The sequence below is a fragment of the Megalobrama amblycephala genome, linkage group LG23 (genome assembly GCF_018812025.1).
Source record: "Megalobrama amblycephala isolate DHTTF-2021 linkage group LG23, ASM1881202v1, whole genome shotgun sequence".
NCBI lineage: Eukaryota > Metazoa > Chordata > Actinopteri > Cypriniformes > Xenocyprididae > Megalobrama > Megalobrama amblycephala.
This window is the reverse complement of record NC_063066.1, coordinates 24,034,743-24,302,546: the sequence shown is the minus strand read 5'-3', so window position 1 is coordinate 24,302,546 and position 267,804 is coordinate 24,034,743. Positions and strand designations below refer to the sequence as shown.

Sequence of the window (267,804 nt, the reverse complement as noted above, 5' to 3'; positions counted from 1 at the left end):
TTCAACTAATGGACATATTTCTGGCAAATAACAAGTCCTCAATCATAAACTTTCTGTACATACTCATTGACTCCATCTGATGATACATCAGCCATAGAATACTGCAAATTTGACCTAAAGGTCATATTGCTGGCCAAAGAGTTCTCAAACTTGAACTTTCATACATGACTATTGACTCCTTCTGATGTTACCTCACCCATGAAGAAGTCCATATTAGACATACTGAACAAATTTCTTTCAAATTAGTCCTCGATGATGAACTTTTTATATAAAGTCATTGACTCTTTCTGATGATACATCAGAGACTGAGAATTGCATATTTGACTTAATTCACACATTTCTGTCAAATTGGTACTCAATCTTGAACTTTCAAATATATACTCATTGACTCAGTCTGAGTTTACTTCAGCCAAGTATTAACCTACTTTTGACCTACTGAACAAATTTCTGGCAAATTAGTCCTTGATGTTGAAAATTCTTACATATTTCTGGCCGAAAAGTACTCGATCTTGAACTTTTAAAACTTTGAAAAATGTAAAAGTAACATCAGGAGTAATGTATAGAAACTTTGAAATCAAATACTCTTTCACTAGATATATTTCCATTTTGTCAAATATTCACTTATGTAAAATTATGCACTGTTTCCTTGCACTGAATACAAAAACTAACGGTAACACTTGACAATAAGGTTCATTATTTAACATTAGTTAACTACATTAGTTAACATGTACTACTTATGAACTGCACTTATACAGCATTTATTAATCTTTGTTAATGTTAACTTCAACATTTACTAATACATTATTAAAATCTTGTTAACATTAGTTAATGCACTGTGAACTAACATGAACAAACAATGAACAACTGTATTTTCATTAACTAATGCTAAAGAAGATTAGTAAATACAGTAACAAATGTATTGCTCATGGTTAGTTCATGTTAGTTAATACATGAACTAATGTTTAACTAATGAAGCATTGTAAAGTGTTTCCAAACTAACTTGTGCATTGAAGAGGTAACAAATAACATATGATGTGTTGCGATAAATGAACTAACTCATCCGTTTTAGCATTGAGATATAACACATAACATGTGCATTGCATTTCAGTAAGTTATTCCGTTTTGCAGTGAAGAGATAACTCTTTACTCTGTTCATTAAAGAGTAAATATTTTGCAATAATTAACTTATGTTGTGCAAAGTTACACAAAAGCTAACTTATGAGTGAAAGGGATAACACATAAATGAACTAAGATCCGTTATGTATGTATGAGATATAACACATAACATGTGGGTTGCCAGTTCTCACGTTTTGCAGTGAAGAAATGAGACGACAGGTGCTTGTTGCAATGCGTTGCATACAGAAACTAACTCTTTCCTTTTCGCATTGTAGAAAAAACAAAAAACAAATAACATATATTGTTGTTTTGCAATGCATCAAGAACTGTTTAATTGCATTTCTTACAATAGTTAACTTATTAATCAAGAACTTATAAGTTTGCTTGCATTCCATACAAGGAATAGCGTATTCCTCAGGTATTGAAGAGAAAACATGTGCATTGCATTGCAGAAGCTGGGACAGGTGCTTGTTGCGCTGCATTAGCATTCAAGAACAAACTCTTTCCTTCGTTCATTGAACAGAAAACAAAACAAAACACATATGCTGTTGCACTGCAATAAATATAAGAACAAACTGTTTCATTGCATTGCATACAATAATTAACTTATTTTTTTGTTGTGCACAGAAGAAAATCATAGAACATGCTGTTTACATTGCAAGAGCTAACAAAGCTAATAAAGTTAACTTATTATGCTGTGCATAGAAGAAATTATCATAGCATATGATAATTATCATAGCATATTGCAACATATACACTGTTTCCTTGTATCCTATACAAAAACTGTAGTGCTCATGCATTGAAGAGATACATAACTCGTTGTTTTGCCATAAATGAGCTAACTCAGCTGTTATGCATTGAGATATAACACATTACATGTGCATGGCATTTCAGTAAGTTATTCAATTTCGTCACCGTGTTGCATACAAGAACTAACTTTGTGCATTAAAACTGTTTGCAATACAATACAATACATACAATAGTTAACTTATTAGTTGTGCATAGAAGAAATTAATATTACTTATGTGCTGTTGCATTACACACATAACGTGCATTGCATTTCGGTAAGTTATTCCATTTTCCATTGCAATAGTTAGCTTATTACTCTTTTGCATTGCAACACTGTTAACACTGTTAACACATAACGTGCATTGCATTTCGGTAAGTTATTCCATTTTCCATTGCAATAGTTAGCTTATTACTCTTTTGCATTGCAACATGTAAGATATGCACTGTTTCCTTGCATCCTATACAAGAACTAACGTATTCCTCATGCACTGAAGATGCATTACATTGCAGTAAGTTATTCCATGTGCATGGCATTGCAGTAAGTTATTCCATTTTTTGTATTGCAATAGTTAACTCAACAAATAAGTTTATGCGCTGTTTCCTTGCATCTTTATTCAAGAATTAACGTATTGCTCATGCATTGGAGAGATACATAACTCGTTGTTTTGCGATGAATGAGCTAACTTATGTGCTGTTGTATTACAACATGCAAGATATGCACTGTTTCCTTACATCGTATACGAGAGCTAACGTATTCTTAATGCATTCAAGATATAACACGTAACTCGTTGTGTTGCGATGAATTAACTAACTCATCCGTTATGCACTGAAGAGATAATATGTGCATTGCATTTCAGTAAGTTATTCCGTTTCGCTGCGAAGAGAGAACATTTGCAGGTGCCTGTGCAATGCGTTGCAACAAGAACTAACTCTTTCCTTTGTGTATTGAAGAGAACGAAGAGAAAACAAATCACACATGCCGGTGCATTCTAATTTACACAAACTAACTTATTCCTTATGCATTGAAGATATAACGCATGAATGAATGATTACGCATTGCAAGTTATCCCGTTTTGCAGTGAAGAGATAAAACGACAGGTGATTGTTGCAATGCGTTGCATACAGGAACTAACTCTTTCCTTTTTGCATTGAAAAGAAAACAAATAACTTATGTTGTTGTTTTGCAATATAAGCAACATCAAGAACTGTTTAATTGTACTGCTTAGAGAACAACAGAAAACAAAACACGCATGCTGTTGCACTGCAATAAATATAATAACTAACTCTTTCAATTGCATTGCATACAATAATTAACTTATTTTTTGTTGTGCACAGAAGAAATTTATAGAACATGCTGTTTGCATTGCAAAGGGCTAACACTGCTTCATGCACTGAAGTTAACTTATTACGCTGTGCATAGAAGAAATTAATATAACTTATGTGCTGTTGCATTACATGTAAGATATTCTTAATGCATTCAAGATATAACACATAACGGGTTGTGTTGCTATGATTTAAATAACTCACTGCATTGCATTTCAGTAAGTTATTCCGTTTCGCTGCGAAGAGAGAACACTGCAGGTGCTTGTTGCAATGCGTTGCAACAAGAACTAACTCTTTCCTTTGTGCATTGAAGAGAAAACAAATCAGATATGCTGGTGCATTCCAACGCACCCAGAACTGCTCCCTGTGCATTGCATTACGCTGTGCATAGAATAAAAAAAGAAACGTATGTACTGTTGCATTGCAACATGTAAGATATGCACTGTTTTCTTGCATCCTATACAAAAACTAACGTATTACTCGTGCATCGAAGAGATACATAACTCGTTGTTTTGCGATAAATGAGCTAACGCAGCTGTTATGCATTGAGATATAACACATTACAAGTGCATGGCATTTCAGTAAGTTATTCCATTTCGCTGTGAAGAGATAACTCGACAGGTGCTTGTTGCACCGCCTTGTATACAAGAACTAACTTTGTGCATTAAAACTGTTCACAATGCAATATATACAATAGTTAACTTCTTACTCTGTGCATAGAATAAATTAATATAACTTATGTGCTGTTGCATTACAACATGTAAGATATGCACTGTTTCCTTACATCGTATACGAGAGCTAACGTATTCTTAATGCATTCAAGATATAACACACAACTCGTTGTGTTGCGATGAATTAACTAACTCGTCCGTTATGCACTAAAGAGATAACATGTGCATTGCATTTCAGTAAGTTATTCCGTTTCGCTGCGAAGAGAGAACATTTGCATGTGCTTGTGCAATGCGTTGCAACAAGAACTAACTCTTTCCTTTGTGCATTGAAGAGAAAACAAATCAGATATGCTGGTGCATTCCAATGCATCCAGAACTGTTTCAGTGCATTGCATTACCCTGTCCATTGCACTACGCTGTGCATAGAATAATAATAAAAAAACATATGTACTGTTGCATTGCAACATGTAAGATATGCACTGTTTCCTTGCATCCTATACGAGAGCTAACGTATTCTTAATGCATTCAAGATATAACACATAACTCGTTGTGTTGCGGTGAATGAGTTAACTCAGTCGTTGTGCACTGATATAACACATAACGTGCATTGCATTTCAGTAAGTTATTCCATTTTCCATTGCAATAGTTAACTTATTACTCTTTTGCATTGCAACATGTAAGATATGCACTGTTTCCTTGCATCCTATACAAGAACTAACGTATTCCTCATGCACTGAAGATGCATTGCATTGCAGTAAGTTATTCCATGTGCATGGCATTGCAGTAAGTTATTCAATTTTTTGTATTGCAATAGTTTACTCAACAAATAAGTTTATGCGCTGTTTCCTTGCATCTTTATTCAAGAATTAACGTATTGCTCATGCATTGGAGAGATACATAACTCGTTGTTTTGCGATGAATGAGCTAACTTATGTGCTGTTGTATTACAACATGCAAGATATGCACTGTTTCCTTACATCGTATACGAGAGCTAACGTATTCTTAATGCATTCAAGATATAAGCACGTAACTCGTTGTGTTGCGATGAATTAACTAACTCATCCGTTATGCACTGAAGAGATAATATGTGCATTGCATTTCAGTAAGTTATTCCGTTTCGCTGCGAAGAGAGAACATTTGCAGGTGCCTGTGCAATGCGTTGCAACAAGAACTAACTCTTTCCTTTGTGTATTGAAGAGAACGAAGAGAAAACAAATCACACATGCCGGTGCATTCCAATTTACACAAACTAACTTATTCCTTATGCATTGAAGATATAACGCATGAATGAATGATTACGCATTGCAAGTTATCCCGTTTTGCAGTGAAGAGATAAAACGACAGGTGATTGTTGCAATGCGTTGCATACAGGAACTAACTCTTTCCTTTTTGCATTGAAAAGAAAACAAATAACTTATGTTGTTGTTTTGCAATATAAGCAACATCAAGAACTGTTTAATTGTACTGCTTAGAGAACAACAGAAAACAAAACACGCATGCTGTTGCACTGCAATAAATATAATAACTAACTCTTTCAATTGCATTGCATACAATAATTAACTTATTTTTTGTTGTGCACAGAAGAAATTTATAGAACATGCTGTTTGCATTGCAAAGGGCTAACACTGCTTCATGCACTGAAGTTAACTTATTACGCTGTGCATAGAAGAAATTAATATAACTTATGTGCTGTTGCATTACATGTAAGATATTCTTAATGCATTCAAGATATAACACATAACGGGTTGTGTTGCTATGATTTAAATAACTCACTGCATTGCATTTCAGTAAGTTATTCCGTTTCGCTGCGAAGAGAGAACACTGCAGGTGCTTGTTGCAATGCGTTGCAACAAGAACTAACTCTTTCCTTTGTGCATTGAAGAGAAAACAAATCAGATATGCTGGTGCATTCCAACGCACCCAGAACTGCTCCCTGTGCATTGCATTACGCTGTGCATAGAATAAAAAAAGAAACGTATGTACTGTTGCATTGCAACATGTAAGATATGCACTGTTTTCTTGCATCCTATACAAAAACTAACGTATTACTCGTGCATCGAAGAGATCCATAACTCGTTGTTTTGCGATAAATGAGCTAACGCAGCTGTTATGCATTGAGATATAACACATTACATGTGCATGGCATTTCAGTAAGTTATTCCATTTCGCTGTGAAGAGATAACTCGACAGGTGCTTGTTGCACCGCCTTGTATACAAGAACTAACTTTGTGCATTAAAACTGTTCACAATGCAATATATACAATAGTTAACTTCTTACTCTGTGCATAGAATAAATTAATATAACTTATGTGCTGTTGCATTACAACATGTAAGATATGCACTGTTTCCTTACATCGTATACGAGAGCTAAAGTATTCTTAATGCATTCAAGATATAACACATAACTCGTTGTGTTGCGATGAATTAACTAACTCGTTCGTTATGCACTAAAGAGATAACATGTGCATTGCATTTCAGTAAGTTATTCCGTTTCGCCGCGAAGAGAGAACATTTGCAGGTGCTTGTGCAATGCGTTGCAACAAGAACTAACTCTTTCCTTTGTGCATTGAAGAGAAAACAAATCAGATATGCTGGTGCATTCCAATGCATCCAGAACTGTTTCAGTGCATTGCATTACCCTGTCCATTGCATTACGCTGTGCATAGAATAATAATAAAAAAAACATATGTACTGTTTCCTTGCATCATATATAAGAACTAACGTATTGCTCATGCATTGAAGAGATACATAACTAGTTGTTTTGCGATGAATGAGTTAACTCAGTCGTTACGCACTGATATAACACATAACGTGCATTGCGTTTCAGTAAGTTATTCCATTTTCCATTGCAATAGTTAACTTATTACTCTTTTGCATTGCAACATGTAAGATATGCACTGTTTCCTTGCATCCTATACAAGAACTAACGTATTCCTCATGCATTGAAGAGATAACATGATCGTGTATGAAATGCAATGCATTTCATACACGATCTAACCTTAATCCCGTTATGCGGTGAAGCGATAACACATAACATAAATTATGTATTGCGTTTCATTCAAAATCCTAACTAATTTATAACTAACTTATTTCGTTATGCTTTACAGAGGTAACACATATGTGCTGTTACATTGCAATGCATAAAAGAATACATATAAGGTATAACTCTACAGACTCATTGACTCCTTTTGATGTTACATTAGCCAGACAGTACTCCACAAATACTGAACATATTTCTGACCAAAGAGTATTCGATATTAAACTTATTCATATACTCGATGAAGCCTTCTTATCAGCCAAACAGTAGTCCATATCAGACCTACTTAAACTTTTTTTGTTTTTTGTTTTGTTCGGAAAGTCCTTGATCACCGATTTTGCATACATATTCTTTGCTTCGCTCTGATGTTATTACAGCCATACATGGGCCCATGTTGGACCTACAGAAAAACTGACCTTTGTGTCAGTGCTTTGCATACAATAGTTAACTTATTACGCTGTTGCATTGCATACCTTGCATTGTATACGAGAACTAACGCAGAGAAAACACATAGTGCGTTGTGTTGCGATGTATGAACTAACTTATCCGTTAGCAGTTGAAGAGATAACACATACCTAGCTGTTTTGCGATGAATGAACTAACTTATCCATTATGCATTGAAGAGATAACAAATAACGTGTATTGCATTGTGTTGCGATGAATGAACTAACTTATCCATTATGCATTGAAGAGATAACACATAACGTGTATTGCATTGCAGTAACAATAACTAACGTTTTGCGATGAATGAGCTAACTCATCCTTGATGTATTCCATTGCAATAGTTAACTTATTACGCTGTGAATAGAAAAATTAATTTAAAAAAATCATATGTACTGTTGCATTGCAACATGTAAGATACGCACTGTTTCACTGCATCTTATACAAGAACTAACGTATTGCACTAACATTGCATTGAAGAGATACATAACTAGTTGTTTTGCGATGAATGAGCTAACTCAGCCGTTTATGCATTGAGATATAACACAACATGTGGCATGGCATTTCAGTAAATTATTCCATATTCCATTGCAATACCTAACTCAATACGCTGTTGAATCCTATGTTCATATACCTGTTACTGTCCTTGCATCCTATACAAGAAATTAAAGTATTGCTCATGCATTGGAGATACATAACTTGTTTTGAGATGAATGAGCTATAACACATCCTTTATGCATTGAAGAGATAACACATAAAATGCGCATTGCATTTCAGTAAGTTATTCCGTTTCGTTGCGAAGAGAGAACACTACAGGTGTTTGTTTGCACTGCGTTGCATACATGAACTAACTCTTTCCTTTTGCATTGAAGAGAAAGCAAATCACATATGCTGTTGAACTGCAATGCATCAAGACTTGTGTCAGTGCTTTGCATGCAATAATTAACTTATTACGCTGTTGCATTGCACCATGTAAGTTATGCGCTGTTACCTTGCATTGTATACGAGAACTAACGCAGAGATAACACATAGTGCATTGTGTTGCGATGTATGAACTAACTTATCCGTTAGCAGTTGAAGAGATAACAAATGACGTGTATTGTATTGCATTGCAGTAACTTGATTGGTTGTGCAGTGAAGTTATAACACATGAAAGATGCTTGTTGCACTGCGTTGCATACATGAACTAACTCTTTCCGTTTGCGCTGAACAGAAAATAAACAACATATGCTTTTGTATTGCAATGAATCAAGAACAGTTTCAGTGCATTGCTTACAATAAGTTAACTTATTACGCTGTGCATAAAAGAAACACATATGTGCTGTACATTGCAATGCATAACAGGAATACATATTAAGTATGCCCTTTTAATGTTAACTAACTTGTACCGTTATAATGATCTAACTTAATGCGTTGTGCAGTGAAGAATAACATATAAGCTATGCACTGTTTCATTGGATTGCATACAAAAACTAACTAAAAAAACATATGTACTGTTGCATTGCAACATGTAAGATATGACACATGTAAGACACATAACGTGTATTGGCATTGCAGTAACTTGATTGGTTGTGCAGTGAAGTTATATACCGTTATAATGATCTAACCTAATGCGTTGTGCAGTGAAGAATAACATATGAACTGTGCACTGTTTCATTGCATTGCCTACAAAAACTAACTAAAAAATCATATGTACTGTTGCATTGCAACATGTAAGATATGCACTGTTTCATTGCGTCTTATACAAGAACTAACGTATTGCACTAACATTGCATTGAAGAGATACATAACTAGTTGTTTTGCGATGAATGAGCTAACTCAGCCGTTATGCATTGAGATATAACACAACATGTGGCATGGCATTTCAGTAAATTATTCCATTTTCCATTTGCAATAGCTAACTCATTACGCTGTTGCATTGCAACATGTAAGATATGCACTGTCCTTGTATCCTATACAAGAAATTAAAGTATTGCTCATGCATTGGAGATACATAAACTAGTTGTTTTGAGATGAATGAGCTGACACATCCTTTATGCATTGAAGAGATAACACATCAAATGCGCATTGCATTCAGTAAGTTATTCCGTTTCGTTGCGAAGAGAGAACACTACAGGTGTTTGTTGCACTGCGTTGCATACAAGAACTAACTTTTTCCTTTGTGCACTGAAGAGAAAACAAATCACATAAGCTAGTGCGTTCCAATGCATCAAGAACTGTTTCAGTGCATAGCATACAATAGTTAACTTATTACGCCGTGCATAGAAGAAATAATAATAATAATTAAAAAAAAAACATGTACTGTAGCATTGCAACATCTAAGACATGCACTGTTTCCTTGCATCCTATACAAGAATTAACGTATTCCTCATGCATTGGAGAGATAACACATAACTCGTTGTGTTGCGATGAATGAACTAACTCATCCGTTATGCAATGAAGAGATAACACATAACATGTGCATTGCATTGCAGAAACTTGATCGTTGTTCAGTGAACATAACACATGAAAGGTGCTTTTTGCACTGCGTTGCATACATGAACTAACTCTTTCCTTTTGCAATGAAGAGAAAGTAAATCACATATGCTGTTGAATTGCAATGCATCAAGACTTGTGTCAGTGCTTTGCATGCAATAGTTAACTTATTACGCTGTTGCATTGCACCATGTAATTTATGCGCTGTTACCTTGCATTGTATACGAGAACTAACGCAGAGATAACACATAGTGCATTGTGTTGCGATGAATGAACTAACTTATCCATTATGCATTGAAGAGATAACAAATAACGTGTATTGCATTGTGTTGCGATGAATGTAAATAACTTATCCATTATGCATTGAAGAGATAACACATAACGTGTATTGCATTGCAGTAACTTGATTGGTTGTGCAGTGAAGTTATATATCGTTATAATGATCTAACCTAATGCGTTGTGCAGTGAAGAATAACATATGAGCTGTGCACTGTTTCATTGCATTGCCTACAAAAACTAACTAAAAAATCATATGTACTGTTGCATTGCAACATGTAAGATATGCACTGTTTCATTGCGTCTTATACAAGAACTAACGTATTGCACTAACATTGCATTGAAGAGATACATAACTAGTTGTTTTGCGATGAATGAGCTAACTCAGCCGTTATGCATTGAGATATAACACAACATGTGGCATGGCATTTCAGTAAATTATTCCATTTTCCATTTGCAATAGCTAACTCATTACGCTGTTGCATTGCAACATGTAAGATATGCACTGTCCTTGTATCCTATACAAGAAATTAAAGTATTGCTCATGCATTGGAGATACATAAACTAGTTGTTTTGAGATGAATGAGCTGACACATCCTTTATGCATTGAAGAGATAACACATCAAATGCGCATTGCATTCAGTAAGTTATTCCGTTTCGTTGCGAAGAGAGAACACTACAGGTGTTTGTTGCACTGCGTTGCATACAAGAACTAACTTTTTCCTTTGTGCACTGAAGAGAAAACAAATCACATAAGCTAGTGCGTTCCAATGCATCAAGAACTGTTTCAGTGCATAGCATACAATAGTTAACTTATTACGCCGTGCATAGAAGAAATAATAATAATAATTAAAAAAAAAACATGTACTGTAGCATTGCAACATCTAAGACATGCACTGTTTCCTTGCATCCTATACAAGAATTAACGTATTCCTCATGCATTGGAGAGATAACACATAACTCGTTGTGTTGCGATGAATGAACTAACTCATCCGTTATGCAATGAAGAGATAACACATAACATGTGCATTGCATTGCAGAAACTTGATCGTTGTTCAGTGAACATAACACATGAAAGGTGCTTTTTGCACTGCGTTGCATACATGAACTAACTCTTTCCTTTTGCAATGAAGAGAAAGTAAATCACATATGCTGTTGAATTGCAATGCATCAAGACTTGTGTCAGTGCTTTGCATGCAATAGTTAACTTATTACGCTGTTGCATTGCACCATGTAATTTATGCGCTGTTACCTTGCATTGTATACGAGAACTAACGCAGAGATAACACATAGTGCATTGTGTTGCGATGAATGAACTAACTTATCCATTATGCATTGAAGAGATAACAAATAACGTGTATTGCATTGTGTTGCGATGAATGTAATAACTTATCCATTATGCATTGAAGAGATAACACATAACGTGTATTGCATTGCAGTAACTTGATTGGTTGTGCAGTGAAGTTATATATCGTTATAATGATCTAACCTAATGCGTTGTGCAGTGAAGAATAACATATGAGCTGTGCACTGTTTCATTGCATTGCCTACAAAAACTAACTAAAAAAATCATATGCACTGTTTCATTGCGTCTTATACAAGAACTAACGTATTGCACTAACATTGCATTGAAGAGATACATAACTAGTTGTTTTACGATGAATGAGCAAACTCAGCCTTTATGCATTGAGATATAACACAACATGTGGCATGGCATTTCAGTAAATTATTCCATTTTCCATTGCAATAGCTAACTCATTACGCTGTTGCATTGCAACATGTAAGATATGCACCTTGTATCCTGTACAAGAACTAACGTTATTGCTCATGCACTGAAGAGATACATAATTCGTTTTGCGATGAATGAGCTAACTCATCCTTGATGTATTCCATTGCAATAGTTAACTTATTACGCTGTGAACAGAAACATTTATTTTAAAAAATCATATGTACTTTTGCATTGCATAAGCATAAGCTTTTGTATTGCAATGAATCAAGAACAGTTTCAGTGCATTGCTTACAATAGTTAACTTATTACGCTGTGCATAAAAGAAACACATATGTGCTGTACATTGCAATGCATAACAGAATACATATTAAGTATGCCCTTTTAAGGTTAACTAACTTGTACCGTTATTATGATCTAACTTAATGCGTTGTGCAGTGAAGAATAACATATAAGCTATGCACTGTTTCATTGCATTGCATACAAAAACTAACTGGACCCACTTTATATTAAGTGGCCTTAACTACTATGTACTTACATGTAAATTAATCATTTGATACAATGCACTTATTGTGTACATACATGTTTTTACATTGTACTTATATTTTAAAAACACCTGCATGTAATTACATCTGTAATTAATTTCTGTAATTACATTTATAATTTCACTGTTGACCCATCCCTTAACCCTTACACCTACCCTTAAACCTACCCATACCACCAAACCTGTCCCTAACCTTACCCTTATCCCACCTCAATAGCTGAAAATGTGTTTTGCAATTCAATATGAACCCAATAAGTACATTGTACTTATTTTTTGATGTAAGTACATAGTAGTTAAGGCCACTTAATATAAAGTGGGACCAACTAAAAAAACATATGTACTGTTGCATTGCAACATGTAAGATATGCACTATTTCATTGTATCTTATACAAGAACTAACGTATTGCACTAACATTGCATTGAAGAGATACATAACTAGTTGTTTTGCGATGAATGAGCTAACTCAGCCGTTATGCATTGAGATATAACACAACATGTGGCATGGCATTTCAGTGAATTATTCCATTTTCCATTTGCAATAGCTAACTCATTACGCTGTTGCATTGCAAGAATAACATATAGGCTATGCACTATTTCATTGCATTGCTTACAAAAACTCACTAATTTGTTGTGTATTGTTCAGTGAACACAAAACGCAGGTGCTGTTGAACTGCATTGCACTAAAACAAATTCCTTTGTGATTCCATATTCCATAATCCATATTAGACCTACTTAAACATTTTTTGTTTTGTTTTGTCCAAAAGTCCACGATCAAGTCCTCTTTGCTTCACTTTGATGTTACTACAAGCCATATATGAGCCCAAGTTGGACCTACTGATCATATCTCTGGCAAATTAGTCCTCGCTTGTAAATTTTTTTATCGATGCTCATTGACACCTTCTGATGATATGTCAGCCACACAGTATTGCATATTTGACCTACTGAACAAATTTCTGGCAGATTAGTCCTTGATGATGAAATTTCCATACAGACTCATTGACTCTGCGTAGACAGACAGTAGGCCATATTTGACCAAAGGAAAATATTTCTAGCCTAAGTGCGCTTGACCTTGAACTTTCTATATATACTTTTTGACTCCTTCTGATTTCACTTCACCCATAGAGAAGTCCATATAAATCCAACTGAACAGATTTCTGACAAAATAGTCATCGATTAAGAACTTTCTTTACCTAATCATTGACTCCATCTAATGAAATGTCAGGTATATAGTATTGCATATTTGACCCAGTGGACATATTTCTGGCCAAAGAGTAATCGATCTTGAACTTTTTATATATACATACTGACGCCTTTCTGATGTCACATCAGCCATACTGTAGTCCATTGATTCACTCTGATCTTGCTTTAGTCATATATGAACACATATTGTCCTACTGAACAAATTACTGGCAATTTAGTCATCCATGATGAACGTTTTACATAAAGTCATTGACTCCTTCTGATGATAAGTCAGCCACAGAGAGTTGCATATCTAACCTAATGGACATATTTCTGTCAAATTGGTACTCAATCTTCAACTTTCAATACATACTCATTGACTCATTCTGAAGCTACTTCAGTCACGAATGAACCCATTTATTATATTGAACAAATTTCTGGCAATTTCAGTCTTTGATGAAGAAATATCTATACAGACTTCTTGACTTTTTCTGGTGTTACATCAGAAAGACGGTAGCCGATATTTGACCTTAGAAACATATTTCTGGCCAAAGAGTACTCGATCTTGAACTTTTGATTTTTTGGCCTAAGAGTGCTTGATCTTGAAATTTCTATAGATACTCATTGACTCCTTCTGATTTTATTTCAGCAGTACAGAAGTCCCTTTTAGACCTACTTAAACATTTTTATGTCGTCGATCATGAATTTTGTATACATAATTATTGACTTCATCTGATGTTAGATAAGCCAGACAGTAGTCCATATTTGACTGACGGAACATACTTCTTGCCAAAAAAGTATTCGACATTGACGTTTTTATATACACTCACTGACGCCTTCTGATTTCACATCAGCCATACAGAAGTCTATATTTGACCTACTGAACATATTTTCGGCCCAATCTTGAACTTTCTATACATAGTCATTGACTCAACTTCTGAGATTTTTCAGCCATGCAGGAGTACATTTTAGACGATTAAACGTTTTCGTTCCCAAGAGTCGTCGATCAGGAAATTTACATACGTGCCTCATTTTTGATGTTACTTCAGTCATAGAGTATTGCATATTTGACATTATGGACATATATCTGGCAAATAAGGCCTCGATCATGAACTTTCTATACATTCTCATTGACTCCATCTGATGATATGTCAGCCATGGAATACTGCAAATTTGGTCATACTCCAAAAAAAGGTCATATTGCTGGCATAAGAGTTCTCAAACTTGAACGTTTCACACGTTACTTTTGACTCCTTCTGATGTTACTTTACCCATAAAGAAGTCCATATTAGGCATACTGAACATATTTCTGGCCAAAGAATACTCGATCTTGAACTTTTTACATATACTTACTGACACCTTCTGATGTCACATCAGCTTTACTGGAGTCCATATTTGACCTAATGAACATATTTCTGGCCGAAAAGTATTCGATTCTGAACTTTCAATACACACTCATTGATTCTCTCTGATATTATTTGAGCCATGTATGAAACCATTTTGACCTACTGAAAAATATTTCTGGCAAATTACTCCCTGATGATGAAATTTCTATACAGACTCATGGGTGCTACATCAAACAGTAGGCCATATTTGAACTAAGGAACATATTTCTAGCCTAAGTGCGCTTGATCTTGAATATTTTATATATACGCTTTGACTCCTTCTGATTTGACTTCACCCATACAGAAGTCCATATAAGACCTACTGAACATATTTCTGGCAAATTAGTCCTCGATCAAGAACTTTCTTTACCTAATCATTGACTCCATCTAATGAAATGTCAGGTATATAGTATTGCATATTTGACCCAGTGGACATATTTCTGGCCAAAGAGTAATCGATCTTGAACTTTTTATATATACATACTGACGCCTTTCTGATGTCACATCAGCCATACTGTAGTCCACTGATTCACTCTGATCTTGCTTTAGTCATATATGAACACATATTGACCTACTGAACAAATTACTGGTAATTTAGTCCTCCATGATGAACTTTTTACATAAAGTCATTGACACCATCTGATGATACGTCAGCCAACTGAAATTTCTATACAGACTTATTGACTTTTTTTGGTGTTACATCAGACAGATAGTAGCCCATATTTGACCTTAGAAACATATTTCTGGCCAAAGAGTACTCGATCTTGAACTTTTTATTTTTTTGGCCTAAGAGCGCTTGATCTTGAAATTTTTGTAGATACTCATTGACTCCTCATTTTATTTCAGCAGTACAGAAGTCCATTTTAGACCTACTTAAACATTTTTTTTGTCATCGATCATGAATTTTGTATACATAATTATTGACTTCATCTGATGTTAGATAAGCCAGACAGTAGTCCATATTTGACTGACGGAACATATTTCTTGCCAAAAGGTATTCGACATTGAAGATTTTATATACTCTCACTTGACGCCTTCTAATTTCACATCAGCCATATAGAAGTTTATATTTGACCTACTGGACATATTTCTGGCCCAGTCTTGAACTTTCTGTACATAGTCATTGACTCCACTTCTGAGTTTTTTCAGCCATACAGGAGTACATTTTAGACTTGATTAAACGTTTTCGTTCCCAAGAGTCCTCGATCAGGAAATGCATCATTTTGATGTTACTTCAGTCATAGAGTATTGCACATTTGACATTATGGACATATTTCTGGCACATAAGTCCTCATGAGATCATGAACTTTCTATACATACTCATTGACTCCATCTGATGATACGTCAGAATAATGCAAATTTGATCTAAAGGTCATATTGCTGTCCAAAGAGTTCTCAAACTTCTAATGTTACTTCACCCATTCAGAAGTCCATATTAGGCATACTGAACATATTTCTGGCAATTTAGTCCTTGATCAAGAACATTCTATACCTACTCATTGACTCCATCTACTGAAACGTCAGGTATAATGTATTGCATATTAGACCCATTACACATATTTTTTGGCCAAAGAGTACTCGATCTTGAACTTTTGATTTTTTGGCCTAAGAGTGCTTGATCTTGAAATTTCTATAGATACTCATTGACTCCTTCTGATTTTATTTCAGCAGTACAGAAGTCCCTTTTAGACCTACTTAAACATTTTTATGTCGTCGATCATGAATTTTGTATACATAATTATTGACTTCATCTGATGTTAGATAAGCCAGACAGTAGTCCATATTTGACTGACGGAACATACTTCTTGCCAAAAAAGTATTCGACATTGACGTTTTTATATACACTCACTGACGCCTTCTGATTTCACATCAGCCATACAGAAGTCTATATTTGACCTACTGAACATATTTTCGGCCCAATCTTGAACTTTCTATACATAGTCATTGACTCAACTTCTGAGATTTTTCAGCCATACAGGAGTACATTTTAGACGATTAAACGTTTTCGTTCCCAAGAGTCGTCGATCAGGAAATTTACATACATGCCTCATTTTTGATGTTACTTCAGTCATAGAGTATTGCATATTTGACATTATGGACATATATCTGGCAAATAAGGCCTCGATCATGAACTTTCTATACATTCTCATTGACTCCATCTGATGATATGTCAGCCATGGAATACTGCAAATTTGGTCATACTCCAAAAAAAGGTCATATTGCTGGCATAAGAGTTCTCAAACTTGAACGTTTCACACGTTACTTTTGACTCCTTCTGATGTTACTTTACCCATAAAGAAGTCCATATTAGGCATACTGAACATATTTCTGGCCAAAGAATACTCGATCTTGAACTTTTTACATATACTTACTGACACCTTCTGATGTCACATCAGCTTTACTGGAGTCCATATTTGACCTAATGAACATATTTCTGGCCGAAAAGTATTCGATTCTGAACTTTCAATACACACTCATTGATTCTCTCTGATATTATTTGAGCCATGTATGAAACCATTTTGACCTACTGAAAAATATTTCTGGCAAATTACTCCCTGATGATGAAATTTCTATACAGACTCATGGGTGCTACATCAAACAGTAGGCCATATTTGAACTAAGGAACATATTTCTGGCCTAAGTGCGCTTGATCTTGAACTTTCTATATATACTCTTTGACTCCTTCTGATTTGACTTCACCCATACAGAAGTCCATATAAGACCTACTGAATGTATTTCTGGCAAATTAGTCCTCGATCAAGAACTTTCTTTACCTAATCATTGACTCCATCTGATGAAACGTCAGGTATATAGTATTGCATATTTGACCCAATGGACATATTTCTGGCCAAAGAGTAATCGAGCTTGAACTTTTTATATATACATACTGACTCCTTTCTGATGTCACATCAGCCATACTGTAGTCCATTGATTCACTCTGATCTTGCTTTAGTCATATATGAACACATATTGACCTACTGAACAAATTACTGGCAATTTAGTCCTCCATGATGAACGTTTTACATAAAGTCATTGACACCTTCTGATGATAAGTCAGCCACAGAGAGTTGCATATCTGACGTAATGGACATATTTCTGTCAAACTGGTATTCAATCTTCAACTTTCAATACATACTCATTGACTCAATCCGAAGCTACTTCTGTCACAAATGAACCCATTTTTTTAACCTACTGAACAAATTTCTGGCAATTTCAGTCTTTGACGAAGAAATATATAGACAGACTTATTGACTTTTTCTGGTGTTACATCAGACAGACAGTAGCCCATATTTGACCTTAGAAACATATTTCTGGCCAAAGAGTACTGGATCTTGAACGTTTTATTTTTTGGCCTAAGAGCGCTTGATCTTGAAATTTCTATAGATACTCATTGACTCCTTCTGATTTTATTTCAGCAGTACAGAAGTCCGTTTTAGACCTACTTAAACATTTTTATGTCGTCGATCATGAATTTTGTATACATAATTTTTGACTTCATCTGATGTTAGATAAGCCAGACAGTAGTCCATATTTGACTGACGGAACATATTTCTTGCCAAAAAGTATTCGACATTGAAGATTTTATATACGCTCACTGACGCCTTCTGACTTCACATCAGCCATACAGAAGTCTATAGTTGACCTACTGAACATATTTCCGGCCCAATCTTGAACTTTCTATACATAGTCATTGACTCAACTTCGGAGATTTTTCAGCCATGCAGGAGTACATTTTAGACGATGAAACTTTTTCGTTCCCAAGAGTCCTCGATCAGGAAATTTATGTACATGCCTCATTTTGATGTTACTTCAGTCACAGAGTATTGCATATTTGACATTATGGACATATATCTGGCAAATAAGGCCTCGATCATGAACTTTCTATACATTCTCATTGACTCCATCTGATGATATGTCAGCCATGGAATACTGCAAATTTGGTCAGACTCCAAAAAAGGGTCATAATTGCTGGCATAAGAGTTCTCAAACTTGAACTTTTCACTCATTACTTTTGACTCCTTCTGATGTTACTTTACCCATAAAGAAGTCCATATTAGGCATACTGAACATATTTCTGGCCAAAGAATACTCGATCTTGAACTTTTTACATATACTTACTGACACCTTCTGATGTCACATCAGCTTTACTGGAGTCCTTATTTGACCTAATGAACATATTTCTGGCCGAAAAGTACTCGATTCTAAACTTTCAATGCACACTCATTGATTCGCTCTGATATTATGTGCGCCATATATGAAACCATTTTGACCTACTGAAAAATATTTGTGGCAAATTAGTCCTTGATGATGAAATTTCTATACAAAGGCATTGACTCTGGGTGCTACATCAAACAGACAGTAGGCCATATTAGACCTAAGGAACATATTTCTGGCCTAAGTGCGCTTGATCTTGAACTTTCTATATATACTCTTTGACTCCTTCTGATTTGACTTCACCCATACAGAAGTCCATATGAGACCTACTGAATGTATTTCTGGCAAATTAGTCCTCGATCAAGAACTTTCTTTACCTAATCATTGACTCCATCTGATGAAACGTCAGGTATATAGTATTGCATATTTGACCCAATGGACATATTTCTGGCCAAAGAGTAATCGAGCTTGAACTTTTTATATATACATACTGACTCCTTTCTGATGTCACATCAGCCATACTGTAGTCCATTGATTCACTCTGATCTTGCTTTAGTCATATATGAACACATATTGACCTACTGAACAAATTACTGGCAATTTAGTCCTCCATGATGAACGTTTTACATAAAGTCATTGACACCTTCTGATGATAAGTCAGCCACAGAGAGTTGCATATCTGACGTAATGGACATATTTCTGTCAAACTGGTATTCAATCTTCAACTTTCAATACATACTCATTGACTCATTCCGAAGCTACTTCTGTCACAAATGAACCCATTTTTTAACCTACTGAACAAATTTCTGGCAATTTCAGTCTTTGACGAAGAAATATATAGACAGACTTATTGACTTTTTCTGGTGTTACATCAGACAGACAGTAGCCCATATTTGACCTTCGAAACATATTTCTGGCCAAAGAGTACTCGATCTTGAAAGTTTTATTTTTTGGCCTAAGAGCGCTTGATCTTGAAATTTCTATAGATACTCATTGACTCCTTCTGATTTTATTTCAGCAGTACAGAAGTCCGTTTTAGACCTACTTAAACATTTTTATGTCGTCGATCATGAATTTTGTATACATAATTTTTGACTTCATCTGATGTTAGATAAGCCAGACAGTAGTCCATATTTGACTGACGGAACATATTTCTTGCCAAAAAAGTATTCGACATTGACGTTTTTATATACGCTCACTGACGCCTTCTGACTTCACATCAGCCATACAGAAGTCTATAGTTGACCTACTGAACATATTTCCGGCCCAATCTTGAACTTTCTATACATAGTCATTGACTCAACTTCGGAGATTTTTCAGCCATGCAGGAGTACATTTTAGACGATGAAACTTTTTCGTTCCCAAGAGTCCTCGATCAGGAAATTTATGTACATGCCTCATTTTTGATGTTACTTCAGTCACAGAGTATTGCATATTTGACATTATGGACATATATCTGGCAAATAAGGCCTCGATCATGAACTTTCTATACATTCTCATTGACTCCATCTGATGATATGTCAGCCATGGAATACTGCAAATTTGGTCAGACTCCAAAAAAGGGTCATAATTGCTGGCATAAGAGTTCTCAAACTTGAACTTTTCACTCATTACTTTTGACTCCTTCTGATGTTACTTTACCCATAAAGAAGTCCATATTAGGCATACTGAACATATTTCTGGCCAAAGAATACTCGATCTTGAACTTTTTACATATACTTACTGACACCTTCTGATGTCACATCAGCTTTACTGGAGTCCTTATTTGACCTAATGAACATATTTCTGGCCGAAAAGTACTCGATTCTAAACTTTCAATGCACACTCATTGATTCGCTCTGATATTATGTGCGCCATATATGAAACCATTTTGACCTACTGAAAAATATTTGTGGCAAATTAGTCCTTGATGATGAAATTTCTATACAAAGGCATTGACTCTGGGTGCTACATCAAACAGACAGTAGGCCATATTAGACCTAAGGAACATATTTCTGGCCTAAGTGCGCTTGATCTTGAACTTTCTATATATACTCTTTGACTCCTTCTGATTTGACTTCACCCATACAGAAGTCCATATAAGACCTACTGAATGTATTTCTGGCAAATTAGTCCTCGATCAAGAACTTTCTTTACCTAATCATTGACTCCATCTGATGAAACGTCAGGTATATAGTATTGCATATTTGACCCAATGGACATATTTCTGGCCAAAGAGTAATCGAGCTTGAACTTTTTATATATACATACTGACTCCTTTCTGATGTCACATCAGCCATACTGTAGTCCATTGATTCACTCTGATCTTGCTTTAGTCATATATGAACACATATTGACCTACTGAACAAATTACTGGCAATTTAGTCCTCCATGATGAACGTTTTACATAAAGTCATTGACACCTTCTGATGATAAGTCAGCCACAGAGAGTTGCATATCTGACGTAATGGACATATTTCTGTCAAACTGGTATTCAATCTTCAACTTTCAATACATACTCATTGACTCAATCCGAAGCTACTTCTGTCACAAATGAACCCATTTTTTAACCTACTGAACAAATTTCTGGCAATTTCAGTCTTTGATGAAGAAATATATAGACAGACTTATTGACTTTTTCTGGTGTTACATCAGACAGACAGTAGCCCATATTTGACCTTAGAAACATATTTCTGGCCAAAGAGTACTCGATCTTGAAAGTTTTATTTTTTGGCCTAAGAGCGCTTGATCTTGAAATTTCTATAGATACTCATTGACTCCTTCTGATTTTATTTCAGCAGTACAGAAGTCCATTTTAGACCTACTTAAACATTTTTATGTCGTCGATCATGAATTTTGTATACATAATTTTTGACTTCATCTGATGTTAGATAAGCCAGACAGTAGTCCATATTTGACTGACGGAACATATTTCTTGCCAAAAAAGTATTCGACATTGACGTTTTTATATACGCTCACTGACGCCTTCTGACTTCACATCAGCCATACAGAAGTCTATAGTTGACCTACTGAACATATTTCCGGCCCAATCTTGAACTTTCTATACATAGTCATTGACTCAACTTCGGAGATTTTTCAGCCATGCAGGAGTACATTTTAGACGATGAAACTTTTTCGTTCCCAAGAGTCCTCGATCAGGAAATTTATGTACATGCCTCATTTTTGATGTTACTTCAGTCACAGAGTATTGCATATTTGACATTATGGACATATATCTGGCAAATAAGGCCTCGATCATGAACTTTCTATACATTCTCATTGACTCCATCTGATGATATGTCAGCCATGGAATACTGCAAATTTGGTCAGACTCCAAAAAAGGGTCATAATTGCTGGCATAAGAGTTCTCAAACTTGAACTTTTCACTCATTACTTTTGACTCCTTCTGATGTTACTTTACCCATAAAGAAGTCCATATTAGGCATACTGAACATATTTCTGGCCCAATCTTGAACTTTCTATACATAGTCATTGACTCCACTTCTGAGTTTTTTCAGCCATACAGGAGTACATTTTAGACTTGATTAAACTTTTTCGTTCCCAAGAGTCCTCGATCAGGAAATTTATATACATGCCTCATTTTGATGTTACTTCAGTCATAGAGTATTTGCATATTTGACATTATGGACATATTTCTGGCAAATACGTCCTCAATCATGAACTTTCTATACACACTCATTGACTACATCTGATGATACAGTACGTCAGCCATAGAATACTCCAAATTTGACCTAAAGGTCATATTGCTGGCCAAAGAGTTCTCAAACTTAAACTTTTCATACATGACTATTGACTCCTTCTGATGTTACTTCACCCATAAAGAAGTCCATATTAGGCATACAGAACATATTTCTGGCTAATTAGTCCTCGATCTTAAACTTTCCATTTATAGTCATTGACTCCTTTCTGTTTTATTTCCTTCAGCTTTAGACTTGATTAAAGTTTTACAGTCCCAAGAGTCCTCAATAATGAACTTTATATGCATGCCTCACTCTGATGTTACTTGAGCCATAGTGTATTGCATATTTGACATAATGGACATATTTCGGCGAAAGAATACTCGATCTTGAACATTTTACATATACTTACTGACACTTTCTGATGTCACATCAGCCTTACTGGAGTCCATATTTGACCTAATGAACATATTTCTGTCTGAAAAGTGCTCGATTTTGAACTTTCATTACACACTCTTTGATTCACTCTGATGTTACCTGAGCCATATATGAAGACATTTTGACCTAGTGAAAAAAAAATTCTGGCAAATTAGCAGAAGGAGTCGATGATTGTTTATAGTAAGTTAATTTTCAGAGTCTCTTTGGCCAGAAAGGTATTCTGTTGGTCGAATATGGCTGATTTGATATCAAAAGGAGTCAATGAGCCTGTATAGAAAGTTCATGAACGATGACTCTTGGGTCAGAAATATGTTCACTAATGGACTTCTCGATGGCTTATGTGACATCAGATGGCTTCAATAAGTATATGTAAAAATGTTCAATATCAAATACTGTTTGCTAAAAATGGACTACTGTGTGTATCAGATGGAGTCAATGTGTCTAATTTGCCAGACCTATGTCCGTTATGTCAATAAGCTATGGCTGACATATCATCAAAAGGAGTCAGTTATGTATAAAACGTTTTGCCATAAATATATTCAATAGGTCTAATATGGACTTCTGTATGGTTGAAGTAACATCAGAAGCAATGAATAAAATGTATTAAAAGTTCAGATTCAAATAATCTTAGGCCTGAAATATATCAATTGGGTCAAAATATGCAATACTCTATGGCTAACGTATCATCAGAAGGAGTCAATAGTAATGTATAAAAAGTTCAAGCTCAATTACTCTTTGGCCAGTCTACTAGGTCTAATATTCAGTAGTCTGAATGATCTAACATGAGATGGAGTCAATAAGTATATTTAGAAAGTTGAGGACTAATTTGCCGGATATATGTCCATTAGGTCAAATATGCAATAGACTATGGCTGATGTATCATCAGAACAATTAAATGTGTAGGTATAAAAAAGTTCATGATTGAGAGCTAATTTTCCAGAAATATATTCAGAAGGTCAAACGTATTTATGGCTGAAGTATCATCATATTGAGGCAATGAATATGTATAGAAAGTTGATCAAGATCATGATCAAGTTCTCTTGGGACAGAAAAAAATTACGTAGGTCTTATATTGACTACTGTTGTAATATGAGGAGTAAATAAATATATATGGAAAGTTCAAAATTGAGTATTCTTGGGCCAGAAATATGTTCATTATGTCAAATTTGCACTACCGTCTGTCTGATGTGACATTAGCAGGCTTCAATAAGTATATGTAAAAAGTTCAATATCAAATACTGTTTGCTAAGAAATATGTCAAATATGCAGTATTCTATGGTTGACATCATCAAAAGGATATTTATGTATAAATATCAATATTTATATATAAAAAGTTCAAGATCGAGTACTCTTTGGCCAGAAATATTCCCATTATGTCAAGTAAGCAATACTCTATGGCTAAAAAGTCATCAGTCAATTTGTATGTATAAAAAGTTCATGATCAAGGACTAATTTTCCAGAAATATATTCAGGAGTTCAAACATAATCGAGGACAGGAAAAAAAAAAAAAGTTTATTATGATATAAATATGTTCATGTCAAATTTGTACTAGCAGTGTGATTTGACATCAGAAGGCTTCAATGAGTATATGCAAAGTATACGATGTGCGTAAATAAATGTGCTGTTGCATTACAACATGTAAGTTATGCACTGTTTCCTTGCATTGCATATAAGAAATAACGTATTCCTCATGCATCAAATCACATATCTCATATAACAAATCACAAAATCTGTGCATTGCAATGCATTAAAAACTTTTACAATAATTAACATGTGGAAAGAAGAAATTAATATACACAGTGCTGTTGCATTGCAGTGCATACACGAACTAACCTATAAGTTATGCACTGTTTCCTTGCTTTGTGCACACAAACTAACTTATTCCTTATGCACTGAAGAGCTAACACGTAATGTTATGCATTGAGATTTAACACATTACTTATACATGTGCTGTTGCTTTGCAATGCATAAAAAACTAACATGTAACTTGTGCGCTGTTTCCTTGCATTGTGTACAAAAACTAAGTTATTCCGTATGCATTGAAGAGCTAACACATAAGTGAAATAACTCATCCGTTATGTATTTAGATATAACACATAACGTGCATTGCTAGTTATCCCGTTTTGCAGTGAAGAGATAAGACGACAGGACAGATGCTTGTTGCAGAGCGTTGCATACAGAAACTAACGCTTTCCTTTTTTTATTGTAGAAAAACAAATAACATATGTTGTTGTTTTGCAATGAAGAAAAGAAAAAGAAAAGAACTGTTTAAAATTGCATTGCTTACAATAGTTAACTTATTACATTGTGCATAGAGGAAATTAATATAACATATGTGCTCTTGCATTGCAACATGCAATCTTCCTTGCATCCTATACAAGAACTAACGTATTGCTCATGCATTGAAGATATAACATATAACTCGTTGTGTTGCGATGAATTAAGTAACTCGTCCGTCATGCACTGAGATTTGACACATTTCATGTGCATTGCATTTCAGTAATTTATTCCGTTTCGCTGCGAAGAGAGAAAAGTACAGGTGCTAGTTGCATTCCAATGCATCAAGAACTGTTTCCGTGCATTGCATACAATTGTTAACTTATTACGCTTGTGCATAGAAGAAATAAATTAACAAAACATATGTACTGTTGCATTGCATCATGTAAGATATGCACTGTTTCCTTACATCTTACAAAAGAACTAACGTATTGCTCATGCATTGAAGACATACATAACTCGTTTTGCGATGAATGAGCTAGCTCAGCCGTTATGCATTGAGATATAACACGTAACATGTGCATTGCATTTCAGTAAGTTATTCCATTTTCCATTGCAATAGTTAACTTATTACGCTTTTGCATTGTAACATGTAATATATGCACTGTTTCCTTGCATTCTATACAAGAAACTAACGTATAACTTATGCATTGAAGAGATAACACATAACAAATCACATTGCATTGCATACAATAGTTAACATTACGCTGTGCATAGAAAATATTTTAAAAAAACATATGTACTGTAGCATTGCAACATGGCACTGTATCCTTTCATTCTATATAAGAACTAACGTATTGCTCAAGCACTGAAGAGATACATAACTCTATTTCAGTAAGTTATTCCATTTCGCTGTGAAGAGATAACGACAGATTGTTGCACAGCGTTGCATACATGAACGGACTCTTTGTGCATTGAAGAGAAAACTGTTTCAGTGCATTGAATACAATAGTTAACTTATTACGCTGTGCATAGAAGAAATTAATATAACTTCTAATGTAAGATATGCACTCCCAGCAAGCAATTTTATGTCTATTAGACGTCTAATAGCCGTCAAAACATAGCCCGGCCGTCTAGGCTAAAACAAGGCAAAATTTGGGCTGTCAGTGAAAATCTAATAGACGTCTAACCATAACCCAAAAACAGACTAGTCATCAATTAGACGATTATTAGACGACTACATATATATGTCTAATAGACGGTGAATATGGGTCTAGGCTAAAATAAGGCTGAATTTGGGCTGTCAGTGAAAATCTAATAGACGTCTAACCATAACCCAAGAGTAGACTAGTCATCAATTAGACGATTATTAGACAACTACATATTTATGTCTAATAGACGGTTAATACGGGTCTAGGCTAAAATAAGGCTGAATTTGGGCTGTCAGTGAAAATCTAATAGACGTCTAACCATAACCCAAAAAATAGACTAGTCATCAATTACACTACTAATGAATGATTACATCTATACATGCAATAGACAACAAAATAATGGCTAAAGGATTCTTTTCACTTAAATATAACAGGTTCTCATAAATGACAATCCGTCCAAACAAATTAAATATAAAAGGTTTTATTTAGAAAAAGAACTCAAGATAATGCACAATGATAAAAAAAATAATAAATTAAATTTTACAAATACAATACAAATAAACATTACAAGAAAATTACAAAGTGTAACATAATAAAAATATAAAACATTGACAAAAAAAAAAAAGTTAAATAAAAAATGTTAACAATATTTTTTGGTTTATAAAACAACCTGATTAATTTTTAGTTCCATAAATTCCATGTTTTATGTAAAGCACTTTGAATTACCTTGAACACTGTTGTTGAAATGTGCTATACAAAATAAACTTGCCTTGCCAAATCAAAAACTCATATTTTTATGCCATAATGATCAAAAGATTAAAAGATATACAAGGCTTCCATAACAAATAATAGTAGGGTGCACAGGTTTCATGTTTACCCCTTGTATTTAGATAATTACAGAGTTTTAGGGCACAAGGAAACACTACAGTACATGTGCATGTATGTTAATCTAACCACGTTTTACTGTCTGCACTGTTACCCGCTAAAATGTCACGGTTCCTACACATAATGTACATAAATAATAAACACATGTCAAAATGAAAAACACAGATACTTACATGACCAAAAGCAGTAAAGAATTTGCTTTAACATTTGCTGTTGCTTGCTCTCCGTCTCCAACGGTTGTAAAATGCGGAAATGTTTATCGCGAGATCTGGCAACAGTGATCGAGAGCTAACGTTCAAGTCTCGCGTTGCCAGTGGTCATGTCTCAGTAGAGCCACAGTTGCCATCTAGCGGTTGAGAATTGTAAATGTTTAATTAACTTAAAATTAAATACAGTCATATATGTGTGTGGTATATAATTATAATTAAATTATGGTTTGGCTATAGCCTACCCTGATATATATATATATATATATATGATATCGTAGAATGTAGGATTGTGTGACAGCAAAAATATGCTGTTTCAAATATATACTTGCATATAAATGTATATTATACGTGCATATTTATGTATAAATGCAAGCATATCAAGAATCCCACAAGCTTTGTGGTCGAAAATAAACACTATTTTGGTTACACTCATTGGTCTGAATCAGGGCTATAGCCAAGCCGTAAAAACTAGACTATAAATTGCCTCGATTTCGCCGGGTGGACTAAAAGCAGACTACACATAGCCTATCCAATTCAGAGCTAAATCGTGACTACATATAGACCATGTCATGAAATGCCACTTAAATCTTGTAGAAATCATTGACATTGCGAACATGATGAGATATCAACCATCTCAAGCACTTCCTGTCCAAAAACTACAATAAATCAGGATTGACTATAGGTGGGCTACAAATAGCCGGTCTGACTATGAGCTAAATCGTGGCTACGCACAGCCTACACAATATAACATGTCATAGATGTGAAACCAAACACCTTGTAATCACTGTTGACTTCACTTACATGATGCAATAACATACAACTCGCAAGTTATTTTGGCAAAAACGACATGTAACCAAATGAAAGATTGTTTTGGCTAAAAGTGGGTTACACATAGCCGGACTATCTCTATAGTTAACCGAGACGGTGAAATGACGGCTATTGCTTGCTGGGCTGTTTCCTTGCATCCTATACAAGAACTAGTTGTTTTGCGATGAATGAGCTAACTCAGCCGTTATGCATTGAGATATTAAAATACAACATGTGACATGGCATTTCAGTAAGTTATTCCATTTTCCATTGCAATAGTTAACTTATTACGCTTTTGAATTGTAACATGTAAGATATGCATATATGTTTCCTTGCATCCTATACAAGAAACTAACGCATTACTTATGCATTGAAGAGATAATAAATAACGTGTATTCCATAGCAGTAACTTGATCCGTTGTGCAGTGTTAAATAAATCCGTTCATAACACATGAAAGGTGCTTGTTGCACTGCATTGCATACACATAACATGTGCATTGCATTGCAACATGTAAGTTTATGCGCTTGTTTCCTTGCATCCTTATACAAGAACTAACGTATTGCTCATACATTGAAGAGATACAAAACTCGTTGTTTTGTGACGAATTAACTAACTCATGTATTGCATTGCAGTAACTTGATTGGTTGTGCAGTGAAGTTATATACCGTTATAATGATCTAACCTAATGCGTTGTGCAGTGAAGAATAACATATAAGCTATGCACTGTTTCATTGCATTGCATACAAAAACTAACTAAAAAAAACATATGTACTGTTGCATTGCAACATGTAAGATATGCACTGTTTCATTGCATCTTATACAAGAACTAACGTATTGCACTAACATTGCATTGAAGAGATACATAACTAGTTGTTTTGCGATGAATGAGCGGTCTCAGACCGCTGTTATGCATTGAGATATAACACCCCAGCAAGCAATTTTATGTCTATTAGACGTCTAATAGCCGTCAAAACATAGCCCGGCCGTCTAGGCTAAAACCAGGCAAAATTTGGGCTGTCAGTGAAAATCTAATAGACGTCTAACCATAACCCAAAAATAGACTAGTCATCAATTAGACGACTATTAGACGACTACATATATATGTCTAATAGACGGTGAATATGGATCTAGGCTAAAATAAGGCTGAATTTGGGCTGTCAGTGAAAATCTAATAGACGTCTAACCATAACCCAAAAATACACTAGTCATCAATTAGACGACTATTAGACGACTACATAATATGTCTAATAGACGGTGAATATGGATCTAGGCTAAAATAAGGCTGAATTTGGGCTGTCAGTGAAAATCTAATAGACGTCTAACCATAACCCAAGAGTAGACTAGTCATCAATTAGACGACTATTAGACAACTACATATTTATGTTTAAAAGACGGTTAATACGGGTCTAGGTTAAAATAAGGCAAAATTGGGGCTGTCAGTGAAAATCTAATAGACGTCTATCTATAACCTAAAAATAGACTAGTCATCAATTACACTACTAATGAATGATTACATCTATACATGCAATAGACAACTAAATAATGGCTAAAGGATTCTTTTCACTTAAATATAACAGGTTCTCATAAATGACAATCCGTCCAAACAAATTAAATATAAAAGGTTTTATTTAGAAAAAGAACTCAAGATAATGCACAATGATAAAAAAAATTAAATTTTACAAATACAATACAAATAAACATTAAAAGAAAATTACAACGTGTAACAATAAAAATATATTGACAAAAAAAAAATAACATTGACAAAAAAAAAAGTTAAAAAAAAATTTTAACAATATTTTTTTGGTTTATAAAACAACCTGATTAATTTTCAGTTCCATAAATTCCATGTTTTATGAAAAGCACTCTGAATTACCTTGAACATTGTTGTTGAAATGTGCTATACAAAATAAACTTGCCTTGCCAAATCAAAAACTCATATTTTTATTTCATAATGATCAAAAGATTAAAAGATATACAAGGCTTCCATAACAAATAATAGTAGGGCGCACAGGTTTCATGTTTACCCCCTTGTATTTAGATAATTACAGAGTTTTAGGGCACAAGGAAACACTACAGTACATGTGCATGTATGTTAATCTAACCACGTTTTACTCTGAGTCTGCACTGTTACCCGCTAAAATGTCACGGTTCCTACACATAATGTACATAAATAATAAACACATGTCAAAATGAAAAACACAGATACTTACAAGACCAAATGCAGGAAAGAATTTGCTTTAACATTTGCTGTTGCTTGCTCTCCGTCTCCAACAGCGGAAATGTTTATCGCGAGATCTGGCAACAGTGATCGAGAGTCAACGTTCAAGTCTCGCGTTGCCAGTGGTCATGTCTCAGTAGAGCCACAGTTGCCATCTAGCGGTTGAGAATTGTAAATTTTTATTTAACTTAAAATTAAATACAGTCATATATGTGTGTGGTATATAATTATAATTAATATATGGCTTGGCTATACCCTGATATATATATATATATATATATATATATATATATATATATATATATATATATATATATATATATGATATCGTAGAATGTAGGATTGTGTGACAGCAAAAATATGCTGTTTCAAATATATACTTGCATATAAATGTATATTATACTTGCATATAAATGTATAAATGCAAGTATATCAAGAATCCCACAAGCTTTGTGGTCGAAAATGACTTAACACTATTTTGGTTACACTCATTGCTGGTCTGAATCAGGGCTATAGCCAAGCCGTAAAAACTAGACTATAAATTGCCTCGATTTCGCTGGGTTGACTAAAAGCAGACTACACATAGCCTATCCAATTCAGAGCTAAATCGTGACTACATATAGACCATGTCATGAAATGCCACTTAAATCTTGTAGAAATCATTGACATTGCGAACATGATGAGATATCAACCATCTCAAGCACTTCCTGTCCAAAAACTACAATAAATCAGGATTGACTATAGGTGGGCTACAAATAGCCGGTCTGACTATGAGCTAAATCGTGGCTACGCACAGCCTACACAATATAACATGTCATAGATGTGAAACCAAACACCTTGTAATCACTGTTGACTTCACTTACATGATGCAATAACATACAACTCGCAAGTTATTTTGGCAAAAACGACATGTAACCAAATGAAAGATTGTTTTGGCTAAAAGTGGGTTACACATAGCCGGACTATCTCGGGTCTATAGTTAACCGAGACGGTGAAATGACGGCTATTGCTTGCTGGGACATTACATGTGCATGACATTTCAGTAAGTTATTCCATTTCGCTGTGAAGAGATAACGACAGATGCTTGTTGCACAGCGTTGCATACATGAACTGACTCTTTGTGCATTGAAGAGAAAACTGTTTCAGTGCATTGAATACAATAGTTAACTTATTACGCTGTGAATAGAAAATTAATCAAAAATATATATGTACTGTTGCATTGCAACATGTACGATAGGCACTGTATCCTTGCATCCTATACAAGAACTAAGGTATTGCACTAACATTGCAATATAACACATCCTTTATGCATTGAAGAGATAACACATAAAATGCGCATTGCATTTCAGTAAGTTATTACGTTTCGTTGCGAAGAGAGAACACTACAGGTGTTTGTTACACTGCGTTGCATACATGAACTAACTCTTTCCTTTTGCATTGAAGAGAAAGCAGATCACATATGCTGTTGAATTGCAATGCATCAAGACTTGTGTCAGTACTTTGCATGCAATAGTTAACTTATTACGCTGTTGCATTGCACCATGTAATGTATGCGCTGTTACCTTGCATTGTATACGAGAACTAACAACCCTATCTCACGGCGAATTCGTACTAATTTGTACGAATTAACCAAGTGGCTAAATCGTACGAAATCGTACGAGCTGGGTCGTACGAATTCGTACGATTTGTTCATTGCATTTAAAACAACCTCGTCAAGGCGAATTCGTACTAATTCGCACGATTTAATTACGTGGTTAAATCGTACTGTATAGTACGATTTCTTGTTCGCGTTGAATAACTCTCGATTGGAAAGCATCGCGATATTAAACAGCAGTTACACGTGCCACATCTCGGTAAGTAGTCTGTCATATGCTGTCCTAATGTCCTTTTATAATGTTCCATATAAGTCCATTATATGTTATTTATTAATCAGATCGGCTCCATAATGCTCGCTGGATTTTATCTGCCATCTCTTACCATGTTTTGTTCCAAAAAGTTGAACATATATCGTTAGCTAGGGTGATTGATTAACCGCGTTAGCGTTAGCTAGCTTCGATCAGTTTATGTTCATATATTGGTGGAATATTAGAAGTAGTGGCCACTACTGTACTTCTATTACTATTTTGTAGTTTTAGCTCAATAATGGCAATGCTTACTATGCTTTTACCATAGTTACTGTTATTCTACTGTGCTAATTTGTAACTAAAGCACAAGCATTTATTTATGTTTAGTCCTTGTTATTTATGCTGTTAATTCATTTTATTTAATATGCAAAAATTCTAATTCAGCATTTCTTTTTCTATCTTGCAGTTACTTCAGATCCCACACTACTCCTTCATATAACATTAGATTTCTACCACACATCAACCCAACGGCTCTTTTAAGAGCCATCTCTTGGATACGCTCTCTCTCTCTCTGACACTCACTCACTCACTCACTCACTCTCTCTCTCACACTCACTCACTCACTCACTCACTCTCAATTCAATTCAATTCAATTCAATTCAATTGGGCTTTATTGGCATGACTGTGTTATGATACAATGTTGCCAAAGCAATAAACATGTAATAGGTTATACAGGTATAGACTGATAATTAAATAAAATTAAAGGATGAAGAGAAAAAAAGAAATATATATACATGCATGGCTATATTGTATATGTTATCATATAATTTAACAAGTGGTTAAAAAAAACAAAAAACAAAAAAAAAAAACATGGTAAATAAATACAGAGAGCAGTAATGAGATTGAAAAGAAAAAGAAAGAAAAAAAATGAAAGGAGAGGGTTTATTCTTTGTCCCTCATAATATGACAGGAGGACACATACTCTGCTGCCAGGTGGACACACTTCTCTTTCTCTCCTAAAATATAACAAAGTTTCTCAATGTGGCTTGCTTGTTGGAATTCAGGTAGAATTTGACCAATTTGGGTGAAATATGTTTCTCTAATATTATTATATTTGCTGCACTGTGTAAGGAAATGTAGTTCATCTTCCACGACTCCATCGGAGCAGTTTGAACAGAGTCTGAGTTCTCTGGCTCTCCAGCTCTGTTTGTGTCGGCCCGTCTCTATGTACAGGCTGTGGTCGCTCAGACGATACTTCGCCAGGAGCTTTCTCTGACGATATTCTTTAATTTTTATTAAGTAAGGTGCCAATTGATACTCTGTCTTTATTTTGTGAAAGTATTTTAATTTGTTTATTTGTGCTGCTTTGGTCTGCCAATCATGGGTGTATTTTTCCTGGGTTCTTTGACCTATTTCTTTAATTTTTGAGAGTTTGAATTGAATTTTTGAATTTAGTTGGTGTGTTTCTACTAAATAGTGCAAGGGGTCATTCTCTGGGTGTCCTGCCCTGTATGAAAGAGCACAGTGATGGTAGGCATCTGCCTGTGAGTCTGACAGATGAAACCAGAACTTCGCTGCTCTCTTCTGGATTTCAGATAAGAGAGGGAATCTGCCCAGTTCTGCCCTGCAACCCAGACTAGGGGCATTTCTGTGGAGACCCAGGATATTTTTGCAGAATTCGAGGTGGAAAATTTCAATAGGATTTTTGTCCCACGATTCATAGTTTAATTTAAATTTGGGGCCCCAGATTTCACAGCCGTACAAAAGAATGGGCTTGATGATGGCATCAAAAATTTTCATCCACAGTTTTATGGGTGGGTTGAATTTGAACAATGATTTTCTTATATTGTAATAAGCCCTGCGTGCCTTATCGGTCAGATCTTTCATTGCCATTTCAAATTGTCCAGAAGCTGAGATTGTGAGACCCAAATAATTATAATATGTGACATGATTGAGAAGTGTTCCCCCGATTGTAAAATTATATTTTTTGTCAGTAAGGCGAGGTTTTTTTTGGAAGATCATGATTTTGGATTTGTCCATGTTAATTGGTAAGGCCCAGTCGCTACTGTACTGCTCTAGAATTGAGAGGCTTTCATGCAGTCCTTCTTCATGAGGTGACAGCAGCAGAAGGTCGTCGGCGTACAGGAGGCATTTGATTTCTCTGCCCTCGAGGGTCAGACCAGGACAGGAGGACTTCTCAAGTGCTGATGCCAACTCATTGATATATATATTAAAGAGAGTCGGGCTGAGGCTGCAGCCTTGACGGACCCCTTTATTTTGACTGAAATAATCAGTTCGTTTGTCATTGATCTTGACACAGCATTTGTTCCCGTTGTAAATGTCCTTTATGATATCATATGTCCTTCCTCCTATTCCACTTTGGATAAGTTTTAGAAAAAGCCCATCATGCCATACAGAATCAAAGGCTTTTTTAAAATCAATGAAGCAGCCGAATATTTTTCCTTGTTTTTTTTGATGAACATATTTTTGAATTAGTGTGTGAAGTGTGTAAATGTGATTTGATGTTCTCTGATTGGGCATAAATCCAATTTGACAATTCTTTAAAATTTTGTGTTCTTGAATGAACTGAACTAATCTGTCATTAATAATGGAACAGAATAGTTTTCCGAGGTTACTGCTCACTGTGATGCCTCTGTAATTATTTGGGTCGTACTTCTCACCTTGTTTAAAAATTGGAGTTATCAAATTTTCCTGATTTTAATAACAGGTTGAACAATTTTAGAATGGCATCTTTCAGTTTGAGGCTGCTGTGTTTCAGCATCTCATTAGATATTCCATCCACGCCACAGGATTTTTTGTTTTTTAGGGATTTCATCTTGTCTGTCAGTTCATTTAATGCTATGGGCTGGTCTAAATTATTTAGCTGGTCTTTTATAGTGCGTTCCAGGTTATGTAGTTGGGAGGTCAGATGTTTTTGGCTAAGGGTTGGTTGGTTTGGTGAATAAAGATTTCCAAAATGTTCGGTCCAGATTTTAGGGTCATAGATGGGAAGGTGTTTGGCTTTTTTGGATTTGTCTAAATTGTTCCATAATTCCCAAAAACAATTTTGATCTACTGCCTCCTCAATCTTGTTTAGTTTTATTTTCGTGTGATCAGCTTTTTTCTGTATTAATAATGACTTGTACATTTTAAGGGTTTCTTGATATGTGGCTCGTATTTGTTGGTTTGCTGGGTCTCTGTGTTTTTTGTTTGATAATGAACGTAATTCTTTTCTTACTTTTTGGCATTCTTTATCAAACCAACCAGCATTAGCCATTTCTTTTTTGCTTCTATAATTCTTTCTTTTTCTCAGGGCTTTTTTGGCCACTGTAGAGAAGATTTTTGTTAACTGTTCAGTTGCTAAATTGGTTGTCGTCTTCTCTTCACTAAAAGAAGTCAATAGAAATGAGTCTATCATGTTCTGAACATTAGTGCTTTGGAGCGCAGCTTCATACTGGACAGGACTGTCTTTACTCCATATAAATTTGGGGGGGAGTGGATACAGTTTAACCTTCTGATCTGAAGATGGCAGAAGATTCACTGACCTGTTCAGACTGAGGACCGTGTGACTGTGGTCTGATAACGGTAGCTGTGGCATCACTGTGAAATAATTGATTTTATTTTGGTCTATATCTGTGATGGCGTAATCTACCGTGCTGCTGCCTAAATGTGAGCAGTAGGTAAATCGACCCAGAGAATCACCCTTTGTTCTGCCGTTAACTATATAAAGACCCAGGCTTTTGCAGAGTTGCAGGACTTGTTTTCCATGTCTGTTTATTGTGTTGTCATAATTCTGACGTGTTTTAGTATATCGTTTTTGTTGATGATTAAGTGGACCGTTTATATATTTGTCTCCATCAGAGCTGATGTAGTCCACTTCCTTCCCCGTTCTAGCATTCAGATCCCCCATTAACAGGACTGATCCTAGAGACTGAAAGTAAATGATCTCTGACTGTAGGGTTGAGAAGATGTCATCATTATAATAAGGTGACTCATATGGGGGGATATATGTGGCACACAGGTACAGGTCCTCGTCTAAACACAAAAGCTCTTTTTTAAGTTTTATCCAAATATGTGTTTTCCCTTTTTTCACAGGTTGAATATAAGGCCACAGATGGTCTTTGAACCAAACTATGATTCCTCCTGAATCTCTTCCATTTTTAACATTAGGCTTTTTGATTGAGGGTATTCGTAGCTCTCTGTAGTTTAAAGGAGCGCGGGTTTTGGAGTCTAAACGACTCCATGTTTCAAGTAAAATAATTATATCTGAACTATATACAGTATTGACAAAATCAGGGTTAGTCATTTTCTCTCCAAAAGCTGAAGAGAACATCCCTTGAATATTATAACATGTTATTTTAAACGATGACATTGAAAAATATTGTATTTACCGGAACAATGTATGAATTTATGACCAAATCATGTTTTAAAATATAGATTAATCAATTAAAAAAGTAATATAAAAGGTATATAGAAATATAGTGAGTGAATTAATTTTACAAATGTTACATTTAAAAATAAACTAATAAAAAGAAATAATGAAATCATTAAGAAATAATGATCATACTTGACTACAGACATACTGTGATTCCTTAAGCTAACAGGTTGTCACATATCATTTTTAGCATGTGTTTTATCTGGACCAGGTCACTGGTGTCTGTTCTACCTCGTCCGGCCACTACAGCGGCGTAGCTGTCTGTCTGACTGACCCTCTCTTCGCGGTCAGGATGTGTTTTCTGGGGGCTTTTCAGGGCTGACTCCTTGATGGTTTTTGCAAACAGTCTCATGCCCTCTTGATGGATGTGGATGTGGTCGTACAGATGCTTGTGGGTGATGCGCTGATGGTCGGCTATGTGGACATTCGGCATTGGAGCGCAGACTCTAGCTATCTCCGCATTGATTGTGCTGATGATCCTGTGTGGCACGTCTCTGCGAGGTAGAAGGGTTAAGATGATGACCTTGGCTCTGGGGTAGATCCTGCTGGCTGTTTTCACCACGTTGGACAGGGCTTTAGTGACGTCCACCCTTCTAGCACTGAGGTCGTTTGTTCCGGTGTGAAGAATGATGTGTGACGGTACACCCAGAACACCCTCTTGCAGCAGTCTCAGAGCAGAGTGTGAGGTGGGACACAAGAACTTTTTCACAGATCTCCCCGGAAACAGTCGTCTGGGGTCAAGATGGTGGCCGTTGGAGTCACAGAGGATGACGATGTTGTCTTTACTCTTCTGTTCTCTGCTGGTGCTCATGGGTGATGTTGTTGTTGTTGTTCGTGGTGGGTGACTCTGTGTGGTGTTGCTGTTCTCTTTCCTCTTGAGGCTCTGAGGGGCTTGAGGAGACTGACGAGTTGCAGGAGTGAAGGAGCTCTGAGGTTGTGTGCTGACTCTCTTCTGATGTTGAGTTGAGTTTGGGACTCTTTCAGGAGAGGAGGTGCTGTGTGTTTGTGTGCTGACACACTGCTGATGTTGTTTTGTGTGTAGCTGGTTCCTGGTCTCCTCCAGCAGTCTCTCCAGAGTGTGGCTGTGTTGTTCTCTTATAACCAGTTCCTCTCTCACCCTCCTCAGCTCCTGGCGCAGCTCTTGATTGTCCTCCTCCAGTTGTCTGACAGCGGAGCAGAGCTGTTGAAGTTGTTGAATGCTGTGGTGGCTGTTCAGGTTCAGGAGCTGGTGGAGGTTGTTAGTAGTTTCCTCTTTAAACAGGAAGAAGTCCTGCTCCAGCTCAGCGATGTTGTCTTTCAAGGCCTTTATCTTGGGAGATGCAGGAGTGCTGATGTGTCTGTCTGTTATAGGAGTTCTTGAACTGGGGTTTATGTTGGTACCTATTGTGTTGCAGAGTCCATCCTCTGTGTTTCTCTTTACTTCAGGATCTTTCTTAATCTTCTGAACTTCCAGTTTAAGGTTTTTAAAGTTCCTCTGGAATTCATTAAGGCTGGTTTCTGGTCCCTGGGCCATGACTGTACCATTATGATAAAGGTTCACAGTCAGCTTTGTGTCATTTTCTCCTTCTAGAGTGAGTTGTCTGCCTTTGCTGATGCCTCCTTTTCTTCTGCATGTCATGGCAGAGCAGAGGATGGTGTGCCAGACTGATGGGTGTTCAGTGAAGAAGAGCAGGTTACACCGGACTCTGTTGTCTTCTGGTCCAGTGTAGTCAGACAGCAGTATCTCTGGGTTCTCTCTCAGGATAATTTCTTTCATCTTTTTCTTATCTTTGGCAGATTTAACTTCTGTTGGATATATTACCTCCAACTCCTCTTCATTTTTGAAAAATGCCTCTGCTTTAGGTAGGCCCATGTTGTTCTCAACTGAATTAACTGCCACGGAATGTTAGCTTGGCTAGCAGTTAGCTTGATATGTTGAGTTTATATCCAGTTTTAGGTGATGACAGAAAAATAAATCTTTTTAGAGGTCTTACCTTTAAAATCTTCTGCCTCTATTGTTCACAATTAAGTATCCAATTAATTAATTACAGTTTGAGTCATAAAAATCATACATTCTCTGGCAAAATTATGCTGATATCAGGAGCTGATATTTTTGCTGCCAACTGCCATCGTAACCACGGTAATCTCTCACTGGTAAACTAAACTCTCTCTCTCACACTCACTCACTCACTCTCTCTCTCACACTCACTCACTCACTCACTCACTCACTCACTCACTCTCTCACTCACTCACTCACTCACTCACTCACTCACTCTCTCTCTCAATCACAAACACACACGCACACACACACTCTCACACACACACATACACCGCGACTCTTTCCCCCTCCATCCCTCTTCTCTTCCTCCCTCCATCCTTCTTCTCTTCCTCCCTCCCTCCATCCATCACTCTTCTCTTCCTTCGTCTCTCTGCCTTTAGACTTTTCTTTGATTATTTCTCTTTCTTTCTCTTCTTCAATATGGCATCTTGTCAAAACTCAGGTTTTGACCAATTATGTCAGGAAGCTGCAATTATTACAAGGGAACTTGAACTCAAAGCTGCCAGTGCTGCACTTGAAGCAGCTACCAAGGAGGCTGAAGAAATTCTACAAACCTTCAACCCTCCACCAGTAATGATGAATACATTTCATTTAAATTTTTTGTTTTGTTTTCATTTAATTACTTATTAATTCAAATTAATTTGCTGTATTTTTATCTGTTAATACATTTAAAAGACCTAGCTTACGATCATTCATGTTGAAGCATTTTGTTTCAACATGAATTTACAAAAGAAAAAATAAGTCCTTTTTTTATACAAGGACAAATGTTTACAAATTTTTACAAATTTTCCTTTTTTATACAAGTTCTCTAGATGTTTTTCAAACATACATCAATGCCCACATGAGAAATATATAGCATACATGACATTGCATAAATTACAGGTGATGATACTTTTTATGAATACATTTATTTTTGCCTGTTCTAGGGGTGAAAAATATTTCAGCATCCCAGTGTATAGACATTGGGTACCATGTCCAGACTTTCAGTAATGGTCTGTACTTAATGACTGTCCAGACTTGGTGACATGGACATCCAAAATATCTAAAGGTGATTGTGAGAAGGTGTAAAGCATTGTGTGATATAGTTCTTGACAATGGCTAAAATGTTACTAAATTTAAACTTTTTTTCTCTTCTAGGGCAAGTGTTGCAACTTTTCTTCAATTGACATTATTTTGACACTCATCTACAGCTGATAATAGTCCTTCCTAACTATAATATAATAATAATAATAATTTTAGAGTAAGTTATGATTTATATATATTGATGAATACTAATGAAACACTAACAGTAGTTATGCCACTACATGCACTCTAAAAAAACATATATTTAGTGTGACATCATAACAATCTTTTGGAGACAAGAGTAAATGAGTAGGTATTACAATGAGAAGTTTTTCAAATTGTGAATGCAAATGTACAAATAAATACCTCTTGTAACAGCCTCATAAAGCCTCTGCATAACTGGAACTGAGGGATGGCTCTGAATGTATGAGCTTTTAACTAAGACTTTTGTAGAGCGGTGCTGGCCTTTCTGTGTTGTAATGAAAAGCATTGGTGAGACACCTAGTAATTCCAACTTATGGAGCTGAGAAGAGAGAACAAAATGTTTTAAACAAGAGTATACATCAAAGTTAAGAAACTTACTTTAGTGCTAATAGGCTTTTTGTGTCATTTTTTTTTATATATAATTTCATATATTAAAAAAAACTTACAATCAAGTCAACAGAATTCATGATTTTGCAAATATTTCCATCTTTTTTTAATTTGGCTGCCCACTGGTGATCAAATTTAAGTTTTTGGTGTTCCAGACTTTTCTTTTGTTTAACTGTTATTCCAGTGTTTACATGATTTGGAGGCACTTCCGATCTGTTTATAGCAAACAGTACACTGCTGTGATGTGGCTCCAGGTGCCATGTTTTTGTGTGTGAGAAAATTATGTAACGTCCCTAAAATGTCCCTAAAAATCTATAATTAATGTAGGCCTAAGTAAAAAGCGTGCATGGGGTGGGAATAAAAGGTGACAGCATTAATGTGTGTGTGTGTGTGTGTGTGTGTGTGTGCAAGTGTGAGTTTGAGTGAGTGAAAGAGTGTGAGTGTGTGTGTGAGAGAGAAAGTGAGTGAGTGTGTGTGTGTGTGTGTGTGTGTGTGTGTGTGTGTGTGTGTGTGTGAGAGAGAGAGAGAGAAATGAGTGAGAGAGTAAGAGTAAGTGAGTGAGAGAGTGTGAGTGTGTGTGTGAGAGAGAAAGTGAGTGAGTCAGAGAGAGAGAGAGAGAAAGTGAGTGAGTCAGAGAGAGAGAGTGTCAAAGAGAGAGAGAGAGAGAGAGAGAGTGAGTGAGTCAGAGAGAGAGAGAGAGAGCTTTTGAAAGAGATGGCTCTTAAAAGAGCCGTTGGGTTGATATGTCGAAGGAAGTCTATATGAAGGAGTATTGTAGGATCTGAAGTAACTGCAAGGTAGAAAAAGAAATGCTGAATTACAATTTTTGCATAGTAAATAAAAGGAATTAACAGCATAAATAACAAGGACTATATATAAATAAATGCTTGTGCTTTAGCTACAGATTAACACAGTAGAATAACAGTAACTATAGTAAAAGCATAGTAATCATTGCCGTATTGAGCTATAATTCCACCAATATGAACATAATAAACTGATCGAAGCTAGCTAACGCTAACGAGTTTAATCACCCTAGCTAGCCATATATGTTCAACTTTTTGGAACAAAACATGGTAAGAGATGGCAGATTAAATCCAGCGAGCATTATGGAGCCGATTTGATTCATAAATAACATATAATGGACTTATATAGAACATTATAAAAGGACATTAGGACAGCATATGACAGACTACTTACCGAGATGTGGCACGTGTAACTGCTGTTTAATATCGCGATGCTTTCCAATCGAGAGTTATTCAACGCGAACAAGAAATCGTACTATACAGTACGATTTAACCACGTAATTAAATCGTGCGAATTAGTACGAATTCGCCTTGACGAGGTTGTTTTAAATGCAAGGAACAAATCGTACGAATTCGTACGACCCAGCTCGTACGAATTCGTACGATTTAGCCACTTGGTTAATTCGTACGAATTAGTACGAATTCGCCGTGAAACACATAGTGCATTGTGTTGCGATGTATGACCTAACTTATCCATTATGCATTGAAGAGATAACAAATAACGTGTATTGCATTGTGTTGCGATGAATGAACTAACTTATCCATTATGAATTGAAGAGATAACACATACCTAGCTGTTTTGCGATGAATGAACTAACTTATCCATTATGCATTGAAGAGATAACAAATAATGTGTATTGCATTGTGTTGCGATGAATGAACTAACATATCCATTATGCATTGAAGAGATAACACATAACGTGTATTGCATTGCAGTAACTTGATTGGTTGTGCAGTGAAGTTATATACCGTTATAATGATCTAACCTAATGCGTTGAGCAGTGAAGAATAACATATGAGCTGTGCACTGTTTCATTGCATTGCATACAAAAACTAACTAAAAAAAACATATGTACTGTTTCCTTGCATCTTATACAAGAACTAACGTATTGCACTAACATTGCATTGAAGAGATACATAACTAGTTGTTTTGCGATGAATGAGCTAACTCAGCCGTTTATGCATTGAGATATAACACAAGATGTGGCATGGCATTTCAGTAAATTATTCCATTTTCCATTTGCAATAGCTAACTCATTACGCTGTTGCATTGCAACATGTAAGATATGCACTGTCCTTGTATCCTATACAAGAAATTAAAGTATTGCTCATGCATTGGAGATACATAAACTAGTTGTCTTGAGATGAATGAGCTAACACATCCTTTATGCATTGAAGAGATAACACATCAAATGCGCATTGCATTTCAGTAAGTTATTCCGTTTCGTTGCGAAGAGAGAACACTACAGGTGTTTGTTGCACTGCGTTGCATACAAGAACTAACTTTTTCCTTTGTGCACTGAAGAGAAAACAAATCACATAAGCTAGTGCATTCCAATGCATCAAGAACTGTTTCAGTGCATAGCATACAATAGTTAACTTATTACGCCGTGCATAGAAGAAATAATAAAAAAAAACATGTACTGTAGCATTGCAACATCTAAGATATGCACTGTTTCCTTGCATCCTATACAAGAATTAACGTATTCCTCATGCATTGGAGAGATAACACATAACTCGTTGTGTTGCGATGAATGAACTAACTCATCCGTTATGCATTGAAGAGATAACACATAACATGTGCATTGCATTGCAGTAATTTGATCGGTTGTTCAGTGAACTTGTAACACATGAAAGGTGCTTTTTGCACTGCGTTGCATACATGAACTAACTCTTTCCTTTTGCATTGAAGAGAAAGCAAATCACATATGCTGTTGAATTGCAATGCATCAAGACTTGTGTCAGTGCTTTGCATGCAACAGTTAACTTATTACGCTGTTGCATTGCACCATGTAATTTATGCGCTGTTACCTTGCATTGTATACGAGAACTAACGCAGAGATAACACATAGTGCATTGTGTTGCGATGTATGAACTAACTTATCCGTTAGCACTTGAAGAGATAACAAATGACGTGTATTGTACTTGCATTGCAGTAACTTGATCGGTTGTGCAGTGAAGTTATAACACATGAAAGATGGTTGTTGCACTGCGTTGCATACATGAACTAACTCTTTCCGTTTGCGCTGAACAGAAAAGAAACATATGTGCTGTACATTGCAATGCATAACAGAATACATATTAAGTATGCCCTTAAGGTTAACTAACTTATATAGATTAACTTAATGCATTATGCAGTGAAGAATAACATATAGGCTATGCACTGTTTCATTGCATTGCTTACAAAAACTCACTAATTTGTTGTGTATTGTTCAGTGAACACAAAACGCAGGTGCTGTTGAACTGCATTGCACTAAAACAAATTCCTTTGTGATTTGAAGAGAAAACATAACATTACATTGCAATAAAACAATTTCAAACTTTAATTTGGTTTCTGCATTAAATAGGTAATACAGAAGTTCTGTTGCATACAATAAGTAACATATAATCCTTGCAGTGTATATAAAATTAACTTATTCCGTTATGCATGGAAGAGATAACATGCATGCTGATGCACGACAATTAACACATTAACATATTAGGCACGCGCTGCTTCATCGCAATATACACAACAACTAACTTATTATGTGACGCAATAAAGCCATACAATAGCCCATATATTAACTGAACATATTTCTGTCCAAAAGTTTCTTGAACTTGAACTTACTTTACAGACTCATTGACTCCTTTTGATGTTGATGAACTTTATATACATGCCTCACTCTGATGTTGCATATTTGACATAATGGACATATTTCTGGCCAAAGAATACTCGATCTTGAACTTTTTACATATACTTACTGACACCTTCTGATGTCACATCAGCTTTACTGGAGTCCATATTTGACCTAATGAACATATTTCTGGCCGAAAAGTATTCGATTCTGAACTTTCAATACACACTCATTGATTCTCTCTGATATTATTTGAGCCATGTATGAAACCATTTTGACCTACTGAAAAATATTTCTGGCAAATTACTCCCTGATGATGAAATTTCTATACAGACTCATTGAATCTGGGTGCTACATCAAACAGTAGGCCATATTTGAACTAAGGAACATATTTCTAGCCTAAGTGCGCTTGATCTTGAATATTTTTTGATTTTGAATATTTTATATATACGCTTTGACTCCTTCTGATTTGACTTCACCCATACAGAAGTCCATATAAGACCTACTGAACATATTTCTGGCAAATTAGTCCTCGATCAAGAACTTTCTTTACCTAATCATTGACTCCATCTAATGAAATGTCAGGTATATAGTATTGCATATTTGACCCAGTGGACATATTTCTGGCCAAAGAGTAATCGATCTTGAACTTTTTATAAATAGATACTGACAGCTTCTGATGTCACACCAGCCATACTGCAGTACATATTTGACCTATTGAACATATTTTTGGCCCAAAACTACTCGACCTTGAACTTTCAATACATACTCGTTGATTCACTCTGATCTTCCTTCAAGCCATATATGAACCCATTTTGACCTACTGAACAAATTTCTGGCTAATCTGTCCTCAGACATGAACTTTTTATAGAAGCTCATTGACTCCTTCTGATGACACGTCAGCCATACAGTATTGCATATTTGACATAAAGGACATATTTCTGGTCAAAGAGTACTCGATTTTGAACTTTTCAAACATTACTATTGACTCCTTCTGATGTTACTTCTGCCTGAGTAACCATGTTACCTGAGCCCATGTTTGACCTACTGAATATATTTCTGGCAAATTTTTCCTCAAAAAATGAACTTATTATAGAAGCTCATTGACTCCTTCTGATGTTACTTCAACCATTCATGAGCACATATTAGACTGAGGAAACATATTTCTGGCAAATTAGTCCATGATCATTAACTTTACATGCATACTTATTGACTCCTGATGATTTTATTTCCACCATAAAATGTCCATATTAGACCTTTTAAACATTTTTTTGTCCCCAGAGTCCTCGATCATGAATATTCTATACATACTCTTTGCTTCACTCTGATGTTACTTCAGCCATACATGAGCCCATGTTTGACCTACAGAACATATTTCTGGCAAATTAGTCCTCGACCTTCGGATGAAAAGTCAACTATAGAGTATTGAATATTTGACATAATGGACATGTTTCCAGCCTAAAAGTACTCAATCTTGAAGTTTTTATAAATAGATACTGACAGCTTCTGATGTCATACCAGCCATACTGTAGTACATATTTGACCTATTGAACATATTTTTGGCCCAAAACTACTCGACCTTGAACTTTCAATACATACTCGTTGATTCACTCTGATCTTCCTTCAAGCCATATATGAACCCATTTTGACCTACGGAACAAATTTCTGGCAAATTTGTCCTCAGGCATGAACTTTTAATATAAGCTCATAGAATCCTTCTGATGACACGTCAGCCATACAATATTGCATTTTTGACCTACAGGACATATTTTTGGCTAAAGAGTACTCATTCTTGAACTTTTTATATAAACTCATTAAAGCCTTCTCATCAGCTGTAGAGAAGTTCATATTAGACCTACTGAACATATTTCTGGCAGATTAGTTCTCGATCATGAATTTTCTCTACTGACTCATTGAATCCTTCTGATGTTAATTTAGACAGACAGTAGTCCATTTTGAACCAAAGAATATATTTTTGGTCCAAGAGTACTTGATCATGAACTTTCTATACATACTCATTGATTTTATCTGATGTTACGTCTGCCAGGCAGTGGTCAGACAGAACATATTTCTGGCAAATTAGTTCTCGATCAAGAACCTTCTGTACTGACTCATTGACACCTTCTGATGAAATGTCAACTATAGATTATTGAATATTTGACCAAATGGACATATTTCTGGTCCAAGGGAAATCGATCTTGAACTTTTAACACATACTCATTGATTCACTCTGATCTTACTTCAGGCATATATGAAACAATTTTTACCTACTGAACAAATTTCTGGCTAATCTGTCCTCAAGCATGAACTTTTTATAGAAGCTCATTGACTCCTTCTAATGACTTGTCAGCCATACAGTATTGCATATTTCACCTAAAGGACATATTTCTGGTCAAAGAGTACTCGATTTTGAACTTTTCAAACATTACTATTGACTCCTTCTGATGTTACTTCAGCCTGAGTAACCATGTTACGTGAGCCCATGTTTGACCTACTGAACATGTTTCTATCAAATTAGTCCTCGATCAAGAACCTTCTATATTGACTTACTGACACCTTCTGATGAAAAAACGTCAACTATAGAGTATTGAATATTTGACAAAATGGACATGATTCTGGCCTAAAAGTACTCGATCTTGAAGTTTTTATAAATACATACTGACACCTTCTGATGTCACATCAGCCATGCTGTAGTACATATTTGACCTACTGAACATATTTCTGTCCCAAAACTACTCGATCTTGAACTTTCAATACATACTCTTTGATTCACTCTGATCTTCCTTCAAGTCATTTTGACCTACTGAACAAATTTCTGGCAAATTTGTCCTCAGGCATGAACTTTTTATAGAAGCTCATTGACTCCTGATGAAACGTCAGCCATACAGTATTGCATATTTGACGTAAAGGACATATTTCTGGCCAAAGAGTACTCGATCTTGAACTTTTTATATATACTCATTAAAGCCTTCTCATCAGCTGTACAGAAGTTCATATTAGACCTACTGAACATATTTATGGCAAAGCAGACCTCAATCGTGAACTTTTTATACAAACTCAGTGACTCCTTCTGATGAAATGTCAGCAATAGAGTATTGCTTATTTGACCTATGTACATATTTCTGGCCCAAAAGTACTCGATCTTGAACTTTTCATACATTCCTATTGACTCCTTCTGTTGTTACTTTAGCAATTCATGAGCCCATATTTGACATACTGAACATATTTCTGGCAAATTAGTCCTCGATCAAGAATCTTCTATACTGACTCATTGACACCTTAAGATGAAATGTCAACTACAGATTATTGAATATTTGACCTAATGGACATATTTCTGGTCCAAGGGTACTCGATCTTGAACTTTTAACACTTACTCTTTGATTGAGGCATGTATGAACCCATTTTGACCTAGTGAACAAATTTCTGGCAAGTTTGTCCTCAGGCATGAACTTTTAATATAAGCTCACTGACTCCTTCTGATGACATGTCAGCCTTACAGTATTGCATATTTGACCTAAAGGACATATTTCTGGTCAAAGAGTACTCGATCTTGAACTTTTCATATATTACTATTGACTCCTTCTGATGTCACTTCAACCATACAGAAGTCTGTATTAGACCCACTGAACATATTTCTGGCAAATTAGTCCTCCATCAAGAATTATCTCTACTGACTAATTGATGCCTTCTGATGTTATTTCAGACAGACAATGGTCCATATTTAACCTACAGAATTATTTATGGCCAAAGAGTACTCGATATTGAACTTTTTATATATATACTCATTAAAGTCTTCTCATCAGCTGAACTGAAGTTCATATTAGAACTTTTTATATTATTAACTTTTTTATATAAACTCCTTGACTTCTTCTGATGATACATCAGCCACACAGTATCGCATACTTGACCTAAAGGACATATTTCTGGCCCAAAACTACTCGATCTTGAAGTTTTTATAAATAGATACTGACAGCTTCTGATGTCACACCAGCCATACTGTAGTACATATTTGACCTATTGAACATATTTTTGGCACAAAACTACTCGACCTTGAACTTTCAATACATACTTGTTGATTCACTCTGATCTTCCTTCAAGCCATATATGAACCCATTTTGACCTACTGAACAAATTTCTGGCAAATTTGTCCTCAGGCATGAACTTTTAATATAAGCTCATAGAATCCTTCTGATGACACGTCAGCCATACAGTATTGCATATTTGACATAAAGTACATATTTCTGGCCAAAGAGTTCTCGATCTTGAACTTTTCATAAAATACTATTGACTCCTTCTGATGTTACTTCAGCCATACCTAAACCCATGTTTGACCTACTGAATATATTTCTGGCAAATTTTTCCTCAGGAATGAACTTATTATAGAAGCTCATTGACTCCTTCTGATGTTACTTCAGCCATTCATGAGCACATATTAGACTGAGGAAACATATTTCTGGCAAATTAGTCCATGATCATTAACTTTACATGCATACTTATTGACTCCTGATGATTTTATTTCAGCCATAAAATGTCCATATTAGACCTTTTAAACATTTTTTTGTCCCAAGAGTACTTGATCATGAACTTTCTATACATACTCATTGATTTTATCTGATGTTACGTCTGCCAGGCAGTGGTCAGACAGAACATATTTCTGGCAAATTAGTTCTCGATCAAGAACCTTCTATACTGACTCATTGACACCTTCTGATGAAATGTCAACTATAGATTATTGAATATTTGACCGAATGGACATATTTCTGGTCCAAGGGAAATCGATCTTGAACTTTTAACACATACTCATCGATTCACTCTGATCTTACTTCAGGCATATATGAAACAATTTTTACCTACTGAACAAATTTCTGGCTAATCTGTCCTCAGGCATGAACTTTTTATAGAAGCTCACTGACTCCTTCTAATGACATGTCAGCCATACAGTATTGCATATTTGACCTAAAGGACATATTTCTGGTCAAAGAGTACTCGATCTTGAACTTTTCATATATTACTATTGACTCCTTCTGATGTTACTTCAGCCTGAGTAACCATGTTACCTGAGCCCATGTTTGACCTACTGAACATGTTTCTAGCAAATTAGTCCTCGATCAAGAACCTTCTATACTGACTTACTGACTCCTTCTGATGACATGTCAGCCTTACAGTATTGCATATTTGACCTAAAGGACATATTTCTGGTCAAAGAGTACTCGAGCTTGAACTTTTTATATATTACTATTGACTCCTTCTGATGTCACTTCAACCATACAGAAGTCCGTATTAGACCCACTGAACATATTTCTGGCAAATTAGTCCTCCATCAAGAATTATCTCTACTGACTAATTGATGCCTTCTGATGTTATTTCAGACAGACAATGGTCCATATTTAACCTACAGAATTATTTATGGCCAAAGAGTACTCGATATTGAACTTTTTATATATATACTCATTAAAGTCTTCTCATCAGCTGAACTGAAGTTCATATTAGAACTTTTCATATTATTAACTTTTTTATATAAACTCCTTGACTTCTTCTGATGATACATCAGCCACACAGTATTGCATATTTCACCTAAAGGACATATTTCTGGCCCAAAACTACTCGATCTTGAAGTTTTTATAAATAGATACTGACAGCTTCTGATGTCACACCAGCCATACTGTAGTACATATTTGACCTATTGAACATATTTTTGGCCCAAAACTACTCGACCTTGAACTTTCAATACATACTCGTTGATTCAGTGGTCAGACAGAACATATTTCTGGCAAATTAGTTCTCGATCAAGAACCTTCTGTACTGACTCATTGACACCTTCTGATGAAATGTCAACTATAGATTATTGAATATTTGACCAAATGGACATATTTCTGGTCCAAGGGAAATCGATCTTGAACTTTTAATGTCCAGCGACACGGCCGTAACGCCTTGCTTTCAGTGAGAATTGAGAAATATTTCATGTCAAACCTCCAATGAGGCAAAGGGCATGGGAATTTTGTCTTCATGAAAATCACATATTGGGGTATAATTTTGTCATCATGTTGGTATATTTTCAATTTTAACGGCATAAAGTGACTTCTGATTCCAAACAATTTCTCAATATAAAACAATATAAAACACCTAACAGAGCCAGACGAAAAAGTCAGTAATTTTAGATGTCGTTTTGGCCTTTATTCACATAAAAAAAAATAGCAAAATGACGGGATTGAGACCACTAGCGGGAACTCGATCATGTTAGAGCGCTAAACAAGAGGCTATAAGGTTTAGAAATGTAATGTTTAGGTTAAAATATAAATGTACAAATAATAATAATTTAATGAATGAAAATTAATCAATGTCATTTAGGCTGGCTCTTGAAGCGAGTCTATTGACGCCAGAGAAAAAGCCACTAGAGGGCGCTTTAGCGTCTGTGTGTATGACGAGAAACACTGGAAATTAAATGTAGCATTTTTACATATTAAATAACAATTTGAATATCATTTATGTTATTTTTTATAAAATATTAATCTTGTATAAAGAAAATTGGCTTGTATCTGCTAATTCTATTCATCAATGTTAAATTAAAAAACAAAGAAACCGCATTTTCCATATTTCATTTCTGGTTTAAAAAAGGAAAAACGAATGGACGCAAAAGTACACGGACCAATATTTGACATAATGGACATATTTCTGGCCACAGAGTACTCAATCTTGAACTTTTTATACATACAAATTGACTGCTTCTGATTACAGTTTTTTTTAATTGCTTTGGTGCAATTTTCAAAAGTAACTGGTAAATTTTCAAAACTCTTAGTACTAATATCACAGCAAATCATCAAAAGTGCACTTTTTTCAAACATTTCAGCATATTTTCAATTGTGTTAGTACAATACACAAAATCACAAAGAATCCTTTTCACAACACAAAATAAGTGTTTCATCTATATAAATGTTTCATTCACAGTAACTGCCTTTCATAATGCTATTACTATCAAACTTTTGATTTGCATCTCTTTTCGTTCAGTTTAATACATTTGTCTATTATTAAATACAACTGAACTTAATGGTTAATCAATGAATCATTTGGTACACCTATAGATTTCTATAGATATTGATTTTATAGGCATAGTTTTATAGAACATATTTGCAATTTACGTTATGGATAACCAAATGTAACAAATTCTTTTTACATTATAAGCAATGTATCTCAAATTTACCTAGATGATAACCACAATTTTCAAAGTGTGTGTGTGTGTGTGTGTGTGTGTGTGTGTGTGTGTATGCGTGTGCGTCTGTGGTCCTGGTAAACACTGCGCTGTGAACCAAATGTCTCCATGAGGAAAACAGCTTATAAATCTTATGAAATAAAATTTTTATAAAATGTAAAAATGCAGAAAGTTTTCTGTGATAGGTTTATGGGTAGGGGATAGAATATAGCATTTATAAGTAAAAATCATTATGTCTATGGAAAGTCCCCATAAAACATGGCAAACCAACATCATTTTACATTATAGAATGCCATGTGATGCTGTAAGAAGAGGCATTACCATGGCAGAGACTGACACATTTCTGTAACTCACCCTTCATCAGTAAAGATCAACTACAGTATAGATTCATGTGGTACAGTAGGAACATTTGCTGTATTGCCAGCACACTCTGTTCTATACAAAACATCATGACTGTGTCATACTTTATCAAACCTTTTGATAGCATACTGAATAGATATTATTACAAACATTATGGATTTTATGTCAATTATGTAATTTAGGTAATGTAAGTGTTTTTTTCTAATGTGGCATCTGTAGCCTGTGATAACTATGATAATGATAATTATTTCAGCATAAAGGGTGATTTGAAACATGTATCTTGCATTGTTTGCTGTTGGATGAACTGATTGTTAAAAGTACTAAACTGAAAGAAGATCATACTGTTGTGTTTTGGTGATTAAACCAAATGTTCTCATTACATATTACAATGATCTTGTGTTTGAAACAGTGATTATGTAAAATGAAACTTGTACAGCTAGAATGAAAGCATTCCATCAGGTTTTGAAAGAATGACTAGCTGCGTTACAAGTGTGATCAGTTTGGATTTTTGTACTAAGAGTTTTGAAAATGTACACCTTAGATGTGAAAATAGTACCAAAGCGAATAAAAAAAACTGTACCATCCTTTGGTTGGACATTTGGTTCACAACGCAGGGTTTACCATGACTTTGTTTTGTTTTTTTGGTCCCCATGAGGAAAACGGCTTTTAAATCATACAAAATTGTATTTTTATAAAATGTAAAAATGCAGAATGTTTTCTGTGATGGTAGGTTTAGAGTTAGGGGATATAATATATAGGATGAACTGATTGTTTAAAGTACTAAACTGAAAGAAAATCATACTGTTGTGTTTCGGTGATTAAACCAAATGTTCTCATTACATATTACAATAATCTTGTGTTTGAAACAATGATTATGTGGACTAAAAACATGTGCAACTGACTGAAAGCATTCCATTAGGTTTTGAAAGAATGACTAGCTGTGTTACAAGCAGGGCTTGACATTAACTTTTTTGCTCACCAGCCAATGTGGCTAGAGGTTTTCCAAAGTTACTAGCCACTCAGCATTTTCACTGGCCACAATTTTGCTGTTGGGAAATTACATTTTATATGATTACAGTTGACTTTGGCATGCTTAAATTACTTGATTTTGAGTCATTTTACTTGATTTACAAGATTTAAAACCCTTTCAAACTTACAAATGCAGACTGACCACCCAAATCAATACTATACATTGTATATATCAGGTATGTACAGTTATTTTTGTTAGGCTATATAAAAAGAACAAAGAAGCAAATTACAAATAGTAATTTAAAATATATATATATATTTTTAGATATATGTTTATTTAGCATACATGTATACATTTATTTAACATTTGTTGATGTTTGATTAACATTAATGACAGACAGGTATTTATTTGGAGGCTGCTGAATGCATGGACGTCATATACTGACACATATCCAGTTTTTACCCACCTCTTTACGTCCACTTAGCCGTAAGCCATAGCCGACTGTATTCACGCGAGATACACACGATGCATTTTGACATCTGTGTGTGCGTGTATTCAGACGCAAGGAGAACTGATCGCGCACGCGAGCGCTTCTGTTGTGTCATTCAGCGCGATTCCGCCTATCCCGCCTTCACTAACCGCAAGTTAATCGATAAAGAATTGTGACTGAAATGTAATTTTGTGATACGACGAGCTTGGCTACTTTTCGTTTGGCTGAAGGCTGAAATTATATTCAACCCGCCAAAGTGGCTAGTGGGAGTGGCTGTCTTACCCGCCACAGCTGAAATCTACCCGCATTTGGCGGGTTGGCGGGTGTTAATGTCAAGCCCTGGTTACAAGTGTGATCAGTTTGGATTTTTGTACTAAGAGTTTTGAAAATGTACACCTTACTTGTGAAAATAGTACCAAAGCGAATAAAAAAAAACTGTATGAGGTTGTGTGAGAAAAGTGTTGAAAAAAGTCCACTGTATATACAGTCTACCCTATAGACCTTGTCGGTACACGATCCGTTCCACCTGCACGATCCGTTTCACGCATGCGCGTAATTACGTAGTAGAAAACGTCACGTTTTCCTACACTATCGGTACCTGATCGGTACCTACTAATGAAACACTTGACGGCAAGGCGGCATAACTGTGTAACGTTAGTTGTATTGTGTTTAACATTTAACAGCGGGTCTATTTTGATGCTTTTAAATGTAGCTTAGGCTATGCATTAGGATGTGTTTACTTGGTTGCCAATCCAAAATAATAAAGGAGTTGTGAGTCGTTACATGAACATACATGATCAGTTTCCTCTATACTCTCCTTTGCGATTCATTGCTGGTATAAGGCTTAACTTCCTTAACTTGCCGTGTTTTGGTCTGAGGTCAGTAGTAGTCAAAGACGGTTTGTGACGTTTTTTTTATTAAAAGCTGCTAATAGTTAACTTTTAAGTTAAGTAATTTTGTATTAGTATGGGTCTATATAGGCTAATATATATCTGTATAATCTAAATGAGGAAAATAACCCCTTCAGTGTTGTTTACAGAAGACACTAAGGAATATAATATGCATTTCTGCCAAGACTGCACTTACATAAAGAAAGAACTACAAACAAGTGTGGGGAAACGTTATAGAGTATTTCAAACTGACAATGGAAATGACTTGAAAGAAGCATGTGTGCACACAGGAGTTTTATTTAAGAGTAAAAATTCTCTCTCTCTCTCTCTCTCTCTCTCTCTCTCTCTCTCTCCCTCTCCCTCACACACACACACTCTCTCCCTCACACGCACTCTCTCCCTCACACTCACACACACACACACATAACGGATCGTGCAGGTCGTCGCAAAACAGAATTATCATTTGCGCATGTGCGTTTTCTAAAGAGTCTACTACGCATGCGTAGAACGGATCGTGCAGGTGGAACGGATCGTGTACCGACACTTAGAGCAGACGTCACAATTACGTCACTTGCAGCTGCGCGCGCATAGTGGTTGCAGAAAAATAGCGGTAGCAATTGGAGGAAAATGTGCAAGATCCACAGAATAAGAGAAAAACGTTTTGTTGTGCCTCTGGATGTTGGAATCGGAATGCAAAAAAATATAGTCTTCATTTTTAAAGAAAACCATCGTTGAAAACGTCCTTTGAAGCTAAACGGAGACGTTTCACAGACTGCACTGATGACACCTGCAAGGATTAGTCTACTATTAAAGCAGGAATTTGATGTAAACAGTAAGTCTACATATTATTACAATATTCACATATGCAGTTCAGAGGACATACATACATAGCAGTTACAGCATGAAATAATATTTAAACCTATAACATTTTACATAGATAACTTTTAAACATAGTCTATAAAATTTTTATTTCACAATTCTGACTTTTTTTCTTGCATTTGCGTGTTTATGACTCCCAGTTCGGCCATTATAACTCGCAATTGTGAGTTTATTTCACAATTCTGAGGGGAAAAAAGTCAGAATTGCGGGATGAATTGCAATTCAGAAAACGAGTATAACGAGTTACAGGATAACGAGCATATCTCACAATTCTGTTTTTCTTTGTAACAAATGTGAGATATAAACTCAGGTTTGCGAGAAATAAAAGTCAGAATTGTGAGATATAAACTCGAAATTAACTTTTTTTTATTCTTTTATTTCGTGGCTTCCATAGACTGCTACTGCTCAACTGTCATTTTCTGCAACCAGGTAGGCTCCGCCCATAAAAAACGTCATCGCTGTTTGCAAACACCAAATTGGTCTGTAGATCAGTGATTCCCAACCATGAGTATGTGGAAAGATTTTGATGTTGCTTTGTGACTTTAATGTTACATAATATCCAGTATAATATGAGAATAATAAGTATGGTGTTGATAAGGGGTACTTGAGCTTAGTGATGGACCTGTGGAGGTTGGGAAACACTGCTGGCTATCTACAAAATGAGCAAGAAATTAAGGATGACAGATTAATCACACCAGGGTATCTTACAGTACATGCATTTTATTAGGTGGATACATCTGTGGAGGTTTATTTCAGTCATTGATTTGGCACAAACTATTCAAACAAATTTTTGAAGACTCACAAGTTTTAAAAAAGGCAAAGACACATCAAAGAGTCAAATTAAAATGCATTAGACTAGACTAGCCCCTTAGGTTATTCGCTCATATTTCGCTCACAAAATTACTTTATTCACTCTTGCGCCACCCAGTGAAAACAAATATCTCAGGAACCGAATATATTGTAACACCAGGTCACAGGCTGGAGGACAGAGGAGTGAGGAAACGAGTATCCATTTAAGTATGGCAAGCCGTTTTAGCATTAAATACTCCTTCCCATACTAGTCATAAATCAGTTTTGACTAGTCATAATTCCAGTTCCAGATATCTCTTCTGCAATTTTGACTCGTCGTAATTGCAATTAAGATATCTACAATGTGATTGTGACTAGTCATAATATGCATTGAAGATATCTACAATGTTAATTTGACTAGTCGTAATATACATTACAGATATCTACAATGCTTTTATGACTAGTCATATTCTTCCATTGACTTCAATTGGAAAATATTTTCAGATATCTACAAATGAGTTTTGACTAGTAGAAATTGTAATTAAAGATATCTCCAATTTGATTATGACTAGACAAAACCCAGTTAGAGATATCTCAAATTATAATTTGCACTAGTGGTGATTTAAATTAGAGATATCTCTAAATTAGAGATATCTCCAACCATGTCATCAGATCAAGAGATGCCGCTAGCGACCTTTGACAGAATTTTAACAGCATCTTAAGAGCCAGACAACAGCTCTCAGTTAACACTAATAACAACCTCCTTACTTCAACTAGACGCCTTTTCCGGCATCAGGTCCAACAACTTCACAGTAAGTCGGGCTGTGCTATGTAACCATTTCCATAATAAACAGTAATTTACCAATGTTTAAGATATTATTTAACTGTGTATTTTTTGTGTATGCCAGGACCACCGGGAAGGCAAGAAAATTCTGTCTGGCAAACACACCTTTTCCTCCTCTCTGGCCCAGATATTGAGATTTTACCATCTACAACAGAGCTTGAGCGGTTTGCGAACATGGGATTGGGTAAATATATACTTGATAAGGATTTCAGATGTAACACAGTGTTATTTGAATTGTAATTCCAAAATAAATTTCAAAACCATTTTGTAACGGAGGTTGCTCAAAACATTAGCTTATCCTGTTTATTCATAAAAAGAAATTACTTTCAGGATAGATCATAAAAACAAGTATTTAGAAATATTTTATTTTATTTAGCTATTTTATTTTTTTCTATAATTTAACTTTTACACTCTAAGACTTAATGCACAGATCATTTGACACACAGTATCAGATTGTTTTGTTTCACCAATTGCTATGGTTATCATAATCACTTGGATTCAGCTGCACATTTAAATGAGTTTATTAAAGCAAAAACTTTTTATTTTGTAGTTAGTAGCAGGAAAAACCTTAATACAGCCTTAAAAAAGTGAGCAAAGATTGCTGGCATTATAATCACTGAAGCTGTTTATTACTTTAGGTCAATCTGAGGTATGCAAAGTAGTACACTTTCAAAAACTCATAATCAATGGAGCTGTCTACACTGCAATGATTTTCTTATCATACTTTCTGATTATATTTTCTTGGTGGGCATAAACGTATTTTAAATACAGGAAAAAAATCCTTTTAAAAACAGGAAATGTTACTCATTGTTAACCAAACTTGGTAGTGATCTGTATATTAAACCTGATCTATTACATACAGTATATGATTAGCTGATGAGCTGTATTTTATGTTGCTTATGTGTACTTTCAATTTTGTAGGTAGACCAGTGCATGAAACAACAGGGAGAGGAATCCAGCGATCAAAAATTCAATTAAATTGGACTCTGTCTGAATTGGACAATTTTGTCTGCCAGTGCTACCCAACTACCCAACCCAATTTAAACTTAATAGGTTTTCATTTGGCAAGAGCAGGAAAAGGACGGAAGATAGAAAAAGTGCATGCAAATAGTGTGAAAGACCTAAAAAAAGCAATTGGAAAGGGCAGGCTCTATATAGTCCCAAGAGCTGAGGTTTCACAGGTATGACTTCACTACATGTTAAACAAAGTCCAAGGGCCAGATTTACTGACAGATTTACAATGTACTAGTATTTCTCAGAACTTTACACTTCCATCAGTGCATTGTGTTCTCATACTAATTTGTCCTGTTTAGTAAATCTGGCCCTAAATGTTCAAATGAATGAGCCATTTCTTTAAGACATGTTCAGTTGAATTGGCCTTTAATTTAACTTTGATAAATTATATGTTTCTGTTTCACAGACAGGGCTTAGCTTAAGCCAGTACTAGGCCTTAGATAAGATGATGTGCAAGAAAATGTTACATGTGTGCATATTGTGACAGAACAATGGAGCTGACATATTTTTACATCTGTCAGAGCAAGATATTTTCAGTTGAGACAGTTCAAACATGCATTTTAGTCTAGGACTAGCCTTAAGCCTTGTCTGTGAAACTGGGTGTTAATGTTAGGTGACAGTTCAAGTAACATCTTTACTGGGCAGTGACTCTAACAAATTCTTTGTCATTGTTTTTTTTTTTTTTTTTGTCTTCTCTTAGGTAATGACACCATCCGCAGCCATTCCCCAGAACTCACAACATCCATCCAACACTACAGCACTTGATGAAACATCCTTCAATGCTGAGACTACAGAATCTGTTAATCTGTGTGTGAGTGAAGTTATTTAATGCAATTTTATGTAAATCACCCACAGAACTTTATAATCCATCAGTGCATTTATGGGATTGTGTTTTTATGCTAATTTGTCCTGTTTAGTAAATCTGGCCTTAGATGTACAAATGAACGAGCCATTTCTTTTAGACATGTTCAGTTAAATTGGCCTTACATTTAACCTTAATATAAATGATATGTTTGTGCACAGCAAGTAACTTCTTTACTGTGCAGTGACTCTAACAAATTCTTTGTCATTGTTTTTTTGTCTTCACTTAGGTAATGAAACCATCCGCAGGCATTCCCCAGAACTCACAACAACCATCCAACACTACAGCACTTGATGAAACCTTCTTCAATGCTGAGACCCCAGAATCCATAAATCTGCGTGTGAGTGAAGTTATTTTTGATGTTGTCAATGGTTGTAAATATGACTGATTTGTGACTCATAGTTATACTTTATTTCCTTCAGGAGTGGCAAGCTATACGTTCCCAGCAAGATGAAGAATATAATGCTTTGTTGGCAGATATACAAAAGGTAATTTTTGACTATTTGCAGTTTGCTTGCCAAGGTTCAATTTTGTTTAAAACAAAAATGTGTAATACATATATGGTATTGCAGGACAGAAGGAGGCACTGCTATGAGGTTCTGGAAGAAAAGCGCAAAAAGGTTAGTAAATATTTTATTGTTTAATTTTCTTTTTTTTAATATATATATATATATATATATATATATATATATATATATATATATATATATTAGTAAATATTAGTTAGTAAATATTTTATTGTTTCATTTTCTTTTTTTTAATGTATATATATATATATATATATATATATATATATATATATATATATATATATATATATATATATATTATTTATTTGTTTTTTTAGGCCATTGAGGAAAGACGCCAGCGAATGGCAGCCCGTGTTGAACCTCTAGATGGGGAATATCTGAAAGCTAAATATCCAAATGGAGATGTGAATAAGAGGAAGTTCATCATGTCTGATCCAATTCAAGTAAGAAGTTCATTGTGAAGAAGGATTAAGGTTTCTCTATTTCATAGATGTTTTATTTAGTTCTTTTTCCTCATTTCTGGAATTCTGTATTTTATTAACATTTGCCATCATGGGCTCTTTGTTTTTAGGACTTGTTTGATTTTATTGGACAAGATGAAATGGCCAGTGAGGTGTTCAGAATCCAGGAAGCTACTTCTTCAGATGCTATCGAGAGCACTTCTACTGGGTCAATTTCAGATACATGACAGATTATAACTCATCATGCCCAAATGTATAGAGTCAGTAAAAGTTACAGTCTACATTAATGTCTGTGTGTAAGTGTTTGGAATCTTTTCCAGTGTAAGTAAATAGTTTTCAAATGTGTTGAGTTCCTCCTTAGAATGAAAAAAGTGTCATAAAAAAGTGTCATAAAGTGTGCTTCAAGCTTAACTCAGAATAGAGCATACTCAGCATAGAGTAAGAGGTTGATTCTTGGGATTTAAGAATCAGATTGTCTAAATGAGAATTGATTCAATTTGAGAAATCAACAATTTTAACTCAACATTATAGTTCTTTGTTCTTTTAATTTCAGGAAAAACACTGTGACCCTGTAAATGTTGCCCAGCCTCCAGTGGATTCACCCTTTGTTCAGCCTTCAGTGGCTCTATCCCCAGTGCAGTCTCCAGTCGCTCTGACCTCTGCCCAGTCTCCAGTTGCTCTGACCTCTGCCCAGTCTCCAGTTGCTCTGACCTCTGCCCAGTCTCCAGACGCTCTGACCTCTGCCCAGTCTCCAGTCGCTCTGACCTCTGCCCAGTCTCCAGACGCTCTGACCTCTGCCCAGTCTCCAGTCGCTCTGACCTCTGCCCAGTCTCCAGTTGCTCTGCCCTCTATACAGCCTTCTGTGGCTTTGTTCACAGCCCAGACTCCATTCGTTAATTTTAATTTTGAAGACCAACCTACAGAGCCAATTGTCATTGATATTGATGAAGAGACACCACTTAGTTCTCCATCTCCCCAGCCATCAGACATTGTAAATCTATTCCTAATAGATCAAGGGAGGTCCGTGGCCCTAGATGAGTATGTTCCTATATATGCTTATTTACTAACAGTTAAAATATTTTTTTATGCATTCGCAAATTAACATTACACACACACAAAGCCAACAACTCTTCATTTAAAAATAATGGGATGAGGTTGCTTTGTGACTGGAAGTCCCTGTATGTGTGAGCGGGGCTTTATGCAACTAGCAATAATCTAAAATATACCATAATGTTCAGCATTTGACTAAAAACAATTCAATCTTTGTCTCTTGCAGGGTTGACCTACAGACCATTCTAAAAAAACTGCAAAGCAAAATTGATGGAAACATCTGCCCAACAGCAAACTAAATAAATGTGTTCAGAGAAAACGTACTACAGTGCAGCCTGCAAGCTGTCAAGCGGCAACGATTCAACCCACAAGCAAAATTAGATGTAGTGTTTGTTGATGCTAAGGAAAATGGGGAAAGGGCAATAGATGAAGGCGGCCCTACTAGAGAATACTTGCGGTTGCTGATGCGGGCCATCCATCAATCAAATGTCTTTCAGGGCCATGAGAAAGACCGGAGTTTGGCTCTAGACACACAAGGTTAGTACTCCTGTTAAAACAGAAAGCTTTTGTGTCAGGTTATGTTGTAATGCTATTCAGTTATTTGGTATCCATGAAAAAAATTGTAAAAATGTAAAATGTCCATTATAATGACACTGTATATATATATATAATGCGACACTGTATTATATGTCTCATGCTGTTTACACCTTGTTTGCACTGTAAGTTATGATAAAAGGATTTTGTGAGAACGCAGAAATCATGTTGCAGTGATGAGATCACTGCATTCACTTGATCAATGCTCAGTGCTCTTTCCTGCAACCTTTCAGGTGATGAGGGTAGATCTAAATATAATCCTATAATCAACACCTCACACTTTGTTAATCTATACAGCTTTTATAATAAAAATTTGTAAACTTGTTCAACAGTTGCACGTGTGTATATATAACTGTTTCATATGCAAAGATGTTTGTGTGGAAGCTGCCACAAAATAAAAAAAGGTAACTGTGACTTTTTATCTAACAATTTTGACTTTTTCTCACAATTGTGTGATTTTTTTTTTTTCTCTCAGAATTATGGGATATAAACTTGCAATTGTGATTTTAAAGCTTATAGAGTTGACTTATAAAGTTTATATCTCACAGTCATGACTTTATAGTACACAATTTTGATTATATAACTTGCAGTTGTTAGTTCATATTATGCAATTCTAAGAAAAAAGAATTTGGACAAATATGAGACCTACAAAGAGTCAAAAAGATGAATCTGTTTAAAAAAATTGTCTGTTTTCCTGTTACATTAGAAATGCAAGACTGTAGAATGTAAGGATGACAGTCCTGTTTTCATTTAAAATTGTCCAATTATGATCAGATCTCCTGAATTCTAAAAACAAAAATTAAGCCAGGGGTGACTAAGGGGTAAAATATTAACTTTTAAAAGTATTCATAATGGTTCTGTAGGAATTTCTGACATCAATATTTCTTCTGTTTTACTTTAGCTTTGGAGAATAGGTTGTATGCATCAGTGGGGAAGATGATTGCTGTGTGTGTCGTCCATGGAGGAGTTGGCCCACATTTCTTCTCCGAAAGGCTTTTTCAGCAGATCTGTGGTATGCCAACATCCTCTGCCTCAGTGGATGAGGTTGGAGATCATACATTGAGGGAGCAACTAATCAAGGTATGGAGATGTTTGAGAATTTAAATAATTGTTTAAAACATTATTTTTCATATGCAGTGCATTATTGTAGCTCCTCTATGCCCAGCCTCTCTCAAATGTGGCATTTTCTACAAAGCCCCTCCTTCCATCTGCTCTGATTGGTCAGCTGACCCAGTGCATTGTGATTGACCAAACACCACAAGTGTGTGTCAGAAATTTAATGCCCCTTACCATAATTATGAGCTACAGCTTTCAAAGTACATATAAAAACAGTTAATGAGTACATATTGCTCAGCTCTGCTTGAGCAGGCATCAGTGTCAAACAGAACACAGGGCATCTAGTGCTGCTTTTCCACCATCAGGCCAAACGATTCTCTTTGCTTTAACAGTTTTATTCTGTGCCGATAGAGATGGTTTTTCCTCACAATTGTAAAATTGCTTTTTTCGCATCTGTTTTAGATACAGGAAGCAACAACTGTTCAGGAGGCAAATTGTGCCATTACAGAAGCAGCAGACAGCTTAAATATCATTGGTGCCTTGAAATATATATCACACCTGACAGAAAGGAACTCTCTTGTCCAGTCAGCGGCAGAGTTCTTTGTAAATGGAAGACTGAGAGCTGCCTTGGACCAGTAAGTGATTTAAAGGGTTAGTCTGCCCAAATATTAAAATTCTGTTGTTAATTATTCACCCTCATGGGTTTCCACATCCCAGGACTTTAGTTAACTTCCAGAACACAAATAAAGATACTACCATGCTAACATCTCCTGAGAGTTGTCATGATAGAACACCTTTTGTGTTGCAAACATACAGTATATGAAGGTCTTACGGGTTGACCTGGGCATTTAATGACAGAATTAAAAAAATTTTGGGTGAAGTACCTTTCCTTTCTGACAACATAACTATAATCAGCTTGAAACTTCCATTGACTGCTATGTTTGTTATGCAGGTTTTCAGAAGGGTTGCTGGAAGAGATGAAAAAATATCCTGCACTTTTTTATGACATGTTCATCAAGCAAAGGACCTCTGCAGTCTTTTTCATGTGAAATTTTCCCCACAAGGCAGCAACAGGAGGGCAAAGGAAAACCAGACCATATGCTACTGGACTGACTGGTTGATCTACGTTGAAGGTATGAAATGTTTTTATGTAATTTTTTTTTTTCAAAATGTTAAAAATTTCTACAGTATAATGAGTGAATACTTAAATCCATTTTCCAAATTGTGTTTGTGCCTTGTCCTGAATCACTACAATTACAGTAAATATTTATATTCAGACTGTTTCATTATGAGCAGGACACATGCAGTTAAATTAATAGCTAGAATGCCAACGCTACTTTATGTAGCTTTTAATTCTCTTGTAATGTGTCATTTGTATTTGTTTTATGCTATTGGTCCTCTATAAACAAAGAGTGATTAATAAAAACAGTGACTTAGATTTGAAGAAAACAAGTGTTTGAAATGAAAAATTGTTATCTTATTTGTGGTGAATCTAACCATTATGCAGAACAAATACTTAGGATTGTATTTTTTTGTAATCAGACAAAATATAGAAACCATGCAGCTAGATGTAGTCATAATTAGACAGGCTGGCTAACTCTATTTAGATCAAAATATCGCTGTCAAAGAACTGCACGTACCACACATTTTATAATAGGTTAGAGTATTTTGAGGTTTGTGATTTTCTGTACATATATTTTGCAGAGGGAGAGACTGATGGATTCACCCTTGAGATGATAATGGAGTTTGCCACTGGAGCCTCCACAGTGCCACCTCTGGGTTTCCCCCACCACCCAGAAATAGAGTTCCTCCATCAAGACGGGAAAATCTTTCCAGAGGCCAATACTTGCCTCATTATACTACGACTGCCGATACACACAGACTATGAAATGTTCAAGACCTACATGACAGAGGGAATCATGCAGAGCCCATATTTTGGTGTTGCCTGAACTGGATAAATCTAGAACTACACTGTACATCCATAATGGATGGGGTTTTGTTGCATTGTGGTGAGTTTGTATCTTGTTGTCACTGTTGTTAAAAGGAGAGTTAGCCCAAATATGAAAATTGTCACTGTTCACTCACCCTCAGATAGTACCAATGTATTAGTTTTTTGTTTTTGGAATGAAACAAAACAATGTTAATTTTTCCTCTTTTAAAAAAGGAATAGTTCAGCAAAGAAAATTAATTGTTGTCAATGATTTATGACTTACAGAAGTCTCATGCTTTAAGCTTTAATATTACCTTTTTACATAAAGTAATTTTAGGTACAGTTACAACTGAGTACAGCTTTTATTAATTTAAAGTTCCATTTACAGTTTTTTACAATCACTTTGCTACTATTTTCAGAACCTTGATGTCATTTTTCACAACTCTAGACACAAAACTCACAACCAATGATCAAAATGCACATTTTTCAAAACTCTAATCCTTTTCTCAATTGCTTTGATACAATACACATAAAACTTAGATCATTCGTTCATTCAACAAAAATCACCTGTTCAATATGACACAACTTAACATCAAAGTACTACTATTTCAAAAGGCAATTCACACATTACATTTCAAATGAGTGTCTATTCATTTCCTTACAATGATCTAACTATCTATTGATACAACTGCTCAAAATGATAAGTAACTGTTGCATCACTCTTAATGCATAGTTGTATGGAAACAGAAAAACAATCTTCCATGTTTACTGTAAATCATGAAAGTTTCAAGATAACGAGATTCATTGTCACCAATTAGCGTGGAGCATGAACCAATTAGACTACAATATCTATGGATGTAGCCCAATATTTTATCATAATGCTTCATCAGACACTGTGTCTATGGCCCCAAATACTGTACCACCTTCTCACACTGCAAAAAATGCTGTTCTTACTTGGAGTTTTTGTCTTGTTTCTAGCCAAAATATCTTAAAGTTCTTAAATCAAGAAGCATTTTCTTGACAAATAAAAATTATTTTCTTGTTTTCAGGAAAAACTTACTTACAGTCTTTTACAATCACTTTGCTACTATTTTCAGAACCTTGATGTCATTTTTCAAAACTCTAGACACAAAACTTGTAACACAGGCTGTCTAGTGTTCAAAACATTGCATTGTGCATTCACATCTTTAAAGAAATCTTGCACTTGCACAATCATTGGTTCAAAACACAAATTTACTGTGAAATACCATTGAAACATAACTATAGATCACCCACACACAAGCAACCGATAGTTTCACTGTGTCATTGTTCGTACAATCATTAAATATTGTAGAACAAAATAGGTGATACAGGTTTCATTATGGTACTACATGTATAGTAAATACATCTCTTTAAAAGTACTGCAGTAGTAGAGAGAATACTACAGACACAGAATCATTGAACAAAGTTTGTAATATATTGATGAAAAACACTACAGTACAATCACAACATAGCTTTATTTGAATCAAAGCAAAAATAATTAGCTATGAAATAGAAAAGAAAAGACAGTACTGTAAAACATCAAATGCAGTGTTCCTCAACTTGCTTGTACTGTAAGAAACAAAACAGGAGTGCACTGCAAAACATGCTGTTCTTACTTAGAGTTTTTGTCTTGTTTCTAGTCAAAATATCTTATATTCATGAAGCATTTTCTTGACAAGTAAAAATTATTTTCTTGTTTTCAGGAACAATAAGTCAAAATTAATTAAGTTTTTCCTGAAAACAAGAAAATAATTTTTACTTGTCAAGAAAATGCTTCTTGATTTAAGAACTTTAAGATATTTTGACTAGAAACAAGACAAAAACTCTAAGTAAGAACAGCATGTTTTGCAGTGTGAGAAGGTGGTACAGTATTTGGGGCCATAGACACAGTGTCTGATGAAGCATTATGATAAAATATAAGGCTACATCCATGGATATTTTAGTCTAATTGGTTCATGCTCCACGCTAATTGGTGACAATGAATCTCGTTAACCTGAAACTTTCATGATTTACAGTAAACATGGAAGATTGTTTTTCTGTTTCCATACAACTATGCATTAAGAGTAATGCAACAGTTACTTATCATTTTGAGCAGTTGTATCAATTGATAGTTAGATCATTGTAAGGAAATGAATAGACACTCATTTGAAATGTAATGTGTGAATTGCCTTTTGAAATAGTAGTACTTTGATGTTAAGTTGTGTCATATTGAACAGGTGATTTTTGTTGAATGAACGAATTATCTAAGTTTATTGTATCCAAGCAATTGAGAAAAGGGTTAGAGTTTTGAAAAATTTGCATTTTGATCATTGGTTGTGAGTTTTGTGTCTAGAGTTGTGAAAAATGACATCAAGGTTCTGAAAATAGTACCAAAGTGATTGTAAAAAACTGTAATTTTGACTTATTTTTCCTGAAAACAAGAAAATAATTTTTACTTGTCAAGAAAATGCTTCATGAATATAAGATATTTTGACTAGAAACAAGACAAAAACTCTAAGTAAGAACAGCATGTTTTGCAGTGCACTCCTGTTTTTGTTTCTTACAGTACAAGCAAGTTGAGGAACACTGCATTTGATGTTTTACAGAACTGTCTTTTCTTTTCTATTTCATAGCTAATTATTTTTGCTTTGATTCAAATAAAGCTATGTTGTGATTGTACTGTAGTGTTTTGCATCAATATATTACAATCTTTGTATGATGATTCCACTGTGTCTGTAGTATTCTCTCTACTACTGCAGTACTTTTACAGAGATGTATTTACTATATATGTAGTACCATAATGAAACCTGTATCACCTATTTTGTTCTACAATATTTAATGATTGTATGAACAATGACACAGTGAAACTATCGGTTGCTTGTGTTTGGGTGATCTATAGTTATGTTTCAATGGTATTTCACAGTAAATTTGTGTTTTGAACCAATGATTGTGCAAGTGCAAGATTTCTTTAAAGATGTGGATGCACAATGCAGTGTTTTGAACACTAGACAGCCTGTGTTACAAGTGATAACCGTTTTGAGTTTTGTGTCTAGAGTTTTGAAAAATGACATCAAGGTTCTGAAAATAGTAGCAAAGTGATTGTAAAAAACTGTAAGAAGCACCTTGAAGTCAAATATGTTTGAGATGTGCATCCATTCCAAAATAAAATGCATTGTTCTGCATTATGCATGTTTGTGTTTATTGTGGGAAAAAAAACGGTTACATTGCTCATTTTTAACTGTTTGTTCAGGTTCTCTCACTTGTACACCAGCTTTTCATAGAAAATCATTTTTTCAATGTCAGCATCTAAGCATCTATTAATTCTTCAACAGAGCATTCTTGTAGTTATAAATTTTACATATTAAAATATTACAAAAGAATGACATTCTTTATAACACACTCTCATCTGCAACACTAGTTTGCCAAAACATTAGCAATTTCTGCACAACATACCTGAAACTTAATCTTCAAATCAAATAGCATGGGACACAGTTTCCATTTGCTGAGGAGTAAGGTTAATTTGAGGCTGTTCAACAGTTACAGCTGGGATTTCTTCATTTTCAGCTGTGGGCAAAGACTCAATACCATGTTGAGCCAGGAGTTCATTAAAATGTTCTGGCCTGTAGAGATTGTCTCCAAACACATTGTTGATGGCTGTGCTGTCAGTTCCTATCCTTGACAGCATTCCTTCTGTCCATAACTGTGTTGGTGTTTTATTGTTTTCTGTCTGCAAAGCATGGTGATTCCATGCCTCTTTGAAGTGCTGTAGTCTAGCTTGGATCTCTGGAAGAAACACTATGCTGAGCGAAACTTTGTGAAGGTCATTGCTGGGATCAAGCAGTTCAGAATCTTCAAGACTGTAGAACATGCTGTAGAAAGCACATGTAAAAATACATCCCTCCACAAACGTTCTATCCTTTGGTTGTGGACTGATTCCCCAGTAATGTGACTCCGGCGCTGAAGTCCTTGAACAAGGTTCATAAACAAGGCCACTTGTAAGTTCTCACTACCGTGATCTGACCTTACCCTAGAGGGCAGACCGTAAAGGCATGTTGCTTGAATAAACTGACAGCACAGTACTGGCACAGTTGTCTGTGTTGCAATTTAGGTAAGTGATTAGTCGTGAATGTCCATCGATTGCACCATGAATCACAAAGCCTCATCTAAAAGTAAAAATATAAATGTAAGTTAAATATTATAGGTAGTACAGTGTGAAGAACAAAGAGATCCTACAGGTCCCACTTTTTCACAGTTCTCAGGTTTCTGTTATGCAGGACATCACAAAAGACACTTTACATTTAATTGTGAACAAATCAACCTTTACAACAGAGCTCACAAATAATCCAAAACTGTTTGGACAATTTTTTTATTTTAACATGAATAAATGATGAAAAAAGCAGGGTCCAATAATCAAGAAATGAGGAAGTGTAGGGCAACATAAGGACAACTGGAATATTAGGGACTATAGGAATAAAATACAAACAACACTGTGTTATACTTAGAATAATTTTATGTAATGTATTAATAATTCATATTATCATTAAATGCATCAGGTGAAACATTTGTACAGTTTCACAGTATATACTCTTTCAAACCAAAATGTAAAAACGTCATTGGATCGAAAATGTCTTAATGATTTAACATTTAGTCATTTTAGGCCAGGACGATATGGTGAACTGTTATAATGGTATTGTGATTTACAATGGCTGCTTAGGTTGTGGTAATTGCATGTGTCTAAACATATTTGGCTGTAGATTCTATAAATCAGAATTGGATAATGCAAGTCTACACTAGGCTATAATTTAGCATCGCAGAAACGAACTGTCACACGATTTTCATGCTGCATTAGCAGAACAAAAACTACAATTAAACTAACCTTATGAGGCGCATGTTGCCATCATTGTGCCAAAGACTGTTGGGACAGGGCACTTGATAAACTCTTCTAGCCACTGTGCTACTCCTTCTCCTTGCAGCAGCTGCTGGATTGATACGGACCAACATCTCACGAACCCTATGCCGGGAAACCCTCAATCCTTCTGCAACCAGTAAGGCTCGCATCATCAAAAATGGTTGCATTGAATTGAAAAAAATTAAATAATAATTAGTTTATGAACTGATAGGACAGACCTTGAAATGAAACAAGGCTTACCTCACTTCCAGTATTTGGATACTGGCATTGGAGTCGTCTCACTACATTTTCAAGTTCTTCATCATCCACTCCTGACATTCTGCTCCTGATTGATACACCAAGCAGCTTGGACCTCTTGTACAGAAATGAGGATGAGCACCCTAACATTCTTGCCATTCGCTTGACTGTGTGACCTTGCTTCATTAAAAATTCAATTTGGTCACGTGTTATTTGAATGGCTGGTCTACATCGGCTACCTGCAATTGAAAGTAACATATATTTGTTTTACTGACATGCAGCTCCTAATGGCAAGCAGTATAATATTAGAAAAATGGTGACAAATAAGAACGGAAAGAAAGGAAGAATGGAACAAGGTAATAGTCTAAAAACAGGGTGATGGCAGATTTAAATTACTTTTTCAATATTGTTTTCTTTAGTACAAATATTGAAGAAATACAATTTCTTTATTATGAATCATGGAACTTGACCAGGCAAAGTTGAAAAATGAAAATTAAACTTTGACCTGTTGGAGTGTTTGTTTCTGTTATTTTTAAACGTAAATAAGGTACACTGATGTGTGATAATCTTAATGTCACATACAAATACATTTTTATGGACTGACTGGCCTGTGTGTGGAACCTTATCAGTAGCGTTTTTCAGTAGCCATTCAAATAATTGTTTCTTATTTTCTTCTAAAATGTTAATAAAATTATGTAGGCATACAGTTTGTTGTACAGTCATACTTTTAACTATATGTATTATGTACAATAGGTATATAGATTTTAATTTGTATTATAACTGTATTAATTTTGTAAGTGAAAGTTACATAGCATGTACACTGGTTAGACTACTTTTAATGGAGACTGAGGGGAAAGTTACAGTTGTATTACCATGGCTACCGTCATGACCAAAGTAGAGAGCAGACAATAAACAAACACATAAACAAGACAAAAACGAGCTTCCCGAGATGCCTCGCTTGTGTGAGGTTACTGCAGATAAAGAACATAGTTTTAAAAACCAGAAACTCACCTGAGCTACTTCGAGATACAGAAAACGCTGTAGTTCCCTCACTCTGCAAATGCGTTGACAGCATTGTTCGAATTTCATCCAGATTTCTGTTCAGTTCTTCATACGTCTCAGGAGGTAGCAAATATGAAATTCTCTGTGCATTTCTTAAGCAATCATCTATCGCACGAAGTTCGCGCTCACTACAATTTCCCTGACTTTGAGCTCTTTCAATTTGTTGACACTTTCTTGCTATTTTGTCGAGAACAGGGGCCTGTACCATGATGGTAGTTGAACAAACTCAGGGTTATAGGATTATAGTTTCGAGTTGACAAAACCAAACCACTCCAATCCGGCTTTGTTGGTACCATGATGCTGATCATCAACTTTCTCTGTCAACTCAGGCTTTGATCCTGAGTTTGTGGAGCATGTGCACATGAATGCGTGACATCAGTGGCAAACAGCCAATCACAAGTCTTGCAACAGAGAGAAACAATGATTCGCTTCTCGCAAGAGAGCCAGCACGATTTAAAACTCTTTTGCTGAAGATTAAGAGATTGAAGAAAATGAAGAATTTAAACTCATTTACACTGATGAAAATAAAAGAAATGATTTTGCTCTATCAGTGCAAGTGAAACTTGTGAAAGTTAATTTAGTTGATAATATATAGTGATAGAGACTCAGGTCACATGTAGTCATATTTAAAGTTTATTTACAGCTTATTTATATTACACATGATCTGTATATATTAATATTCATTGAAACTAAATAATGATAACTGTTCAACTAAAATCGCTTGTGTAATGGATTAATAATAATATATATAATTGAATTATTATAGAAATCATATATAAATCATAAAGTCATTCTAAGTAATTACTTAGCATTAAAGCCAGACAATTTCATTGTTAAATTTATTTATTTATTTATTTTACTATATAGTGACCTTTAATTTGGAGGAAGAGAAACTGGGGGAGTGACTTTATTGCATTGGATCTGTCAGTGTCACTTTGCTCACATCTGATTGGTCCAAATTCGGTTTGAGATGTCTGAACCAGAACATAACCTGCCCTGGAGCAGGTTAGCCGTGGAGCGTAAGTTACTATGGCGATGAACACCGCTAAAAGCCAAGTCACTTTCATGGTACCTAAAACCCAGGATTGCAAACTAATCTGAATCTTACCTGGCTAGCCAGATAATCCGGCTTCATGGTACAGGCCCCAGCTGCCGCCATGGTTTAATAATCCCTGAAGTACTTCATATCTTTTCTCTCTGAAAACAAAAGCATACTAGGTTGTTAGCGGTTACCTAGGGAGGCGGGAAGGAACTCTGGGTGGGGCTGAGGAAATGTAGTTTCACGTCACGCAACAGCGGATTCGACTAGGAGCAAGTACAATTCAGATATCTTAAAATATAATTGTGACTAGTCGAAACCTAGAGATATCTCTACTTACCTTTGCGGATAAATGACGCGTCTTTTAAAGATACCTATGACATCATTACAGATATCTTAAATGGGGTTTTGACTAGTCAAAACATATATTACAGATATCTTATCGGATATCGGATTTCTTACTAATGCAATTATAACTGCAGATATCTCTAATTGTCATTCTGACTAGTCGAATTATAATTATCACTCGTCAAAATACAATTGTTACTATCTTTAAATATATTTATAGATAGTCAGAACAAAGGTTTAAATGCTAATACGGCTTGCCATATTTAAGTAGAGAAGCACCCTTCGCCTCGTTATAAGATATGGGAACTTACGCATAGGAAATTAAGCGCCAATGGGAGTGTGTGAGTGCGGTGTGAGTGGGGTGGGGGCGCTCCTCCTACTGCAGGCCTGTCCCACGCATTCACAGCTAGTGAAACACGCGAAAGTAGGAAGGATCCAGCACGACTACGGTTCGATTGTAAAAATTGGATGAAGTTGATGAAGTTTATGGATGTAGACGGAGAATGCGCGCTGTTCTCTGTACGACAGGACTGAGGTCTGAGAGGCGTTCATCATATCTTCCAGCTCTTCTGAACGCGTTGTGAAGGTAAGATCTATGCGTTTACATTACCTTTATTGAAGAATCGCGTGTTTGCTTTGCTTTAAAAGTTTTGGTCTAGATAACTGAACTTTCTTGGTGTTCGTTCTACTAGAAATTATTTGCTTATTCTGTAACGAGTTTATTTGAAGACATTCTCTCTGTTTAAAATGTAAACTAGTAGGCTATATACATGTGCAATTAAAACGCATTCAAAAGTGTTGTCTAACACGAGTCAAAGCCTTCAGATATAGGATCTGAAAGATTTTAATTCAAGCTAGCTTAAAATTATTTCCAAATTTATAAGCTTTGGAAAACGGACATGTTGAGTTAGGATTTTGGACTGCGTTGGGGTGGCTCGTTACGGCGACTCGTTGGTGCAAAATTGAGAGCAATCGAGAAGGGTGCAATCGACACTTTGTTAGTGTGTCTTTGTGATGCAGACGAGGCTGAAGGTTCGACTCTCACCTCTGCGGAGCCATCACCTTCATTCTGAGCTTTCAGCATAACAATGCTTCATAGCAAGGACAGGAATGAAAGGGAAAAATGTAATTAAAAGTGCCAAAAACACTTTCTCAGCTTTGGCTTGTAATGATATACAGTATTTCTAAAAAAAAAAAAAAAAAAAAATAGATGGAGAATTTATTTTAATTAGGGCCCAAACACTGAAAGTACTCAGGGCCCCATTGTTTTCCAAAGAATTATTATTATTATTACTATTTAAAATATTTTTTTCAAGGTCTCAGATCTTAAGAGACAGCAAGCACAAATTGCTGCAGCTGCCAGACTTTCTCCGGCCGTTGTTTGTAGCACTTTGCCTCTAGGGTTGTAAATGGTATGAGATTTTCAGGATGTGATAACCATCTCAGAAAATATCATGGTATTAAAGGTTCACCCAAAAATGAAAATTATCCGATGGTTTACTCACGAGAAATTATAAAGAGACATGTTGGAGGATTTTGATATAAGAGAAGAGGAGCTTGAGTTTGTTGCCAAGCCCTATTTGTTTGAACCACAAGAGGCGTCTAAGAGGCGTCTTACCTCCTGAGTCATACATCGCACCACGGGTTACTCATTTGGTTGAGTTGTGCAGTATGTGTACGGTCATCTGCCGGAAGCTAGTTATTTGAATTTATAAAATTTTTTAAGATGGATATATTTTTCTTACAAAAAAGCATTGCTTCACTTCAAGAGGCCTTTATTAACCCACTGGAGCCATATGGATTACTTTGATTATGGATGGATGCATTTTTTTTTTTTTTTTTAAATGCGAGCCCCCATTCACTATACCATTATAAACCTATAACCTATAAAGGACTAAGGATATTTTTAAATATATCTCCGATTGTGTTTGTCTGAAAGAAGATACAGCTAGGATGGCTTGAGAGTGAGTAAATCATGGGATCATTTTCATTTTTGGGTGAACTATCCCTTTAATCAATCTATTGTTGGTAGACTGTATATTAAGATGTTTTTTTTCTCTATGAAATGCATCTGAAAAAATGGGGTCATCTTATATTCATAGAATTTTACATGTCAATAATATGCCTACAACAATAGGTAGCGCCAAGGGCTGAAGTGACTACTGGTAGTTTACAGTGCCAGTGGACTGCATGATGGTGAGTGACCGTCCAGAACAGAGCAACAGGGGGGAGTCTAATAATCAGGGTCGTCTTATGTGCAGAACAATACAATATTATCATCAGTTAAAATTACTGTTAAATGAATGAAAACAGTTTTTTTGGTTGAACAAATGCTTTATTATAACAAACTTTTGTTTATTCAAATTTTAATAATCACAAACATATCAATTACATGTAATAATTGATAATGGATTAGATAAACAACTTATTTTTATCATTAATAATTTATTAAAATGTAAAAAATAATAGTGCTATGAAACGTGTTTTTATTTTTATGATTTAATACAAATATATGATCAAAAACGTTGGTAATGAAATTAATGCACAAAACAATCAATTTAATTAATGTTTTAAAATGTAAAATCACAATTTTATCCTTTTATTTTTTGGCAAAGTGCTGCACAACAGACATTTACTAAATTAAAACATGGACAAAAAATTATATTCCTTAAATAATGTTTAAAAAATAGCATTATTATTTTTATTATTTTAATAAGTGCATTCTATTGTACAATATAGTAATATATTTTTGTCATAATTTCTTCAAGTTAAACCAGACTTTTATTTTGACCGGTTGAAATGATGACCTTTGAGTTTCAGAGCGTATTTGACAATGGTTTCTCAATGAAATTTATAAAATGCTTATTAAGCATTCTCTCTCACTCTGGATATGTTAATGTATTAATGTCCTTATATTGTGATATAGCAGAAGCTGAAAATACATACTTGTAGTTGACGAAATGGCGCAGCTCATTCATACATTCACTTGTATCAGTCGTTATATTTGATAATTAAATAAGTAATTTAATTAAATGAGCAATCACATCGACTCATTTTACAATCCTACCAGCCAGATTAATTTAGATTTAAAAACCCTGTATATTTTATATATTATATATACACACACACACACACACACACACACATACACTAGGAATGTCAGTTTACACAAATATATATACACACACACACAGAATATGGAAAGACGCGGGCCAGTATTGTGCGCAAAGACGGCGAGATTTAACAAACAATAACACGCACAATAATGCCAAAAATGTCAGTTTTGTTGATTATCCTCATAAGAGCAGCCTTAAATGAGTTAAATAAAGTCTTAAACGAAAGTAAAGAGTTGTGAGAAAGCGGGACATGTGTGAGATCCATGTCATGTGCAGCAGCGGCAGCTCTTAAAGTGACAGCAGCCAATGCTGTCTGTCATTGAAGATAATCAAAGAACAAATGTAACAGAAAATTACTCACTGCTGTTGACTAAAGAACTTTTGTAGCTTTAATAAGGATTAATCTGTATTTAATTTAGGCTATAACTTATGCAGTGCAGACTGTTTGATAACATTATTCAATTTCTATATATTTCCTATCTAGACAGGTAGGAAGGGCTCAGGTAAATATGACATTTATAATGGGTTTATGTGAGGATTGGTTTAAGTTCACTCAAATTAAATGTTTTTTTTTTTTTTTTTAATGGCTATAATTCATGTTTAAAAATTTGGGAAAAAATCTAATTCGTCTAGACATCAGTAGATGTTTTAGTATCGTAAAAAGATGCCATTAAACAAGTATTTAAAATATAGTGTCTTTATGTTGTTTCTGCATGTATGCATGCACGATTAATCTTAAAAAGATTGTGATCTCGATTCGAACACACATGATCTTATTCCAATGACAGTGATTCCACTATGTCTATTAAACCTTTGAATTACGATCACACCAGAATATTTAAACCTGCTTTCGCGCTTCCGTTGACCCAGAAAGCAGCGGTCATGTGAACTATCTGTCTGAAATAGCTTCACAGACAGTGTTTTCAACGTCACAGTATTGCTGTTTTTATCTTGCAAGCATCAAATAATAACAAATCAATAATAACAAATTAAAAAACTAATGGCATTCCTCCATGTGCTTATCAGTATCTTATCAGTTAGGGTTACTATCATGATGATGAGGTCATGATTTTACCTTTGAAACAGGTGGAGAAAGGAACAAATTGTGCTATTAGTGTTGTATTTTAACTTGTATTTTCCAAATCATATTTATATTGTTTTCAACAATATTATACTGACCCCTGTGGGCTCCATATAGCTCTGATAATTTATGTGGACAAACATTACTTTGTTGTTTTTTAATTCAGAATTCTAGCTATATGAGTGTAATAAGTAAAATCACAATGTACAACAAAAGGTCCATAATTCTACACCAGAAGTGACAGACAGAGCAGATAAAGAGCAATCCTCTTTTAAATTGCTAGTAATTAGCTGGATCGTTGGTGCATCTGGGGGTAAAAAAAGAAAAAAGACACTGTCATTCACTGAAAAGTCCTTAAAAAGGAGGATTTCATTTTTGTACCTTCCTTTAAACAAGCTTAAACAATTTTTATTTAAGTTGTCTTTAACAACATTTTACATTGAGGCATTCTGGCTATATGAACACAGAGTACCGCCAGCTTTGAGATATTATTAAATGTGGTTCGTTCCTTCTGATATGACAGGAAAGCCAAAAATGTTGGATCCAGTCTCTTTACTAGATTATAGGCCAGATTTACTAACAGCTTGCACCAGCGCAAACCCTCTTTTGGCTTTAAAAAAATACTGTCAGGATTTAATAAAGACACACAGTGAAAAATTAGCATTGAAAAGACATGGACAGGGTTATTTTTGCGGCCAACCTTATTAGATATGTATTTGTAGGAATTTCCCTTTCAGATGAAAAATGGGAGGAGGGTATTTAAATTAATCATGCAAGGTGATTTACTAAGGTTTGCGCTCGTCAATTTACTGGTATTTGCGCCATTATTTACTGCCCAAATAAAGCATGTCTTAAACCAGAGGCTAATTTGCCTTGCTCTTGGTAGATTGCATTAGTCATTACGGAAATGATCCAACTGCGTCTGTGTTCTTTAATTTACACATCGTAAGTGGACCATGTGCAGAACTTTCCACTCCCATAGGCACTTTTTTGGAATTATGTTTTCACGCTAATTTGCCCTGTTAGTAAATCTGGCCCTGTGTCAGAAGACATCTTTTTGTCTGGTATCTAAAACCTGTTAACACAGAGTTTTGTCTGCTATCCAAAACAAAGAAGTGTTTCATAACATGTTTATGAATTTAAATATTGACCTAATAGATGTCAATCCAATAAAAAAAAATGCAAATGACCAAAGAAGGAACATGAGGAGTCACAACAATGGAGACCTTTTTTCTCTCCAGATTTTTGTACTGGAAATTGGCATTAAATTGGCATTAAAAATGCCAGTTTGTACTCCAAAATAAAACCAACCAACTAATATTTTTATTAATTGCAGCAGTTTACACTGTTTTTTTATATCATAAGTGAGTGAAATGTCTTATAAAATGTACTTTGATGTGATCATTAGAGCATTCAAGATATCATACTTAAAAGATGAAAATTACGTCATCATTTATTCTCCCACGTCTTTTGAAATTTGTATAACTAACTTTCTTTTGTGGAAAGAATATATTTTGAGAGATTTCTTAGTGATTTTTGTCCATTCAGTTTGCTCCAATGTTGTTTGGTTACCAACATTCTTGAAAATATTTTGGTTTTTAATACTTAAATACTTGCATGTGCAGAGCTTGCATACTTTGCATCTGTGTTCACATGCATTTCCATAAGGGCACAGTATCATTTACAGTCTTAATGTTAGTATGACATGAATACTCATTTCTTCTGAAGATCATGTGACAGAAGATTTTCATTCCCAAAACTTCTGGATCATGAGGGGGAAAACACACACACACATTTATTTGTTTATTAAAATGATATTAACTCTCGACTTACTGACAGACATGGGCTTGCAAAATTTGACTCACCAGCACCATACAAAAGTGGTTTGCATATAAGGTTCTTCGGAGTCCAAGGAGTGTGGTTTCAGGTCCTCCTTATTTTAACAGGTTTACATGACAGTGGTGTTAGATTACTCATTCCAGAGTTCCTTTACTTTTTATAATGAGTTTGATCTTAAAACTAGCTGACAGTAGGGGTGGGTGATATGACTATATTATTTCACAATATGAGAAATTGTATTTCATGATAATATATCACAAAATAGTTACTTTTGTTAATTTATTTTATTATTAAAAAATAAGATCAAAGAAGCAAATTACAAACAATAGGACTAATACGAAGATATAAATTAAAGTTTTTCAGGTACAGTATGATTTAAGAAATACTACAGAAATTTTATCAAATATAAAACACTGCGTAGTCTTCACTGTATGAAATTCTATGAATTAATATCAATTGATTCTTAAGAGCATTAAGTGATTTTTCTCTTTTCTCTGTCTTTTCTTTTCCAACTGTTTTTGTATGACCCCGCTGACCCAATGAGCATTTTGCTGTCCTTTGGTCATGCTTTAACTTTGCAGTTTCTAGTATTGCATTAGTATTGTGCCCTTCTCATGAGTATTTAATAATTTTTGACTTTTCAGTCTGAGTTAAATCTCTTTTTTGGCTCATTTTGCCTGTAAAAGAGAACCTGCCTAATAATTCTGCACACCTGAATATAAGGCATTTTTCATTTCCAGCCTTCATGAACAATTATATATCACTTATAAATGATTAAAAACAATATTAATAGTAGTTATTAAGATTGATGTGGATTGGAATTGGTAAAATGTGCTTGGAAAAAAAATATGATCAGAAAATCAAATTGCCTAATAATTCTGCACACAGTGTACAGTAACAAATGTATAGCTTGTGGTTACTTCGTGTTAGTTAATACATTACAATAAGGTTCATTAGTTAAACATTAGCTAAAGTGTTAACGCAAAATTGTATCCGTATGACCAAAAATGACACAGTTTTTTATTTTAAAATGCAAGTGATCACATTCACTGGCCTATGTTAACATCTTGTTTGCAGAATTTGTAATATTTCCACACAAATTACATTTTGGGAAATTCCCCTGTGGAGTGTGGCCTGGTGTAACTGCTGCACATACAACTTTGCTTATGGTACTATTATATTGACAGTACTAAAATTAAGAAAAATAGAGTGGCATTACAGTACAGTATATTGAAGCTTTAGTATCGTGATACTACCATAATATGGGTTTACCATGCAACCCTACTGCTTGAGTTACAGGCATGTAAACTTTGGGAGGAAAAATGCAACAAGTGCTTTTTCCCATTTGTGAACTGTCACAATTGGCATATAATGCAACAAGGATTGCAACTGATTTTACTAACAGACCTACCAACCTCTGTGTAAAAATAAAATAATGATGCTGCCGTCTTTCTAAAGTCTCTCCCACCCCTTTTTTCTTTAAAGGCGTGAAGAAATCACCCAGAAATGAAATTTCTGTCATTCTGTCATGTCGTTCCACACCCATAAAGGCTGATTTATACTTCTGCGTTGGACCTTCGCTGGAGCCTCTGCGCCGTAGGCTATGCGTCTGTTTTCATTTATACTTCTGCGTTGTTGTCTGCGTCGATGTGCATGCAGACCACTAGTTGGCAGTGTCCGCGGTCATGTTAAGTATCAAGGCAAAAGCCGAAGAAGAAGCAGCTTGTCCTGTACATTGTCAGAGAAACTTACAAATAGAAACGGCAGAGAAGCGGCGAATAGGTAATGACTTTTGTTGCAATTTGACTGTATGTGTCCCCTGAAACAGAGTGTTTTTCATTCCTATGGAAGTTGAAAATGCTCGCTCTTCTCCTATTGCTCCGTGCCAGTTTTTTGACCCGTGGGAGGGCTTCTAGCAGACCAGTCACAGTGCTTGCGGTCAGCGTAGAATTGACGCGTTGTTAAATTTTTTTTAAGGGGTGCACGTCAGGCTACGTCGTAGGCTACGCGTGGGACAAACAGCCTACGCCGTAGCTACGGCGTACACTCAACGCAGAAGTATAAATCAGCCTTAAGACCTTCATTCATCTTCAGAACACAAATTAAGATATTTTTGATGAAATCCGAGATGTTTCTTATCTCCCATAGAAAGCAACGTAATTACCACATTCAAGGTCCAGAAAGGTAGTAAAGACATTGTTAAAATAGTCCATGTGACTACAGTAGTTCAACCTTAATGTTATGAAGCGACTAGAATGCTTTTTGTGCGCAAAAACAAGTTCTTCTTGTTTTCTTCTTTCCTTCCCTGTCATTCTCCTTCGCTGTTTATGTTATAGACACAGTGCAGCGCTTCCAGGTTCTCCATCAGAACGATGACCAGCTCCTGCGTCAGCATCACACGAATTTGTTGTGCTGCTCAAGTGTTGAGCGTTGACCAATACTAAGCCAGGGTTCTGACGTAGAACCCGGAAGTGCTACACTGTTTACTACGTCAACTGTGTATGAGACTGACAGTGAAGACTTAAGCGTTCACTTAATCAGCGTTAACCAATAGAGACATGTAGACTAATTGTTTTATGCCAGCAAATCAAAATACTCACTCACCTCGCTCGTCTTCTGAGTTGACATTTCTCTGAGTCTGCAGCGAGTGAACCGGAGAAAACAAGCACATGCAAAGTCTGAGGTAAAATTAAATTATTTTGTTTGTTTGCTACAGATATACAATAAAATACAAAACATAAGTGTGCAAAAAAAGATTTAATAAATGACTAGCAGCATATAATCGATTAGATGACTAGCCTTGCACATCCCTGTATTAAACACATAATTACATCAATTGTAAAAATGCAAATACATTGAGTGAGATAATTGTAATTTGCCCCCCTAAATTAAAAAAAAAAATCCTCCCATAAGAGTAATCCCTCCATCCTCAGTGATAGGAAGAGTTCAATATCATAGAGCAGTTTACAAATACAACAGTCAAGAGGGCAGATCGCAGACCAGAGTCAGAACGAAGTGCAGGTTCAAACCAGGGTGAGCAGACTGATTAATAGGAACTGGGCAGAGACACAGCATGAGAACTGACCAGACCAACAGGAAACAAGTATGACAGGAATCAAGGCAATCAAGATAGGCAAGGGTGAATGTAAAGATTCACTGGCATTCTGGCACAAGAGAAGTGCAGAGCGAGCATAGATAACGGGCGTGTATTGATAAAAGAAGTAGGGAACAGGTGAGAAGACAACGAACAGCTGTGCTCATTATTAATGTTATTTAATGGAAAACTATGTGAGTGGTGCTCTGTGGCATGGCAGGATTTTGAACAGCCTCTGGAGTCATAGACAGTCCCTGCCAAGCTATGTTGCTGTGTGCGTACTCTCATAGAAAATGTATTAATATTTTAAAGGGTCATGAAACCCCCCTGTTTTACCCTGGTCGTTCACACCTCAAAGCTCAAAAGTCTGTTAAAATGGGCGTGTAAAGCTCTGGAAAAGTGGGAGTGTAGAGGGGGGAAGAGGAGAGAGAACAACCAATGAAGCACAGACATAGAATACACTCATTATACAGAATAATGAATATTAATATATGAGCCTGGAGAAAATGACAACAAACTCCCAAGCACAAGGGAGAAATGTGAAAGAATATTTAATAGGGCTAATAATAGGCTACTTTGATTACGTTTACGAGCACTGCAGTCTCAAAATCAGTCTTTTGTCTATTAGAATAATCGTGTCGTCGCGTTCACATAGGCTACACCACTGCATCAGTGTCCAGTTTGCACATATAATTCATTTGAAGAAGACTTGATGAAATATGTGTGCATAACTACACCGTGCTGGTTAATGTTTGGTGCAGGAGAATGTGTAAAATAAAAACTTTAAACACGGATACTTTATTCTGTATGAGCTATGTGCCATGTGGCTAGTGTTATTAAACTCATCGCGGAGCTCCGTGCTGAAACCGATCATATGCGCGCTCCGCGTGTATATCAAAACAATCGTATTTTTCATGTGTTCGTATTCAAACTCCAGCTCTGACCGCATCGCGAGCAAAAAACAAATCAACGCTCATGTGCTGTTGTGCCTACGGCTCGCGTGTTTGAACGCAGCCAGGGCAGGCAGAGGTGAAATAAGCCGCACTTTTGTGACATTTGAATTCTCCGCTGTATCACGTATCACGTTCCTGGGTGATACTCAGCCTTCTTCGGATGCAGCCTCTACAGTACTGGTTGAAGTTTCGGGTCCCTCCTCACACCTGGCGGCACGGCCGCCTGCGTCTCAAGGTCAATCAGGCCTGTCTTTCAGCCCTGAAACCCTGGACGAACCCCGCTTGGTTCAGTCTTGGAGTACCCCTACAGGCGGTGTCACGAAGGACGGTGCTCTCGACAGACGTGTCCAACTCGGGTTGGGGCGCTCTTTGTGAGGGCAGGCCGGCCTTCGGCTCGTGGTCTCACGAGGAGAGCCATCTGCACATCAACTGCCTCGAGATGTTGGCAGTGATGCGAGCCCTTCACACGTTTCAGGCACACCTGACGGGGCGCCATGTCTTGGTCCAGTCGGACAGCATGACAGTGGTGTCATACATAAATCACCAGGGCGGTCTTTCGTCCAGCCGCTTATGCGCTCTGGCGAAGCGTATTCTGGAATGGGCATTACCGAGGTTTCAGTCGCTCAGGGCGAGGCACATACCTGGGAAAACCAATCTGGGAGCAGATATGCTATCTCGGAGCAATGTCCCCTCAGACAAGTGGATGCTCCACCCCCAGACGGTTCTTATGATATGGGAGTTCTTCGGAAAGGCAGAGGTAGACCTCTTCGCCTCAGAAGACAACTCTCACTGCCCAACTTATTTCTCGAAGGAGGACGATGCGCTGGCCCATGCCTGGCCCAGCACCCTCCTTTACGCTTTTCCCCCGATCGCTCTGATCCCACAGGTCATCAGATGTATCAAGGAAGACAAGCACAGAGTCCTCCTGGTGGCCCCGCTCTGGAGGAGCCAAGTTTGGTCCTCAGAACTGTTCAGGCTTTCCACGAAATCTCCGTGGCCCATCCCCCTGAGACGGGACCTCCTCTCTCAGGTGAGCAGGACGATCTGGCATCCACAGCCAGAACTCTGGGCTCTGCACCTCTGGTCCTACATTGAGCGATCTCAGCCTTTCCGGCAATCTGATCAGCTGTTTATTTGTTTTGGCGGCCGCACCAAAGGGTCTTCGGTCTCAAAGTAACGCCTCTCGCGTTGGATAGTTGACGGTATCGCTCTTTGTTACTCCTCTATGGGCCTGCACTGCCCCATAGGAGTTAGAGCCCACTCCACTAGAGGAATGGCTTCCTCTTGGGCCTGGTCCAGTGGAGTTTCCATTAAAGACATCTGTGAGACGGCCGTCTGGTCTTCGCCGTCCACTTTTGTGAGGTTTTATCATTTGGACCTCCCGACCTTACAAGCTCGGGTCCTCACGGTATGACCCAGCGGCCTCCATCGAGCTCCGCTTCATGCCATTCCGGGAGTTATCTCCCCTTTGTAGTGTAACAAGGGTTTGACGGCTCCTGCCTTCATACTTGTCCTCTGGTTCCCTCGTGGTGTCCAAGACAAGACCAGTCGTTCCCTGCCGTGGCACGGCGTGGTTGAATTCGTTCCCCGAGTGAAGTATATTCCCTTTTGGCGGGAATATTCGCACGCTTTGTCGCCATAGGCCGCGCAGCTATGCCACGCCGTCATTGGTTCAACAACTTGTCTATGAGTGAACCAATGACGGTGCAGTTACACTGCGTTATTGAAAAAGGCTTCAGTAACGGGGAAAAAGGGAGACTTTTCCCCATGCGTTCCGTATCTCAGGGAACCGAGGTTACGTTAGTAACCGAGTACGCTTTATGTCATGAATATATGTCGAGACCCGCTCGAAACGGTCTACGTTTGACCGTTGCATGTTCGACCATGCCCATACTTGGGCCGAAAGTACATGATTTTACACTTTTACACTTTACACACTGTTTTGTTGCTAATATTGGAGGCTCCTCTTTGGGGAAGGGCTCTTCATGGAAAGTGATAGGACATTGTTTATGATCATAACCCACCATATTGGCTAGTGAGTTGTTACCACGTTATCCACCAAAGTTTATTTTCACCTGCATTTTGCGGTTGGTGGATAATAATTCCAAAACCTGAATAAGTACTAATTGGACCGCAACATTAATTCAGAGGTTGTGGTGCCCACATCTGTATTTCTACTTTTCTACTCTACATTTCCTGTCTCTGCTAAGAAACTTTGCAGCTGGTATTTCACAGCAGGGTTAAGTATGTAATTTGCCCACATTGTCTGAGAGAGCAGAGATGGAGAAAGAGGGGAAACAATCATTTTTTTCTGTGCACTATAATTTGGCTGCTAGAAACAGCTGGCAGTGCAGCCAAAACAATGCAAGAGAAATAAAATTGAAGAGGAGGAGAGAAGAATGAGGCTAGAAGAGAGTGAGAGGATCACTGGTTAGCATAGCCCTAAGGGGGATCAGATTTAAGACTCCGTCATTTAGGACAGATGGAGTTGAGCACTCACAGATATGGCTGCACGTCTGCGTATGAGAACATGGTCTGTCTGTCCCACATGTTATTTGACTGTCATGCGCATATCGGACTGTTTTTTTTTTTTTTGTGTGTGTGTGTGTGTGTGTGTGTGTGTGTGTACTGGCATGCCTGTAATTTTTAAGTCTTATCAATCTTCATTCGATCTGATTTGTCTGTATAACTCTGGCAATGCAGGCCTGCTATCTGTTCTTGACTGACGACGGGTGGATTTGCCCTAAAATTAATCAAGATAAATGTGTATGATAAAAGATATCAGAACTATATCAGAGGATTGGAAAAAGACTGGAGAGAAAGAGAGAAGGGTCCCTGCAGTCAGACTCTATTTCAGAGCTATTCAATTAGCTTCATTTGAGGACCGGATTATCAAATTGAAAAGTTGAGGTGGGCCTTGGGGGTGGGGGTGAAACACGTAACAGTTTCAAATATATGAGCTAAAGCAAACCTAAAAAGTAAAAGTATTGTTTTTACTTGGAAACTTGATACCCAACAGTAAGCAGATATAAGACCATAATAAATAAATAGCTTGGCAATTTACAGCTGTGTACAACTATTTTTCTTGGAAAAAATATATGAATTATACAAGCTCATAGCTATTGGTAAGAATTATTTTATAATAATGGAAATATTCTGACAGTGAGACTGATTGGTAACCACAGGTAAAACCGTGCTGGCTACTCACTACTACTGTCAAATCATATTATGATATTATGAATCTATATACGATGAATCTAAACACAGGTAAAAACTACACACACACCTTCACTTGTCAGCTTGTTGACTTTAATGCTCTGCCATGATGCTTTAAGCTTGATATTGACTAGTCGCTGATCATGTGATTTTAACACCAACAAACATGGCCACCTTGCAGAAGACCTTCAGACTGTTCTGACTTAATGTACTATATCTTATATTCTATATTCTGATTAGACTTAACGTTTTTTGTACAAATAATCAAAACTCCAAACAATTCCATAGATTTACATTGGCTGTAATAGTAATGATGTCCTATAGAGGTGGCTACAGGATAAGAAATTACATTTTTGAAGTCCACTTTTATGCTTAGTTTTCATCTGGGTAAAATGATAACCCATGACGTGATAAACTGTAGCCTACCTTGACGGTTCAGGACAAATACATGTATCGTTACACCCCTAATGGTAACACTTTACAAAAAGGTTTCATATGTTAACATTAGTTAACTACATTAGTTATCATGAACTAAGAATAAGCATTTATACATTTTAGTTAAATGTTAATTTCAACATTTAATGCACTGTGAACTAACATGAACAAACAATAAACATTTGTAATTTTATTAACTAATGTTAAAAAAGATTAATAAATAATGTAGGGGTGTGTGTGTGTATGTATGTGTATACACACACACACACACACACACACACACACATATATATATATATATATATATATATATATATATATATATATATATATATATATATATATATATATATATATATATATATATATATATATATATATATATATATATATATATATATATATATATATAGGGCTTGACATTATCACCCGCCAACCCGCCAAATGCGGGTAGATTTCCGCTGTGGCGGGTAAGACAGCCACTCCTACTAGCCACTTTGGCGGGTTGAATATAATTTCAGCCTACAGCCAAATGAAAGGTAGCCAAGCTCGTCGTATCACACAATTAGAATTCAGTCACAGTTTTTTATCGATTAACTTGCGGTTAGTGAAGGCGGGATAGGCGGAATCGTATGGCAAGCCAAAGTACTCACAAAGTACTTGTGTACCAAAACGCGCGTTCTCGGCGTGTGATTTGCTATTAAAACGCGCGTTCTTGACGTGCGCTTTGGAGTGACCAAAAACGCGCGCTTTTGACGTGCGTTTATCATAACAAAAATGGGCGTCGAATACGTGCGTTTTGAGTCAGACAAAACGCTCGTTATGAACGTGTAAACGGGTAAACCAAACAGGCAGTGCAAATGTGTGTTTAAAGTGTCCATCAGGCGAAGAGAACGCGCTCTTTCCTTAGAGTTCTCAAAAGTGCATATCGAAAGCGTGTGCTCACTCTTTAGGGCTTTGAGTCTGTTATGTTTTTGTCCGCTATAGGTTTAGGACAGTATTATCATTAAACTCAACCAAAACAACATGGAATTGTCGAGGATAAATTTGGCAGATGATTATAATGGTTGAGTTATAATCCAGAATAATTAATATGAAATATGCATATGAAAACGTAAAACTATTATTTAAAATAGCCGTGGGGGGATGACAGTGGATATACCTTCGATCAAGGCCAAAACTTTGTAAGTTTGTAAGGAGCCAATAACGACATGATCATCTTGGCTATATATTACGGTGGCGCATTGCCTCATAAATAATATTTTTTTCCCCCCTCAATTATGTCATTAAGACATCTTTTCTCTTAATAACGAGATGTTATGTCGTTAAAATCAAATATTTTGTACGTGACGTGTACGAAAAATACCTTTATACCTTTATCTGATCTATAGAGCTCATATAGCCTATATCGGTTCAATTTACATTTGAAGAGTTTGGTTCCAAAACGCGATAAACGCCATTTTCAAAAAATTGAGTTTCCGCCAAAATCAGTATTGTATCTGGTCGGTATTGAAAAGTCATTTATTAGTTTTGCGCAAAATGCGATATCCGTCGTGTTATTCTGTCATGTTTTCTCCCTTTCTTCCCAAAACGCGACAAACACCAGTCTCCTTTTTCTGCAGAACGTGATATATCCGCTCTCAACCAATCACAGCGCACCATTCCACGCACTGTAAACATTAAAGGCTTTTTTAAAAGCCGTTTTTAATACCAATGTACGCAGAAAAAAAGTGTGTTTATTTAACCTTGCGGTGGCGCCAGATACTCTTTAATCGGTAATGACAAATAATTCATAACATTAACAAGATGACCATTTTGGGAGCGACGGTTGAATGTATTTTTAGTAAAATGGCTGAATATAAGATAAATATTGGCAAAGTTTAGACTCTGTCATATATGTGAATCAACTTACTTTGTTGTGTATTTTCAAAATGAAAAATAATTTTTATATTGACGAATTAATTGCATTTTGAAAAATAAAAGTGTCATGGATTTATTGCATTTTGGGAAAAAAAATAATACGTTTTTATAATAAACTTTTTAAAATCAAAATGTAGATTTGAATTTTTAATGTTTTTATATCCAAAAGATGCTATCTGAAAGTTTGAAACAGAAAATAGGGGTTTTCATCTTGCCACGTACTTGGTAAAGAAAACATCTTTTTAATCAAAATAATCAAAATGGAGTTATTGCGTTTTGGAACCAAACTCTTTTTTAGCGCTTTTCACAATACTTAGGCCTATAGTTTTAAAGCAGCTTTATAGGAAATGCTTTAACATTACAATTTGGAGTACCTAATCTGTTATCAAAGGTGACTGTACAAGTTATGGCCTAATTTCAGACATATATAGCCTACATAGGCTATATGTAGTTAGCTAACATATTAATTTAAACAATGTATTAAGGTAGAATCAATGAGCAATGTCCAGAAAAATGTGTAGGCCTAGCCTATATATTAAACGTTGTAGCCTACTAAGAAAGCATAGGTACTACACAGAAAAATGTATTCGTGCAGAATTTATCTTTTAATAGCCTATCACTTAGTAGGCTACATTAAGCGACCTTAAGCTTTTTCTTTATAACGGTTTTCTATAAGAGAAAAACACTTAATGTAGGCTAATTAAACGAACTGCGTTCATATTCTGGGCTCATCTGCTTTGCTGTACATAGTATGGTTTAGTATGGTGTTTACCGAGTTTGGTCTTTTATGTCACACATTATAGCATTAAGCTTTAAACATGTATTTTAGGCTATCTCCACAACAAATCCATAATGGTATTCAATACAAAACAAGACTGAAAATTGTTATAAAAAGTATAAAATAATCATAAACAAATTATGGAATTCATTACAAACAATATTTATTTAAAAGCCTAAAAAAAATGTGTTTAAATTGAAACTGTTGGGCTCTCATTCGGCACAAATCCAATTGTGTATTAGCACTTGGACATTAAAATATATTTACGCCTATTATGTTGTTAAACAATGCTTTCGTGTCCCAAAACAGCACTCACATGCGCAAAAACATGTTTGGAACAGGGTCGATAATTTCAATATTAGTGGGGCTCAGCCCGAAATGAGGGATTTAAAAAAAAAATATATGCTATAGGCCGATATAGGCCTATTTAATAAATGTTATGCATGAACAATACATAGGCCTATATCAAGTCAATCCCTGTTGAATTTATTTCTAATCATTCTAAATATTCATGAATGTTCAATAAGAATATCGACAAACTTTAGGCTATTTGTGGCTGTATTTGTCTAGATTGACAATATGTGGCTAACATTTTCTTTTTAATATTTTTTCCAATACATGTAATCTTTTGAACACTATTATTTAAAAAAAAAAAAAAAAAAAAAACTCTATTTCTGTGCAGTAAAATTAACTTGAATGTATAACAAAATTTTGTAGTTTAGGCTTTAAAATATTGTTTGTAGGTAATGAATGCCAATATAATTTATGTTTATTTAATACTTATATTTTGTATAGAACAATTTAAAGGATTTGTTGTGGAAATAGCCTAAAATACATGTGTAGCATATTTTTTTGTAAAAATTTCGTTTTTACCGGCTAGCCCGGCTTCAGGTTGGCATAGGGGTATTTAATCCCACCACTACGTAGGCTTTTTTAGTTCCCCTTGCGCTACAAATCTTTTAAATTTAATGGTATTCAGAAAAACAGAACAATAATGACAAATATAATATATAAACGTCAACCCCAAACCAAATTAATTTAAAGCTAAACTGAAATAGAAACCCATTTGGCATAAATCCAAATGTTTCCATATGCACTATTTGGATCCTATAGCCTATTTATTATTTAAACGCTCTGGGCTGGATTTCCCGATAACGTTGTCTCTCAGCGCGCTACGAAGACCCTAAAGTATACCTTAACTGAATGTATACCTTTTTCAGGCATGTTCCCCGAACTATACCTTAAGAGGTTGCTTAAGATATACCTTCTTAAGTGCGATGTTACCAGGTGCTGCCCATGGCACTGAAGCTGAATTGGTTGATATCGATGGCTCGAGAATCGATAATTCACTCTATACAGGGGCTGCTTCACTATGTTATGTGAGAAATCAGTGTTCTTTATAAAAATAAGCACTTCAGAAGTAGAAAATTCATTTATCAGGACTCACTGGATCTTATAAAAATAATCCAAATTACAAACTAAATCTATCTTGTAATTTATATATTCTGGGGGTGCGGAGCCCCCATCAGCGCGAGTTTAAGGCGACAGTTATTTAGAACATAATCTTAGAATGTATTAATTCCTTGGAGACGCGTCATGCAGCTGGCAGATATTTTTCCTTTGTTATTCAAAATATTCACAAACTTGTTAACTACACCATGCATTTTATGATATATTCCGATTGTAAAATATGTGGAAGTGAATTTTTGTAGCGCGATGAGTTTGCGCCGCAATTCAGAGCTGTCAGATTTAGTTAATTTTCCCCGAAATACATTAAAGTATGTGGCTGGTGAACTGGGAGAAGAATAGAGTAAACTTATGTTTCATACACAATGTGTATCTGATATTAATAAAACACTTCGTCAAATTATATAATTGAAAGGGTTATTATTGCAGCTTCTATAGACATCGGTGTATTGAATTTGAATTTAACAAACTATAAATGTATTTTTATATAGCCTAGTGCCTCATTCATATGTGTATTTAAATGACTGAAATCTAAATAAACTTGATGTGGGGTTGAAAACACTAAATATAGTTGTGGTATATGACAAGAGCTGAGCGCGTCTGTCTCTGGATCAGAGCTAAAGCACATTTGAAGTGAATCTTTGCATTTTATTCTTTGTCATTATCCTAATTGAACACTAGGTGCATTACAACTTCAGAATTATATTCGTATAGACTGTCAGCAGTGATAAGGTATAGTTAAGAGTGGTCCAGACCAACCTTACGAAAGTATGACTTACAGAAGGTATACTTAACTAAGAACGTTTCGGGAAACATGTATTAACGTTAAGGTACAGCTTAAGGTATAACGTAAGAACGACGTAGAGTTAACAAGGGTTCGGGAAATTCAGCCCTGATTGTACACAGACTATTTAAAATGAGCAGTGGCTTTTTCTGTATTTGGTTGACTGTATTTTATTTTGATAATAAACAGGCTGCATGCGATGTCAAGTTATAGTAGCCTAGCTAAAACTGATATGGCGCCGGCGCGTTCACTTGAATTTTCTTATAAAAGCATAAACAACTTAAAATACTCAGACATTTATGGTCATAAGAGTAACACCATTCGAATCTGTGTAGGTATAACTATTATTGTAACTATTATTTGCACTCACACAATAAAACATTGCTTGAAAAATAAAGACAAGCAATGCCTTTCCGTGAACTTCTCAAAAATGAATCGAAACTCCTCATATAGATGGTCTACTTGTCGCATTTTTTTTCTTTCATTTTCTTAATATGTTAATTATTTAGGTTTAATATATTTCGTGTATGCCTAGCTAGAAATAGGCTATTTATTCCTTTTAGAAGATTTCATCTTGTTTTTTCTTCGTTCACAGAAGCATTGCATGTGATGCAATGAATCCTCATGTTTTGTTGTTTCTCCTATATAGCCTCGGCTAAAACTAAAGCCATGGGATTTTTTTTTTCCTCATTCTAATTTCATTTAGTTCTAATGTAACATAATCTTGTCGGTTAATGAAAGGATCGCGTCGGTTGAAGGTCGTTAGGGAAAGGAAATTATATTGAAAATATAATTTTCAACTAATATTTAGGCTATATTTTCTTATATTTCAGGTTTATTTCGATTAGCATAAATGTTTTGAATAGTTTTTTTAGTTAACTATAGGCTAATAACCTTGCCAAGGCAAAACATCCACAGAACTGCAGTATTTTTACAGATGTTTAAGCCACGAATATTTACAAATATTCACAAATTATTTAATGCCGTCTAAGACACAATCTCTGACCGGGAGTCTCAGACTCATCGAGGCCAATAAACATACAGCTGCAAACATAATTTACATTAGGCTACTTTTAAGAATAATGACACAAATGTTGGAAAAGTAATGTAGACCTTTTTTGAGGTAGGCTATTGTCTCCACTTTCATTCATCAGTTTTATTTTGAATAGGTCTATGACAATATAGCATTATTGTTGTATCCGTAGCGCAGGCCTGTTTATTTTAGCTAAATTATTTTTGAATAGGCCTATAATAAAATGCGACTGAAACACAAATGATAATTTTTTTCTCTCAAAAACTTAATTCTGACTTGGTGCATGTGGCATAATCAGGTGCGAGTTATTTTCCAGAAAGTAAGTAATGCTAAATAATAAAACTGTGTTTTATTAGGCTATTAGAAACTGCATAGGCTACACGCCAATAAAACAATAATATTGTGTTCATTACTCTATGCATTGCCATCGATACAGGCATCGAATGGTATTTTACACTATATTTGCTTCTGCTTTTCGAGTGCGGAAGTGTGATAAAGGCACTGATAAATTCTCTATTATAGATCAGATAAAGGTATAGCCTATACATTCACGTCATATGCCAACAAAATGTCGTTTTAATGACATAACATCTCGCTATTACGAGAAAAGATGTCTTAACAACATAAATTCTCGTTATTACGAGAAAAGATGTCTTAACGACATAATTGAGGGAAAAAAAATATTATGTATGAGGCAATACGCCACCGTAATATATAGCCAAGATGATCACACATATGGTGTAGTATTTTATTGGCTCCTTACAAACTTACAAAGTTTTGGCCTTGATCGAAGGTATATCCACTGTCATTTGGTTGAGTTTAATGATAATACTGTCCTAAACCTATAGCGGACAAAAACATAACAGACTCAAAGCCCTAAAGAGTGAGCACACGCTTTCGACATGCACTTTTGAGAACTCTAAGGAAAGAGCGCGTTCTCTTCGACTGATGGACACTTTAAACACACATTTGCACTGCCTGTTTGGTTTACCCGTTTACACGTTCATAACGAGCGTTTTGTCTGACTCAAAACGCACGTATTCGACGCCCATTTTTGTTATGATAAACGCACGTCAAAAGCGCGCGTTTTTTGATCACTCCAAAGCGCACGTCAAGAACGCGCGTTTTAATAGCAAATCACACGCCAAGAACGCGCGTTTTGGTACACAAAAACGCGCGTTCTTGACGCGCGTTTCCCATGATACCAAAGCGCGCGTTAAGAACGCGTGTTCTTAACGCAAATCTATGGAACGCCAAATGGGTCAAAATACGCCAGTAACCAAACGCCTGGTGCCCAGAAAACGCCGTTATTTGCGGCGTTTTAGACGAAAAGACGGCGCAAAATACGGCGTTATGTAGTACAAGCGCCGTAAATGACGGCGTTTTCACCGCAGAAACGCCGTTAATATCGGCGGTTTTGATCCGACCCAAAACGCCGTTCATTTCGCCGTTTGGCGTTCCATATTACGCCGTCAGTTACGGCGCTTCAGTCTGTCAAAGACGGCGTAAAAAGCGGCGTTTTCTATAATATTCAAACCAGCCCCTCCTTTTACTACACAGCCCAGCCCCATTAAAAGACGGTAAGACCTGTGTAGTAGAATGTCGATCCACCTCAAGAGTCCTGTCTTTTAACGCTATTGCAACTGATATTTGGACTTTCATCGTGTGATATTTGTATTTTTTCATTGGGCATGTGTGTATGTGCCTTTTCCTTAATCATATATGCCTAAGTAAAACTATTTTATAATCTTTTGTGTACGTTATTGTTTGTGAAAACCACAGAGCTATCGTTTGTTCACTAGTCAGTCTACTCTTTATTTCGTGACAGGAGTTCGAGGTCTCTCTCTCTCTCTCTCTCTCTCTCTCTCCTTTTCGGTTTTTGTATTATTCTGTTTGGTCTTTTAAATATCTACAACTGTATGTTGCTGACAACTTAACCAACAGGAAATGCTTTATTCATAATGCTTTTTAGCAGGCGACCTGGCACATGCTTTAATAGCCTACACGCAACAGCTAAATATAGGCTTCTTATTGCTGTGTGCAATGGCTTTGTCGGGTTTATTGTTGATTAAAAAATATTTCCTACACAAGCGAGTTTATTTTCGCCCACTTGATGCAAACCTTGAGCATAATACCTATAGGTTTCTGACGAACAAAACGGTAATGTAGGCTACATATACATTTCCTTGCTTTGTTCTTAACCTGATGAATTAATTTATCTCTTACATCGAGCAATGCTGCTGAATAAATAAATATAAACACATTATTGCGGTTACAGCAAATACACAAGGATTGGCTCCGTCCTGTTGCATATTTCCCGACATTATAGCTGTTCTTTGTGTGCTCGTAATTACAATTTCTAGCAGCGCGGTGAGCATTTTTCAGTTCAATCATAGAATAATCAATTCTGTCAAACTTCCAATAGACAATTCCTAGACCTACAGACAGTTCTGTAATAACTACTGGCACTAGGCGTATATTTTTTTTTTACCAGTAGCATATATATTCTTCTTTTTTTATTGGCCTACGCACTTTAATAGATTCAATTAAAAAAATAAAGCCTTTCTTTCGGTTTGGAAAAATTATATCTTAATATTGATCAATGTTTCAACACACACACACACACACACACACACACACACACACACACACACACACACACACACACACACACACACACACACATATATATATATATATATATATATATATATATATATATATATATATATATATATATATATATATATATATATATATATATATATATCTATATATCTATATATATATATATATATATATCAGAGGTTGCGTTAGACTGTAACTTTGACGGACAAGGTCGTAAAAAATCCGTCATAATCTATTATTACCCGTCATTTTAATTTTCATCTTTTAATTATAATAATTGCTTTTATTTTTTTTCACATTTGAATTGGTAATTCGCACGTGAAATTTATCTGTACTGTACTATAGGCTACGTGTTGGTAGCCATTAAAGAAAACGTGGTTTCATATTTATGTTTAAATAGTATATGTATATAGTATATATAATAAAATATGTTATGTTTTAAATTCATCTATTTGATTATGAAAAGTGAAGAGCATGAGTAAGATGCATCATAGGATGCGCAGTATGTCGGGAGACATGAGTGTGTCAGACATGATTTTGATTACTTCATGAAGTTTTATTTTGTAGAAAGCCTTTCTTTAAAGTGAATTTCGTTTTGTAAAAATTGTATCTTAATTTTAATCAATGTTTCATCAACCAATTGCCTGGGTGTAATAAATAAGAAGCAAATATAGTAGAAAATATAATCATGACATGGAAGCGCGGGCGCGATCACTGGCGCGCGAACTGGAGCGCATCTTACATGAATGAACCAAAACTCAGCGTATAGGCTGCCTCAGAGACATGAGAAATATCTCTATAGAAAGCATGACATATCTACTTTAACGAAAACGAAATCATTCAAAATGAAAAGAAATAGGCTACTCTGTTTATATAGAATAAACCGAATAAAATGTGCATTCTCTCTCTAAGCGCATCCATGAGGAGATGAGGAGAGTCAATGTCAACTTCATCTTTGCCGCCGACACTGATTCAGAAAACATGACTTTATTAATAAACAATTAAAATGTCTCCTTGCTGTTTTGGTCACAGTCATAAGACCGATATCTATTCGTAAATCCCAGTCGATCTTTTGGCTATGCTGTTTTCAGTTGACGAATAAACATAGCTGCGCCTCCCACCCAATAAATCGTAATAGGCTTAATGCTTTGTGTTGCTTTTGATATGGAACAAAGTCTCAGATTTTAAATTCTGTCCATTTCATTAAGAAATTCAAGCAATAAATACCGTTTTGGCGCTCTTTAATGTGGCGTCATATATCGTTGTAGCTTCTGGGTACCAAACGCATAGCAAAAGATTCTACACCTACCAATAAACCTGATCGATAAACACGTGTTTATCGATCAGGTTTATTGGTAGGTGTAGGGAAGCTTTATTGTCCCATAAGGTGGCAATCATTATTTAATAAATATAATCATTTACACTCAATATGTTATTATTGCATAGCCTACTGTTTTATAATGTACAAAATACTGAGGTTCAAATAGTATCCAGCTAAAATTAAAATAAATTACTTAATGAATAATATAGGCCTATTACAGTCTTAGTAGCTAGCCGATGATGTTCCAGTGCAGAGCATGTGAGCGGAGCGGTAATATTTCCTCCATAGTGAGAGCGCCTCTCTGAAGATTCTCGCTCAGTCCGCTCGTTCAACTCAGAATAGCCCTTTGTGACGTGCTGGATCGAGAGAAAAAAAAAAAATATATATATAGGCTATATATATGTGTATATATATATATATATGTGTGTGTGTGTGTGTGTGTTTGTGTGTGTTGTTGAAACATTGATCAATATTAAGATATAATTTTTCCAAACCGAAAGAAAGGCTTTATTTTTTTAATTGAATCTATTAAAGTGCATTGGCCAATAAAAAAAGAAGAATATGCTACTGGTAAAAAAAAATATAGGCCTAGTGCCAGTAGTTATTACAGAACTGTCTGTAGGTCTAGGAATTGTCTATTGGAAGTTTGACAGAATTGATTATTCTATGATTGAACTGAAAAATGCTCACCGCGCTGCTAGAAATTGTAATTACGAGCACACAAAGAACAGCTATAATGTCGGGAAATATGCAACAGGATCGAGACAATCCTTGTGTATTTGCTGTAACCGCAATAATTTGTTTATAGTTATTTATTCAGCAGCATTGCTCGATGTAAGAGATAAATTAATTCATCAGGTTAAGAACAAAGCAAGGAAATGTATATGTAGCCTACATTACCGTTTTGTTCGTCAGAAACCTATAGGTATTATGCTCAAGGTTTGCATCAAGTGGGCGAAAATAAACTCGCTTGTGTAGGAAATATTTGTAATCAACAATAAACCCGACCCAAAGCCATTGCACACAACAATAAGAAGCCTATATTTAGCTGTTGCGTGTAGGCTATTAAAGCATGTGCCAGGTCGCCTGTTAAAAAGCATTATGAATAAAGCATTTCCTGTTGGTTAAGTTGTCAGCAACATACAGTTGTAGATATTTAAAAGACCAAACAGAATAATACAAAAACCGAAAAGGAGAGAGAGAGAGAGAGAGAGAGAGACCTCGAACTGCTGTCACGAAATAAAGAGTATAGACTACTGACTAGTGAACAAACGATAGCTCTGTGGTTTTCACAAACAATAACGTACACAAAAGATTATAAAATAGTTTTACTTAGGCATATATGATTAAGGAAAAGGCACATACACACATGCCCAATGAAAAAATACAAATATCACACGATGAAAGTCCAAATATCAGTTGCAATAGCGTTAAAAGACAGGACTCTTGAGGTGGATCGACATTCTACTACACAGGTCTTACCGTCTTTTAATGGGGCTGGGCTGTGTAGTAAAAGGAGGGGCTGGTTTGAATATTATAGAAAACGCCGCTTTTTACGCCGTCTTTGACAGACTGAAGCGCCGTAACTGACGGCGTAATATGGAACGCCAAACGGCGAAATGAACGGCGTTTTGGGTCGGATCAAAACCGCCGATATTAACGGCGTTTCTGCGGTGAAAACGCCGTCATTTACGGCGCTTGTACTACATAACGCCGTATTTTGCGCCGTCTTTTCGTCTAAAACGCCGCAAATAACGGCGTTTTCTGGGCACCAGGCGTTTGGTTACTGGCGTATTTTGACCCATTTGGCGTTCCATACAAATTACACGTCGAGGACGTTTTTGACGCGTCAGTGTGCAATCAGACATCCGACCAGGCGTTTGTGAGTACTTTGGCTTGCCATAGAATCGCGCTGAATGACACACAACAGAAGCGCTCGCGTGCGCGATCAGTTCTCCTTGCGCCTGAATACATGCACACACACGTCAAAATGCATCGTGTGAAGTAGCCTATCTCGCGTGAATACAGTCGGCTATGGCTTAAGTGGACGTAAACAGGTGGGAAAAAAACTGGATGTGTATGACGTCCATGCATTCAGCAGCCACCAAATAAATACCTGCATGTCATTAATGTTAATCAAACATCAAAAAATGTTAAATAAATTTATACTTGCTAAATAAACATCTGAAAAAAGATTTTTTTTTTTTAAATTACTATTTGTAATTTTGCTTCTTTGTTCTTTTTATATAGCCTAACAGAAATGCCAGCTGATATATACAATGCATTATCTTGATTTGGGTGGTCAATCTGCATTTGTAAGTTTGAAAGGGTTTTAAATCTTGTAAATCAAGTAAAATGACCCAAAATCTAGTAATTTAAGCATGCCAAAGTCAACTTTAATCATATAAAATGTAATTTTCCAACAGCAAAATTGTGGCCAGTGAAAATGCTGAGTGGCTAGTAACTTTGGAAAACCACTAGCCACAGTGGCTGGTGAGCAAAAAAGTTAATGTCAAGCCCTGTGTATATATATATATATATATATATATATATATATATATATATATATATATATATATATATATATATATATATATATATATATATATATATATATATATATATATATATATAAAACAGTTTGTTCTGGTTCTTGAATCTGAATGGCTGCAAGCCTTTTCCAGCAGCCGGTATATATGTGCCTTGATAACTAATCACATTACAGCCTTGTGCGATAGTCAATCACTATTTGCATATACCATAGATATGAATGAGAAGTGCCGTAAGCTGAATCAATTGCCCGAGACTTCTCTTATAAAGCAGCATTTTTTCACTGTAAACTCTAAAACTGTATCAATCCAAAATGAAAGTATAAGAGCAAACCTGTTTAAGTTATGGAAGCATATGGGTAGCAATATTCAAGTTAAAATGTAATATGCAAAATAGCAATGCAATATGTAAAATTGCAATGCATTTCTGTATTTAAATTTACATTTTCCATACTATATGTGCAACCTTTGGAGCAAAATGATAATTCAAATTCAATTAAAGCTGCAAGCAGCAATGAAAGGGCCCTCGCACTTGGGCTCACCGCCACCCGGTGGCCTTAGGAAAACCGTGAACAGTGGGTGACATGCATGTAAGTGAGTAAATACAGGAGAATTATGGCAAATTCATTTCAAAGTGACACACTTCCTGCTGCCAACAGGTGGTGCGCTAACTGTTACTGAATATTGCCAAGTAGATGTCTTCAGGCCAGGACTATTATCAAACATGTGAACTTTGGAGCAGATCGGACATTGTATGCCTGAGTTACAACAACTTCCTTTTTCGTGGCGTTAATCACATACATTAGCACTCAGCCAAGTGTTGCATGATTTAACGTGTTTCTAGTATGTTTTGTACTTTGTGGCATATTGAAATGTGTTTCAGGGAGCGAATTACAGTGTAAAGCATGCCATTTCCTGTTGCCAGCAGGTGGCACTATGACTATCTGAATATTGGCATATAGACATCTTTAGGCCAGGACTTTTATCACACATGTGAAGTTTGGGGCAGATCGGACACTGTATGTCTGAGTAACAACAGCTTCCTCCTTCATGGCAAAATATCACATTTTGTCAGGCCACCACAGACACGCCCTTCAGTGAAAACTCTAGATCTTCGCAATATAAAATTGCAAAGGCTTTTAGATTAGACTGACCAAATATGACATTTATCTGATTAAAGCTCTAGGAGGAGTTTGTTAAAGTACAACGTCTGGGAATGGCAAAAAGTGCAAAAACTTTGCAGACAAATTCCAAAATATTTCACTTCCTGTTGGTTTTCAGATTTTGCACCAGGAGACTTTTTTATAGGGATTGGGCTGTTACATATGTCTACCGAATTTCATACCTGTACGTGAAACGTGGTGCGAGAAATTTTGTAGGTGGCGCTATCAAGCTATTTTGCCACGCCTTATTCTGAGACCTGTAACAGATGTAAATGTTCACCACTTCTGATGTGTGTGCAAAGTTTCATGAGTTTTCGAGCACGTTAGGCCCTCAAAAATGTGATTCATTTGGGAGAAGAAGAAGCGGAAATATAGCTGCAAAGCCCGGTGGCACCACCACCCTGGTGGCTTCAGAGCAACTGTGCACGGCAGGCATTGGGCATTTAAAATGGTTAAAGGTGCTATAGAGGATGTTTTCGACGACTGAGAAACCATAGACTGTTACTGAGTTTTTGAAATGAGCGCATGCGTAAGAACAACCCCCCTCCTTCACAGCTCATTTCGAGGGAACGCCTCCCAAAACTCATGCACGAGTATTGGAACACGAGTGTTTGTTTACCACCGGCATTCGCTGTGTCGTGTTAGTGGATACATTATGTCGGACTCACCACAGGTAACTCATAATCTGCAGTTGTTACTCCTGACAAAAACATTGCATGCGGCGCCTGTGGAGTGTGGAAAGTTACTGGAGCGCGCACGTCTCTCAAAAGGAACGTAATGGCAGTGATTGACAAGCCAGAGGGCCAGTCCGCGCACGTCTCTCACAAGGAACGTAATGGCAGTGATTGACAAGCCAGAGGGCCAATCGTTTATGCGATGATCACACAAACGATTGGCTGATGTTTTTAAGGCCCTACCTCGTGCACAGATGATGTATATTGATATTATTCCTTTCAGTGCACCTAATAAATGGTCTTTTATCAGTTTGTAAAGACAGTTTCAAGTAATATTGCAAAAATTTATAAAACAAAACATCCTCTATAGCACCTTTAAACATAAAAGGTCTACACACCACATTTACTGCAGCAGCTGATGCTCCTATGATCACAAAGCCACATCCATGAGATTGTATAAATTGAGATGACTTTCATGTCATAGAATGTCATAAGTCAATTTCAAATTGGTGCAGAATATCATCCTAATCTGACATGTCTGTGTTTTTCTCAGACAACCCCTATAAAAAATTTAGAGGAAATTATATACTATTATTTGTGCAAACTCCACAGTGCTCTGAGAAATCTAATCCAGCCCTAATGCGAATGTCAGCCTTCATGTGTTTTTTGACCTCCCTGAGCTATTGTTTGTGCACCAATCTTATGCACCAAAAGCATGCTTTCATTTAATTTCAGTATGTGTGGTATAAGATGAAGAAATAAAATTAAAAAATGAATAAATAGAGCAAAATCACAGAACCTTCAAAGATAATTTTAATGTCAGTCTCAGGTAATAGTAAGGTAGATTTTTCTGCTCACTTATGCAAGTTTTTTTAAACAGCCACTTTTAAAATCATGTAAAATTTACTTAAAGATTTTATTTTAATAAATTTGAATTATATCAATAAATAATTAATTTAAAAATAATAAGTGTAACTTTAACATTTAGAACATTTAGAAAAGTAGTCCTGTACTAATAATATAATAATAGTATAACGGTAATATAGTAATATAGTGTCATAGTTCAATTTCAAGTGAGTGTGAAGTTATCATTTGCAGTGTGTTTTTAAATTTAAATTAACCTAATTATCAAACTAATAATGTAATACTATGTTGTCAGTGGTCTACAAATACACTGGCTTGATTAGCTGCTTCAGGTGTGTTTGATTTGAGTTGGCACTAAACTCTAAAGCACAGTGAGTCTGCAATAAAAGGGTTAAATAACTGATCAAGGGTGTAAAACTCACACTCTCCCTCACTCTCTCCTTGGTGACTGTAGTTTAAACTAACCCCGCCACTTTTGTCAAAAGATGGCGCTATAGAGGCCCTCCTCCCCACCTGTTTCTACGGCTTTGCCCATGTCTACTGGTTGACATCTCTGACGTTTGTATCGAGTTTCATGCAATTTGAAGCATGCTAAGCGTCTCAAAAGCATCCAAAACAAAAATTAAAGTTTGATGTGTTGTCATGGCAACAGTGTTTGAGATCACGATTCTTTTCACAGGTCTGTATCTGCTGTGTATTGACATTACACTGATGAAGTTTGAAACAAAATGGGTAAAAAAAAAGGGTAATCTCAAAGCATTTTGAAAATGACACACTTCCTGCTGCCAATTGGTGGCGCTATAACTTTGACTCACAATAGTCACATCCATGTGATCAGCATCCTATAATGAACACACAGGTGAAGTTTCATAAAAATCAATCAATGTATGCAGATGTTATAGCACTAAGTGGCCTTAACTACTATGTACTTACATCAAAAAATAAGTACAATGTACTTATTGGGTTCATATTGAAATGCAAAACACTTTTGCTGCTATTGAGGTGGGATACGGGTAAGGTTAGGGAAAGCTTTGGTGGTATGGGTAGGTTTAAAGGTAGGGGTAAGGTGTAAGGGATGGATCAACAGTGTAATTATAAATGTAATAACAGAAATTAATTACAGATGTAATAACATGCAGGTGTTTTTAAAATATAAGTACAATGTAAAAACATGTATGTACACAAGTGCATTGTATCAAATGATTTATTTAAATGTAAGTAGTAAGTACATAGTTGTTAAAGCCACTTAATATAAAGTGGGACTGTTTTTTTTTTTTTTATGAGGGCAAAAGAAAATCATGTTTTGTTTTATTATTTAAAAGCAAATGCAAACATATCGAGATATATATTGAATATCGTAAAAATTTTGACAGTATCGAGATATCAAATTTTTTTATATATTGCTCAGCCCTAGCTTCTAATAACATACTGGTTCTATGGCTGATGGACTCTTCATTGCCATTTCTCTGTTCTTGATTTATTTCATCTGCCTGTAAACGCTCTTTATAGCTCTGCTACCGCCATGTTTCCAACACCTGGCCCACATATATGCTTCCATAGTAGATTAGCCAATGGGCTGTCGATGCATTAAATAAGCTATTTCCTCACAAAAGCAGTTTATTCACTGTAGTTTATTCACTGTCCTCCATTAACATCCATTAAAATAACTCCTTCCCTGCATACTTCAGTGTTAGCAGGCTTTATGCTTTTTTTGCTAACTTTGCAGTCTTGCCTTCAAGTGGCTTTTGTGATATTCTACTCATATCACATAGAAACAGTTTCACTATTTGTATCACTCCACTTGTTTCTGCCGGATCTATACTGGCAGCATTTCTCACAATGAACTTCAATAGCAGAGGAGCAAACCCACTATAATTTTACAGATAAGACACTACTTTATTTATGTTGAAATGTACTTTTAAGATTTTTTTTTTTAGGTGAGAAATTTAGTTATTTAGACCCCAAATATTCAATTTGTTCATAAACATAGGCTCTGTTTGAAAATATTAATCGCTCATAAGTTTCACTTTATATTTTATTTAACTTAAATCCTGTACTAACTAGAGTGCTTTTTACTTTTGTTTGTTTGTACTTTTGACTAATTTGTTTGCTTGTGTTCATTTCCTATTGTACAAACTTCTTATACTCCTATAATGGCTATTATTGATCATTTCAATATGATTGTTCAATGAATATTTTATTTTATATAAAATGCCATATTTGGTATTGAGAAAGGATCTGTTTGTGACCGTCTGACTCTGTTTGTCATTTCAACTTCAGTGAAAGTTACATTATTATGCCATTAGATGGCAGCAAAGACTGTCTGTATGAGTGAGTTAGACTTTTGTATTGAAAGAGACTCAAACAAGGTTGTAAACAAGGACAATAATTTTACTTTATCAACACCTAAAAAGGATACTAAGACAACAATATCGCTTTTCTCAGCAGACATTTAAACCAGAGCATGTGAGCGAAGCGGAGCGGTGTGAAGGTCCGCTCAATATTCCGCTCTGTGCCAGCGCACTCCACTCAATCACTCACGGCCCAAGCGTACACTCCACTGATGTGTCGCTCATGCTCACCGGTAAAACGGCATTCGTTCAAATCCCGCTCTGACATGAAATTTCTATGTACTATACTTTTTGTTGATTCTTTTTAAGGCATTGTTGGGCATTGTTTACCATTTTGTAAAGATGGCCTCAGCACTCTCAGCTCTTTGAATAGAGGGCTCTGTGCATGGGTGTGATCACATTAATGATAATTAGCACATTAATGATAATTAGCAAAGATTGGCGAAACTGCATCTCATTAATTCTTTAGACATATATGTCATGTTTGTGTGATAAGTAGGCAATTCGATGAGTTTCAGTTCATTTTTGAGTTTTAGAAGGATTCACATGGGGACGGAGGCAGTTGAAAGTGCACCGTTTATTTTCTTTACTTTACAAAAGCACAAGGTTTTGATGTTACTGTCAATAAAAGTATTATAGTTGTCTTAAATTAATCTGTATGGCTAAAAATGACGGAGTTGTTTCCGCTGTCGAAAAAAGAAAACGTAGCCTATTTAGTTTCATATTTATGTTTAAATATAATATTATATATATATATATTTTTTTTCATTTTTAATTTCATCTATGTTGATTAAGAAAAGTGAACAGCATGACTACATCAAGATGCGCAATATGTCGGGAGCACATGCAGTGGGTAAGATATGATTTTGACCACTTTATTAAGTTTTGTTTTGTAGAAATCTTTCCTTTAAAGTGAATTTTGTTTTGTATAAATCGTATCTTAATTTTAATTAATGTTTCATCAACCAGTTGCCTAGATTTAATGCATAAAAACAAAACCAAGAAGTCAGGTGCGTACTGAAGTGCGTAACAAACGAACCCTCTATGTTTCCGTGGCCTTTGAGGTGGAAACATTGTCTTTCTGTTTTAATGAATTTCTTTAATACATGTCTCAATCATAGTAGGCATACAGATGGTTATGATATTTGTGGCTTTAAAGCAATAGGCTATATTGTATAAAGTGGTAGGCTATAAATAAACGTGACATGACTTGTCTGGAGAGTGCTGAATTATAGAGCTTGTGCAAACATATCAATGTCATTATGATCAGATCAGACGCTTTCTTACATTTTTTTTTTTTTTCTTCATATTTGTTGTGTGTTTTTGTTATTGAGAGGAAAGCGCACATATCACATAAGCCTGTTAATAATATAAACGGTGCTCTCAGAAGCATGGACACGTCAGGATGTTCATTAACAATATGACGCTGCGAACGTATTTTTAAAGTTCTTTTTACCCCAAAACAAAGTACGAACAGAACTTCGTTGTGATTACATCACAAAATGAATCTTTGCTAACTCAAAATTTCTCTCCACACCCTTTCAATTAGGCCTAGGTCTCCTCCTTCGTTCTTATAACATTGATGCTCAGGGCATTAAAGGTTGAGCGAGCGGCTCTGAGTGGACTGAGCAAGCGGAGCGGAATCTTCAGAAAGGCGCTCTCCGCTCTAGAGGAAATATTGGCCCCTCCACTTGCGCTCCACTCCGCTCGCATGCTCTGATTCAAACTGATATTTATTATGAATATAAGATTTGCTGATTGTTTTCTTTTGGGTCAGTGATAATGTCTGTGATGTTTGTCTGTTTTTCTTTAGGTCTATAATGTTGAGCAGTAAGATGATTCAATTGTTGGTGGTTGTGTTGGCTTCACCTGCTGCCTGTATGGAAGGTAAGACTGACACACAGGCCTTCAAAATCTTTTCAAAGTTTTTTTTTTTTTTTTCCCCACCAATAGTGGGCTACATGTAGGTGATTCGGTGAGACAGTTGGCATGTATATTTTCAAATATAGTGAGTCTTTGGCTACGTTCACACTGTCAGGTTTTGGAATTGACACCGCATTTACTTAAAGGTGTGAGTCTCAAAATTTCCCGTTCAAACAACAGCTTACAGTAGGGTCTCATGAACGTGCAACGGGAGTCAAGCCCTTATTCTCTTACCAGTAACCATAGTGACAGTGACCAAAGTAATATCAAAATCTATGTCCATAGAACTGAAAAGTCTTATCAATTTTGATATGACAGGAGTCCAATAGAGAAAGTTCTTTTGAGTTCATCTACCAAGTCTTTTTTAACTGACAGCAGCTTTTAAATCTGGATGAAGAGCGGACCGTTTAATTCGCACCTAGAACAGTGAATGGATCTAAAACCTTCAGACGACACGCAGCTCATAACTCCGTCACTGTAAGTTATGGAATGTACCTTCATGTACCTTCCTGCTTTTGATATACAACCACTGATGTACATCTTTGGTTTTAATGAGGAAAAAAAAAAAGCTATACAAGGGCGAATTAGAACCCAGATCCTCTGGCACGCTTAACAAAAATTCTACAACTAACCCATTAGGACTAAAGAATACTTAATGCGGATATATATATATATATATATATATATATATATATATATATATGTATATGTATATGTGTATATATATATATATATATATATATATATATATATATATATATATATATATATATATATATATATATATATATATATATGTATATATATATGTATATATGTGTATATATATATATGTATATATGTGTATATATATATATATATATGTATATATGTATATATATAAAAAAAAAAAAAATCTTATACCTATCCTTTCACTTCCTCTCTATTGTAGCTTAGGATAATCTGAGCACTGCCTATAACTTGTATTATGAGCACTTCTTGTCTATTTGCCTCGTCATGACGACTCGCTTGTTGTATTCCTCACTTGTAAGTCGCTTTGGATAAAAGCGTCTGCCAAATGAATAAATGTAAATGTAAATGTAAATGTATATACATACAGTGGGTACAGAAAGTATTCAGACCCCCTTAAATTTTTCACTCTTTGTTATATTGCAGCCATTTGCTAAAATCATTTAAGTTCATTTTTTTTCCTCATTAATGTACACACAGCACCCCATATTGACAGAAAAACACAGAATTGTTGACATTTTTGCAGATTTATTAAAAAAGAAAAACTGAAATATCACATGATCCTAAGTATTCAGACCCTTTGCTCAGTATTTAGTAGAAGCACCCTTTTGATCTAATACAGCCATGAAAGATGTCTTTTTGGGAAAGATGCAACAAGTTTTTCACACCTGGATTTGGGGATCCTCTGCCATTCCTCCTTGCAGATCCTCTCCAGTTCTGTCAGGTTGGATGGTAAATGTTGGTGGACAGCCATTTTTCGGTCTCTCCAGAGATGCTCAATTGGGTTTAAGTCAGGGCTCTGGCTGGGCCATTCAAGAACAGTCACGGAGTTGTTGTGAAGCCACTCCTTCGTTATTTTAGCTGTGTGCTTAGGGTCATTGTCTTGTTGGAAGGTAAACCTTCGGCCCAGTCTGAGGTCCTGAGCACTCTGGAGAAGGTTTTTGTCCAGGATATCCCTGTACTTGGCCGCATTCATCTTTCCCTCGATTGCAACCAGTTGTCCTGTCCCTGCAGCTGAAAAACACCCCCACAGCATGATGCTGCCACCACCATGCTTCATTGTTGGGACTGTATTGGACAGGTGATGAGCAGTGCCTGGTTTTCTTCACACATACCGCTTAGAATTAAGGCCAAAAAGTTCTATCTTTGTCTCATCAGACCAGAGAATCTTATTTCTCACCATCTTGGGGTCCTTCAGGTGTTTTTTAGCAAACTCCATGCGGGCTTTCATGTGTCTTGCACTGAGGAGAGGCTTCCGTCGGGCCACTCTGCCATAAAGCCCTGACTGGTGGATGGCTGCAGTGATGGTTGACTTTCTACAACTTTCTCCCATCTCCCGACTGCATCTCTGGAGCTCAGCCACAGTGATCTTTGGGTTCTTCTTTACCTCTCTCACCAAGGCTCTTCTCCTCCAGCTCAGTTTGGCCGGACGGCCAGCTCTAGGAAGGGTTCTGGTCGTCCCAAATGTCTTCCATTTGAGGATTATGGAGGCCACTGTGCTCTTAGGAACCTTAAGTGCAGCAGAATTTTTTTTGTAACCTTGGCCAGATCTGTGCCTTGCCACAATTCTGTCTCTGAGCTCTTCTCCTCATGATTCTCATGAGGCTCTGACATGCACTGTGAGCTGTAAGGTCTTATATAGACAGGTGTGTGGCTTTCCTAATCAAGTCCAGTAAGTATAATGAAACACAGCTGGACTCAAATGAAGGTGTAGAACCATCTCATGGATGATCAGAAGAAATGGACAGCACCTGAGTTAAATATATGAGTGTCACAGCAAAGGGTCTGAATACTTAGGACCATGAGATATTTCAGTTTTTCTTTTTTAATAAATCTGCAAAAATGTCAACAATTCTGTGTTTTTTTGTCAATATGGGGTGCTGTGTGTACATTGAGGAAAAAAAATGAACTTAAATGATTTTTGGTATATATATATATATATATATATATATATATATATATATATATATATATATATATATATATATATATATATATATATTTCACTAATGTAAATACTCTATATTGTAGTATTGTTGATGTAAGGATGAAACTATCAAATTAAACATGAATACTGTCAATAAATTTTGCATTTATAAGGCAATTGTACATTTCTGATATGCAATCTTCACAACCCCCCAGCACACACAAACTCCTGTCCCACCCACTTTTTAAAACAAAATTACGCCACTGCGTGACAAACAACTAGTTGTTCAGCTCGAATCCTGTTCACACAGTGCAGGTTTTCTAAAAATGCAGTTGTGAGTCCTTAAATTTTACGGATGTGGGTTTGGTTATAGAATGCGATTGTCACTCGTGTAAATAGGCTAACTGAACTGTGTGTGAACATAACCATATTAAGGACTCAAATACAGGACTGACAACCATATTCATATTGCTGTGTGAATGTGGCCTAAGTGTCTCTTTATAGAAGTACTATTCTATATATTATATTAAAAGAGACAAATTGTAATGTCTGTTTGTTTAAAATGGAATTAATGCTGGGCCGTATGACCAAAAATCTGTCACAGTATTTTTTTTCTTTCTTTTTATTCCTTCTCAATTCTGGTGGTTTCACTGTGCATTTTCTTTGCATTACTGGGCCTTTATATATAATAACGGTCAAATATATATATATATTTTTTTTATAAATGTTATGTGCTATTTTTAATGTTTATAAGAAGTCTCTAATGCTCACCAAGGCTGCATTTATTATATCAAAAATACAGTAAAAACAATAATATTGTTAAATATTATTTAAAAAAAAATCTGTTTTCTATTCACTGTTCTCTTATATATTTTAAAATATAATTTATTCTGTGATGGCAAAGCTGAATTTTCAACAGCTATTACTCTAGTCTTCAGTGTTACAGCACACTGTTCATTGTTCCTTCATAAATCAATTAATAATTTTTATTATTATCAATGTTTTTGCTGCTTAATATTTTTAGAAACCATGATACATTTTTTTTTTCAGGATTATTTGATGAATGGGGAGTTCAACAAAATATTATTTATTTAAAATATAAATTTTGGGAACACTTTAGAGTAAGTAAGGTTTCATTAGTTAACATTAGTTAACTACTTTAGTTAACATGAGCAATGAACAATATATTTCTACAGAATTTATTAATCTAAGTTAATGTTAATTTGAACATTTATTAATACATTATTAAAGTCAAAAGCTGTATTTGTTAACATTAATGCACAGTGAACTAACATGAACATACAATGAACAACAGTATTTTTTATTAACTAACATTAATAAAGATTAATAAATGCTATTTAAATGTATTGCTCATTGTTCATGTTAGTTAATACATTAACTAATGTTAACACAAGACCTTTATTGTAGTGTTACAAAGTCTTTTAAACTATTATAAATATCTTTACTGTCTTTATTTAAATTATAAATATTTTTACTGTCACTTTTGACCAATTTAATGTCTTTACTGAATAAAAGTATTAATTTCTTTCAAAAAAAAAAAAAAAAAAAAAAATCTTACTGACCCCAAACTTTTGAACAGTAGTTTATAATGTTACAAAAGCTTTCTATTTCAGATAAATGCTGTTCTTTTGAACTTTCTGTTCATCAAAGAATCCTGTGGAAAAAAAGAAAAAAATTTGTACACAATTGTGTTCATCAGTTTTCAACAGATACAGTTGATTAAAATTTTTAATATAATTAATTACATGATGAGGCAATTAATAAATCTAATTAATTGCAATTTAATCGCACATGAATTTTGGCTGAGAAATTACGCCCAAAAGATAATTTGAAGTCATTATTGTAAAGCATCAAATAAACATTACAAAGAGGAGCTTCAGAAAGAAATATTTAATTCGATTCAACAGAGAAATTTTTACACATGAACTTTTGGACCAAGAGGTTGAGTAAATGATGACTGAATTTTTCATTTTTGGGTGAACTATACCTTCATTTTTTTTTTTAAATAATATGGAAATATGAAATAATTTTTTAAAATAAAATTAGACTCTAAATAAGAAACAAAAAATGTCAGTAGGTGGTGGTAAATGTTTTGATGATCAAGTCAGTCAGTCATTCATTCATTCATTCATTCATTTTCATTCAAACGGCTGGATTCGTTCAGGAGTAAATAAATGGTTCTCTTCAGGCATCTTGAACTTGAAGCGGTGCTACACAGACAAAATTGGCAAAATTGAACAAAATATAAAAAATATTTTGTGTAAAATAACAATAATAACTTTTTATTTACTGAACTGTTAAACTGTATAAAATCAGTATTGCATTTGCACTCGTTATATGGGACAAAAACAGCACTCGTGTAATATTACACTCGTTATCGTGTGATATTGCTTAACTCAAATACAAATATTGATTAACTTCAAATCTAAACAAAAACTCAAACATTCTATAGGCTTCATCGCGCAGTGAGTTTTTTCCCTGCATCACATTCGTCATCAATCAACTGTATGAAATGTCAAATGAACTACATAATTGTGGAGCGGGGCAAGTGTGTTAAATACGTTAATTTAACACATTATTTTTTACTGTAACTAATTAATCAAATTAACGTGTTAAATCAACAGCCTTTATTTCAGATAAATGCTGTTCTTTTGAACTTTTTATTCATCAAAGAATCCTGAAAAAAAAAAAAGTATACAATTGTTTTCAACATTGATAATAATACTATATTTTTCTTGATCAGCAGATCAGAATATTAGAATGATTTCTCAAGGATAATGTGACACTGAAGACTGGATTAATGATGCTGAAAATTCAGCTTTGCCAACTAAGTAATAAATTACAATTTAAAATATGTTCAAATAGAAAACATTTTAAAACATTCACATAAGTGTATATATGTATATAAAAATCAGTCAGAGGGAGCCATGGGAAATCCAAAACATCTACCCGAAATAAATACTGGACAATAAACACACACATATATACACATATGTCCCCTCTGTGCCATTTAAAAACAAACAAACAAAAGAAAAACAACAACTGGAATTAACCCTAATTAGTAGGCAGGTAGAATTGTGCATGTAGTACTATACTGTAACAGTGCATATAATACTTTGATTACTTTTCAGTAGCAGGCTCATCAAGATTACAAATTAATATCATATAGCCTGCTGCTGAGTTAGGATGATGATGATGATGATGATGATGATGATGATCATCATGATGATGAGGAGGAGGAGGCGGAGGAGGAGGAGGAGGATACATAGAATACACACAAATAAGTACAAAAAAGTAGCAAAAAATGGTATAGTAAGGGTATAGTAAAAGATTTCCTCAGTTTTACCATTATTTAACAGATTTTGACATTATTCTGTATGTCAGTTTTAATAGTCAACCTCTGGGACATAAAAGTGACCATAGTTGAAGAAAGAGAGATAACCATGTTTCTTGGCTAAGCATCCCATAATTGTAGATAGAAGGGAAATGTCTGTCTTGTGTGTGTGTTCTGCAGATAAAGGCAGCACTGGTGACGTTGAGTGTGTGTGCGAGGGTTTTTCATGCAGTGGTATCCAGCGCTGTTTTGGCCTGCAGTGTTTCTCCTCACTGTCCTTTGAGAATGGGGCAGCCCTACAGCAAAAAGGGTGCATTGTGGCTAGTGAAGAAGGGGCAGTACGCTGCAAAAACTCCCCGTCTGTGGACACGCCGGTGTACTGTTGCCAGGAAACATTGTGTAATAAAAATATTACCATGGAGATGCCAAATACAGGTGAATCATTAATTTAATCATTAATTGTAATTTTTTTTAAACCTCTCAACATAAATATACAATAGTATAATGATAAAAGTGTAAGTTTTCCACTCATGCTATTTGAAATGGGCGAATCTCAAAAAAATGGCCAAAAACATGTCTGGGTCACGTTACAATCCCCAAAAACAAAAGAAAAAAGTATTTTGGCATTAATACCATGAAACCTATTTCATGGCCTTCTATTTCATGATCCTTTGTTTAAATTATGAAATATGATTCAGACCATGTGAGATTTGTTCATATTTTTAAAATATTGCAGCTTGGTATTAAAGTAAGTATCTCTTGCATTTCTGAAAGATGTCCTTTGGGAAGGATTGTACTAACTCTCATTTAAAAGCAAATAAATGTCTGTAAAACATTGCATAATCTAAATTAGTTTCCTGTAATATCTAATATATATATTTTTTTTTTTTGTAAAATAACTACTCATTTAGTCTATGGGCTGAGATACTGGGATAGGCTCCAGCATCCCCACAACCCAACAAGCGGATGGATGAAATTAATCATTGAAAATGAAATTAACCTCGGACCTCGAGCACTGAGGCCAAAATTAAGTTGCGTTTTCTGTCAGGCCAGTAGCCCCAGTGCTACCCTAACACACGTCCTTAACATGCCTCAATAGAACAGCGTCACACAACCTCACCTATTCACCAGCATGGGGAATCTAGCTGACTGAAAACTAGCTAGATTGCAAAATGAGCATGACATTTGGTCTTTATTTAAAGACTTACGACTCCAAAATAAAAAGACCAATGAATTACAATATTTTTTTTTTACAGTGACAGTAATTTAGTAATTTGTGTCACGAATGCACATCAACCATGCTGAATCAAACTGTTTTTTTTTTTGCTAGTAGCCTATTGCGTGTATTTATATGAAACCTAAAATAAACATTGTTGTTGGAAAAAAAAAAAAAACTGCACAGTTGTGATGAATGACAAGCACTGGCTCAGTACCAGGCAAAGCGTTCACACCGATTTGGTTAGTGTTAGTTCACCCAAAGATGAAAATGTCTTCATTTACTCAACCTCATGCCATTCCAAACCCATATGACTTCCGTGCATCTTCAGGACACGCATGTGAACACAGCCTATTTTAATGAAATCTGGGAAAAATCTGTCCCTCCATTAAAAGTCTATTCACTCATAACTCTGACGCTTCAAAACATTCATTAAGAATCATGAATCGAGCAGTTTAATCCAAGTCTTTTGAAGAGACACGATTGCTTTAAATGATGAACAGATTTAATTTAAGCTTATTCACATATAAAATACTGAACAGCAAATAATGTTTGCAGCATTCAAATTTGGTTACGGAAGTAATGTTTGGCTACATGTAATAAATGAGCAATGTAGGCTACATGTAATAAATGAGATCAACAGGGCTGCTGTAACAGCAGTCATCAACTGATTTAATTGCTTGGTCAGCAGGGGCCCCCCAAACCTGCGGGGACCTACGCATTTGCGTGGGTTGCATGGTGGTTAACAACGCTATTGCACGGATTGCCCTGGGCCCACTTGAGTTTTCCATTCGCAAACTACAAAATAGTCTGGCCATCAGATATTCTTAATGGCTGCTGCTTCTGGCAGATCTCTACAAATTATTCATTCATGACATACACTTGTCTATTGTCACACCAATCGCTTACAAACTGTGTAAGAGAGATGTGACTGCGTGTCTTGTTTAAATGTTTTGAACAATTAGACTGGTAGACTGGTTTTCTGAGTGTGCACACCTGAAACACGTGTACAGAAACCTGCTGTCACACGGCATGTATACTACTAAATTAAGATCTCTTTTGCATCTTATTGCGCTTAAACTGTCAAATACACACAAGGTTGTGTCAAAAACATCCAAAGTTCACATAAACACGGTTGTGTTTTAAGTGAATGGAAACATCTGGGAAGGAAACCACGTAATGTATCAGTATATTGAATCCATGCCTTGTAGGTCTTAAATTGACAGTAGCCTAATAAACCCACTGTTGTTTCTGTCGTTAATGTTAAACAAAAGAAAAATCTCTCACTGCTCTTCAGTGAATAACTTTTGTAGCTTTAGTAAGAGTCAGTGTATATTTCATTAATACAGTGAAGACTGTGCAGTTTTATTTTTGAATGTTGAATGCTGCTGTTAAATACCTGAAAAATTTGCATCTTTATGTTGTATTTGTCCTATATTTTTTTTCTGTGCTAATGAATATAGATGCATTATTGCAACAAAATGTATAATTGTGTGAAAAGATAACTTACAGGAACATTCCATGTTCAAAGTTAAACTCAATTAACTGCATTTGTAGCAATCTTGGATTTTTATAGGATTACATTTTGGAAGGTAGAGGGTCAGCCATCAAAAATTTAACTGGACTAGGTCCCAAAAGGAACAGTATGAACACAAAGATATCTGAGACCCCATAAATAATTAATTGTTAATCACTGATGGATAAAATTGCATTAAAAAAATGTTGCGAAATACAATTTCACATTGAATTAAAGTGGGATCATAAAATGTTTTATGAAATGCTTCTGAATATCACATTTGTTGATCTATATATATATATATATATATATATATATATATATATATATATATATATATATATATATATATATATATATATATATATATATATATATATATATATATATATTAATCTTCTTCTTTCCAGATGGGGAATTAAAGGCAGCCCCTACAGAGCATGAGTGTGTGTGTGAGGGCCGGTCGTGTGTAACAGGGGACCGCTGTATGGGTCAGCAGTGTTTCTCCTCTTTGACTCTGAGTGATGGAATGCCAGTGTCTCAGAAGGGCTGTTTTAAGGTGTATGAGCAGGGCAGGATGACCTGCAAAACTCCTCCATCACCTGACCAGATTGTAGAGTGTTGTCAGGCTCATCTGTGCAACATGAACCTCACTGTGAGACTTCCTGTACAAGGTAATGCTCACACATACACAAACCAATAAACTGCATCTTCTCATGTTCAAATGGACAGTTTTATATTAGTTGCCATGAAATTGTCTTTATTGCTTGGCTTATTTGCGTATTTTTAGCCAATTGTTTATATGCTTTAGCCCCAACAGCCACATACTAATTCTAAAAGCACTCTGGAAAAGGGGTTGGGCTAGTTTAAACCTCTCTATACTAGTAGTTTCCTGCCATTTATGTTTGCACACATGTTGTATGTGGGTAGTTCCAGTGACAGCAGTGTCCTGTAGTGTCCTCATTTATAATTATTAAGCCTGCAGCTTTTATGATGTCATTGATTATTTAGCTCCATCCCTTAAGCACACCTCAAAGATCAAACCAAAGTCTTCTTGATTGCTTTGCTTGAACAGTTCAGCCAGGTGTGTTTGTTTAGAGGTGGAGCTACTTTTTTTTTAAAAATCTACAGGACAGTGGCCCTCTAGGACCAGAGGTGCCCATCCCTGTTCTAGCAAGATGGAATATTTTAAATATCCATGACTTGACATAATTTTAACATTTTTTATGACTGTTCGAACCTTGCAGAATGTTTCATTTTTTAAAAAATGGAAAAAAGGAAATTGGCAATACACAATGGCCCTGTCCCAAATGGCACCCTAGACACTCGTGGTTTTCCTACGGCTAGGAGTCTGCACTTTCATGACGTAACTTTGACTGTTGGAAAGAAGTCTGCTGTGGAGCTCGCTTGATTGCGAGCTCGGCAAACGTGCGCATTGAGGGCGCTCGTGAGCACCCTTCTGAAACCTAAAATGACAAATGGGACATCTCATGCACTTAAAGGTTTAGTTCAACCAAAAAGGAAAATTCTGTCTTTAATTACTCTCCCTCATGTCATTCCACACCTGTAAGACCTTCGTTCATCTTTAGAACACAATTTAAGATATTTTTGATAAAATCCGATGACTTGTGAGGCCTGTATTAAGAGCAAGCTAACTTAGACTTTCAAACGCCCAGAAAGGTACTAAAAATATATTTAAAACAGTTCATGTTACTACAGTGGTTCAACCTTAATGTTATGAAGCAATGAGAATACTTTTTGTGTGCCAAAAAACAAAAAACAACTTTATTCAACAATATCTAGCACTCGTCACTGAACTAAACACTGCTTCATAAAGCTTCGAAGCTTTACGAATCTTTTGTTTGGAATAAGTGGTTCGGAGCACTGCCAAAGTCACATGAACCATTGAAATTTCAAAACACTTATGATGCAACAAAGCCTTGTTTACTGAAATCACATGACTTTGGCAGTTTCAGATCATTTGATACATGCTCCAAACCACTGATTTGAAACAAAAGATTCATAAAGCTTTGAAGCTTCATGATGCAGTGTTGAAGGTTCAGTGATGAGTGCTAGATATTGTTGAAAAAAGTTATTTTGTTTTTTTGGCTCACAAAAAGTATTCTCGTCACTTCATAACATTAAGGTTGAACCACTGTAGTCACATGAACCATTTTATAAATATATTTTTAGTACCTTTCTGGGTGTTTGAAAGTCTAAGTTAACTTGCTTTAAATGCAGGCCTCACAAGCCCTTAGATTTTTATCAAAAATATCTTAAATTGTGTTCCGAAGATGAACGAACGGTCTTATGGGTGTGGAACAACATGAGGGTGAGTAATAGAATTTTCATTTTTGGGTGAAGTAACCCTTTAAGGGACCTTTAAGTCCACAAGACTGTGAGTGCATATGAAGTGTGTGCCATTTGGGACAGAGCCAATAACTTATTGGACATAATGACTTTTTGCAATTGAAAGTATGAGTTTTTATTCACATTACAGTGACAGGGGGTTTAAATTTGCTTAATATCATGAAACTAATATGAATCTCTGTTAGATTTACCCCTCTGCAGGTTAAAATAGTTTCTTTTTAAATGACTCTCTACAGTAAATCTCTGTCTCTCTCAGTGGTGGAGGGCCCCAACTATAGTGTGACAACGCTGACCATTGTGATTGTGGCTCCAGTCATCGTTTTGATATTCCTGTCTGCTGTGGCGATCCTGATCTTCCGTTGTATTCACCTTCACCAGATAGAGCATCTGACCGCTCATGATGCTGAGTATGGCACCATTGATGGTCTGATTGCGTCTAATGTGGGAGAAAGCACACTCGCGGTGAGGGAAACCTACACATCACAAAGTCTGTTATCCCTTTGTGATTAAGCACATTGAGCTCTTACTGAGAGATGTGATTCCATTTGTTGAAACAGCACAACCAATAAATCAAGTAATAAAGAAATAAATTACTTTTCAATTTACTTGAAATTATTAGGCCAAGAACTACAGTAAATAGCTTCGTATGAGGTTACACTTACAAAAATGTAAAGACATGTACCATGGTAAAGGTCTGTTCACACCAAGAACGATAACTATAAAGATATTGATAAGTATATTAGCGTCCACACCAGAAGACAATATCATTCTGTTTATTCTAAATGCGGGCTGCAGTTTATCTTGTCTGTTGCTTTAAATGATCAAGCTCTTTAAAGCAGGATTGACAGATTGGCTTTCAATGTTTTTATTGTTCATCTGCTGGAAAAAATGATTCCAATGATGCCAATGATATTGTTCCTCTCTGTGTTATTGTTATACTTGTGGTGTGGACTTGGCTATTTTTATTTTTTTTTTACATTTAGAATGATTTTTGTACTTTATCTTTATTGTTATAGTTATCTTTCTTGGTTTGACAGGTCTTAATTGCATGTTTAACATAAAAGACATAAAAGTTTTGGATGCCTATTGTACACACACCGCTACAGTAACCACACAATTGTTTTTGAATCTTTGTTTTCTTTTAAGCTTAATAATTAATGGAATATCACATAAATCTGTGCACAAATTACCAGCAAGATTTAATCACACTTTATATTAAGTGTCTTTAAGTACTATGTACTATGTAAACATTTAAATTAATAATTTTATGCAATGCACTTATTGTACATATGTTTTTACATGGTACCAATATTTAAAAAAAATACCTTCATGTAATTACAGCATTAATTCATTTCTATAATTTTATAGTTAACCTGTGCAAATTCAATTGAATGGATATGATTTGGAAAGGCACGCACCTCTCAAAAACGGTCTAACAGCTGAAAATGCATATCAGAGCACAAACCAAGCCATGATGTCAAAAAAACTGCATGCAGAGCTAAGAGACAGGATTGTGTCAAGACACAGATCTGGGGAAGACTACAAAAACCTGCATTGAAGGTTCACAAAAGCATGTAGCCTCCATAATCCTTAAAGGAAGAAAATTGAAACAACGAGGACTCTTCCTAGAGTTAGCCTCCTTGCCAAACTGAGCAATCACTGGAGAAGGGCCTTGGATAAAGTGCTGACCAAGAAGCTGATGATCTCTCCTGTTGAGCTCCATGAACACTTATGGAAATAGGAGAAACTTACAGGACAAACTTCACTGCAACACTCCACTTATCTGGGCTTAATGGCAGAATGGCCAGACTCAAGCTTCTCCTCAGTGAAGATGCATGAAAACCCACATGGAATTTGCAAAAAAAAGCACCTAAAGGACTCTCTCAGACAGTGAGAAACAAGATTCTCTGGTCTGATGAACCTCTGTTCCAAGCATCATGTATGGAAGAAACCAGGCACTGCTCATCACCTGCACAAAAGCATCCCAACAGTAAAGTGTGATGGTAGCAGATGGTAGCAGCATTATGCTGTGTTGTATTTTTTGGGGGGAGACTTGACAGGGAAGAAGGATAGCTCAGAGCAGCAAAATAGAGATCGCCTTAATGAAAACCTAGTTCAGAGCATTCAGAACCTCGGGCAGGGCAGAAGGTTCACCTTCCAACAGGACAGTGACCCTAAGAAGACAGCTAAGACAATGCAAGAGTGGCTTATGGATGTCCTTGAGTGGCCCAGCCAGAACCCGGACTTGAACCCAATCGAACATCTCTGGAGAAACCTGAAAATGTCTGTCCACCGACGGTCCCCATCCAACCTAACTGAGCTAAATCACCAAATACAGAGCTTGTCGCATCATACCCAAAAAGACTTGAGTCTGTAAAGGTGCTTCAAAGTACTGAGTTACAAATACGTATACAATGTTCTTTTTTAAGTTTTTCCTTTTTAATAAATTTGCAAAGTTGTCACTTCTGTATTTTGCATTGTCATTATGGTGTATGGATGGAGCGATTGATGTGGAAAAAAAAGTAAAAAAAAAAAAAAAAAGGACAGATCCCCTGCATCTCCTCTCTGTTTAAACACATTTTGGCAGAAAAGATGAAAGTGTTTTGATGAATTTGTGAGGTGAGTATTATGATGTGTGTTTGCTGAGCTGGCTCTTCAATTGCTGCTGTTGGATCATTTTCAAGCTGTTTTCAAAGTTCTCTGTGGAGTGCTTGGCAACCAAAGCAAATATTCAGTGGTCTAATGTTTGCCTTAGCATAAAAGTCTGTTCCAGTGCTGGGAATGACATGTTATTAAAACCACTTGAATCTGTAAAATCTGCTCTCAGAGGTGTAGGAGGTGACTGGTTTTTGAATGTGTTGATTCATTTGTTCAGACAGTGATTCAAAGTGTCTAAAGTCAACCAGCTATGATTTTTAGGATTGTGCAGTAATTATTCCCAGTGTTTTGCAATCCTGCTTTCTAAAAGTCTCTCTCCATGATGTAAACATATGGTTATTGTGACTCTTGTGGTTTTGGCCTTCGGTGCATTTTTTTCCTCATTCCATTATTTGGAATGTGGCTGTTCAATGTGTGCTCTCTAGTGTACAAGTGTGTGTACTGCAGGGTCCAAATAAACAAATGTTGAGGAACTACAGTAAATGTACTAATTTGTTTTTCTTTATTCTTTCTCTCAGGATTTGTTGGATCATTCCTGTACATCTGGTAGTGGCTCTGGTCTACCTTTCCTGGTCCAGAGGACAGTTGCCAGACAGATCACTCTAAGCGAGTGTGTCGGTATGTGCCCACACCATCTCAGTACTTTCTCAGAGCTATGTATGTGTGCATAAAGTGTTTCTCAGATTTTGTGTTGCAGGTTAGCAGCTCCTTTAAAACTATTTAAACACCACTTGGCTTTCAGTTACTAAGCTATAGGTATGGGACAATTTTGACCAGTAGTAAGCTATATCTGACAAAACCCCACTTTTGAGTTATCTGGATTATGTCTTCAATTGGAAAAAAAAAATAAAACCACATAAAATGTTACATTACATATATATTTTTGCAAAATGTTTAGTCTTAAGTAATAAGCTCTATATAAAGCATATATGTGTGTTTTCTGTCAGGTAAAGGTCGGTATGGAGAAGTCTGGAGGGGTCAGTGGCAGGGAGAAAGTGTGGCTGTGAAAATATTCTCATCTCGAGATGAGAAATCTTGGTTCAGAGAGACAGAAATCTACAACACTGTCCTACTGCGACACGAGAATATTCTGGGTAAATCATGTACATTTTTCATATTGAAAGCACATCAAACCCCTAGAAATGACATTTGCTTTCATTAGGATACTTTAGAACAAACAATAAAACATTAATTTCACTTAACTATAACTTTATGTAAAAAGTTTACCTTGTATAAAAAGTTTTTTTTTTTTTTTTTTCCTTCCCAGGCTTCATTGCATCGGATATGACATCACGTAACTCCAGCACTCAGTTGTGGTTAATCACACATTTTCATGAAATGGGATCTCTCTATGATTACCTGCAACTCAGCATGCTGGATGCTTCTGCCTGTTTGCGGATGGCACTGTCCATTGCCAGCGGCCTGGCTCATCTGCACGTGGAAATCTTTGGCACTCAGGGCAAACCAGCCATCGCTCACAGAGACCTAAAAAGCAAAAATATTTTAGTGAACAAAAATGGCCAGTGCTGCATCGCAGACCTTGGTAAGAATGGCTTCTGACTGAAGCAAATCAGTTATTTTATGCATGCTTTTGATTCATATGGCTTTATATTAGGGCTGTGACGGTAGGCATGACAACCGCGCCACCGCGGTGGTGAAGTGTCACCGGCGGTAGTGACATTTTATATATATATATATATATATATATATATATATATATATATATATATATATATATATATATATATAATCAGAGGTCGCGTTAACTGAAAATTTCCCGTCATTGATGGATTTTTTTTTTAGCAGTGACGGAAAAAAATCTGCAGGCCGTCCGTCATTTTGACACATTATGTAGCTTGTAACTGTAATTCCCACCCCTGTCCAGTAGGTGGTGAGTGCGCTCTAGTGTGGCAGCAGAGCGCGAGTTCAGTCTCCAGAACAAAATGAAAACGATGCGCTTGATTACACACAAACGAGCACCCTGATTAAGTCTTTAATTTTATAAAAATAAAGTTAATTATGCTTACTTACATAATTGTTTTGTTATTTTTCTTGCTGACTATAAGTTCATGGTCAACGAATGGCTTTTCTGAGGTATAATGTTACGTGATATTGTTTGCAACACTGATTGAACTGACGTGATGCAGATTTCGGTAAGATAGTATCTTTCAACTTATTTTTTGATTTTCATTCACTTTTATTTCGTTATGTACAGTAGTAAAGAGGAAAGGATGATCGCATTCACTCATCTGTGACGTATTCAAGATGAAAACTGAAAGTGACGCAGTCTTTGATCAACTTTCTTTTCATAATATAAATAAATGCATAACTAGGCCCATTTGCTTATCATGTAACTTCGTGAATAAAAATTAAAATGTGGAAGAAATCAGAAGCTATTAAATGACTTATCAAAATATAAAAATTCAAATGACGGGTAATTATTGATTATGATGGATTTTTTTACGATCCTGTCCATCGATATGACGGCGAAACGCAAGTCTAACCTCTCACATATATTGGGGTGGCAATTATATATATATAATACAACCAAACCCCGCCCCCCCCTTTGGACCCCACCACCGCAACACCGGCGGTTGTTGATGTACCACCGCGGTAGTAAAAATTTGCCACCGTCACAGCCCTACTTTATATTACAATATTTAAAATATTACCATGAAGTTTATTTTGGACAGTGTCAGCAAACATTTGAAAACACCATGTGATCTATGATTATGTATGGAAATAATTGACAACAGAGCGTTGAATTATTGAGCATTTAATTTGTTCAATTATGCATTAAATTTTCAAAAATCACTGTAGGTAAAATCAAAATAACACATTATTACAGTAATTATGGTCTAGAGACTACATGTTTTGCATATACCAGTTACTGCATCTCAAAAATATATTTGTGTTAGAACTATTTTCTTAAAGCAGCAAACCAATTCAGATAATTTCAAGCATAAGTGATATGCATCTGTAATGTGGTCTACAAATCTGAAACTACTTTCTAAACATGCAGTTATCCCTGAAGCCTCCTAATGTATCAACCAATCAACCTTTCAAAAAAAAAAAAAAAAAAAAAGTTCAGGTCAAATCTTTGTGATTATTATAAGCCATTTTTATATTTATTTATTTTTATTTTTATACAACATTTATTGTTAGGCTGAATAAGTTGGGGCCATAATCATGGTAATGAATCATAGAGGACAGATTAATGGATTTTAAATCTGTAAATATTTTGTTGCCTATTTCCATCCATCAGTCACTTGTTGTCTGGTTTCTAATCACTTGTTTGTTCCCTCAATATTTACCTACTGAACATGTTGCCCTTTATACGCAAATAAAGTAGAAAGCAGAAGCGAGATATTTGCTCATGGAGGATGGACACTTTAATTTATGTCTTTATTAAATTCACTCTGACTCACTCTAGAGCTCTAGGGCTCATTTCTGCAACACCAGGCTGCTATTAGAAGAAATCACAGTTGTTTCCTACTAAAACTCTAACGAAAACCCATTAGATAGCTTTTAGCTAACACATATCTGGGAACTCTTCCGTACACGGGAAGTGGAACACAAGATTAGTTTTTGTAGAGCACTTGAAACTACATACAGCACATTAAGAAAATTCAAATGTTCTTTTTAGTCACAGGATTTGAAAACATGTTGTCCATAGGGGACTAGAGGTTTTCACTTAGCACTATTTTTTTTCCTGCATGCTCAAAAAAAATGTTTTTCAAGACCTTTGGAGACTAGTTGTTCATGTTTACTTCATGTCATATGAAATTGAATTCTTGTATATTCCCACAAGAGGGTGCTATACAACATTTAAGAAGTAAATGTGCTTTTCCCATCAAGCTGTGGATATACAGTACTGTGCAAAAGTCTTGGGCACTTTAGTATTTTCAAAATTGGCCAGTACTGTAAATCTCAGATTATGCATGTCAGATGCATCTCAGCATCTTAGATGATGCTCTTAGGGGTGTATGCAAGTATTTGTCCAATGAAATGCTGAATTACAATACCCCTTTCTCTAAATTATGAATACAATCTGGAAATTATTCTATTTGAAAGTGTCTTCATTACTTTCGCCCCTGGGTAAAAGCTTGCAAAGTGTTGTTTTGCTGAGCTGTGGAAAAGAGCTGTCCTTTAATATAATATATTCAAAAACACAAGCAAATACACAGGTGTCTAATTCAGGCAGGGACATGTGACTAAAGTGTATTGTGCAAAGCTACAGATAGATCATGTGGTATGTGATAATGATGCATTTGGTCACACATTTGTGTTCTTCAGGTCTCGCTGTGATGCATTTTCAGGACACAAATGAACTGGATGTAGGGAATAATCCTAAAGTTGGGACAAAGCGCTACATGGCCCCTGAGGTCCTGGATGACTCCATTCAAACAGATTGCTTTGAGTCTTACAAGAGAGTCGATATCTGGGCCTTTGGACTCGTGCTGTGGGAAATTGCTAGAAGAACAGTTAGTATTGGTACGTATATCTTTACATCTGATTCACTTTCATACCTGTCCTTAATTTTTTTTTCAATATCTGCTGTTTCACTCGGATAACTTGCTTTTAATATGGAGTCAAATGACTTGAGGAGTAAAAGATTGCTGTTTAACATGGAGCTCTGTGCTGCGTTGTGAAAATTATCCTTTTAAACATTTATAAGATGGACAGTTTTAATCACTATTTGCATTCTGTATAACACTTAATGAGTAAAATGTTGAAGAAGTCAAAAAAATTAAACTAGATATTAAGAGACATTTTGAGATCACATGGTCCTGAATTAGTTCAGGATGATTAGTGTGTTTCTCAGCCAGTTTCTGAGAATAAAATGTTGAAAGATATAGCAAATATCTATACTCAGGAAAATCTCTGATGATGTGAGGGGCACTGAAGACATTTGTTGAACTACAACTTTTGTTGTGGAACAAACGATCTGCTCTGATCACGCGAATTGATGATGCCAAAAATGATTGAAGTTCCTCGAGGAAACAGAGTGAGAATGGCAAGTGAACCCCCTGGCAACTAAACGCAAGCTTGATCATTTAAGAGATATGGAGAATCAGAGTCTTAAGCCTCGAGACCAGAGAGGGATATAAATGCACTGTTTGTCCAAAAGTATGTTACAGAGATGAAACAGTGACTGTATTGATCCTTCATGTGTGACACACACACACACATAAAAAAACTGACACTGAAAAACACACACTGAAAAAAATTATAAACGCAACACTTTTGTTTTTGCTCCCATTTTTCAAGAGCTGAACTCAAAGATCTAAAACTTTTTTTTTCTATGTACACAAAAGGCCTATTTCTCTCAAATATTGTTCACAAATCTGTCTAAATGTGTGTTAGTGAGCACTTCTCCTTTGCCGAGATAATCCATCCACCTCACAGGTGTGGTATATCAAGATGCTGATTAGACAGCATGATTATTGCACAGGTGTGCCTTAGGCTGGCCACAAAAAAAGGGCACTCTAAAATGTGCAGTTTTATCACACAGCACAATGCCACAGATGTCGCAAGTTTTGAGGGAGTATGCAATTGGCATGCTGACTGCAGGAATGTCCACCAGAGCTGTTGCCCATGAATTGAATGTTCATTTCTCTACCATGAGCCGTCTTCAAAGGCATTTCAGAAAATTTGGCAGTACATCCAACCGGCCTTACAACCGCAGACCACGTGTAACCACACCAGCCCAGGACTTCCACATCCAGCATCTTCAGCCCCAAGATCGTCTGAGACCAGCCACCCGGACAGCTGCTGCAACAATCAGTTTGCATAACCAAATAACTTCTGCACAAACTGTCAGAAACCATCTCAGGGAAGCTCATCTGCATGCTCGTCATCCTCATCTGGGTCTTTACCTGACTGCAGTTCGTAAAGACCCAGATGAAAACATCCCAGTTCTTGCATGGCCAGCATACTCACCGGACATGTCACCCATTGAGCATGTTTGGGATGCTCTGGATCAGCGTATACGACAGCGTGTTCCAGTTCCTGCCAATATCCAGCAACTTTGCACAGCCATTGAAGAGGAGTGGACCAACATTCCACAGACCACAATCAACAACCTGATCAACTCTATGCGAAGGAGTGTGTTGCACTGCGTGTGACAAATGATGGTCACACCAGATACTGACTGGTTTTCGGACACACCACCCACACCGATGGACTGAGATGAGGTTCAGGCTTTATTAACCTTATATATGGAGGACAAAATCCAGCAGGAACTGGAAAGTCGTGTGCAGTTATACGACACCAGGCTTCCTCATGGTGCTTTAGACCGTGATGGAAACGCAGACAGCAACAGGCCTGGGGGAAAAAGTTCCTGTGAAAAAAGTTCCTGGGACAAATTGTTCTGGGTAATTTTGGTGGAAAAGTAGCCAATTTTATCAATACAGAGCTGTCTACAGTACTAGATGGAGAAAATTTAAGAAACCAAAAAATTGTTGGATCCAAATAGTGGCATTTGAGCAATTCAGCAATCAAAATCTCACTTCAGCCAGGAAACCAAATTTGTCAACCCTGATATATTTTAATTTTAGTTTTTCTTTTTCTAATTACTATGACTTGAGCTGTTTTAGTTGCTAAGTAGAGTCATGTGAAATTTAATAGTTTTATTCATGGCTTCATCATATAATCAGTGATCGTTATGACAATTTATTGGTTAATATTGATTATGCATACGGACCGTAGAATTAGTTGCGCAGTGGTTGTGTGAGACAGTTCCTTGCAGATCTTAACCTGTGAGTCATGGACTATTAAGTTTTTGTTAAAAAACATTTATTGATAATGATTCAGGGGTTTTCCTGGGTCAAAAATGTCTGTTGTTGTGGCGGACTAACATGGTCATCCACACACAGTACAAAGTAACCTATGCAAACTGCGAGCCCAGTACTGACAATAAATCCTAAATAAATGTAGTATGAAATTATCCTATTTATTCATGAAATAAAAAATAATCACTGTCATGACAGATCATAAAACAAAGTGATTAGAACTATTTTATATTTAAAAATCTGTAATTTTATATGTAAAATGCCTCACTGATTTGAGAAATTATTCAATAAAAAGAATAACAAATTACAACACATTTTACACAGGAAAAGTAGAGGTCTATGATTTTGCATTTGCACTCGACTTAATACACAGATAATTTGACATACAGCATTGTTTTTTCCATCCATTACTATGGTTAACAATTTCAATCGGATTGGTCCGGTCAGTTTATATTCCAATCCCGAAGAAGGGCAATGCCAAAGAATGTTCAAACTACCGCACAATTGCAATTATTTCACACGCTAGCAAGGTTATGCTCAAAATCCTGCAAGCTAGGCTTCAGCAGTATGTGAACTGAGAACTACCAGAAGTACAAGCTGGGTTTCGCAGAGGCAGAGGGACTAGAGATCAAATTGCCAACATTTGCTGGATTATGGAGAAAGCAAGGGAGTTCCAGAAAAACATCTACTTCTGCTTCATTGATTATACTAAAGCTTTTGATTGTGTGGATCACAATAAATTATGGCAAGTTCTTAAAGTAATGGGAGTACCAGACCATCTCATCTGTCTTCTAAGAAACCTATATGTGGGTCAAGAAGCAACAGTTAGCTCCAGACATGGAACAACTAATTGGTTTAAAATTGGGAAAGGAGTACGACAAGGCTGTATATTGTCCCCCTACCTATTTAACTTATACGCAGAGTACATCATGCGAAATGCGGGGCTGGATGAATTACAAGCCGGAATTAAAATTGCTGGAAGAAATATCAACAACCTCAGATATGCAGATGATACCACTCTAATGGCAGAAAGCGAAGAGGACTTGAAGAGCCTCTTGATGAGAGTAAAAGAGGAGAGTGTAAAAGCTGGCTTAAAACTCAACATTAAAAAAACTAAGATCATGGCATCTGGTCCAATTACTTCATGGCAAATTGAAGGGGAAGAGATGGAAGTGGTTACAGATTTTGTGTTCTTGGGCTCTAAGATCACTGTAGATGGTGACTGTAGCCATGAAATTAAAAGACGCTTGCTACTTGGGAGAAAAGCTATGACAAAATTAGATAACATACTAAAAAGCAGAGACATCACCTTGCCGACAAAGGTTTGTATAGTCAAGGCTATGGTCTTCCCAGTAGCAATGTATGGCTGTGGGAGTTGGATCATAAGGAAGTCTGAGTGCCAAAGAACTATCGAACTGTGGTGCTGGAGAAGACTTTTGCAAGTCCCTTGGACTGCAAGGAGATCAAATCAGTCAGTATTAAATGAGATCAACCCTGACTGTTCACTGGAAGGACAGATACTGAAGCTAAAGCTTAAATACTTTGGCCACTTAATGAGGAGAAGAATCACTAGAAAAGACTTTGATGTTAGGACTGATTAAAGGCAAAAGGAGAAGGGAAAGACAGAGGATAAGATGGTTAGATAGCATCACAGATGCAATGAATATGAATTTGGGCAGACTCAAGGAGATTGTGGAAGACAGAGAGGCCTGGCATGCTGTGGTTCATGGGGTCGCAAAGAGTCGGGCACGACTGGGCGACTAAACAACAACAACAACATCATTTATTTTGTGCGGGGCAATTATTCTGTGTGATTTGCAGCATGTGCAGTCTATGGCTTGTTTCCTCTCACCACCCTTTCCTTATTTGGTGGTCCCATAAAGCACTTTGTGCCTTTTCTATTGTCCGTGCTGTACTGCGCCCACCCCACTCCCCCGCTCAGGTTTTGGGTTTTAATGAGCTCAGACTGCTGCGCAATCTGTACTGCTTTATTAGTTCAGGTTCTGTTTGTAACATTTGGGAAACGTCACAATATGCAATCCCTATGATGACTCTGTCCCGTATTTGTTCCCTTTTGCTCGCACTGAACTTGCAGTATTCAGCCAATTAATAGAGGCCAATGCAATGTTAATTAAATTTGCCAACAACAATCGTAATTATTTGCATGCGAAGCTTTGGCAAACGTGAACAATCTTAATATCACTTCGGCATCATTGCCTATTGTGTAAAACAGGGAATTGACTTGTATTTCAACGCAATGCAAAACCGGGTGAACCACTGGATCCATACAGGCCAGTTCACAGGCTGTGCTAAGTTGAAAGCCTTTGGTGCATGAACTTGGACATTTATATCACTTAAAAGAAGGCAAACTTGGTTGTGGGTACAAAGTACACTTCTGACACCATGTCATGAGAGGGAACAACGATTGGGGAATATTTGCCCTTTCTTCCTTGCAGAATAGCTAAAGTTCAAGTCAAATTCTGTGGTGAGAGGCAATGGATCTTCATACACAGATTTTGTATCAGTTTTCTATCAGGTTTTCCTCAAATTTGGATGGACTTGGCAGCATCCATTTTCCCTTTAATCCTGAACAATCGCCCAGTCCCCGCTGAAGAGAAAAACCCTCACAGCATAATGCTGCCACGACCATGCTTTACAGTTGGTGTGTTTTGGGTAGTGTGCTGTGTTTGCTTTTCACCAAACATAGCTCTTGGAATTTAGTCAAAAAAGGTAAATTTTGGCCTGACATCAGAGTCTTCCAGGTGTGTTTTTGTATAGCGCAAACAAGACTGAGTGGGGCACTTTTTCAAGAAAGGCTTCTTTCTTTCAGCGCTATGTTTGGCAAAAAGCAAACACCTACTGTGAGTGGCAGCATTATGTTGTGGGGGTGTTTCTCTTTAGCGGGGACTGGGCGATTTGTCAGGATTGAAGAGAAAATGAATGCTGCCAAGTATATCCAAATTCTTGAGGAAAACCTGTATCCCTCTGCTAGACAGCTGAAGATAGGCAGGTCATTCACCTTCCAACATGACAATGATCCTAAACACACCACCCAAAGTACAATGCAATGGCTTAAGGATAGGAAGGTTAATGTCCTTGAGTGGCCCTGACTTAAATCCAATGGAAAATCTGTGCATGGACTTGAAGAGAGCAGTCCATTGCTGCTCCCCACAGAATTTGTCTGAACTTTAGCTGTTCTGCAAGGAAGAATAGGGAAATATTCCTCAATCTAGGTGTGCAAAGCTAGTACAGACATATCCAAAAAGATTAATGGCTGTAATTACACCAAAAGTTGGCTCTACGGAGTATTAAATCAGGGCACTAAGGACTTTTCAAACCCTGTTATTCTAGTTTTTTTTTTTTTTTTTTTTTTTTTTTTATATATATATATAATCCTCCAGTTTGTTTTAAAATGTTATTTTCACTTTAATGATGAGGGTTATAATGTGTACACAGTTAGACTTTATTTTGTTTTCCAGGGTGTAATGTGACAAAAGGTAAAGATTTTCACAGGGTATGATGACTTTTATAGGCACTGTAACAACTATGCGTTTATTGATCATACTGCATGAGCTGCACATTTCAGCATAAATCCCCACTGCCCATTTTCCTGGACTCACATATATATATATATATATATATATATATATATATATATATATATATATATATATATATATATATATATATATATATATATATATATATATATATATATACAGTATTTCACAGAAGTGAGTACACCCCTCACATTTTTGTAAATATTTTATTATATCTTTTCATGTGACAACACTGAAGAAATTACACTTTGCTACAATGTAAAGTAGTGAGTGTACAGCTTGCATAACCGTGTAAATTTGCTGTCTCCTCAAAATAACTCAAAACACAGCCATTAATGTCTAAACCGCTGGCCACAAAAGTGAGTACACCCCTAAGTGAAAATGTCCAAATTGGGCCCAATTAGCCATTTTCACTCCCCGGTGTCATGTGAGTCGTTAGTGTTACAAGGTCTTAGGTGTGAATGGGGAGCAGGTGTGTTAAATTTGGTGTTATCGCTCTCACTCTCTCATTTGAGTTGAGTGCACATGCTCAGCGTCATATCCAGAGGTTGGATATGACGCTGGAGGACACATTTCAAGGTAGGAAGGCATCAAGGCACGTCCAAATCCAATGTTAGCTTCACTTCCTGTCTCCTGAGATACCTTCATCTGATCATTTTTGAAGGCAGCATAGATGTATCCTTTGCTGCATTTGATATCGCATAATCCTGTGCTTTTCATTCTGACAGCTAGAAAAATAAAGATGGCGTCCGAAAGTTTGCTGTTCAGTTTGTGTGTAAATGTGTGTTTTTGATGAACATTTTCCACTTTTGATGCCATTTCTAGCGAGAAGTTACTACTGTAGTAATTAAATATTTGTTTTGTTCTCACCAAAGCTCACACTGTTTTGCTCTAGATCATTAAATTGTTACACTGCCTCAGAAGCTTGTCTGAAATCAATTTCGTGAAGTGCCTTCATGCACAAACGCTGCCTTACAAGTCATTGCCTGATAAGGCAGTGAGGCAGAAAGTCAGCTACCTAGGTCTGCAATTGGTCTGCATGGCTGTTGTCCGAGAAGAAAGCCTCTTCTAAAGATGATGCACAAGAAAGCCCGCAAACAGTTTGCTGAAGACAAGTAGATTAAAGAACCATGTCTTGTGGTCTTATGAGACCAAGATAAACTTATTTGGTTCAGATGGTGTCAAGCATGTGTGGCGGCAACCAGGTGAGGAGTACAAAGACAAATATGTCTTGCCTACAGTCGAATATGGTCTTGGGCCTGCATGAGTGCTGCCGGAATTGGGGAGCTACAGTTCATAGAGGGAACCATGAATGAGCAGAGCATGATCCCCCTCCCTTCGGATAACGTGATAACGACCCCAAACACACCTCAAAGATGAATACTGCCTTGCTAAAGAAGCTGAGGTGATGGACTGGCCAAGCATGTCTCCAGACCTAAACCTGGTACTGGAAAATAATGGTGGCCACACAAAATATTGACACTTTGGGCCCAATTTGGACATTTTCACTTAGGGGTGTACTCACTTATGTGGCCAGCGGTTTAGACATTAATGGCTATGTGTTTAGTTATTTTGAGGGGACAGCAAATTTACACTTATAATACAAGTTATACAAGCTGTACACTCACTACTTTACATTGTAGCAAAGTGTAATTTCTTCAGTGTTGTCACATGAAAAGATATAATAAAATATTTACAAAATGTGAGGGGTGTACTTACTTTTGTGAGATACTGTATATATGGGTGTAGTCCACGCAAATACAGGTACAATTTGATTTGCTAACATAATAAAGCTGGTTCCACACAAGCCTGATATGAAAACATGGCAAATGAGTGGCGTTGTTGACCCTCTCCTCACTATTTACTGCTCATGCATCAAGTGCTGCAAAGTGTTTACAATGTGAACAGCATAGGATACTGACAGGGTAGAGAAGAAATTGTTGATTTAAAGTCATTATTTTTGTTTTGTGTTTGTGCACAAAAAGTATTCTCGTCGCTTCATAACATTTAAGATTGAACCACTGTAGTCACACTGACTATTTTAATGATGTTTTTACTCCTTTTCTGGATCTTGAATGTGGTAATTATGTTGCTTTCTATGGGGCATAAAAAAACCCTCAAGGATTTATGTTCTGAAGATGAATAAAGGTCTTACAGGTTTGGAACAACACAAGGGTGAGTAGATATTTCTTTCTTTTTTTTTTTTTTTTGGTGAACTAACCCTTTAATGAGGCACTCCTTGCATCATATGTGCAACTGTTAAACAATTTAAACCTAGTGTAAGGTTGCTTCATTTAGAAACTTATAAAAATAGACCACAACATGTTTTGTGATTTGGAATAATGAAAGACCATTCATTTATCTTAAGATGCTGCAGTCAGCAAACTTTGAACCAAACTATTTAAATGTCAACCTGCAAGCTCATTGGCTGCAGATTAGAATGATTTCTGAAAACTGTGACACTGAAAACTGGAGTAATGGCTGCTGAAAATTCAGCTTTGATCACAGCAATAAGTAACTTTCTAAAATATGTTCACATAGAAAGCAGTTGTTTTGAATTGTAATAATAGTTAACAATATCACTGTTTTTACTGTATTTTTCAAATATCAAATAAATGCAATATTGGTGAGCATAAGAGACATCTTTCAAAAACATTAAAATCGTACTGACCCCAAACTTTTGAACTGTAGTTGTGTGTGTGTGTGTGTGTGTGTGTGTGTGTGTGTGTGTGTGTGTGTGTGTGTGTGTGTATAATATAATATAATATAAACGTCAGTACATCACTTCTAGTTGAGAGGGAAATGTACTGACCAGGCATTGTCAAATCAACTCACCTTTATTTTTATATTGCTTTATACTATACACAGTGCTGGTCCTACACTTCTGGGGCGCCTAGTATGTTAAAGGATTAGTCCACTTTTAAATAAAATTTTCCTGATAATTTACTCACCCCCATGTCATCCAAGAGGTCCATGTCTTTCTTTCTTTGATTGAAAAGAAATGAAGGTTTTTGATAAAAAACATTCCAGGATTATTCTCCTTATAGTGGACTTCAATGGCCTCCAGACGGTTGAAGGTCAAAATTACAGTTTCAGTGCAGCTTCAAAGGGCTTTAAACGATACCAGACAAGGAATAATGGTGTTATCTAGCGAAACGATCTGTCATTTTTGAAAAAAATACAACTGTATATGCTTTATAAACGCATATTATCGCCTTGCACATGCTTCCCCTTTCCGCATTCCTCAAAACGCTTATGCTGTATGTCCTACGCCTTCCCTATTCAACTTACGGAACGAACGCGGCGGCGGTTTCATTTTTTTCCGTAAGTAGCATTTCTAACGAGAAACAGTTGTAGTATTGAACCCGGAGATCTACAAAAATACAGACCTACTTATGTCAAGATGCATGTCATTATCTACCGCAATGCATGAAGTCCAACAATTTAGGAAAAAGTATTAGAAAAAATTAATTACTGCATGACTCCACTTAAGTTGAATGTTATAAAAAATATGTTTATAGTGTTACGCTATCTAAATAATATTTGAGAGCAAGGGGACCCCCTGGTGGTTGGGGGGCCCATGCACCTTTGCTTAGTTTGCGCATAGGAAGGACCGGCACTGAAAGATATATATATATATATATATATATATATATATATATATATATATTTTTTTTTTTTTTTTTCAGTTCAGTGTTGATTCAGTTCCATTGTAAAGATAATCAATTATTAAATTAGTTCAATTCGTCTATAAAACAACTCAGCAGGAAACAGTGATGTTATCATTCAGTTCAATTGAACAATCAGTGTGATTATGATTTCAGGCTGCATCACAAGTCAGAAGTCAGATTGTCAATTGGTATCATTCAAAATATTTTATCCAGTTCCTTCGGCTTGAAGATCAGTTTCACTTGTCTGTTCACATTGCACTTCATTCCATTATTGCAAGAAGTTTGACTACATAATAAATAAACATTGTCCAAAATGAGGCTCTGTGTTTGCTTGTGGGTGCATGTGTTATTTGGCTTCTGCCCCTGTCACATTGAAAGGGTCATTACATTAATTTCTTCAGAGGCCTGTCTGATGCAATCGGGATGTCTCATCTAAAATGGATCCCTATTGCTCCCTTTGGTCTAATGGCTTCAGTACTCTATATATAGTCAGTACTGCTGGTGTTCTTGATGAAGCTGACAGACACATTTCAGTTGCCACAATCAATGCTCAGTGATTATCTGTGTAATTTGCTAACCAGTCTAATACTTTTGTGACAATAAGATCTGATAATAATGGCTGATTATTATTTCTGGGGGATTTCCAAATGTGTTTTTGTCTTTACTGACTGTGCAGGTATTGTTGAAGATTACAAGCCCCCATTCCACGACGTAGTGCCGAGCGACCCAAGCTTTGAGGACATGAAGAAGGTGATATGCACAGACCAACAGAGACCGAACATCCCAAACAGATGGTTTTCAGATCCAGTAAGTACTGTACCTGCTCAGATTCAAATCAAACCTGCTCAAATCAAGTTAATCAGTCATACTGTTTAAAATCTTTGATGAAAATTATACCATGTCCTAACAAGATCCATTGGCAAGCATTTTCTCTTTCCACATTGAATGCAACAATTTAGCCAATCAGAACATATTTGAATAGAAATTACATGGTTTTAGCTAGTTAGGAAAAAGAGTGTATTTACGGTATGAATCTTCACTGACCTTGTGATTATATTATGATTCTAAAGGTAACAATTTGATTGCAGAATGATTCTAAATGCATCTTGTCCTCCAACTTTTTTTTAAAATTAATACACACTTGGGGTTAGCATTGTCACGTCATCAACATTTCAGTGACCATTACCAATACCAATGAAATGCAATGATTGTTGTTGCCAACAATAAAGATAACTAAATATAAAATTTGCTATTACAGTGCTATTACACTTCGTCATCAACATTTCAGTAGCCATTGCCAATACCAATGAAATGCAATGTTTTTTATGCAAAGCTATAACACTTCCTTTTCCCTGTTTAACTACATTAAATATTTAATTTATTTAGACAATTGAATTATAAAAGTACTTGGTTACAAATGAATAAATTATTAATTACAAATAAATAATTAAAACAATTGTATATAATCAAGTATTTTTTTCTACAAACTAAATATAGCTTCAAAATATACAAAAGTAAAGAGTCAGTAATAAAGAATAAAGAAACGCATTACAAGCAATAAATAGTGTTTTCAGTATATAGGAGCGCTTTAAGTATCTTAATGTTTCCAGACAAGAGCAGTGAATGATGCAAGTGCATTTAACTGCTTGCACAGTCCCACACAGCCTACACACACACAGTGCACTTGACTATTTCAAAGCAGTCTTTCAGTCAGTGAGCTTTATGGAAGTTTAGATACTTATTTGAGTTTTTTTGCGTGTGTACATGTGTTTGAAATTCACAGCAAGCAGAAGATGGTTGTCAAAATTAAAAGCAAAAAGTGTGGTTCCAAAATTATCTTAGAATCGATACTGCAGTTCGTAAGCTTCGATTCAGAATTGCTGAAGAAATAATCATGATGCATTTGAAATTTTTTTTTTCTCCCACCACTAGGTGGTATGACATTTCAAATCACATTAATTTTTGAATGATTTTATATCCCAGGTAAGTGTATATATTGCAAAATAGTTAATTTTGCTGGAAATACAGTGTAAAAATGGTTTTATATTTAATAACCATGCATTAAAGGGATAGTTCACCCAAAAATTTAAATTTGATGTTTATCTGCTTACCCCCAGGGCATCCAAGATGTAGGTGACTTTGTTTCTTCAGTAGAATACAAATGATGATTTTTAACTCCAACCGTTGCAGTCTGTCAGTCGTATAATACATGTCAGTGGAAACTTAGTCTATAAGAGTAAAAAAAACGTGCACAGACAAATCCAAATTAACCCCTGCGGCTCGTGACGACACACTGATGTCCTAAGACACAAAATGATTGGTTTGTGCGAGAAACCGAACAGTATTTATATCATTTTTTTACCTCTAAAACACCACTATGTCCAACTGTCCTTAACATCTGGTTAGTAAACATCAAATTTTCATTATTATTGGATAATCCAGTAAATGAGATACTTTCCACATGAAAAGTTCTTAAAGGATTAGTTCACTTTCAAATGAAAATTACCCCAAGCTTTACTCACCCTCAAGCCATCCTAGGTGTATATGACTTTCTTCTTTCTGATGATGAACACAATCTGAGAAATATTAATAAACCCACCCATGCTTCATAATGGCAGTGAGCAGGGTGAATGAGTATGAGCTGAAGAAAGTGCCTCCATCCACATCTATCCACCTTAAACATCTTCCACAAAGCTCCGGGGGGTTAATAATTAAGTCCTTCTGAAGTGAAACGATGCGTTTGCGTAAAAAAAATAAAAAAAATAATAATATTTAACAAGTTATAAAGTAAGATATCTAGCTTGCACCAGACCACCTTCCATATTCTACTTACGAAGAAAGCTTAACTGACGTAACACCAGTTCCGTTTTTTTTGTAATTTGAATATGGAAGGCGGTCTGGATATTTTAGAGCTAGATATTTTACTTTACTATTATTACTATTTATTAACCCCCCGGAGCCGTGTGGAGTACGCGTTTATCATGGATGGATGTGGATGGAGGCACTTTCTTCAGCTCAAATTTGTTGATCCTCGCTCACTGCCATTATAAAGCTTGGCTGCGTCAGGATATTTATTTATATTTCTCCGATTGTGTTCATCAGAAAGAAAGTCATATACACCTAGGGTGGCTTGAGGGTGAGTAAAGCCAGGGGTAATTTTCATTTGTAAGTGAACTAATCCTTTAAATTTAATTTCTTTTTTTAATCTTTTTTTTGAGTCTTATCGGGGGTCTGATGGACACAAACCAAACAAGAAGTTTATTCTTTGTAACAAATGTATCATAATACAATATTTGATATAACAAATAAATGTATAAGTAAGTAAAACTAATATTATGAAGTCCATTATAAAATCCGCAGAGACCTGGATGGCAAAACATCCATTGAACTGAAGCACAGGCCAGTTAATTTTACATCTGTTTCAAGCCACCTCTCAAAAGAAGAAGAAAAATATTGTGATGCATATATAGCACCTTCTGCAGTATTTTGATTACTAAAAACAGCGGGACATTCTAAAACACTTAACATGAAAAACTCTTAAAGTGCCTTAATGTACTAAAACAGTGATATTAAAAAAAGATCAAATTTAGTATACACGTTATTGGTGATGTATACTTTAAAGACGAGCAGATAAGCCCAAAATATAAACGCAACACGTTAAATGGTTAATGGTTTTCTATGGAAAAACGCTTAATGGAAAAACTATGCATTGTGTTTATATTCTGGGTTAATCTGCTTGCCTGTACCATGGTTTGCATCATTAATAAGGTGGATATTGATTTTTGTCTTTTAATATCACTGTTTTACTACATTAGTACTTAGTAGTACTTAGTACAAACCTAGTAAAAATTACTGGCGGGCAACGGAGGGAAGCCTTGTTTTGCTGTCCAGGTAGATGTTCCTATAAGGGCGTGACGTCACATGAAAACAATACATTATTACTATGTTATTGGATCTCACACCACATTTGAATCTGTTATATGCACATGCGAGACCATACTTCCCTTTATGCTTAGTAGCTGTTATTTGTAAATATCTTAAGGATATATCAACTGCAGTACATACATTATAGCAAAATCTCTTATTTCTTTCTATTGAGGATTCTTATCTCCATTGCTTATCTCCATTGCTTGATTCAGTCTCCTTTTTTTGTTTTTTATTTTTCAGACTTTAACATCAATCGTTAAACTCATGAAGGAATGTTGGTACCAGAACCCATCAGCCAGACTTACAGCATTACGCATCAAAAAGACTCTGACAAAAATTGATAATTCTCTGGACAAAGTAAAAGTGGACATATGAACTGCTTCCTTACGGAAGACCCTAAAGGCCTGTTATCACGTCCAGCAGATGTCTCATCTCGAGAACAAACCAGAAAAAGAGATTATCTTGAATTAGTGCTCTTATAGAGGCACATTATATTTATTTTGAGTTTATAGCGGGCATATTTTGGCATCCAAAGATGTTGTAGTGGGCATTTAAAAGACTGCAGACAGTTTTTCATATGGTAGTCTCTTTTAGCACATAAGACCTTTCACACATCTTGTCATGTTACAACAGCTGGGCATTTAAAGACGCTTTAGTGTTACAGTTTTCTTTTAAAACTGCTTTTTACATTGCATACTAGTGTTATTATTTAAAGAATTTTAACTTTACAAACTTTCAAATCAGTTCTAGTTCATAATACAGCTACACCATAACAAACAGCAACTCTACAAAGAAATAAGTAATCATTTTATTTGTGCTGGCTCTTTATCATTGCCATTATAATGTAAGTAGACAGTAAACACACTCAGTCAAACACTCATATCTTTCATTAACGAACAATGAGTTTTAGGGTTGTACCTCAGTCACTCTCTTGATGCTCCTTCTGTTGTGTAATGTATTATTTCTGAGAAGTGTTGTATATCACTGCACCTTTAGCATCATACAGATGTCTTTTGTTTGTTTCATATTGTTTGCGAATTCTGATGCTAAAAGAATAAAAACAACTTGCAAGGTCCAGAATTCAAAAGCGGATGAAAGTGTTTTGTTTATCAGATAATTCATTACAATTATTAAACAGATGAGAATGTGGTCTCAAATGCAAACTTAAACTACCATAGAATCTTTTTTTTATAGAGAGACATTTGCTGGAAATAAAGCAAATAAAGTGAGAGGATGTTTCTTTTTTGCTGAGTTTTATATATATATATATATATATATATATATATATATATATATATATATATATATATATATATATATATATATATATATATATATATATATATATATATATATATAATTTATATGTATTAGGGCTGTCAATTTAACACATTAACTTAATTAGTTATGGGAAAAAATATTGTGTTAAAATTAATGCATTTAACTCACTCACCCTGTCCCTACCACGAACATGAATCAGGGCAACAACTCACTGCATGAGCCAGACTAGAACTGTTGTGTGTCTCTGAGAAACACACAGCGGTGTTTCTTTTCTGAATGAATCCATGTTTTGAGCAAATCAATCAGGTGAACCAATGATTCTATGGCCCATTCATAAAGAGAGCCATTTATTTCATTCCTGAATAAATTGAGGCCACCTACTGGCTGTTTTAGTTTCTTATTTAGAGTATCATTAAAAAAAAAAAAAAAAAATGTTTCCATATTAATAAAAAAACCCAAAAGATATAGTTCACTCAAAAATTAAAATCCTGTCATCATTTACTCACCCTCATGGCTGTTGAACCTAAAAGTTTATGTGTGATAAATGCTATGTTGAATCAACTAAAAATATTTTCTCTTTCTAAAGCTACTTTTTTACTAGCTATTTGATGCTTTTCTCATTTAACACAATAATGACTTTAAATGATCTTTTGGGAGTAAATTCTCATTCCAATTTTAATGTGTGATTAATTTAATTTACCATATCATGTAAATAATTAGATTAAAATTGTTAATCACTTGACAGCCCTATATATATATATATATATATATATATATATATATATATATATATATATATATATATACAGTCAAACCAAAATTTATTCAGACACCTTGAACATTTAATTCATTAATACAGTTTATTCAGTATAGTTTAAAAAATGGTAACAAAATATGACAAGATCTCAGAGTTTAACTGTGTCAGGAAAAAAAATAATCTTAATCATGTCAGATAACACTGGTCAAAGTGTCTGAATAATTTTTTGGTTCCAAATTTTTATCAGTTTTGGTAGTCCACAGTATGAAGAATTTTTGGGTGTAATATGTCACAATTTATTTTATTTTGCTATCCTCTCTTACATAAATGAACTATACTGTCCTACACCCACTAGTAAAAATATATAAAAAATAGGGGTGTGACGAGACAGGTATCTCACGAGACGAGACTCGAGATTGAGTTCACGAGACGAGACAAGATTTTTACACACTATTTTTAAGAAATCCTCAATGGCGGAATACATGACTAGAAAAATATTCTACAGGTGTATTTGAAATGTTTTAACTAATCATCTTGTAATGAATGTCATTTCAGTTCTACTTTCTGAGTATGAATTATCATATGCAGTAAAAGACAACAATACTCAAGTACTGTAAAAGGTTTTGCCACTAACTCAACTGACTGACTTCTGTATGATTTCAGTCTCTTCAAACCTTACTGTACATGATTTATGAGCTTCTACAACTTTTGACCCCCTAACTGAACTCATTTCCACAAACTGATCATAGAAATAAAAACAGTATGAATAAAAATGGTAACACTTTACAATAAGGTCTCATTTATTAACATTAATGTATTAACCAACATCAACTAACAATGATCAATATATTTGCTACAGTATTTATTAATCTTTGTTTATGTTAGTTAATAAAAATAGTCATTCATTGTTAGTTCATGATAGTTCACAGTGCATTAATTAATGTTAACAAATGAAACCTTATTGTTTGTGCTTAATAAGATTAAGAGAAAACTGTTATTCATTTTTATGGTAACACTTTACAAGTGCAACCATAATCGCACTCTCTCAATATTCAAAGTGCATGTAAGATCAAATTTTTCTTTGATACAGAGCTAAGAGATGGTTACAACTACACTGCCCAGCCTAAAATAGCTTTCATATTGCGATATATTTGCATTCATCAGGGAGCCGCCTTCGAAATGCGGGGTATTGAAAGCGCGTTTGAATGCGCGCTCGCGTTTACTTTCACTTTCAGCAATCGCGCGTAACTCTGTAAATAATGGAGCGGCGGCAACCGTTATCCAACTGAATTAAATGTTTTTTATTTAAATGCAAAGCAAAACGACAGTGGAGGCGTAATGTAAACGTAGCGGTGGCATATTCTTTCCTAATTATCCTTACCACTCTGTCATGGAAACATCACGAGACTACTTTTCGCCTCGACGAGAAATCTCGTCACATTTTAGTCTCGCGAGATCTCGTCACACCCCTAATAAAAAATGTCTGAATAATTTTTGGTTTGACTGTGTGTGGTGATCTCCGGTTCTATAGAGCCACAGTTCTGCAGAGTTTAGCTCCAACCCTGATAAAAAAAACTCACCTGCCTGTGGCTTTCTAGGACTGCGTTCCACTCCAGTTTTAGACACGCACTCGCGAACTTCCCTAAACATTTCCCCTTGGGGGAATCCCTGCCGCCATTTTGAAGTGCGTTCCACTTCGTGAAGTGGACGAGGGAAGTTTACATGGACAGGGAGTGAGTCTACTTCATATGTACACTTAGCGAGGGTCTGTCCATGTACATCTCCATAACCCACAATGCAACACGATTATGATGTCACCGCATATCGTGTTTAATACCCTTCCACAAACAATTCTATGATATATTAATTATTTTTTTAAACATTTAAAACACACATATATTCATATAGAAGGCTGTATTAAACAAATTTGTAAGGGGAAAAAATAAATAATAAATCAGCTCCATTGCGGATTCAAGTGATCAAGGGCTTAGGACGTTCCAGTTCAGCCCATTGCAAAGGTTCCGCCTGAAGTAGGCACTCTTGCAACATAAGCAATGACGTACATCCGAGTCAACGAGACCGAGGGAAGTTAGTGAGGGAAGGGCATTTAAAAAATGAACTGGAACGCAGCCTAGTAACCCTTCAGACCTTGATTAGCTTGTTCAGGTGTGTTTGATTAGGGTTGGAGCTGAATTCTGCAGGACTGTGGCTCTCCAGGACGGCATTCACCACCCCTGATATATACAGTCATGCAAATAAGTGGGATCATACAAAATGCCTTTTTTTTTTTAGTACTCTCTTGAATAAGATATTTTAAATAAAAGTTGTTTACACAAGACTAAAAAAAAAAAAAAAGAAGCAGAATTTATTAAAATGACCCCGTTCAAAAATGTACATACCCTTGGTTCTTAATACTTTGTGGCATTACCTGGATGTTCCGTGGCTGTTTGTTTGTTTTGTGATGGTTATTCATGAGTCCCTTTTTTGTCCTGAGCAGTTAAACTGGACAACGTTCTTCAGAAAATTCCCCAGGTCCTGCAAATTCTTTAGTTTTCCAGCATCTTTTGCATATTTGGACCCTTTACAGCTGGAGCTGTATGCTTTTGAGATTCATCTTTTTAAACTGAGGACAAGTGAGGGACTCAAACACAACTATTAAAAAAAGGTTCAAATATTCACTGATGGTCCAGAAGGAAATACGATGCATTAAGAACCCAGGGGATGTAAACTTTATAACAAGATGTAGATGTGTAATTTTTTCTTATTTTTTAAATATATATAATAAATAATATATTATTTTTTATTATTATTACTATTACTAGTATTGCTTAAAAAATTACTTAAAAACTCGTCAGAGCAGTCAGGTCCTGCAACCTCTATGATTCCAGTAATTATTCTTATAAATAAATAAATAAAATATTTTATACTTCCTTTACTGAGGTTATTGGTTATTGACTGGATATTTTTCCCAGTCATGCAGTTTAGGTTATCTGGTGCACCCACTGCCCTACCATCTCTATCTTTCTCTCTCTGTAATCCTCTTACATTGAGCCACAGGAGGAGGAGCAAGTCTCTCTCTGCGTGTTCAGTCGCTCTGGGATTTATTCAGAGTGGAGAAATGCTAGCAGTCATTGTGGAAATGCAGCAGATTAGAGTCATGATGATTTTGTCCGTAAAAGTGGATGTATTGATGTGCGGAGAGTGACAGATGTCATGTCTTATCTCAGGTGCTCAGAAGCGGCGCTTTTACTCTTCATTTTTGTGGAACTCACTGCAGGTACAGTTTCTGCCCTGTCAGCTCACTCTCTACTCTATTAAACATGTTTTGAGACAAAATGGAAGTATATTTGCGACTGTAACATATATTAGTAAAGTTGAGTTCATAGTTATAAAAACATGTTATGTAATCTTCTTACTGTATTTAGATGACCTTACACAGCTGTGAACTTAATGACTGCCTCATTCTACTATGATTATACTTAACTAACTGTTTTAGACGGACTCTGAGCATTATGTAATGAACTGGTTAAAGTCAAAAGATCAAAACCTTAGTGTCTGGAGAAAGGTGTTCACATGTGTGTCTAGTTCACATAAAAGCACAGACTTGGGCGTTTACTCGTTAAACATTTTTAAAGGCTAATTTACACTGTACAGGCAGATGCCTACCAATGCCGTTTGTTTTTGCCGACTGAACATGTTCAGTCTGCACTTGTCGGGTCATGGAATGTCTGAGAATTGATGTTCTGTAATCTGTTGATTGTCTGCATTGGTTAGTGTCTGTCAGTTTAGTGTGAGTTAGCTTTAAAAAGGCATTTACTTTTCACAGTCGTGAGTAAATGGAAAATATAGAATATTTGTATTTCAAAGCAGTTGGAATAAGAAGCAGCAGAAATAAATGAAAAGAGTTGTTTGAACTTTGTGTGGAATATTTTTAGTGAGTATTCAATCTAAGTATTTAGATGTTTCAGTATAAATTGCCATAAAAATTAAGATTAAGATAGTAGTAATAATAATAATTTCTGTTATTTTCTACACCTGGAACTGATCTTTTTGTGCTATTACATAGTGGAATTAAAAGTAAATCTTGTATGAGGGATCAATCTTTTCCAAGTTTACACCGTGATGAATCTTGGAAAAGATTCATCACTCATACAAGATCTACTTTTCCACTCTGTAATAGCACAAAAAGATCAGTCTAATTGTCTACTGTAATTTCAGCAGTCTGTCAGATTATTTTTGTCACTGTCCTCTCTTAGATATATGCATGTTATTATTAACAACAACAACAACAATAATAAATATAGCTGCAAACAGCAATTTGGAGCCAAGAACCAAAAGCACGGCAAGTACAACAAGCACGTCTATTGTCACAGGGAACAATCAGATGGGCTGCAATGTGCATCTCAAAAGTATAAAAAACGCATAAAGTTTTGTATAAAATTGCAACACAGGCCTGTTATTTTTATGCTTAGAAAACTGGGTGCTCAGAACTTCTTGCAGTCTGAGGTTGTGCTACATGGGAGTCGAACCCACACCTTCCGCTCATAACAGTGTGCCACAGTGTGCTGTAAGAAGACACACATTTGCAGTGACCCCAAGGAGAACTTTATGTGTTAGAGTGGGCACACAAAAACATTACTTAGCTTGCTATGCTAACATGGCCACTAACGTAGCTTACGGTTAGCCTGAGAGCTAAAGAACCACATTATAAAGAATGGCAAATGGTTAGCATGCTAATGGATTAGCTAAGATAGCATAGGTCAACAAACACAGGCACGTCCACTTCAGAAAGATGTTTCTCAGAAATGGTAATGAATATAAATGAATATAAAAATCTATGCATTTCTGTCAAGCTCAGTCCAAAGATCATCTGAGCTGATTTTTTGGACAAAACTGGACAAGATTTGTAGGCGAGGTAACCAAAAAAAACAAACAAACAAAAAAAACTTTCATATACCTAAAAATGGTGGATGAGTAAAATGTTGGAAAATCACTCTTTATGACAAATTTCGAAATGCCGGACAAGTGGCTCATCCAATCCCAGAAAAATTGGTATTGATGGATTTGGCACGACCCAAGGAATCCATAGACAGCCATTGCAATCTGACAAACATTTCCAAAGTTATGAGCAAAAATAGCCATTCTTTTGATCTCATGACCTGTTGGTGGCGTTGTTCCAAAATTTGGCATTAATTCTCAGATCATGCTGCTAATGAAGTGTTAGATACAGTTTCTTATCCAACTTTGGGTTGACATTGTTAGCCTAACATACACTTGAACAAATATGAATATCAACATGCTTTTCAGTAATTTCTGTGCGGTTCGGTCCAGTGATCATATGAGCCAATTTTGGGAAAAAATTGGAGGAGTAGAGAAAAAAACAGAATACAGTAAATTATACAGTAAGAGTCTTAATGTAAGACATTGAATGTGATCAGTATGAGGAGAGTAATTTTGTTTCTAGGGCAAAGGGTTCAAAAGTTATAATCAAAAGAAAAGTGAATTTATAACTTGTGGTGGTGCTATGGAGTTGGTCTTAGAGACCCCAAAGTCGGTCAGATTAACATTCAAGACCACCACTATAAGTGTGCTAAATTTCATCATTTTCCAATTTACTGTTGATAGGGATGTCATAGACTCCTATTGGGGAGGAATAATAATAGGAAAGCCAACAGATACAGTAGGGGCTACAGCACCATTGGTGCTTGGCCCCCAATAATTATAAGAAAACCAACAGATACAATGGGGACTACAGCACCTTTAATTCTTAGTGTCAATATACCAAACTGTTGCTGAGATACAGCATCATGCCATCAATTTCGGTTTGGTGACTCACGATGATCTGAGATGATTTTTAGTAAAAATTAGACCAATGGTGTAGGAGTTGTTTGAAAAAGTATATTTTCAACAAAAATCAAAATGGTGGATAGCAAGTTTGACCGATTATGGCATAATTAGCATTGTTGTCGGTATGACTCAAGGAATCTTTCAAGACCAGTTTCATTACAATAGGTAAAATTACTCAAAAGCTATTGCATTCTTAGGTATTTCATTATACTTTTTGACTACAAGGTGGTGCTGTCTTGAAACCTTTTGAGTACCTTCAGGGCATGGTGCTGATGACACGCACTGAGTTTTGTAATGATACATTGTGTTCATAACATATAGCATTTTACTTCAAAATCCCAAATGACAGATGACCAAAATGGCAAAAATGGTAGAAATGTCGTACAGAAACTCTTATTATAGAGTTGCGGTCGGAAAATGATCTAGGCCAAGTGTAGTAAAAATCAGATTAACCCTCTAGGACAATTTTGAAAAAGTTTTTTTTGTTTGTTTTTTGTTAAAATGGCAGAAAAAATTTTCATGATGGAAAATTATGCAATTAAATCAGCTTGAGCCAAGGAATCAGAGACAAAGAATTTTGTTTCTAGGCCTTATGATCAAGAAACTATTAGCATAGTTGGTGGCATTAGAGAGATTGAGTTAGAAACTCCAAATTTTTGGGAACAAATTAACTTTGTTTCTAGCCCTTACCATTTAAAAGTTATTAGCATAAACAAATATTTCTTTTGACAGTTGGTGCACTAGAGCAGGGACGGGCAACTTCGGCCCTGGTGGGTCACTGTCCTGCAGAGTTTAGCTCCAACCCTTATCAAACAAATAACACATTATATGAACTGTATTCAAATTGAAACATTATAGCTGTACCTTAAAATTAATGTAGCAAATTAGCTCAAAAGGGAAATATGAATAATTTTTCATAACTTCTCATAATTAATTATAAATATTTGGATGAGTTAATAGATTTAACTTGATGTAGCAGAATCTCAGTATTAACCGTCTATCAACTCTCAGAAAGAGATAATTTTTCATGGCAACAGAAAACTCTTTGTTAGCATGTAGCTGTGATTGCATCGTTAAAGGGACTTTGATTAATATTAAGCGAAAAACGCGGTCAGCAGGTAGGGACGTCTGTCTTGAGCATTTACAAATATGCAGAATGTGCCGGAGTTTTTGTTGGATTTAGTGTGAAAATCATTTTGTTTACACATTGGATGCTTTTCAGTTGAAAAATTGTGGTTTAGATGTTTCATTGTAATTGTACTGGCTTGGTTCAGAAAAGTTTATAAAATTGAAAGCATATCTTGAAAGCATACCTAGGGCAATTGGCACTAAGCTTGCCTCTTTCCATCTGTAAACGCATGTATCTGTGTTGATTTTATTTATTGTGTGTTGAAAAAAAGCATAGACTAAACACTCATTACAGACACACCCCAATGCGGAGGTGTTGTAGCGCAGCACTGTGACATGCAGAAAGTATAACCGGGGCTTTAAGTGTCGCTGGTAGCACTACAAAAACCTAGGCTACAAAAGCACCAAGTGTGCATGCGCTGGAAAAGAAATGTGTGGAGGTGTACACGTCGATCTACTGCACATGTGTGGAACTGTACATGCCGATCTACAGCGCATGTGTGGAACACGTCCGGTGAGCGGACCCCAGTTTACACTTTGAGTAATATGAATACAAGTAGTCCACGTCCATGCTGTTTGTTTACACTGAGAACTACATCCACTTTTTTCTGACTTTTATGGTTCGGTAGCTTATAAAAACTTAGTTCTGGGTTTTTTAGCTTGTTTGCTGTACATAACAGCTTTTAGACCTTGTTCTGTTTTTTTGTTATAAGTCAGAAATGACAAGGAGGCAGCCTCACGCAATAAAAAGTCAATGGAGACAGTTGCGTACGTGTGATCAGACCCTGACGTGGCGCGAAGCACTTTTCCATGTCAAAGACCGCTTTTATAAATTTGAGTGTTGGCGTGGATTTAAGCGTACTCACACTCTAAGATCAAATCTGTGCATACGCACGCTTTATAAATGAGGCCCCAGATGCATAAGATATAACCTCCCCTTTTGGTTTGGACAGCATATTCCAGATATCATCCTAAGATTTATGAACTTGTTTTCAAGAGTACATCTGAGCTCTTTGAAAAGAGAGCTGCCAGATGCAGTCTGTTATGCACTATACATCTCCACGATTAATATATTGGTTGACAGGTGTTAGGGTTGCAACAATATTGTAACAGAAGTTGAAAAATGAAAATGAATTACTATTATTTTTATTCTGAAAGACTACATGGAAGTGACCATTTTTTCATGATGCAGTTTAAAGTTCCTTTACACTACAGCAATTGGTTTGTCTTTTTTTCTTTCCACATACATTTAGAAATAAATGATATACTTTTCCAGTTTTAAGACATTTTTATATACTTTATATAATAGTCCATGTACCCCTTACATTATATTTGTAGACCTCAGTTATATGTGTTTGGGACAGCAGAAAGAGGCATTAAGTGCATGCACAGCCATGCAGGTGTGTTACAGACAGCCTTAGATTATACTAAGCTGCATTACAGAGCTTTTCACTGCAGTCTGAGAGTAAGAACCTGCTTACATAACCTAAAAACCTCCCATCACATGGCACAAATAGCAACGGGCCATGGGTTCTATAAATATAGGTTAACAAGATTACTTATGCATTTCACTGGTTTGTTTAAGGATATATGTTGTTAGGCAATAGAGTGGTGCAGGGATGATGTACATTTTTAGGCTAACTCAGAGGTTAGCATCTTACTGATTGAATTGAATTGAAATTTATTTGACAAGCTTATAAACTGTACAAAATAACAAGTATCCCATACACTTCAAAAAACTGTCGAGGATAAAAACACAATAAAGCCATTTGCTTTTTCCATTGTAGCCCTCGATGTTAATATAAAGGGGAGATGTACAGAAGTGACAGAGAAACATTATCTCCAAATACTAAAAAAAACTAACATCACCAAACAGCCATCTTTTTACTGATCTTTTAAAACTCCCCAAATCTTTTACTCCCTTTATTGATGCTGGTAATTTATTCCATGCAATAGCACTAATGGATAAAAACATATTTTCCCCCACCGAACATTTAAATTTACATGGAAAAATATTAAAATTCCTACCCCTAGTACCATAGGAATGCTGTTGTCTCACCATATAAAAGTAATTTTCTAAATAACTTGGAACCACATTATTAACAATTGTCATACCCAATTTAAAAAACAAAAACAAAACAAAAAACACCCTTTTTTCCACAGTCAACAAGCCCAACTCGTTAAAATGTTCACTATGCAAATGCATTTGAGGAAGATCTTTTAAAATTCATTCATTCATTCATTCATTCATTCATTCATTCATTCATTTTCTTCCGCTTATCCGGGGCCGGGTCGTGGGGGCAGCAGTCTGAGCAGAGACGCCCAGACTTCCCTCTCCCCAGACACTTCCTCCAGCTCTTCCGGGGGAATTCCAAGGTGTTCCCAGGCCAGCCGAGAGACATAGTCCCTCCAGCATGTCCTAGGTCTTCCCCGGGGCCTCCTCCCGGTGGGACATGCCCGGAACACCTCCCCAGGGAGGCGTTCAGGAGGCATCCGGAACAGATGCCCGAGCCACCTCAACTGGCTCCTCTCGATGTGGAGGAGCAGCGGCTCTACTCTGAGCTCCTCCCGAGTGACCGAGCTCCTCACTCATCTCTAAGGGAGCGCCCAGCCACCCTGCGGAGGAAACTCATTTCGACCGCCTGTATCCGGGATCTCGTTCTTTCGGTCATGACCATAGGTGAGAGTTTTAACATAGATTGACTGGTAAATCGATAGCTTTGCCTCACAGCTCAGCTCCTTCTTCACCACGACAGACCGGTACATCGACTGCATTACTGCAGAAGCTGCACCGATCCGCCTGTCAATCTCCCGCTCCATCCTTCCCTTACTTGTGAACAAGACCCCGAGATACTTAAACTCCTCCACTTGGGGTAGGACTACTCCATCAACCTGAAGGGGACAAGCCACCCTTTTCCGGCTGAGAACCATGGCCTTGGACTTGGAGGTGCTGATTCTCATCCCAGCCGGTTCACACTCGGTTGCAAACCGTGTGTGCACGCTGAAGTTAGTGGTTTGATGGAGCCAACAGGACAACATCATCTGCAAAAAGCAGCGACGAGATCCTATGGTCCCCAAAAAGGACTCCCTCCGGCCCCTGGCTGCGCCTAGAAATCCTGTCCATAAAGATAATGAACAGGACCGTGACAAAGGGCAGCCCTGCCGGAGTCCAACCTCGCACCGGAAACAGGTCTGACTTACTGCCGGCAATGCAAACCAAGCTCCTGCTCTGGTCGTACAGGGACCGGACAGCCCTTAGCAGAGGGCCCCAGACCCCATACTCCCAGAGCACCCCCCACAGGGCGCCACGAGGGACACGGTCGAATGCCTTCTCCAAATCCACAAAGCACATGTGGACTGGTTGGGCAAACTCCCATGAACCCTCTAGCACCCTGAAGATGGTATAGAGCTGGTCCAGTGTTCCACGACTGGGACGAAAACCGCATTGTTCCTCCTGGATCTGATGTTCGACTATCGACCGAATTCTCCTCTTTAGTACCCTGGCATAGACTTTTCCAGCGAGGCTGAGGAGTGTGATCCCCCTGTAGTTGGAACACACCCTCCGGTCCCCCTTCTTGAAAAGAGGGATCACCACCCTGTGTCAACCAAGACAGCCCCACAACATCCAGAGACTTAACTCCCTCGGGTCGGCGGTCACGCCGGAAATACCACCTCGTTTTTTTTCTCACCAGTGTTAAAGAGACATAATACTCTGTCAATGTTGCACATACAATTAAGAGTTATACACCATTTTAATCTGTGGAATATCTTCTTTTATTTGTGTACACTCAGAGTAAAAACAAAATGTTGAGTTTTTTGCTAACTAAATAAAACTAACATGAGCGCTCATAATGATGACAATAAATATTGAATAAATTTTACTCCTCTGTATAGAAAATTGACATAAACATATGAGAATCCATCAATATTTCTCCAAATGTGCATGCTTTTAAGCTAAAAGGCTATATGAAATGCCATAGAGGTAACATAATTGTTCAGACACTTTGCATCACAGAAAAACATTATATTTTAAAGTATATAATAGAATACCATTATTTTAAATAGTAATATTTCACAGTATTGCTATTTTTTCTGTATGTTTGTTATACACCATGATGAGCTTGAGACATGATCACAGAGTTTTTTCACATCCTACCTGACCGAAAGGCCTCATTATTATGCAAGTCATTACAGCTCTTTATGCGATTCTTTTGTTTTCTCAGGTATGAATCACCCATTATTCATGATGAATCACGTCTCTACGCATACTGTGTTTTTTGACAAAAAGTGTCTTACAAAAACTAAATCAATATATTGTTATATGTGAACAAGTAGGCAGGATAATTTTTACATCATTTTGAAGAAAAAACTCTAGTCTACAACCTCCAATACCCAGAAGTCTTGTGAACACAGATTTAATATATATTTTTTGGCTTTATTTCAGTGACTTAAACACAAACGTTATTCCTTCAAAAACACAAACATGTACATACATGTTCCTCACATATTATTGTAGCCTAGTTTGTGCTGAATACAGTGTAATGACACTTTTTCCATTAATATGTTTATGAACAACTGGAAAAAAAAAGCACAAATGTCAGGGCATGTCAAAACTTCTCCAGGGCCCCGAAAATCCTCAGACCCCTGAGGGTTAAGGTACTCAGGGCGGATCTCATCCACCCCTGGTGCCTTGCCACCGAGGAGCTTATGAACTACCTCGGTGACTTCAGCTTGGGTGATGGACGAGTCCACCTCTGAGCCCTCGGCCTCTGCTTCCTCAGAGGAAGACGTGTCGGTGGGGTTGAGGAGATCCTCGAAGTATTCCTTCCACCATCCGACGATGTCCCCAGTTGAGGTAAACAGCTGCCCACCTCCACTGTAAACAGTGTTGGCAGGGCACTGCTTCCCCGTCCTGAGGCACCGGATCGTTTGGTCTTTTAAAATTATTCTAACTAATTTGTTTTGAGCCTTTTGCAATTTATCTTTCATACCTTGGGATCAACTACTATACAAAAAGGAGGTAGCATAATCAAAATGGGGTTGAATGAAGGAACCTGCCAACAATTTTAAGGAATAAATGTCCAATAAATCTGCTTGCCACGCTAAAAACCTAATTTCATTACTTATTTTTGTAAATACCGTTCTAGCCATAAAATCACCTGTTATCTATTAAACAACCCAAATAATTTACTACATTTTTTGACTCAATTGTGAATTTCATTCTAGATGCAAAGAGAATGGCAAAGAGAAAATTTTTATCTAAAAGCCATTTGGACATCTCTTGTAGCTGCAAAGTCATTGTTTTCTCCATAGGAATGATGAAACACTAAAATTGCTGGATCATCAGCATAAAGAAAAAGTTTCTCCCAACACACTGCTTTAAGGTCATTTATATATAAAAGACAAAATAAGGGACCTAAAATACTCCTTTGAGGAACTCCACAATTAATACAATTATAAAGGACTAGACAATATACTCTTAATATTGACCCTCTGGTTTCTGTCATCAAGATAGGACTGAACCCACCTAAGAGATTTCTCATCAAACCTAACTGCCTTTAACTTGTACAATAAAATTGTGTGGTTTACATAACCATCCCACAAAATTTGCCATTGTCACCTGCTTTCCTTATATTGTCAGTGATATATAATATACAAGTCTCAGATGAATGTAAAGGCCTAAAACCCGACTGTAACTCATACAAAATATTGTTTTTACTAATATATTTTTCAATCTGGTCATAGACAATTCTTTCCTTAATCTTAGACCACACAACTAACAACCCTTTTTGTATAATGGTATAACTCTAGCACTTTTAAACTCCCTTGGTAAAATGTAACATATATGATACAAAAGGAGCAATCACTCTAGCAGAGTCCCTAAAAAAATTTAGCAGGAATATTATCAATCCCAGGTGCCTTATTTAATTTTATTTCATTTATACACTTTAAATTTAATTTAAAAACTTTCGATAACTGGTCCCTCAACAAAACTCAATAGAATTTTTCTATAGTCTTTTGGGTTATCTCAAAAAATAAGCTCTGTGATCAACACAACTTTTATTAATTTTGAAGCCTAAATACAATCGCCATGGGTAAAAAGCTAAAGGTACGCTATAAACGAACTACACCATACACGACTTTAGCGTCACCACCACTAAGCTCCCAACAAGTCTTTAATTTTTTTTTAATTTAAAAAACATTTTCCCTGAAAGTTTGAGTTAAAATTGTTAAGAGCGAGATTATAAGCACAAAGAGGCTGTAAAAGCGGACTGAGCTTACACGTGATTACATTTAATGTCAACAGCCTCTGAAATTCCATTTAGCCACTTGTTAGCAACCACCTTTTTCAAGACACTTTAACAACAACTAATGATGTTGTAGAATAAAACGTGAAAGTGTCTTGAGCTTGTGCACCACAGACCTTATTTCAGCCATTTAACCAATAAACCATTAAAAAAACCCATTGACCTCAGTGCTAAAAATGCTAACTTGTTTCCAGGTTTTGGCCTATAAAAATGCACCATCCCTGCACCACTCTATATCAAGACAAAGGACAATAATGACAGATAAGAGTCACTTTGTACTCATTAATAGTGTTCGGGTGTTATACCCTTTGCAATTTCACTTGCAAAGGGTATAATGTTAAATGATTCAAAATCTTATCATCTTTCATTATTTCAAAGTTGATCAGTGGAGTATTTGCTCTTATATAATATTAAAAACTAATAGTTTATATTTACTGTATTAAAACAGTAATTCCTAATGTGGAAAGGGAATAATATGGTGCTATACCTTTCCCTTTAAGATGCCCCCAAGTTGTTCTATTGGATTAAAGCCAGGCGACAACTTGGCCAAGTCATTTTTCATTCTTTAGAAACTCTTGTATGATTTTGGCAGTGTGCTTTGGATTGTTATCATACTGGAATAGTCCTCTTCTACCAAGAAAGAGGTTGAAAGAGAGAGTTGCAACAACCTTTTATTTCACCTCCACACAGTCACAGTTCATGTAGCTCTCAATAATTCCAAACAAATCCGCACTGTCAGTCGGTTTGAATGAGTTTAAGCAGGATAGACAAAAAAGGTAAAAAAATAAAATAAAATAAAAAAACATTTTATTTGTCACATACAAGTTATATAAATACACAACAAGCAGTGAAAGGTAGATCAGGCATACTCTGTAAACTGTGCAATAAAAATAATACAAAAGAATACTCCTTCTGAGCCTCTCTATTTTAGCCATCAGTCTGTGGAAGTGTCTGATTGTAGCAGGTTGAACAGTGAATTTCCAGGGTGCATGTAGTCATTGAGGATCTTAAAAACCTGGTGTGGATGTCATGCAGAGAAGGGAGAGCAGTTCTGGAGTAGGGTGTAGTTACGGTGCTGTCTCCTCCTGAAGTCAACAACAAGCTCCTTGGTTTTGCTGACATTCAGAGAGAGACAGTTTACTTATGTATCGCACTGGTTTAAGGAGATCTGTTGTTGGGCAATAGAGTGGTGCAGGGATGATGTACATTTTTAGGCTAACACCGGAAGTTAGCATCACATTGGTTCCCTAGACAAAATGTCAATACAATTTTTTTTTCATAGGCTTTTGGGTTATCACAAAAAATAAGCTCTGTGATCAACACATCTTTTATTAATTTTGAAGCCTAAATATAATAACCATGAGGGAAAAGCTAAAGGTAGGCTATAAACTAACTACACCACAGTCCCACGACTTCAATGTCACTACCACTAAGCTGCCAACAAGTCTTTCAGTTTTTATCTAAAAAACATTATCCCTGAAAGTTTGAGTTAAAATAGTTTGCAAGAGTGTGCCTACGAGCAGAGAGATTCGTGCTCGTACGTGAATGTGCTCTCGCGTTACAATAATGTGATTTCTACATTATCATTAAAATAACAACATAGAAACTGCCTCAAATTATCTATAATAATGAGAAGAAAGTCATGTCTGAAAGCTGCAGTCGATTTTATATTGGTTAAAATAAATGGAGAATCTATTGTTTTTCCGTGGGTGCTTAGTCATTTCCGATGGTGCTTGAGCCCCTGACCACCCACAGGATCTGCACCTGGTTGGAGATGAGGCCCATCACCACCATATCATCCGCAAATTTGATAGTAGAGCAGGGTACACAAAACGCATCCTTGTGGGGCTCCTATGTGGGGTGATGTTGAAGGTGGTCTGGCCCACTCTTACTACCTGTGGTCTGCCTGAGAAAAAGTTCAGAACCCAGTCTCAGAGGGGGGCATTCAGTCCAAGGTCCCTGAGCTTGGAGACCAGTCTGTGGGGGACTATAGTGTTGAAGCCTGAACTATAGTCTATAAACAACAGCCTCAAATAATTCCCTTTATTGCTGTTGTGTGGGTGAGTGGCATGAAGTCAATGGGCCCCATTGACTTCCATAATATATATATATTATGGAAGTCAATGGGGCCTCATCAACTGTTTGGTTACCAATATTCTTCAAAATATCTTCTTTTGTGTTCAGCAGAAGAAAGAAATTCATACAAGTTTGGAACAACTTGAGGGTGAGTAAATGATGACAGAATTGTCATTTTGGGTGAACTATCCCTTTAATGTATTCAATAAAAATGTAAAAATATTATTGTTTGTGTTTTATTGGTTTAGCCAGATTGTAAATGTCTATAATTGTAGGTTAAATAAAGATTAGACCACATTTTATGTGCAATCAATGCAGATAACAGATATTTTTAAAGGGTTCACAAACTTATCCTTCCCACTAAATGCATGGTAATTCTGTCCTTGATCTCATCTGATGAAAGAATGTGCTCCCAATATTCATCAGACTTTTCATGTTTTTAGCCAAGTTTAATCTGGCATTTTTTTGTGCTGAACAAGGTTGATGTTGTGCAATGCCCTTTGCACTGTCTGAGCTGTCATGGAAACTTTGATTTGAGGGTTTGTATTAAAGGAATTAAATAATTATTAAGTATTTAAAGGATTAAGGGAATAAATAAAAGTAAAAATGGTAAAATAAGTTCTACTGCAGTTGTGAAGTAATCAACTGAAATTATTTGCAAATAATATTTTGTTTTAAAATATGCACTCGTTCACTTTTACTGATATCTGATGTGGAAAACGCAAAACGTTTCTTGTCTTGTCCTATTCAGTTATGAGTTACATGAATCAAATATGAATTATACCACATTTTACATTCAAAACAGTGACATTTCTTAAAAAGTTGAGTTGCTTGCATCCCTGGATATTACTGTCGGTCATTCAGCATTCCTCTCCTAAAATAGTTAAATATTAATGTTTAGCTGCTACTTTCCTCATCTTCTGTAAACAGTAAGCCTTCTTTAATTGGATTGGCCATCTCATTCATTTTGATATTGACGAGTGCTGTTAGACTGTTGAGACAGAGCAACCTAAAACTTTTAAAACTTTTTGTCATCCAAATAACAAACAGCTGTGCATAATGGAGTGCAGCAGAGCAGCATCATGAATATCAAATATTGAGGGACAATTTGGTCATTTCTAATTTTAGAGGAGACTTGTCTCTCTAAATGTCTGTGATGGCTATATACAGTTCCAAGAAAAAGTATGTGAACCACTTGCAGAATCTGTGAAAATGTGCAAACATTTAACAAAATAAGAGAGATCATACAAAATGCACGTTATTTTTTATTTGGTACTGTCCTGAGTAAGATATTTTACATAAAAGATGTTTACATATAATCCATAAGACAAAAAAAATAGCTGAATTTATTAAAATGACCAAGTTCAAAAGTTTGTGAACCATTGATTCTTACTGTTCTATACTGTGTGTGGTTACCTGGATGATCTACGACTGTTTTTTGCTGTGTGATGGTTGTTCACGAGTCCCTTGTTTATTCTGAGCAGTTAAACTGAGCTCTGTTCTTCAGAAAAAATCTCCAGGTCCATCATGTTTTTTTTTTTTTTTTTTTGGAGCATCAGTGAATGTTTGAACCTTTTTATGCAAAAAATGCTGGAAAACTGAAGAATCTGCAGGACCTGGAGATTTTTTCTGAAGAACAGAGCTCAGTTTAACTGCTCAGAACAAACAAGGGATTCCAGGTAACCACACACAGTATTAAGAATCAATGGTTCACATACTTATGAATGGGGTTATTTTAATAAATTCAGCTATTTTTTTTTGTCTTGTGGATTATATGTAAGAATATCTTTTATGTAGAATATCTTACTCAGGACAGTACTAAATAAAAAATAACATGCATTTTGTATTAGCTCCCTTATTTTGTTAAAATTATTAACATTTTCACAGATTCTGCAAGTGGTTCACATACTTTTTCTTGCAACTGTATCTAACATAGGCTATACTCTACATTCCATACAGTTATATGTATCATATCTTCAACATTTAAAATTTAGAATGAAGGACTGCTATACAAAGAGTCAAAAGCACATCTTAGGCCTACCTGATGCAGAGGAAGTCGCCTCTTTTCTGAGTTGCGTAGATGTTGATAGTGGAAGCTAGTGGAAGAGTTAGAGCCCTCTCTCCTTTAGTTGTGGGTTTATTTTGAAAAACGATGAATAAATATCCATTTAGTTTAGTTGGCCTGCTATTTAGCATGAGCCTCAACTATAGCGGGAACAGAACGAGAAGAGTCCTCTTGCATACTGCGATGATTTGCGAGTTAGGAGAGAATGGGTTTCTTGTTTTTTTAGCATAGTATTTAAAAATTATTTAGACATAATTTACTCATTCTACTCTCTAAAATAATAGGATACGACAAATAAAATGAGAAAATTTGAATTCTATAATTTATTTTTATTTTTAATGAACAGCTACCACAAAATCATAAATGGCTTTGGTTGCCTATGGCGATAGCCTGGTTCTGGTTATTTTATTGGAAATTGGAAATCACAAGTATACTAAATTTTGTTTAAATGATAACAGGTTTTTTAAGTTGTGTGTCAGTGATCACGTCTAGTCACTTTTGTTGTATTGAGTTTCTTCTTTGGGGCCTAAATGTTCAATATAGTTTGTCTAAGGTATTAGTTTTTGATTTTTCTAAAGAGGAAATATATTACAATACATTTGTCAGCTTAGAAATAATGCAATTATTGAGAGGTGATACAATTTTGAATCATTTGACTTTCTTAGTGATGCTTAGAAAAAAGAGACAGTAAATTACTATGGTCAAGTATTTGGTTTAATAAATAATGGCAAATGGCAAAATTACAATAAATCTGCAACATTCCAGTATAACCTCCATTGCACTCTACCACAGCTGACAAAACCTTCTGAAGATGGTCAATGTAGGCATATGTGTTGCAGGCAGTTTTTGTCAGGCAACTGCACCATAATGTCACAATGGTCTGAAGAAGCATGTCTTTAAACCACTAAATTATTGTTTTGCGAGTCACTCACAAAATTGAGAAGATTAACAGCCACTGTAAACCCTAACTCAAAATAATTAATTGGTTTGAGTAGGGCAATCTCTAATTAAACAAATTAGTTTAATCAAATTAAAGTATTTAGAACTTTCTTTTTCTTTTGAGTTCACAATACTGAAAATTTTTAATTTAATTTAATTTTAATTTTAATTGTTTCATTGCTTTGAGTTTCATGAACTTGTTTCTTTTATTTCTATTTCCCATCATGCTTTGCCATGACACTCTAAAGGCAGAATAACTGCTAAATTTAAGTGTTAAATAATGTTTTTTTTTTTTCTTCTTTTTCGTGTAATATTAATGTTAAGTGGGGGGTTTAGTAGTGTTTAATGCTTTGCTATTCCAATTTAAAATAGTTTCTGTTATATGGGTTTTTTTGGGGGGTTACCAACATGGTGACGAGTGGACCATGACCTTAGTTTGATAAAAGGTATATGATAAATCTTCTATATTGCCATACTCTTTTAGTTTTATCAAAACATTGTGTTACCAATTAGAATCTGCTGAATTAGCTAGTTATAGATATCTAAATTTCCAGTACTAAAAATATGTTGTGATTACATGATAATTTTAAGTTAAATGTTTGTTAACTTACTAAAAAATTTCAAGTTAAGAGCAATTAAAATGTATGAGTACAAAATTGAAATCTGCCAGTTCTGCTTACTTAATCTTTGAATTACTTAACTTAAAAAATTGGTGTAATTGATTACTTCAATTTTTTTGAGTTTCCGGTCTTCGGTCACTTCTGACCTGATAATTTTACGTTTTGAATTTAAAAAAAAAAAATCACAGCTTCATCAGAATTGTACGAAACATACTTTTATGTACTTTATTTAAAAGTTACTTTTATGACACTTGGAATGTGAACACACACATGCACACAGACAAAACTGAGGGCATGATTCGAACAGGCTAAGTGGTTGTAAAAAATAAAAATCACACTCATATGTGATATAGACATATCCACTCACACACAGATGCACACACACACCCCTATGAACCACAGAGCAAAGTGTTGAGAATATATGAAATCCATTCAATAATTCAGTCATAATGCAGAAACAGCTTACAGCAGTGAAGGGGTGTCACAGGGTGACACTCTAAAACATCAAGGGTCCAAAACAGACACACATTGTAAATGAATGGGAAATCTGCAACAAACAGCGATGAAAAGTGAGAAGCGAGTGCTGTCTCTTGGGTTTGTCAGTGCACTTGGAAGCTCAGGCTTGTTCCTTTTCCTTATGATTACTGTTCCTTCCTTTTGTTGCTGTTCACTGACATTTTACAAAAAAATAGATATGTTAATTGAAAAATGTTTACATAAAGCGTTATGATTGAATGAATTGCATTATTATTAAATTCTGAATCAAAAAATAGGTAACAAAGTGCTTCCTTGCATTCTCTTTCTAAAACAATGACTGTGATCATAATGCATAAATTAACCCTTCAAGTCACTATTTCTAAAAAAATAACTAAAACTTGACAAAAAGTAACAAAAATCGTTGAGATGGTTTAAATATATATTAAAATCTTCCACCTAATAAAAATATTTATATCTAAAAACAACTAGGCTTTATAGAGAGCTATACAGGCAACCAGTGGTTACACCATGGTATTACGTTTTCTTTCTCTACTCTAAACAGATGCCATTAATCTGCCTTCAAAAAATTGGATTTTAAAGGCCTAAACTCTATTTTAACCTGAAATACTGCATTAATTTAAAAAATAATTTTAAAAAATGTAATACAGTTTTTTTTTTTGTATTATTTATTTATAAAAAATATATTACTTAACAAAATGTATTACAATGATTTTACAGAAAAAATAGGTTACATTTCAGGAGTTCAGTCACTTTTGACCGCTAAGACCACCAGTGTGACTCCCAAATAAGGACCGCACAAAAGCCTCTAAACATTCCCCCCCAGTTGACAGTGATTAGATACATTTATCTGATGTGAGCATGTTGCATTCCTTATGTAAATGATAAATAATATCCAGGTAAATCTGTGTATTTGTTTTAATAATTATACTATCTATAAGTAGTATATACTATTAGTAGCTGAAGTAGGTTAGTCAGTTGATTTGTCAGTTGCGTCTTGTAAGATGTTGTTTAAAGTAAAAACACCATCCTTGTTTCCTTGTTTCAGTCCATTTCAATATAAAAGTCTTTGCGACTGACTGACTCACTCATAAAGACCGTCTTTACTACCATTTACGTATTAATATATTAATGTATGTATTAATGTAACTTTCACTGAAGTCGAAGTCACTAACTGACTCTTTCTCAATGCCAAAAAAAGAGTAAAAAGTAAAAAACAGACTTTCTCTGTAAAAAATCTCTTTCAAGCATAGCCTACACACATACTGTATAGTACAGACACACACTCGCACAGAAAAGTTTTGTCTGCACTGCTCTGACGAATTTATCAGTAAAATAGTTTAGCAACTTAAAAGATACATGACTCACCAGCGAGGTAATAACTGGCAGTTCTTCAGTCAGATAAACTCTCATTTATAAATAGGTTAGCTCCTGTCCTTGATTGAATAAAACACAGCTATGACCGCTTCACCCAACGGTTCTGTGTATCACTAAACAACACCCTTAGCAACCACTCTTAGCAACATAAACTGTATGTTCTCAATTGATATTGTTCATTGAAGCTTACTGTATTATGTAGAAGAGTATTGTGAGAAAGAGATCAAGTGAGCGAGTTAATTACCTGTATTCAGATTTAGCATTTTCCTTCAGGTCAGTCCTATGTTCATAATAAAAAATCTGTTTAAATGTCCGATGTATTATCTTTTAACAGTTAAGGGGTTTTCCCATGACTGACAGCACTAGTCAAAGCAAGCGTCGTTTACAGGTTTGCATATAGAGTGTTTGTATTCCCTGTGCGATTTACAGTTTTTTTTCAATTGCTAACATACTTTTGTCCATTCTGTAGTCACATTTTCAAAACTCTAAACACATTTTGCAGAACATCCGTCTGTTGTGGCCATACCATTAACACAATTCATGTCATTTTCACACGAAATGCAGTCAATTAACACATTTCTTAAATGTTTAAATTTTATTTTCATGTAAGCTTACCTCATACCAAAATTATGGATCTTTCTCATCTTATTTGCAAATGTTTAAACACAGCAAGTCAGAAATGAAGACCCAATGTTCCAATCATTAAATATAGGATAAAACCTGTACTTTTGCAACAACAGCAGCTCAAAAGTATTGAAAAAATATATAAAACAAATACTGAAACAATTGATAAGCATTTTTAATTAGCAGATCACTGAAATATTGAGAAATAGCAGATTCCAATCTCAGTTGGAGGCATAGTCAGGTGTTCAATTTCTTTCCATCACATGGACATACACAGTAAAATAGGACTTTGAATCGGATTTGTTCAGTGGATGAAGAACAACACAGAGGAGCAGAGAGAAAATAATATCTGGGTGAGGGAGAGGAACAGATGAAGGAGGAGAGGAGAAGTTGGATCAGGACAAGGGAGAAGAAGAGGTAGAGGAGAGGAGGAAGAATGTGTGCTGGACTGCATCTCTGTTTTTTTCACTTACACGTGGAACCTATGAAAGCTTATTTCTGCCATGAATAGAAAACAAAAAAAGGTAATTATGTTTTTTTATCTCACAATTCTGACTTTTTAAACTCAATTCCTATAGTTTATATATCACAATTCTGAGGAAAAAAAGTCAGAATTGTGAGATGTAAACTCACAATTACAAAATAATAAATAAATAGAATTGTGAGATAAAAAGTCACAATTACGTTTTGTACTTTTTTTTATTCTATGGGGAAAAAAAGCTTCAACAGTAACCAAAGACCATGTATGGTGGATTTGTTGTTGATCAATGGGAGCAATTTCATGTTTTCATTTCAGTAAAAGCTTTGTGTAAAGCTTTTACTACTACGATTCCACTACCACTAGCTACCAAGGGGACACCATCCCACCCTCTATGGGGGCAACATCAACACCACACACCCAACCCCAGAAAGAGATTTCAACCAAGAGGACACTGAGGTCCTGCATAGGGGACTCATCTGACCAGTAGTTGCCCTGAGCAATTCTGTTACTTTTTTCTTCTCTTTTTCTACTGCACATTCTATAAAATAATGACTCACTTCTGTTGCCAAGAATGCACACATTCAACACTCAACCAAACATATAGAATGGCTTACATGCATTACTCTATTACTGCAGTAAAAGGAAACTGAATTATAAAAATGATGGATTTCATATTTTCTCCAGTTACAACCGAAACATGACAAGTAATGCAGTTTTCATAATGTCATCAACTGTTAGTATTTTGACAGTCATTGCACTTTGATTGACTATATGTTCATGTTGGATAGAAAACTAGTGTTAGTGTTTGACAGAACGACTCGATTTTGAATCAGGTTTGCTGTGTTTTGATAGAGTTAGTTTGTGTTGAAAAAGATTTTTAGCATTTTGAAATGTAGAGTTTGTGTTTATATAACAAAATATGGTTTTGGGCAGAAAATTAACTATTTGGCTAATTGTGTGATGTAGGTGTGTTGCTGTGTTAAGAGTTTAGAAAAAGTACTTTAAGTATTGCTAAACGCTTGTTAGCTATTGAAAAAAACTGTAATGTAAAATGAGGAATCTTATTTTTGCGGCATTTTTACATTTTTGTATTCCCATAGAAATTGCAGTGTTGCTGTGTACAAAAAAACAGTGCAAAATTAAAACAGTACGAGGAACATAACACAAAATTTCTTTTGTCTCTTTCTTGCATGCTGGGTCTTTTTCAGCAAGTTTCTTTGTCTCCCTTGCTGATGTGCCGGGTCTCTTTTGTGTAATGTAATAAAATTAAACATTTCAGGGAAATTTGTATATGATACTGTATGCTTCTGCATGACATCCACACCAGTTGCAGGGATGTGTAGGTATTGCCAGATTGTTGACAATCATAACATACTTCTTAAACTAGGGATGCACAATATTATCATCCAATAAAGGCTTAAAATAAAATAATTGGCATTGATCCGATATGGAAAAAATTATGTTGATATGTCTTGCTGAGAAGATATTGTGTTGATTTTGTGCCTGCTATAAGTCACATGTGGGCAAGGAGTGCTAGCGATAAAATCACATAAGCAGTGTGGTCATTCTTGAACTGAACTTTTGCATGTATAGTGATTAGATTCACTGTTTGGATTGCTGTTTGGATTGAACTTGTAAATGCGAATACAGAAAAATGCATCCGATGTGCGATACCCTATGATGATCAATCTCGACTCTGTAGCACGTGTAGCGCCTCTAAAGCCTCAGTTATACCAAAGTCCCTTTCAAGGAAAGTCTGTTCACTTGGCGGCCATATTTGCAATGCCTTCAGGCAGCTATTTCAGGCATCCAAGATCAAATCCTATCTGTTTGAATAGGGGAATCCTGAAATCTCAAAAACTGCTTGGCGAACTCACAATTAAATATTTCAAATCACTAACAAAATCTGACATGAACTGTCCTATAAATGTTGTTTCTTATGCTCAAATAGCGTTAAAAAAGGCTTATTTTTCAGGCTAGACGAGCCAATGCACATGCGCAGTCCTAAGTGCAAGTCTCAGGTTTCGATGGGAACCGGAGCCTCTAACAGCAGCTGCAGTGACGCAATGACAATCAGCGATTGGCTCTTTTACTTAGAAGGCGGGACGTATTCTGCCATAATTGTGTTGCAGTTTCTCCCATTCATAACTAATAGGAGTGAACTGTCTTTCTATATTTATATTCTTTGGTTATACTTTCCATGTGCGCGAGTGCACGAAGGTCCACCTGACGTAAAAATTAGGCTTGTTCCAGATGCATCAGTGCCGCACGGACCAATCGCATATGACATTAAAGTACCGCGAGAGTGATTCAAAAGCATAAGGAGTCGCATACTTTCCAGTCACTCACACGGTACTTTGATGTTACATGCGATCGGTCTGCGCAGCACCGATGAATCTCAAACAAGCCTCCTGTCATCGGAGGGTGTACGCGGAGGCTCTTTGCGGACATCCGCATGCCTTCCATTTTTTTTGTGACTGTGCATACTTGTCACTAGGCTGCAAAAGCACCAACTGTGCATGCACTGGAAGAACAACATTGAATTTGAAGAGAGGCTGAGTGAAGTCCGTTGCTACTCGCACCTCTACAATCCGTTGTTGAAATAATATAAAGACAGCCAGATGTGCAATAATAATGATGTCAAGTCAAGTCACCTTTATTTATATAGCACGTTTTACAATGCAGATTGTGTCAAAGCAGCTTTACAATAATAACTGGTAAATAATTTTGGCTGCACAGCAGCTCTTAAAGAAAATGGTGTCAGTATCCAGCTTAAGTAAATTCAGTAATGATTCATTCTGTTGTAAAAATCAATAGTTATTTGGTTAATTTATCTACATTGAACAAAATTATAAATGCAACCCTTTTGTTTTTGCCCCTATTTTTCATGAGCTGAACTCAAAGATCTAAGACTTTTTCTATGTACACAAAAGGCCTATTTCTCTCAAATATTGTTCACAAATCTGTCTAAATCTGTGTTAGTGAGCACTTCTCCTTTGCCAAGATAATCCATCCACCTTACAGGTATGCCATATCAAGATGCTGATTAGACAGCATGATTATTGCACAGGTGTGCCTTAGGCTGGCCACAATAAAAGGGCACTCTAAAATGTGCAGTTTTATCACATAGCACAATGCCACAGATGTCGCAAGTTTTGAGGGAGCATGCAATTGGCATGCTGACTACAGGAATGTCCACCAGAGCTGTTGCCCATGAATTGAATGTTCATTTCTCTACCATAAGCCGTTTCCAAAGGCGTTTCAGAGAATTTGGCAGTACATCCAACCGCCTTACAACCGCAGACCACGTGTAACCACACCAGCCCAGGACTTCCACATCCAGCATCTTCACTCCCAAGATTGTCTGAGACCAGCAACCTGGACAGCTGCTGCAACAATCAGTTTGCATAACCAAAGAATTTCTGCACAAACTGTCAGAAACCGTCTCAGGGAAGCTCATCTGCATGCTCGTCATCCTCATCGGGATCTCGACCTGACTGCAGTTCGTTGTCGTAACCGACTTGAGTGGGCAAATGCTCACATTCGATGGCGTCTGGCACTTTGGAGAGGTGTTTTCTTCATGGATGAATCCCGGTTTTCACTGTATAGGGTAGATGGCAGACTGCGTGTATGGCGCCGTGTGGGTGAGTGGTTTGCTGATGTCAACGTTGTGGACAGAGTGGCCCATGGTGGCGGTGGGGTTATGGTATGGGCAAGTGTATGTTATGTACAACGAACACAGGTGCATTTTATTGATGGTATTTTGAATGCACAGAGATACCGTGATGAGATCCTGAGGCCCATTGTTGTGCCATTCATCCATGACCATCACCTCATGTTGCATCTGTCACGTAATGCACACAAACAAGATGTTAGGATCCAAGCGCAGCTTTAATGGGATAATCCAACACGTAATCCACAAACAGGCAAGAGTCAAAATCCACAGAGCAGTCCAAACAGAAAACAAAGAAACAAACAGAAACCAGAGATACAAAGTTCACGTAACATAAAACAACGAACCACAAACAAAGGCAGAAACAACTGACTATAAATAGACAGACACTAATGATGAAACACAAAACAGCTGGTGCAATGAAGGGATAATGAGTCCGGGAAGTGGGTTATGGGAAATGCAGTTCACAAGTTGGGTGAGGAACAGTCCGGGTTGGAGTGCCCTCTAGAGGCAGACAAGGGCACTCCCAGTAATGATCATGACATTACCCCCCCTCAAAGGAGCGGCTACCAGACGCTCCACCAGACAAAAAAAACAAAATCACAAAAAACTCAGGAGGGAGGTGGACTGGAGGAGGATCAGGGGGAGGGATGGCGGGCCAAGTCCGGGGTCCCGACCGATACCAGTGCGGTGCTGGCGGAACTGACCAGGCGGGTTCCTGAGGGCCTGGAGTCCTGGCTGATTGCCAGGGCAGCACTGGAGGAACTAACCAGGCGGGTTCCCGAGGGTCTGGAGTCCTGGCCGAGTGCCAGGGCGGTGTTGAAGGAACAGACCAGGCGGGTTCCAGTAGGTCTGGAGTCCTGGCTGATTTCCAGGGCGACTCTGGAGGAACTGACCAGGCAGGTGCCAGCAGGTCTGGATTCCTGGCCGAGTGCCAGGGCGGTGGTGGCGGCGGCGGCAGAACTGGCGGCCTGGGCGGCGGCGGTGGCAGGGCAGACGGCGGCGGCAGGGCTGGCGGCCGGGGCGGAGGCAGCAGGGCAAGGCGCTTAGGTGGCGCCGGCAGGGCAAGGCGCTTGGGAAACCAAAGAACAACCTCTAGGGTGGTCTCCGGGCCTTGAGGGATGGAGGAAGCCCTTCTCCTCTTTTTTCTCCTCTTATGAGGGTGAGACGGTGGCTCTGTGCCTACCTCATCTGTAGGCACCGAAGCGGACTCACAGCCTGGAACAGACTCCCTGGCTGGAGCGGGCTCACTGGCTGGAGCGGGCTCACTGGCTGGAGCGGACTCACTGGCTGGAGTGGGCTCACTGGCTGGAGCAGGCTCACTGGCTGGAGCGGGCTCTGGAGTGGACTCACAGGCTGGAGCGGGCTCTGGAGTGGACTCTCTGGCTGGAGCGGACTCATGGGCTGGGACGTACTCACGGGCTGGAGCGGGCTCCCTGGCTGGAGCGGACTCACCAGTTGGAGCGGGCCTTGGAGAGGACACACGGGCTGGAGCGGGCTCCCGGGCTGGAGCGGGTACAGGAGGTCTCCGAATCGGCTTATTCTTATGCAGATACAGGTACCTGGCGAAGTTCCAAAAATTTAGCCTCTCCACCATCTCCATCTCCCACTGCGGTAGAGAGTCATTCAAACAGTTATTTCATATGTCCTCAAGGACCGCATCAGGGAGGCTAAACTTCTCCGCCCGTGACCAGAACCTCTGTATGAACACCTGCATCTTCATACCCCCCTGCCGAAGCGCCGCCAAATCCTGGGGATTGCTCCGAGCTCCCCGTGTGTTGGTCGGGGACCGGACTCTCTCGCTGCTGGATCCTTGCATTGGTGGTTCGTTCTGTCACGTAATGCACACAAACAAGATGTTAGGATCCAAGCGCAGCTTTAATGGGATAATCCAACACATAATCCACAAACAGGCAAGAGTCAAAATCCACAGAGCAGTCCAAACAGAAAACAAAGGAACAAACAGAAGCCAGAGATACAAAAGTGCACGTAACATAAAACAACGAACCACAAACAAAGGCAGAAACAACTGAGTATAAATAGACAGACACTAATGATGAAACACAAAACAGCTGGTGCAATGAAGGGATAATGAGTCCGGGAAGTAGGTTATGGGAAATGCATTTCACAAGTAGGGTGAGGAACAGTCCGGGTTGGAGTGCCCTCTAGAGGCAGACAAGGGCACTCCCAGTAATGATCATGACAGCAGCATGATAATGCACGGCCCCATGTTGCAAGGATCTGTACACAATTCCTGGAAGCTGAAATATCCCAGTTCTTACATGGCCAGCATACTCACCGGACATGTCACCCATTGAGCATGTTTGGGATGCTCTGGATAGTGTATACGACAGCGTGTTCCAGTTCCTGCCAATATCCAGCAACTTCGCACAGCCATTGAAGAGGAGTGGACCAACATTCCACAGGCCACAATCAACAAACTGATCAACTCTATGCAAAGGAGATGTGTTGCACTGCGTAATGCAAATGGTGGTCACACCAGATACTGACTGGTTTTCTGCACATTTTAGAGTGGCCTTTTATTGTGGCCAGCCTAAGGCACACCTGTGCAGTAATCATGCTGTCTAACCAGCATCTTGATATGCCACACCTGTGAGATGGGTGGATTATCTCGGCAAAGGAGAAGTGCTCACTAACACAGATTTAGACAGATTGGTGAACAGTATTTGAGAGAAATAGGCCTTTTGTGTACATAGAAAAAATCTTATATCTTTGAGTTCAGATCATGAAAAATGGGGGCAAAAACAACAAGTGTTGCATTTATAATTTTGTTCAGTGTGTATATCAGCACTGGAGAAAACAGTGATGTCATCGTCCAGCTCAGTTTAGTTCACATACAATGGTGTCTATGCAGGCAGATAAAAAACATTGTTGAATATCAAGCGTCTCCAACTAAGCAAGCCAAAGGCGACAGCGGCAAGGAACCCAAACTCCAACAGGTGACAAACAGGTGATAAAAATGGAGAAAAAAACTTTAGGAGAAACCAGGCTCAGTCGGGGGGGACAGTTCTCCCCTGCCCAACAGTGAACAGTGCGTGATTATGATTCATGATGTGCAATAATCCATGTTTGTAATGTTCAAGCCAATCTACTGCACGTGTCTGGAACTGTACATGCCGATGTACTGCGCATGTGTAGAACATATCTGCTAAGCGGACCCCAGCATACACTTTCAGTAGTGTAAATACAAGTAGTCCACATCCGTGCTGTCCGCAGCTGTCTGTGTACACGTCCGAACTGGAGAATAACCAAGTGGCAACCTCCCTCCGTTTCTCTTGAAGCCAATACAGAAGTGACTAAAACTGCAAGTCATCGACTGGCTGCTAGGGACAGGCTCCAAAAGAGAGCAGAATCTCATTGAGCCCCATGTTAAAACACCCAACTTTATAGCAGAAAAAACATGTTTACAGCCTGATACAAATTGTGGTTTTTGGTCTATATAGGTTCATGACAACTGTGAGGAGGGTGAATTTTTTCATAACTCATCCATTTAAATTATATTAAACCTTAAAGTTCTGCATAATTAAGGTAGCGGCTACTTGAGTGACAGGTGGATTGCCGCTGCTGTCACCACTAGCCTTTTGTCTGCTGCCGTCACGTCACCTCAGCTCCACCCACGTCCCGCCTCTTTGCCCATTTTCTGTTATCTGGGAGTGAGGTGCAGTGACGCGCTGCCAAGATGGCAACGGCTGGCTTTAGGTTTCAAAAATGCTCTTCAGAAACGTACGGGTGATGTTGCGGACACTACGTCCATATTTTTTACAGTCTATGAGTATAACCGAGGCTTAAAGCAGCAGCAGCCTCCTCCAGGTCCTTGTGCCCGCCCATTAGGAAGTTATTTAGGTATTATAAGTACTATAAGTATTTAGGGGGTGCTGTTGTTACACTAATAAATAGAATACATCAATAATATGAAGTTACTGTTTCTGAATAAATAAAGCAGTAAATGAAGTCATGCCACCAAGCATCATGTGTTGATGACTCCATTGCTGTGTAGATCATCTACATATGTTAAAATCAAAATAAAATATTTAGGTTACAACTGCATCTGTCTGAGAAAAAAAACAGCAGTGATTTACTTTATTATTGATATTTTCAAAGCTTTCAATGTACTCATTATAAAAATAACTTCATTAATATTTATTTAGCTTTATCAAGTAACCTTAAGCCTCAGAACTCTGAAACTAGAATAAAAAATAAAGTTTTTTTCCTGAATACTAACTGAAATGAAAAATAATTCATTTATAATTCTTAGTGTTGTTTCCAAACAAAGAAAAAATATATTTGTTTATACAACAGTTCTGTCTGGTTCTCGAATCTGATTGGCTGATAGCCATGCGATATTTCAGTGATAACAGCACTCCTACTGCCTTTTCACCGTTTGTATCACTCCGCTTGAAGTGACCATCATGGCGGCCGATCAAATCAACCGTAATTTTTACAAATACTCCTTGTACCACGAACTGTAGTTTTAATAGTTTTTTAGGCGAGAATGTAGTTGTTTAGACCTGAAATATGTGACTCATATTTAATAACAGCGCCTATTTTACAATTTGTTTTGACGTTTTCGGAGATGCGAGCTCGAGTGCGTCAGCGGCCGTTCAGTGCTTCTGTAACCGCCGAGAACAGCTTCATCTCGGCCAGTGCCTTGGGGATTTGCCGCTGGCTCTTATAGTGGTTAAACATGAGACATAATTCAATTTGAGTATATAGAAGGGACAATCTTTGGTCTTATTAATCTATTATTTGTTCCAGAGCAAGTTGAATTGTGCTATATTAAATTTGATAATAATAAACGTTACGTTACATCCTTATATAGCATATTGGCTACAACTAGATGGGACATATCAGACTCTTCTCCGCTCTTCAAATACGTAAAACATTAAACTTTATAAACATATGGTTTTTTGAGTAAAGAAAACGCTTTACATTTTTTTTCCAAACATCAGATCTTTATTTACCTTTGCATTGCACAGAGAATATGTCCAAACTGTGTGCGCACTTCATTCACGAGGTGAGGCGGATTAATGAGGTTTGATTGACAGTTTGAGGATCCAATGGAGTTAGGAGGTTTTGTCACAAGCTCTTTAAAATCCTTTTCATTCGTTAAATATTTGTAAAACCCACATACAAGCAATGGTGACCTAATTTTTTTTTAATAACTAGTGCTTTATGTTTGACTGAACTGTACAATTGTGCTTATTTGTTGTTCAATAAATATTATTTATTTTATATAAATATGTCCAATAAGTAATATGGATTGAGTGAACATTACATTAATACGCCATTAGATGGCGGCAACACTTTACAGGAGAATGAGTCAGTGAAGCACAAGAGACTTTTAAATTGAAAGGAACTTTTGCAAAAGGAAGTTGTTTTAGCGCTGTGGTGTAATGGATGTTTTGGAAAATTCCCAAAGCTGTAAAAGAGAAATACAAAGATCGCTTTCCTCAGTGGACATTCAAACGGACTTGTATAAAGGATATAATATTATGGACATCGACTTGAAGAATGAATGTAATGCAATATACCAGACACAGGTAATAGCCTACTCTCTCTCTCTCTCGCTCTCTCTAATACTGTACAAAATTCAATGTGTTTCAATGAAGCGACTCAACGTTCCTTCGTTACTAGTTCTAAAGTGACGTTTTAGAGTTAGTAACGGAGGCTTGGTTCAACTGACAACTTGAGTTTTGAAACGTTCCTTCGTTACTAGTTCTGAAGTGACGTTTTAGAATTAGTAACGGAGGCTTGGTCCAACTGACAACTTGAGATTTGAATCCGTGGCGGAAGGAAGTAGTGCTGCACAAAAGAGGGTTTTAAAGACACTCCGTTGTTGTTCTTATTTATTTACACACTCGTGCCGTCGAACTGTTGTATAAACGCAATATCACACTGGTAGCCGTGCGATATGGCTGTATATCAGCACGCTGTGATTACCTACGGCACTCGGCCTGCAGCGTGCTGATATACAGCCATATCGCACAGCTACTCGTGTGATATTGCTCATATATCGGCATTGGCTACCGGCCAAAATGAATTGAAAAATATTGGCATATCGATACTATTGGATTGAACACTTCAACAGATTAAACACTTTTATGTAAAACCTTTAAATACATTACAATATTTATAACTTAAAATACATTTCGACATTAATCCTGAAATGGGCACTTTGCCTGCTCTGTAAGTGTCATATTGAATTTTATATGGATGAAAATGAGGCTGTGAGGGACAGATGTAGGCCTAGTTTCACAAACAGGGTTTAGATTAAGCCAGGATTAGGCCTTAGTTCAATTAGGATATGCAAGTAGCTTTTATAAATGTGCTTTAGAAAAAGACATTTCTGGTGTGCATCAGTTAAATGGATTTTTTTTAATTTATTTGCATTTTATTTCATTTATTCTAATTTTGTATCCTTTGCATCCTTACTTCAAATTCAAGAATTTAACTGGATATGGTATGCCACATGATATTTATGATTTATTGTGTTATTGGTGTACATACAATGAAAATACATAAATTTTATTCAACAATTGTTAAATTGTTGTTTTTACCGTGCCTAAAGAAAAAAGTCTTTCATCCTAATAAAAGGTCTGACGGTGACTTTTTCCCTGCCAAATATCAATCTATAAATCTTTTCTCTCAGCCTTAAAGTGTGTATGTCACTTGTGTGTGAACCACACTTGTGAGACGGAGGCAGAAGGAGCGTGTTGGAACTCAGTGATGCTCATAAATGGGAAGGAGGAGCCAGTGAAGTCCTGCGTATCCCCATCACAGCTCAAGGGTGAAATGTATTGCCGCAGCTCCAGAAACGTCTATACACGCAACTGCTGCTTTACAGATTTCTGCAACAATGAGACTCTGCACCTCAATCCAGGTATGACAGGCCAGTTTCATCTTCCATAAAATGAAACTGTCTAGTTCTAATTCTGAAACTGTCTAGTTCTATAAAGAGTGCTAGAATTAAACTAACAGTACATTTGTATTAGTGTGTGTTTTGTTTTGACTGTTTTTGTGTACAGAATAACATATCTTTCTTTGTTCAGAGAAAGTAAACCATATATGTCTTAAAAATCATGTCTTAAATAATGTGTTTGTGTGGTCCTGGGCTCCCATTCCCCACACTTTAGAAGTGCTGATCCTCTTCTTCTACTAATATGACATAACAAGGCTGGCCGGGTTACTCGCGGGCAGCCCGAGGGTTATAAATACTGTGTGTATCCTAGCAGGGCAGTTAAAATGGTCTGAGCGGCTGTCTAACAGGTAGAGTCACACATAACTTGTGACGTCATGTATAAAAATTTGTCATGCTGTCTGTCTCTCCCATTTACATACAGTATTTGATTTAACAGTATAAATATGCAGTTAATTATCATTGTATTGATGCATCCAATGTTATTATTAATAACATTATATAATGTAATTTTGTTTGTACGCCTATGGCTACGTACACACTGTAAGTTTCAGGAGTGACAACCGCATTTAAATGCGGGAGTGAATCCCCTAAATTATCGTTACATGTGTGTACGGAACATGGCCCACTCTCGAAAATGCGATGATTGACAGCTTGAAAACCATAGCGACGTTCTGGCGTCTCTCGTGTTTGGTATCCGTTATCGTGACCAAAGTAATATTAAAGTGACAAAACACTTGTTTTTTTTAGCAATTTAACTAAACACACTAACACAGTCGACGGAGGCGTCGTGTTTTGTTTATGCTTGTATAGCCAGTTTCACACAGCGCGCGGCACTCATTATGTGTTGTCATGGTCACTCATAAGCTTTTTGGGCTCGTCTCATAAAGCAAACGGGTAATGGAGTTATTAAAGTGAGCAGACATGAATCGCGATTTTCAGCATAAAGCATTTGGATAGGCTTGTGCTTTCCCTGTGGTTCGCCGCGCATACACGAGAGACACACGTTACACCGGTGCACGTAAACGTCATTAACAACTAGTTGTTCAGTTCGGTTCCTGCATAGAATTTCTGTAAATGAGGTTGTCACTACATGTATTTTTCTGGAGTTAATACGGTTGTAGAATGCGGTTGTCACTCCCGTATTTTACTGAACTGTGTGTGTACAGAACGTGATTAAGCACTAAAAGGTGAACTGACAACCGAATTTAGCTGCAGTGTGTACGTGGCCAGTATGTAGCCTAGTTCTTTTTAGTTTGACTAAAATTCCGGCAGGAATAAATGTAATGAACTTGCAGCCAAACCTGCCTCTGCTCTGATTTAAATTCATTTATTGAATTTTAGTGTTGCACCGATTTTTTTATTTTTTATAGTTTAGACAAAAACCTAAACGGAAAAAGAAAATAAATTTGGTTAATCAATTTGTTAAATAAAATGTATTTAATAATCAAAAATCAAATAAAAGTTTAAAAGTAAAACATTTAAAATTTAGCTATACGGCAGTTTTAGCTATATAAACATTTTAATATAGGCTAATTGTTTCTACTCCAATTTGTTGGTTAAGTAAATCATGGCTGTAATAACTTTTCCTATTACAGATTTATTTAAACATACATTAACGAAGACAACTCCAACAGGTTAAGTCAAAATATAATGAATATACTGTATGCTGCATGTATTTAGCAAAATGCTATTTTCTGGGGTTAGTTTTCCTAACTATCCAGTTTATGGTCATTGAATGGCTTTTACGTTACGTGACATTGTTCTCAAGTTTTATTGTCATCTTTCTGCGGTTGAAACACTTACTGACCGATTACATGAGACATGATACATTTCGGTAAGTTGTTCTGTATCTTTAACAATTCCTTCTGATGTTCATTCATGTTTATTTGCTGCTGTAATAATAGTAAAGAGGAAAAGATGATCGGTTCACGCTTTATCCGCGCTGTCTGAACGGAGCCTGAGGCACTATACAGTTTATGGTCATTGAATGGCTTTTACGTTACGTGACATTGTTCTCAAGTTTTATTGTCATCTTTCTGCGGTTGAAACACTTATTGACCGATTACATGAGACATGATACATTTCGGTAAGTTGTTCTGTATCTTTAACAATTCCTTCTGATGTTCATTCATGTTTATTTGCTGCTGTAATAATAGTAAAGAGGAAAAGATGATCGGTTCACGCTTTATCCGCGCTGTCTGAACGGAGCCTGAGGCGCTATAAGCAATTGTTTCCGCCATTGAATAAAAAAAAGGAGCCTAATTTCAAATTTATCTCACAATTCTGAATGCACAACATGTCAAACTTTGAAGCTGATGGGCTGCAGCAGCAAAAGACACACTGGTGCCACTCCTGTCAGCTAAGAACAGGAAACTGAAGCTACAATTTGCACGGGCTCACCAAATTTGACCAATAAAACTCTGGAAAAACATTACCTGGTCTGATCAGTCTCGATTTCTGCTTCAACAATGAGATGGCGTAACAACGTGAAAGCTTGGATCCATCCAGCCTTGTATCAATGGTTCAGGCTAATACTGGTGGTGTAATGGTGTGGGGGAATTTCTTGCCATGCTTTGGGCCCCTTAGTTCCAGATGAGCATCGTTTAAACGCCACAGCCTTGTATTGTTGTTGTCCATTGCTTTATGACAGTCTGATGGCCACTTCTAGCAGGATAACACGCTATGTCACAAAACTCAAATAATCCCAAACTGGTTTCTTGAACATGACAATGCTCACTATACTCAAATGGCCTCCACAGTCACCAGATCTCAATCCATTAGAGCACCTTTGGAATGTGGAGGAATGGGAGATTTGCATTGTGGATACGAATCCGACAAATCTGCAGCAATTGCGTGATGCTATCATGTCAGTGTGGACCAAAACATTCCTTTCAGCATTTCAGCACCTTGTTGAATCTATGCGACAAAGAATTAAGGCAGTTCTGAAGGCAAAATGGTCCAACCCAGCAAATTGTACCTATTAAAGTGAATGGTGAGTGTATACGTGAATCAAACAAACAAACAAACAACAAAAATTACATCCATTTAAAAAAAAAAAATGCCTCTTGTCTCTTTCCCTGTGGGCCACCAAAGCCGGAGCATTAGCTTTAGCCGTTATGGGTTTTTTTGTTTTTGTTTTTTTGGCTAAAGGATAAAATCTGTGCAGCTCATGAGAGAAATTTTGTATTTCGCATTTCACTGCATTCCAAATTTCAAGTTTTGGGAACTCTGACCTATGAATTCGCATCACTTGAAGACCAGTAGAAGATTATACGCCTGTGACTGGCTGAATTAAAAGAATGATATTTTTGCAGTAAGGTCGAGTAGGTTGTATATTTGTACATTGCAAAAAAAAAAAAAAAAAAAAAGAAAAAGGAAAAAAAAAAAAGAGGAAATTTACATGCTCAAAGTCTAGTGTGACCACGGCTTCACTCACACAATTTTCCATTAAAATACGATTTAGGACAAATATATGTACGTACTGACTTCACCCTATGAGATGTATTGTGCGTTTTTTAGTAACAGGTTTGTTTTTTGTGTCTTGAATAAATATGTTTTGTATAGAGAAATAATAGGCTATAGATTGCACTTTCTCTTTCTGTTTGCACAGTTTTTTTTAAATACCAAACTCATTGATGCCACTTTGTTTATTCTTGAAGTGAACTTTTGCCAGTATTGTGATTAGATTCACTGTTTTGGACTGCCGCCTTGAACTTTAGAACGCGAGTACAGAATGATGCGATATGATGTGCGATTAAAAGCCTACCTGTGTCTGTGGTGCGGTGATTCCTGTTTGCTGTACTACCGGTTCCGGGGCATTCACATGGGGCGGAGGCGTGTCTGAAGCTTGGCGCTGACGTGACCATCATAGTGACAAAAGCCAATCACATTAATTCCAGCATACTTAAATGCTATACTGTGCTAGCTTACAAGCTTCAAATACACCCTCCATCAAGCCTTTTTTAGAGCTTTCTTTTTGCATCATTGATTATTATTTTCTTGTTTATCACTGTGAAGCTGCTCTAAAACAATCTGTATTGTATAAAGTGTTATAAAAATAAAGGTGACTTGACTTGAAAAGAATATTCCCATAATTCTGTTTTTTAGGAGTAGTTCCTGATTATGGGTATAGTTCAAACTAATTTTATATACATTTCTTATTACATTTCTTTATTTATTCATTTATTGAAGCTTTCTGAAATGTAAAGGTCCATGACCATTATCTGCTCGTGCATAAGACATTGCTTGTGTTTCTTTCCAAACAAAGAACTGGCTGGCTGATGTTCCATAGAAATTAGTCCAGTCTTGGCCAGTGCACAGTGTGTGTTCCGTCTCTCTTGTTGTTGTGCAAATCCATTTTCACAGTTATTGGTGCTGGAGTTCATCAGGTTGTAGGTCAAGTGTTGTGAAACCTAAGGCCTTGTTGAAAATATGATCACACAGGATGTGTATCATCACGGGGCATGGAACTACAATTACTGTTACCATGGTTAATGCAACTACTGCATGTTTAGGGCTTTTATAAGACCTGAATGCTTATAAACTAATAAATCTGAGACAGAAAAACATTTTAATAAAGGTTGTTTTTAAGTTCTGCTGATAGGAATGAAAAAACAAAAACCAAAACCAAACAGGAAAAAAACTGCCATATAACAATCTATCTGATGCTTTTTTTTTAAAAAACTTTACTCTAATATCTAGAAGAATTTTTTTCATTCAATAGGAAATTACAAGAGCAGCAAGCCAGTCATAATGTAACTTTAATGCAATTTATATAGTCATGCTTTGCATATTTAATGCAGTAATAAAAAATGTGCCTCTACCTAAATTTTCACAAAACTCTAAATAAGGTTGCCAGATTCATTTTCATCTCTTTTGGATAAAACTGAACATGCTTTTAGCACCGCTCACTGGACATTTCACTTTGAAAGTGTTGTGAAACATAAATGCAACATTGTCATATCATTATGCAGAAATTTCGCCATAGGCACTTTTTTTTTTTTTGTGCAAATTGAAAATATATGAAGATTTTGAATAGGAACAATGGATTCACATGGCATATATAAAAGGTTTTTTTTTTTCTTTTGTGAGTTATATATATATGTCTGGTGATGAAAACACACTGAGAAGTGATTTATACCCTTTATGATAAACCAGGGATGGCCAACTCCAGTCCTGGATGGCCAACTCCAGCCCTGTGGGGCCACTGTCCCGCACAGTACAACTCCATCCCTAATCAAACACACCTACCTGTAATTTTCGAGCAATCCTCAAGACGTTGCTTACATTTTCCTTCAGGACTATTGTCGCCCATTTTTGTGTTAGTCGTAGTGAGCATTTGGTGGCACTAATGCACTGAAATGTGAAACACCACTCTGTGTCTCAAGGACAGCAGATAAAGTCATCACTAACTTTATTGTTGATGGCATCTCATACTTCACATGAAACACCAAAGGTTCAGAATATCCTGAATGGATAGGCTAAGGAATTTGATAAGTTTAGCATCGGAAAAATAGGCAGCACAGCCCCTAGAAGTAATATACAGGTGCTGGTCATATAATTAGAATATCATCAAAAAAGTTGATTTATTTCACTCTTTCCAAAAGTTAAACTTGTATATTATATTCATCCATTACACACAGACTGATATATTTCAAAAGTTTATTTCTTTTAATTTTGATGATTATAACTGCCAACTAAGGAAAATCCCAAATTCAGTATCTCAGAAAATTAAAATATTACTTAAGACCAATACAAAGAAAGGATTTTTAGAAATCTTGGCCAACTGAAAAGTATGAACATGAAAAGTATGAGCATGTACAGCACTCAATACTTAGTTGGCACTCCTTTTGCCTGAATTACTGCAGCAATGCGGCATGGCATGGAGTCGATCGGTCTGTGGCACTGCTCAGGTGTTATGAGAGCCCAGGTTGCTCTGATAGTGGCCTTCAGCTCTTATGCATTGTTGGGTCTGGCATATTGCATCTTCCTCTTCACAATACCCCATAGATTTTCTATGCTTGGACACAGAACTCTGTGAACAGCCAGCCTCTTTTGCAATGACCTTTTGTGTCTTGCCCTCCTTGTGCAAGGTGTCAGTGGTCGTCTTTTGGACAACTGTCAAGTCAGCAGTCTTCCCCATGATTGTGTAGCCTACAGAACTAGACAGAGAGACCATTTAAAGGCCTTTGCAGGTGTTTTGAGTTAATTAGCTGATTAGAGTGTGGCACGAGGTGTCTTCAATATTGAACTTTTTCAAAATATTCTAATTTTCTGAGATACTGAATTTGGGATTTTCCTTAGTTGTCAGTTATAATCATCAAACTTAAAAGAAATAAACATTTGAAATATATCAGTCTTTGTGTAATGAATGAATATAATATACAAGTTTCATTTTTTGAATGGAATTAGTGAAATAAATCAACTTTTTGATGATATTCTAATTATATGACCAGCACCTGTAGTAATAGTGATTCTATCTTACCTTAGCAGACACCACTAAACATCAATACAATGGTTATGAATTTCTGAATCCTTTAAGCCCTGTATGAGTTTGTATTTGAACCTGTCTGCTGTTGTTGCAACTGAGCTCATCTATCAAAAATGCCTCTCTGAAATTTTTGCAGAGACCCTCTGCTCTCCATTTATCTCTGCAGATACTCTGTAAAGTTTCCTTCATTGACTAATGGCCCTATTATGTTCCAAGTTTACTTACTTACAGGCTGTTTTAGTAGACAGGCAAAAGGGAAAATGTGTTTTGAAATACCTTATTCTGGTTGTTGTCACTAATGACCCTGTACAGATGGGGTAAAGTCATGGCCCACTGGACGAGGACAACTTAAACTAAAATTTGAACTCACATTGGTTGCATAGCTGCTTATGGTACATACTACAATCCATTCATGACAGAAAGTTATGACCAATGCATGAAAAGCCTTTTCAGATATGTTTCTGTTTTGTTTGTGTTGTCCAAAACTGACTGGTTTTCTTGCCCACTCTGTGTCTTGCCCACTCTGTGTCATCGCTGACTTTATGGCACCTCAGTCTGCAATGGGTATATTTCTAGCGAATAGTTCATTTCAGATACTAATAATAATCAGCGGCGGTTGTAGACTAGGCAGGGGCCACGGGCCACGGGCCACTTGTACTTTTAGGGGAAATATTTTAACATATCTTAAAGGTATAGTTCATCTAAAAATGAAAATTCTTTCATTTACTCACCCTCATGCCATTCCAATATGACTTTCTTCTGTTGAACATAAAAGAAGATATTTTGAGAAATGGTTGTCATTGTTTTTTTCTTCTTCTTCTTCTTCTTTTTATTCATACAATTTAAGTCAATTGGTTACCAACATTCTTCAGAATATCTTTTATGTTCAACAGAAGAAAGAAACTCATACAGGGTGAGTAAATGAGGGTGAACAACATGAGGTTGAGTAAATGAATTTACATTTTTGGGTGTACTAACCCTTTAACCTATTTTTAGAATTACTGGAAGTCATTTTTGGATCATGAATCACTCTGCAATCTCTACACATTAACTAAAATGATTTCAAGTTAATTTATTTATTTGACAAATAATCTTGTATTGTTGTGTGGTAATGAGCAGTGATGACATAATACACTTTTAATATCTAGGCACTTTCTGCATCTTTAACTTGACACATACTATATAATACAAAAAATTGATTAAAAAAAATAAATAAAAATCTGCTGCATAGTCTTACAGATGGGCCTAACACAAATCGAAATTGAAATTGAATTTATCTGTAATATTATCATGCATGCTCAATTTATAAAAGCAAAACTAAACCATTTATTTTACATGTTGTTTTGTAGCCATCTGTTCTCTGATAGCAGACTCTTTGCAAAGTTTGCATAGTCATGAGTGTTTCATGATTTAAAAACAAACATCTAATACTGTATAAGCAACACTGGACAATTGGATAGATTAATATTATTTCTCACTATATGAGTATCATGGGTGCAGAAACAGAAACACAGGAGCTCTGAATAAACACAGGAGAAAGAAACACAACCATCTTAACATTGATGTGAGTACAGACAGAGATGAACAGAAAATTTAGGGCAGTTTACACAGAGTGAACTAATTAACTGGAACAGAAATAGGTGTGAGCTAATCAGGAACCATGGAAACAAATAAGCAAAAGGAACACAGGCAAACAGGAACATAACAGAACCAAACCAAAACACAATGAACCAAACATACTCCTGACAACGTGAACATAACTGAAATTAAATATTTTCTTTTAATTGTATATCTTCTCTCGGGTATCTCTGTGGTATGCTGAAGATGTGAAACACTCTCTCTGTTATAGTGATGGGTCACTTGTGAATGGTTCGTTCATTTTGTTGGTCATAGTTTATCTTTGTCTACATTATAATGGCTTCCTAATTTGGAATATGATCAAAGATTGCATATGTCGACGTGAATGGAGTTGATAACACTTTACAATAAGGTTCATTAGTTAACATTAGTTAACTACATTAGTTAACATGAACTATTAACAAACTGGACTTCCATAGCTTTTATAGATATTTTTTTTAATGTTAATTTAAACATTTACTGATACATTATTAAAATCAAGAGTTGTATTCATTAACATTAGTTAATGCAGTGTGAACTAACATGAACAAACTAGTATCAACTGCTGGACTTTTATTAATTAACGTTAATAAAGATGAACTAGTATGGTAACAAATGTATTGCTCATGGTTAGTTAATACATGAACTAAATGAACCTTATTGTAAAGTGTTACCAAGAAATTTTGCAAACAAAAAGAATTGCAAAATAAAAAATAGTGCAAAAATAAAGATATAATAAATTGCAAAAATCACAGACAACAGGGAAGCCGATGAAGCACCCTGAACCGTGACAGTACCCCCCTCCTCAGGGACGCCTCCTGTCGTCCCCGGAGGACTCACCATGAAGCCGATGGAATTGGTTGATGAGAGCGCGATCCAGAATGTCACGAGCCGGAACCCAGCATCTCTCCTCTGGACCATAGCCCTCCCAGTCTACCAGGTATTGATAACCTCTACCCCTCCGCCTCACATCAAGGAGCCGCCGTACCATATAAGCCGGAGACCCCTCGATGAGTCTAGGAGGCGGAGGGACAGAGGTCTGGGGCTGAAGGGGGGAGCGAATGACGGGCTTTATCTTAGAGACATGAAACACCGGATGGATATTCTTAAACTGAGGGGTTAAATTGAGTCGAACCGACACCGGACTAAGCACCTTGGAGATAGAAAACGGTCCAATAAATTTGGGTCCCAGTTTACGTGAGGGGAGTTTGAGAGGAATGTCTTGGGAAGACAACCAGACCTTCTGACCGCACACGTAAAGTGGGGGCTTAGTACGGTGACGATCCGCCGACGCCTTGTTCCTGTCACCAGTCCGAGTGAGGGCTTCTCTGGCAACCCTCCACGTACGGAGGCATCTCTGAATAAACGAGTGCGCAGACGGAAAAACGGCATCGGATTCTTGAGAGGGGAATAAGGGTGGCTGGTAGCCTAAACAGCACTGGAAGGGAGACAAACCCATAGACGAGACCAGGATGGAGTTATGTGCGTACTCGACCATAGTTAATCTGGAACTCCAAGATGATGGTTCTGCGGACGCCACACAACGCAAGACTCTCTCCAGATCCTGGTTAGCACGCTCAGCCTTACCGTTTGTCTGCGGGTGATACCCGGAGGAAAGGCTCGCAGTCGCCCCCAGCTGTCGACAGAACTCTGCCCAAAACTTAGACACAAATTGGGGACCCCTGTCAGAGACCACGTTCACCGGGAGGCCATGAATACGGAAAACGTGATCCAGGACAATAGTCGCTGTCTCCCTCGCTGAGGGCAATTTGGGGAGGGGAATAAAATGTGCCGCCTTCGAGAACCTGTCCACCACAGTAAGGACTACCGCGTTGCCGCTAGACGGAGGTAGGCCTGTGACAAAGTCCATAGCTATGTGTGACCAGGGTCTCGAAGGGACAGGCAGCGGCTGAAGTAACCCTGCTGGGGGTCGATTGGAACCCTTACCCGCAGCACAAACAGGACATGCCGATACAAACTGACGAGCGTCTCGCGCCATGGAAGGCACCAGAACCGCTGCTTGATTAAACTACAGGTACGAGCCGCTCCTGGGTGGCAAGCTAGTACGGATGAGTGACCCCACTGAAGGACGCTAGTTCGGACCGATTCAGGCACAAACAACAGGCTCTCAGGGCACCCCGCGGGAACTGTGACATTGCGCAGAGCAGATCGGACTCTGGATTCCACCCCCCAGGTGACCATTGCTACCACCCGATCGGGAGGCAGAATGGTCACCGGGAGGGTGGATCTTGGCTCAGCCTCAAAGCGCGTCAGGCTTACCATTCTTGGATCCCGGACGGTAGGAGATGTTAAAATTGAACCGACCGAAGAACAGTGCCCAGCGAGCCTGTCGGGAATTAAGTCGTTTAGCGGTGCGGATGTATTCTAAGTTTTTATGATCGGTCCAAACTATAAAAGGGACCTCCGCACCCTCTAACCAGTGGCGCCACTCCTCCAGCGCCATCTTAACAGCCAGTAACTCTATATTCCCGATGTCGTAATTCCGTTCCGAGGGGGTTAAACGATGGGAAAAAAATGCGCAGGGATGTATTCTGTCATCCGAAGGTGACCTCTGAGACAAAATCGCCCCCGCTCCCACCTCTGACGCATCCACCTCCACAACGAACTGACGAGTGGGATCGGGAGTAGCAAGAACGGGAGCCGAAACAAAGCGACTCTTTAAGTTTGAAAATGCAGCCTGAGCCTGCGGTGACCAACAGAAACGTTTTCGAGTGGAGGTGAGATCCGTCAGAGGAAGGGCGACCTGGCTGAAATTCCAAATGAACCGCCTGTAAAAATTGGCAAACCCCAGAAATCGCTGGACCGCTCTACGACTATCTGGGGTAGGCCAATCAGCAACTGCTTTTACCTTGGCGGGATCCATTCGGATACCTTCGGATGAAAGAATAAATCCCAGGAACAGAACCGACCGTGCGTGAAACTCGCACTTCTCCACCTTAGCGAATAAACGATTCTCAAGCAGCCACTGAAGCTATAACCAAATACTCAAAGTGCCCTGTGGGGGTGTTGAAGGCGGTCTTCCATTCGTCCCCCTCCCTAAACCGAACTAGGTGATAAGCATTGCGAAGGTCCAACTTCGTAAAGATGGTCGCCCCCTGCAAGAGCTCGAAGGCCGATGACATCAACGGCAAAGGATAACGATTCTTTACCGTGATGTCATTCAACCCCGATAATCAATACAGGGACGGAGCGATCCATCTTTCTTCCCCACGAAGAAGAACCCCGCCCCAGCTGGAGAGGAAGAGGGCCGGATGATACCAGCTACCTGAGAATCATTGATGTACTTCTCCATGGCCTCCCTCTCAGGCCCGGAAAGAGAGTAAAGGCGCCCCCTAGGTGGAGAAGTGCTAGGCAACAGATCTATTGCACAGTCGTACGGGCGGTGCGGAGGAAGAGATGAAGCTCGGGACTTACTGAAAACCGCTCTCAAGTCATGGTAAGCCTCCGGTACATTCGCCAGGCTCACCGGCTCCTGTAACACAGAACAAGACATAACAGGAGAAAATGCAGGACCCAAACATTGAGATAAACAAAAAGTGCTCCATGCCAGAACAGAATTAAGAGTCCAGTCAATGTGCGGGTTATGTTTGACCAACCACGTGTGTCCCAACACTAATGGAGCGGAGGGAGAATGAATGAGGAGAAAACGAATCTCCTCAGCATGATTACCCGAAAGGGTGAGAGTAATAAACCTGGTGGAGTGGGTAATTCTAGTAAGATGGGTGCCGCAGAGAGTTCTGGCTGAAATGGGTTCGGCAAGAGGAACAGATGGAACACCTAATCGAGCAGCCAGGTCAATGTCCATAAAATCACCATCCGCTCCAGAATCAATCAAGGCTGACACCTGATGAATAGTCCTATTAAATTGTAATGAAGCCTGGAGTACGGAACGACCACCAGAGGGCAGCAGTGTATTAGTGACGCTCACCGTACGTCCCTCGTTGCACGAAAAACGCCGCCTCTTCACTGGACACGAGGCCGCCACATGCCCCGCCCTCCCACAGTAAAGACACAGATTGTTACTGAGGCGATGGCGCCGCTCGGTGATCGTCAGCCGGGCTCTGCCGATCTGCATGGGCTCCTCCTCAGGCATGACGAGACGCTGAAAAGTCGCGTCACCCGCCGCTCCAGCGACCAAGTTGGAGAAGTGCTCGTGAGATGCCACGCCCCTCCGATGCCGGGAACGAAGAGCTATCCGGTTGTCAACGCGGATGGCGAAGTCGATTAATCCGTCGAGGCTGGGAGGCAGTTCGAGAGAATATATCTCATCCTTGATGTAATCTGCCAGCCTGTGAAGAAAATGATCCCACTGCGCCTTAGCATTCCATCCGCATGATGCGGCGAGAGTGCGGAACTCTATGGAATAGTCTGACACAGACCGACCTCCCTGTTGCAGCAAAGATAACGCCCGCGCCGCCTCCGTCCCAAGTGCGGAGCGATCGAATACCTTGCGGAGCTCCTCCGAAAACTCCTTAAACTAGCTGCAACATTGATGTTCATTGTCCCACATGGCCGTTCCCCATTCTCTCGCTTGTCCGATAAGAAGCGTGATGGTGAATGCCACCTTAGATCGCTCCGTAGGAAAACACGAGGGCTGGAGTGAAAAAGTCAGAGAACATTGTGACAGAAAGGAACGAATTGGGCATGAATTGGGCTCACCGGAGTATGGAGCAGGTGGATTAAGACGTGGTTCGGCATGACGGGAGGCAGCTGTCTCTGGATCGGGTGGAGGTTGTAGAACAGGAGTCGCGGGAGGAATAATCTGAAACTGATCAAGCCGTTCAGTGAGTTGTGTCAGTTGAAGTGACAGTTCCGAAAAAGCGTGACGAGAAGCAGCGATCTCCTCTTGCTGTCTACCCAGCAGCGTGCCTTGCTGCCTGAGGACCCGGTGAACGTCGATCTCCTCTGCTGAGTCCATAATGGTCAGTAGATTCTGTCAGGGACGTGAAGAGAGAGAACTCAAACGCAGAGGATATGTGCAACTGTTTATTAGGAACAATAGAAAATCCATATAAACATCCAACGTGTGTAGTGACACACACACGAAAATAAACTTTGTGGATAAACTCCAGAGCCATCCGTACAGACACCTGCGGACACAGGCTGTGGAGACCACCTCAGGTGCAAAGCCTAAACGGGACGTAGAAAAGAGACTGAGGATATCGGGCACACGGCCAGCAGAAAGACTCCTCGTCTAGGCGTCCTGAGCACAGCAGCGGAGAAAGGTAAGACAACAAAGACACACAGCACAAGCACAACCGTACATGAATGACAACACGAAATCTACTGACAACAAGGGACAGACACAGCAGAGAATAAAAGGGAGGAAGGGGACAAGCGACAGGTGAGGGTAATCTAGGGTGACCACCAACAAACAAACCAAATGTGGGATGATTAATACGTTTGTGTGGGACAATGTGGGACATATTACCAACACTAAAACACAACCTGAAGCTGTTATATAATGTCTATCTAACTTAATAACAACATTTGTAATCTTCCTTTCAGCTGATAAAAATACTTTGTTCTTTAGTCCCTTCCAGAAAACACCATTACATCACACTATAACAAAACATGTCTTTATTTTACATGTAATTTAAATTAAACATCACTGACCCTAAAGGCAGCAGGCATCATGCAGATAACTATTTTTAATAAGGTGACCAGATTTCTGAAATGGAAACTGGGGACATTTCCTATTCGAGTGATCAAAATATCACCAAAATCGACTTTGTTATTATCTATTTAAAAACAGGGACAATACATTTTTGAATGTTTTTGTTTTTAATTGTTGTGGGTTCCTTATAGGCTATTATTACATTAATAATTATGATTTAGTTTTATTATTAGGATTTTTGCTCTGGTCTAAATACAATTCACCAAAAAAACTTTTACACGATTAATAGTAACCTGTAAAAGCAGTTCAAAACAATATGTCTGTTATAACATTAGTGTGACTTTACAAAAGCACATTACATTACAAAAATAAAACATAAATATAAGAAGATAAATATTTTACAGCATTTAACATATTTTTTAACATTACTGAATTTAATATTTTAATTTTCACAAGCTGTTTTTAGCTGTATACAGTCATTACAACGGTTTTAACTATTTTGAACTATTATTCTGCATTTTAGACTCATTTTAAGCACAAAGTACGTGTATTATTTTATTTTATTTTATTTTATATTTATTCATATCTGAGTGTACCTTCACCACGTAGTTAAGACGTGTGTGTGGAAATTGCTGCGTTGTGACGGAACTTATGTGGACGTTTAAAATTGTGCAGATCTCGCATCCTGTTGAGGCCCTGTTATAAAACATACAAACAGTATGAATAGTTAGTATGTTACTAACCTTGAAACTGATAATGATGTTTATTATGATATTTGACGATAATGGCGTTTTGCTCTGTTCCAGATCCAGATTACGTTCCTCAGGAAGTAGCGGCGCGCGCGCGCGCGACCAAGTGTAGCTGCACAGCCCTCTGCACACATTTTCCTGCAGAAAATGACAGGACACAGACAACAGGGAAGCCGATGAAGCACCCTGAACCGTGACACTCCAAATCATTGAATTCAGGTGTTCCAATCACTTTCATGGCCACAGGTGTATAAAATCAAGCACCTAGGCATGCAGACTGCTTCTACAAACATTTGTGAAAGAATGGGTTGCTCTCAGGAGCTGAAGTGAATTCAAGTGTAGTACCGTGATAGGTTGCCAATAAGTCTATTCATGAAATTTCCTTACTACTAAATATTCCACGGTCAACTGTTAGTGGTATCATAACAAAGTGGAAGCAATTGGGAACAACAGCAACTCAGCCAGGAAGTGGTAGGCAACATCACAGAGCGGGGTCAGTGCATACTGAGGCGCACAATGCGCAGAAGTCGCCAACTTTCTGCAGAGTCAATAGCTACAGACCTCCAAACTTCACGTGGCCTTCAGATTAGCTCAAGAACAGCATGTTGAGAGTTTCATGAAATGGGTTTCCATGGCAGAGCAGCTGCATCCAAGCCTTACATTACCAAGTACAATGCAAAGTGTCGGATGCAGTGGTGTAAAACACACCGCCACTGGACTCTGGAGTGACAAATCACACTTCTCTGTCTGGCAATCCGATGGACGAGTCTGGGTTTGGCGGTTGCCAGGAGAATGGTACTTGCCTGACTGCATTGTGCCAAGTGTAAAGTTTGGTGGAGGAGGGATTTATGGTGTGGGGTTGTTTTTCAGGGGTTGGGCTTGACCCTTTAGTTCCAGTGAAAGGAACTCTGAATGCTTCAGCATACCAAGACATTTTGGACAATTTCATGCTCCCAACTTTGTGGGAACAGTTTGGGGATGGCCCCTTCCTGTTCCAACATGACTGCGCACCAGTGCACAAAGCAAGGTCCATAAAGACATGGGTGAGCTAGTTTGGTGTGGAGGAACTTGACTGGCCTGCACAGAGTCCTGACCTCAACCCGATAGAACACCTTTTGGATGAATTAAAGCGGAGATTGCGAGCCAGGCCTTCTCGGCCAACATCACTGCCTGACCTCACAAATGCACTTCTAAAAGAATGGTCAAAAATTCCCATAAACACACTCCTGAACCTTGTGGAAAGCCTTCCCATAAGTGTTGAGGCTGTAATAGCTGCAAAGGGTGGGCAAACTCCCTATTAAACCCTACGGATTAAGAATGGGATGTCATTAAAGTTCATGTGCACGTAAAGGCAGGCGTCCCAAAACTTTTAGCAATATAGTGTAGATAGCTCCTTAGCCTGAGGTAACTTGGTCACGTCGAGCTAGGCGGGCGTGGTTTCAGCAACCAGGCACCTCAGCTCCACCCGCATCCCTCCTCTTTTCCCACGCACTGTCAAGATGGCGACGTCCCACTTTAGGCTTCAAAAATGCTCTTCAGAAACCTACGGGTGACGTCACGGACACTACATCCATATTTTTTTACAGTCTATGATCACAACAGATCAAGGCACCATGGCTGATCAGAGGCATGCGGGTGGATTGTTTCCTTGTATTCACACTTTTACTAATTAAAATGTGAAATTAAAATGTGCACGGTTTTGTTTTGTTAACTACATGTGTATTAAAAGCATTTGCTTAAATTAGAGATCATGTTAAAGTGGTGTTTATTAGCTGTAGACTACTCGCTAATGTGAACTGTCTAAAAATAGCCAGCACCTGCTGTTTATTTCACTCAGTGTACAGTTTTTTTTATTTCAGTTTTGTTTCGCTTACTTAACTGTTTGAGAGAACGCAGACAGAGTGACGAGTCACTAACCGGCCATCAATACTACTCTTGCGCTGCAGCCTCTTCATGACCTTTGTGAAGTTGGCACCCCATAAAATGAAATTATCCCTAAAATCATGCCATTTCTTTGTTCTGATTTGTGCCTCAAAAAAGAATGTTTGTGCTGGTTTCGTGTTTGGGATATTGAACATTAGTTTTTGGGTTATGTGACATCACTCTCCACCCCATGTCGTTCAAATCTTTCCAAACCCCTTCTTAGTAATAACAAATGCTGTATAAAAACCTGTAACTATGACCCTGTCTTAAATATAACAAAACAACTTTTTTACGAACAGTTATGTCATTCTCCACCCCATGTTGTCTAAATCATTCCAAACCGGTATTGTATGTTTGTGCTTGTTTTATGCTGTTAAAATGAACATTGTATTTATTCAACTTCTTTAGAAATAGGCTAAAATTTGGGGCAGGGACGTCACTCTCCATGCCATCCAAATTGCTCCAAAACGGTGCCGTTGGTTTGTGCTGAATTTGTGCCATAAAAAAAACTCTGTAAGTGATGAAAAAAACACACTATCTACCCTAATGTCGTCTAATTGTTCCACAATGGTGTCAATCGTTTGTGCTCAATTTGTGCCAATTTGTGGGTGTAACTAAAATAAATCATTCTTATATATTTAAAGCTGCAATATGTAAGATTTTTAACCATGAGCGGATTAGTAAACTTTCTGTGTCCTGTAGGAACATGCAAAGGGTTCCGTATCCTCACTTTATCCCCCTCCTGGAAACAAGGAGTGAGAGCATCAGTGTATTTTTTTCATTTTGTACTTTTTCATTTTGTGTTGCAGCCGCGTAACCCTTTGGCGAACAGTCATGTCAGTTGGTCAGTGCACAGGAGCAGATGGCAAAACAGACAGCCTTGTGCGCATTTGCCTGCCATAAAAGGAGCTGAAAGGGTGAAGTACTAGTTGAAGCATGTGGAGTGGTATGGTATACCTTTAAGAAGTCAGTTACCACAGGTTTCCACATACTGATGACAGAAATGAAATCACAGAATCCGTAGTGACAGTGCGAGTAAAGCCGAGGACACACTTAACAATTGTAAGGCCAATTATGAATGTAATTTGATACTTACGACTGACCATGCCCAAATGCGCCGAGTCAGAACCAGTTGCGTTCAGTCTGTGTTTATTGTCAGCATTTAAAATCATATAGTGTGTTGAGTTCAGTCTTAGAATGTTTCAGCTAATTGTTAAGTGTGTCCCCAGCTTAAAGGAGACCTCTGGCCATTTGCTGTAATAATCAGTTAATGCTATAACAAACCTGCAGTCGGATGCAGCAGTGTCAAATGGACTGACTATATCCACAGACACTTTTTGCCATTGGTCATCTGGCAGCAGCACCGGCTGGAGAAGAACAGGATGTGTCTTGACAGTTTTGTCATTGAGCTGAAACACAGTATGACCTAAACAGCATGGCTTGTTTGCCGGAAGTGACACTTGTCTTTATTGAGCTGCAAGCCTGCAGCTTCTAGTCATTGTAAGACAGCTTGAAGTGCTTTGTTGTGCTTAGACATGTCACGTCCATGGATGAAAATGTTGTCCAGGTAATTTTCAACCCCTGATAAGCCAGCCAGGATGATGGTCATCATCTTCTGAAATGCTGCAGGTGCTGAAGCCAATCTGCAAGGAACACGACAAAAATGGAATAGTCTGTTGTGGATAATAAAGGCTGTGAAGTCACGACTGTTCTCATGCAGCGGCACTTGGTAGTAAGCATTAGTCAGGTCGATGATAGAGAAAACAGTAGAACCTTTTAGAGCAGAGAGTAGTTTATCCATGTGTGTCAATGGAAAAGAGTCCACAATCACTGCTTTATTTGGCTCTCTGAGGTCAACGCACATCCTCATTTTACCTGAATTTTTCTGCTTAACAACAATTGATGACATCCATGCAAAGGCGTCAATGGTTTCTATCATGCCAGCTGCTTTGCAAGCAATTTAATTCCTCTGTTGCAGCACTATAAACAGAGAGTAGCAGATGGCAGTTTTTGGCACACAGCTGTGATGGTTTCATCCAGCTTTACGCGGTGTTTGATATTTAGCACATCCAAACTCAGCTGACTCAGCAACAGTGCACTGAAAGACTAGCACAGGAGAAGCAGGCACAGGAAGGGCATTAGGAGGCAGGACTGTTTTCAATTCTCACATGCAGTGCAGACATTAGGCCACTTTGTCCACAATGAAGAACATAGCATGAACTGAGTGGTCATGGAAGGAAACGTTAGCTGACAAACATCACTGTGGTTGGAATGCAGAGAGTATGAGATTAATATTCTGTGTACAGTACAGTAACTTCTGGTAACTCAATTTCACGGACCTCTTGCATATTTGATCAGCACAGTTTAGCATAATGTCCAATCTTTTCACACCAGTATTTGATATTCAGCAGGCCAGCAGTCTGAAAGAAACATCAGTTTTTTAGTTCTAACACACCTTAATGAAAAGGTGTAGGTGATACTTAAAGTATCAAATAATAAGACAAAGTCTGAAACTTGCATGCCTCGCCTGTTTGAAAGAGAGTCATGATGCAGTTTGTCGCGGCTCCAATTGATCTTTGAAGATCAATTCAATTGAAGTTGTTTTGATGAGAGAGAACAAGGTTGCGAAGGTCTTTGATGACTGGGCAAACTCCTTTAAAGACTTCTAGCTCAGCATCCTCATCTTCATGTCAGAATTTCCCCTCTTTTTTTTTGGTTTTCCCAGTTGATCTTTTAAAGCATGAGGATGACACCTCAGGAGGTGAGTGAGCCAATAAGGAGTTGCACTTTTAGAGAGGTAGTTTATTTTCCTTTGTGTTAAGAGAAGAACTGTCAAGTTTTTTATAATTCTAATACATAACAGAGTTAGCAAATTATAATGTAAATGAACATTCATTATGTTAAAATTAAAATTTCACCACATACTGTAAATACCAAACATGCTATACATGTGATCGTGGTTAACTTCGGTGAGCAAGTCTAAACCATTCCTTTAAAAGAATTTGAATTAATACATGCAAAAAATAATATAAAAGGAAAATAATGATATTAGAAAATTGGATACATGTTTATACAAGTGTTAGAATGTGTGAGATTAAAAAGGTTTATTTGTGTTTTTTAAGGTGAATGAAATAAGAGTAAAACTCCTTTTCCTTTGGGTCGTAAAGTGATCTTATCTTGCTGTCTTTGCTGGTATGGTAACCAGTGCCTGGTTCTAAATCAGGGTGTTAGTTGCAGTTTGAGGGTAGTGTTGGAAACTTTTTTCCTCGTCAAAGCAGAGACCAGGAGATGTTGGGATATCTTTCAAGCAGAAGTTACTCTTTATTGAGAAACGCGCTGTGTGTGGTTGTAGTCATCCAAGTCTCACTAAGGCAGTGTACTTGGTAGTTCATATACATTCAAGGGGGAGGGATCAGCCCATTCCCTACATTTCCCAGCCATGATCTAATCAGAATAACTGTGTCATTGAAATGCATAGGTGCTAATCCAATCAGTCTGACAGTATCGCCCATACATTTACATTATCATAGAGACAAAGGCACTGCTGTATCTTGAGCTTGTCCTGCCAAATGGTCAGGAAGTGCAAAAGGTTTGTCACACCCCCCTGAGCTGCCTGCCTTGATCTCCTTAGAATGTCATTAGCTTTACCTTAACATGCTAAATACAATATACTTCACCTTAGTAATTCATGTGAGGTGATGTCAGTATGTAGGATCAACAGATCTTAAACAGATTATTAAATTTGTAATCCCACAGTAGTTCCACAGAAACTCTAACACATAGTTTGCTTGTTGGTTGAGGGGTATTGTGGATTATTTATAATTATATCATGCAGCGGCACTTTGGTCTGATCTACATCAAGCACTACACAACCAAATATCAAACACATAGCAACCTTCTAACAACACAGAACACCACAGTAACTATATTACAATATCTTAGCTACCACCCATAAAACCCTAGCAACTGTGTAGCAGCACTATAGAAACCACCAAGAATACCCTAGCAACCTCAAAGCAATCTGTTTCTGTTTGATAGACCGAATCATTTTAAAACATTAAAACGCCAAGCTTTTACAACTATTTAAAATGGAAAACTGCTTTGAAGCTAAAGCTTTCACAGTTACTTCAAGCTTTCTAGGTACATGGCAAACTGGGGCCCAGGTCAGGAAGCAGACAAACTGGCCAAACTGACTGTCTGCTAGCTGTCTCATGTCACAGAAAATCAGATAAATCCCAACACATAGAGACTCTTTCAACTATATATCATCACATAGAGACTGTGTCTTTTCCCCCATTTAGTAAATACAAAAATCTCCCAAACCCATTTAAGGGTAAAAATTTAACTGATGTTCAAAAAAAAAAACAAAAAAAAAAACTATTATGGTTATAAACACGAGCCTCGTCTAAAAGGCAAAGGGGGAGGTGTTGCTGTAATTTATAGTAATATCTTCAGTATTACTCAGAAGACTAGTTTCAAATATAATTCCTGCAAAGTGATGGTGCTTCATGTAACGTTATGTAGTGTATGTGATAAATCCTGTTTGACATTTGTGCTGGCTACTGTATACAGGCCACCAGGGCACCACATAGACTTTATCAAAGGATTTGCTGAATTTCTATCAGAGTTAATACTGATTGCAGATAAAGTCTTAATTGTTGGTGATTTTAATATCCATATAGATAATGAAAAAGACACATTTAGCTTGGCATTTACAGACATTTTAAACTCTATTGAAGTTAAACAACACGTGTCAGCACCCACTCATTGTCATAATCATACTTTAGATCTAATATTGTCACATGGAATCAATATGGATGCAGTTGACATTCTGCAGCAGAGCGGTGACATCTCGGATCATTATCTAGTCTTGTGTATACTACATTTAGCCAAGGTTGCAAAACCACCTCCCTGCAGGGATGGACTAGGACCAAAAATCGGCCCTGGCATTTTGGCCCCGACCAGCCCACCACCACATAAGATCACAAATACCACCCGTCCTTGCGCTCCCCTGCTCTGAATATGTATACTATCTTAATCAGAATTGTAGCTTTTCTATCCTCATTGGCAGACAAAAACTCATGAAAGGCCTCTTCAAATTAAAGCACAGGCCTCTTCAAACTACGACTCTCATTGACAGATGCGGAACAGTTAGTTCATGTGTTCATGACCTCAAGGCTAGATTATGTAATGCTCTACTAGGTGGTTGCCCTGCATGCTTAATAAACAAACTACAGCTGGTCCAAAACACAGCAGTTAAAGTTCTAACCTGAACCAGGAAGTATGACCATATTAGCATTGAACATTATATAGATTTTAAAATCTTGCTAATTACTTACAAGTCAAGGCAAGTCAAGTCATCTTCATTTATATAGCGCTTTTCACAATACATATTGTTTCAAAGCAGCTTCACAAAGCACTAAATGGTTTAGCTCCCCAGTACTTGAGCAAGCTCTTAACACATTATAGTCCTACATGTCTATTGCAATCTCAGAATTCTGGCCAGTTTATAATACCTAGAGTATCAAAATCAACTGCAGGTGGTAGATCCTTTTCCTATTTGGCACCTGAACTTTGGAACAGTCTTTTTATTTTCATTCAATTTATATTTTTTGACATCCGTTAAAGGATTGTCAGGCTGCATATATTAGGTCAGCCAGAACCGGGAACACTTCCTATAACATGCAATGTACTCGTTACATCATATGAAGAATGGCATTTACGCTAAAATTAGTCTGTTTATCCCGAGGTTTAGCGTAGTCAACCGGATTCGTACCATATCCAGATCAGATGGAGGACCTGCTCCTAGACACGACTACAATGCATCCCTGAAGTGTCAGCAGAGATTTTCAACTATCCCCTGTGAAGGCCTCATCGACACGACAGCCAGTGGCACAGATCCCCAACAAAACAGTTTCCATACTGGCGTGATGAACCCGATCTTCAACCAGATGGAACTGGACTAAATATTTTGACTGTTCTCATCCAATCTGACTTGTGACCTGTAACGCTGCCTTAATCATAATCATGCACTGTTCATTGTTGGCCAGAGGAGAACTGCAACACTGAACTTACTTAAGTTGGATGATGACACCATTTTCTTCTAGAGCTGCTGTGCAGCCAAATTATTTTCCTGTTAACACTGTAAAGCTGCTTTGACACAATCTGCATTGTAAAAAAAAGCGCTATATAAATAAAGGTGACTTGACTCGACATCAAAGTTTGCCATGACATTGTTATTTATCTATTTATTATTCTGTAACTCTTCCTAGAGCTACAAAAACCAAACTTGGCACAGACCTTGTCTGGCTCGTATTATATGTTTTCTAACTAATCCGCCTTAGAGAATTCCTGTAACAGACTTCTGAATAGGCTCAAATTCACATGTAAAAACTTTTTCTGGTAATGACTTTAGATAGATAGATAGATAGATCTGTATAAAAAACATTGATTGAGATGTCCTCATTAATATACTAAAACTAACATGTGTGTGTGTTGGTTTAGAGCCGCCACCTGAGGGGTCTGGTTGGAGTCAACTGGAACTAGCAGCAGTAATTCTTGTGCCTTTGTGCCTGGTGTGTCTGGGTGTCGTTCTGGGAATGTGTGCCCTACAAAACCTTCGGTGCACACACATTAAAGCCCACAAACAGGATTCAGAGGAACCCTTGGATGACCAGACTCTGGTGTCATCTGACAAATGCCTGAAAGAGCTCATCTATGACATGAGCACCTCTGGCTCTGGTTCAGGTGAGAGCTGGCTGTGCACAAACAAACAAACAAACAAACAAACTACTCAAATCTTAGTTCTTAGTTCTATCATATGTTTTTCTTAATAAAAGAATAGTTCCCTCAAAAAATGAAAATTATTCTATTCTTTACTCACCTTCATGTGATTCCAAACCTGTTGACTTTACGCCACCCTGACTCTCAAATCTTATTTGTCATTTGCTTATGTTCCTCATACAGTGTGTGCATAATTATTATGCCAAGTCAATATTCTGATCATATTTTTTTTCCAAGAACATTTTACCAATTCCAAATCACATCAGTCTTAAAAACAATATTGATTTTGTATATAATAATTTATAAGTGATATATATTTGTTAAAGAGGGCTTAAAGTGAAAAACGCCTTATATTCAAATGTGCATAATTATTAAACATGTTTTCTTTTACAGGTAAAATGAGATTTAAAAGTAAAAATGAAAAGTAAAAAATTATTAAATTCCCATGAGAAGGATGCAATACTATAGAAATTGCTAAATTAAGGTGTGACCAGGGTCAAACAAAAAACAAACAAGAAACAGACTGAGAAGAAAATACTTTAATAATCAAGCTGAAGATAAGAATCACAAGTTGAAGTGTTGTGAAATACATTAAGTATTAAAACTATTTCTAAAGGCTTTATAGACAGAATCTGGCAGTAAGTTTGGGGTAGTTCATTTTAAGTCCATCTCCTACCCTGAAAAGTCTGTCTTGCTCATTGTTACTAGCAGCTCACAACATGACTCCCTCACCACCTTGCTGTTGTCTGACTTGAACTGGCGCTGGTACCTCAAGTGTCACTCTCTACTTATCTGTCACTCTCAACCTATCTGTCCATAAAACATTTTTTTTTAAAAACAGTCTATTTCATGACATTTCAGCTTGTCCTTCTTATTAAGTGGGGGTCATATTTCTCTGAGAACCTGACACCTTGTACTTCTGGAGACTTAAGGTAGTTTGCAGTTTTTAGGCACGTTAGAAATTTCACAAAAAAAAAAAAAGTTTTACGTCAGTTTTTTATATCCTTTGCTTTAGTGCGTCAGTAGGAAATATCAGTTTACATTTCCAAACATTACTTTTGCCATTAATTGTAATAATCCAGTGAGCTTTTTGTATGCACAAGGAGCCTGACAACAGCCGGTATGCCCCACACAGAGTTCTGATCTCACCATCATCGAGTCCATGTGGGATTACATAAAGAGACAGAACTGTGATAACGTCTCAAAGACACTTGAAGAAACTTGGCAGACTTTTGCACAGTACAGTAAATCTCTTTTTTTTTGTCCCATTTTACATGTAAAAGAAACGTACTCGGTTACTAACGTAACCTCGGTTCCCTGAGATACTGAACGAGTACTGCGTATGGGGAAAGGTCTCCTTTTTCCCCGTTACTGAAGCCTTTTTCAATAACGCAGTGTAACTGCATTGTCATTGGTTCACTCATAGACAAGTTGTTGAACCAATGACGGCGCGGCATAACTGCGCGGCCTATGGCGACAAAGCCCGTGAATATTCTTGCCGAAATGGGCGGGGTAGCTATATAAGCAGGCGCTTATGATTTCAGGTCATTCGACTGAAGCGACGACACTGAAGCCGCAGCCTCGTGGCACGGCATGTAACGCAGTACTCGTTCCGTATCTCAGGGAACCGAGGTTACGTTAGTAACCGAGTACGTTCCCTTTCGATACTTCACTTATACTGTGTATGGGGAACGAATTAAACCACGCCGTGCCACGGCAGGGAACGACTGGACTTGTCTTGGACACTGCGAGGGAACCAGAGGACAAGTGAGAAGGCTGGAGCCGTCGAACCCTTGTTACACTACCAAAAGGGGAGTTAACTCCCAGAGTGGCATGAAGCGAAGCTCGATAGAGGCCGCTGGATCATACTGAGATGACCCGAGCTTGTAAGGTCGGGACGTCCAAATGATAAAATCTGACAAAAGTGGATGGCGAGGACCAGATGTCTGGTCTAAAGATGTCTTTAATCAAAACTCCACTAGACCAGGCCCAAGAGGAAACCATTCCTCTAGTGGAGTGAGCTCTAACTCCTGTGGGGCAGTTGAGGCCCATAGAGGAGTAACAAAGAGTAATAGCGTCGACTATCCGACACACAAGACGTTGCTTTGAGCCCGAAGACCCTTTGGTGCGGCCACGAAAGCAGATAAAGAGCTGATCGGATTGCCGGAAAGGCTGTGATCGCTCAACGTAGGTCCTTAATGCCCTGACGGGGCAGAGCAATTCCAGCTCTCGCTCGTCCGACGAGGGAGGAAGCACTGAGAGGGAAATGACCTGTGCTCTGAGTGGAGTCGAGAGCACCTTAGGGACGTAGCCATGCCTAGGTTTCAAAACGACCTTGGAGTCGCTGGGCCCGAACTCAAGGCATGCAGGGCTCACGGAGAGGGCCTGCAAGTTGCCAACATGCTTAACCGATGCTAGTGCAAGTAGCAGAGTGGTTTTGAGCATCAGGGGCCTGAGGTCAGCTGAACACAGTGGCTCAAAGGGAAGCCCTTTGAGAGCTCTGAGGACGAAAGAGAGGTCCCAGGTGGGAACGGTGAGAGGATGAGGTGGATTCAATCGCCTAGAACCTTTCAAGAAACACACCACAAGGTTGTTTTGTCCCACTGACTGGCCAGCGATAGGAGCGTGAAACGCTGCGATGGCTGCTACGTAAACTTTGAGCGTTGAAGGGGTGCGACCCAGTTCTAAACGCTCCTGGAGAAAAGACAGTATCGGAGATACATCACACTCCACTGGGTTTATGTTGCATACAGAACACCAGCCATCAAAGACCGACCATTTCTGGGTGTAGAGGCGTCTCGTGGACGGAGCTCTCGCCTGAGAGATGGTATTCAGCACGTCCCTGGGGAGGTTAGCAGGCTCCCATCGAGGGACCAGAGGTGCAGAGCCCAGAGTTCTGGCTGGGGATGCCAAATCGTCCTGTTCGCCTGAGAGAGGAGGTCCCGTCTCAGGGGGATCGGCCACGGAGCTTTCGTGGAAAGCCTGAACAGCTCTGAGGACCAAACTTGGCTCCTCTAGAGCAGGGCCACCAGGAGGACTCTGTGCTTGTCTTCCCCGATTCATCTGATAATCTGCAAGATCAGAGCAATCGGGGGAAAAGCGTAAAGGAGGGTGCTGGGCCAGACGTGAGCCAGCGCATCGTCCTCCTTCGAGAAATAAATTGGGCAGTGAGAGTTGTCTGAGGCGAAGAGGTCTTCCTCTGCCTTCCCGAAGAACTCCCAGATCGTGAGAACCATCTGGGGGTGGAGCATCCACTCGTCTGAGGGGACATTGCTCCGGGATAGCATATCTGCTCCCAAGTTTGTTCTCCCTGTTATGTGAGTCACTCTGAGTGACTGAAACCTCGGTAATGCCCATTCCAGAAGACACTTCGCCAGAGCGCATAAGTGGCTGGACGAAAGACCACCCTGGTGATTTATGTATGACACCACTGTCATGCTGTCCGACTGGACTTAAGACGTGGCGTCCCGTCAGGTGTGCCTAAAACACGTGAAGGGCTCGAATCACTACCAAAATCTCGAGGCAGTTGATGTGCAGATGGCTTTCTTCGTGAGACCACGAGCCAAAGGCCGGTCTGCCCTTGCAAAGAGCACCCCAACCTGTGTTGGATGCATCTGTTGAGAGCACCGTCCTTCTGGACACCACCTGTAGGGGTACACCTTGACTGAACCATACAGGGTTCATCCAGGGTTTCAGAGCTGTCAAACAGGCCTGATTGACCCCGAGACGCAGGCGGCCGTGCCGCCAGGCGTGAGGAGGGTACCCAGAACTTCAACCAGTATTGCAGAGGCCGCATCCGAAGAAGGCCGAGCTGCAGAACGGGGAAGGCGGAAGCCATCAGCCCTAGCATCCTCTGGAAGTACTTCAGAGGGAGATGGCTATGTTCCTGACCAATACCGCGAGCTGCTGAATGGCCAGAGCGCTTTCTGGCGATACTACAGCCGTCATACGGGCTGAGTCGAAGACTGCACCCAGGAACGTTATACGTTGGCTGGGGAGCAGTGAGCTCTTAGCAAAGTTGACCCTGAGACCCAGGCACTCCATGTGGCTGAGTAGCACGGATCTGTGATGCTCCAGCTCGGCTCGTGACTGGGCTAGGATGAGCCAGTCGTCGAGATAATTGAGAACCCGGATTCCCAACTGTCTCAGTGGGGAAAGCGCCGCGTTCATGCACTTGGTAAAAGTGCGAGGAGCTAGGGACTGCCCGAATGGAAGGACCGTATATTGGTAAGCCACACCTTCGAATGCGAATCTCAAGAATCACCTGTGATGGGGGGCTATCTGGATGTGAAAGTATGCATCTTTCAGGTCCAGCAAGCAGAACCAGTCCCCGGGGCAAACCTGTGCAAGGATCTGCTTCAGCGTTAACATCTTGAACTTCCATCTCATGAGGGAAAGGTTCAGGAGTCTGAGGTCTAAGATGGGTCTGAGACCGCCATCACTCTAGGGAATGAGGAAGTAATGGCTGTAAATCGCTCTCTGAGGGGGAGACTATTTCTATAGGCCCCTTCTCTAACAGAGACATCACTTCGGCTTGGAGGACGTGAGCGTCGTCCGTGTTTACTGAAGTGGGAAGCACCCCGCCAAAACGCGGGGGTCTGCGAGCAAACTGGAGCGAGTAGCCTTGAGATATTAGCCCTGAGTCAGGGGAGAGCATCAAGATATATTCCGCCGAGTGGTGTTGGAAGTGAGACCGCTCTTCCTCAATGAACATGGCTTGCAGGGCAGAGCCAGCAAGTCACATGAACAGAGGTCCAGCATAATGAGCATGTTAGTTCCACCAAGCACAAGTGAGCATTGAGCTCGCTTTCAGTGAGCGCATACATCCTCATGAACGTGGCTTGCAGGGGCAGGGCCGGCAAACGACACGCAGAGAGACTGGAATAAATACGCTACATCAACTGATATACTGAATATATAAATAACAGGTCTCACCTGAGACAGGTGAGAGTATCGTATATTTCTCAAAGAACGCGGTTTGCAGGGCAGAACCGGCAAGCAACTCGCTGAGAAATTCAGCAAACTCAGCAAATACACTGTATTAACTGCATTATATATATATAACATATGTCTCACCCGAGACAGGGGGAGAGTGACATGTTATATTTCTCAATGAATGCGGCTTGCGGGGCGGAACCGGCAAGCAACGCATAGAGAAACTCAACGCAAACAGCAGAATCAGCTCCATTAATAGAGTATAAAAACATGTTTCTCGCCCGAGTCGGGGGAGAACGTCAAGTCATATTTCTCAATCGACGCGGCTTGCGGGGCGGGACCGGCGAGTGACGCGCATTGAGATAAGGAAAAGTACACTCACACAAATATAAAATGTATCATGAGTCTCGCCTAAGTCAGGGGAGAGCATCATGTCAAATTCAGCTGAGAGATTCAGATAACTTCTGCAAAAATCTGCTATATAAACTGAATGTATATAACATGAATGTCACCCAAGAGGGGGGAGAGCGACATGTTATATTTCTCAATAAACGCGGCTTGCGGGCAGAACCGGCGAACAACGCATAGAGAAGTCTCAGTGCAAACAGCACAAATATGCTCCATTAAATTAAGCATATAACATGTTTCTCACCCAAAAGAAGAAAGACGTCATATTTCTGAACTAACGCGGCTCGCAGGGGAGGGACCGGCGAGTGACGCGCATTGAGATAAGGAGAAATACACTCACTCAGATAGAAAATGTATCATGAGTCTCGCCTAAGTCAGGGAAGAGCATCATGTGAAATTCAGCTAAGAGTAAGAGCTCGCTCTCGTGCTCCCGAGTGAGAGCACGCATCCTCAACGAACGCGGTTTGCGGGGGAGGACCCGGCAAATGACGCATTCGGAGAGACGGCGTTTGAAGCAAACGCCAGCGAGAAGTAGAAAGATAAGCTCTGTACTTACCTGACGGAAGACGGCAGGGGATGAGCTGAATGCTCTCAGATGCTGAAGGCGGCACGAGGGCGGCGCGGTGAACAGCTGCTAGAGAGCGAAGATCCGCGGAGCGAGGCTCTGCATATGCCACAGCTGTGGCGCGGCATTGAGTCAATGCCACCGGCGTGAAAACGGCGATTGTAGCTCTTTTAGAGCGGCGAGAGCCGCTGGGAAAGCTCTTTTAGAAAGCGGCGTTAAGCCGCGGGAAATGCTCTTTAAACGGCGCCGGATGGCGGCAGGAGACGCGCTGAGAGGTGGCCGGAAGCGGGCGGCTCGAGAGCGGCGCTCGAGGCGGTAGTCTGCGAGGGCGCCGGCGCTGTCTTCGTTCGGCGGTCTCAGCTCAGTCCGCTGCGGGTGCCTCTTCGACGGCGGCGAGAATTTCTCCCAGGCGAGCTTCTTCCAGGCGGCGAAGGCTTCAGCCGGAGATCAGCGAAGAGCGATATGAAGTCGTTGCTGAAAGAGAGAGAACTGAAATCCTATGGCGAAGCGCCTGCTTATATAGCTACCCCGCCCATTTCGGCGGGAATATTTGCGGGCTTTGTCGCCATAGGCCGCGCAGCTATGCCGCGCCGTCATTGGTTCAACAACTTGTCTATGAGTGAACCAATGACGATGCAGTAACACTGCGTTATTGAAAAAGGCTTCAGTAACGGGGAAAAAGGAGACCTTTCCCCATACGCAGTACGAGTGAATTATCGAAAGGGAAACCTGCTTGATAATTATGCACATCTGAATATAAGTTTTTTTTTCACAGTTGACAATTTTATATAACTTAAAATTGATTATATATAAAATTAATAGTAGTTATTAAGATTGATGTGGTTTGGAATTGGTAAAATGTGCTTAGGAAAAAAAATTGATCAGAATTTTGACTTGCATAATAAGTAAGTAAGTAAAGCAAGTAAACTTTTATTTATATAGCACCTTTCACAGATATAAATCACAAAGTGCTTTACAAAGTGCAACAATAATAAAAATAAAAGAACAATAAAACTTAGAAAAAAATAAAAATTAAAACCACAAAATATAAAAGCCCAATCAACTAAAAGCCTGTCTAAATATAAGTGTCTTCAGCTGCTTTTTAAAAGAATCAACAAAATCGTCCACTTGCAGTGACAGGGGCAGGGCGTTCCAGAGTCTGGGGGCAACTGCTTGGAAGGACCGTTCTCCCCGAGTTTTAAAGCGGGATTTGGGGACCATTAGAAGGTTTTGAGAATAAAAAGAGAATTACAATAATCAAGACGAGAAGAAATAAAAGTATGAATAAATCATCTCCAAGTCAGCTTTAGACAATAACGCTCTCAGTTTTATCTCTTGTTTCTCAAGTGATAAAAAAGGTTTTTGACCAACTGTCTAGAATGACTGTCCAGAGACATAGATTGGTCAAACAGAAAACCAAGGTTTCTGAGGCTCGACTGGATGGAAGAACCCAGGGAACCAAGGTGCTATTTGATTTGAGGTAGTTTTTGGTCTGGAGCAAAGATTAAGGTTTCAGTCTTTTTTGTATTTAGTTGTAGGTAGTTATTGTATAACCAGTTCTTTATGCAGGACAAGCAGTCCAATAAATCAGTTAGTTTATGAAACTCAGAGTCTTTAAAAGAACAGTACAACTGAATGTCATCAGCATAAAATTGATAAGACACATTTTTAAAACCGTTAATTATTTCACCAAGAGGGCGTATATAATAATAATTACACTGTAAGCTGATTTAGACAAAAGTACCTGCTAAATGTATATTTCCATTTGAGCTTTATACAAAGCTATGTATGACTTCATATGAGATGAGTCATATGAGTCATGTGGATTACTTTTATGTTTTGTTTTGTTATATGGGTATATTTGAATACAATGTGTTCATCATCATCTACCTATCAGTAGGTTTCAGTACAATAAACATTCAGATTTTATAGTTTTTCAAATAAAGGGGTTTTTTTTTTTTTTTTTTAGTGTATTTTTATTTATCATATCTTTTTAAATAACTCATAAATCTCAGACAGTTTTAAGTAGTTTGCCAGGTCTTAGGTAAATGGAAAACCTACTTAAAGGTGCTAAAGAGGTTCTTTTTGTCGACTGAGTTTTTTAAATGAGCGCATGGGTAAGAACAACCCCCCTCCTTCACAGCTCTTTTCGAGGGAACGCCTCCCAAAACTCGTGCACGAGTATCGGAACACGAGTGTTTACCACCGGCATTCGCTGTGTTATTAAGCCGGGCACACATTTAACGACTAGCTAAAACATTCTGACTATGCTCAACATAGAGCGATTGTTTCCTGCTCCTGAAGCAGATTTATATACTTTCACATGGAATTTGAACGCAGACTGTAATCGCAGACTGAAAGCAACTGGCTCTGACTGGACGCGTTTGAGCGCGATCAATCATAAGTATCAATTTACATTCATAATCGGCCTTACAATCGTTAAGTGTGTGCGCGACCTAAAGCCGTGGATTCATTATGTCGGACTCACCGCAGGTGACTCATAATCTGCAGTTGTTACTCCTGTCTCCTGACAAAAACATTGCATGCAGCGCCTGAGGAGTGTGGAAAGTTACTGGAGCACGCAGCCGCTCGTCTCTCACATTGATCGTCATGGCAGTGATTGACAAGCCAGAGGGCCAATCCGTGCATGTCTCTCACAAGGAACATCATGGCAGTGATTGACAAGCCAAAGGGCCAATCGTTTACGCGATGATCGCGTAAACAATTGGCTGATGTTTTTAAGGCCCTACCTCGTGCACAGATGATGTATATTAATATTATTACTTTCAGTGCACCTAATAAATAGTCTTATCAGTTATCAGTTTTATTAGTAAAGACAGTTTCAAGTAATATTGCAAAAATGTATAAAACAAAACATCCTCTTTAGCACCTTTAAAGAGGTAGTTCCTCATTTTTAAGCAATTCACAGTTCCCTTTCTGTCAGTCACTTTCATCGTTGTGTTGAAATACAGAAACTAGGGGTCACTCTTGGGAGCCCCAAATACCTCTGATGTATTAAAAAAAGGCCAACGGAATTGGCATGTGGAATTTGCATGTCTGGCCATGCCTTCGGACATACGGGTATATAAAGCGGCCGGCGTGCCTCACACATTTCAGCTTTGTTCTTCAGGACCTAAGAACATTGTCTCTTCATGAGAAGCTATATTTCCATTTACCTCATAACTGCTGCTAGAAACAATAGCACACATCAGCAGTCTCTATCAATGTATTGCACAAATATGTGCAGGAAGTTTCCCTGGGTACATCAGCAATGTTCTGAAAGATTTCCTTAATAAAACAGCAAATTCCTCTAAAAGAGCTGCATGGCAGATTCCATTTATGTCCTTCTGGGTGCGGGAGAGTGGGAGAGTTTCTGCCAGGTGAATCCCCGCAGTGCACGGGTGAGCTAATTTGTCATTTAGGGCTCCTGAGGAAGATGAGCTGTTAATCACAAAATTGGAGGGTGGGCTTATGCCTGCCGAGGTGGATGGATCACCTGAACTTCCACCTTCGGGTGTGACAGTTCAGCATGAGGCTAACGCTGATTTGGGAGCCGTGCTTGCCTGGGCTGCCCTGAGAATCAAACTTGAGTGGACTCCTCAGAAGTTGTGGAAGGCACCTTTTTGTGCAAGAACATGCTTCTCTGGCTCCTCTGTCCTCCTCACTACCCTCGATGATGGGGTACTTGGAGGTTTATTTATGCCCACAAAATGCTGCCACTTGGAGGAATCATTCAAGCCAATCATTCACACCAAAGCTTGTAAGTTTAACTCTTCTCTAACAGCGATGGCAACTGACCATGCCCTTCAGGCTACGAAGGTTATGGCGCAGGCCCTGAGTCGGGCGATGTCCACATTTGTGGTCCAGAAGTGCCATCTATAGCTAAACCTTGTTGAGATGTGGGATGTCAAGAAAATACACTTTCTCTATGTCCCTATTGCTCAAGGTGGCCTTTTCGGAGACACTGTCGAAGACAGCAGTTCTCTGCAGTGAAAAACAGACACAGGCTATTAAGCAAATTATGTCTTGGCACGGATCTTCCTTTAGACCCCTGAGAGCCCAACTCTGCCTGCTCGTCGCTGAGGGTGGCCCCCTGTGAAGGCTGCACTGTCCCCATAGCAGCCTTGGCCGGCAGCCAGACCTCAGCAGTCCAGTCACCGGAAGGTGGCATTGCCCGTCTGTCAGCAGGCCACCAAGAACTCTCATAAGGCTTAAAAGCGATCCTGAGGCAGGCGACCCAGGGATGGAGAGACTGTGGACTTCTTCACCCCAGCTGGGGTGAGCCTCACTCCCATTGGAGGGGGGAGTGAATTTTACATGGTCAATAAAAGATTTATTTCCACTTTCCTTGGGTCATACACACACACTCCAGTCTGCTCCTCTCTGCCTCGCTGCTGAATAGTTTGCGTCTGTAGCTCCATAGAGCTTTGTTTTGAATCTATTTATTATCATTACATTAGTCTATTTTATCATCACCATATAACTGATATTGCCTATCACATTAATCTGACGTCGCTAGCGTTTAATTTTTTAATCCAAATCACTATCACAGCACGTTAGCATTTCGCTAGCTTGTTAGCTTGTCATCCAGGCCACATACCGTCCTTTTCTCTCACGTGCTCATTTTTCTATGACTCGAGTCCATCAAACAACTGTGTTAAGTCGCATGAGTCTACAAACACGGTGAGTCATGTCATCCTCTCTTTTTGTTTTTACTTGCACTGCCTGTCACATGCATAGTATAGCTCTCTCTGCCAGCGGTGAGATTTACACATGTGATAATTGTAGGGAAATAGTCAGGCTGACAGTGAGATTCTCAGAATTAGAGACAGGCATCCAAACTTTAATTAAGGACAGCAAGAATGCAAGGGCTTTAGATACTGTTTTGTATCCGACTAGCTAAGTGAAATCTGTACATTGTTCAGTTCCGGCTGTAGATCCCGTGCAGCAGGGCAACTGGGTGACTGTAAGGCGGCCTAGTCGTGGAAAACACCACTGTTCCGTTCCGATTAGAACATCAGACAGGTTCTCCCCACTCAGTGACACACCCACTGAGAATCCTGTTGAAAGTGCCCTAGTAATTGGTGATTCTATTACACAGAACGTGAAAATAGATACACCAGCAGAGCCAGAGCACCTGACATCAAAGCAAATTTAAAAGTGCGGGCTAATGCTAATACTCTAAATAAATACTCTAAATACTAAATACTCTAAGATTATTATTCACGTTGGCACAAATGATGTTCGACTTCGCCAGTCAGAGATCACTAAAATTAACATTAAAGGGGTGATTCACTGTTTTTTTTTTTTTTTTTTTTTTTTTTTTTTTTTTTTTTTTTTGATTGTGTTTATGGGGAGCAGTTTAACATGTCTGCATGCTTAATATTTTTCATATATTTTACCTTTATTCTACACTGCTGTTTCCATTGTCATTTAAACGGCCAGATTGACTTCCTGCTTCTGTGATACCACTCCCCCTGAAATACGCAATGGGCTCAGATTGGTTAGCTGGCCCAGTGTATTGTGATTCACTGAAGCATCCGGAAATGCCACACACCTTACCATTAGTTGTTATATGTGCTTCAGTGGAAATGTAAATAATGGCGTCTATATTATCAAATTGAGCCCGAATCAGACCCAGATAGCAGTAATGATGTAAAGTGTTTAGATGCTGTCACTTTTAAATGTTACTGCTGTTTGTTAGCTTTCAATATACGGTTTTGTCCTGATTAAAGCTTTACTGTAGCCAAATACATGACTGAGTAGTAGCATTTTTGTAAAGGTATTGTTTAATTTATAGCATGAACAACTGTTTGTCTATGAACATAGAAGTTTGTTGCCGTTTGTTGGAGAAGTATGCAATAGAATTTAGCTAACTGGCTAGCAAAGCAAAAACACATTGGTCTTTGTTTACGTCTTTGATGCAACCAAAAAATAGCAACAGAACTATACATTTAAAAAACATGTACAAACAATAAAACGTACTTACAGTTAGGGGCCCATAAACAGCAGCTTCTGCTTTTAAAGTGGGAACTGCTTCATCCTTCAGTAATAGCCTTGGTGCAAATCCAGCATTGAACTTGTGTAGATTCTGGAAGCTGTCTTCCGCGCTGCATCCAGTGTAGACAGTGTTTTTTACAGTCTATGGTGTAGACAATATTACTGATTATTATAATGGGTTCTATTATCTTTTGACGCATCGCGCCGCTCGTGTCCACTGTAGACAACTCTTCCGCTTCCATATGCCGCACGACATGGCCTCGCCCATGTTGCGTGTTCCCGGGGGCAATGTTTTGCAGGGTTTATGATGTCACCAACCCAGGAAGAAGCTCATTGTAGTCCAAACCGGTAGTTTTTGTAAGCATTAAACTGCCATAACTTTAAAAGACAATATCTCCGTTTGCATTGAACTTTCAGCATTATAACTTTGCAGATACTGTTTATGCTCAAGCAGCAACACTAACTAGTGAAATCGCAATTAACCACCCCTTTAAAGAGGTGTGTGAACTCGCAAGTACAATGTCAGGAACAGTAATTTGCTCTGCTCCCCTTCCTGTTCATCGGAGTGATGAGAGATTTAGCAGATTATCATCACTCAATGGCTGGCTGGCCTTGTTGTTGTTGTTGGCATTTACAGACATTCTAAACTCTATTGGAGTTAGACACAGAGTCAGGAACAGTAATTTGCTCTGCTCCCCTTCCTGTTCATCGGAGTGATGAGAGATTTAGCAGATTATCATCACTCAATGGCTGGCTGGCCTTGTTGTTGTTGTTGACATTTACAGACATTCTAAACTCTATTGGAGTTAGACACAGAGTTAAACACGTGTCAGGACTCATTGTCATAATCATACTCATTGTCATAATCATACTTTAGATCTTATATTGTCACATGGAATCGATATTGATGCCGTTGAAATTCTGCAGCAGGGCGACGAAATCTCAGATCGTTATTTAGTCTTGCGTATACTACATTTAGCCAAGGCTGCAAAACCGCCACCCTGCCAAAAATATGGTAGAACTATCACTTCTACCACTAAAGATTGCTTTATAAATAATCTTCCTGATCAGTTTCATCTCCTTAGCATAGCAGACAGCTTAGAAGACCTCGATGTTGCAACAGAAACTATTGACTCTGTTTTTTACAGCACATTAGACTCAGTTGCTCCTCTGCGCTTAAAGAAGGTTAAGGAAATTAGTCCAATGCTGTGGTACAACGAGCACACTCGGCTCTTAAGAGAGCAGCCAGAAAAATGGAGCGTAGCTGGAAGAAAGCAAAACTAAAAAATTTTCACATTTTGTGGAGAGAGAGAATGATTGAGTACAGAAAGGCCTTAAAAAATGCTAGATCTACTTATTTTTCAAATCTCTTAGAAGAAAACAAACACAACCCTTGGTATTTATTTGATACAGTAGCTAAATTAACGAGAAGTAGAGCTTCAACTTCTGATGTTTCCAAACAGCACAGCAGTAATGACTTTATGAACTTCTTTACTTGCAAGATTGACAATATTAGAGAGAAAATTATAACCATGCAACCGTCTACTACTGTATCGTGTCAGACAGTGCACTGTAGAGTCCCTGAGGTGAAATTCCATTCATTCGCTGCTATAGCTGAGGAAGAATTTTCTAAACTTGTTAAATCATCAAAATCAACAATATGTATGTTAGACCCTATACCGACTAAACTATTGAAAGTGATGCTTCCAGAGGTCATAGATCCTCTTCTTAATATTGTTAATTCATCTTTATAACTAGGATACGTACCAAAAACTTTCAGGCTGGCTATTATTAAATCTCTTATTAAAAAACCACAACTTGATCCTAGAGAATTAGTCAATTACAGGCTGATCTCGAATCTACCTTTTCTGTCAAAAATACTAGAAAAGGCAGTATCATCGCAACTATGTTCCTTTTTAGAAAGAAATGGTATGGTGTGAGGATTTCCAGTCAGGATTTAGACCGCACCTTTGTATCTCTCTATTAGTGTTACTGGATCTTAGTGCTGCATTTCACACTATCGATCACAACATTCTTTTGAATAGACTCGAAAATTATGTTGGCATTAGTGGAATTGCATTGGCATGGTTCAAATCATACTTATCTGACCGTTATCAGTTTGTAGTAGTAAATGAAAAGATGTCCTATCGATCACAAATTCAATATGGAGTACCGCAAGGGTCAGTACTAGGACCATTGCTTTTCACTCTGTACATGCTACCCTTGGGAGATATCATTAGGAAGCATGGTGTTAGTTTTCACTATTACGCTGATGATACTTAGCTGTATATTTCTTCATGCCCTGACGAAACTTACCAATTCACAAAATTAACGGAATGCAAAGCTGATATAAAAAATTGGATGACCAGTAATTTCCTACTACTAAATTCAGAAAAAACAGAGATTCTAATTATTGGACCAAAAACCTCTGCACATAATAACCTAAAATACTGTCTAACACTTGATGGCTGCTCTGTTAAGTCTTCGTCGTCAGTTAGGAACCTGGGTGTCGTGTTTGATACCAATCTTTCATTTGAAAGCCATGTTTCTAGCATCTGTAAAACTGCATTCTTCCATCTTAAAAATATATCTAAACTGAGCAAGCTCTTAATGCGTTATAGTCCTTCACGTCTATTGCGATCTCAAAATTCTGGACAGTTGATAATACCTATAATATCAAAATCAACTGCAGGCAGTAGATCCTTTTCCTTTTTAGCACCTAAACTTTGGAACACTCTTCCTATCACTGTTCTGGAAGCAGACACACTCTGTCAGTTTAAATCTAAACTAAAAACGCATCTGTTTAAACTTGCATACACATAAACCACTACTTCAACTTCTATAATTCAAATCATGTAAATTCTTAGGCTGCATAGATTAGGTCAGCCGGAACTGGGAACACTTCCCATAACACCTAATGTACTCACTACATCATAAGAAGAATGGCGTCTACACTAATATTAGTCTCTCTCTGTTTATCCCGAGGTTTGTCACAGCCTGCCAGATCCAGGCCATATCCAGATGAGATGAAGGACCTGCATCTAGACACGACGAAAATGCAGCCCTGAAGTGTCAACTAAACTATCCCCTGCGAAGGCCTCCTTCCCTTTCCTTTCCCTATGTATAGATAAAACGTTATCAAAATTATTCCAGTTCGCATAGATCCGTGGACACACACACAAAAAAAAAAATTCTGTATTATGAGGACCAGATAAGTAATTTGGCAAATCCCTTTTATAAAAAGACCAAGCTTCTGCGCACATACACGCTCAAACACGCAAACCTAAACACGTAAATGAACAGCAAGAATGCATTAAAGGTATTCGGTTTTCAGTAGGAAAGGTGTCATTTAAGCAGCCCCTAAAGTAATAATTAACAATTTTTACAACAGAAGTGATTCAATCAAAAACCAACTTTAGCTCGATAATAATTTTCCTATTGTCACTGTGAAGCTGGTTTGAAACAATATGTATTGTGAAAAGCGCTATATAAATGAGGATGACTTGATTTCACTTGACTCGTAGTGTTCATGGGCCTTGTTTTCATGATAAGCAGCCATCGCGTTTTCACACCAGAACCTCAGTAGATGCAAACATTTTGCCTCCCTGTGTTTTGTTGCAATGGGTCTACACAGTATGGTAACCCATACTTGGAATTTGTCCTCTGCATTAGTTAGTTAGTGCACAATAATGAGTTGTGAACACCACATGCATTGCACGCTGTGGACACACACACCCGGAGCAGTGGGCAGCCATTTTGCTGTGGTGCCATGGGAACGATTAGGGGTTAGTTGCCTTGCTCAAGGGCACCTCAGTCATTTCCTGCCGGCATTGAGAACTGAACATGCAACCTTTAGGTTACCAGTCTGACTCTTTAACCATTAGGACACAACAGTCCCAAATGAGTATTGATGAGGCGCCAGATGAGTATCGACAAGGCAAAGACCTCTCCACCGTCACCAACTGCCTCCACAGCGGCCCCCAGGAGGAAGGTAGGTGTTTTGAAATGCCATTCGCCACGAGTAACAACGGTTACTCGTTCTTCAGGCACCCGCCCAGATACAGCGGCATTCTTTCTACCTCAGTATGAGACGAGAAAGCTGCCGTCTTTCAGGTGGGGATCTTTATCCTCCTAGCAAAGGATGCAATAGAGCCTGTCCCTCCGGCTGAGATGAAGAAAGGCCCTTACTTCATCGTACCAAAGAAAGGAGGTAGGTTGAGACCAATCCAAGGTCTGTGAGTTCTAAATCAGGCCCTGTACAGGCTCCCATTTAAGATGCTCACTCAGAAACACATGTGCTCATGTGTCCAACATCAGTATTGGTTTGTGGTATTAGACCTGAAGCACGCATGCTTTCATTTTCTGATTCTTTCTCGGCACAGGCCGTTTCTTCGGTTTGCCTTCGAAGGACAAGCTTACCAGTACAAGGTCCCTTTCGGGTTTTCCCTGTCTCCTCGCATCTTCACAAAGGTCGCAGAGGCTGCCCTTGCCCCAGTTATACGGGTATATAAGGTGGCCATTATGCATTACACACTTCAGGTTTGTTCTGAGGAGCCAAGACAGCATCTCTTCAGAGGCAGTTCAAAGTTGTGGCAGGATGGACACAATGTCTCCGTTCCCTCCAACAGTGAACGAGGGGTACACTAGTAACTGAGACGTTCCCTTTCTGTTGGTCACTTTCGACATTGTCAAAATATCAACCCGAGGGGTCCCTATAGTATACGCCACAACTATTGAACTGTCTCACGAGACTTGCCGGTGCAGATGCTGGCAGGCATCTGCATCCCAAAGGAGGTGTAGCTACGTTACTCACAACCTTCCAATGCCCAGGGTAACTGACCTTAGGCCTCCCCATATCATGAGACCCCCTCACCTCTGGGAAGAGGTCACTCCAGCCATAGAGCCTCTTCTGATTTTTCAAAGAAAAGCTTTTTTTTTTTTTTTTAATGGCTGAGTAAACCTAGTTGTTAACGTTGGGAAGCGTTCTCCTTCACAGCAACTGGTGACAGAGCTAGCTCTGTCCAGGGGAAGACACTGGGTTCAACTAGCACTGCACGATTAATAGGACGATTAGAAAAATAACATTGAAATCGTGCTTGAACGATTTGGCTTAGTGTGATTATGAAACCATAAAGTCTGCGATCATTTTTTTATCCACAACTTGTCAATGAAGTATGACTCCAAATCCATCTGAAAGCACTGTGAGTTTGAGTTGCTTATAATGTGCATTTGAAAAAGCAACACACGTCAGACATCTTTCCAGACACGAGAAACATTTATTATCATCTTCTCCAACAAAATACAACATTTAATAATTTTTTTTTTCTCCAAACTCACTTCATGACAGTTTAGCATCCCTCTGTGAGATGATGTGGCTTCTTACACAGAATAAGGCAGTCGTGTGTTTTTTAGTCATGTTTAATCAGTCAAAGTATTTCAATCTTCTGTTTATTCAGATACAGTGATAGTATGATGCCCAAGGATTTCCTGGAGTGACACGTGTTATCTACATCGGTGGCAGGGCATATCTGGAGTTTCTGCATGAGAGTGACCTCTGGCTTTCAGATGGAGAAGCATTTACTACTGATCACAGAGCCATACAGCCAAATTGTGTGCTATTTAATTGCGATTAATTGTGCAGCCCTAGGTTCAATGGTAGGTAAACTGAACAGATTCTGCCCTGGCGATTTATATATGCCACTGTCGCTGTGTGTCTGTCAAGGTAGTTACGTATGATAATGCTACCTTAATGGGGGAATGGCCAGACATGCAAATTCCACACACCAATTCCATTGGCCTTTTCTGTAAATGTCAAAGGTGTTTGGGGCTCCCAAGAGTGACCCTCCATTCACTTCATAAGGGAACAAGGGTTACACTAGTAACCAAGATGTTCTTATGCAATATGGAGAGGAAAAAAGATCTTTCTGAAGATGAAAAGCATAAAATGGTCAATGTCCAAAATATTTTGCAAAAACTGAATAGAGATTATCAAACTATCAAAAGATTTGAGAGTGATTTAGAGCACAGAAGATCTCTGTCAGATAAAGGCTTGTTAAGGAAAGTTTCTGTCAAACAAATTAATTATATTAAACAGGCAGATAAAAAAGCCACTGTTGAGCAGCAAACAGATATTTGAATTTGCTGGATTCTCTGGAGTCTCAAGAACCTCTCCATGCAGGCTAGCAGTTGTGCATAAAGTTGCATTTCAGCTTACAAAAAGAAACATTTACGTTGGGTTTAGAAATGCATGCAGACTTATTTTTAAATAGTTTTATTCACTGACGAATGCTGTACTACAATGGATGGTCTTGACAGGAACTTCCTTAATGAGCTTTTATCTTGCCAAGGTCTTCTGTGATCTAAATCACTCACAAATCTTTTGAAAGATCAATAATCTCCATTCAATTTTGGCAAAATATTAGTTGTTTTCATGCCTTTTGCAAGACATTGCACAATTTCATACTTTTCATATTCAGAAAGATCTTTCTTCATCCCCATATTGCATGAGAACTGTGACTTGCCTCTTTAAGTAGGTTTTCCATTTTCCTAAGAAGAACTATTTAAAGGAGTTAACTGGCAAACTATTTATATTTAATTAATCAAACAAACACTTTCTTTGAAAAACTAAAATCTGAATGTGTATTGTACTGAAATCCTACTGATATTTCACTTGCATAATAATTTGGAACACAGTGCATATTTGAATCACATGAGATGAGTAAATGATGACAGAATTTTTGAAGAGCTAGATTTAATGGGTTTAATGGTTTTAATGAATCATCATAAATATACATATTTGTCTTTTGCAATGAGTGAGATTTGAACATGTGTATAGACATATATCTGTTGTTAACCCTTTAGCTGACAGTTTATGTGATATTCTCTCAGGATTGCCCCTGTTGGTCCAGAGAACAATTGCTCGAACCATTGTCCTCCAGGAGAGCATTGGGAAGGGGCGCTTCGGGGAAGTGTGGAGGGGCAAATGGAGGGGGGAGGATGTCGCTGTGAAGATCTTCTCCTCGCGAGATGAGCGCTCCTGGTTTCGTGAGGCTGAGATTTATCAGACCATCATGTTACGCCATGAGAATATTTTGGGGTTTATCGCCGCTGATAACAAAGGTATCACATGAAGTGATTTGGTGTCTGAATGCATGACAATTTATGAAAGAACAAGGCATGTTGTTTGTTTGCATTGTTTTCTTGCATTTGCAAGCTCAGTATGATCAGACAGATTCCAACATATTCAGTAATTATTTTATTGTATTACATTATTTGTGTAAGATTTTAGGACAGGAGTTTAATTTCATAAGTTCACTCGATGCTGCATCAGTAGCTGATGCTATGGAAACACCCTTCATTCGGAATTCGGTGGCGGTCAGACTGATGGTCTCTTTCCCTAGCAGCCAGTATGTAACCTTTGTTTCCTCAGTGGAGAACAAGACACTGCATAGCTTGCCATACTCCTCAGGTTTGCTGGTGGATTCCTTCATTGAGAGAGAATGATGGCGTGAGCACATCCTTTTTGAGGCACTGGTGAAGCACCTTAGTGGGCGCTGCATGCACCATCAGTCAGTCAAATTGCATGATTCTATATGGGCTTAAAACCCATTGTGTTCCCATAGACCCTGTTTACACCTGGTTTTAAGATGTGTTTTGGTTGGTGGGATGACAAGTAGATGAGGGAGACATACATGTTTACACTTTGTGTTTTAATCTGTCTATTTTGTACATTCGACCACTTCTGTCCTGATTTATTTGATAGGAGGGGTCTGCATGTGGGTAAATGTACAGTATGTGCTTTTTTCAAGTCTTACGATCTAATGGACATAACAATTTACATATGAGACAACAGAAAAACATATGGAGAGCAGCAGCTTTTGTTTCTGCTCTGATAGTGCAAGACCACGCAGAACGCTATGAGTGCACGTTAGAAATCAGGAATGGTGAGAGAACATTGTGCTTGGTACGTTTTTCGTCTTCAAACCAAACTTAGGTTTTCAGCCGACAAATTTTAAATCCCATCTGGCTTGCATGCTTCCCCTAATGTTTACACATAAAGGGCCAGATTCACTAAACCGGGCAAATTAGCATGAGAGCACAACTGCACAAACGAACCAATGGGAGTGGCAAGTTTTGCGCGTGATCTGCTACTGACGCGCAAATTAAAGAACACAGAGGCAGTCAAATTTAGTCAACTTTAGTAAACGCTCCTATGGGTCATATTTCAAGGAAGTGACAAACAACCTATATAGGCATATTGGTTGGAGAACATGTTGTAAATCACGTTGCATGATTCATTTAAATACTCTCCTCCCATAAATTTTGTGTCTAAAAGGGAAACTCCTACAAATGCATATGCAATAAGGCCAGCCGCAAAAACAACGCCTTTTCAGCGCTAATTTTGCACTGTGTGTCTTTAGTAAATCCCGACAGTAGTTTTTTAATGCTATGCTGGTGCAAGCTGTTAGTAAATCTGGCCCTTCTAGTAAATATGTAGCTTCTTAATACCAGGTGTAAACAGGGCCATAGTGTCAGTTACTGATGCAATGTCTTGTTCCTATTCAGGGAGCCATGGTTACATACAGGGCTTGACATTAACACCCGCCAACCCGCCAAATGCGGGTAGATTTCAGCTGTGGCGGGTAAGACAGCTTCTCCAACTAGCCACTTTGGCGGGTTGAATATAATTTCAGTTTACAGCCAAATGATCGTCAAAGATCGTCGTAGCACAAAATTACAATCCAATCATACAATTCGTTATTTACGTGCAGTTAGTGAAGGAGGGATAGGCGGAATTGCGCTGAATGACACACAACAGAAGCGCTCTGTCGCGCGCGCGATCAGTTCTCCTCGCGCCTGAGTAGTCAAATACACGTGCACACAGATGTCTAGATGTCCATCGTGTGGAGTATCTTGCGTGAATACAGTCGGTTATGGCTTAAGTGGACGTAAACAGGTGGGTAATAACTGAATATGCGTCAGTATATTACGACCATGCATTCAACAGCCCAATTAAATAGGCCTACCTGTCTGTCATTAATGTTAATCAAACAACAAAAGATGTTAAATAAATGTAGGCTATGTGTTAAACCTACTGTATCTGAAAAAATATATAATTTTAATTTACTATTGTTTTTGTAATTTGCTTCTTTGTTCTTTTATATAGTTTAACACAAATAACTTATACAATTTCTCATATTAGCCCATGCTTATATTGTCCACCTCTTGCCCACCTGTACCAGCTGATATACTGTACAATGTTGATTTGGGTGGCCTTCATGTTTGGATGTCCTGTATTGTGATCTGTCTATTTTGTCTTTTTTTCAGATAATGGCTCATGGACACAGCTGTGGCTGGTGTCTGAGTATCATGAGCATGGGTCTCTCTTTGATTACCTGAACAGATACACAGTATCAGTGGAGGGAGTGATAGTTCTGGCGCTGTCCATCTCCAGCGGCATCGCACACCTGCACATGGAGATAATTGGCACTCAAGGTGTTGCTCATATGCAGTGAAACATTAGCTGATTTTTTCCTTTCAGGTGTAGTTTCTCTGCAGGATAAAAACCTTCACTCAGCAGCGGAAGTCCATCCTTCTCAGACAAACCATTCCAATAATTGGTAACACTTTATAATAAGTATACAGTAACAAAGCACTTATAAATCATTTGCAAACTATTAGTTTTTAGTTGATGACTGAGGTGCCCAAGAGCAAGGCACCTACTGTAACCCCCAATCACTCCCTGGTCACAGCAAAAATGGCTGCCCACATGCTCCAGGTGTGTGTGTCCATGGTTTGCAGTGTGTGGGTGTGTTCACTACTCCTAATGTCTGTGCACTAACTTGGATGGGTTAAATGCCGAGGACAAATTCCAAGTATGGATTACCATACTTGGCCTTCACATGACACTTACAATTAATACAATTAGTAAGTTACACTGCTACAATTAGTGAACAATGTCCAATAAGAGTTGGTTTAAAGCACTTAATTAATTTTATCGATATTCCATGACCTAATCTAAAGTGAGAACTATTTATGGTTAATAAGTTGTTAAAAAAGCAGTATTGAACTCTTTAAATATGAGCTAAGTAAACATAATAATTTATTTACAGCGACAATATATTTTTACACAATGTTTGTATATAGCCTATTAATGTATTAACTACACTGTATAAACTATTAATTAACTATAAACTAATAGTTTGCAAATGATTTGTAAATAATTTATTATTGTATACTTATTATAAAGTGTTTTTTTTTTAGTTACATCAAATGTGTAATACTGATCATAGAATAAATGTAATATGTAATTAATATGTAAGACTAGTTAGGTAACACTAGTTATTTGGTACAATTAACAGTTGAAAAGTTTAAGAAGATCTTTAATAGTGTATATTTACATTAACTCCACCGACAAAACTACAAAGTAAATCCATTCAGTAACAGGAGTACATGAGCAGTGGCATGGAGAGTAGATAGTGGATAGGTCCCTTGACGTGACCGACCTGAGTTAGAATCCGCCTTTTTCCGATCACATTCTTTGCTCTATTTCCATCACATATCGGCTAAAGGAGAGACATTTGTTTTGAATAAAATCAAATCAAATATTTAAAAAAATGGAAATAAAGTGCCTAACAGTATAAGTCCTATAATTGAAACTGGATGTGATGTCCTTTCGTTGATCGGACGGACTAGCACATCAACCATGACTTGTGCAGCTCATTTTATTACCATACTCAAAACTACCATAATGCTGCCTTATTGAGACCTTACTTGTCCATATCCCTAAACTGTAACCCTAAGCATACTGAATCTGCTGAACAGTAAAGGTGTCCTCAAAGGTCCAGGATATTGTCTTATTATCTTCCACTATTTGCACTATGTATGAATAGAATCTAACTCTATTTACACAGTGTAAATAGTTCTTAATTCTGTTTGCACTTAGTCTATACCTTATTTTAAATGTACAGTAAAAGGCTGGTCTGGCAGTTAAAGGCTATGGACATCACTAAGCAACACCTACTTATATTGGTTTATAGTGTTTGGAGTCCATGCCAAGATCGCCTAGTAAAGAGGGAGGCCGTGGTCAGTAAGCAGACCTCGTTGTCTGGCTGGTCTTGGCTTAGCTGGCACACTGTAGACTTTAAAGTCAATGCTGGAACAACTGTTAGTAATAATAATAATAATGTGAGAATATATAGTGATTCTGGCAGAACAGACTAAAGCAGCGTAACTTTAAGAGTAAGTAAGATTGAGAGATTTTTTTATTGTATATTAACTACAATCTATGGGCCAGAGTTTTGCAAATGAGCATGGTGGATTATAACATTAAAAGAAGTGCTGAGGATCTAGACCATTAAGAGCTATATAATTAGGAAGCATCGTTGAATTTTATAGATCTCTAGCAGCTGCATTCTGTACCAACTGGAGCTTGTTTATAGAGATTTCAAGACATCCATCCAATATTGTATTACAATAATCTAGTCTTGAGTGCATGAACTAGCTCTACTCCTCTTTAAATGTTTGGTACTATTCCTAATTGTTTTGCTTCAGTTAATTATCAAGTCTAGTCACCTTTATGTATACAGTGCTTTATACAAAACAGATTGTTTCAAAGCAGCTTTACTGTGATAAACTTACTTGTTAATCAAAAAAGCTTTTAATGAAACCAAGCTGCCAAAAGGACTTTTTCAGATTTTGTGTCAAGGAACCCAAACTCCATCAGGTTATAGAATAGAAAAATAGAAAATTTTGGGAGAAACAGGCTCAGTCTGGGTACCAGTTCTCTGATTAATGATAATGAATTACCTGCTTGAACAAAGCTTTCTAATTCTGTGTCCGTATTAGGCATGTTTTTGGTAACAAGGTCTGTTCACACTGACTGAAACTGCTGTAACACAATCATAGCCTATCAGAACATATTTCATGTTACAACATCACAGTCTACAAAATGACGTGTTGCAGCCACAGCTAGTTAGAAAATAAATAAATAAATAAAATAACTTGGAAAAATTGCCACTTTTTATTTTTTTTAGGACATTAGCTTCCTTACTGTCCAAGTTACTGACAACTGTGTGACCCTGTTTGTTTGTATTAACTACTTTTCTGCATGCAAATGACTTGTCAGGTATATGTTGTGTGCTGTTATTAATTTAGCATATTACTCATGGGACAGGGAAGCCCGCCATTGCTCACAGAGACATAAAGTCAAAGAACATCCTGGTTAAGAAGAACGGAACTGCTGTGATTGCTGATCTTGGTCTGGCTGTCAAACACGACTCTAATACCAACACCATTGACATCCCCATTAACCACCGAGTGGGCACCAAGAGGTTAGATAATCTTTTTCTTACACAAGGTCATTATGATTTGAGACATAATAAACTGAATTATTACTTATTATCTATAGTTTTGTTGCTTGTGCCATAGTCTTAGCCTTCTTTATTTTTTGAGATGAACACCGAATTAATATTTGGGAATGAACACTTCTGTGGAAGAACTAGTTACTGGTATGTTTGTGTGGTTGATGACTTTGAATATATATATATATATATATATATTTTTTTTTTTTTTTTTTTTTTTTTTTTCAGAGACACTTAGCAAAGATATTCTTAAGCACACCTGGATATTTCACATTTACTCTCAGAGTTATATCTGAGTTCAGATTTACATGTCCCTAAATGTTATGTAAAAAAATGGTTTGTTGTTTTACATGCCAACCAGATGGTTTCTTCTCGCCTAAGTAGGCAGTTTCTGGCCATAGCAAGTTGTAAAGTGGTCCAGGCTTTATGTTGATGGTCTTAAGTCTGGATTTATGAGTGTAGTCATGTTGCATCCCCCCATCCCCCCCCCCCCACACACACACACAAAAAAAAAAAAAAAAAAAAAACTCATCATTAAAGATTACAATCAACTATCATGAAGAAATCAAATACATTCTGATAAATTAAAATATAAAAAAATCAGCATAATAATGTAATATTTTCATTACGTTTAAAACACTACTATCTCTGAACAAATGACATGCATCAGTTTAACACAGAAAGAATAAGTATTCTCTGTTCCCCTCTGTAAACTCTGTATGCACTTTCTGTCTCTGTATAAGACATGTGTCATTGTTTGCTTTCAGGTGTATGAAGACTCTTGATGGAGGTTAATGCGTTCATGTGGTGTGAGTACATTACTCTAATGTGAGTGTGTTTGTTTCTGCAGGTACATGGCTCCTGAGATCCTGGATGATTCCATAAACATGAGCAGCTTTGAGTCATTTAAGCGTGCTGATATCTACTCACTTGGCCTGGTATTCTGGGAACTTGCTCGCAGATGTTCTGTCCAAGGTGCCCTTCTAGTCTATTTAAAATCAAGTTTAAAATACACACACACACACACACACACACACACACACACACACACACACACACACACACACACACAAGAAAAACAGTGATCAGATCCCAGTAAATGCACACCAGCAGTAGACTGATTTAAATTGTTCTTAATTGTTAAATTGTGTTCTTGCTAATTGACACCTTGTGTTAAGTAGTGTTCCTTGGCAGTATTTCTTCATAAAGACGTAAATCTCCAAAAAAATAACAATACAATCTCTGCATCACTTCAGAGTCCTGAATCACCTGTTGTTTTTTATATGTATATTTTGCAAAAAAAAAAGACCACCTGATTATACATTATCCCACTCATTTCATGGCTACATACAAGTAAATATACATAAACATGAAATATTGATATTTTATTACTTATTTTATTAGCTCTGAATAACTGTCAGATATATTTGACTGCTCACTGCCATTAATGACCAATCAGAATAGTATTATAGAGATCCATGCAATAAATAAGAAAAACCACACTGATAGCCCTTAAAAGGAAAGTTCACCCATTTACTTATCCTCATGTTGTTCCAAAAAACTGTAGGGCTTTCTTCTGTGGAGCATAAAAGAAGATATTTTGAGAAAAGTGTTTTTGTTTTGTGTTTTGTCCATGTTTAGTCTACCAGATATTTCACTCTTGCTATGGAATAGACCAATCATCAACAATTTATTTTTTCTTTACTTTTGATTGATGATGCCTATTCGTTATTCAGAAACAATGGGTGTCATTCACTAAGCATGCGTATGTGTAACGAAGGGAGACTCAGGCAGGGGATCCAAGTGCAGCGTTTTATTAAAAGTAAGCGTGGTCGTACAAGCAGGGTCAGACAGGAGCAAACAGGAATCACAAGGAACAGGCAGAATCATGGTCAGAATACAGGCAATGGTCAGAGGCAGGCAGATATCAATCACGGAACAGGATAACAAGGCAAGGGTCAAAGGCAGGAACAGACAGGGAAACAGGATAAACACAGGGTAATCAAGACTTCGCGGTGAGGTGGTGTGTGTGAAAGTCCTTTATAGACCTGGTAATGAGCTGCAGCTGGGTGTGGTGATTAGTGTGGAATGATTGTGGAGTGAGTGCAGGTGATAAGCAAGGGAGGATTATGGTAAATGGAGTCCGGAGTGAACAGGAACATGACAGGAACAGACGTGATCGTAACAGAATGTCCCCCTCCCGGAAGGCGCATCCTCGCGCCGTAGATGGCACAACCGGGGAGGAGGGGTGTGTGCATTGGAGACGCAGATGGGAACGGGGTCTCCAATGCAGATCCAGGAACTCAGCTATCCACGGCGGGTCAGGTGCCATGGGCAGCCACGGCGGGTCAGGTGCCACGGACAGCCACGGCGGTTCAGGTGCCACAGGAGGCCACGGCAAGTCAGGTGGCTCGGGCGGCCACGGCGGGTCAGGTGCCACGGGAGGCCACGGCGGTTCAGGTGCCACGGGAGGCCACGGCAGGTCAGGAGCCACAGGCAGCCCTAGCAGTTCGGAGGCCGCTGATGACCGCGGCCGTGCAGGGTCCCCACCCTTAGGTATACTGCCTCCCCCCAAAAAGTTCTTCATTTCACGTTCGTCATTTCCCCGATTTCAACGGGGACCGTGGCGGGTTCATGGGCAAGGAGTTCGGGTGGCGCCAGCAGGGCAAGGCGTTTGGGCAGCGCCGGCAGAGCAAGGAGCTCGAGTGGCGCTGGCAGGGCAAGGAGCACAGGTGGCGCCGGCAGGGCAAGAAGCTTCAGCGCCGCAGGCAGTGTGAGCAGTTTGGGCTCTGGAGCGGACTCAATGGCTGGAACAACCCCTTTTTTCCCAGACACTGAAGGGGCGGCCATCTTGCCCGTGGGCACTGGCGAAACGGCCATCTCGTCCATCGCATCCATAGAGCTTGAGTGCGTAGCAACCCGCGAACTCGAACTTGAGGGCATAGCAACCGGCTGACTCGAGCTTGAGTGCGTAGCGACCGGCGACCTTGAGTGCGTTGCGACCGGCAACCTTGAGTGCGTTGTGACCGGCGACCTTGAGTGCGTTGCGACCGGCGACCTTGAGTGCGTTGCGACCGGCGGGCTTGAGTGCATTGCGGACGGCGGGCTTGAGAGCGAAGCGGGCGGCGGAGGCTTAGGAATGCCAGCCGCTCGGGCTGAAGTAAGCAGTTGATCAGCCACACTGGAATGCAACCCTTTCCGCTCCCTGACTGATCTAGAGACGTGACGTGACTCTGGGCGATCAGCGGAGACGTGGCGTTGCTCTGGGCGATCAGCGGAGACGTGACATTGCTCTGGGCGATCAGCGGAGACGTGACGTTGCTCTGGAAGATCAACGGAGACGTGTCTTGGCTCTGGAAGATCAACGGAGACATGACGTTGCTCTGGAAGGTCAGCGGAAACTTGAGTTGGTGTTGTTGTGGTAGCCGCCATCTTGTGCGTGTTGTCTGGCGTGGTAGCCATTACATGAAGAGACGAGGTGTTGCGTTCCTCCGCGACACCCACAGTAAAGCTAGAGCCACTCAGTTGTAATGCCAGATCTATATATTGTTCTAGAGTCCCATCAGGATCATGCAGTGGCATGAGGGAACTGAGCGGATCAGAAAGTCCCCCACGAAAGAATATCATGAGACATACTGTGTCAAAGGTTGTTAAATATGCCAGTCCAATAAAATCCTCGACATAATCCTCAATCGTTCTGTCTCCTTAATGGAGACACATTAACTGGACAGAATGACTCATATTAGCTGAGACAGGAACACTCACGAAAGCTGCTGGATCTCGGTGTGGCGAAGTCTTCTGTAACGAAGGGAGACTCAGGCAGGGGATCCAAGTGCAGCGTTTTATTAAAAGTAAGCGTGGTCGTACAAGCAGGGTCAGACAGGAGCAAACAGGAATCACAAGGAACAGGCAGAATCGTGGTCAGAATACAGGCAATGGTCAGAGGCAGACAGATATCAATCACGGAACTGGATAACAAGGTAAGGGTCTAAGGCAGGAACAGACAGGGAAACAGGATAAACACAGGATAACGCTTGGAATTGACACACAGGGTAATCAAGACTTCGCGGTGAGGTGGTGTGTGTGAAAGTCCTTTATAGTCCTGGTAATGAGCTGAATGCGAGAGCGCATCTTTAAAAAGTTGCATGTCTGACAAGAGTGACGTAAGCCTTTTAGGAATGCGTGCGCGGAAAGCCCTTATATGGACATGGTTTGGCCATGTTTTATGCAAATGACTAACCTCGTGCACGCGGCCACTCTTTTAAATTACTCCAGATTCACTAAAATAAGAACGAGGTTAAGAACAAAGTCATGTGCGTAAACACTTGTTGTGAATTAGGTGGGGATTTTTCGTGAGAAGTTCTCCTGTGCGTACAAATGTGAAATAATCCATGCAATTATTAGTTAATGAGACCCAATGTCACAATAAGAGGTTATAAGAGGAAGTATAGGAAGTATTTCCTTAACTAATGCTAAAATGTGGTAAAGATCACCAAACTTTCTGAAAAGTTTATGAAGGATGTAGTGGAGTAAAATATTAAACTACAGTATATTATAGACCTGAGAGTAAATCCATAGCCTGTGTGCTGCTACTAATATTACTCCTTTTGCATTCAAAGTGGTTAACCAATCAAAATTGAAGGCACATAGATGTCTTAAAAACACATCAGCATAAAACAGCTTGTTCAATTGTTAGGGTCAGAGAGAGGGAGAACAATGGTTATGAGATACAATATCATGCCTGTTTATGTCTTAACTAGTTAGGGTCTTCCTTAGGGAAGAAAATAAAATGTATGATGTTGCACATCTGCATCCAAACTTTTAGCATTTGACATTTTTCATCAGTACATATTGTAAATAAATAATCATAAATGCTCTGTGCTCTGCAGGGATTCATGAAGATTTCCAGTTGCCTTATTATGACCAGGTGCAATCAGACCCATCAGTGGATGATATGAGGAAGGTGGTGTGTGAACAAAAACTCCGACCTAACATTCCCAACCAGTGGCAGAGCTGTGAGGTTTGTATGATAAACCTACCATTCATGTGGCATTTCATTTGACAATATGTAGCATTCACTCATTTGAGGAAGCAGTTAACATGGATTTTGTTGGGTGGGGGAAAGAATTGTTACACTTGCTGTGCCTGGTTCGGTTTATTGAGTGCTCCAGCCACTTCAGGTTCTTCGAGCAATTTGTACTTCGGAGGCCACACCAAAGGGCTGCCAGTGACAAAGCAAAAACTCTCCTGTTGGATAGTGGATGTGATTGTGCTGGCCTATGCATCGCTTGGGGAATGGCCTCCTCCTGGGCTTGGTTGAGCGGGGTGTCTATTAGTGACATCTGTGACACCCCACTCTATGTTTGCCAGAATCTATAACCTGGACATCTCCGGGTTATAGATTCTTATCTATGGTGGTTTCGGCTTCTATTGCCCGAGCCTGGTACCTATCTGGGCGGCTTTCACATCAAGGGCTACTGCTAGTTATACCACTGTACAGTGCGCTCTTTTTGTTAAGGCGGAGCTTCCATCCCTGGGTCAGGCTCACAGGGCCTCTTCCCCACCTTATAGGCTGGGACAGTCCTGTGCTAATAACACGGCGTTGTTGGCAGTGGTTGTGTTATACTTTCTCATTGTTCTTAAATTTAACAGGGTCATAAAAATTCCATCATAATTTATTATGCAACAAACGGGGGTGTTGGGCTGCTTTAGAGAAGAGGAAGAGTTGTTGTAGTAGAGCATTGTTACCATGCCATCATTTTACGCTGGACTACTTCACAAACGAGGGTCAATTCAACGCTGGATTTGCACAAAAGTTTAACATGACAGCACATGCTAGTCGATGAGTAGCAACATAAATTTATCCACTAACCGTTCACAAACCTCCAGATGAATTCTATAAGTTGTAACTTCCTGAGTCTCTCTATCAGTGTCGACTCCATTTTGAACAATGTAAGGCTGAACACCGTTACTGACAACCATCGTTTTGGCTGAGATTCTCCAGCTTTGCTGTTGGACCAAATTCCTCAAAATGAAATAATTAAATAAATAATGAATTCAATAAAACAACAATTAAATGTACCAGTTAATTCTGGAATAATTAAATAATAATTAAATAATTAAATAAATCAATAAATATAGATTGACGTGCACTCGTCTGTGCATGAAAATAGAATAGAACATTCCGCCACTGATAACAGTGGCAACGAGCACTCAGCATGATTTAAAAAACAACAAATTCCTGCGCCAGATTGCCTCTTTTTTAACACAAATTAATATCAACCGGATGTGTTTCATTTACATTAGCTATATCCGTACAGCAAGATTTTTCAAAAAAAAAAAAAAGTGGTAGGGACAATATCAAACCTGGCAAAATGTGGTGGGGACATCACATGCCCCACCCGCAAATTAGGCCTTTCACATAACTACTCATCTACAAGAATTCTGCGTTCAGTCGCAAGTGTTACATATGTAGTCATCAATTTTAAGATCCTCTGATGCGCTTATTGCCACTAGCAGATCCTTTATGTCGTCTAACCAGGTAACAGAGCATCACCAAACAAAACATTCCCTTCTACTTCATCCGCAAAAGAAAGCAGTGCATTTTTAACTTGATCAAGTCTCCAGTCTATAATCAAGTCCTACAGCCATATTCGTTTCCAATCTTTCAGTTCACCTTGTTAGACCTAAGTATATAATCCGAAAGGATTAGCCAATTAGTGCCAAGCACCGCCCACTTCCTGTTGATTGGCACTTGTGAAATGTCCTCTATTATTATGAAAAGAATCTTTGGGAAAATCGTGCTTTGGAAATACATGATTCATTAAATAGTCATCATTCGTAAATTCAGCATATTATTATGAAAAACGGCTTTTTGAAAAAGCACATTTAATTATGAAAAAAAAAATATTTAAACAATAATATGTGTGAAAGAGGATATTCTGAAATATATTAAACAATAAATGTGTTTTCATGGAATTTTACAAAATAAATAAATATATTTTTAATATTTATTGATTTATTTAATTATTTAATTAATAATTTATTTATTTAATTATTATTTAATTATTTCAGAACAAACTGGTACATTTAATTATTGTTTTATTGAATTCATTATTTATTTAATTATTTCATTTTGAGTAATTTGGTCCTCCATATTAAAACTCTGCCCTCTTCTGGAAAGCGGTGGGGAGCAGCAGCTCATTTGCCTTTGTTTAGCATTTGAGAAATTTGAGTTTAAAGTTTTATTTTATTATATCAATATCAACTTTTCACCCTCCAAGACAGAGGTGAGTAGAGTATCCAAAAACTGTACTCAAGTAAAAGTACAAGTACTTATAGAAATATTTACTCAAAGTAAAAGTGAAAGTAATAATCTTAATAGTTACTTGAGTAAGAGTAAAAAAGTATCCAATGAAACAACTATTCAAGTAGCTAGTTACTAGTTACTTTGTAATATATACAACAATACAATAGCATGTTATTATTTAGATAGATATTTAAATTATTATCATAATAAGATATCTTTGCAACAAACACAGAAGAGACAAACATTATTTCTGGCATCTGTAGCCCAAATATCACTGCATGTCCTTTGCTTTGTATAATACTAACGTATACAGCTACATTTGAAAGAAGAAAGAGAGAAAACTCTACACATGCTCGCGCTCATAACCACTGAACATCTGAACACAAACAATGATCAAATGATGGATCTTCTTCCGTCTGTTCTCCAAAATGTAATCAAATGTATATTTCTGCAGGCGCATGTAAACTAGTTAACTGTGTCTATGCAAAGCCGTTAATTTTTTTTAAGACGAACAGGTCACCGGCGCTGCCACTGCGCTAGGCTACCCACAAATTCCTGCGGGATGGCGGGTGCTCATTTCATACTCTCTGAACAATGGTAGCTTATTTAATGTATATATTTAGATACATGTCCATAAAAATGCTACAGAAATGCTATATACTTTATTATCATGGCATAATAATTTGTTTGGTTGTAAAATGTCAGCTATTGGCTGTATGAATTGAAATCGAATGAAAATGATGTTCACAGACAGCATACGCAGTTCAACTAATAAAGATCTTCATCGCTGGCAAACAATAGGATGTATTTGCAGATTTGCTTTTAATTGACTGGAGGTCGACTGCCACTTCATCCAACACTCCGAGTGAGAAACCGCTTCAGAAGATTCAGTGCTTGCTGGGAACTGAACAAATCATTCAAACTGATTCGCGAATCAATTTAGACAGTTTTGCCAACTTGTTTGATCAAGACTTTGAAGAGAATCGACTCAAAAGAGTGATTCATTTGTGAATGGGGCATTGTTCATGAAAAAAAGAGACAGCACGCTTTGAATAAACTACGCATTTCTTAACATGTACAGTAATGCATTAAAATAAAGTAGTCTAACGAGAGGAACGTCGCTTAACGTAGCTAAGTGAAAGCACAGATTTTTCATTACAAATGTAGCCTACTCAAGTTAAAATAAAAGTACCCAAATTTAAATCTTCTCTAAAAAGTACAAATTTTCCAAAAAACTACTCAAGTAAATGAAACGAAGTAAATGTACTGCATTACTACCCACCTCTGCCCTCCGACATTACTTTAAGTCTGTCCCATGACAAAAAATGGATAGAGGTGGGAAGCTTTTTATGGTGCAGAACAGAAACAGAAAAAGGGAAAATGAAAAACAGCTGTGTGCTGTTTTCTGTGTGCTCAGAGAGTCGCATCTCAGCACCGAACTGAGTTCTCTTTCGTGTCTTCTTGCACTTGAACACAATTTTCTCAAATTCTAGTCTTGTTGATTATTCAAACAATAGGTTTTATCTTATCGGCTGAAAACTATGCAGTGTTGAATAATTTGATTATTCAATTTCTGTACCTGAATACTGTTAGACCTGCTGTGTTTATTTCATTTGTTTAATATTTATTCTGTTGTATTTATTTATGCTGTTTTATTTCATTTTATTTTATTTTTTTATTTATTTTATTACTGCTTACTTTTCTTTAATAATGTTTGAACTTTACATAAGCTAGTAGTTTTGCTGTGGTATCGAAAATTTCACTGGTAGGCCTATATAAAGTTTTGGTGGCTTATTTATTGCAACAAAAGCAATAACAATTTTATTTTATTATTTTATTTTATTCTTTTTTCATTGTTGGGGTTGGGGCACCAACAATGATCTTACATACCCCTCAGCATGTGTGCAGTTGTGCCCCTGACTGAGATGAGTGATATAGAGTGATATATGAGTGATATAAAGTATTCTTGATTTTCTGTTAAAATTAACAGTGATTTGTGAACGTAGACGCTTTAATAAAAAATAATTGATCAGAAGAGTTTATGCTGGGATGTATAGGTTGTGCAGTGACACGTAACCTGAAACTATTTCAAGGAAATCTATTTAAATGTGTTTTTAAAGGGAAAGCACATCTCTTTCAACAGTGACAGTTGCGTGAGTCTTACACTGAATGTGTGAGTGTTGGCAGCCCTGCAGTCAGAATATGCCTTTACTTTCAGCTTGCCTTTCTTCCTCTGCTTTTTCTTCTTCCTTTTTTCGGATCTCAAAAGATACCGTTTGGATGCCATTTATACCACAACCCTTTAATCTCTTTATTGTTCTTTCATTTCAATTAATTAAAAATAACATCACATTTTGATGTGTAACGAGACTTTTTGATGATATGAGAGATACTATGCTGAGAGGCAATATTATAGAGTCAAATTAATGCCTTAAAGTTTTGCACAAAAATAAAGTTTTGCAAAACAAAAAAAAGAATTGAGCAATAAAAAATTGTTTTGCAAACAAAAATAAAGAATTGCAAAGGAAAAATAAAGTATTGAGCGGAAAAAAATAAGTTTTGCAAACAAAAATAATACATTGCAAAATAAAATAACGTAGTGCAAAAATAAAAATATAATCAATTACAAAAATCAATGACAGCTGTAATCCTATTTTATCTTTGCCACATATTTTTCATGCTCAAACCTACTAAATCATTTGCAACGCTCATTTTATTCTGCGTTTCAGTCAAGCGTGCGCTCACGATACCGGTTTTCCTTTGCGCTGCACATTTCTGCGCGGTTTTCTTTATGGCACTGGTTTGACGTGAGGATGGAGTCAAGAAACGGGGGCACGCCCCCGCGAAACACGTCATCGGCAGGAGACGCAGATCGCAACAGAACAGATCAAGCATAGAGACAGAGTGCATTTATTAACCATGTCAAAGAATTATTTCACCTGTCGCCAATTACGTTCCCCTCCAATGCATTTCTTATAGTAATCTGACCTCTTGCTCTCTGTCTCACTGCCTGTATCCACCTTTGTGTCCTTAAACATTCGTTTTTTGGGGTCGACAGCTTATAAAAATTTCTGGGTTTTTTAGCTTGTTAGTTGTGCATTGTCACACAGCAGCTTTTAGGCATTGTTCTGTTTTTTGTAATAAGTCAGAAAAGACAAGAAGGCAGCCTCACGCAATACAAAGTCAATGGAGACGATTGGATTGTTTTCCCCCCAGTGGGCGTGGTTTTCAGATTATAATAAATGCGCTCTGTCTCTATGCTTGATCTGTTCTGTTGCGATCTGCGTCTCCTGCCGGTGACGTGTTTCGCGGGGGCGTGCCCCCGTTTCTTGACTCCACCCCCACGTCAAACCAGTGCCATAAAGTCAAGTCAAATCACCTTTATTTATATAGCGCTTTTTACAATGCAGATTGTATCAAAGCAGCTTTACATTGATAACTGGTACATAATTTTTGCTGCACAGCAGCTCTTCAAGAATAGTGTCAATGCAGGCAGATCAAAGCACTGTTGAATAAATGTCAAGAATACTGTTGAATATCAAATGTCAAGTCAAATGTCAAGTGTCCCCAACTAAGCAAGCCAAAGGCGACAGTGGCAAGGAACCCAAACTCCAACAGGTGACATCAGGTGGCAAACAAGTGGCAAATAGGTGTTAAAATGGAGAAAAAAAAAAACCTTGGGTGAAACCAGGCTTAGTCGGGGGACCAGTCCTCCTCTGGCGAACAGTGCTTTGTTATGAATCAGGTTGCTATCATAAATCTGATAGGATCGCAACATTCAAAGTATTTATTTCAGTTCCATCCAGTTGAGGATCGTATTCATCACGCCGGTATGGACGATTTGTTGAGGAACTGTGCTACTGGCTGTCGTGTCGATGAGGCCTTCACAGTGGATGATCAGTCCCTCCAGAAAAACACGATTATGCGATCGCCTGATTTCATACATAATCAGCCAAAGTCCGCATATTTATGCGGGGGTCGCATTTTTTCAAATACGCCGCACTTTCGCCGCATAAATTGGCGATTTCAGCAAGCAAAATATATGCAGGGCTAGCATGATTTCATAATCCCTGCATTTTCGTTGCAAAAAAGTCACATATATCTTATCAGAAAGTTGAAAAATGTTGCTTTACTTCACACTAGTAAAGCACCATTATTTTCCCCCTATTGCCATGGGAACCTTGTGAAGTGACGTAATTACGCGACGTGATCATCTGCAAACCATGAAACCATGATGAAGCACACAAATCATTCTCATCAGGGATTTTGATTCTCATTTGCCAATAAAAATAAGCGCAAAAGACCGCGCGAAGCAGTTTCCCAGTGTGTTACATGACAGTGGGGGCAAAATATTTTGCACTCCGTGCAACTGCGTGTTGACGCTGGAAAACCACTTTCACTTTGCCACCGCCAAGGATGGTTAAAGCAGCAGCGGAAGCAGGCAGGAGCACACATTTTTTAAAAAATATTTTATTTATTCATTTTTATAGAAGTTGTTGGATATTAATAATAATACGTTTATTTTATATAGCGCCTTTCTACAAACTCATATTCCTTTTGTAAAACTACAGAACTTGTTTAACTCAATGTTTTGTAAGTTTGAGCCATGTATTAATTAAGGTCTGAAATAAAACAGAATGAGAACTTAAATATTCTGTGATTTAGTATGCTTGCTTATCATAGGAAGTAATAGGAAATTACTCTTTACATTAAAGTAGTAGGCTAGCCTAGTGAGAACAGGGTGTTGGGGGAATCACCTTTTACTTTTTTCTGTTTTTCATCAAACCGCAGTTTTTGCAAGTTCCCGCAATTTCATCGCATAAAATTGCAAAAATATCCCGCATATTCCATCGCATTTTTTAAGAAAACGTGCCGCAAAATCAAGCATTTTAGCCCGCAGCAATCACAAAAAAATTCCGCGTTTTTCTTGAGGGACTGGATGATCTAGTCGACTTGATCTCTGCTGATACTTCAGGGCTGCGTTGTGGTCGTGTCAACGCGCAGGTCCTTGGTCTCAGCTGGATACGGCCCGGATCCGGTTGACTACGGTAAACCTCGGGATAAACAGAAAGACTAATATTAGCGTAAATGCCATTCTTTTTCTGATGTAACGAGTACATCTGGTGTTAAGTGTTCCCGGTTCCGGCTGACCTAATTTATGCAGCCTAATAATCCTTAAACGGATTTGAAAATATAAATTGATAATGTGTTATGTGTATGCCAGGTTAAAGAGATGTGTTTTTAGTCTAGATTTAAACTGACAGAGTGTGTCTGCATCCCGAACAATGCTAGGAAGATTGTTCCAGAGTTTGGGTGCCAAATAGGAGAAGGATCTACCGCCTGCGGTTGATTTTGATATTCTAGGTATTATCAGCTGGCCTGAATTCTGAGATCGCAATAAACGTGAAGGACTATAATGCATACTGGGGAGCTAAACCATTTAGTGCTTTGTAAGTAATTAGCAAGATTTTAAAATCTATACGATGTTTAACAGAAAGCCAATGCAGTGATGACAGAACTGGGCTAATATGGTCATACTTCCTAGTTCTAGTAAGAACTCTAGCTGCTGCATTTTGTACGAGCTGTAGTTTATTTATCAAGCGGGAGGAACAACCACCCAGTAGAGCGTTACAGTAATCTAGCCTTGAGGTCATGAACACATGAACTAACTGTTCTGCATTTTTCATTGAGAGCATATGTCGTAGTTTAGATATATTTTTAAGATGGAAGAATGCGGTTTTGCAGATGCTAGTAACATGGCCTTCAAATGAAAGATTGGTATCAAAGAGAACACCCAGGTTCCTAACTGACGATGAAGACTTAACAGAGCAGCCATCAAGTGTTAGACAGTATTCTAGGTTACTGTGTGAAGTAGTTTTTGGTCCAAAAATTAGAATCTCTGTTTTTTCTGAATTTAGTAGTAGGAAATTACTGGTCATACAGTTTTTTATATCAGCTATACATTCTGTTAATTTAGCGAATTGGTAAGTTTCGTCAGGGCGTGAAGAAATATAGAGCTGAGTATCATCAGCGTAACAATGAAAACTAACGGCATGCTTCCTAATGATATCTCCCAAGGGTAGCATGTACAGAGTGAAAAGCAACGGTCCTAGTACTGAGCCTTGCGGTACTCCATATTTAACTTGTGATTGATATGACATCTCAGCGTTTACTACTACAAACTGATAACGGTCAGATAAGTATGATTTGAACCATGCCAATGCAATTCCACTAATGCCAACATAGTTTTCGAGTCTATTTAGAAGAATATTGTGATCAATAGTGTCAAATGCAGCACTAAGATCCAGTAACACTAATAGAGAGATACAACCACGATCTGATGATAAGAGCAAATCATTAGTAACTCTAATGAGAGCAGTCTCAGTACTATGGTACGGTCTCAATCCTGACTGGAAATCCTCACAGATACTATTTCTTTCTAACAAGGAACATAGTTGTGATGAAACTGCCTTTTCTAGTATTTTTGATAGAAAAGTGAGATTTGAAATCGGCCTGTAATTGACTAATTCTCTAGGATCAAGTTGTGTTTTTTTAATAAGAGATTTAATAACAGCCAGCTTAAAAGTTTTTGGTACGTATCCTAGTGATAAAGATGAATTAACAATATTAAGAAGAGGATCTATGACCTCCGGAAGCATCTCTTTCAATAGCTTAGTCGGTATAGAGTAGGGCTGGACGATATGGCCAAAATTTATATCACGATATAATTCTGATATCGATATGAACTATATAATAGCCTCAGAAAAACTGCCAAGAACGGCCACAACGGATGTCTGTACCTACAAACGTCTGAAAAATGAATTTGCCAAATCTATGAAATCTCTTCCAATAAAACTATATAATATTTTAGAAATAAAAACAGTAGAAATAAATTTATGTTCAGCTTTTATTTGTATTTAGCCTTCATACAAACATAAAAATAAACATAAGACTCGCTCACTTTAGTAATATTAATATCTTTAACGTTAAACTATAACGTAGGCTGATTTTATTATTCTTAAAGGGTCATGAAACCCCAAAACACTTTTTTTTTTTTAGATGTAAACAGGTATAGGCTGCACATCATTGAAAACACTAAAGGTACTCAATGTTATTAATAAGTGAAAAATAGTTATTTTTGCATTTTTCAGAGCGATTCTGATTGAATTTCCTGTTTGAAAAGCTGAGTCGGAGCAACGTCACAAAATCTGAAGTAATCCTGTACTTTCGGCCCAAGTATGGGCATGGTCGAACATGCTGACATAGACCATTTTGTAGCGAAAATTAACTCAAAGGGGAAATATTAATAATTATTCATAACTCATTATGATTATTAATTATGATTAATTATGAATATGCAAATCCGTTAATCAGATTAACTGGACGTAGCTACATTAAAATTAACATTACAATCAGTTAACCTGTTCGTCCAGTGAACGCTCAGTGTTGATTTTTTATTAATTCTAAGAAATGTCAATTTCCAAGTTATGGAAAAATAATATTTCTTATTGTACTGTACTACTCAGAGCACGTAGTCCGGATCTATCACTTAAGAGGCAATTCATTAGCAGACGGAGTCAGAACCAAACGTGTATTGTGCACAATCTTTATTAACTAACTCACAAACACATAACTAAACTAACAAACACATAACATAACATACATAAAGGGTCACACACACACGCAAGTCCGAATGAGTAATGATAGAGTTGAACCGGAAGAGATGCTGTTACTAGAGCTACATGAAATGTCAAAGACAATCTGGAAAGGACTCATCAATTTCTTTTAGCAATAGCAAAGGTAAGTCTTTACAAATCAATGCTAAATCGCTGTTTAGCATTAAAATGTACGATACTTGCAAGATGACTTTAGGCTGAAGAGCGTCGGATCTGCAGGTTGAGGATAACTCTTGAAGTTATCATCTGAAGTTGTTGCCAGTCTGTTGGGTGATGAGCACATGGCTGGATGTTGTAGGCCAGGGGCCTATCAGCCTTGCGGCCGGGCCTAGAGAGGCCGGCCGCAAGGAGATTTGTTCGGTCGTCCAGAAGCAAGGAAGAAGAGAAAGGAGTGTCACTGTTCACTGGGTTTTAACCTCTGGTCAAAGTCACACCTCTCAGTTGTTGACCGGACCACTGAAGATGTTGTAATTCCGGGTGGCAACACCCCTCCTGTCAGGGCTTTTACAACCCAGAAAGATTAACAAGCTGAGTTCTTGAATCAGATCTATTAAAGATTCTTGTAATACTGATGTGTTGCACAGGTATGGACATACCGCATACACAAGCATTTAAATCTTCCCGCTACGAACGTATAGACACTAAACATGGCATGATTGAAGTTACCGTGCAGGTCATAACATTTAACAATCATCAAACATGTAAATACAATGAGTACAATACAACATCAGTAATAATGGATACCATTTCCTGAGAAGGATTCATTTATAGCACAGTCTGTCTATACATTAATGCCATAGAGTCTGTGTTCTGTGTGGAAAATGCAGGGAAGATGCAGATTTTCTGTGTCTCTACTCTGTTCTCCATGCGGCAACCACATTCCTCATAAACTTGTAACTGAAAACTTCCCGGGGGATGGGGACAGACTCCAGAGTGAGCTTAAAACTATTGGTTAACTAACCAATAATTGTGTCTGATTTGCCTCAGTCATTACATAATTCCCCCCCTTTCGCTCGTTGTTGTCTCTCTTATGACAACAGTGAGCGACGTTGAAGGTGCAGGAAGATCAGACACATCACTGGCACACAAGGCTGGAAGGCTGTGATGGGCCCTGGTTGTGTGTGTCTCCTGGAGTGGTGGTCGTTTCATGGCGGTTGATGCAGACAGTCTGCAAACTCAGGTCTCTGAGCTGGTGCTGCAGGAATCAAAGCATCCAGTGCCTTGACAGTGTGTCACCTGTCAGTTAGTGTTGGTACCGTTAATGCGGGCAAGATGTTTGCTGGTGGCAAGGTTCAGGTCTCTGAGCTTGCTCAGCAGGTGTTGAAGTAGCAGGTGCCTTGACAGTGTCACCTGTCGTCTGGACGCCTGTGAAGCAGGTGGTTGTAGGAGGAGGTTACAGGAGTTGTAGTGTGAAGAGGTTTTCAGACTCACCTAGGTCTGATGGCAGAGGAGCAACCGGTGATTGTAGCCTCTGCTCTCAGTCAGAAGCAGCCTGAAGTTTGCAGTGTCACTCTGCTCTTGTGGCGTGGCTGGCTTGAGCAAGTCTGAGTGGTCTTGTGTGAGTGGTCAACAAGCTTGTGCTTCTGAGTACTTCTCAAGTAAGTACTGTTCAAGGGGCTCCTTACTAGCGTTAGAAGCTCCTGCAGGTTCGATGCAGGCATGTTCAGTCGCCCTTGTGCTACCCAACGTTGGAGATCATGCGGTGTCTGCAGGAAGAGGATGTTTCCATCCATGGCTTCTCCCTGTAGTAGGTCTGGTGCCTGGGTCTGTCTGAATTAATCCTTCTCCTTCTGTAGCTTTAGAGGATTTCAGGCAATTAGCTGATAAGGTGTCAAGCAGAAGGCTTTGGCTCCCCCTCTGTACCTCTGTGCTTGGCTGGGGGAGGTTCTTCTGCTGCAGGCAAGAGAGTCTTAGTTCTCTTTGGGCCATGTCAAGTTCATCTTTGGTGTTGTCCAGCTGCTGGGTCAGAGCTTCAGTCCCAGATCTGGACACATCCAGAGGACGTTCACAGGTCCTGATTGTGTCATCTTTGACCTAGAGTTCAGAATTTGCTATTTTTAACAGTGACTATTTGTGAAAGAGTTCTTTTACCACGTCTTCTCTGGCTGCCTTTTCCAGCTGCTCTCGTTGCGGAGCAGCCGTCAGAGCCGTTTGCAGTTTGTGGCTTTTCTTCTGTGTCTCTATTCTGTCAGGGTCCTTGTGTCTGTCCCGAGCCTCCATCTCTAGCTGGTCTATGTGGCTTTTAGCATGCATCAGCTCCTTGTGAGTCTCTGTGATCTGGAGTTTGAGGTTGTTCACCTCCTGTTTCAAAACAGTGAGGATGTGGGCCAGGAAGAAGTTGACTTCAGTCAGATCATTGTGACCATACCTCTGGTTTGAGTCATCTGCCTTTACTTCTCTTCCATCTTTGTCCAGTTGCTTTTGGCTCTGCGGTTAGTTAGGCTGAGCATCTGCAACATTTAGGCACGCTTGTGGTGAGAGTAAGGGCAAGAGACTACTGCAAGATCAAACAGAATTTAGGGCTAAAGGCACAGTGAGCAGCCAGGTGTATAAAATACAGATAGGTTTAACAAATGACTTAAGATGGTTCTTGTGGTCAAATTATTTCTTAGTATTTCTTGCTGATGGCTCACGACAGGCTTGACCTCTGAACAAATAGGAAAGAAAAAGGGAGAGGAAGAGGAGAGCTTTCCTATTAGATTCTGCTTATTAGTGGTGCTCAAAATTATGCCCTAGTAATTGTTCAGATTACCCTTGTAGCTGGCTCATAAAATTGAAGCAACTGTTGTAAATAAACAAAATCAAGAAGGAGAGTATGTCTAGTTGCTTGTGGTTATATTGGGAAATTAAACCACACAAGAAAAAAAGGAAGATGTAAGTAAATCACAAAGATGAAAGAAATAATACTAGTAAAAATTAATAGCTGACTGCTATTATAATTAAAATCAATAAAAAGATTTAAAGAAGTGACTAAAACAGCAGAATGGGTTTAGATCAGTTCACACTGCATACACACAAGCTGTAGTTAAAGGCTTCACATAAATGATGCTAACCGCTAACTGTAGAAGCTATTAGTTAGCTTAGCCTGAGCGGAAGGGTTGCTAGGTGGGGTTAGCTTAGCCACCTAGCCTGGTTTGTTTACACCATGGCATCACAAGGTGATGAGTTAGCACTTCCTGTGACAAGTCGTTGTCATGGGAACCAATGCACACCACAGCAATTCAAACAGTTCATGAAGACTGTCTGCTCATTTCAAGCTAGTTACGTACAGAGTTAAAATGTGACGCTTATACTTTCAGATTTTCAAAAACTTGATATTACATTCAGTAAAATGCAAATATGTTTTGGCATTTGCAAATTTTACTCATGTAAACTCTTCTCTCTACTTTAAACAACGTCTTGTACTTGTTTAAAGGGTAATTACACAGTTTGCTGTAAGTCAAAGCTTGTTTAAGCATATATAGTTAAGTCCGTCTTGTGCAGGTATACTGATATTCCTTTCAGCGAGTGAAACACAGTTTTGGTCAAGAGGTAGCTATGCTTGTAGATGCAGCCAAAGTTTAGATGAATGACATCAATCTTAACTATAAAAGGGGAGCATTACCCAAATCTACATTTATATAACACTGTACTGAGATTCATTCATCAGAAACAGGTTAAGCAATACTGCAATTGGTATTTCTCCAACCAAAGCAGAATAATCAATTCTGGTACAGTTTACATGCCGCTGAGCTGAGATTCCTTCGTCAACACAGGCTTACGCTCTAATACTGAGATTAGGATTTCTTCGCTAAAATCAGATTAACTTTACACTGATACCATTTGAACATATGCTAAAATGTCTTAAGACTCTTTCTGTTACGGCAGAGGTGTCATTTCAAGCTATAGTTTTATCTGCATCTAACAAGCCAGCACCATCGATCTACATGCGAATCAAACGTTGTCAAACGTCATGTCGGAATTATCAATTATTAAACACACTTTTAGTTGGACGATGGTTTAAGCGAGTGGCGTTAGGCCATGCTGGCTTAACCGGCTCAATCTAGTGTCATATTTCAAAATAGCTCGTCGTGGATAGTCATGAGCATTTGAGATTTACACATTCACACAAGGTTTCCTTCCACTCCTACTGCAGACTCCTGCATTTCTGCGAACACACATTTTCATCTAATTTAAAAGCTTAATGCCCTATGCTGCCTAGGAACCTTTGTAGAAGCTATGGGTAAAGCACTGCGTTTGCAGTTCAAAGTCATTGGGGTCTTGAGAACCCCCTGCTGAGGGGCCTTGTGTGTTACAGGCCTTCTGTGTCAGGTCACATGAGTGGCACTGTGTGAGGGCAGGTTGTGCTGTCCAAAGGGGTGACTAGCTGTTGTAGGAGGCAAAGGTCCTGTTGGTGTCCTCCATTCATTCCAGGTTTGTCTGAGTCGGTGGCAGTAACCTTGGGACTTTCAGATCTGCCCTGCTTGGTGTCGGGGCAGCACTCAATCTGCATTCAGGCTTCTGGGTCTGAGAAATCCTTTATGCAGACTGGCTTCAGCTGCTGATAGCCTAATTGGAGTTTTTCTGGCTGTTAAGTCAAAACTCATAGTGAATCTGGTGGGGTGTGATCCAGAACAGAGAGCCTGTCTTGGTGGATCACACCAGTCAGGGACTTTGGAACAAAAGGGAATGTCTATTATGTTGGCATTGGTGCTGTGGTCTCCTAAGCTGCAGGCTCTGGCCCCTCCCCCCTTTGTGAAGGGTTGGGGGAGCTCTCGCTGCTGCTGCTGCGAAGTCCATCAGGTTGCAAGTTCCTTGTGTGGTCCATTTGTAGTTGTTCGGGCTGTTTCAGTTCTTTTCGGACCACAATGTGTTTGTCTCTCACGCTGCTGAATTGTGGAGTCAGTGTTTGATTTTCAGTTCTGCATGTGGGTGGCCTTCAAGGGCCTTAGCTTTAGTGTCTCTTTAAATTCAAACCTTACGTTCTTTAACTGGCAAAGTTCAACAGCTGTCAGAGCCTCCTGAAGACTGGTGACCTCCCTTAGTTGCTCTGCTCTGTCATGGTTCTTGCATCTGTCCTGTGCCTTCTCATGCTGAGTGGGTTGGTTCTCTGTGGAACTCAGTGACTTGCAGCGTTCGTTCAATTACCTCCTGTTGGAAGCCCGTATGAGCATGGGCTAAGGAGAAATTGAAGCTCCTTTTGGCTCAGGTCAGGTGTCAAGTGTCTGCTGGTGCTGCCGATCTCGCTGTCCCTTACTCTGCTGTTGCAGGTTGTTGACTGCTTTAGCTGAAGGGCAACCATCACATTGTTCCGCTGGGTCTCCAGGGGGTCCTGGATGGCAGGGCTGGATGTACTGGGCAGACAGGCACACTTATGGGGACATGAGAGAAAGAGATAGCACAGGCAAATGCAAGTTCGTACAGCTATGTGGGCCATATAGGAAGTGGCTGGCTGAAGTGGGGGAAGCCAGCATGAGACTAAGGTGTTTAACTATCTTGGATGACAGCTGTAAGCTGTGTTGACTGATGACGGGGCTGGTACACGTCATTAAACTATTACTCAGAGTACAGATGATTCCTTTCCAGAAATTATCACCATAAGGTAAATGAATAGAACAAACTGGTAGAGAGAGAGAGAGAGAGAGAGAAAAAATGAAATAAGAAAAGGGAAAGGAAGGAAAGAGGTTTTTTTTACCCATTTAGTCTTGCTAGGAGATATGGTTAAGCAGGTGTCACTGGTTCAAGTGATGACCTAATCTCTAGACTAACAGAGAAAGACCAGATGCCTTGAGGTCGAAAGGAGAAGAAACAACGGGAAGAGTTTCTAGTCCTTTCCGGAGCCCCAAGTGCACTGGACGGTGGCCGTACTTCATGTACTCAGCACTAAGGAGTGAGGAGGGGGAGCTGAGAGATAGGTGTTAGCGTAGTAATAACCTATAACTCATTATGCCTCATTAAGGAAACAACAGTTTCTAGAACTACTGTAATCCTATAGAAAAAGGGAAGAGGGTGATAGTAGAATAACACAAAAAAAAATAAAATAAAATAAAATAAAAACAGAAGGTCCCTTTAGACCTAGGGAATGTGAATACCCAGGTTGATTTAATTAAATGCTAAGTTTAATTAAATCCAACTTGGACGAACAGAGATATAGAAAGAAAGTGAAGGAAATAAAATGACACGTAGAGGAATGAAGTTGAACAAAATAAAATTCGAATTTCCTAGTAGATTTAGAAATCTAAAAGGAAAGTTAAACAGACAAAATTGATTTAATTAAATTTTCAAATTTAACCAAATTCAACTTGGCTGCATAGGGATAGTCAGGTGAACAAAGTATTAGCATGAAGTAGAGATAGGCAACTAAACAAATTGATTTAATTAAATTTTAAATTTATTTTAAATTCAACTTGACTGAATAGAGGTACTCAGACTTGACAACGTGAGTGACGCCACATACGCACACACACATACAAACGGTTTAAACTAGAGATGGGTGCCTTTTGAGGCGTGCCTTGTGAAGCTTTGGAACTCAAATGAATCGTTTGTGTTGCATCAGTGATTCGGAGCGTGTGTCAAACTGCCACAGTCACGTGATTTCAGTAAACAAGGCTTTGTGATGCGTCCTAGCAGTTTCAAAGTGTTTCAATAAGCGCTACAGTTTACTGAAATATCATGTCTTGACAGAAACCTCAGGTTTAAGGAGGATATTAGATGATTCATTGATCACATTTAATTGATAACATTTGTGAATGGTTTATTAAAGATGTCTCATATTCGCTATTCGTATTCATGTGTCTCTAGTATTCACTACGCTTACTGTTCTGACTCGCAAAGGGGCGCTTTGAGCGGTTCGAACAGTGAATCGTTTGTGACGCAATTGATTCATTTGATTCGGAGCTTCACAACGCATTGTGTTCCCATCAGCGGTTCAAATCAAAATCCCTCCTAAAGGGAATCCCAAAGTCTATAAAGTCTTTGGCTTGAATGCTTCACGCTTGCACATGTCTAGGTGCTAGCAGGGTGCTAGCAGCTTTTAGTCGAGGTAAAGGGTTTTAACTCGTAGGGCATACGCGTAGGGTTTCTATAGAGCTAGATTCGGCTACGCGTGATTCGTTGTTTGCACAACAGTCTGTGATGTGGGTGTGCTGCTATCAGACTTTCAGAGGTGTCTGCTCTACACGCTCTGTTGTCATGCGTTGCCAGGAGACCAATGCCAGCCCGCAACACGATCAGAATGGAGCAGAATTCTAACCGCGTTGCAAGCCCGCATTAAGAACTCCAGTGTGGTCACGCATAACTCACAAATCACAACAGCACATCACTTCACAGACAGTGGTGATTGCTAGTTAGCTACGCTAGAATTTACACCACAGGTTCGTTGCGTGTGTTTCATATGTGCGGTCCCGCGCATGAATATGAATACAGTGACGGAACGAACAGTAAAAAGGCCTTTAATCGGTGACTGGGGAGTCTCGCCCAGAACACCATTACAAACGCTGTAGTGAGATTTCTTCGTCACACAGGTAAATTTATGCTGCTTAATCTGGAATTCCGTCATCAGAAAAAGGCTTATGCATTTACAGCTGAAAGTGGGGATTTCTTCGCCCAGATTCAGGTTAGTTTATTTGTTCGTGCTGCTAATCTGAGATTCCATCGTCAGAAAGACTTATGCATTTAAAGCTGAAAGTGGGGGTTTCTACGCCCAAGTTCAGGTTAATTACTTTTGATACCCTTTTGTACGCGCTACTAATCTGCGATTCCGTCGTCAGAAAAGTTTTACGCTCATTTAGCAACTGAAATTATGATTTCTTCGATAATTTCAGGCTAGCTTCTTCATACAATTTAAACATGCATTATAGCATCGAGGAACGTTCTGCCGTTCAAGAGAATGTGCATTGAAGCACCAGTTTGTGCATGTATAAGATGTTAACAAAAATTATGCCAAAACACATGATTGATTACTGGTCCATCTGCAAACAATTGCTTAAAATGATGCCTTTCGTTCTCCACCAAATATGTAGCGAAAATTAACTCAAAGGGGAAATATTAATAATTATTCATAACTCATTATGATTATTAATTATGATTAATTATGAATATGTAAATCCGTTAATCAGATTAACTGGACGTAGCTACATTAAAATTAACATTACAATCAGTTAACCTGTTCGTCCAGTGAACGCTCAGTGTTGATTTTTTATTAATTCTAAGAAATGTCAATTTCCAAGTTATGGAAAAATAATATTTCTTATTGTACTGTACTACTCAGAGCACGTAGTCCGGATCTATCACTTAAGAGGCAATTCATTAGCAGACGGAGTCAGAACCAAACGTGTATTGTGCACAATCTTTATTAACTAACTCACAAACACATAACTAAACTAACAAACACATAACATAACATACATAAAGGGTCACACACACACGCAAGTCCGAATGAGTAATGATAGAGTTGAACCGGAAGAGATGCTGTTACTAGAGCTACATGAAATGTCAAAGACAATCTGGAAAGGACTCATCAGTTTCTTTTAGCAATAGCAAAGGTAAGTCTTTACAAATCAATACTAAATCGCTGTTTAGCATTAAAATGTACGATACTTGCAAGATGACTTTAGGCTGAAGAGCGTCGGATCTGCAGGTTGAGGATAACTCTTGAAGTTATCATCTGAAGTTGTTGCCAGTCTGTTGGGTGATGAGCACATGGCTGGGTGTTGTAGGCCAGGGGCCTATCAGCCTTGCGGCCGGGCCTAGAGAGGCCGGCCGCAAGGAGATTTGTTCGGTCGTCCAGAAGCAAGGAAGAAGAGAAAGGAGTGTCACTGTTCACTGGGTTTTAACCTCTGGTCAAAGTCACACCTCTCAGTTGTTGACCGGACCACTGAAGATGTTGTAATTCCGGGTGGCAACACCCCTCCTGTCAGGGCTTTTACAACCTAGAAAGATTAACAAGCTGAGTTCTTGAATCAGATCTATTAAAGATTCTTGTAATACTGATGTGTTGCACAGGTATGGACATACCGCATACACAAGCATTTAAATCTTCCCGCTACGAACGTATAGACACTAAACATGGCATGATTGAAGTTACCGTGCAGGTCATAACATTTAACAATCATCAAACATGTAAATACAATGAGTACAATACAACATCAGTAATAATGGATACCATTTCCTGAGAAGGATTCATTTATAGCACAGTCTGTCTATACATTAATGCCATAGAGTCTGTGTTCTGTGTGGAAAATGCAGGGAAGATGCAGATTTTCTGTGTCTCTACTCTGTTCTCCATGCGGCAACCACATTCCTCATAAACTTGTAACTGAAAACTTCCCGGGGGATGGGGACAGACTCCAGAGTGAGCTTAAAACTATTGGTTAACTAACCAATAATTGTGTCTGATTTGCCTCAGTCATTACAATTTTGAGCGAATCTCGACATATATATTCATGACATAAAGCTCATTTAATCCAATCACCGCGCTGTAGTATGCATAAGATTATAATTGCGGTATTATGCATGAGGAAGTATCACTTCTCTCGCCTTGGTCTCTTGTCATTCAGAGACATATCGTTGGTGTTCGTTTCCTAAGTGCTACAACACAATATGTTTTCCAGAGACGCGACCAGAGCAGAGGTTTGTGTGCATGTGGATTGTTTTGCTGAAAAATACGATTGTTTTTATGATATACAGGCAGAGAGCGCATATGCTCGGTTTCAGTGCGGAGCTCCGCGATGAGTTTAATAACACTATCCACGTGGCACATAGTTCATACAGAATAAAGTATCCGTGTTTAAAGTTTTTATTTCACACATTCTCCTGCACCAAACATTAACCAGCACGGTGTCAATGCACACATATTTTCATCAAGTTGTGGAAGCTTGTTCCGTCGCATTTGCATCAGGTGTACTCATTTTGTAAAACTTGCCGCATTCACGTTTGATCCAACTGCTGAGCACTGGCTGGTGGCTGCGTGTCTCTGTGGTGTACCTCATCATGCAAATAGCCAATCGCGTTCTGCTCTTTCTAACGGCTGCGCCTCAAGTCAGTGAGAAATGCTGTAATGTATATATCGAAATAGCGGAAATGTGTTTAAAAATCATATCACCGTTATCGAAAAAAATTATATCGCGATATATATTGATATTGAATTATTGTCCAGCCCTAGTATAGGGTCTAACATACATGTTGTTGATTTTGATGATTTAACAAGTTTAGACAATTCTTCCTCTCCTAAAGCAGAAAATGAATTGAATTTTTCTTCAGGGACACTACAATGCACTATCTGACACAATACTGTAGTAGACGGTTGCATGGTTATAATTTTCTCTCTAATATTATCAATCTTGCAAGTAAAGAAGTTCATAAAGTCATTACTGCTATGCTCTTTGGAAACATCAGAAGTTGAAGCTTTATTTCTTGTTAATTTAGCCACTGTATCAAATAAATACCTAGGGTTGTGTTTATTTTCTTCTAAAAGTTTTGAAAAATAGGCAGATCTAGCAGTTTTTAAGGCCTTTCTGTACTCAATCATTTTCTCTCTCCACGAAATGCGAAATACTTCTAGTTTTGTTTTTTTTCCAGCTGCGCTCCATTTTTCTAGCTGCTGTTTTTACGGCCCGAGTGTGCTCATTGTACCATGGTGTTGGATTAATTTCCTTAATCTTTTTTAAACGCAAAGGAGCAACTGAGTATAATGTGCTGGAAAAGACAGAGGCAATAGTTTCTGTTGCAACATCGAGGTCTTCTAAGCTGTCTGGTATGCTAAGGTGATGAAACTGATTAGGAAGATTATTTATAAAGCGATCTTTAGTGGTAGAAGTGATGGTTCTACCATATTTATGGCAGGGAGGCAGTTTAGCCGCTTTCACTAAATGTAATATACACGAGACTAGATAATGATCTGAGATGTTGTCACTCTGCTGCAGAATTTCAATGGCATCAATATCGATTCCATGTGACAATATTAGATCTAAAGTATGATTATGACAATGAGTGGGTCCTGACACTTGTTGTCTAACACCAATAGAGTTTAGAATGTCTGTAAATGTCAATCCCAATGAGTCTTTTTTATTATCTACATGGATATTAAAATCACCAACAACAAGGACTTTATCTGCAGCTAGTACTAATTCTGATAGAAAATCGGCAAATTCTTTGATAAAGTCTGTATGGTGTCCTGGTGGCCTGTATACAGTAGCCAGCACAAATGTCAACTTACATAATGTTACGTAAAGCACCATCACTTCGAAGGAATTATATTTGAAAGACTTCTGGCTGATACTGTAAATATTACTATAAATTACAGCAACACCTCCCCCTTTGCCTGACGAGGATTGTGTCGATAATCATAACCTTGAGGACTAGACTCATTTAAAGTAATGTAATCGTCTGGTTTTAGCCAGGTTTCTGTCAAACACAGCACATCTAGATTATTGTCTGTGATAATATCGTTTACAATAAGTGCTTTTGAAGAAAGTGATCTAATATTTAACAATCTAAGCTTTATCATTTGTTTATCATTATTATCTCTATTTTTTATTTGTTGAACATCAATTAAATTTTTACCATTGAATGGGTTTGGAAGTTTTTTTGTTTTTACTAATTCAGGGTACAGACACAGTCTCTATGTGATAATATCTAGGTGTAAGAGTTTCTATGTGTTGGGATTTATCTGACTTCTGTAACGTGAGGCAGCTAGCAGACGGTCGGTTTAGCCAGTCTGTCTGCTTCCTGTCCTGGGCCCCAGTTTGTCATGTTTCAGCTCTAAGACTATGTGCCATATTACTAGAGAGAAGAGCAGCACCATCCTGGGACGGATGAATACCATCTCTTTTCAACAGGTCAGGTCTGCCCCAAAAACTTTTCCAATTGTCTATGAAACCTATATTATTCTGCGGACACCACTTAGACAGCCAGCCATTGAGTGATGATAATCTGCTAACTATCTCATCACTCCGATGAACAGGAAGGGGACCAGAGCAAATTACTTCTCCTGACATTGTATTTGCAAGTTCACACACCTCTTTAATGTTAATTTTAGTGATCTCCGACTGGTGAAGTCGAACACGAATAATAATTTTAGAATATTTACGATTAGCATTAGCCAGCACTTTTAAATTTGCTTTGATGTCAGGTGCTCTGGCTCCCGGCAAACATGTGACTATGGTGGCTGGTGTCTCTATTTTCACGTTCCGTGTAATAGAATCTGCAATAACTAGGGCACTTTCAACAGGATTCTCAGTGGGTGCGTCACTGAGTGGGGAGAACCTGTTTGATGTTCTTATTGGAACGGAAGAGTGGTGTCTTTCACGGCTAGGCCGCCTCACCGTTACCCAAGTGCCCTGCTGCGCGGGCTCTACAGCCGGAACCGAACAATGTACAGAGTTCACTAAGCTAGTCGCATCCAAAACAGTATCTGAAGCCCCTGCATTCTTACTATCCTCGATTAAAGTTTGGATGCGTGTCTCTAATTCTGAGATTCTCTCTGTCAGCCTGACTATTTCCCTACATTTATGACATGTAAATCCCTCGTCGCTGACAGAGAGAGCTATACTGAACATGTGACAGATGGAACAGGAAACAATTCTGGGAGAGGATGACATGACTCACCGTGTTTGTAGACTGATCCGATGACAAGTTAACAAGCTAGTGAGATGCAAACGCGTTGTAACAGCGATTTAGATTCAAAGATTACAAGCTAGTGACGTCAGATTAATGTGGTAGGCAATAATAATAATATAAGCAACAGAGAACCGCGCAGAAATGTGCAGCGCAAAGGAAAACCGGTATCGTAAGCACACACTAGACTGAAGCGCAGAATAAAATGAGCGTTGCAAATGATTTAGTAGGTTTGAGCATGAAAAATATGTGGCAAAGATAAAATAGGATTACAGCTGTCATTGATTTTTGTAATTGATTATATTTTTATTTTTGCACTACTTTATTTTATTTTGCCATTTATTATTTTTGTTTGCAAAACTTACTTTTTTCCGCTCAATACTTTATTTTTCCTTTGCAATTCTTTATTTTTGTTTGCAAAACATTTTTTTATTGCTCAATTCTTTTGTTTTTGTTTTGAAAAACTTTATTTTTGTGCAAAACTTTAAGGCATTAATTTGACTCCATACAATATCCAAATCAGTGAAATTGCTGTTACCATAGAGATGAAAATATTGGGATTTTTTTTTTTTTTTTTTTTTTGACAGAACAACCTTTTCTGTCACGCAGAATGCTTAAACATTAAGCATTAAAATAGGATTTGTTGTTGTTGTTGTTGTTGTTTTGCGTTTCTTTCGAATGTGAGCATTTTGGAGAAAATGTGGTGGACTCGGTGCATGAATACTGTGATAATCATTGCACTGGAGCGGTATGAATATATTATGCAAATTAGCGTGCAGTGCTACTTTGTATGTTTATAATGTGTTCTTATACTGTTGTTTTGTATTTATTAACATTTTCAGTAATTCGTCATGTATGAATTATACAGAGCTATCCTTCTTATTTAATGTTGTGGGTAATTTATTTCTCACCATTTCTGTGAATTGTACGTTTTATAATGTTTAATGAGGTCCATGCAACGCATGCCTTTTGCCAACATTGTGCTGTACTTGCATTAAGCACAGTACATTAAGTACACATACATACACCAGTGGTGTGCGGTGGTGTTTTCAATTGAGGAGGCAAAGTCCTCATTTATGTCCCTGTTACACAATTATGCAACTATGTAATGCTCTATTTATTAAAACCAAGTATAAATGTCATCAAGTTAGTGTTTTTACTCATTTTTACATTTATTCCAAAATAATAACTAAAGGCAGTAACAATTTAAACTATTATTTATATTATTATTTACTAATATTCAGCTTTTCTTTTTAATAGTCAATTTATTTTCTGCAGTCATCAAGCTTGTATACACTCACTCACAGACACAGATTGCTCACTAATGTGTAATAGGTGAGAGTCTTATTAACCATTTGATGTATGCTGATGATTTAGTTATTCTGTCCCGTTATAGTGCTGGATTACAACAGTTGCTTCATATATGTTCAAGTTATGGTGTGCAGTATGAGATCAAATTTAATACTAAAAAGAGTGTGGTTATGATTGTTAAATCCAAAGAGGATCTTAAGCAAAATTTTCCCTCTTTTTATTTGCGTGACCAAGTATTAAATGTGATGGATAAAATAAAATACTTGGGTCACATTATCAGAAATGATCTAAATGATGATGATGTGCAGCGTCAGTGCTATAATTGTATGGACAGGCAAATATGTTGGCTCGTAAATTTTATATGTGCACAGATGATGTTAAAATAGCACTTTTTAGAGCTTACTGTACTTAATTTTATACGGCACATCTATGGTGTAGATACAGTAAAGCTAAAATGAAAAAGCTTCAGGTAGCATTTAATGACGCATTAAGAATTTTGCTCAAGCTCCCAAGGTGGACTAGTGCAAGCCAGTTGTTTGTATTCAGTGATGTTCCTACTTTGCATGCTGTACTAAGGAATTATATGTATAATTTCATATGTTGATTAAGTGACTCACGAAATACAATTATAATGGTCATAAACAATCTTAAATTTAAGTGATACAAGGTACTCCTCCTGGTTCTGGAAGCACTGAAACGCAAGTTTGTATGTTTTTTTGTTTTTGTTTTGTTTTTTTAAATAATGTGTGTTGTATGTAAGTTTGTATGTTATTCTTTTCTTTTCTTTTATTTGTCTGATGTGGAATAAAAGTGTCTGGAATAAAGAATGAAATGAAAAAATGAATACTAAAAACCCAGAGTCATCATGTTTTCAGGCCATTTCAAGTTTGATTTTAACATGACACAAAGCAGTGATATGTAAGTGACAGTTGTTTACTTACTTTTTAATTAGTCTTCCCATTAATGCCATCACTGTGTTAATTTAGGCCGATTCAACGAGAATGAGCACAAAAACAAGAGGCGGGATTTATCGCACAAACCAATCATGTCCAATCATAGCGCAGTTGAGGCATTGCCTCCTCTCACGTGACTTTCCCCCATTCATTCTCAATTACCCCCCACTAAACGCACCACACACTTAGGGGGCTCTGCTTTATTTCTTTGAGCTGAAGGGAGGCACAGAGACGCAGACTCCCCGCTGTAACTTTACCTGCAGGTGTCGCGGTTTGGCAGTGTTTCTTTAGAAAAACTAGTGACTTTTACACTTTTTAATGTCAAATTTTGTAACATTTGCGGTGTTTTATTTTTGTAATATTATTTTCTCATCCAGTTTTTTTTTGAGGAGGCACTGCCTCCCTTGCCTCCTTGGAGGAAACGTCCCTGACATACACACAGAAAGTGAAAGTGGATAAACACAAGAAAGAAACGTCTTGGTTACATACGTAACCCTGGTTCCCTGAGTATAGAATGAGGACATGAGATAAATTTTTTTAAATTTATTTATTTATTTATTTTTTATAAAGTTTCATCTTCAAGATTTCAAGTAGTCAAAAGTGAAGAATCACCCATGTATGTTTGTGTTTGTTCCAGGCACTGAGGGTTATGGGTAAGATCATGCGGGAGAGCTGGCATGCCAATCCAGCTGCTCGGCTTACAGCACTACGTGTCAAGAAAACCTTATCTCAGGTGACTGTGGTCAAGGACGTTAAAGAATAATCCAGCGACCTGGTTCCCCACTTATCTCTGTCCGTCAGTGTTATTGGGACATTTGAAATGCTCAGTTGAGATGCCAAAGATTGCAGGAATTTAAGAGGGAAAGACTGTCTTGTGACCTGAGCTTTGAAAAAATGAAGGAAAGTGTATTCTGTTTTGTAGTCAATAGATGGTGATAGAGTACTGATATACTGCTACCTCAACTGATCCTACAAGTGCCAAATGCTTTGAGTTGCACATTATGCTTTGTGCCATAAACGTTTTGCTTGGTGTAATTTAGTGTCACAATTCAAATGTCTGTATATCTGTTTTCATAAACTCAGCAAAAAAAGAAATGTCCTCTTACTTTCAACTTCTTTTATTCACAGCAAATTTCTTAACGTGTGAAAATGAACATAAATATTGTATGAACATAAAAACATTTAACACCTGAGACAAACTTAAGTTGCACAGATATCTGACAAAACAGAAATAGAATAATGAGTGAACATATGTTCCCTGAACAAAGGAGGAGGAGGGGGCTGTAAACTGTTCGCACAACACAGTGGAAAAGAGCCATTAGTGTCTTGAGGACTGTTCCACAGGTGCATGTGCTATAATTACTTATGGTTCATTGAGCAAGCATAAAAAATAATTTCCAAAAAAGCTTACTTGGATTGTACAAAATTATCTTTAAAATATAGTATCCCATATAGTATTTTGTTTTAATACTATATAAAATATACTATTTTTTTAAATTATTTTTTTGCTGAGTTTATATACAAAGGACCAAATATATATATATATATATATAAAAAAACATTGTTAAGACCATGTGTTGACGTCAGACAGCATAATGTGGTCTGCAACAGGAAACTGTTTTTTTTTTTGTTGTTTTTTTTTTTAGCCCAGCTTTGTGCAGGTTGTGATTTCCTGGCACTATTTTTTCTACTGTTTTAAACTGCTCACATCACTTTTGATTGTACTGTGTACATAGGATGATTTCCTGTAAGCCTTGTCATTTCAGAATGTAAAGGAAATTGGCTACATTTTTTGCTCATGTGCATATATCTGAAACAAACCCTGATCTCTGAAGAGGTTAAAAAAACAAAAAACTGATCATCCAAAGCAATTTCACAAGATGCTTCATATATAGCAGAGGTCTCCAACCTTTTATGTATCATGGACCAGTTTCGGAAAGAAAAAAAAATCTGATAATCCAAAGCCTCTTGAATAGATGTTTCATCTAGAGCAGGGGTCTTCAACTGGTTTTGTTTTGAAAATATTTTTGGGGAAACGCCCAGGCATTGGGGGGGTTGAGGTGTGATCAGAACAACGATTAATCTGCTAATTTATATATCCTTCCATTCCATCCATCAATTCTCCAAACTGCTTTATCCTCTGCAGGGTCACGGGATGCTGGAGTATATCCTAGTGTCTTGGTCCACAGGCTGGGGACACTAGGTTCACACACAGGCACGCACACATTCACACATTCAGTCACACTTACAGGTGACTGTGTCATGTTTAGCCTGTCTAAAAATTGCTCTTCAATGTCATAAATTCTCAGTGGGAAAGTGGTAGCTCAAGTTGTGGCTTTCAGTAGTTTCCCTGTTTGAGTAATTAACTCTTTCCTCACAGGCGTTTACTAAAGTTGCCAGTCAGCGCCAGCATTTTTTATTATATTCAAAAAATTTCATGGCCCCCAGAATAGCCCGGTTTCACTGAAGATGCTTAAGCCTAGTCCAGACTAAAATGCATGTTTGTGCTGTTTTAACTGAAAGCAACTTGCACTGACTTTCTATCTTAAAATATGTCAGTGCCATTATTTTGTCTCGAAATGCACACCAGTAATGTGTTTTTTGTTTGTTTGTTTGTTTGTTTGTTTGTTTGTTTCTAAGGCACGTTTATAAAAATTAAATATCCTAATTTAACAAAGGCCTACTCCTGGCTTAATCTAAGCCTTGTCTGTGAAACCAGGCCAATGTATCAAAAGATAGAACAGAGCCTCTGCTTTGAAAAAAACCCTACCGTATAACAGTATAAACATGGATTGCCAGAAAAACTTGTCAATGGCAGGGAAGTGTTATATCATAAATATCATGATACCATATTATGAAAAACATACAATAATTTCAGTTAAATGCAGCTTTCCCTTTTCCAGTTTTCTCATCAGTAGCTGCATCATCATCATTGCTTAGACTTTTCCTACTTCCTGCACTAAAGAAACATTGGCTGAGCCTGTTGCAAGAGTGAAACTAATGTTTTCTAAATTGCGCCCACTATGTAAATTTGGATAGTGGCAATTAAAGGGTACAATGCAATATAGTATATAGGAGCAATATCACAAGAGTAGTTATGTGATATGGCTGTATATCAGCATAGCCGTGATTCGGCTGTAGGCACGAGGCTGTAGGTAATCCCAGCATGCTGATATACAGCCATATCGCATCGGCTACTCGTGTGATATTGCGTTTATACAACAGTTTGACGGCATGAGTGTGTAAATAAATAAGAAATAACAGTAGAATGTCTTTAAAACCCTCTTTCGTGCAGAACTACTTCCTTCAGCCACAGATTCAAATCTCAAGTTGACAGTTTGACCAAGGCTCCATTACTAATTCTAAAGTGCAGTGGTGTGAGGTCTATATAAGCTGCGAATGCTCTGTATACCCAAGCTTTTCGTCGACTCGGCAATTAATATTAACACTATAAATTACTATTAAATCCCTTGTTTGAGGTGTACCATAAAGCCTACATAAAATAAAAAAAATGTTGGTAATGCATATGTAAATGTCCATAATTTATTTATTTGCCAAATGATGATAATTTTCGTGAAGCAGTGTGTACAATATATGCTTGTGTCCAGATAAAGAAAAAACGACAACAGAGCAAACATAGAGCACAATGGAGATATTGGAGAAGGGCGTCTATGAAGTAAATGTAACAGAATATTAAACAAATCAAGTATTCACGCTATAGCTGCTGTGTGCGAGCTGATCAGCGAAACACGCAGAGTGGATTGAACGTGTAGCGGCACAGACACCCAAGCTTGTCTGTTGCATCTTTTATTTTTTATTTTTACAGACATCGCTGGAAAGTTTGTAGTTCGGTCAGATATGGCAATAGCAAAGACAGTAAAACGAGGAGCATATCATTAACGTTAACTTATGGTAAAGACAGAGAGAGAACTTTTGTTTGCATGCTCTTGATTTATGACTGTTCATTTAGCACACATGCATCATTTGGATTAAAAATAAATCTTATGTGCAAGTAAAAACATGAACTGTTACATGATTTATGTATAACAAGTGGTTCCCTACATTATTACAGAAAGGCAGTAATCACATGACGTTTTCAAGAACTTTTCTGTGTTTAAACATCCAAATAGCCTATTAAATCGAGTTCTCTTTCATGTCTTCTTGCGCTTGAATAGACAAATTCACACAAAAAATTGTCAAAATGTCTGTATCCTTGAGAAACATATCCAAAGCAATAAAAAAATTACAATAAAAAAATGCAGCAAATTAGGCTATTCTATGGTTGGTTGCGCAATCGACTTCAGTGACTGGCCTTAATATCTGCCGGTTGCAGCCAATGGCATGCTTCTCTATCCGTGTGTATCCTTAGAAGATTTTGGCCAAAAATCTGAACAATAACCGTTACTTAAATAGATGTGGAAACAGAATTTGATATGGATAAAACTTATCTGAAATTATCCAGGTTTAATCGGATTTAATGTAAATTAATGTAAATCTTTCTAATAATGATGTCTAGGCTGAAAATATTATTAGCCTTTTCCCTTTTAGATACATTACTATCCAAATTATTTTGATTTTTATGAGTGTCTTGATACTCAAGAAAACTTGTTTGCAGGAAACATGAAATGCTATTACAGATTATATAATATTTTCTATTTAAATACATCTGAAAGGTCAATAAAAAAGTAAAAAAAGAAAGAAAAAAAATATATATATTATTATTTATTTTTTTTACTTTCCCAGATTGTTCCACAGCCTGTTAATGGGTCGCAACCTCAGGGTTGGGGACCTCTGATCTAGAGGACTTCCAAATGCCATTGTGAAATATATGACTGTGAAGGAAGTTTTATTAACATTATATTTTTTAATGTTAATATTCTAGTAGAAATTGCGCTCTGTTGCACTATATAAAGGCTCCAAGCTGCTGAAGAATAGTAATCAGCACTCAACAGACTTGAAAATACAGAAACGGAAGAGCCCAGCACATCTGAAACCAAACATAACATGTGTAAATAAATAAACAGTATAGTGGAGCATTGTCATTTCTTAAAATGTATAACTGCATAACTTACTTGTCTGTTTTATATTGTGCTTTAAGTCTGTGGTTAAACACAGATTTCTCTGTGACCTATGGTATATTATTCTCTCTCTCTCTCTCTCTCTCTCTCTCTCTCTCTCTCTCTCTCTCTCTCTCTCTCTCTGTGTGTGTGTGTGTGTGTGTGTGTGTGTGTGTGTGTGTGTGTGTGTGTGTGTGTGTGTGATAAATATGCCTTGTGAGGTTCTTGTGCATATAGAGTTCTATTTTTTGTACAGCTGTAATCTGGAACTTGTCTGTAAATTATATCACTTCTAATGTCTGATTTGTGTTAAAATTGCCTAACAGCGCTTGTTCCTATAGGGTTTTTCCATACTCAATGAAGTATAATGCATATGATATATTTTATATTTTAATCTAAACTTTACATAATGCTATCATTAGACATAGACAGTTGCTGACTGCTTGGCATAAATATCCATATTCAATTATGTGTATTTAATCTCTACCAAAGAGAAAGGGTTTAATTAATTTTGCCTGTTGAAGACAGGTCTTGTTTTATCTTGCTTCAATCATTTGCAGAAGCATAAAATGCTTAAATATGGATTAGACAAGATGTCTGGGGCAGCCAAATCCTTAAAACTTAGGGAAAACTGCACCATTACTGGCCTGATGCTGTTGAGAAATGTTTAAGTTCAACATGTGGGTATTCAATCTAAGATCCTAACAGATGTCAACATTTCAGTCTTTACAAACAGGATGTGCCGCCTGTAAAGGTGTCTGATGTTTTGAGACACAGCAGAGATGTGTATATTGAGGAGGGGAAAATTGATTACATAATATGTCCACTTTTGTGAGTAGTATTGTTTTGTCTGTATTAGAGCATTTCATTTTCTGAAAAACATAGAACAATAAACTATTTTTCATGATTCATCATCGTCTTAGTTGGTGATTTATTTATTTATTTATTATTATTGGTGTTGAAATATATATGTATATATACTTTTCCGGACAAGCCTCAACGTGGATGTGAGAGCATGCTTGCCTGGAAACAAGCCTCTTGGGACTTTCATGGAGTTTCAAAAATGTTATCCATATAATATATATATATATATATATATATATATATATATATATATATATATATATATATATATATATATATATATTGGTATCATGGTTCAGTACAATAGACACAGCAGAATTCATGTGTTTGATGCATGTTTCCTTTTTTTCTAGTTTTCCCACCTGTATTAATTACTGTATTTGTTGCCTTTTTTACTGATTCAGTTACACATGTGGTTAATTTTTTTAATTATTTGGTCTATTTAAGCCCTGTGTTTTGTTCTGTTCATTGTCTGTTAATGTCGAAGAGTTTGTTCCTGAGTGTTTTGTTTCTTTTATGTTCTTATAAAAAAAAAGTTAAGCTGCTGCGATTAGATCCATTCTCCTCATCATTTGCAACCCAGACGTGACAGAATAACGGACCCAACATTGATCTAGCAGCAGCGAAAAGGATCCTTCTCCTCTCACAGGGGAACCAGTCTCTAGAGAGGCACACACAGGCATTTCTGGAACTCTGCCATCACATCTATTTATGATGACGACTGCCTGTGTGTGCTTTTCCAGACAAGCCTCAACGTGGAGGTGAGAGCATACTTGCCTGGAAACAAGCCTCTAGGGACTTTCATGGAGTACGTGGAGTGGGTACTCCACAAAGATTCCCCCTTCACGATCTGCAAGAGCAAGGAGGAGAACAACACACCAGCCACAGGCTTCATCGTTGCTGGGCTGATGTTTGAGTCCACAGCAGACGCGGAGTCAGAGCCTGCCACAATCAAAGCGACAGCAACCAGGGACTGTACCCAAGATTGTCCCAAAGCCCAAGCCCAACGGATCGGTCTGACCAGGTGTGTGAGCTGGCAACATCGCCTGTGTCCCAAAGCTAAAGAAATAACATAATGCAGTCAGTATGTCAATACTATATGTATTTGTGTCAATGCAAATGTACGTGTGGTAGAAAAAAATAAATACAAATACTCTTGAGATCAAGTTGTTAAAATACATCAGTTAGGGTTAGAGGTGGGTTAAGGGGATATAATAAAAATCATGTCTATGGAATGTGTGCGTTTTGGTTTTTGTGGTTTACGAGGAATACGCACCAGCATTACGGGGACATTTGGGTTCATGTCCTTGTAATTTCTGCAGTGTAGATGCCATTTTCTAAGTCCCAGAAACACCCTCTCCAATATTCGCGGCATCTTTACATTGTAACAGTTTGAGAAAGTGTTATCATGGTTTTCTTGTAGTTTTTCTTCCTCACCATGAAGGGGGCGCTAGTGAGTTATATGCAGGTAGGAATAAGTGCTGTTTAGTCAGAGAAGGAGTCAGTCTGCTATGGAGAGGTAGGAATGGCCTACCTGATTTTGACTCTCAAGTCACTCCTGTTGAGCAAGTTTATCGCCCAGTATAAGTCATGTTTTTGTTCATGTTGTAGTGTATTTACTCACTATAATATTGTGGATGTTTTTCTAATTGCACATATTGTCTATTGTAAAGGGGCTTCATGGTTTGTGACTACCGCAAACTGTGGATTATATAATTTTATTTATTTTATTTTTTTTGTGATTTTTTTCAAGACCTTCATCGTTTGGATTTCTGTCTGACTTTCTGCCTGTGGAATTCGGACATTAACTGTATGGACCAACTTTTTCCAGATCTGAATTGTTGTTTCTCTATTGTTCATAATTGTTTATATTTGGTGGTATTTATTGCACTGCTATTATGTGACACATTCAACTATTAATTCTCATGAATACATCTCTTTGCATATTTTTGAACTACTTTGTGGGTTGGTTATTTTACACACCTAGTAAGGCAGGAAGCCCTTTTTATGAGGTTTAATATGAACAATCTAATATAGATGTGTAGCCAAAGCTTTTGCATGACAGAGCAGCGGTTATAACATACCACAAAAACCTGATTTTTTTTTTATTTTATTTTTTTTTAAACTATACACAGTGTATCCTCTGAGGTCGAGAGTGCGCCCCTGCAGCCGGGTCGTGGTACTGCTTCTGCGTCATCGTAAATTTGCATAACACACGCAAGTGTAGTTTTTGGGCCCTGTGATTGGTCAGATCGGTACTGGTAGGCGGGAAAACACGAAAACAAGATCAAAGTCCCTTTAAGACAAGTCATTTCACTCGGCCAAGCTTTCGATTAAGTTTCATATTTGAAATCACCAATGAAATCTGACAACAACTCTCATAAATTGTGTTTCTAAACGCTCGAATCATGACAAAAAAAAAAGCCTTTTTCAGGCTGGATCAAGCCCATGCGCAGTCCTACATGTGCATCTCTTGTGCCTCATTTCGAAGGCACGCATCTGACTGTTTCTATAGAAACCAGAGCTCCTAATGGCCGCTGCAGTGATGCAATGACTTTACCAATCAGCGATTGGCTCTTATTTAGACGGCAGGACTTATTCCGCCATATAGAGTACCTCAGGGATGACATGTTTTTGTAGGCAAAACCCGTAAGTGAATTAGCATTTTAGCACTTCCGGTTCCATCGCCCCGAAGTCTATGGGTTTTTGCTAAATCGCTTGAAATAAGGTCTATGGTTAACAAAGCCTCTAAATATTTTCACGTTTTGATCTATGACAAAAAACACACCAGTTATAACCCGCTTGTGATTTTTTTTTTTTTAAACCTTTATTGTGTCTTAAAAACAGCAGTTGCTAACAAATTGCTAAAAGGGACTACTTCCTTTGGCGGGGACTTTAGACATCATAATGACAAATAGGACATTTGGACAGTATTTCTCATGAAAAAGTGGATAAGTATTCATACACAGCGCAGATCATAATCAGCGAGCATGTTTTTAAATAAAGTTGTTTTCTAAATAAAGTTTGAGGAAGCTTGGTGGTGGTGGTGACGTTGATCCGCGACCATGATGTGCTATAGTCCGTTTATAGCCTACTGTTAGCTTTTTATATCTGACGATTTTATTTAGGCTTCAAAATTTATAAATGTTGTGTTAACTTGTAAAGATTATCTTGATAGACAAAACGTGTAAGTGTCATAACCCTTTGTTAAACACAGAGCTTATTTTTTGCGATTTTCCAAAAGTCTATGGGAAAAATGCATAGGCTTTCAATCGGGGAACCCGTGCGCCGCTAACTTCCAGGTTGGCCTACAAAAACACGTCATCCCTGAGGTACTCTATTGCACGTTGCACTTTCTCCCATTCAAAACAATTTGAGGCGCTGGTGGCATTAGGAAAAACATTTAAGCTGTGTCAATTTGCAGATGACACTGCCTTATTTGTGAAAGATGGGAATGAAATCATTAAAGCAGTGAAATGCATAAAAGATTTTTCAGATGTATCAGGGCTAAGAATGAATGTGAATAAGTCAGTTCTGTTTCCTCTTAAAGACTGTCATTTAACTACTCTCTGTAATATTCCAATTACAAATCAAGTAACATATCTAGGAGTTTTTATATGTAAAGATGAATAACTGCGTAATAGTTTAAACTTTAATCCAATTATTAACAAAACAAATAAGAAGTTTAATATGTGGTTACAAAGGGATTTGTCAATTCAGGGGCAGGTGCTTTTGTCAAAAGCCGAAGGAATCTCCAGATCAGTATGTGTCATTATCATTGGACATTCCCCCTAAAGTTACCAAACAATTAATAAAATGATTTTATATGGAAAAACAAGCCTCACTATCTGAGAAAAGAAATGTTATGCCATTCCAAAGATCATGGTGGTTTAGAGGTGTTGAGTTATGATGCTTTAAACAATGTATTTAAAATAAATTGGCTTATTCAATATTTAAAAGATAAAGATAGTATTTGGAATTCCTTTCCCAATTATCTATTCAAGCAATTGGGTGACTTCTCATTTTTATTAAAGTGTAATTATTCAATCGAAAAAATACCGGTTAAGCTTGCAAAATTTCATAAACAAGCTGTAATGGCATGGACACTGGCCTATAAACATAACTTTTCACCTAGAAGATATTATATTTGGAACAACAAAGACATCCTATACAAAAAATAAATCTTTTTTTTATTACTGGGTTGAAAACAATATTATATTAGTTAGTCAGCTTTTAAATAATGATGGAAATTTACTGACATATAGAATTTTTGAATAAATTTAAAATACCATTTAGACCTAAGGAGTTTGCTGTTGTATTGGATGCAATACCCCAGAAGGATCAATACTTTTGTATTGATCCTTCTGAGGAATGCATTACAGGAGGAAGATCTATATTTTACAGATATTAAGGGTAAAATATTTATTGGTAATACAAATATTTTACAAAAAGAGTCTCAAACAACTATATTAAAAATATACTTAATAATATTGTTTATCCTCCAGCTGTTTTTTTCTGGTCTTCTGTGTTTGGGGATGTGAATTGGCATAAAGCTTGGCGAACAGTGGATAAATTCAATGTTAATAATAAAGTAAAAGAAGTCTCTTTTAAAATAATGCATAGAAGATACCCAGTAAAACATGTGCTGGAACGTTTTAAATTAGATATTGATTACTCTTGTAATTTATGTAAAAGTGAAAAAAACTATTTTTCATTTATTTTTCCATTGTATACATACAAAAATATTTTGGATTGATTTGGAGCATTTAATTAAGAAAAAATTGAACACTGAATTGCAGTTGAGTGGACTTGATATAATGATACATTTTAATGATCAGGGGATTGAGAAAGAGAAGGCATATTTCATTCAATTATTAATATTAATGGGAAAGTTTCATATTCATAAGATGAAATGGTCTGACTTCAAGCCAATTTTTTTTTTTTTTTTTGCTTTGAAAATGATTTCAAACCTTATTGTTCTGTTTTGTGTAATTGTAAAAGTACAAAGGCAATTCGAGCTTATAACATTGTAAGCAGATATGATGATGAAGCAGATATGATGAAGTAGCACCCTCTTCCTTTTGTTATAATTTTGTTCCTGTCCTCTGGCATTGTTATTTCATTTTATTTTAGTTGCTGTATGTTTTTTACTTCAATAATACATCTCATTGTATTGTTGGTTTATGGCATTAAAAAAAAAATCGAGGCGCTGGTGGGCGGAGCTTCATTTCGATGGATCTTATGTATAACAGGCAAATAGAAAATACTAATTAATTAAGTAGCCTATTAATAGTAATAATTATTGCCTGTAGTTTATCAATTGTTAGTGAAATATGAATGACAAGGTGGCCGCAGGTCCTTAAAAAGTCTTAAAAATTCTTAACCCTCTACCGCATAGTGTTGCCATATGGCAACATACACTTTGTGTTCATTTCCTGGCCACTGTCTCTGTAAGAGAACATTCTCGTTTTTTTTGTTGGGAAGAGAAGACCTTAGTTTAGCCAATGATGTGCTTTGGTTAAGTCACATGACATGCAATTTTTTTTCTGTGGCGCGATTTTCTGACAGACTGCCGTCTCTTGACGGTAGTTGCTGAAAGCAAACTAAAACGTCAGTAACAAACAAGGACCCGCCCATGTCACATTCACAAAAAAACTTGTTAACATCATCTCAGGTAAGTTATGATGACATATTCACCACTCAAAATTTTTTTTATGAAGTTAGTTTTTGGTAAATCGATAAAATGTCTGTGTTGCCATATGGCAACACTGCGCAATAATGGAATGACATTATTATAATAGGTTAGATAGCCAGCAAAGGTCAGCTGCAGTCTGTTAAGCTGTAACAATAACAACATTAATGCTAGTGATATAATGTTGATTAGTCGTATGTCAAGGACTGCCATGGCATTTATATTATGGATTAAATCAACATCAGAGATCTGCCACCACAGCCAGTACTACTGGCCCAGACCAACCACTGGCCTACCATGGTGTCTCAAAAAAGCAGGTGCAAGTGGATGTAAGTGTATTGTTAGGGTGAAGTGCACCAAATGTGATGTGTACATGTGTCTCACCTCTGAAAAAAAAATGCTTTTTTGAAGTTTCATACAGAAAAAAGGTGAAGTTTGAAGGATTATGGGGGGTTCATGTTCATAACCTTCTCATAAGATTGCGTATTGAATTTATATATTTATATATTGCGTGTTGAATTTTCATGAACTGCAATGTTTTTGGTTTTATGTCAATGTTTTATGATACATGATGAACAGTATTAGATTTGTTTTTAACTGTACATATGCAATTTAAATAATATTCACGAAAAACGTAATGAAATTCAAAGAATATAGAGCATTATTCAGCAAAAGAGAATGGAATAAATAAAAACACAAGATGTTGGAAAATAAGTATAAGGTGTTGTTTATAATTACTGCTAAAGCTTATAATAGCACCAATTGATTCAATACAAACAACATTTTTGAGGAAAAATATTAACTATATACACTTATTCTAAGTTATTTCCACTATTGTACGTTGTTGCCATATGGCAACATATCATAAAGTACCTTAAAATAATATTTTTTTTCCAAATTATTTTTTTTTTTACAGCACTTCAAGTTAAGCCATTCTAAGAAAAGAAAAAGAGTCAAATATTTTTTTTATAAACTTATCATAATGCGTGCGGTAAAGGGTTAAATTCAGATTCGATGAGTCTTAAATATTTTGCGTCGCATTACCGCAAAAATTTCTATAGTCTGACAGACCCAAAATGACTGGACAGAAGATTTTTTTTTCTCGCGCGGCGCCATTTGCAGGACAAAGCTCAGCCAAGATGCAGGATTCAGGAATATCAGAGCTGTGCACGGATACACATTTTTAAATAAATCTGCTGTGGCAGAGCTACTGCCAGTGATTTTCGTTGCTGGAAATCCATATATCCTTTGCTGAAACAAACCACCGCCATGGAGAGCGCAGCTCATGGTTGCTTAGTAACGGCAGACGCCACCGGAGCGCAAGCTCTTGAGCGCTTTAGAAAGGAGAAAGCGGCGCCGACGCGTTTTCCATGCGTTTTTAGACGCGACATATGAACGGTTCCTAAAAAGAGTTCAAATGGTTTAATGCGCCAAATGCGAGTAGAATCAGCGCTGAAACGTGTTACTCGCCTGGTAACCTTTTTATGAATGGTGGTGAGAATTTAATATAAAATTCGCATCGGCTGTGATGTAATTATATAAATAATAGTCTGACGCGCTGCAATGCTTGCTGTGTTTTCATTTTCGATTTACTGTAAATGCTACTTTGCTTGTGACGTTTAAATTTGCAACATTCGTCATTAGAATCGTTTATAATTCTGTTGTTGTTTACAAAGAGAGCTTTCAGTGTCACATGATCCTTCAGAAACGCTGATTTGCTGCTCAAGAAACATTCACTATTTATTATTATCAATGTATTATCAATGTTAAATGCAGTTTTGCTGCTTAACAGTTTTGTGGAAACAATGATACAATTCAAACATTTGTGGTAAGATTTAAAAAAGAGAAAAAAATAATAAGTGAAGAGTTAATACATTAAAAATGTTACAAAATATTTCCCTTTAATAAATGTAATATAGGCTATTTGATAAATACATGTAATATAATTTCAGATAAATTCATGTAACAATTTCAGATAAATACTCAATTTCAGATAAATGCTGTTCATTGAACTTTCTATTTTTTTAAAGAATTCTGATTCTTTAAAAAATATAATAAAAAATGAATAAAATATATCACCATTTTCACAAAAATATGAAGCAGCAAAATTGTTTTCTAACATTGATAATAATCATGAATGCAAATCATCATATTAGAATGATTTCTGAAGGATCATGTGACACTGAAGACTAGAGTAATGATGCTGATAATTCAGCTTTCCATCACAGGAATAAATTACATATTATAATATATTAAAATAGAAAGGTTTTTATTTGTAAGAATATTTTACAATTTTTTTTTTTTTTTTTTACTGTATTTGATCAAATAATTGCAGCCCTATTGTTTCCAAACTTTTTGCAGGTACTTTAAATGAGTCTAGCCCTCAAGGTTACTATTCGGACTCAAACCACATCGGAAAGACAAAGGGGGAGGTGTTGCTGTAATTTATAGTAATATCTTTAGTATTACTCAGAAGTCTTTCAATTAAAATTCCGTCAAAGTAATGGTGCTTTATGTAACATTATGTAATGTATGATATTCTATCGGAGTTAGTATTAAAATAACACAACTTGATCCTAGAGAATTAGTCAATTACAGGCTGATCTCGAATCTACCTTTTCTGTCAAAAATACTAGAAAAGGTAGTATCATCACAACTATGTTTCTTTTTTAGAAAGAAATGGTATCTGTGAGGATTTCCAGTCAGGATTTAGACTGTACCATAGTACTCTCATTAGAGTTACAAATGATTTGCTCTTATCAGATCGGGGTTGTATCTCTCTATTAGTGTTACTGGATTTTAGTGCTGCATTTGACAATATCAATCACAACATTTTTTAAATAGACTCAAAAATTATGTTGGCATTTGTGGAATTGCATTTGCATGGTTCAAATCATACTTATCTGACCGTTATCAGTTTGTAGTAGTAAATGAAGAGATGTCATATCAATCACAAGTTTAATATGGAGTATCGCAAGGCTCAGTACTTGGACCGTTGCTTTTCACTCTGTACATGCTACCCTTGGGAGATATCATTAGGAAGCATGCTGTTCTATGTGATGATATCTAGGTGAAAGAGTCTCTATGTGTTGGGATATATCTGATTTCTGTAACATGAGACAGCTAGCAGATGGTCGGTTTAGCCAGTCTGTGTGCTTCCTGACCTGGGCCCCAGTTAGTCAAGGTTCATCTAGAAGACTATGTGCCATATAACTAGAGAGAAGAGCAGCACCACCCCAGGAGGGATGAATACAATCTCTTTTCAACAGGTCAGGTCTGCCCCAAAAACTTTTCCAAATGTCTATGAACCCTATATTAGGGCTGCACGATATATCGCATGAGATTGTCACGCGCATTTCGTCAGTAAAGCCGGTTCCCTGATTACTGCTAAATCGCCATCACCTGCTTTCAAATGGAGCGGCATTTAATAGACAGAGCCGTAGATCACTGATAACCCACGCAATATCGCGTTCATATCGCAGATGAATCGCCTTCGATAATGAACGCGATATTGCGTGGCTTATCAGTGATCAGTGACAATCTCATGCGATATATAACAAATCCAATACATACATAGTCGATAAGGCAGGCAGGATAAACAGTGACAAGTAATCAGTCCAATTAGGCAACCAAAGCAAAAACGATAATCCAAAAGGCAAAAATCTAATAAAGCAAGGACAATGGTCAATAACATGAAGGCAATGAGAAACGCTTGGTAATGCAGTGATAAACTGGCAATACTTTGCAAAGCAGCAGTGGAATTGCAGGTCTGTTTATACAGGAGTGAGGCAGGAAGGAGCCAACGAGCAACAGTCCATGTTAGTATTCGGGAGAGGGCTCCCTCCGTTGGCTGGATGAATGAGATTGGTTGAGATTGTTATTGTTCTGACCACGGACGGTGCACGTGTGCATACCGAACGCGTCTTTCCGCGCTCATGGGCAAAGGTAGCCTGGGTGCCAGCCCGAACCCCGCCCACAACATTTTTTGGACGGCAAGTTCGGTCTGGACTCGATCCATTGTGGAGTAATTATGCTCGGCTCCCAGAAGGCCGAGCCAATCAAATTGCCAGGGCGGGCTTTAATCGATGATGGACAGGCTATCTGCGGTTACGTAACCACTCACGTCATCAAAGAGCGCTTGGGTTGAATTGGTTTTCACCAACGATGACTGCAGCTGGAGAAGTAAGATGTTTAGATTCCGCTATCACGTCTGTAATAAAAGAAATCGACAGCGCATTAATTTTAAAAGACGAACAAAGAACCGCAATCAAGGCATTTGTCGATGGGAAAGATGTGTTTGCCGTCCTTCCAACGGGATTCGGCAAAAGTTTAAGTACAAGTTCAACATACGTCACTTACTGCGTTGCTCTGATTGGTTGTAGGTCTATCCAATCGAGTGCAGAGGTTTTTTTTTTACTGGTTCAGTTAAGACACGCCCCATAATTCAAGTGCAATGGAGCAGTATCAGACTCACATTCTGCCTAGAATATGAGTATGACGAAGTCAGGCTAGGGCAAAGGAGTTTCTTTGAAATGCACGAGACTAAGCGGAATGCGGGAAATTAAGTATACCAGGGCCCTAAATTGTAATGGACTGGAGCTCACGGTCAAAATTATACTTGGATCAAGACCATCTTTTTTACTAAACCCAGCTGGAAATAAACATCTGACAAAAATTATTAACATGATCATTTTTATTACTTAATATGTAATAGAAATACAAGAACTATGAACTGTGTTTGTGGCTTCACTGTATCCACTGTGGCTGGCTTAGACCTGCAAAAAGAAGGAGAATTCATTAGGACAATGTACCTCTTAAACCACATTACCAGTACATGAGATTATCCATACATTATATATTTATATGGGACTCTCAAAGAAGTTGCAAGAACATAGTTGTTGACAAAACTTCATTATTTCATCCAACATATTTGGGTGTACTTTGAGCAGATTCAAGATCTTGAATTTTGGCCCTTAGTCATGTCAGGTTCATAGCATGACAGTCATCTGTTATTTAACCTTCTCCAGTTGTAGGTTAGTGATGCGCGGGTCAGGTTGGGGCGGGATAAGAAATTGTCACTTTATTTGCGGGGCAGGTCATTAAAAACAAAATTCAAAACAAATCCATATATGTTGCGTGCAATTCTCTATACCCTATATTAAATATTTGGGAATATCTATTTTCATATTTTTTAGGTTCTTTGATGCGGTTACAATATGAAGGCTGTAGCAATGTAACCATTTTGGAAACGAAGCGTAAATGTGAACATCAAAGATTTCTTATGCTGCTGCGCCCTCTATAGGACCAGCGACTAGTCGACATCAAGCTTAAAGTCCCTGTAAAGCCCTATTAAAGTCTGTGTTCTGAGCAGAGGTGGAAGTAACGAATTACAACTACTCACGTTACTGTAATTAAGTAGTTTTTTCGGGTTTTTGTACTTTTTTGAGTACATTTTTTAATCTGTAATTTTACTTGTACTTAAGTACAAATTAAGCTTAGAAATCTACTTCGCTACTTGTAAAATCACATTCCGTTACTGAGTACGCCAACAATTTGACTTAATATTGAAACCATATGGCTCTGCTTTCACCAGCATATCGGTAGCCAATAAAGTTATCCGATCGTAAACGGACCAATGAAAACCCTGAAATTTTACCAGCGGCGCGTTCTCATCTCTCATCTCCCCGACGCCTCCTCCTCCTGTCACTCGTTTCAGTTACAGCGCAGGATTGCAGGTATTGCGCATAATTTTAATCATACCCGCAGGTTTGTGGAGAGCGCATTATTGTATCGCGAGAGCACATTCATGTAATGGCTGAAAACGACACGAGCTCTCAAATAAACAAGTGAACTGCCTCTCCACTGAGCGCGTGCTCTGTGTAGTGTGCAATCGCGAATCTCTCCGTGCTCTTAAATTAAACGTTGTCAAAAGTTATCAAACAATCATAATAGACTTCCATGCCTGGCTGATGAAAATGCTACAGTCTCAACAAACAAAAGTGGATCTTTAATTTCTTTACAATGTAGCCTAGATGTATGTTTCAGAATGGGGCATTTATATGATTTTTACATATAAATATCCTAGTCTGTGTAACTGCATCACTATATAGCCTACAGACATTATAGGTCAAACCATTCTGATGTTCTTTTTATCTAAATAACATATTATATGGCTCTTAAAAGGGTTAGTTTAACCAAAAAATGAAATTTTTGTCATTAATTACTCACCCTCATGTCATTTCAAACCCGTAAGACCTTCATTCATCTTCAGAACACAAATGAAGATATTTTTGATAAAATCCACTTTCTGACCCCAGACTGCAACGCAATTGCAACTTTTGCAGGCCCAGAAAGATAGTAAAGACATTGTTAAAATAGCCCATGTGACTACAGTGGTTCAACCCTAATGTTATAAAGCGACCAGAATACTTTTTGTGTGCAAAAAAACAAAAATAACGACTTTATTAAACAATTTCCTCTCTCCGTGTCACTCTCTGACGGTGTTCGTGTGAGCACCACAGCGCATGCATTTGATGCTGACACAGAATCCGGCCAATAAAATGAGCCGACTGTGTTTACTACGTCAACAGTGTCAGAGACTGACATGGAAGAGAATAAATTGTTGAATAAAGTGGGTTTTTTTGTTTATTTTGTGCACAAAAAGTATTCCGGTCGCTTCATAACATTAGGGTTGACCCATTGTTGTCACATGACTGTTTTAACTAGGCTATGTCTTTACTACCTTTCTGGGCCATAAAAAGTGGTAATAACGTTGCAGTCTATGGAGGGTCAGAAAGAGCTCAGATTTCATCAAAAAGATCTGAATTTGTGTTCTGAAGATGAACGAAGGTCTTATGAATTTGGAACAACATGAGAGTGAGTAATTAATGACAGAATTTTCATTTTTGGGTGAACTAACCCTTTAAGATACAGGGCATATAAAAATTCAGTGTTGCTATATTTCATATACCTCAACTGAATTGAGGTAATTTGTTTTTGTTCCTATTTTATTATTGACTGTTTTCTTGTCTTTTTTTTGTAAATTCAATTCAGTTTGAAATCAAGCTTTCTTGTGCTGCATGTGAGCTACTGCAACAAAGTTACCCTACTGTAAAGACACAAATACACAGAGTGAGCAAATATTTAAGTGAGATTATTGTAACGGTAATTGATCAATGTTATTGGTATTTAAAATGATACTGAATATTGATCATTTGTATTGTATTGAAGTTAGAAATTACAGTATTGTGACCACTAATTCATGCACTTCATGAATAAGGTGAAAGTGCTTTGTTAAAAAGTAGCTACTTTCTACTGATTGATTGAATATTGTTTGGCAATTCATTAAATATCACCGGCTAAAAAGTAACTAGTAATTTTAGTACTTTGAGTAGTTTTTGAGAAGAGTAATTTGTACTTTTACTCGAGTTTAACTCGACACTACTACAATGGTAGTGTGTGTGTGTGTAACACACACACACTACCATTCAAAAGTTTGGGGTCAGTA

At 37.5% G+C, this 267,804-nt stretch overlaps 3 protein-coding genes and 1 long non-coding RNA gene across 12 annotated transcripts; 3 read left to right on the top strand and 1 right to left on the bottom strand.

Moving 5' to 3' along the window:
• The first annotated feature begins 55,523 nt into the window (after positions 1-55,523).
• Positions 55,524-65,996, top strand: LOC125258945. Of its 4 annotated transcripts, none has more exons than XM_048176195.1 (13): positions 55,524-56,940; positions 57,678-57,937; positions 58,471-58,581; positions 58,862-58,972; positions 59,055-59,120; positions 59,205-59,252; positions 59,480-59,605; positions 59,734-60,661; positions 60,900-61,210; positions 62,169-62,347; positions 62,786-62,958; positions 63,276-63,456; positions 64,028-65,996. In XM_048176195.1, exons 1-8 carry the CDS (start codon positions 56,814-56,816, stop codon positions 59,848-59,850), a joined length of 966 nt encoding a protein of 321 aa, XP_048032152.1. In that variant the 5' UTR covers positions 55,524-56,813; the 3' UTR covers positions 59,851-60,661; positions 60,900-61,210; positions 62,169-62,347; positions 62,786-62,958; positions 63,276-63,456; positions 64,028-65,996. The 4 variants fall into 4 exon arrangements, with proteins under 4 accessions (XP_048032152.1, XP_048032150.1, XP_048032149.1 ...); XM_048176193.1 differs by having other exon boundaries at positions 59,055-59,252; positions 59,734-59,919; positions 60,177-60,661; positions 64,028-65,995; XM_048176192.1 differs by having other exon boundaries at positions 59,055-59,252.
• Positions 65,997-66,000: 4 nt separating this feature from the next.
• LOC125258946 lies at positions 66,001-72,035 on the bottom strand. Its single transcript, XR_007182702.1, has 4 exons — positions 70,411-72,035; positions 69,403-69,638; positions 69,130-69,289; positions 66,001-68,416 (listed from the first exon to the last, which is right to left on the bottom strand). It is a non-coding gene; the product is annotated as an uncharacterized LOC125258946 (long non-coding RNA).
• Positions 72,036-72,208: 173 nt separating this feature from the next.
• On the top strand, positions 72,209-137,841 carry LOC125258943 (activin receptor type-1-like). 3 transcript variants are annotated; one of them, XM_048176190.1, is made up of 11 exons: positions 72,209-72,434; positions 104,928-105,001; positions 111,229-111,483; positions 114,191-114,454; positions 116,407-116,612; positions 119,327-119,426; positions 119,756-119,902; positions 120,076-120,351; positions 123,105-123,302; positions 133,510-133,640; positions 137,001-137,841. In XM_048176190.1, the coding sequence occupies exons 2-11, from the start codon at positions 104,935-104,937 to the stop codon at positions 137,133-137,135; spliced, it is 1,779 nt and encodes a 592-aa protein (XP_048032147.1). In that variant the 5' UTR covers positions 72,209-72,434; positions 104,928-104,934; the 3' UTR covers positions 137,136-137,841. The 3 variants fall into 3 exon arrangements, with proteins under 3 accessions (XP_048032147.1, XP_048032146.1, XP_048032148.1); XM_048176189.1 differs by lacking the exon at positions 72,209-72,434 and adding an exon at positions 79,473-79,666; XM_048176191.1 differs by lacking the exons at positions 72,209-72,434; positions 111,229-111,483 and adding an exon at positions 79,473-79,666.
• Positions 137,842-141,882: 4,041 nt separating this feature from the next.
• Positions 141,883-251,289, top strand: LOC125258680 (activin receptor type-1C). 4 transcript variants are annotated; one of them, XM_048175643.1, is made up of 10 exons: positions 141,883-142,075; positions 154,269-154,305; positions 171,102-171,332; positions 194,293-194,535; positions 213,368-213,598; positions 215,807-215,974; positions 218,655-218,811; positions 219,692-219,816; positions 223,731-223,861; positions 249,322-251,289. In XM_048175643.1, exons 1-10 carry the CDS (start codon positions 142,007-142,009, stop codon positions 249,445-249,447), a joined length of 1,518 nt encoding a protein of 505 aa, XP_048031600.1. In that variant the 5' UTR covers positions 141,883-142,006; the 3' UTR covers positions 249,448-251,289. The 4 variants fall into 4 exon arrangements, with proteins under 4 accessions (XP_048031600.1, XP_048031599.1, XP_048031602.1 ...); XM_048175642.1 differs by having other exon boundaries at positions 154,266-154,305; XM_048175645.1 differs by lacking the exon at positions 194,293-194,535 and having other exon boundaries at positions 154,266-154,305.
• The last annotated feature ends 16,515 nt before the right edge of the window (positions 251,290-267,804 follow it).

What these genes read in the sequence shown, in the direction of transcription:
- LOC125258945 (XM_048176192.1), top strand. Translation starts at nt 56,814, where the DNA reads ATGCCAGGACCACCGGGAAGGCAAGAAAATTCTGTCTGGCAAACACAC. An exon ending in CAAGAGCTGAGGTTTCACAG is followed by an intron (nt 57,938 to 58,470) that starts GTATGACTTCAC and finishes GTCTTCTCTTAG; the next exon opens with GTAATGACACCATCCGCAGC. An exon ending in TGGAAGAAAAGCGCAAAAAG is followed by an intron (nt 59,253 to 59,479) that starts GTTAGTAAATAT and finishes TTGTTTTTTTAG; the next exon opens with GCCATTGAGGAAAGACGCCA.
- LOC125258943 (XM_048176189.1), top strand. Translation starts at nt 79,488, where the DNA reads ATGCGTCTGTTTTCATTTATACTTCTGCGTTGTTGTCTGCGTCGATGT. An exon ending in CATGGAGATGCCAAATACAG is followed by an intron (nt 111,484 to 114,190) that starts GTGAATCATTAA and finishes TCTTCTTTCCAG; the next exon opens with ATGGGGAATTAAAGGCAGCC. An exon ending in TAGAAGAACAGTTAGTATTG is followed by an intron (nt 123,303 to 133,509) that starts GTACGTATATCT and finishes CTGACTGTGCAG; the next exon opens with GTATTGTTGAAGATTACAAG.
- LOC125258680 (XM_048175642.1), top strand. Translation starts at nt 142,007, where the DNA reads ATGTCATGTCTTATCTCAGGTGCTCAGAAGCGGCGCTTTTACTCTTCA. An exon ending in TCGCAGATGTTCTGTCCAAG is followed by an intron (nt 219,817 to 223,730) that starts GTGCCCTTCTAG and finishes TGTGCTCTGCAG; the next exon opens with GGATTCATGAAGATTTCCAG. An exon ending in ACCAGTGGCAGAGCTGTGAG is followed by an intron (nt 223,862 to 249,321) that starts GTTTGTATGATA and finishes TGTTTGTTCCAG; the next exon opens with GCACTGAGGGTTATGGGTAA.